This window comes from Leptosomus discolor, chromosome 18, assembly GCF_034619465.1.
Source record: "Leptosomus discolor isolate bLepDis1 chromosome 18, bLepDis1.hap2, whole genome shotgun sequence".
In the NCBI taxonomy this organism is placed as follows: Eukaryota; Metazoa; Chordata; class Aves; order Leptosomiformes; family Leptosomidae; genus Leptosomus; species Leptosomus discolor.
This window is the reverse complement of record NC_141408.1, coordinates 399,237-687,594: the sequence shown is the minus strand read 5'-3', so window position 1 is coordinate 687,594 and position 288,358 is coordinate 399,237.

The window sequence follows — 288,358 nt, the reverse complement described above, 5'->3', positions numbered from 1 at the left end:
ACACTCTTGCTGATTGGCTCAGCCTTGGCCAGCGGCGGGTCCGTCTTAAAGCCAGCTGGCATTGGCTATATCCGACATAGGGGAAACTTCTAGCAACTTCATACAGAAGCCACCCCTGTAACCCCCCTGCTACCAAAACCTTGCCACACAGACCCGTTACACTGTGGCAAGGAAGGAGCCATCCCCAACAGAGCACCCAACCAGCACACGACACCAGGACGTTGCTGCCTCCATCGGCCACACACTTGAGCTGCTGCGTGTCCAGGAAACATCATGGGAGAGGTGCATTGAATCACCCACTGCCTACTCCCAAGGTCAGGCAGCCGGTACTGTGGAGGAGGAAGGGGCAGAGACAGAGAGATAAGCTTCGGGGTGCTGGAGGTCTGCCGTTGGCACCAGGAGCCACGTGTCGCCTCACATGGATCCCGGCCCATCCCTCCCACGGTTTTCCAGATCTCTGCTTGCCTCCTTGCCTGTCCTTGCCTCTGTCTGCCTTTCAGGCTTTCTGGTTCCCCAAAGCTTTTCTGTCTTCTGCTAGCATTACCCTGTAAAGTGTCACCTTGTACCTTTCCTTTCTGTCTCCCCACCAGCTTACTTCATTCTTCCTCATTGCTTGTGAAAATGGCATTTCCAAGTCTCCCTCTAAATTTTCTCTTTGTGTCTCCATTTATCCGGGTCCGTGTTCGTGTGGCTTATGTCTTCCTGCACATCTTCACCTCCATCACCTTTATTTAATATCTTCACTTATTTCCTTTGCTGACCCTATTTCTCTCCCCTTGCCATGCTCTGTTCTTAATCCTTCCTTCAAAATTTCCTTTTTATCTGCCTATTTTAATTTGCTATTGCTTCCATTTTGTTTGTTTTATAGATAAAGGAAAGCACATAATTTTTGATAATAATCTTGCTGTTGTATTTAAGGAGCCACTTTCCTACACAGCTTCATAGGGCATCTATCTTTTTTCCTACCTACACCCCAGAAAAATAAATTTTTTTTCTTTAGAATTCCCTATCCAGTCATATTGCTGATGCAATTAATGTAGCTGGAGTAAAAGAGCAGGAATATTTGTTTCTGGTACAGGTGGCTTTCTCCATTTGAAAATTTGCACCCCACAAACTGAAGGCAGCTGAGAAAACTCCCTGCTGCTCCTCCAGTCACCTTTATGTGTTGTGGGGGTTTGCCCTGCCCCTTTCCCAGGTGATTGCGGGAAGGGTGGTGGGCAGGTCCTGGAGTATATGAGCCCCGGGGCTCTGCTCAGTGGGGTCATTCTGCTCTGGGCCTTCTCTGATGTCAGTGCTCTGTTGGGCCTTCAGGTAATGGCAGGTTTTGACCTCTCTAAAATATTTGGGCAGATATGTTTTGATGTTTAAAGAAGCAGAGAACTCTGTCTGAGGTAAGAGCTTCAGGATTGGTCAAGGTTCAGCTGTATTTAGCTCAGAAAGTATGCTTGTATACAGCTTTTTTTTTTTTTTTTTTTAGGTCAATAATTTTGTTTTGAGTCTTCTGGGCTGGGATGAGGGCTTAATAATGTGCTTTTTTTAATTTAATCTAGGTGTATCATACTTTTTTGGAACTCCTGACTTTATTGAAGATGGAACTATCGAGCTATACGACTATTTGTTGTACACTGTTAATCATTGTTACCTTCTCTCTATAATAGGACTGTTGGTGAGGTTAGCTAACAGGGGTTAGGGTGAACATCTTGTATGCATCTGTGAGATGACAAATTATGTGATTTCTTAGAAGCGCAATGGTAGTTTTCCGTCTTCTGGCATTTTAGGTGCCACAAGCGATGATGGCTACAGCATCCGAGGCTGACATTGGAGCAGACAAGAGGAAGGCCGCGTTCCTTTTGAGCAGGAGAATGTTGTGGACAAAGTCTGTGTTGATACTTACTGCTGGTACCAGTTCTGTGCAGACGAAGAGGAACCTGGTAACTGAGGAACATCCTGGCTGGCTGATGTGGTATTTTGTTGAGGATTGATTCAGAGCCTCGGCCCTCTGAAAGCTAAGTGGAGGGACTGGTGTTTGGGAGGGGGTTCTGGGAGGAGGGAACAAGGTTGGGAGCTGTAAGGAGGGGTTTCAAAATTGGTGTGGGGAGAGGGCTGTCCAGGAACCATCCCCTTTGGGCAGGTAAAGGGAGCGGGTTGCTCTTGGCACAATACTAGCTTGTGCCAGGCAGGACTCTTCCAGCCTGTAGCTGCGTAGCTTGTGTAGCGTGTCTTCTGTGTATCGGACCTTTCTCGGGTCTCGATGTCCTCGTTGCTCTTTGCGCTCGAGGAGCACTTCACGTGCCTCGGGCACCATTCCTAGGGTCTCGAATGCCCATACTCGTCAGCACGGTGCCCCTCGGGCACGTCTTTTCTCGCGTAACAAGCTTAAAGCTCGGATAGGTCTCGTGTCTCGGAAGTTTCCAGTCGGTGTGGTTTGGTGTCGTTGTTCCGGGCCATGTCAGCATCTCTGATTTTGAGTGGTCCGCTTCAGTGTAAGTAGCTGTATAGCCGCCAAGTGAGGAGAGTTATTTCTGTAGTGCTATGCAGAGACATGGGAGGTGACCAGATGTTTTTAGTGGCAGGCTGTATTTGGCCTCCAGATGGCATTCCTAAATGGAAATGAGATCTCTGGAATTGTTAAGCTTTTGATAGCACCTGGGCGACTTGTTTGATATCGCTTTTTTGGACGCAGAGGAACGAGCTGCGCGCTAAAGGGCGATGAAGGAGAGGCGAGCGGAGGGATGGAAGAAGGTGCGTCGGCATGTATTGTCAGAGGGGAGATGTGACCGATGGTTGTCTGATTAGCTTATAGGTTTCAAGTTTTTTTATTTTGAAGGCACAAAGCAATGAGCAAAGTGGGATGGGAGAGGAGAGTAATGATTAGTGGGCTGAAGTAGCAGCTATTTTTTAGGCATCTCATTGTCAATGATGTTATAAGCATCCCTTGTTTGTGTTTTACAGGTGGTACGCAAGCCTTAATGTAGCAACCAGTAAAGGGCAGAGGCAGGGCTGGTGAGCAGGTGAGGTAAAGGAGCAGCAGATGGGAATCGATGGGGCCCAGCTGCGGTTTGGGCAGTATCTTGGCATGAGTTATTTGCTTTTTTTTTTTTTTTTCAGGTGATGCAGTTCTACAGCCTCAGAGGGGTGAAGCTTCACGCTGACAGCCGGTCCGAGCGGGCAAGGTAGTTGTTGGATGAGTTGGTGTGTAAGAGCAAAGTATCCTGCAGAAACTCAGTGAAGTGTTTCTCTTTAGTTTTGCAGGTGTGCGCAGGCTGCTTGTGGAATTGGGTGAGCATTTGAGGTGAGCTGGTGTAGTAGCGAGGAGGCTCACGAGGCCGGTGATTTCTCGCAAGCTCAATGGTAATTTTACATCTTTGGGTATCTCGGGTGCCACAAGTAACGATGGCTGCAGCATCCAACACTGCAGTCGGAGCAGGTGAGCAGAACACCGTGGTGCTCCCAATGAAGGGGGTGTTGTGGCAGAGGTTGGTGTTGGCTGATGTGGTGATTACTGATCACAGAATTTGTTATTTGGTGGGGTTTTTTTCTGCAGATGACGGAGGAACCTGGGGATTGCACCAGCATCTGAGTTAGCTAATGTGGGTGATTTTTTGGTCAAGAATGGATTTGGACAGCTAGACCTCTGAAAACTAAGTTGAGGGGCCAGAGCCAAGGACAGGGCAAGGCTGGAAGTTGCAGGGACGGAGTTAAAATTAGCACAGGGGAGAGGACTGTCCAGGGACAGTTCCCTGTGGGCAGGTAAAGGGAGCCACGTTACTTTTCTGCGCTAGACTAGGATGCGTCAGGCAGGGCAGTTCCAGCCTGTCTCTGTTATGTAGTTTGTCCAGTCGGTCTTCTGTCTTGGATGTGTCTCGGGTCTCGATGTCCTCATTCCTTTTTCTGCTCAAGGAGCAAGACGAATATCTCGGGCGCCATCCCTGGGGTCTCTGCTGCCTGTACATGCCAGCATAGTGCCTGTTTGGCACCGCTTCTCTTGCATAACAAGCTTAAAGCGTGGATGGGTCTCGCATCTCGGAAGTTACTGGGCGGTCCTCATCTGCGACGTCGCTCAAGAATGCATCGGCAGCTCTGCTCGCTAGCTGTTGGTTTTTGCGAACTGAGAATTCTTCCCTGTATCGTTATGCTCATAGGTCTTGAGGCCACGTTTCTCGCTCACGCATCATCTGTGTTTTGACCTTTACCTCTTATAACAGGCCATTATGTTCAAATCTTTTTCTAGAGGCTGCCATAGAACCTCCTTACCTCATGGCTCTGTAGGTCTTGCCTGACAGTGCAACTCATTTGGGAGTCATCCTTCTTGCCAAGAGGTTTCTTTCATCTTTGTCGCCTTTTTTGTAGAGTTCTGTGTAGTGTTAGTTTCCCTTTGTCTTTGTGTGCGTGTGTGTGTCTTAGAGCTGCTCTGCCTGGGGCTGTAGAGTCATGGGTAGGTGCTATATCTCTGGTTAACGCATTGATATGCCTAGATCATTTAGGCAACGGTTGTACAGTCGTCTCGGGTTGAGTAGCTGGTGGCAGACTGCACAGCCAGTCATTTTGGGGGTGTTCTACAGAGAGGATGGGAGCCTTCTGGGAGGGGCGGTTGAGTGGGAGCGAAGCAGATTGCATCTCAAAAGTGTTAAGGCTCGTGGGTGTGTGCCTCTAAGCTGGGTGTGTTGTTTTTAAAGGCGGGCTGCCTTTAGCCTCTAGGTGGTACTCTGAAGCAGAGATGAGAGCTCTGGAACTGTGAAGCTCTTGATCTGCACCTGGGTAAGCTGTGTAACAATTTGGGGTTTTTTTCAGATGCAGAGGGATGAGTAGCTCTTTAAAAAGCAACAGAGGAGGGGAGTGGAGCCCTGTAAGAAGGTGAGTCGGTGCAGGGTGTCGGAGGGAAGTTGTGGCTATGTGGCCACATTATGGTTTGGTGTTTTTTCTTTCAAGGTGTGCAGCAATGTGCAAAGCGGGATGTTGGTGCCAGTGCTGACTCTGGCAAGGTGAGCTGTGGCTAGTGGGTGAAGTAGCGGTTATTTTTCAGTTTTTGTATTGTCAGTGAAGTTTTAGGCATCCCTTGTTGTTTGTGTTTTACAGGTGGTACCCGAGCCTCAACGCAGCCGCCTGAAATGACAGAGGCTGGACCGGGGAGAGGGTGAGGTAAAGGAGCGGGAGCTAGGCATCACTGCGGACAGGCATCGGTTTTGGGCAGTAGCTCGGCACTCATTTTTTGCCTTGGTTTTTGCCTCGTTTTTCGCAGGTGCCACACATGGCCTCGGAGGGATGAAGCCGCATGCCGATGAGCCGTCCGAGCAGCTGAGGCTGTTGTGTGCTAGGTCGGCATCTAAGAGCCAAGTCTTACGTGGCAGCTTGGTTAAACACTTACCTTTTCTTTTGCAGGTGATGTGCAGGTCACTTCTAGAATAGGATGCGTGTTTGAGGTGAGCTGGCTATTAGTGAGGAGAGTTGCAGGACCAGTGACTTCTCACAAGCACAACAGTAGTTTTATTTCTTGGTATCTCAAGTGCCACGATCGACAAAGGCTGCAGCGCCTAGCTTTCGAACTGGTGCGGAGCAGGTGAGGAGTGGAATGACATGGCCCTTCTTGGGGGGGTGTGGGGGGTGTGTTTTGTCAGAGGTTGGCATTGACTGGTCCAATGCTGTCTGGCAGCAATATCTTGGTTTTTCGTTTGGATTTTACAGACGAGTAAGAGGAATTTGGAGTCTGTGGGAGAGTCCCATTTGGCTCGCGTGTTTCTTTTGCTGAGGATGGATTTGGATCCCTGGCCCTCTGCAAGCTAAGTTGCAGGACAGGTGCTGGAGGTGGGGGACGGTGGAGTAGGCGGGAGATAAGTTTGGGAATTTCGCGGAAGGGATTTTAAAGTTAACACAGGGGAGAGGGCTGTCCAGGAACAGGTCTCCTTGGGCAGGGAAAGGAATGGGTTACGTTTTGGCACCAGATGAGCACGGGCAGGGCAGTTCCAGCTTGTCTCTGTGGTGTTGTGTAGTTTGTCTAGTCCATTCACTGTGTCTAGGAAATTTCTCGGGTCTCAATGTCCTCATTCTGCTTTGCACTTGAAGAGCAAGCCAGACGTCTCGGGCGTCATCCCTGTGGTCTCAAATGCCTGTACTGGGTGATGCAGTGCCAGCTGGGCATTTCTTTTTTTTCTTTTTTTGCGTGAGGAGTTTCAAGCGTGGATCTGTCTTGCGTCTCGGACGTTTCCAGGCCATCCTCATTTGCGGCGTGATTCTGGGCTGTGCTGGCAACTCTGATCGCTAGCTGTCCGTTTCTGCGGGCTGAGACCTCTTCCCTGCATCCTTACATTCTTAGGTCTCGAAGACAGGCTTCTTGCACATCAGTCGTCTCGGTTTTGACCGTAACTTCTCGGAATGGGCCATTAGGTTCCTGCCTTTTTTTTTTTTTCTGGGGCTGCCATAGAAACTCCTCACCTTGCATTACGGCTCTGTAGGTCGTCTTGCCCGACAGCGCAACTCATTCGGGAGTCATCCTTCTTGCTGATAGCTTTCTCTCATCTTTGCGTCACCTCGTTTGTAGAGTTCTGTGTAGCATTGGTCTCACTTTGTCTGTGTGCATGTGTGGCTTGGAGCTGCTCTGCCTGGGGCTGTAGAGTCAGGTGTAGGTGGTATAGCGATAAGTGTCTCTGGTTAACATTTTGATATCCATAAACCGTTTAGGCAACGGTTGTACAGTCATATTGGGTTGAGTAGCTGGTGGCAGGCTGGGCGGCCAGTCATTTCGGGAGTGTTCTACAGAGAGGATGGGAGCCTTCTGGGAGGGGCTGTTGAGTGGGAGCGAAGCAGATTGCATCTCAAAGGTGTTAAGACTTGTGTGTGCCTGCCTCTAAGCTGGGTGTGTTTTGAATGGCAGGCTGCCCCTGGCCTCTAGGTGGTACTCTGAAGCAGAGATGAGAGCTCTGGAATTGTGAAGCTCTTGATTGACACCTGGGTAAGCTGTGTAACAATTTGGGTTTTTTAGATGCAGAGGGATAAGTAGCTCTTTGAAGAGCAACAGAGGCAGTGAGCAGAGCCCTGTAAGAAGGTGAGTTGGTGCAGGGTGTTGGAGGGAAGTTGTGACCGGTGGCTATGTGGCCACATTATGTTTTTCTTTTTTTTAATGTGAACGTGCGCAGCGATGTGCAAAGCGGGATGCTGGTGCCGGTGCTGACTCTGGCAAGGTGAGCTGTGGCTAGTGGGTGAAGTAGCGGTTATTTTTCAGTTTTCATATTGTCCGTGAAGTTTTAGGCGTCCCTTGTTGTTTGTGTTTTACAGGTGGTACGTGAGCCTCAATGCGGCCACCCAAAATGACGGAGACCGGACCAGGGAGGGGGCGAGGTAAAGGAGCAGTAGCTAGGTGTTGCTGTGGGCAAGCGTCTGTTTCGGGCAGTAGCTCCGAACACGTTTTTTGCCTCGTTTTTCCCAGGTGCCACACATGGGCTCGGAAGGACGAAGCTGCACGCCAATGAACCATCCGAGAAGCTGAGGCTGTGTGCTGGGTCAGCATCCAAGAGCCAAATATTACATGGCAACTTGGTTAAGCGCTTACCTTTGTTTTTTCAGGCACTGTGTGGGCCGCCTCTGGACTCGGCCAAGCATTTGAGTTGAGCTGGCTATTAGCGAGGAGGATCACGGGGCTGGTGATGTCTCGTAAGCACAACAGTAATTTTGTTTCCTGGTATCCCAGGTGCCATGAGTGACGATGGCTGCAGCGTCCGGCTTTGGAACAGGTGAGGAGCAGTTGAGGAGTGGAATGACACCGTGCTTTTTGGCGGTGTGTGTGTTGTGGGAAAGGTTGTTCGTGACTGCTGCGATGCTGTCTGCCAGGACTGTTTTTTTTTTGTTTTGTTTGGATTTTGCAGATGATAAAGAAGAAATGGATACCAGGGGAGTGTCCCATTGATCTGATGTGTTTCCTTTTGAGAATGGATTTGGACCCTGGCCCTTCAAATGCTAAGTTGTGGGACAGGTCCTGGGGTTGGTGGGGGTGGGTTGTGGGGCGATAAGGTTAGGATTTTGGGGGAGGGAATTTTAGAGTTAGTATAGGGGAGAGGGCTGTCCAGGAGCAGTTGCTTTTGGACAGTTAAAGGGAGCTGGGTTACTTTTCCACACAAGTGGTGTGTGCCGGGCAAGGTAGTTCCAGCCTGTCTCTGTGTTCTTGTGTGGTTTGTCTAGTCAATCTTCTGTGTCCTGGATGTTTTTTGGTTTCGAGGTTCTCATTGCTCTTTGTGCTCAAGGAGCAAGATGGGCATCTCTGGTGCCATCCTTGGCATCTCGAATGCCCAGCCTCATCGGCATAGGGTCAGTCAGGCACTTCTTTTCTTGCATAACAAGCGTGAGGCGTGGATCGGTCTCCTATCTCTTGAGTTTCTGGGCATTCCTCATTTGCAGCGTCCTTCCGGGCTGTGTCGGCAGCTCTGTCTGTGGACTGAGACGTCTTCCTTGCACCCTTAGGTTTGTAGGTCTCAAAGTCAGGATTCTCGTGCATCGGTCTTCTCTGTTTTGACCATAACTTCATGTAACGGACCGCTACGTACGACTCTCTTCTGCGATGACTGCAAAGCATTTCCTCCCTTGAGGCTCCATAGGGCTTTTCTGCCTGCAGCATCTTCCTCACTGGAGTCACATCCGATTGTGGTCTTATTGCGTCTCACGATCGTGTTTCTCACGGTGTTGGTGTGTATTGTTGGCCTTCATGTCAGGGTTGGATCTGCCTTGCCTGGGGATGTAGCGATATTAAAGGCAGGGTAGCATAACTCTATTGTCGTGTGGTGATAACTTGATCCGCCCGGATTATTTTGGTGAAGACTGTACAGTCCATCTCCAGGCAAGTAGCTGTAGACAGCTGCCACAGTGACTTGCAGAGTTTTGCGGGTGTCTCAGGTTGGAGTCTCACCTTCTGGGAGCAGCAGTTTGTGGTAGTCCGCACACGTGGGGCTCAATAATTGGTGGTTTTTAAGCTGTAGTTAGAAGGCACGTGCGAAAATAAGATAGGCCTCGGGTCTCATCGAGGTACCGGTCAGCATGCAGGCGACTGCTTTAAAGGGTTTGTTTGGGTCGCTTTTTCAGACGCGGAGCGACGAACGCCACGCCAAAGGGCGAGAGAAGAGTAAAGTCGAGCGCCGGACAAAGGTGGGCAGGTGTCTGATATCAGAGATGCGACGTGACTGTCAGTGGTTCTGACTAGATTACGCTGATTTGTTTTTATTTTCTAGGTGCGGATCAAAATGTCAAGTGAGAGATCCACGCTAGAGCAAATTCTGGCAACGTGCGCGGTGACCACTGTGCTATGGTAGCAGTTTGATATGTCATATTATTGATGTAGCCAGAATAATACCCTGTTGTTTGAGTTTGACAGGGGGCAGGCAGACTAAAGAATCTGACTCTGGCCGGTCAAGCGACCGAGACAGAGGGAAAGAGCCTCAAGCGAGCCAAGGCTTTGGGCGGTATCTTAGCGTACGCTTTCCTCTGTTTCTTTGGCAGGTGCCGCATTCCTTCTGGGGTGGGAGAAGTCGCACGACGAAGAGCGCGTTGAGAAAAGGCGAGAGACTCGATAAGCGGCATAGTTAAGCTTGAATTGCTGAGGATCACGTGGTGACTCTGTTAAGCATTTGTCTTGGGCTTTGCGGGTGCCCCGTGGGCTCTCCTCAAAGGGCTGAGGGTTTGAGGCGAGTCGGTGGATGAGAGAGGAGCGGCAGGCTAGGAACTGCAGAGCGGATGGTAACTTCTGAGTGTAACAGGTGATATATTTCATCAGTTTTCTGGTTTCCGTGGGAGATGCTGGACATGATATCTGATTTCTTGGGCGCAGCACTTAGAAGGTGGGTGTCATTGGGTAGAGATGAATGCGGTGTGGCATGTCTGTGACGGGTGGCGTCCTGTCTTGCAAGCGATGAAGAACCTGGTGAATGCAGGAGCATCCCACTCAGATCGTGTGCTTCTGATGAGGAGGGATTCTGGACCCTGCCCTCTGAAAGGTAAGTCAAGGGGCAAAAAGCAGTGGGTGGCTGGGGCTAGCAGGGCATTTAAATTTGGAGTTGTGGACAAGGCTGTTAGGGGTGGCTTAAGTCTGAGAGCGGTTAGAGGGCCCGGGGTCTGTTACACGGGATGCGAACGTGTGTGGAGCAGGGCCGTTCCAGCCCGTGTCCGTGGCTTAGCGTCATTTGTGTCATCTGCATTCCGTCTCTTAGACGATGCCTTCCACAGGTCTCTGTTTCGCCCCCTGGGCTCTCTACGCTTGGTACGTGTGTCAGTAGGGTTTCAGGTGATTTGCCGCTTTGCTATCAAGCCCCTTGAGCATTTATTTTCATCGGAGCCAAAAGCATGCCTGACATTGTGAATGTTCCTGGAGGGTCGCCCTTGTAGAGGCAATGTGGGCGGGTACGATCTGCTCTTGAAAAATCCACTTCCATAAAGCTGCCCTACAGCTTTTCATCCTGGTGCCCTTATGGGCTTAAGTCTTAAAGCCCAGCTTCTCACATGTCCATTGTTCTGGTTTTGTATTGTATTGCTCTGTATCTGTACTGATGGTCACCTAATACGGTATTGCACTGTAGCGTTCTGTTTTTGTAGGACACTGTATGGCATGGCGTTGTATTCATCTTGCATTGCAGCATCATGCTTGTGTGGACTGAGATCGTGTTGCACCGTATGGCTCCGTATTGTGCTGTGTCTTGCGTCGCGCTCTACGGCTCTGTATTGCACCATGCCTTGACTTTGGTCTAAGACTGCATTGCACTGTACGGCGCTCTGTCGTACCATAGGGCTATGTCACACCTGCTATTGCGTGTCACTGTACGGCTCCACGTTGTGCTGGGTCTTGACTGTGATCTAAGACTGCATCACACCATACGGATCTGTGTCATGCTGGGTCTTGACCGTGGTCTAAGATTGTGTTGCACCGTACGGCTGCGTATTTCATCACACTCTATGGCTCCATATTGCACTGGGTCTTGCATCACACTCTATGGCTCTGTGTCGCGCCGTACAGCTCCTTATGGCACTGGGTCTTGTATCACACACTATGGCTATGTGTCACGCCAGGTCTTGACTGTGACATAAGACTGCGTCACGCCGTACGGCTCCATGTTGCACGGGGTTCTTGTGTCACACTGTACGGCTTTGTATCGCACGGGGTCTTGACTGTTGTCTAAGACTGGGTCACACCGTATGGTTCTGTGTCGTGCTGGGTCTTGTGTTGCACCGTACAGCTTTGTGTTGCGCTGGGTCTTGACTGTGATCTAAGACTGCATTGCACCGTACGGTGCCGGGTCTTTTTTTTTTCTTTTGCCCTGTCTGTGTGGGGTTTTTTTCCCCCAGTCCCTATCGCTCTGTGTGGCACTGTTAATTGTAAATGTTTGGACTGCGGAGGGCCTCGGGCTGGGGTTTTCAAAGGCAGGGCGATTTTGGAGGCCAGCGGGAACCCTGTTCCTGAGGAGAGCCGCAGACCTGTGGTGGCAAGCAGTGGGCGAAGGGCAGAGCGGAGAGGGAGGGGTGGTTTATAGGGTAGGTGAAGTGAGCGTTGTGCATGTGTGTGGCTTTGGTTGTGGGGTAGTATGTAAGCGTTGTTAACATGTTGTAGCTGGAGTCGAGGTATTTTTCTTTTCCAGGCCTTGTATAAAAAAAGCAACAAACCACAACCCCAAAACAAACACACCACCCAAACCCAAGATATTCTAATAAGAAAAAAAACCCAGTCAGGGGATATTTTTTTTTTTCCACTTTTTTTTTTTTTTAACCTAATTGGGTCCTAATTGGTCTGCACAGAGATAACTGCCAAAGTTTGGATGGTGGAAGGCAGCAGGGTACTTGGCGGGCTTTTGAGAAGCCTGGAAAAGACCCAGTACTCTCGGCGATTTAGTAGGGAGCTCGGTGTGCTTTGGGATAGTCCGGCAGAAGTCGTAGTGCGCTTGGGAATGGAGCAAGGGTGACGGCGGGGTTAAGGAAAGACCAATGGATGCTGTGGCGCTCTTGGTAAGTCAACAGGGAGCTCATTCTGCTCTGGGGTGGGTGCTCCACTGGTGCTGGTGGTGGCAGCTCCGCAGCTGGCTGGATGTGCGGGCATTGGGCTTTAGTCACAGAGAGAACCGGAATCGTCTGTTCCAGGTAAGAGCTGTGAGAAAGGCCCAGGTTCAGCATCACATCCACTGGACAGGGGGGAAATGGGGGGAAAACAGAGATAAAAAGGAGAAGGGAGGGGGACCGGGGGCAACGGAGGCAAAGATGGGGAAACTAGGGAGAACTGGGGCAAATGAGGAGAAAGAAATGGAGAGTAGCAGTGATTATACCCTTTGCTGGTTTTTTTTCTTAGTTTTCCTTAGTGCTGATGTTATTCACATTTTCTTTCTACTTGTTGTTGGTTTGCTGTCCCTATTTAATAATTTTTTCATTTCCCTAGTAACCATATCTTTTATTCTTTTTTTATGCCTACTTTTATTATTTCCTTTCTTTCCTTAGTGCTCTTTCATTTACTTTTTTTGAATCCATTTTTGTTCTCCATCACTGTGTTTAAATTTTTTGTCTTATTTCCTTTTAAAACTTTGTCTCCTTAGATCCCGTTTGCTGTCTTAATTTTGACATATTTTCAAATTATTTTGTGCATTCCTCTACGCCCTGACTATTTAGATATTCTTTCTACCTTGGCATTTTCTTTTGCTGTGGCTCTTTGTTCTTTCCTCTCTTGTTATTTTGGCTATTGTTCCATTCTTTCCTGTCTTAGTCTCTTGGCTTTAAAAATTTTGTTTCTGTGTCTGCTTTTATCTAGTTTGCTGGTGGTGTTTTTAAGTTTTTTTGTTTGTCCTCTACCTAGTCACTTTTTTTTTTTCCTCTCCTTTGACCCAGCTCTCTACCCTTCTTTTTAATAGTTTCCAGTTTCTTGAGTACCCGGTCACTTTTTGAATTTACTTTTGATGTGCGTCTCTTTTTCAGCCTTTATTTTTTAGGTTTGCTTGTCTTGCCTCATGTGGCTTCTGTGCTTAATTTTATCCCAGCTAACACGTTTATTTGTTATTTCCTTCCCGTGAGTCCTGCAGCCTGTGCTTCTTTTATGATTTTTTTTCCCCCACAACTCTATTAATTTAGATTGCTGTCTCTGTTTTTGAATTTTTTTCCTCTCAATCTCTTGGCTTTAAAAAGCGTTTCTACACCTGTACAGGTAATTTAGTTTGCTGTCTCTTATTTTCAGTTGTCTGATGACCATACCGTAGCTTTTTGCATTTTCAGATTTCCTTCTGTCTCCTTTTGTTCAGCTGACTATCCCTGAGTTTTAATCCTTTCTTGTCTATCACATGCCCCGTCACATTTGACTCTTTTGTCCCTTATTCAGTTTGCGCTCCCTATTTCTTTTTCCATTTTCCTTGCTCTCTGGCTATTTAAATTTTCTTTTAATGTCTCCATTTATCTAGTTCCCTTTCCCTTGTTTTAGTTTTTTCCTGTCCTGTACCATATTGCTTTAAAAATTTTGTTTCTGTTATCATTTACTGAATTTCCTGTCCTAGAAACTTTAGCCCATGGCTTTTTATGTTCCGCTTTGAATCTCCCCCTAACAAGTTTTTGAATTTGCTACCTTGTGGGAGCAGTGCCAATACTACGGAAGATTGATTGAGACTAAAATAGAAGCATGAAGCTAATGTTCAACATGTAAGAATAAACATGATAAAAGACCAGGTGTTCCAAACAAGCCACATGGCAAAATGAAGGTTGAGCATACAAAAAAGCCAGGCTGGAAACCGCCTGGGAGGATGCATGAGAGAGGACGTAACCACAAACAGTCACGAGCGCGGGCACGCCAGAGAAGAATGTTAAAACATCCCCCTTGGCTTTTTAGTTCAGGAATGAGCGCGCTCTGTATAATTGCTTGAAAGAGAGAAGCAAGAGAGCTTCCTTTGCTATGCCGCACATCCATGCCGATTAAAGAATATACCTAGAAAAAGGCTACAAAGTCTGTTTCTTCTTCATCCCTGCAGATAGGTGCCCTGTGTGAGGAAAACCTCCGGGCAAGTTTGCTTTTTATAGTTCTACTAAGGTTTTTGTGGCTACATTCCTTAAATAGGAACACCTGCACCCGTTGAATAGGAAAACTACAGGATCGTTGTAATGGGACAGATGGCTTCGCAAGAGCTAAATTACATTAAAAAGCACCACAACAGGTATTGTGTGCTGCTGGTTACCGTGTAACTAAAACCCATCTAATGTGATCGCTGCTGTTGGTAAAAGAACATCGTAATTGGTTCCCAGTAGATGGCGCACTTGATAGCGCTATGCGGGAGGGTGTAGGGGAATGCTTACAGACACCTAAAGGGCTAGGTTTTGAGATTCCTGATGCTGTTATTGTGACACGGCAGTTCTTATACTCCATGTTGGAGCAGCTCAAACCTTTAGAGGCTATTGTTAGAAAAAGGGAAAAAAAAAAAAAAAGAAAAAAGATAGAAACGGGGGCCAAAGGGCCAAAATATATATGATCGAGCTAAAGCTGTCCCAAATAATTCTGAGACTGAAGACCCTTTTGACCCTAGGCTGCTTAGTGCAGAGGGGGAACCAGATTTATACCCTCTATTACCATTACCTCCTCAGCCATTAGAGACACTGCCCCCCCCCCCCCCCGCTGTAATTTTCACCTCCACCGCTGTTACGTTCTATATTGTCTACGGCACCTGCTAATCCCTTTCTGAAGGAGTTATCCGAGATCGAGTCGGCAGCGCAGAAATGTAAAGAAGCAGCTATAAAATGGGCTAATTTTACTTTTGCCTTCCCTGTTAAAAAGAAATAAAACCGGTCCCCAACTAATGAGGGTTTGCCTTACCAGGTTTCTAAAGAGCTTAAAAAAAAAACTATTACAGAAAATGGATTACAAAATACGTTCACCGTAGCATTAATAGAGGCAGTGCAGGTGGCATATGTAATGACACCACGGGATTGGAAAATGTTAACAAAAACAACATTATTTTCGGCACGCCGTGAGGTTTGGCAATTAGAATATTACGACTTAGTAACAGAGCAGGCGATGGATAATTTGGGTGCAGGAATACCAATTCATCAGGGTCTGCGTACAGGCACAGGACAACATATAAGCACACAGGCACAAATAGCCCTGGATAGATGGGCTTTTGAACAAGTCCGGCTGGGTCAGTGAGAAGGAACAAGGAGAGAAGGGATGGAAAGAGTTAACAGGATTCAGGCATGTCCTGCCCTGAGCCTTGAACAAGAGTAAAGAAAGATAACAGGGAAGTAAACATGTGCAGACCATCAGGTATGAGAGAAGCACAAGCCTGCAGGAGAGCAGACAAGGGAGTTAGCAGTAGTGGCGTGTAAACCATGCCTGTACACCAATCATAGCTTACGTAGTGGTGCATGCGCTAATAGAGAAAAGTATATAATGATGGTGTACGAAACAATAAAAGTCTTCGCTTCATCCCCAATCGGAGTCCATGCCCTTCGTCCGCCACAAGTCGGGGTGTCATACAGGATATTTTATGACAATAAGACGAGGTTCTCAGGAGCCCTCTGTGACACTTGAAGATATACTGCAGGGGGCAAAGGCAAGTAGATAACCCTGAAGCCGCTAAAGCTTTGTTATTCCAGTTGGCTTTTGAAAACGCTAACAGTGACTGTCAATCAGCGCTACTACTATTGAAAGGAAAGGCAATGGACGTAGGGGAATATATTAAAGTACGTCAAAACATCGAAACCGAGACTTACAGAGCATCGGTTCTTGCCGCCGCATTATCTCAATTGCATAGTTATCGGAACACTGTTAAATGTTTTAATTGTGGTAAACAAGGACATACAAGCAAGGAGCGTCCTGAAAAGTGGCAGATGCGCAAGAGTAAAAATTTGATAAAACCCACAAAAAGATATTGCCAGACAGTATTAACACTGAAGCCAAGAAAACTCAATAACAACCAAGTGTTATTAAGCAGGTATTCTTTATTGTGGCGCCAGGCAGCACGGGGGTGTTGCCTTTGATGGCGTGGCGACCTGGCTCAGGAACGGCACGGCGGCCTTCCCGGGGCCGCTCGGGCCATTAGCTCACTGACACCAATGTGGTGGACGGCAAATGGTGTTTATTGCTGGGTGATGCGGCGTTATATAGCTTAGGTTTACGACCTCATTTCCGTCCGCTTACATCATAAACTAGGCACTATTGGCTGTCGGGAGGGGGGGGCCCTATGTTTCCGTACAGCACGATATCTTCCGGCCGCCAGACCCTAACTATCTACAGGGGGATAGCTGCTTCTGTACGTGCACGCTCAAGCGTTAGGATTCTTGCCTTATATTTACAGCGTTCATGTTTATTCATTACATTTCTAAGAAAAGGTTGGGTTATTCTAATTATTTCCAGGAATTCATTAACATAAGTTCCTCCCATAGTCCCACCTCAGTCCGCCCAATTTACGCCCCCCCCCTCAGGGGTCGTTGGTGGTCATTGGGGACGAAGGTCCGAGTCTTCCTCACGGTTGAACTTTTGAACTTGTCCTGTGGCGCATGCCCTGTACCATCATGGGTCTCTTCCGAACTGCAGGACCAGCTCTTGCTAGCTGCTCTCCCTATCTCTCCTGCTTAGTCTTCTGTGTTCCTTGAGCCCCACAGTCTGATTGGAGGATTCCACCTGGTGTCCTTCACTTGGCAGATTCTGCTTTGTTCTTATCTTTAGATTGTTTGTTAATTAGTCCGCAATGGATATATGCATAACGATTAGTACAAATCGGCCTCCCTCCCTATCTCTAAAGGCTGGTCAGCAGCACTTTTCTAAAAGTCAGTTAGCCATTCTTTATTACACGGCAAGGCACAACGAACAGCTTGACCGTGTGTCGGAATGCGATCGCTCCGCAATCGACGAGACAAAATTTCCCGTCCGGTACGATATATCGTTACCCCGATGACAATCTTGTCTGTGCAAAAAACCGAAGGATACTTGAAAAACATCCTGCAGCATATGTCAGATGAATTAAAGTCTCACGGATTGCAAATCGCTGATGAAAAAGTACAAACTCTGCCACCGTGGAAATAGCCGGTGTGTATTTTATTGGAACAACGTACTAAAACTTACAAGACAAAGTAGACCTTGAACGACTTACAGAAGTTTTGAGGAGACACCAATTGGTTACGCCCTCGGCCGGGTATTTCTAATCGGGAAGTGTCATTCATTTGCACCTTTGAATGGGGATAGCAACTTTACCTCAGGATGCTGCTTGTCAGCAGAAGCAAAGAAAGAATTGGACCCTGTAGCACAAAAATTATCTGAGGTTCAAGCAGACAGAATTTGACCAGAATTACCCGTGGGTCTTTTCATCCTCAGAACCGAACGTCAACCCATCGGGTCAGTGGGTCAGTTGTCGGTAGACAATAAGCGAGTTTTTTGACCTAGAACAGTTGTTTTTTACCAAATGAGCTTAACAAAATCATAACCCCTTATTTAGAACTTGTCATATGGTTAATTACGAAAGGGCGTCATTGTATTCGGACACAGACAGGATACGATCCCGAAATCCTTTATCTGCCTTTACGAGCGCAAGAATATTGCCGGCAGAAACACGACCGCCGCAGAAAGGCATTTTTCAATTTCAGAGAAACAATCGCATCGTCCAGAGGTTACATACAGGGGCCCCAGTGCAAATGACCGACAGAACTGTCCCACCGAATCGATCACGTGGGGGAGAGGGGTACGCGCACGTTCTTCTTCCGTCAGGACCGCAACGGTTTCCGGCACGATATATCAAGCCTTATCGTGAGCTGCAAAGATGTGACCTGGAATCCAGCGCCTCAGATGGAGAAGTTGAACCCAAATGAAAATAAGAGACCACGGAAATGAGAGAGAACAACAAAAGATGATCCTGTCGCCCGGGGAAAACTGAAACAACTACAACATAGCACAAGTACAACGACAGCATCTGCGGGTGCATCGCCTACGCCAGCAAACACCTTTTTGGCGTACTTAGCCGTCATCGCCAGGAACAGTACGGTAAGGACGTATACTTATTCTTTACACGATAAGTCATCCTAGTCGCGCTCGACATTTGTATCGGGCACATGTCTCGGACCCCTCACCGCCATTTAAATGAAATACCTGGTGGGATCCGGAAATTCCTATTTCAGATAACGATTCAAAATGGACGGAGGGAACCTGGATTCCCCCTTCAGGGCCTTTAATGGAAGGCAGAGATGGGGTACGAAGTAACGACACCCATCAGTATCATACCGGGTTATCACCCATTTGCACGTCAAACGAGCCAATACAGAATTGCCTTAATACGGGAGAAAAATTTCATCTTTCAACATGGGAAAATAGACAAGGAGCAACTAGCCATTTAACATTCATCTCTGCTCCCGGAATAGCCGACGCGGTCGTCAGTCAAAACGCAACCACGATTCCCCCTGTTAACTTACCTTTATGTAAGATCCCCAGAGATATGACAAAGGATGTAACAAATCTTAATCGGACACCTCATAGCCTACCAAAAACCCGTGCTACAAAACACAACCAATTTAATATTTTGGGACCTGGGTCCCCACGGACACCTCATAACTAATTCCTCGAAGGACGTAAATTGTTCTGCACTAACTAATGAGTCGAAGCGGTCAGAAGGAGGTCTTTCAGGATCCGTGCTACAGGCTCAGTTTAAGGAGAGTTTTAGTTCAAATTTTGCAAAGCTTTGCCGATCGGCCTCGCCGTTTAGACTCAGACACGTAGCACGTGGAGTCTATTCAAAAAATAATAATTAATATTCTTTACAGTTGACCAATTTTCGTAATGACTCTTATTATTTGTACCTCACATCCTTACGCTTTTGTGGCTGCATCTCAGATTAATATTTCCAAAAACAAGTCATACCTTTGAACTCACCTTACAGAACTCATATCACTTCAGTTGCATTACACACACAAAAATCTCTAAATTAAATATATCCGCCACAATACCAATGAGACGAGAAGCCGAGATACGTCTTCTCATAAATGCGACTCGACAACGGGTAGGGGATTCTGGCCTAAGTCGGTTAGCAAAGGCACTTAAACAACCTCAACAACGAAGAAAACTCTGTATAGGACGGGTCATCGCTTTTATAATACTTGTAATCAATATCTTAGCTACCACAGCTATTACCGCTACAGCATTAGCAGAGTCTGTGCACACCGCACGCAAAGTAGCGGGAACATTGAGTAACATAAGCCAAGAATTAACTACGCAAGCAAATATCGATTGGCAAATTTTAACGCGCTTAGACGCATCGAAAGCGGCAGTGATACAGTTAGGCGATAGGCGAAATGCAACGGCTAATCGAATGAAATTACAAATGCGACTGGGAATGTAAAGAAAAAAATTATGCGTTACTCCATTAGTATGGAACGATAGCGTGTATACGTGGGATCATATTAAACAGCACATTCAAGATGCTTTTTCGACTAACATAGATGGCACAGTTCAAGATTTGACCCACGCTTTGCAAGGACAAGTGGCAGCGCTTACAAGATTTAGCACATAAAAGCATAACGGATGACATCTCTGATAGCATGACGCGGCCGAAGCCCCCCAGAAAAATCGGTTTACCAGATTAAATTTACGAATTTGGGCAATTATTGGTCTCGGCCACACTTGTGTCCTTTTTATACTTGTAGCGCTCAGAATCATCTGGGGAACCATACAAGATCCCAGAAGAACGGAAGTCGAGGTTCCTTGCCGCTCTTGCCGTGAACCCGATGTTCCAAAACAAAGAGGGGGAGATGTGAGAGCGGTGCCATACGGACGAACGACCAAGACTAAAAGAGAAGCACGAGGCTAATACTCAATACGTAAGAATAAACACAAAAGACCAGGTGTTCTCAATAACTCTCCACACAGGAGAACGAGACTTGAGCACATGAAAAGGTCAGGCTGGAAAACCCCCCGGGATCGTGCATGAGAAAAGACATGGCTGAAAAGAGTCACGAGTGTGGGTGTGCCAGAGAAGAATGTAAAACATCCTGCTTGGCTTTATAGTTCGGGCATGAGAGACCTCTATGTAATTGCTTGAAAAAGAGAAGCGAGAGAGCTTCCTTTGCTATGCCGCATGCCCGTGCCAATTACAGAATATAACTAGAAAAAGGCTACGAAGTTGGAGTCTCCTTCATCGCCGCTCTGCCCCCATTCTGCTCCCTTTCTGTTTGTTACTCCAGTCATCTTACGTTCTCTAGTTTTGAATTCTTTGCCAGGTTTGTCGCTTTTCAATTTGTCTATGCCGATATCCAGCTGTCTTTTTTAAAAAAAATTCTTTCTGCTTTCTTCCTCTTTTACAGTTTTCTCTGCATCTCCCTCTATCTGGTTCCCTATTGTAGTAAAATCCACAAACCCCCATCCACTCTCTTCTCCTGGCTGCGAGCACCTTGCTCTCTCCGTTCCTCTCTATCGCACCTCTCCATCCTCCTCCTTGCCGAGCTCCGTTTCTCCCTCGACACCCTCGTGCGGTTCCCCGTCCCTGTCTCGTTCCCGGTATCCCATTTCCCAGCTCCCCGTCCCACACCTCTACCTTTCCTCTGGCCTGCTTCCTGCTTTCCTCATTTTTCTTTGCCTGCTGCCGGCAGGCATCAATCCTCGTAGCGAACTCACCGCCGGGACTTCCGAAGGGCACGAAGGCACAAACCGTCGCCACCTTCTTTGCAATCCCAGATGCGTTTCCGGCCGCTGGGCCACAGAGGAGGGGGCGATGTGCCGTGGGCCCAGGGTGTTCTGTTCCCTATGGGCTCTAGCCGGGGTCCATCCCCACCGCAGTTCTCTAGATCTCTGCCTGCCTCCTTGCCTGTCCTTGCCTTCATCTCCTTTTCAGGCTGTCTGTTTCCCCAAAGCTTTTTCCTCTTCTGCTAACATTGCCCTGTCAACTGTCACCTTCTACCTTTTCTTTCTATGTCTTTCCTTTTCTATCTGCCCACCGGCTCTTATTTCATTCTTCCTTGTTGCATGTGAAAACAGCATTTCTAGGTCTCTGTCTAAATTTTCTTTTAGTGTCTCTATTTATCCAAGTCCCTGCTGGTTTTTTTTTGTCTTCCTGCCTATCCTCATCTTCATCACCTTTTACATTTTGTTTTAATATCTTCATTGATGTAGTTTGCTGACCCTATTTCCCTCCTTCCTTTTTAACATTTCCTTCTTATCTACCTATTTTGGTTTCCCTTTGTTACCATTGTGGATTTTTTTTAACTGGTAAAGTAAAAGCACATGCTTTTTGATAATAATATTGCTGTTATAATCAACGAGTGACTTTTCTCCATAGCTTAGTAAGGCATCTATGTTTTTCTACCTACACCCCAGGAAAATGAAGTTGAATTCCCTACCTGGTCACGTTGCCGATGTAACGGATGTAGCCACAGTAAAAGAGCTGGAATAGTAACTTCTAGTCCAGGTGGCTTTCTCTATTCAGTGCTTTGTATCCTGTAAACTGAAAGCAGATGAGAAAAGTCCCTGCTGCTCCTCTGGGTGCCTTTATGTGTTGTGGTGGTAGACCCTGCCTCTTTCCCAGGGGATTGTGGGAAGGGTGGTGGGCGGGTCCTGGAGTATATGAGCCTCGGGCTCTGCTCAGGGAGCTCATTCTGCTCTGGGGCTTCTTTGGTATCAGTGTTCTGCCAAGCCTTCAGTTATTAGCAGTTTTTGAACTGCCTAAGCTATTTTTGGCAGATATGCTTTGACACTTAAAGAAACAGAGGGCTCTCTTTGAGGTAGGAGCTTCTGGACTGGTTGAAGTTCAGCTGCATTTATCTTACAAAGTATGCTTATATACAAATTTTCTTTTTTTAGGTCAAAAATTTTGTTCTGGGCCGGTAAAAGTAGCATGCTTTTTCTTTTGATCTATGTCTATTGTGTTTGTTCGGAACTCCTAGCTATTGAAATGGAACTAGTTTTAGTGTATACTGAGTTAATTGTTACTATTTCCCTAAATAGGACCGATGGTGAGGTTAACTAGCAGGGACTAGGGCAAATATATGGCACGCAGTGACGAGATACTGAATTACATGATTTCTCACAAGCGCAACAGCAATCTCTTGTCTTTCGGTATTTTAGGTGTCGTAAGCAACGATGTCTCTGGCATCCAATGCTGGAATTGCTGCAGGTGAGCAGAAGGCCGAATTCTATTTGAGTAGGAGGGTGTAGTAGAAGAGGTGTGTATCGATGCTTACTGCTGGTACTGGTTTTATGCAGATGAAGATGAGCCTGGCAGCTGCAGGAACATCCTGGCTAGCTGATGCGGTATTTTGTCGAGGACGGATTCAGAGCCTTGGCCGTCTAAAAGCTAAGCGGAGCGATGGGTGTTTGGGAGGGTGTTCTGGGAGGTGGGGACAAGGTTGGGAGTTGTAGGGAGAGGTTTTAAAAAATAGCATAGTGGGGAGAGGGCTGTCCAGGAATAGGTCTCCAGAGCAGCACGGGCAGGGCAGTTTCAGCCTGTCTCTGTGGTGTTATGTAGTCTGTCTAGTCTGTTCACTGTGTGTTGCAGATTTCTCAGGTCTCCATGTCCTCGTTCCATTTTGCGCTCGAAGAGCAAGCCAGACATCTCGGACGCCATCCCTGTGGTCTCGAATACCTGTACCAGTTGGCGTAGCGCCGGTCAGGTGTTTTGTTGTCTTGCATGACGAGCTTGAAGCGTGGATCCATCTTGCATCCCAAAAGTTCCGGGCGTTTACTCATTTGCGGCGTCCCTCCGGGCCGCATCGGCGGCTCTGCTCGCTAGCTGTCCGTTTTCAGGGACTGAGACTTCTTCCTTGTATCCTTATGTTCATAAATCTTGAAGCCAGCCTTCTTGCCCATCAGTCGTCTCAGTTTTGACCGTAACTTCTTGAAACAGGCCGTTACCTTCAAGCTTTTTTTGTGGGGCTGCCGTAGAACCTCCTCGCCTTGCGTTGCGACTCCGTAGGTCTTCTTGCCCGACAGCTTGTCTCATTCGGGTGTCATCCTTCTCGCCGGGAGTTTTCTCTCCTCTTTGAGTCGTCTTGTTCGCAGTGTTCTGTGTAGCGTTGCTCGCTGGGTGTGTGCGTGTGGCTTGGAGCTGCTCTGCCCGGGGCTGTAGAGTCAGGGGTAGGTGGTATAGTGATAAGCATCTCTGGTTAATGTGTTGAGGATATGCCTAGACCATTTAGGCAACGGTTGTACAGTCTTCTCGGGTTGAGTAGCCATTGGCAGGCTGTGCGGCCAGTCGTTTTGGGAGTGTTTCATGGAGAGGCTGGGAGCCTTCTGGGAGGGGCTGTTCAGCAGTAGTGAAGCAGAGTGCATCTCATGGGTGTTAAGGCCTCTAGGTGGTATTCTGAAATGGAGACAAGAGCTCTGGAATTGTAAAGCTATCAATCAGCACCTGGGTGACTCTTGTTACTATTTTTTTTTCAGATGCAGAGGGACAAGGTGCGCTTTGAAGAGCGACAGAGGAGGCGAGCGAAGCACTATAAGAAGGTGAGTCGGTGCTTGGTTTGGGAGGGAAGTTGTGACCAGTGGCTGTTTGACTACATTATCTTTTGGTCATTTTTTGTACTTTAAAGGTACGATGCGATGAGCAAAGCGGGATACAGGCACCAGTCGTGACTCGGGCAAGGTGTTGTATTGCCAGTGAAGTTTTAAGCACCCCTTGTTTGTTTTACACGTGGTACCTGAGTCTCAATGCAGCTATCTGAAATGACAGACGCAGGACAGGGGAGCGGGTAAGGTAAAGCAGAAGGAGCTAGGCATTGCTGTGGGCACGAGTTGGTCTCAGGCAGTATCTCAGCACGTGTCTTTTGCCTTGTGTTTGGCAGGTGCCCCACACAGGCTTGGAGGAACGAAGCCTCATGCTGACGAGCCGTCCGAGAAGGTGAGGTGTTAGCGTGCCGGGTCAGCGTCTAAGAGCCAAGTATTCCACGGCAACTTGGTTAAGCGCTTACCTTTGTTTTTGCAGGTGCCGTGCCGGCTGCCTTTGGAGTCGGACGAGCATTTGAGGTGAGCTGGGGATTCGCGAGGAAGATCCTGGGGCCGGTGACCTCTCACAAGCGGAACAGTAATTTTGTTTCTTGGTATCTCAGGTGGGGTGAGCGATGATGGCCGTAGCTCCTGGCTTTGGAACCGATGAGGAGCAGACGAGGAGTAGAATGACACGGCCCTTTCGGGGCTGTGCGTGTGTTGTGGCAGAAGCTGGCATTGACTGGTGCGGTGCTGTCTACCAACACTGTTTTCTTGTTCAGATTTTGCAGACGGGGAAGAGGAATTAGGAGTCTGTGGGAGCATCCCATTTGGCCGACGTGTTTCTTTTGCTGAGGATGAATTTGTTCCCCCGGCCCCCTGCAAGCTAAGTTGTGTGACAGGTGTTGGAGGGAGGGGGGTGAGACTGGGGGAAGATAACTTTGAAAATTTCGGGAAGAGGATTTTAAAGTTAGCTTAGGGGCAAGGGCTGTCCAGGGTCAGTTCTCGTTGGGCGGGTAAAGGAGCGGGTTACTTCTTGGCACCAGTTTAGCACGGGCAGGGCAGTTCCAGCCTGTCTCTGTGGTGTTATGTAGTCTGTCTAGTCTGTTTACTGTGTGTTGGAGATTTCTCAGGTCTCGATGTCCTCATTCCTCTTTGCGCTTGAGAGCAAGCCAGACATCTCGGGCACCATTCCTGTGGTATTGAATGCCTGTACTGGTTGGCATAGTGCCAGTCGGGCATTTCTTTGTCTTGCATGCCAAGCTTCAAGCGTGGATCTATCTTGCATCTCGGAAGTTCCCAGGCAGTCCTCATTTGCGGCGTCACTCCGGGCCGCGTTGGCGGCTCTGCTCACTAGCTGTTCATTTCCACAGACTGAGTCTTCTTCCCTGCATCTGTACGTTCATAGGTCTTGAGGTCTGCTTTCTTGTGCATCAGTCGTCTCGGTTTTGACCATAATTTCTTGAAATGGGCCATTACATTCGAGGCTTTTTTTGTGGGGCTTCCCTAGAACCTCCTCGCCTTGCGTTACGGCTCTGTAGGTTGTCTTGCCCGACACCTTATGTCATTCGGGTGTCATCCTTCTTGACGAGAGTTTTATCTCCACTTTGAGTCGTCTTGTTTGCAGAGTTCTGTGTAGCGTTGCTCTCAGTGTGTGTGTGTGGCTTGGAGCTGCTCTGCCCAGGGCTGTAGAGTCAGGGGTAGGTGGTATAGCGATAAGCATTTCTGGTTAATGTGTTGATGATATGCCTAGACTGTTTAGGCAATGGTTTTCCAGTCATCTCTGGTTGAGTAGCCATTGGCAGGCTGTGCGGCCAGTCATTTTGGGAGTGTTTCATGGAGAGGATGGGAGCCTTCTGAGAGGGGCTGTTCAGCAGTAGTGAAGCAGAGCGCATCTCAAAGGTTTTATGGGTTGTATGTTTGAGCTGCAAAGCTCGGTGTGTTGTTTTGAATGGCAGGCTGCCCTTGGCCTCTAGGTTGCACCCTGAAATGGGGACAACCTCTCTGGAACTGTGAAGCTAGTTAAATAAGTCGCCCAGGTGCTGATAACAATTTTTTTTTTTTTTCTGAGAAGCAGGGGGACAAGAGGCACTTTGAAGAGTGACAAAGGAGGCAAGTGGAGCCCTGTAAGAAGGTGAGTCAGTGCAGGGTGTCGGAGGGAAGTTGTGACCGGTGGTGACGTGACTACGTCGTGGCTTGTTTTCTTTTTTCGAATTTGAAGGCGCCCAGTGATGCGCAAAGGGGGATGGTGGTGCCGGTGCTGAATCTGGCAAGGTGAGCCATGGCTAGTGGGCTGAAGTAGTGGCTATTTTTCAGTCCTTGTATTGCCAATGAAGTTTTAAACATCCCTTCTTATTTGTGTTTTACAGGTGGTATGTGAGCCTCATTGTGGCAGCCCAAAATGACAGAGGCCACACCGGGGAGTGGGCAAGGTATAGGAGCGAGAACTAGGCATCGCTGCGGGGAGGCATTGGTTTTGGGCAGTAACTCAACATGTGTCTTTTGCCTTGTTTTTCATAGGTGCCAGACACGGGCTGGGAGTGATGAAGCCTCATGTTGATGAGCAATTGGAGAAGGTGAGGCTGTTGTGGGCTGCCTCGGTGGCTATGAGCCAAGTGTTACCTGGCAGCTTATTTAAGCACTTACCTTTTCTTTTGCAGGTGATGTGCAGGCTGCTTCTGGAATAGGATGAAAGTTTGAGGTGAGCCGGGGGGGCAGGAGGATCATGGAGCCGGTGACTTGTCACAAGCACAACAGTGATTTTTGTTTCTTGGTATCTCAGGTGCGGCGAGCAATGAGGGCCATAGCACCCAACTCTGGAACCGGTGCAGGGCAGGTGAGGAGTGGAATGCCTCGGCCCTTCTTGGGGGTGGTTGGGTGCATGTGTTGTGTCAGAGGTTGGAACTGAGTGGTGCGGTGCTGTCTGCCAGCAATATTTTGTTATTTTCTTTGGATTTGACAGACAACAAAGAGGTATTTGGAGACAGTGGGAGCATCCCGTTTGGCCTACGTGTTTTTATTGCTGAGGATGGATTTGCGCCCCCCGGCCCTCTGCAAGCTAAGTTTTGGGACGTGTGTTTGGAGGGAGGGGGTAGGGACTAGGGGGAGATAACTTTGGGAATGTCGGGGAGGGAATATTAAATTTAGCTTAGGGGAGAGGGATATCCAGGGTCAGTTTTCCTTGGGCGGGTAAAGGAGCGGGTTACTTTTTGGCACCAGAGTAGCACGGGCAGGGCAGTTCCAGCCTGTCTCTGTGGTGTTATGTAGTCTATCTAGTCTGTTTACTGTGTATTGCGGATTTCTGAGGTCTTGATGTCCTCATTCCTCTTTGCACTCGAGAGCAAGCCAGATGTCTCGGGCGCCATGCCTGCGGTCTCAAATGCCCGTACTGGTTGGCGTAGTGCCAGTGGGGCATTTCTTCTTTCTGCGTGAGGAGCTTAAAGCGTGGATTGGTCTCGCATCTTGCAAGTTCTGGCCATTACTCATTGGTGGCGTCACTCCGTGCTGTGTCAGCAGCTCTGCTTGCTAGCTGTCCATTTTCAGGGACTGAGACTTCTTCCCTGCATCCTTATGTTCATAGCTCTTGAGGCCAGCCTTGTTGCGCGTTAGTCATCTCGGTTTTGACCGTAACTTCTTGAAATGGTTGTTACGTTCGAGGCTTTTTTTGTGGGGCTGCCCTAGAACCTCTTCGCTTTGTGTTGCGGCTCTGTAGGTCTTTTAGCCCAACACCTTGTGTCGTTCGGGTGTCATCCTTCTCGTCGAGAGTTTTCTCTCCTTTTTGAGTCACCTTGTTTGCACAGTTATGTGTAGCGTTGCTCTCTGAGTGCGTATGTGTGGCTTGGAGCTGCTCTGCCTGGGGCTGTAGAGTCAGGGGTAGGTGGTATAGCAATAAGCATCTCTGGTTAATGTCTTGATGATATGCATAGACTGTTTAGGCAATGACTGTGCAGTTGTCTCTGGTTGAGTAGCAGTTGGGAGGCTGTGCAGCCAGTCATTTTGGGAGTGTTTCATGGAGAGGCTGGGAGACTTCTGGGAGGAGCTGTTCAGCAGTAGTGAAGCAGAATGAATCTCAACGGTCTTAAGGGATGTGTGTTTGAGCTGCAAAGCTCGGTGTGTTGTTTTGAATGGCAGGCTGCCCTTGGCCTCTAGGTTGTACTGTGAAATGGGGACGACATCTCTGGAATTGTGAAGCTACTTAAGCAAGTCACCCAGGTGCTGAGAATTTTTTTCAGATGCAGAGGGACAAGATGTGCTTTGAAGAGCAATAGAGGAGGCGGGTGGAGCCCTGTAAGAAGGTGAGACGGTGCAGGGTGTTGGAGGGAAATCGTGACCGGTGGCTACATGACTACATCATGGCTTGTTTTCTTTTTTTAATTTCAAGGGTCTCAGCAATGTGCAAAGTGGGATGTTGGTGCCGGTGCTGACTCTGGCAAGGTGAGCCATGGCTAGTGGGCTGAAGTAGCAGTTATTTTTTCAGTTGTCATATTGTCGGTGAAGTTTTAAGCATCCCTTCTTTTTTGTGTTTTACCGGTGGTACCTGAGCCTCATTGCGGCAGCCCAAGATGACAGAGGCCGCACTGGGCAGCGGGCAAGGTAAAGAAGTGGGGTGTAGACATCGGTGCAAGCAGTCTTTGGTTTTGGACAGTATCTCAGCACGCGTTTTTTGCCTTGTTCTTTGCAAGTACCACACACAGGCTTGGATGAAAAAAGCTGCACGCTGATGAGGCGTCCGAAAAGGTGAAGCTGAGTGTTGGGTCAGTGGCTAAGCATCAAGTATTAAATAGCAGCTTGGTTAAGCACTTACCTTTTTGTTTCGCAGGTGACATGCAGGCTACTTCTGGAATAGGATGAAAGTTTGAGGTGAGCTGGGTGTTAGTGAGGAGGATCACGGAGCCTGTGACTTCTCACAAGCGTAATAGTAACTTTGTTTCTTGGTATCTCAGGTGTGGTGAGCGATGATGGCTGCAGTGCCCAGCTTTTGAACCGGTGCAGGGCAGGTGAGGAGTGGAATGGCACGGCCCTTCTTGGGGGTTGGAGTGGTTTGGTGGGGGTGGGGATGTTGCGGCAGAGGTTGGAATTGAGCGGTGCGGTGCTGTCTGCCAGTAATATTTGGGTTTTTCTTTAGATTTTACAGACGAGTAAGAGGAATTTGGAGACCATGGGAGCGTCCTGTTTGGCCATCGTGTTTCTTTTGCTGAGGATGGATTTGCACCCCTGGCCCTCTGTAAGCTAAGTTTTGGGATGTGTGTTTGAAGGGAGGGGGGTGGGACTGAGGGGGAGAGAAATGTGGGAATTTTGGGGAGGGGATTTTAAAGTTAGCTTAGGGGAGAGGGCTGTCCAGGGTCAGTTGTACTCGGGTGGATAAAGGAGCGGGTTACTTTTTGGCACCGGAGTAGCACGGGCAGGGCAGTTCCAGCCTGTCTCTGTGGTGTTCTGTAGTTTGTCTAGTCCGTTCAGTGTCTCACAGATTTCTGAGGTCTCAATGTCGTCATTCCTCTTTGCGCTCGAGGGCAAGCCAGACATCTCGGGTGCCATCCCTGTGGTCTCGAATGCCTGTACTGGTTGGTGTAGTGCCACGCGGGCATTTCTTTTTTCTTTGCGTGACGAGCTTCTAGCGTGAATCAGTCTTGCATCTCAGAAGTTTCCGGGCCGTCCTTGTTTGTGGTATGGTTCTGGGCTGCACCAGCAGCTCTGCTTGCTAGCTGTCCGTTTTCAATATACTGAAAATTCTTCCCTGCATCCTTGTGTTCATAGGTCTTGAAGGCAGGCTTCCTGCGCATCAGTCATCTCTGTTTTGACCGTAACTTCTCAGAACGGGTCATTAGGTTCGTGCCATTTTTTTTTCTGGGCCTGCCATAGAACCCCTCGCCTTGCATTACGGCTCTGTATGTCATCTTGCCCGACAGCGCAACTCAATCGGGAGTCATTCTTCTTGCTGAGAATTTTCCCTCTTCTTTGAGTTGCCTTGTTTGCCCAAACTCTCTTGGTTGCAGAGTTGTGTAGCGTTGCTCTCTGAGAATGTGTGTGTGTGTGTGTGTGTGTGTGTGTGGCTTGGAGCTGCTCTGCCCAGGGCTGTAGAGTCAGGGGTAGGTGTTATAGTGATAAGCATCTCTGGTTAATGTCTTGATGATGATATGCATAGACTGTTTAGGCAACGTTTGTACAGTCATCTCTGGTTGAGTAGCTGTTGGCAGGCTATGCGGCCAGTCATTTTGAGAGTGTTTCATGGAGAGGATGGGAGCCTTCTGGGGAGGGGCTATTGAGCGGGAGTGAAGCAGATTGCATCTCAAAGGTGTAAAGGATTGTGTCTGTGGGCCACGAGGCTTGGTGTGTTGTTTTGAATGGCAGGCTGCCCTTTGCCTCTAGGTGCTACTCTGCAATGGAGGCGAGAGCTCTGGAATTGTGAAGCTATTGATCAGCACCTGGGTGCCCCATGTAACAAGTTTTGGTTGGGGTTTTTGTTTTTCCAGATGCAGAGGGACAATATGCGCTTTGAAGAGTAACAGAGGAGGTGAGCAGACCATAGTGAGCAGCTGATCAGAGCCTTGTAAGAAGGTGAGTCAGTGCAGGGTGTCGGAGGGAAGTTGTGACCGGTGGTGATGTGACTACATCATGGGTTGTGTGGGGTTTTTTTTTCTGATTTGAAGATGCCCAGTGTTGTGCAAAGCGGGATGTTGGTGCCGGTGCTGACTCTGGCAAGGTGAGCCATGGCTAGTGGGCTGAAGTAGCGGTTATTTTACAGTTGTCGTATTGTCGGTGAAGTTTTAAGCATGCCTTCTTGTTTGTGTTTTACAGGTGGTACGCAAGCCTCATTGCAGCAGCCTAAAATGACAGAGGCTGGACAGGGGAGCAGGCAAGGTATAGGAGGCGGGATGTACGCATCGCTGCGGGCAGGCATTGGTTTTGGGGTGTAACTCAAAATGTGTCTTCTGCTTTGTTTTTCACAGGTGCCACACACGGGCTGGGAGTGACGAAGCCTCATGTTGATGAGCAATTGGAGAAGGTGAGGCTGTTGTGGGCTGCCTCGGTGGCTATGAGCCAAGTGTTACCTGGCAGCTTGTTTAAGCACTTACCTTTTCTTTTGCAGGTGACGTGCAGGCTGCTTCTGGAATAGGATGAAAGTTTGAGGTGAGCCGGGGGGCAGGAGGAGGAGGAGGATCACGGAGCCGGTGACTTGTCACAAGCGCAACAGTGATTTTTGTTTCTTGGTATCTCAGGTGCGGCGAGCAATGAGGGCCACAGCACCCAACTCTGGAATCGGTACAGGGCAGGTGAGGAGTGGAACGCCTCGGCCCTTCTTGGGGGTGGTTGGGTGCGTGTGTTGTGGCAGAGGTTGGAACTGAGCGCTGCGGTGCTGTCTGCCAGCAATATTTTGTTGTTTTCTTTGGATTTGACAGACAACAAAGAGGAGTTTGGAGACAGTGGGAGGATCCCGTTTGGCCATTGTGTTTCTTTTGCTGAGGATGGATTTGCGCCCCCCGGCCCTCTGCAAGCTGAGTTTTGGGATGTGTATTTGAAGGGAGGGGGGTGGGACTGGGGGGGAGATAAATTTGGGAATTTTGGGGAGGTGATTTTAAAGTTATCTTAGGGGAGAGGGCTGTCCAGGGTCAGTTCTGCTTGGCCGGGCAAAGGAACGAGTCTCAACCGTGATCTAAGATTGTGTAGCATTCTATGGCTCTGTATCACGCTGTCTTGACTGTGATTCAAGACTGTGTCGTGATGTTTGGTTCTGTATTGCGTCGAGTCTTGCGTCACACTGTATTGCTCCATATTGCGCCGGGTCTCGACTGTGGTGTGAGACTGCGTCGCACTCTATGGCTCCGCGTTGCCCGGGTCTCAAGCGTGGTGTGAGACTGCGTCACACCATATGGGTCCGCATTGTGCTAGGTCTTGTGTTGCACCATACAGCTTCATATTGTGCTGGGTCTTGACTGTGATGTAAGACTGCGTAGTATTCTATGGCTCCGTATTGCCCTGTGTCTTGACTGTGATTCAAGACTGCTCGCCCTGTTTGGCTCCTTATTGTGTTGGGTCTTGCGTCACACTGTATTGCTCCATATTGCTCTGGGTCTGGAGTGTGATGTGAGACTGCGTTGCACCATATAGCTCTGTATTGCGCTGGGTCTTGCATAGCACTGTGTTGCTCCATATTGCTCTGGGTCTGGAGTGTGATGTGAGACTGTGTCGCACCGTATAGCTCTGTATTGTGCTGGGTATGGTGTCGCACTATATGGGTCTGTATTATGCTTGGTCTCAACTGTGATCTATGACTGCCTAGTATTCTACGGCTCTGTATTGCATTGGGTCTTGCGTCGCACTGTATGGCTCCGCATTGCCCCAGGTCTCGAGCATGATGTGAGACTGTGTCACACGATATGGCTCCGCATTGCCCCGGGTCTCGAGCGTGGTGTGAGACTGTGTCACACCATATGGGTCCGCATTGTGCTAGGTCTTGTGTTGCACCATACAGCTTCATATTGTGCTGGGTCTTGACTGTGATGTAAGACTGCGTAGTATTCTATGGCTCCGTATTGCCCTGTGTCTTGACTGTGATTCAAGACTGCTCGCCCTGTTTGGCTCCTTATTGTGTTGGGTCTTGCGTCACACTGTATTGCTCCATATTGCTCTGGGTCTGGAGTGTGATGTGAGACTGCGTCGCACCGTATAGCTCTGTATTGTGCTGGGTATGGTGTCGCACTATATGGGTCTGTATTATGCTTGGTCTCAACTGTGATCTATGACTGCCTAGTATTCTACGGCTCTGTATTGCATTGGGTCTTGCGTCGCACTGTATGGCTCCGCATTGCCCCAGGTCTCAAGCATGATGTGAGACTGTGTCACACGATATGGCTCCGCATTGCCCCGGGTCTCGAGCGTGATGTGAGTTTTCCTGTGCTTCCCATTATGAAGGCTGACATTTTGGCCTCGAGTGGAGCGGTGATGTTGTTTGGAGGATCCTAGTGACTCAATTCGTGGGCTGTTTCTGGAATTGGGGGAAAATATGCTATTCTAGCACATCACTGGTGAAGCAGAGATGTTTGGAGGAGGGGAGCAATGAATGGGAGTTGAATGGATGGATGGATGGATGGGAGTTGAATGGATGGATGGATGGATGGATGGGAGTTGAATGGATGGATGGATGGATGGGAGTTATTGTGACTAAACTTATGTGTGTGTGAATGTGGTTTGTTGTTTGTGGTTTCTTTCTTTTTTTTTTTTTTTTTTTAATTTCAGGTAGGATATGATGTTGACAGTAAGGTATTGATTTGAGATTACCGGAACATAAAAACCAAACCAGCTGGGGCTTTTTTGTTTTGTTTTTCTTTCCCTGGCTGGGTGTTTGTTTTTTTTTTTCCCTGGTCCTCATTGCTCTGTGGGGTGCCATCAGTTGCCAAAGTTTGGGTGGTGAAGGGTCTAGGGCCAGGGTTTTCACACAAAAGGCCATTTTGTAGTTTCCCGGCAACGCCATTCTCAGTGAGCTGCAGAGACGGGGTGATGGCCCGTGGTGCTGGGCGAAGGGATTAGCAGAGAGGGGAGGGTTGGTTTGTCAGGTAGGTGAGCAAGTGTTGTGCTTGTGCATGGCTTTGTATTGTTGTGTGTTAGTATGTAATAGTTGTTAGCATGTTGCATATGGAGGTGAGATTTTTTCTTTTCCAGGCATTGTATTAAAAAAAAAAAAAATTCAACGAACCACAACTTGGAATAAAAAAAAACCCAGTCAGGGTTTTTTTTTCTTTCCCCCGGCTGGGTTTTTTTTTCCCCGGTCCCGGTTGGTCCGCACGGCGACAATCATCGCCAAAGTTTGGGTGGCGGAGGGCCTAGGGCTGGGGTTTTCGCAGGCAGGGCGATTTTGGAGGCCTCCGGGAACCCCGTTCCCGAGGAGAGCCACAGAGACGGGTCGGCAGGCACCAGAGAGAGGGAGGGTTGGTTTGTCGGGTAGGTGAGTGAGTGCTGTGCATGTGTGTGGGTTTGTATGGCTGTGTGTTAGTATGTAATAGTTGTTAGTGTGTTGTATATGGAGTTGAGATTTTTTTTTCTTTTCCAGGCATTATATTTAAAAAATAAAAATAAATAAATCAACCAACCACAACTTAGAATAAAAAAAAAACCAGTCAGGGGATTTTTTTTTTTCCCCCCAGCTGGGTTTTTTTTCCCCCCCGGTCCCGGTCAGTCCGCATGGCGACAATCATCGCCGAAGTTTGGGCGGAGGAGGGCCTAGGGCTGGGGTTTTCTCAGGCAGGGTGATTTTGGAGGCCTCCGGGAACGCTGTTCCTGAGGAGAGCCGGTCTGGAATGTGGCTATTTCTGGGTTACTGCAGAGTGCTATGTTTAGGTGAGTGTCTAAGGAAGACAATTGACGATCCTGCAAGAAGAAGGTACAGTGAGAGGGACTAGATAGTCTGTTTTGAGGAAGGCAGGGTTGTGAAGCGGGCCTTGCTGTATTTTAAATAGCTAGGCTTTTAACTGTGGCTGTGTGTTTTTTGCTGTAATGGTATTGTTAACAATTGTTTGTTTGCATGCAGGTGCCAAAGGCCAGGTCCTGTCAGGAGGAGCAGAGCCAGCCGGCTCTTTGCCTGGGCATCGTAGTTTTGGAGAAGCAGTCACTCTAAAGAGGAAAAGGGACAGACGCCAAGCGAGGGATGCGAGCCCTGTGTATGTGAGAGCGTCCAATGGAAAAGACGGTGGGTACAGTTTGTACTCAAAGTTGTAAAGCTGTGCCCTTGAGTGTGTAAACTGTAAGCTTGGTGCTCTGTCATTGAAATCTGTGCTGTTTCTGCTGTGTAGTTTAAATCTGTAAGCTTTGTGTCTTCAGCATGCTCTGGGCACGACATCGTTGTGTACACTTTGTGCCGGCTGTGGGCTCTGTGCCTGAGCTCTGTATGCTTTGTGCCTGCTGTGGGCGCTGCGCCCCTTGCAGCGGGCGCTGCGCCCCTTGCAGCGGGCGCTGCGCCCCTTGCAGCGGGCGCTGCGCCCCTTGCAGCGGGCGCTGCGCCCCTTGCAGCGGGCGCTGCGCCCCTTGCAGCGGGCGCTGCGCCCCTTGCAGCGGGCGCTGCGCCCCTTGCAGCGGGCGCTGCGCCCCTTGCAGCGGGCGCTGCGCCCGAGCTCTGTTCCGTCGTAGAGCTAAATGTGAGCTAACAACAAAATTAGAGCCCAACAGACGTCCCGACGTAGAGCCGAAAGTTAGCTAACTACACACTTAGAGCCCAACACACGTCCCGACGTAGAGATAAACTGGCGTCCCGCCGCCGGGCGCCCCGACGCCGGGCTGAAAGTTAGTTAATACAGACGCCGGGCGCCCGACGGGCGTCCCGACGCCGAGAGCCCGAGGGGCGTCCCGACGCCGAGCTGAAAGTTACCTAAATACGGACGCCGGGCGCCCGACGGGCGTCCCGACGCCGAGAGCCCGAGGGGCGTCCCGACGCCGAGCTGAAAGTTACCTAAATACGGACGCCGGGCGCCCGACGGGCGTCCCGACGCCGAGCTGAAAGATACCTAAATACGGACGCCGGGCGCCCGACGGGCGTCCCGACGCCGAGCTGAAAGATATCTAAATACGGACGCCGGGCGCCCGACGGGCGTCCAGACGCCGAGCTGAAAGTTACCTAAATACGGACGCCGGGCGCCCGACGGGCGTCCCGACGCCGAGGGCCCGAGGGGCGTCCGGACGCCGAGGGCCCGAGGGGCGTCCGGACGCCGAGGGCCCGACGGGCGTCCGGACGCCGAGGGCCCGACGGACGTCCGGACGCCGAGATGCCGACGGACGTCCGGACGCCGAGATGCCGACGGACGTCCGGACGCCGAGATGCCGACGGACGTCCGGACGCCGAGATGCCGACGGACGTCCGGACGCCGACGGACGTCCCGACGCCGACGGACGTCCCGACGCCGAGGGCCCGACGGACGTCCCGACGCCGAGGGCCCGACGGACGTCCCGACGCCGAGGGCCCGACGGACGTCCCGACATAGAGCTGAAAGTTACCTAAATACAGACGCCGAGGGCCCGACGGACGTCCCGACGCCGAGGGCCCGACGGACGTCCCGACATAGAGCTGAAAGTTACCTAAATACAGACGCCGACGGCCCGACGGACGTCCCGACGCCGAGGGCCCGACGGACGTCCCGACATAGAGCTGAAAGTTACCTAAATACAGACGCCGAGGGCCCGACGGACGTCCCGACGCCGAGGGCCCGACGGACGTCCCGACGCCGAGGGCCCGACGGACGTCCCGACATAGAGCTGAAAGTTACCTAAATACAGACGCCGAGGGCCCGACGGACGTCCCGACGCCGAGGGCCCGACGGACGTCCCGACATAGAGCTGAAAGTTACCTAAATACAGACGCCGAGGGCCCGACGGACGTCCCGACGCCGAGGGCCCGACGGACGTCCCGACGCCGAGGGCCCGACGGACGTCCCGACATAGAGCTGAAAGTTACCTAAATACAGACGCCGAGGGCCCGACGGACGTCCCGACGCCGAGGGCCCGACGGACGTCCCGACATAGAGCTGAAAGTTACCTAAATACAGACGCCGAGGGCCCGACGGACGTCCCGACGCCGAGGGCCCGACGGACGTCCCGACATAGAGCTGAAAGTTACCTAAATACAGACGCCGAGGGCCCGACGGACGTCCCGACGCCGAGGGCCCGACGGACGTCCCGACATAGAGCTGAAAGTTACCTAAATACAGACGCCGAGGGCCCGACGGACGTCCCGACGCCGAGGGCCCGACGGACGTCCCGACATAGAGCTGAAAGTTACCTAAATACAGACGCCGAGGGCCCGACGGACGTCCCGACGCCGAGGGCCCGACGGACGTCCCGACATAGAGCTGAAAGTTACCTAAATACAGACGCCGAGGGCCCGACGGACGTCCCGACGCCGAGGGCCCGACGGACGTCCCGACGCCGAGGGCCCGACGGACGTCCCGACGCCGAGGGCCCGACGGACGTCCCGACATAGAGCTGAAAGTTACCTAAATACAGACGCCGAGGGCCCGACGGACGTCCCGACGCCGAGGGCCCGACGGACGTCCCGACATAGAGCTGAAAGTTACCTAAATACAGACGCCGAGGGCCCGACGGACGTCCCGACGCCGAGGGCCCGACGGACGTCCCGACATAGAGCTGAAAGTTACCTAAATACAGACGCCGAGGGCCCGACGGACGTCCCGACGCCGAGGGCCCGACGGACGTCCCGACATAGAGCTGAAAGTTACCTAAATACAGACGCCGAGGGCCCGACGGACGTCCCGACGCCGAGGGCCCGACGGACGTCCCGACGCCGAGGGCCCGACGGACGTCCCGACGCCGAGAGGCCGACGGACGTCCCGACGCCGAGAGGCCGACGGACGTCCCGACGCCATGGCCCGACGGACGTCCCGACGCCGAGGGCCCGACGGACGTCCGGACGCCGAGGGCCCGACGGACGTCCGGACGCCGAGGGCCCGACGGACGTCCGGACGCCGAGGGCCCGACGGACGTCCGGACGCCGAGGGCCCGACGGACGTCCCGACGCCGACGGCCCGACGGACGTCCCGACGCCGACGGCCCGACGGACGTCCCGACGCCGACGGCCCGACGGACGTCCCGACGCCGACGGCCCGACGGACGTCCCGACTCCGAGAGGCCGACGGACGTCCCGACATAGAGCTGAAAGTTACCTAAATACAGACACCGAGAGCCCGACGGACGTCCCGACGCCGATGGCCCGACGGACGTCCCGACGCCGACGGCCCGACGGACGTCCCGACTCCGAGAGGCCGACGGACGTCCCGACTCCGAGAGGCCGACGGACGTCCCGACATAGAGCTGAAAGTTACCTAAATACAGACACCGAGAGCCTGACGGACGTCCCGACGCCGATGGCCCGACGGACGTCCCGACGCCGAGGGCCCGACGGACGTCCGGACGCCGAGGGCCCGACGGACGTCCGGACGCCGAGGGCCCGACGGACGTCCCGACGCCGAGGGCCCGACGGACGTCCCGACGCCGAGGGCCCGACGGACGTCCCGACGCCGAGGGCCCGACGGACGTCCCGACGCCGAGGGCCCGACGGACGTCCCGACGCCGAGGGCCCGACGGACGTCCCGACGCCGAGGGCCCGACGGACGTCCCGACGCCGAGGGCCCGACGGACGTCCCGACGCCGAGGGCCCGACGGACGTCCCGACGCCGAGGGCCCGACGGACGTCCCGACATAGAGCTGAAAGTTACCTAAATACAGACACCGAGAGCCTGACGGACGTCCCGACGCCGATGGCCCGACGGACGTCCCGACGCCGAGATACCGACGGACGTCCCGACGCCGAGATACCGACGGACGTCCCGACGCCGAGATACCGACGGACGTCCCGACGCCGACGGCCCGACGGACGTCCCGACGCCGACGGTCCGACGGACGTCCCGACATAGAGCTGAAAGTTACCTAAATACAGACACCGAGAGCCCGACGGACGTCCCGACGCCGAGGGCCCGACGGACGTCCGGACGCCGAGGGCCCGACGGACGTCCGGACGCCGAGGGCCCGACGGACGTCCGGACGCCGAGGGCCCGACGGACGTCCGGACGCCGAGGGCCCGACGGACGTCCCGACGCCGAGGGCCCGACGGACGTCCCGACGCCGAGGGCCCGACGGACGTCCCGACGCCGAGGGCCCGACGGACGTCCCGACGCCGACGGCCCGACGGACGTCCGGACGCCGACGGCCCGACGGACGTCCGGACGCCGACGGCCCGACGGACGTCCGGACGCCGAGTGCCCGACGGACGTCCGGACGCCGAGTGCCCGACGGACGTCCCGACGCCGACGGCCCGACGGACGTCCCGACATAGAGCTGAAAGTTACCTAAATACAGACACCGAGAGCCTGACGGACGTCCCGACGCCGAGAGCCCGACGGACGTCCCGACGCCGAGAGCCCGACGGACGTCCCGACATAGAGCTGAAAGTTACCTAAATACAGACACCGAGAGCCTGACGGACGTCCCGACGCCGAGAGCCCGACGGACGTCCGGACGCCGAGGGCCCGACGGACGTCCGGACGCCGATGGCCCGACGGACGTCCGGACGCCGAGGGCCCGACGGACGTCCGGACGCCGATGGCCCGACGGACGTCCGGACGCCGAGGGCCCGACGGACGTCCCGACGCCGAGGGCCCGACGGACGTCCCGACGCCGATGGCCCGACGGACGTCCGGACGCCGATGGCCCGACGGACGTCCCGACGCCGATGGCCCGACGGACGTCCCGACGCCGAGGGCCCGACGGACGTCCCGACGCCGAGGGCCCGACGGACGTCCCGACATAGAGCTGAAAGTTACCTAAATACAGACACCGAGAGCCTGACGGACGTCCCGACGCCGATGGCCCGACGGACGTCCCGACGCCGAGATACCGACGGACGTCCCGACGCCGAGATACCGACGGACGTCCCGACGCCGAGATACCGACGGACGTCCCGACGCCGACGGCCCGACGGACGTCCCGACGCCGACGGTCCGACGGACGTCCCGACATAGAGCTGAAAGTTACCTAAATACAGACACCGAGAGCCCGACGGACGTCCCGACGCCGAGGGCCCGACGGACGTCCGGACGCCGAGGGCCCGACGGACGTCCGGACGCCGAGGGCCCGACGGACGTCCGGACGCCGAGGGCCCGACGGACGTCCGGACGCCGAGGGCCCGACGGACGTCCCGACGCCGAGGGCCCGACGGACGTCCCGACGCCGAGGGCCCGACGGACGTCCCGACGCCGACGGCCCGACGGACGTCCGGACGCCGACGGCCCGACGGACGTCCGGACGCCGAGTGCCCGACGGACGTCCGGACGCCGACGGCCCGACGGACGTCCGGACGCCGAGTGCCCGACGGACGTCCGGACGCCGAGTGCCCGACGGACGTCCCGACGCCGACGGCCCGACGGACGTCCCGACATAGAGCTGAAAGTTACCTAAATACAGACACCGAGAGCCTGACGGACGTCCCGACGCCGAGAGCCCGACGGACGTCCCGACGCCGAGAGCCCGACGGACGTCCCGACATAGAGCTGAAAGTTACCTAAATACAGACACCGAGAGCCTGACGGACGTCCCGACGCCGAGAGCCCGACGGACGTCCGGACGCCGAGGGCCCGACGGACGTCCGGACGCCGATGGCCCGACGGACGTCCGGACGCCGAGGGCCCGACGGACGTCCCGACGCCGATGGCCCGACGGACGTCCGGACGCCGAGGGCCCGACGGACGTCCCGACGCCGATGGCCCGACGGACGTCCGGACGCCGATGGCCCGACGGACGTCCGGACGCCGATGGCCCGACGGACGTCCCGACGCCGATGGCCCGACGGACGTCCGGACGCCGATGGCCCGACGGACGTCCGGACGCCGATGGCCCGACGGACGTCCCGACGCCGATGGCCCGACGGACGTCCCGACGCCGATGGCCCGACGGACGTCCCGACGCCGATGGCCCGACGGACGTCCCGACGCCGATGGCCCGACGGACGTCCGGACGCCGATGGCCCGACGGACGTCCGGACGCCGATGGCCCGACGGACGTCCGGACGCCGATGGCCCGACGGACGTCCCGACGCCGATGGCCCGACGGACGTCCGGACGCCGATGGCCCGACGGACGTCCCGACGCCGATGGCCCGACGGACGTCCCGACGCCGATGGCCCGACGGACGTCCCGACGCCGATGGCCCGACGGACGTCCCGACGCCGATGGCCCGACGGACGTCCCGACGCCGATGGCCCGACGGACGTCCCGACGCCGATGGCCCGACGGACGTCCCGACGCCGATGGCCCGACGGACGTCCCGACGCCGATGGCCCGACGGACGTCCCGACGCCGATGGCCCGACGGACGTCCCGACGCCGATGGCCCGACGGACGTCCCGACATAGAGCTGAAAGTTACCTAAATACAGACACCGAGAGCCCGACGGACGTCCCGACATAGAGCTGAAAGTTACCTAAATACAGACACCGAGAGCCCGACGGACGTCCCGACGCCGAGAGCCCGACGGACGTCCCGACGCCGAGAGCCCGACGGACGTCCCGACGCCGAGAGCCCGACGGACGTCCCGACATAGAGCTGAAAGTTAGCTAAATACAGACACCGAGAGCCTGACGGACGTCCCGACGCCGAGGGCCCGACGGACGTCCCGACGCCGATGGCCCGAGGGACGTCCCGACGCCATGGCCCGACGGACGTCCCGACGCCGATGGCCCGACGGACGTCCCGACGCCATGGCCCGACGGACGTCCCGACGCCGATGGCCCGACGGACGTCCCGACGCCGAGGGCCCGACGGACGTCCCGACGCCATGGCCCGACGGACGTCCCGACGCCGAGGGCCCGACGGACGTCCCGACGCCGAGGGCCCGACGGACGTCCCGACGCCGAGGGCCCGACGGACGTCCCGACGCCGAGGGCCCGACGGACGTCCCGACGCCGAGGGCCCGACGGACGTCCCGACGCCATGGCCCGACGGACGTCCCGACGCCGAGGGCCCGACGGACGTCCCGACGCCGAGGGCCCGACGGACGTCCGGACGCCGACGGCCCGACGGACGTCCGGACGCCGAGTGCCCGACGGACGTCCGGACGCCGAGTGCCCGACGGACGTCCGGACGCCGAGTGCCCGACGGACGTCCCGACGCCGACGGCCCGACGGACGTCCCGACATAGAGCTGAAAGTTACCTAAATACAGACACCGAGAGCCTGACGGACGTCCCGACGCCGAGAGCCTGACGGACGTCCCGACGCCGAGAGCCCGACGGACGTCCCGACATAGAGCTGAAAGTTACCTAAATACAGACACCGAGAGCCTGACGGACGTCCCGACGCCGAGAGCCCGACGGACGTCCGGACGCCGAGGGCCCGACGGACGTCCGGACGCCGATGGCCCGACGGACGTCCGGACGCCGAGAGCCCGACGGACGTCCCGACGCCGATGGCCCGACGGACGTCCGGACGCCGATGGCCCGACGGACGTCCGGACGCCGATGGCCCGACGGACGTCCCGACGCCGATGGCCCGACGGACGTCCGGACGCCGATGGCCCGACGGACGTCCGGACGCCGATGGCCCGACGGACGTCCCGACGCCGATGGCCCGACGGACGTCCCGACGCCGATGGCCCGACGGACGTCCGGACGCCGATGGCCCGACGGACGTCCGGACGCCGATGGCCCGACGGACGTCCGGACGCCGATGGCCCGACGGACGTCCGGACGCCGATGGCCCGACGGACGTCCCGACGCCGATGGCCCGACGGACGTCCGGACGCCGATGGCCCGACGGACGTCCCGACGCCGATGGCCCGACGGACGTCCCGACGCCGATGGCCCGACGGACGTCCCGACGCCGAGAGCCCGACGGACGTCCCGACATAGAGCTGAAAGTTACCTAAATACAGACACCGAGAGCCCGACGGACGTCCCGACATAGAGCTGAAAGTTACCTAAATACAGACACCGAGAGCCCGACGGACGTCCCGACGCCGAGAGCCCGACGGACGTCCCGACGCCGAGAGCCCGACGGACGTCCCGACGCCGAGAGCCCGACGGACGTCCCGACATAGAGCTGAAAGTTAGCTAAATACAGACACCGAGAGCCTGACGGACGTCCCGACGCCGAGGGCCCGACGGACGTCCCGACGCCGAGGGCCCGACGGACGTCCCGACGCCGAGGGCCCGACGGACGTCCGGACGCCGATGGCCCGACGGACGTCCCGACGCCGATGGCCCGACGGACGTCCCGACGCCATGGCCCGACGGACGTCCCGACGCCGATGGCCCGACGGACGTCCCGACGCCATGGCCCGACGGACGTCCCGACGCCGATGGCCCGACGGACGTCCCGACGCCGAGGGCCCGACGGACGTCCCGACGCCGAGGGCCCGACGGACGTCCCGACGCCATGGCCCGACGGACGTCCCGACGCCGAGGGCCCGACGGACGTCCCGACGCCGAGGGCCCGACGGACGTCCCGACGCCGAGGGCCCGACGGACGTCCCGACGCCGAGGGCCCGACGGACGTCCGGACGCCGAGGGCCCGACGGACGTCCGGACGCCGATGGCCCGACGGACGTCCCGACGCCGAGGGCCCGACGGACGTCCCGACGCCGAGGGCCCGACGGACGTCCCGACGCCGAGGGCCCGACGGACGTCCCGACGCCGAGGGCCCGACGGACGTCCGGACGCCGATGGCCCGACGGACGTCCCGACGCCGAGGGCCCGACGGACGTCCGGACGCCGAGGGCCCGACGGACGTCCGGACGCCGAGGGCCCGACGGACGTCCGGACGCCGAGGGCCCGACGGACGTCCGGACGCCGAGGGCCCGACGGACGTCCGGACGCCGAGGGCCCGACGGACGTCCGGACGCCGAGGGCCCGACGGACGTCCGGACGCCGAGGGCCCGACGGACGTCCCGACGCCGAGGGCCCGACGGACGTCCCGACGCCGAGGGCCCGACGGACGTCCCGACGCCGAGGGCCCGACGGACGTCCGGACGCCGAGGGCCCGACGGACGTCCCGACGCCGAGGGCCCGACGGACGTCCCGACGCCGAGGGCCCGACGGACGTCCCGACGCCGAGGGCCCGACGGACGTCCGGACGCCGAGGGCCCGACGGACGTCCCGACGCCGAGGGCCCGACGGACGTCCCGACGCCGAGGGCCCGACGGACGTCCCGACATAGAGCTGAAAGTTACCTAAATACAGACGCCGAGAGCCTGACGGACGTCCCGACGCCGAGAGCCCGACGGACGTCCCGACGCCGAGGGCCCGACGGACGTCCCGACGCCGAGGGCCCGACGGACGTCCCGACGCCGAGATACCGACGGACGTCCCGACGCCGAGATACCGACGGACGTCCCGACATAGAGCTGAAAGTTACCTAAATACAGACACCGAGAGCCTGACGGACGTCCCGACGCCGAGAGCCCGACGGACGTCCCGACGCCGAGGGCCCGACGGACGTCCGGACGCCGAGTGCCCGACGGACGTCCCGACGCCGAGGGCCCGACGGACGTCCCGACGCCATGGCCCGACGGACGTCCCGACGCCGATGGCCCGACGGACGTCCCGACATAGAGCTGAAAGTTACCTAAATACAGACACCGAGAGCCTGACGGACGTCCCGACGCCGAGAGCCCGACGGACGTCCCGACGCCGAGGGCCCGACGGACGTCCGGACGCCGATGGCCCGACGGACGTCCCGACGCCGATGGCCCGACGGACGTCCGGACGCCGATGGCCCGACGGACGTCCCGACGCCGATGGCCCGACGGACGTCCCGACGCCATGGCCCGACGGACGTCCCGACGCCGATGGCCCGACGGACGTCCGGACGCCGATGGCCCGACGGACGTCCCGACGACGATGGCCCGACGGACGTCCGGACGCCGATGGCCCGACGGACGTCCGGACGCCGAGTGCCCGACGGACGTCCGGACGCCGAGTGCCCGACGGACGTCCCGACGCCGATGGCCCGACGGACGTCCCGACGCCGATGGCCCGACGGACGTCCGGACGCCGATGGCCCGACGGACGTCCGGACGCCGATGGCCCGACGGACGTCCGGACGCCGAGTGCCCGACGGACGTCCGGACGCCGAGTGCCCGACGGACGTCCCGACGCCGATGGCCCGACGGACGTCCCGACGCCGAGGGCCCGACGGACGTCCCGACGCCGAGGGCCCGACGGACGTCCGGACGCCGAGGTCCCGACGGACGTCCCGACGCCGATGGCCCGACGGACGTCCCGACGCCGAGGGCCCGACGGACGTCCCGACGCCGAGGGCCCGACGGACGTCCCGACGCCGAGGGCCCGACGGACGTCCCGACGCCATGGCCCGACGGACGTCCCGACGCCGATGGCCCGACGGACGTCCCGACGCCGATGGCCCGACGGACGTCCGGACGCCGATGGCCCGACGGACGTCCCGACGCCGATGGCCCGACGGACGTCCGGACGCCGAGTGCCCGACGGACGTCCGGACGCCGAGTGCCCGACGGACGTCCCGACGTCGATGGCCCGACGGACGTCCGGACGCCGAGGGCCCGACGGACGTCCCGACGCCGAGGGCCCGACGGACGTCCCGACGCCGATGGCCCGACGGACGTCCGGACGCCGATGGCCCGACGGACGTCCCGACGCCGAGGGCCCGACGGACGTCCCGACGCCATGGCCCGACGGACGTCCCGACGCCGAGGGCCCGACGGACGTCCCGACATAGAGCTGAAAGTTACCTAAATACAGACACCGAGAGCCTGACGGACGTCCCGACGCCGAGGGCCCGACGGACGTCCCGACATAGAGCTGAAAGTTACCTAAATACAGACACCGAGAGCCTGACGGACGTCCCGACGCCGAGAGCCCGACGGACGTCCCGACGCCGAGGGCCCGACGGACGTCCGGACGCCGATGGCCCGACGGACGTCCGGACGCCGATGGCCCGACGGACGTCCGGACGCCGATGGCCCGACGGACGTCCGGACGCCGATGGCCCGACGGACGTCCCGACGCCGATGGCCCGACGGACGTCCGGACGCCGATGGCCCGACGGACGTCCCGACGCCGATGGCCCGACGGACGTCCGGACGCCGATGGCCCGACGGACGTCCGGACGCCGATGGCCCGACGGACGTCCGGACGCCGAGGGCCCGACGGACGTCCCGACGCCGATGGCCCGACGGACGTCCCGACGCCGAGATACCGACGGACGTCCCGACGCCGATGGCCCGACGGACGTCCCGACGCCGATGGCCCGACGGACGTCCCGACGCCGAGTGCCCGACGGACGTCCGGACGCCGAGTGCCCGACGGACGTCCGGACGCCGAGTGCCCGACGGACGTCCCGACGCCGATGGCCCGACGGACGTCCCGACGCCGAGGGCCCGACGGACGTCCCGACGCCGATGGCCCGACGGACGTCCGGACGCCGAGGGCCCCACGGACGTCCCGACGCCGATGGCCCGACGGACGTCCCGACGCCGATGGCCCGACGGACGTCCCGACGCCATGGCCCGACGGACGTCCCGACGCTGATGGCCCGACGGACGTCCCGACGCCGAGAGCCCGACGGACGTCCGGACGCCGAGAGCCCGAAGGACGTCCCGACGCCGAGAGCCCGAAGGACGTCCCGACGCCGACGGCCCGACGGACGTCCCGACGCCGACGGCCCGACGGACGTCCCGACGCCGAGGGCCCGACGGACGTCCCGACGCCGAGGGCCCGACGGACGTCCCGACGCCGAGGGCCCGACGGACGTCCCGACGCCGAGGGCCCGACGGACGTCCCGACGCCGAGGGCCCGACGGACGTCCCGACGCCGAGGGCCCGACGGACGTCCGGACGGCGATGGCCCGACGGACGTCCCGACGCCGAGAGCCCGACATACGTCCCGACGCCGACGGCCCGACGGACGTCCCGACATAGAGCTGAAAGTTACCTAAATACAGACACCGAGAGCCCGACGGACGTCCGGACGCCGAGGGACCGACGGACGTCCGGACGCCGAGGGCCCGACGGACGTCCGGACGCAGAGAGCCCGACGGACGTCCCGACGCCGATGGCTCGACGGACGTCCCGACGCCGATGGCCCGACGGACGTCCGGACGCCGATGGCCCGACGGACGTCCCGACGCCGATGGCCCGACGGACGTCCCGACGCCGATGGCCCGACGGACGTCCCGACGCCGACGGCCCGACGGACGTCCCGACGCCGAGAGCCCGACATACGTCCCGACGCCGACGGCCCGACGGACGTCCCGACGCCGACGGCCCGACGGACGTCCCGACGCCGACGGCCCGACATACGTCCCGACGCCGACGGCCCGACGGACGTCCCGACGCCGAGAGCCCGACGGACGTCCGGACGCCGACAGCCCGAAGGACGTCCCGACGCCGAGAGCCCGAAGGACGTCCCGACGCCGATGGCCCGACGGACGTCCCGACGCCATGGTCCGACGGACGTCCCGACGCCGATGGCCCGACGGACGTCCGGACGCCGAGGGCCCGACGGACGTCCCGACGCCGAGGGCCCGACGGACGTCCGGACGCCGATGGCCCGACGGACGTCCCGACGCCGATGGCCCGACGGACGTCCCGACGCCGATGGCCCGACGGACGTCCAGACATAGAGCTGAAAGTTACCTAAATACAGACACCGAGAGCCCGACGGACGTCCGGACGCCGATGGCCCGACGGACGTCCGGACGCCGAGGGCCCGACGGACGTCCGGACGCCGAGAGCCCGACGGACGTCCGGACGCCGACGGCCCGACGGACGTCCCGACGCCGAGAGCCCGACGGACGTCCGGACGCCGACGGCCCGACGGACGTCCCGACGCCGAGGGCCCGACGGACGTCCCGACGCCGAGAGCCCGACGGACGTCCCGACGCCGAGGGCCCGACGGACGTCCGGACGCCGAGAGCCCGAAGGACGTCCCGACGCCGAGATACCGACGGACGTCCCGACGCCGACGGCCTGACGGACGTCCCGACGCCGAGAGGCCGAAATACGTCCCGACGCCGACGGCCCGACGGACGTGCCGACATAGAGCTGAAAGTTACCTAAATACAGACACCGAGAGCCGGACGGACGTCCCGACGCCGAGAGCCCGACGGACGTCCCGACGCCGATGGCCCGATGGACGTCCCGACGCCGAGATACCGACGGACGTTCCGACGCCGACGGCCCGACGGACGTCCCGACGCCGACGGCCCGACGGACGTCCCGACGCCGAGAGGCCGACGGACGTCCCGACGCCGACGGCCCGACGGACGTCCCGACATAGAGCTGGAAGTTACCTAAATACAGACACCGAGAGCCTGACGGATGTCCCGACGCCGAGGGCCCGACGGACGTCCCGACGCCGAGGGCCCGACGGACGTCCCGACGCCACGGCCCGACGGACGGCCCGACGCCCATGGCCCGACGGACGTCCCGACGCCGAGGGCCCGACGGACGTCCCGACGCCGAGGGCCCGACGGACGTCCCGACGCCGACGGCCCGACGGACGTCCCGACGCCGAGGGCCCGACGGACGTCCGGACGCCGATGGCCCGACGGACGTCCGGACGCCGAGAGCCCGAAGGACGTCCCGACGCCGAGAGCCCGATGGACGTCCCGACGCCGTGGGCCCGACGGACGTCCCGACGCCGAGATACCGACGGACGTCCCGACGCCGACGGCCCGACGGACGTCCCGACTCCGAGAGGCCGACGGACGTCCCGACGCCGACGGCCCGACGGACGTCCCGACATAGAGCTGAAAGTTACCTAAATACAGACACCGAGAGCCTGACGGACGTCCCGACGCCGAGAGCCCGACGGACGTCCCGACGCCGAGGGCCCGACGGACGTCCCGACGCCGAGAGCCCGACGGACGTCCCGACGCCGATGGCCCGACGGACGTCCCGACGCCATGGTCCGACGGACGTCCCGACGCCGATGGCCCGACGGACGTCCCGACGCCGAGGGCCCGACGGACGTCCCGACGCCGATGGCCCGACGGACGTCCGGACGCCGATGGCCCGACGGACGTCCCGACGCCGATGGCCCGACGGACGTCCGGACGCCGATGGCCCGACGAACGTCCGGACGCCGAGTGCCCGACTGACGTCCCGACGCCAAGGGCCCGACGGACGTCCGGACGCCGATGGCCCGACGGACGTCCCGACGCCGATGGCCCGACGGACGTCCGGACGCCGATGGCCCGACGGACGTCCCGACGCCGATGGCCCGACGGACGTCCGGACGCCGAGTGCCCGACGGACGTCCGGACGCCGAGTGCCCGACGGACGTCCCGACGCCGATGGCCCGACGGACGTCCGGACGCCGATGGCCCGACGGACGTCCCGACGCCGATGGACCGACGGACGTCCCGACGCCGATGGCCCGACGGACGTCCGGACGCCGAGTGCCCGACGGACGTCCGGACGCCGATGGCCCGACGGACGTCCGGACGCCGATGGCCCGACGGACGTCCCGACGCCGATGGCCCGACGGACGTCCGGACGCCGAGTGCCCGACGGACGTCCGGACGCCGAGTGCCCGACGGACGTCCCGACGCCGATGGCCCGACGGACGTCCGGACGCCGATGGCCCGACGGACGTCCCGACGCCGATGGACCGACGGACGTCCCGACGCCGATGGCCCGACGGACGTCCGGACGCCGAGTGCCCGACGGACGTCCGGACGCCGATGGCCCGACGGACGTCCGGACGCCGATGGCCCGACGGACGTCCCGACGCCGATGGCCCGACGGACGTTCGGACGCCGAGTGCCCGACGGACGTCCGGACGCCGAGGGCCCGACGGACGTCCCGACGCCGAGGGCCCGACGGACGTCCCGACGCCGAGGGCCCGACGGACGTCCGGACGCCGATGGCCCGACGGACGTCCCGACGCCGATGGCCCGACGGACGTCCCGACGCCATGGCCCGACGGACGTCCCGACGCCGATGGCCCGACGGACGTCCGGACGCCGAGTGCCCGACGGACGTCCCGACGCCGATGGCCCGACGGACGTCCCGACGCCGATGGCCCGACGGACGTCCCGACGCCGATGGCCCGACGGACGTCCGGACGCCGAGGGCCCGAAGGACGTCCCGACGCCGAGAGCCCGACGGACGTCCCGACGCCGTGGGCCCGACGGACGTCCCGACGCCGAGATACCGACGGACGTCCCGACGCCGACGGCCCGACGGACGTCCCGACTCCGAGAGGCCGACGGACGTCCCGACGCCGACGGCCCGACGGACGTCCCGACATAGAGCTGAAAGTTACCTAAATACAGACACCGAGAGCCTGACGGACGTCCCGACGCCGAGAGCCCGACGGACGTCCCGACGCCGAGGGCCCGACGGACGTCCCGACGCCGAGGGCCCGACGGACGTCCCGACGCCGAGGGCCCGACGGACGTCCCGACGCCGATGGCCCGACGGACGTCCCGACGCCATGGTCCGACGGACGTCCCGACGCCGATGGCCCGACGGACGTCCCGACGCCGAGGGCCCGACGGACGTCCCGACGCCGATGGCCCGACGGACGTCCGGACGCCGATGGCCCGACGGACGTCCCGACGCCGATGGCCCGACGGACGTCCGGACGCCGATGGCCCGACGAACGTCCGGACGCCGAGTGCCCGACGGACGTCCCGACGCCGAGGGCCCGACGGACGTCCGGACGCCGATGGCCCGACGGACGTCCGGACGCCGAGAGCCCGACGGACGTCCCGACGCCGAGGGCCCGACGGACGTCCGGACGCCGATGGCCCGACGGACGTCCGGACGCCGAGAGCCCGATGGACGTCCCGACGCCGTGGGCCCGACGGACGTCCCGACGCCGTGGGCCCGACGGACGTCCCGACGCCGAGATACCGACGGACGTCCCGACTCCGAGAGGCCGACGGACGTCCCGACGCCGACGGCCCGACGGACGTCCCGACATAGAGCTGAAAGTTACCTAAATACAGACACCGAGAGCCTGACGGACGTCCCGACGCCGAGAGCCCGACGGACGTCCCGACGCCGAGGGCCCGACGGACGTCCCGACGCCGCGAGCCCGACGGACGTCCCGACGCCGATGGCCCGACGGACGTCCCGACGCCATGGTCCGACGGACGTCCCGACGCCGATGGCCCGACGGACGTCCCGACGCCGAGGGCCCGACGGACGTCCCGACGCCGATGGCCCGACGGACGTCCGGACGCCGATGGCCCGACGGACGTCCCGACGCCGATGGCCCGACGGACGTCCGGACGCCGATGGCCCGACGAACGTCCGGACGCCGAGTGCCCGACGGACGTCCCGACGCCGAGGGCCCGACGGACGTCCGGACGCCGATGGCCCGACGGACGTCCCGACGCCGATGGCCCGACGGACGTCCGGACGCCGATGGCCCGACGGACGTCCCGACGCCGATGGCCCGACGGACGTCCGGACGCCGAGTGCCCGACGGACGTCCGGACGCCGACGGCCCGAAGGACGTCCCGACGCCGAGAGCCCGAAGGACGTCCCGACGCCGACGGCCCGACGGACGTCCCGACGCCGACGGCCCGAAGGACGTCCCGACGCCGACGGCCCGACGGACGTCCCGACGCCGAGGGCCCGACGGACGTCCCGACGCCGAGATACCGACGGACGTCCCGACGCCGACGGCCTGACGGACGTCCCGACGCCGACGGCCCGACGGACGTCCCGACATAGAGCTGAAAGTTACCTAAATACAGACACCGAGAGCCGGACGGACGTCCCGACGCCGAGAGCCCGACGGACGTCCCGACGCCGATGGCCCGACGGACGTCCGGACGCCGAGTGCCCGACGGACGTCCCGACGCCGAGGGCCCGACGGACGTCCGGACGCCGATGGCCCGACGGACGTCCCGACGCCGATGGCCCGACGGACGTCCCGACGCCGATGGCCCGACGGACGTCCAGACATAGAGCTGAAAGTTACCTAAATACAGACACCGAGAGCCCGACGGACGTCCGGACGCCGATGGCCCGACGGACGTCCGGACGCCGAGAGCCCGACGGCCCGACGGACGTCCCGACGCCGAGAGCCCGACGGACGTCCGGACGCCGACGGCCCGACGGACGTCCCGACGCCGACGGCCCGACGGACGTCCCGACGCCGAGGGCCCGACGGACGTCCCGACGCCGAGAGCCCGACGGACGTCCCGACGCCGAGGGCCCGACGGACGTCCGGACGCCGAGAGCCCGAAGGACGTCCCGACGCCGAGATACCGACGGACGTCCCGACGCCGAGATACCGACGGACGTCCCGACGCCGACGGCCTGACGGACGTCCCGACGCCGAGAGGCCGAAATACGTCCCGACGCCGACGGCCCGACGGACGTGCCGACATAGAGCTGAAAGTTACCTAAATACAGACACCGAGAGCCGGACGGACGTCCCGACGCCGAGAGCCCGACGGACGTCCCGACGCCGATGGCCCGATGGACGTCCCGACGCCGAGATACCGACGGACGTTCCGACGCCGACGGCCCGACGGACGTCCCGACGCCGACGGCCCGACGGACGTCCCGACGCCGAGAGGCCGACGGACGTCCCGACGCCGACGGCCCGACGGACGTCCCGACATAGAGCTGAAAGTTACCTAAATACAGACACCGAGAGCCTGACGGATGTCCCGACGCCGAGGGCCCGACGGACGTCCCGACGCCGAGGGCCCGACGGACGTCCCGACGCCACGGCCCGACGGACGGCCCGACGCCGATGGCCCGACGGACGTCCCGACGCCGAGGGCCCGACGGACGTCCCGACGCCGACGGCCCGACGGACGTCCCGACGCCGACGGCCCGACGGACGTCCCGACGCCGAGGGCCCGACGGACGTCCGGACGCCGATGGCCCGACGGACGTCCGGACGCCGAGAGCCCGAAGGACGTCCCGACGCCGAGAGCCCGATGGACGTCCCGACGCCGTGGGCCCGACGGACGTCCCGACGCCGAGATACCGACGGACGTCCCGACGCCGACGGCCCGACGGACGTCCCGACTCCGAGAGGCCGACGGACGTCCCGACGCCGACGGCCCGACGGACGTCCCGACATAGAGCTGAAAGTTACCTAAATACAGACACCGAGAGCCTGACGGACGTCCCGACGCCGAGAGCCCGACGGACGTCCCGACGCCGAGGGCCCGACGGACGTCCCGACGCCGAGAGCCCGACGGACGTCCCGACGCCGATGGCCCGACGGACGTCCCGACGCCATGGTCCGACGGACGTCCCGACGCCGATGGCCCGACGGACGTCCCGACGCCGAGGGCCCGACGGACGTCCCGACGCCGATGGCCCGACGGACGTCCGGACGCCGATGGCCCGACGGACGTCCCGACGCCGATGGCCCGACGGACGTCCGGACGCCGATGGCCCGACGAACGTCCGGACGCCGAGTGCCCGACTGACGTCCCGACGCCAAGGGCCCGACGGACGTCCGGACGCCGATGGCCCGACGGACGTCCCGACGCCGATGGCCCGACGGACGTCCGGACGCCGATGGCCCGACGGACGTCCCGACGCCGATGGCCCGACGGACGTCTGGACGCCGAGTGCCCGACGGACGTCCGGACGCCGAGTGCCCGACGGACGTCCCGACGCCGATGGCCCGACGGACGTCCGGACGCCGATGGCCCGACGGACGTCCCGACGCCGATGGACCGACGGACGTCCCGACGCCGATGGCCCGACGGACGTCCGGACGCCGAGTGCCCGACGGACGTCCGGACGCCGATGGCCCGACGGACGTCCGGACGCCGATGGCCCGACGGACGTCCCGACGCCGATGGCCCGACGGACGTTCGGACGCCGAGTGCCCGACGGACGTCCGGACGCCGAGGGCCCGACGGACGTCCCGACGCCGAGGGCCCGACGGACGTCCGGACGCCGATGGCCCGACTAACGTCCCGACGCCGATGGCCCGACGGACGTCCCGACGCCATGGCCCGACGGACGTCCCGACGCCGATGGCCCGACGGACGTCCGGACGCCGAGTGCCCGACGGACGTCCCGACGCCGATGGCCCGACGGACGTCCCGACGCCGATGGCCCGACGGACGTCCGGACGCCGAGGGCCCGAAGGACGTCCCGACGCCGAGAGCCCGATGGACGTCCCGACGCCGTGGGCCCGACGGACGTCCCGACGCCGAGATACCGACGGACGTCCCGACGCCGACGGCCCGACGGACGTCCCGACTCCGAGAGGCCGACGGACGTCCCGACGCCGACGGCCCGACGGACGTCCCGACATAGAGCTGAAAGTTACCTAAATACAGACACCGAGAGCCTGACGGACGTCCCGACGCCGAGAGCCCGACGGACGTCCCGACGCCGAGGGCCCGACGGACGTCCCGACGCCGAGAGCCCGACGGACGTCCCGACGCCGATGGCCCGACGGACGTCCCGACGCCATGGTCCGACGGACGTCCCGACGCCGATGGCCCGACGGACGTCCCGACGCCGAGGGCCCGACGGACGTCCGGACGCCGATGGCCCGACGGACGTCCCGACGCCGATGGCCCGACGGACGTCCCGACGCCGATGGCCCGACGGACGTCCAGACATAGAGCTGAAAGTTACCTAAATACAGACACCGAGAGCCCGACGGACGTCCGGACGCCGATGGCCCGACGGACGTCCGGACGCCGAGGGCCCGACGGACGTCCGGACGCCGAGAGCCCGACGGACGTCCGGACGCCGACGGCCCGACGGACGTCCCGACGCCGAGAGCCCGACGGACGTCCGGACGCCGACGGCCCGACGGACGTCCCGACGCCGAGGGCCCGACGGACGTCCCGACGCCGAGAGCCCGACGGACGTCCCGACGCCGAGGGCCCGACGGACGTCCGGACGCCGAGAGCCCGAAGGACGTCCCGACGCCGAGATACCGACGGACGTCCCGACGCCGACGGCCTGACGGACGTCCCGACGCCGAGAGGCCGAAATACGTCCCGACGCCGACGGCCCGACGGACGTGCCGACATAGAGCTGAAAGTTACCTAAATACAGACACCGAGAGCCGGACGGACGTCCCGACGCCGAGAGCCCGACGGACGTCCCGACGCCGATGGCCCGATGGACGTCCCGACGCCGAGATACCGACGGACGTTCCGACGCCGACGGCCCGACGGACGTCCCGACGCCGACGGCCCGACGGACGTCCCGACGCCGAGAGGCCGACGGACGTCCCGACGCCGACGGCCCGACGGACGTCCCGACATAGAGCTGGAAGTTACCTAAATACAGACACCGAGAGCCTGACGGATGTCCCGACGCCGAGGGCCCGACGGACGTCCCGACGCCGAGGGCCCGACGGACGTCCCGACGCCACGGCCCGACGGACGGCCCGACGCCCATGGCCCGACGGACGTCCCGACGCCGAGGGCCCGACGGACGTCCCGACGCCGAGGGCCCGACGGACGTCCCGACGCCGACGGCCCGACGGACGTCCCGACGCCGAGGGCCCGACGGACGTCCGGACGCCGATGGCCCGACGGACGTCCGGACGCCGAGAGCCCGAAGGACGTCCCGACGCCGAGAGCCCGATGGACGTCCCGACGCCGTGGGCCCGACGGACGTCCCGACGCCGAGATACCGACGGACGTCCCGACGCCGACGGCCCGACGGACGTCCCGACTCCGAGAGGCCGACGGACGTCCCGACGCCGACGGCCCGACGGACGTCCCGACATAGAGCTGAAAGTTACCTAAATACAGACACCGAGAGCCTGACGGACGTCCCGACGCCGAGAGCCCGACGGACGTCCCGACGCCGAGGGCCCGACGGACGTCCCGACGCCGAGAGCCCGACGGACGTCCCGACGCCGATGGCCCGACGGACGTCCCGACGCCATGGTCCGACGGACGTCCCGACGCCGATGGCCCGACGGACGTCCCGACGCCGAGGGCCCGACGGACGTCCCGACGCCGATGGCCCGACGGACGTCCGGACGCCGATGGCCCGACGGACGTCCCGACGCCGATGGCCCGACGGACGTCCGGACGCCGATGGCCCGACGAACGTCCGGACGCCGAGTGCCCGACTGACGTCCCGACGCCAAGGGCCCGACGGACGTCCGGACGCCGATGGCCCGACGGACGTCCCGACGCCGATGGCCCGACGGACGTCCGGACGCCGATGGCCCGACGGACGTCCCGACGCCGATGGCCCGACGGACGTCCGGACGCCGAGTGCCCGACGGACGTCCGGACGCCGAGTGCCCGACGGACGTCCCGACGCCGATGGCCCGACGGACGTCCGGACGCCGATGGCCCGACGGACGTCCCGACGCCGATGGACCGACGGACGTCCCGACGCCGATGGCCCGACGGACGTCCGGACGCCGAGTGCCCGACGGACGTCCGGACGCCGATGGCCCGACGGACGTCCGGACGCCGATGGCCCGACGGACGTCCCGACGCCGATGGCCCGACGGACGTCCGGACGCCGAGTGCCCGACGGACGTCCGGACGCCGAGTGCCCGACGGACGTCCCGACGCCGATGGCCCGACGGACGTCCGGACGCCGATGGCCCGACGGACGTCCCGACGCCGATGGACCGACGGACGTCCCGACGCCGATGGCCCGACGGACGTCCGGACGCCGAGTGCCCGACGGACGTCCGGACGCCGATGGCCCGACGGACGTCCGGACGCCGATGGCCCGACGGACGTCCCGACGCCGATGGCCCGACGGACGTTCGGACGCCGAGTGCCCGACGGACGTCCGGACGCCGAGGGCCCGACGGACGTCCCGACGCCGAGGGCCCGACGGACGTCCCGACGCCGAGGGCCCGACGGACGTCCGGACGCCGATGGCCCGACGGACGTCCCGACGCCGATGGCCCGACGGACGTCCCGACGCCATGGCCCGACGGACGTCCCGACGCCGATGGCCCGACGGACGTCCGGACGCCGAGTGCCCGACGGACGTCCCGACGCCGATGGCCCGACGGACGTCCCGACGCCGATGGCCCGACGGACGTCCCGACGCCGATGGCCCGACGGACGTCCGGACGCCGAGGGCCCGAAGGACGTCCCGACGCCGAGAGCCCGACGGACGTCCCGACGCCGTGGGCCCGACGGACGTCCCGACGCCGAGATACCGACGGACGTCCCGACGCCGACGGCCCGACGGACGTCCCGACTCCGAGAGGCCGACGGACGTCCCGACGCCGACGGCCCGACGGACGTCCCGACATAGAGCTGAAAGTTACCTAAATACAGACACCGAGAGCCTGACGGACGTCCCGACGCCGAGAGCCCGACGGACGTCCCGACGCCGAGGGCCCGACGGACGTCCCGACGCCGAGGGCCCGACGGACGTCCCGACGCCGAGGGCCCGACGGACGTCCCGACGCCGATGGCCCGACGGACGTCCCGACGCCATGGTCCGACGGACGTCCCGACGCCGATGGCCCGACGGACGTCCCGACGCCGAGGGCCCGACGGACGTCCCGACGCCGATGGCCCGACGGACGTCCGGACGCCGATGGCCCGACGGACGTCCCGACGCCGATGGCCCGACGGACGTCCGGACGCCGATGGCCCGACGAACGTCCGGACGCCGAGTGCCCGACGGACGTCCCGACGCCGAGGGCCCGACGGACGTCCGGACGCCGATGGCCCGACGGACGTCCGGACGCCGAGAGCCCGACGGACGTCCCGACGCCGAGGGCCCGACGGACGTCCGGACGCCGATGGCCCGACGGACGTCCGGACGCCGAGAGCCCGACGGACGTCCCGACGCCGTGGGCCCGACGGACGTCCCGACGCCGTGGGCCCGACGGACGTCCCGACGCCGAGATACCGACGGACGTCCCGACTCCGAGAGGCCGACGGACGTCCCGACGCCGACGGCCCGACGGACGTCCCGACATAGAGCTGAAAGTTACCTAAATACAGACACCGAGAGCCTGACGGACGTCCCGACGCCGAGAGCCCGACGGACGTCCCGACGCCGAGGGCCCGACGGACGTCCCGACGCCGCGAGCCCGACGGACGTCCCGACGCCGATGGCCCGACGGACGTCCCGACGCCATGGTCCGACGGACGTCCCGACGCCGATGGCCCGACGGACGTCCCGACGCCGAGGGCCCGACGGACGTCCCGACGCCGATGGCCCGACGGACGTCCGGACGCCGATGGCCCGACGGACGTCCCGACGCCGATGGCCCGACGGACGTCCGGACGCCGATGGCCCGACGAACGTCCGGACGCCGAGTGCCCGACGGACGTCCCGACGCCGAGGGCCCGACGGACGTCCGGACGCCGATGGCCCGACGGACGTCCCGACGCCGATGGCCCGACGGACGTCCGGACGCCGATGGCCCGACGGACGTCCCGACGCCGATGGCCCGACGGACGTCCGGACGCCGAGTGCCCGACGGACGTCCGGACGCCGACGGCCCGAAGGACGTCCCGACGCCGAGAGCCCGAAGGACGTCCCGACGCCGACGGCCCGACGGACGTCCCGACGCCGACGGCCCGAAGGACGTCCCGACGCCGACGGCCCGACGGACGTCCCGACGCCGAGGGCCCGACGGACGTCCCGACGCCGAGATACCGACGGACGTCCCGACGCCGACGGCCTGACGGACGTCCCGACGCCGACGGCCCGACGGACGTCCCGACATAGAGCTGAAAGTTACCTAAATACAGACACCGAGAGCCGGACGGACGTCCCGACGCCGAGAGCCCGACGGACGTCCCGACGCCGATGGCCCGACGGACGTCCGGACGCCGAGTGCCCGACGGACGTCCCGACGCCGAGGGCCCGACGGACGTCCGGACGCCGATGGCCCGACGGACGTCCCGACGCCGATGGCCCGACGGACGTCCCGACGCCGATGGCCCGACGGACGTCCAGACATAGAGCTGAAAGTTACCTAAATACAGACACCGAGAGCCCGACGGACGTCCGGACGCCGATGGCCCGACGGACGTCCGGACGCCGAGAGCCCGACGGCCCGACGGACGTCCCGACGCCGAGAGCCCGACGGACGTCCGGACGCCGACGGCCCGACGGACGTCCCGACGCCGACGGCCCGACGGACGTCCCGACGCCGAGGGCCCGACGGACGTCCCGACGCCGAGAGCCCGACGGACGTCCCGACGCCGAGGGCCCGACGGACGTCCGGACGCCGAGAGCCCGAAGGACGTCCCGACGCCGAGATACCGACGGACGTCCCGACGCCGAGATACCGACGGACGTCCCGACGCCGACGGCCTGACGGACGTCCCGACGCCGAGAGGCCGAAATACGTCCCGACGCCGACGGCCCGACGGACGTGCCGACATAGAGCTGAAAGTTACCTAAATACAGACACCGAGAGCCGGACGGACGTCCCGACGCCGAGAGCCCGACGGACGTCCCGACGCCGATGGCCCGATGGACGTCCCGACGCCGAGATACCGACGGACGTTCCGACGCCGACGGCCCGACGGACGTCCCGACGCCGACGGCCCGACGGACGTCCCGACGCCGAGAGGCCGACGGACGTCCCGACGCCGACGGCCCGACGGACGTCCCGACATAGAGCTGAAAGTTACCTAAATACAGACACCGAGAGCCTGACGGATGTCCCGACGCCGAGGGCCCGACGGACGTCCCGACGCCGAGGGCCCGACGGACGTCCCGACGCCACGGCCCGACGGACGGCCCGACGCCGATGGCCCGACGGACGTCCCGACGCCGAGGGCCCGACGGACGTCCCGACGCCGACGGCCCGACGGACGTCCCGACGCCGACGGCCCGACGGACGTCCCGACGCCGAGGGCCCGACGGACGTCCGGACGCCGATGGCCCGACGGACGTCCGGACGCCGAGAGCCCGAAGGACGTCCCGACGCCGAGAGCCCGATGGACGTCCCGACGCCGTGGGCCCGACGGACGTCCCGACGCCGAGATACCGACGGACGTCCCGACGCCGACGGCCCGACGGACGTCCCGACTCCGAGAGGCCGACGGACGTCCCGACGCCGACGGCCCGACGGACGTCCCGACATAGAGCTGAAAGTTACCTAAATACAGACACCGAGAGCCTGACGGACGTCCCGACGCCGAGAGCCCGACGGACGTCCCGACGCCGAGGGCCCGACGGACGTCCCGACGCCGAGAGCCCGACGGACGTCCCGACGCCGATGGCCCGACGGACGTCCCGACGCCATGGTCCGACGGACGTCCCGACGCCGATGGCCCGACGGACGTCCCGACGCCGAGGGCCCGACGGACGTCCCGACGCCGATGGCCCGACGGACGTCCGGACGCCGATGGCCCGACGGACGTCCCGACGCCGATGGCCCGACGGACGTCCGGACGCCGATGGCCCGACGAACGTCCGGACGCCGAGTGCCCGACTGACGTCCCGACGCCAAGGGCCCGACGGACGTCCGGACGCCGATGGCCCGACGGACGTCCCGACGCCGATGGCCCGACGGACGTCCGGACGCCGATGGCCCGACGGACGTCCCGACGCCGATGGCCCGACGGACGTCTGGACGCCGAGTGCCCGACGGACGTCCGGACGCCGAGTGCCCGACGGACGTCCCGACGCCGATGGCCCGACGGACGTCCGGACGCCGATGGCCCGACGGACGTCCCGACGCCGATGGACCGACGGACGTCCCGACGCCGATGGCCCGACGGACGTCCGGACGCCGAGTGCCCGACGGACGTCCGGACGCCGATGGCCCGACGGACGTCCGGACGCCGATGGCCCGACGGACGTCCCGACGCCGATGGCCCGACGGACGTTCGGACGCCGAGTGCCCGACGGACGTCCGGACGCCGAGGGCCCGACGGACGTCCCGACGCCGAGGGCCCGACGGACGTCCGGACGCCGATGGCCCGACTGACGTCCCGACGCCGATGGCCCGACGGACGTCCCGACGCCATGGCCCGACGGACGTCCCGACGCCGATGGCCCGACGGACGTCCGGACGCCGAGTGCCCGACGGACGTCCCGACGCCGATGGCCCGACGGACGTCCCGACGCCGATGGCCCGACGGACGTCCGGACGCCGAGGGCCCGAAGGACGTCCCGACGCCGAGAGCCCGATGGACGTCCCGACGCCGTGGGCCCGACGGACGTCCCGACGCCGAGATACCGACGGACGTCCCGACGCCGACGGCCCGACGGACGTCCCGACTCCGAGAGGCCGACGGACGTCCCGACGCCGACGGCCCGACGGACGTCCCGACATAGAGCTGAAAGTTACCTAAATACAGACACCGAGAGCCTGACGGACGTCCCGACGCCGAGAGCCCGACGGACGTCCCGACGCCGAGGGCCCGACGGACGTCCCGACGCCGAGAGCCCGACGGACGTCCCGACGCCGATGGCCCGACGGACGTCCCGACGCCATGGTCCGACGGACGTCCCGACGCCGATGGCCCGACGGACGTCCCGACGCCGATGGCCCGACGGACGTCCGGACGCCGATGGCCCGACGGACGTCCCGACGCCGATGGCCCGACGGACGTCCGGACGCCGATGGCCCGACGGACGTCCGGACGCCGATGGCCCGACGAACGTCCGGACGCCGAGGGCCCGACGAACGTCCGGACGCCGAGTGCCCGACTGACGTCCCGACGCCGAGGGCCCGACGGACGTCCGGACGCCGATGGCCCGACGGACGTCCGGACGCCGAGAGCCCGACTGACGTCCCGACGCCGAGGGCCCGACGGACGTCCGGACGCCGATGGCCCGACGAACGTCCGGACGCCGAGAGCCCGATGGACGTCCCGACGCCGTGGGCCCGACGGACGTCCCGACGCCGTGGGCCCGACGGACGTCCCGACGCCGAGATACCGACGGACGTCCCGACATAGAGCTGAAAGTTACCTAAATACAGACACCGAGAGCCTGACGGACGTCCCGACGCCGAGAGCCCGACGGACGTCCCGACGCCGAGGGCCCGACGGACGTCCCGACGCCGCGAGCCCGACGGACGTCCCGACGCCGATGGCCCGACGGACGTCCCGACGCCATGGTCCGACGGACGTCCCGACGCCGATGGCCCGACGGACGTCCCGACGGCGAGGGCCCGACGGACGTCCCGACGCCGATGGCCCGACGGACGTCCGGACGCCGATGGCCCGACGGACGTCCCGACGCCGATGGCCCGACGGACGTCCGGACGCCGATGGCCCGACGGACGTCCGGACGCCGAGTGCCCGACGGACGTCCCGACGCCGAGGGCCCGACGGACGTCCGGACGCCGATGGCCCGACGGACGTCCCGACGCCGATGGCCCGACGGACGTCCGGACGCCGATGGCCCGACGGACGTCCCGACGCCGATGGCCCGACGGACGTCCGGACGCCGAGTGCCCGACGGACGTCCCGACGCCGAGGGCCCGACGGACGTCCCGACGCCGAGGGCCCGACGGACGTCCCGACGCCGAGGGCCCGACGGACGTCCGGACGCCGACGGCCCGACGGACGTCCCGACGCCGATGGCCCGACGGACGTCCCGACTCCGAGAGGCCGACAGACGTCCCGACGCCGACGGCCCGACGGACGTCCCGACATAGAGCTGAAAGTTACCTAAATACAGACACCGAGAGCCTGACGGACGTCCCGACGCCGAGAGCCCGACGGACGTCCCGACGCCGAGGGCCCGACGGACGTCCCGACGCCGCGAGCCCGACGGACGTCCCGACGCCGATGGCCCGACGGACGTCCCGACGCCATGGTCCGACGGACGTCCCGACGCCGATGGCCCGACGGACGTCCCGACGGCGAGGGCCCGACGGACGTCCCGACGCCGATGGCCCGACGGACGTCCGGACGCCGATGGCCCGACGGACGTCCCGACGCCGATGGCCCGACGGACGTCCGGACGCCGATGGCCCGACGGACGTCCGGACGCCGAGTGCCCGACGGACGTCCCGACGCCGAGGGCCCGACGGACGTCCGGACGCCGATGGCCCGACGGACGTCCCGACGCCGATGGCCCGACGGACGTCCGGACGCCGATGGCCCGACGGACGTCCCGACGCCGATGGCCCGACGGACGTCCGGACGCCGAGTGCCCGACGGACGTCCGGACGCCGAGTGCCCGACGGACGTCCCGACGCCGAGGGCCCGACGGACGTCCCTACGCCGAGGGCCCGACGGACGTCCCGACGCCGATGGCCCGACGGACGTCCCGACGCCGAGTGCCCGACGGACGTCCCGACGCCGATGGCCCGACGGACGTCCCGACGCCGATGGCCCGACGGACGTCCGGACGCCGAGTGCCCGACGGACGTCCGGACGCCGAGGGCCCGACGGACGTCCCGACGCCGAGGGCCCGACGGACGTCCGGACGCCGATGGCCCGACGGACGTCCCGACGCCGAGATACCGACGGACGTCCCGACGCCGACGGCCCGACGGACGTCCCGACTCCGAGAGGCCGACGGACGTCCCGACGCCGACGGCCCGACGGATGTCCCGACATAGAGCTGAAAGTTACCTAAATACAGACACCGAGAGCCTGACGGACGTCCCGACGTCGAGAGCCCGACGGACGTCCCGACGCCGAGGGCCCGACGGACGTCCCGACGCCGACGGCCCGACGGACGTCCCGACGCCGAGGGCCCGACGGACGTCCCGACTCCGAGATACCGACGGACGTCCCGACGCCCATGGCCCGACGGACGTCCCGACGCCGATGGCCCGACGGACGTCCGGACGCCGATGGCCCGACGGACGTCCCGACGCCGATGGCCCGATGCACGTCCGGACGCCGAGGGCCCGACGTACGTCCCGACGCCGATGGCCCGACGGACGTCCGGACGCCGAGAGCCCGACGGACGTCCGGACGCCGAGAGCCCGATGGACGTCCGGATGCCGAGAGCCCGAAGGACGTCCCGACGCCGAGAGCCCGATGGACGTCCCGACGCCGATGGCCCGACGGACGTCCCGACGCCGACGGCCCGACGGACGTCCCGACGCCGAGGGCCCGACGGACGTCCCGACGCCGAGATACCGACGGACGTCCCGACGCCGACGGCCCGACGGACGTCCCGACGCCGAGAGGCCGACGGACGTCCGGACGCCGAGAGCCCGACAGACGTCCCGACGCCGATGGCCCGACGGACGTCCGGACGCCGATGGCCCGACGGACGTCCCGACGCCGATGGCCCGACGGACGTCCCGACGCCGATGGCCCGACGGACGTCCGGACGCCGACGGCCCGACGGACGTCCGGACGCCGAGTGCCCGACGGACGTCCCGACGCCGACGGCCCGACGGACGTCCCGACGCCGAGAGGCCGACGGACGTCCCGACGCCGAGAGGCCGACGGACGTCCCGACGCCGACGGCCCGACGGACGTCCCGACATAGAGCTGAAAGTTACCTAAATACAGACACCGAGAGCCCGACGGACGTCCCGACGCCGAGAGCCCGACGGACGTCCCGACGCCGAGGGCCCGACGGACGTCCCGACGCCGATGGCCCGACGGACGTCCGGACGCTGATGGCCCGACGGACGTCCGGACGCCGATGGCCCGACGAACGTCCGGACGCCGAGTGCCCGACGGACGTCCCGACGCCGAGGGCCCGACGGACGTCCCGACGCCGATGGCCCGACGGACGTCCGGACGCCGATGGCCCGACGGACGTCCCGACGCCGATGGCCCGACGGACGTCCGGACGCCGAGGGCCCGACGGACGTCCCGACGCCGTGGGCCCGACGGACGTCCCGACGCCGAGGGCCCGACGGACGTCCCGACGCCGAGATACCGACGGACGTCCCGACGCCGACGGCCCGACGGACGTCCCGACATAGAGCTGAAAGTTACCTAAATACAGACACCGAGAGCCTGACGGACGTCCCGACGCCGAGAGCCCGACGGACGTCCCGACGCCGAGGGCCCGACGGACGTCCCGACGCCGAGGGCCCGACGGACGTCCCGACGCCGAGAGCCCGACGGACGTCCGGACGCCGAGAGCCCGACGGACGTCCCGACGCCGACGGCCCGACGGACGTCCCGACGCCGACGGCCCGACGGACGTCCCGACGCCGAGGGCCCGACGGACGTCCCGACGCCGAGGGCCCGACGGACGTCCCGACGCCGAGATACCGACGGACGTCCCGACGCCGACGGCCCGACGGACGTCCCGACGCCGAGGGCCCGACGGACGTCCCGACGCCATGGCCCGACGGACGTCCCGATGCCGATGGCCCGACGGACGTCCGGACGCCGATGGCCCGACGGACGTCCGGACGCCGATGGCCCGACGGACGTCCGGACGCCGATGGCCCGACGGACGTCCGGACGCCGAATGCCCGACGGACGTCCGGACGCCGAGTGCCCGACGGACGTCCCGACGTCGATGGCCCGACGGACGTCCGGACGCCGATGGCCCGACGGACGTCCGGACGCCGAGGGCCCGACGGACGTCCCGACGCCGATGGCCCGACGGACGTCCGGACGCCGATGGCCCGACGGACGTCCGGACGCCGAGGGCCCGACGGACGTCCGGACGCCGATGGCCCGACGGACGTCCCGACGCCGATGGCCCGACGGACGTCCGGACGCCGATGGCCCGACGGACGTCCCGACGCCGATGGCCCGACGGACGTCCCGACGCCATGGCCCGACGGACGTCCAGACGCCGATGGCCCGACGGACGTCCCGACGCCATGGCCCGACGGACGTCCCGACGCCGATGGCCCGACGGACGTCCGGACGGCGATGGCCCGACGGACGTCCCGACGCCGATGGCCCGACGGACGTCCGGACGCCGATGGCCCGACGGACGTCCGGACGCCGATGCCCCGACGGACGTCCGGACGCCGAGTGCCCGACGGACGTCCCGACGCCGATGGCCCGACGGACGTCCCGACGCCGATGGCCGGACGGACGTCCGGACGCCGATGGCCCGACGGACGTCCCGACGCCGATGGCCCGACGGACGTCCGGACGCCGAGTGCCCGACGGACGTCCGGACGCCGAGTGCCCGACGGACGTCCCGACGCCGATGGCCCGACGGACGTCCCGACGCCGATGGCCCGACGGACGTCCGGACGCCGAGGGCCCGACGGACGTCCCGACGCCGAGGGCCCGACGGACGTCCCGACGCCGAGGGCCCGACGGACGTCCCGACGCCGAGGGCCCGACGGACGTCCGGACGCCGAGGGCCCGACGGACGTCCCGACGCCGAGGGCCCGACGGACGTCCCGACGCCGAGGGCCCGACGGACGTCCCGACGCCGATGGCCCGACGGACGTCCGGACGCCGATGGCCCGACGGACGTCCGGACGCCGATGGCCCGACGGACGTCCGGACGCCGATGGCCCGACGGACGTCCCGACGCCGATGGCCCGACGGACGTCCGGACGCCGATGGCCCGACGGACGTCCCGACGCCGATGGCCCGACGGACGTCCGGACGCCGAGTGCCCGACGGACGTCCGGACGCCGAGTGCCCGACGGACGTCCCGACGTCGATGGCCCGACGGACGTCCGGACGCCGAGGGCCCGACGGACGTCCCGACGCCGAGGGCCCGACGGACGTCCCGACGCCGATGGCCCGACGGACGTCCGGACGCCGAGGGCCCGACGGACGTCCCGACGCCGAGGGCCCGACGGACGTCCCGACGCCGATGGCCCGACGGACGTCCGGACGCCGATGGCCCGACGGACGTCCGGACGCCGATGGCCCGACGGACGTCCGGACGCCGAGTGCCCGACGGACGTCCCGACGCCGAGGGCCCGACGGACGTCCGGACGCCGAGTGCCCGACGGACGTCCCGACGCCGAGGGCCCGACGGACGTCCCGACGCCATGGCCCGACGGACGTCCCGACGCCGATGGCCCGACGGACGTCCCGACATAGAGCTGAAAGTTACCTAAATACAGACACCGAGAGCCTGACGGACGTCCCGACGCCGAGAGCCCGACGGACGTCCCGACGCCGAGGGCCCGACGGACGTCCGGACGCCGATGGCCCAACGGACGTCCCGACGCCGATGGCCCGACGGACGTCCGGACGCCGATGGCCCGACGGACGTCCCGACGCCGATGGCCCGACGGACGTCCCGACGCCATGGCCCGACGGACGTCCCGACGCCGATGGCCCGACGGACGTCCGGACGGCGATGGCCCGACGGACGTCCCGACGCCGATGGCCCGACGGACGTCCGGACGCCGATGGCCCGACGGACGTCCGGACGCCGATGGCCCGACGGACGTCCGGACGCCGAGTGCCCGACGGACGTCCCGACGCCGATGGCCCGACGGACGTCCCGACGCCGATGGCCCGACGGACGTCCGGACGCCGATGGCCCGACGGACGTCCCGACGCCGATGGCCCGACGGACGTCCGGACGCCGAGTGCCCGACGGACGTCCGGACGCCGAGTGCCCGACGGACGTCCCGACGCCGATGGCCCGACGGACGTCCCGACGCCGAGGGCCCGACGGACGTCCCGACGCCGATGGCCCGACGGACGTCCCGACGCCGAGGGCCCGACGGACGTCCCGACGCCGATGGCCCGACGGACGTCCGGACGCCGAGGGCCCGACGGACGTCCCGACGCCGATGGCCCGACGGACGTCCCGACGCCGAGGGCCCGACGGACGTCCCGACATAGAGCTGAAAGTTACCTAAATACAGACACCGAGGGCCCGACGGACGTCCGGACGCCGAGGGCCCGACGGACGTCCGGACGCCGATGGCCCGACGGACGTCCGGACGCCGATGGCCCGACGGACGTCCCGACGCCGAGGGCCCGACGGACGTCCCGACGCCATGGCCCGACGGACGTCCCGAGGCTGATGGCCCGACGGACGTCCCGACGCCGAGAGCCCGACGGACGTCCGGACGCCGAGAGCCCGAAGGACGTCCCGACGCCGAGAGCCCGAAGGACGTCCCGACGCCGACGGCCCGACGGACGTCCCGACGCCGAGGGCCCGACGGACGTCCCGACGCCGATGGCCCGACGGACGTCCCGGCGCCAAGGGCCCGACGGACGTCCCGACGCCGAGATACCGACGGACGTCCCGACGCCGACGGCCCGACGGACGTCCCGACGCCGAGAGGCCGACGGACGTCCCGACGCCGATGGCCCGACGGACGTCCCGACGCCGAGAGCCCGACGGACGTCCCGACGCCGAGAGCCCGACGAACGTCCCGACGCCGATGGCCCGACGGACGTCCCGACGCCGAGGGCCCGACGGACGTCCCGACGCCGAGGGCCCGACGGACGTCCCGACGCCGAGATACCGACGGACGTCCCGACGCCGACGGCCCGACGGACGTCCCGACGCCGAGAGCCCGACATACGTCCCGACGCCGACGGCCCGACGGACGTCCCGACATAGAGCTGAAAGTTACCTAAATACAGACACCGAGAGCCCGACGGACGTCCGGACGCCGAGGGCCCGACGGACGTCCGGACGCCGAGGGCCCGACGGACGTCCGGACGCCGAGAGCCCGACGGACGTCCCGACGCCGATGGCTCAACGGACGTCCCGACGCCGATGGCCCGACGGACGTCCGGACGCCGATGGCCCGACGGACGTCCCGACGCCGATGGCCCGACGGACGTCCCGACGCCGAGAGCCCGACATACGTCCCGACGCCGACGGCCCGACGGACGTCCCGACGCCGAGAGCCCGACGGACGTCCGGACGCCGACAGCCCGAAGGACGTCCCGACGCCGAGAGCCCGAAGGACGTCCCGACGCCGACGGCCCGACGGACGTCCCGACGCCGAGGGCCCGACGGACGTCCCGACGCCGAGATACCGACGGACGTCCCGACGCCGACGGCCTGACGGACGTCCCGACGCCGAGAGGCCGAAATACGTCCCGACGCCGACGGCCCGACGGACGTCCCGACATAGAGCTGAAAGTTACCTAAATACAGACACCGAGAGCCGGACGGACGTCCCGACGCCGAGAGCCCGACGGACGTCCCGACGCCGATGGCCCGACGGACGTCCGGACGCCGAGTGCCCGACGGACGTCCCGACGCCGAGGGCCCGACGGACGTCCGGACGCCGATGGCCCGACGGACGTCCCGACGCCGATGGCCCGACGGACGTCCCTACATAGAGCTGAAAGTTACCTAAATACAGACACCGAGAGCCCGACGGACGTCCGGACGCCGATGGCCCGACGGACGTCCGGACGCCGAGAGCCCGACGGACGTCCGGACGCCGAGAGCCCGACGGACGTCCCGACGCCGAGAGCCCGACGGACGTCCGGACGCCGACGGCCCGACGGACGTCCCGACGCCGACGGCCCGACGGACGTCCCGACGCCGAGGGCCCGACGGACGTCCCGACGCCGAGAGCCCGACGGACGTCCCGACGCCGAGGGCCCGACGGACGTCCGGACGCCGAGAGCCCGAAGGACGTCCCGACGCCGAGATACCGACGGACGTCCCGACGCCGACGGCCTGACGGACGTCCCGACGCCGAGAGGCCGAAATACGTCCCGACGCCGACGGCCCGACGGACGTGCCGACATAGAGCTGAAAGTTACCTAAATACAGACACCGAGAGCCGGACGGACGTCCCGACGCCGAGAGCCCGACGGACGTCCCGACGCCGATGGCCCGATGGACGTCCCGACGCCGAGATACCGACGGACGTCCCGACGCCGACGGCCCGACGGACGTCCCGACGCCGAGAGGCCGACGGACGTCCCGACGCCGACGGCCCGACGGACGTCCCGACATAGAGCTGAAAGTTACCTAAATACAGACACCGAGAGCCTGACGGATGTCCCGACGCCGAGGGCCCGACGGACGTCCCGACGCCGAGGGCCCGACGGACGTCCCGACGTCGATGGCCCGACGGACGTCCGGACGCCGAGGGCCCGACGGACGTCCCGACGCCGAGGGCCCGACGGACGTCCCGACGCCGATGGCCCGACGGACGTCCGGACGCCGATGGCCCGACGGACGTCCGGACGCCGAGTGCCCGACGGACGTCCCGACGCCGAGGGCCCGACGGACGTCCGGACGCCGAGTGCCCGACGGACGTCCCGACGCCGAGGGCCCGACGGACGTCCCGACGCCATGGCCCGACGGACGTCCCGACGCCGATGGCCCGACGGACGTCCCGACATAGAGCTGAAAGTTACCTAAATACAGACACCGAGAGCCTGACGGACGTCCCGACGCCGAGAGCCCGACGGACGTCCCGACGCCGAGGGCCCGACGGACGTCCGGACGCCGATGGCCCGACGGACGTCCCGACGCCGATGGCCCGACGGACGTCCGGACGCCGATGGCCCGACGGACGTCCCGACGCCGATGGCCCGACGGACGTCCCGACGCCATGGCCCGACGGACGTCCCGACGCCGATGGCCCGACGGACGTCCGGACGCCGATGGCCCGACGGACGTCCGGACGCCGATGGCCCGACGGACGTCCGGACGCCGAGTGCCCGACGGACGTCCCGACGCCGAGGGCCCGACGGACGTCCCGACGCCATGGCCCGACGGACGTCCCGACGCCGATGGCCCGACGGACGTCCGGACGCCGATGGCCCGACGGACGTCCGGACGCCGAGTGCCCGACGGACGTCCGGACGCCGAGTGCCCGACGGACGTCCCGACGCCGATGGCCCGACGGACGTCCCGACGCCGAGGGCCCGACGGACGTCCCGACGCCGATGGCCCGACGGACGTCCGGACGCCGAGGGCCCGACGGACGTCCCGACGCCGATGGCCCGACGGACGTCCCGACGCCGAGGGCCCGACGGACGTCCCGACATAGAGCTGAAAGTTACCTAAATACAGACACCGAGAGCCCGACGGACGTCCGGACGCCGAGGGCCCGTCGGACGTCCGGACGCCGATGGCCCGACGGACGTCCGGACGCCGAGAGCCCGACGGACGTCCCGACGCCGATGGCCCGACGGACGTCCGGACGCCGATGGCCCGACGGACGTCCCGACGCCGATGGCCTGACGGACGTCCCGACGCCATGGCCCGACGGACGTCCCGACGCTGATGGCCCGACGGACGTCCCGACGCCGAGAGCCCGACGGACGTCCGGACGCCGACGGCCCGACGGACGTCCCGACGCCGAGAGGCCGACGGACGTCCCGACGCCGATGGCCCGACGGACGTCCCGACGCCGAGGGCCCGACGGACGTCCCGACGCCGAGAGCCCGACGGACGTCCCGACGCCGAGAGCCCGACGGACGTCCCGACGCCGATGGCCCGACGGACGTCCCGACGCCGAGGGCCCGACGGACGTCCCGACGCCGAGATACCGACGGACGTCCCGACGCCGACGGCCCGACGGACGTCCCGACGCCGAGAGCCCGACATACGTCCCGACGCCGACGGCCCGACGGACGTCCCGACATAGAGCTGAAAGTTACCTAAATACAGACACCGAGAGCCCGACGGACGTCCGGACGCCGAGGGCCCGACGGACGTCCGGACGCCGAGGGCCCGACGGACGTCCGGACGCCGAGAGCCCGACGGACGTCCCGACACCGATGGCTCGACGGACGTCCCGACGCCGATGGCCCGACGGACGTCCGGACGCCGATGGCCCGACGGACGTCCCGACGCCGATGGCCCGACGGACGTCCCGACGCCGATGGCCCGACGGACGTCCCGACATAGAGCTGAAAGTTACCTAAATACAGACACCGAGAGCCTGACGGACGTCCCGACGCCGAGAGCCCGACGGACGTCCCGACGCCGAGGGCCCGACGGACGTCCCGACGCCGAGGGCCCGACGGACGTCCCGACGCCGATGGTCCGACGGACGTCCCGACGCCGATGGCCCGACGGACGTCCCGACGCCGAGAGGCCGACGGACGTCCGGACTCCGATGGCCCGACGGACGTCCCGACGCCGATGGCCCGACGGACGTCCCGACGCCATGGCCCGACGGACGTCCCGACGCCGATGGCCCGACGGACGTCCGGACGCCGATGGCCCGACGGACGTCCGGACGCCGACGGCCCGACGGACGTCCCGACGCCGAGAGCCCGACGGACGTCCGGACGCCGACGGCCCGACGGACGTCCCGACGCCGAGGGCCCGACGGACGTCCCGACGCCGAGAGCCCGACGGACGTCCCGACGCCGAGGGCCCGACGGACGTCCGGACGCCGAGAGCCCGAAGGACGTCCCGACGCCGAGATACCGACGGACGTCCCGACGCCGACGGCCTGACGGACGTCCCGACGCCGAGAGGCCGAAACACGTCCCGACGCCGACGGCCCGACGGACGTGCCGACATAGAGCTGAAAGTTACCTAAATACAGACACCGAGAGCCTGACGGATGTCCCGACGCCGAGGGCCCGACGGACGTCCCGACGCCGAGGGCCCGACGGACGTCCCGACGCCACGGCCCGACGGACGGCCCGACGCCGACGGCCCGACGGACGTCCCGACGCCGAGGGCCCGACGGACGTCCCGACGCCGACGGCCCGACGGACGTCCCGACGCCGAGGGCCCGACGGACGTCCGGACGCCGATGGCCCGACGGACGTCCGGACGCTGAGAGCCCGAAGGACGTCCCGACGCCGAGAGCCCGATGGACGTCCCGACGCCGTGGGCCCGACGGACGTCCCGACGCCGAGATACCGACGGACGTCCCGACGCCGACGGCCCGACGGACGTCCCGACTCCGAGAGGCCGACGGACGTCCCGACGCCGACGGCCCGACGGACGTCCCGACATAGAGCTGAAAGTTACCTAAATACAGACACCGAGAGCCTGACGGACGTCCCGACGCCGAGAGCCCGACGGACGTCCCGACGCCGAGGGCCCGACGGACGTCCCGACGCCGAGAGCCCGACGGACGTCCCGACGCCGATGGCCCGACGGACGTCCCGACGCCATGGTCCGACGGACGTCCCGACGCCGATGGCCCGACGGACGTCCCGACGCCGAGGGCCCGACGGACGTCCCGACGCCGATGGCCCGACGGACGTCCGGACGCCGATGGCCCGACGGACGTCCCGACGCCGATGGCCCGACGGACGTCCGGACGCCGATGGCCCGACGGACGTCCGGACGCCGAGTGCCCGACTGACGTCCCGACGCCGAGGGCCCGACGGACGTCCGGACGCCGATGGCCCGACGGACGTCCCGACGCCGATGGCCCGACGGACGTCCGGACGCCGATGGCCCGACGGACGTCCCGACGCCGATGGCCCGACGGACGTCCGGACGCCGAGTGCCCGACGGACGTCCGGACGCCGAGTGCCCGACGGACGTCCCGACGCCGATGGCCCGACGGACGTCCGGACGCCGATGGCCCGACGGACGTCCGGACGCCGATGGCCCGACGGACGTCCCGACGCCGATGGCCCGACGGACGTCCGGACGCCGAGTGCCCGACGGACGTCCGGACGCCGATGGCCCGACGGACGTCCCGACGCCGATGGCCCGACGGACGTCCCGACGCCGATGGCCCGACGGACGTTCGGACGCCGAGTGCCCGACGGACGTTCGGACGCCGAGTGCCCGACGGACGTCCGGACGCCGAGGGCCCGACGGACGTCCCGACGCCGAGGGCCCGACGGACGTCTGGACGCCGATGGCCCGACGGACGTCCCGACGCCGATGGCCCGACGGACGTCCCGACGCCATGGCTCGACGGACGTCCCGACGCCGATGGCCCGACGGACGTCCGGACGCCGAGTGCCCGACGGACGTCCCGACGCCGATGGCCCGACGGACGTCCCGACGCCGATGGCCCGACGGACGTCCAGACGCCGAGAGCCCGACGGACGTCCCGACGCCGAGGGCCCGACGGACGTCCCGACGCCGAGATACCGACGGACGTCCCGACGCCGACGGCCCGACGGACGTCCCGACGCCGACGGCCCGACGGACGTCCCGACGCCGAGTGCCCGACGGACGTCCCGACGCCGATGGCCCGACGGACGTCCGGACGCCGAGGGCCCGACGGACGTCCGGACGCCGAGAGCCCGACGGACGTCCGGACGCCGAGAGCCCGAAGGACGTCCCGACGCCGAGGGCCCGACGGACGTCCCGACGCCGTGGGCCCGACGGACGTCCCGACGCCGAGGGCCCGACGGACGTCCCGACGCCGAGATACCGACGGACGTCCCGACGCCGACGGCCCGACGGACGTCCCGACGCCGACGGCCCGACGGACGTCCCGACATAGAGCTGAAAGTTACCTAAATACAGACACCGAGAGCCTGACGGACGTCCCGACGCCGAGAGCCCGACGGACGTCCCGACGCCGAGGGCCCAACGGACGTCCCGACGCCGAGGGCCCGACGGACGTCCCGACGCCGATGGCCCGACGGACGTCCCGACGCCGAGAGCCCGACGGACGTCCGGACGCCGAGAGCCCGACGGACGTCCCGACGCCGAGAGCCCGACGGACGTCCCGACGCCGACGGCCCGACGGACGTCCCGACGCCGAGGGCCCGACGGACGTCCCGACGCCGAGGGCCCGACGGACGTCCCGACGCCGAGATACCGACGGACGTCCCGACGCCGACGGCCCGACGGACGTCCCGACGCCGAGGGCCCGACGGACGTCCCGACGCCATGGCCCGACGGACGTCCCGACGCCGATGGCCCGACGGACGTCCGGACGCCGATGGCCCGACGGACGTCCCGACGCCGATGGCCCGACGGACGTCCGGACGCCGATGGCCCGACGGACGTCCCGACGCCGATGGCCCGACGGACGTCCGGACGCCGAATGCCCGACGGACGTCCGGACGCCGAGTGCCCGACGGACGTCCCGACGTCGATGGCCCGACGGACGTCCGGACGCCGAGGGCCCGACGGACGTCCCGACGCCGAGGGCCCGACGGACGTCCCGACGCCGATGGCCCGACGGACGTCCGGACGCCGATGGCCCGACGGACGTCCGGACGCCGAGTGCCCGACGGACGTCCCGACGCCGAGGGCCCGACGGACGTCCGGACGCCGAGTGCCCGACGGACGTCCCGACGCCGAGGGCCCGACGGACGTCCCGACGCCATGGCCCGACGGACGTCCCGACGCCGATGGCCTGACGGACGTCCCGACATAGAGCTGAAAGTTACCTAAATACAGACACCGAGAGCCTGACGGACGTCCCGACGCCGAGAGCCCGACGGACGTCCCGACGCCGAGGGCCCGACGGACGTCCGGACGCCGATGGCCCGACGGACGTCCCGACGCCGATGGCCCGACGGACGTCCGGACGCCGATGGCCCGACGGACGTCCCGACGCCGATGGCCCGAAGGACGTCCCGACGCCATGGCCCGACGGACGTCCCGACGCCGATGGCCCGACGGACGTCCCGACGCCATGGCCCGACGGACGTCCCGACGCCGATGGCCCGACGGACGTCCGGACGCCGATGGCCCGACGGACGTCCGGACGCCGATGGCCCGACGGACGTCCGGACGCCGAGTGCCCGACGGACGTCCCGACGCCGAGGGCCCGACGGACGTCCCGACGCCATGGCCCGACGGACGTCCCGACGCCGATGGCCCGACGGACGTCCGGACGCCGATGGCCCGACGGACGTCCGGACGCCGAGTGCCCGACGGACGTCCCGACGCCGATGGCCCGACGGACGTCCCGACGCCGAGGGCCCGACGGACGTCCCGACGCCGATGGCCCGACGGACGTCCGGACGCCGAGGGCCCGACGGACGTCCCGACGCCGATGGCCCGACGGACGTCCCGACGCCGAGGGCCCGACGGACGTCCCGACATAGAGCTGAAAGTTACCTAAATACAGACACCGAGAGCCCGACGGACGTCCGGACGCCGAGGGCCCGTCGGACGTCCGGACGCCGATGGCCCGACGGACGTCCGGACGCCGAGAGCCCGACGGACGTCCCGACGCCGATGGCCCGACGGACGTCCCGACGCCGATGGCCCGACGGACGTCCCGACGCCATGGCCCGACGGACGTCCCGACGCTGATGGCCCGACGGACGTCCCGACGCCGAGAGCCCGACGGACGTCCGGACGCCGAGAGCTCGAAGGACGTCCCGACGCCGAGAGCCCGAAGGACGTCCCGACGCCGACGGCCCGACGGACGTCCCGACGCCGAGGGCCCGACGGACGTCCCGACGCCGATGGCCCGACGGACGTCCCGACGCCGAGGGCCCGACGGACGTCCCGACGCCGAGATACCGACGGACGTCCCGACGCCGACGGCCCGACGGACGTCCCGACGCCGAGAGGCCGACGGACGTCCCGACGCCGATGGCCCGACGGACGTCCCGACGCCGAGGGCCCGACGGACGTCCCGACGCCGAGAGCCCGACGGACGTCCCGACGCCGAGAGCCCGACGGACGTCCCGACGCCGATGGCCCGACGGACGTCCCGACGCCGAGGGCCCGACGGACGTCCCGACGCCGAGATACCGACGGACGTCCCGACGCCGACGGCCCGACGGACGTCCCGACGCCGAGAGCCCGACATACGTCCCGACGCCGACGGCCCGACGGACGTCCCGACATAGAGCTGAAAGTTACCTAAATACAGACACCGAGAGCCCGACGGACGTCCGGACGCCGAGGGCCCGACGGACGTCCGGACGCCGAGGGCCCGACGGACGTCCGGACGCCGAGAGCCCGACGGACGTCCCGACGCCGAGGGCCCGACGGACGTCCCGACGCCGAGGGCCCGACGGACGTCCCGACGCCACGGCCCGACGGACGTCCCGACGCCGACGGCCCGACGGACGTCCCGACGCCGACGGCCCGACGGACGTCCGGACGCCGACGGCCCGACGGACGTCCGGACGCCGAGAGCCCGACGGACGTCCGGACGCCGAGAGCCCGAAGGACGTCCCGACGCCGAGAGCCCGATGGACGTCCCGACGCCGTGGGCCCGACGGACGTCCCGACGCCGAGATACCGACGGACGTCCCGACGCCGACGGCCCGACGGACGTCCCGACTCCGAGAGGCCGACGGACGTCCCGACGCCGACGGCCCGACGGACGTCCCGACATAGAGCTGAAAGTTACCTAAATACAGACACCGAGAGCCTGACGGACGTCCCGACGCCGAGAGCCCGACGGACGTCCCGACGCCGAGGGCCCAACGGACGTCCCGACGCCGAGGGCCCGACGGACGTCCCGACGCCGATGGCCCGACGGACGTCCCGACGCCGAGAGCCCGACGGACGTCCGGACGCCGAGAGCCCGACGGACGTCCCGACGCCGAGAGCCCGACGGACGTCCCGACGCCGACGGCCCGACGGACGTCCCGACGCCGAGGGCCCGACGGACGTCCCGACGCCGAGGGCCCGACGGACGTCCCGACGCCGAGATACCGACGGACGTCCCGACGCCGACGGCCCGACGGACGTCCCGACGCCATGGCCCGACGGACGTCCCGACGCCGATGGCCCGACGGACGTCCGGACGCCGATGGCCCGACGGACGTCCCGACGCCGATGGCCCGACGGACGTCCGGACGCCGATGGCCCGACGGACGTCCCGACGCCGATGGCCCGACGGACGTCCGGACGCCGAATGCCCGACGGACGTCCGGACGCCGAGTGCCCGACGGACGTCCCGACGTCGATGGCCCGACGGACGTCCGGACGCCGAGGGCCCGACGGACGTCCCGACGCCGAGGGCCCGACGGACGTCCCGACGCCGATGGCCCGACGGACGTCCGGACGCCGATGGCCCGACGGACGTCCGGACGCCGAGTGCCCCGACGGACGTCCCGACGCCGAGGGCCCGACGGACGTCCGGACGCCGAGTGCCCGACGGACGTCCCGACGCCGAGGGGCCCGACGGACGTCCCGACGCCATGGCCCGACGGACGTCCCGACATAGAGCTGAAAGTTACCTAAATACAGACACCGAGAGCCTGACGGACGTCCCGACGCCGAGAGCCCGACGGACGTCCCGACGCCGAGGGCCCGACGGACGTCCGGACGCCGATGGCCCGACGGACGTCCCGACGCCGATGGCCCGACGGACGTCCGGACGCCGATGGCCCGACGGACGTCCCGACGCCGATGGCCCGAAGGACGTCCCGACGCCATGGCCCGACGGACGTCCCGACGCCGATGGCCCGACGGACGTCCCGACGCCATGGCCCGACGGACGTCCCGACGCCGATGGCCCGACGGACGTCCGGACGCCGATGGCCCGACGGACGTCCGGACGCCGATGGCCCGACGGACGTCCGGACGCCGAGTGCCCGACGGACGTCCCGACGCCGAGGGCCCGACGGACGTCCCGACGCCATGGCCCGACGGACGTCCCGACGCCGATGGCCCGACGGACGTCCGGACGCCGATGGCCCGACGGACGTCCGGACGCCGAGTGCCCGACGGACGTCCGGACGCCGAGTGCCCGACGGACGTCCCGACGCCGATGGCCCGACGGACGTCCCGACGCCGAGGGCCCGACGGACGTCCCGACGCCGATGGCCCGACGGACGTCCGGACGCCGAGGGCCCGACGGACGTCCCGACGCCGATGGCCCGACGGACGTCCCGACGCCGAGGGCCCGACGGACGTCCCGACATAGAGCTGAAAGTTACCTAAATACAGACACCGAGAGCCCGACGGACGTCCGGACGCCGAGGGCCCGTCGGACGTCCGGACGCCGATGGCCCGACGGACGTCCGGACGCCGAGAGCCCGACGGACGTCCCGACGCCGATGGCCCGACGGACGTCCGGACGCCGATGGCCCGACGGACGTCCCGACGCCGATGGCCTGACGGACGTCCCGACGCCATGGCCCGACGGACGTCCCGACGCTGATGGCCCGACGGACGTCCCGACGCCGAGAGCCCGACGGACGTCCGGACGCCGAGAGCTCGAAGGACGTCCCGACGCCGAGAGCCCGAAGGACGTCCCGACGCCGACGGCCCGACGGACGTCCCGACGCCGATGGCCCGACGGACGTCCCGACGCCGATGGCCCGACGGACGTCCCGACGCCAAGGGCCCGACGGACGTCCCGACGCCGAGATACCGACGGACGTCCCGACGCCGACGGCCCGACGGACGTCCCGACGCCGAGAGGCCGACGGACGTCCCGACGCCGATGGCCCGACGGACGTCCCGACGCCGAGGGCCCGACGGACGTCCCGACGCCGAGAGCCCGACGGACGTCCCGACGCCGAGAGCCCGACGGACGTCCCGACGCCGATGGCCCGACGGACGTCCCGACGCCGAGGGCCCGACGGACGTCCCGACGCCGAGATACCGACGGACGTCCCGACGCCGACGGCCCGACGGACGTCCCGACGCCGAGAGCCCGACATACGTCCCGACGCCGACGGCCCGACGGACGTCCCGACATAGAGCTGAAAGTTACCTAAATACAGACACCGAGAGCCCGACGGACGTCCGGACGCCGAGGGCCCGACGGACGTCCGGACGCCGAGGGCCCGACGGACGTCCGGACGCCGAGAGCCCGACGGACGTCCCGACACCGATGGCTCGACGGACGTCCCGACGCCGATGGCCCGACGGACGTCCGGACGCCGATGGCCCGACGGACGTCCCGACGCCGATGGCCCGACGGACGTCCCGACGCCGATGGCCCGACGGACGTCCCGACATAGAGCTGAAAGTTACCTAAATACAGACACCGAGAGCCTGACGGACGTCCCGACGCCGAGAGCCCGACGGACGTCCCGACGCCGAGGGCCCGACGGACGTCCCGACGCCGAGGGCCCGACGGACGTCCCGACGCCGATGGTCCGACGGACGTCCCGACGCCGATGGCCCGACGGACGTCCCGACGCCGAGAGGCCGACGGACGTCCGGACTCCGATGGCCCGACGGACGTCCCGACGCCGATGGCCCGACGGACGTCCCGACGCCATGGCCCGACGGACGTCCCGACGCCGATGGCCCGACGGACGTCCGGACGCCGATGGCCCGACGGACGTCCGGACGCCGAGAGCCCGACGGACGTCCGGACGCCGAGAGCCCGACGGACGTCCGGACGCCAAGAGCCCGACGGACGTCCGGACGCCGACGGCCCGACGGACGTCCCGACGCCGAGAGCCCGACGGACGTCCGGACGCCGACGGCCCGACGGACGTCCCGACGCCGAGGGCCCGACGGACGTCCCGACGCCGAGAGCCCGACGGACGTCCCGACGCCGAGGGCCCGACGGACGTCCGGACGCCGAGAGCCCGAAGGACGTCCCGACGCCGAGATACCGACGGACGTCCCGACGCCGACGGCCTGACGGACGTCCCGACGCCGAGAGTCCGAAACACGTCCCGACGCCGACGGCCCGACGGACGTGCCGACATAGAGCTGAAAGTTACCTAAATACAGACACCGAGAGCCTGACGGATGTCCCGACGCCGAGGGCCCGACGGACGTCCCGACGCCGAGGGCCCGACGGACGTCCCGACGCCACGGCCCGACGGACGGCCCGACGCCGACGGCCCGACGGACGTCCCGACGCCGAGGGCCCGACGGACGTCCCGACGCCGACGGCCCGACGGACGTCCCGACGCCGAGGGCCCGACGGACGTCCGGACGCCGATGGCCCGACGGACGTCCGGACGCTGAGAGCCCGAAGGACGTCCCGACGCCGAGAGCCCGATGGACGTCCCGACGCCGTGGGCCCGACGGACGTCCCGACGCCGAGATACCGACGGACGTCCCGACGCCGACGGCCCGACGGACGTCCCGACTCCGAGAGGCCGACGGACGTCCCGACGCCGACGGCCCGACGGACGTCCCGACATAGAGCTGAAAGTTACCTAAATACAGACACCGAGAGCCTGACGGACGTCCCGACGCCGAGAGCCCGACGGACGTCCCGACGCCGAGGGCCCGACGGACGTCCCGACGCCGAGAGCCCGACGGACGTCCCGACGCCGATGGCCCGACGGACGTCCCGACGCCATGGTCCGACGGACGTCCCGACGCCGATGGCCCGACGGACGTCCCGACGCCGAGGGCCCGACGGACGTCCCGACGCCGATGGCCCGACGGACGTCCGGACGCCGATGGCCCGACGGACGTCCCGACGCCGATGGCCCGACGGACGTCCGGACGCCGATGGCCCGACGGACGTCCGGACGCCGAGTGCCCGACTGACGTCCCGACGCCGAGGGCCCGACGGACGTCCGGACGCCGATGGCCCGACGGACGTCCCGACGCCGATGGCCCGACGGACGTCCGGACGCCGATGGCCCGACGGACGTCCCGACGCCGATGGCCCGACGGACGTCCGGACGCCGAGTGCCCGACGGACGTCCGGACGCCGAGTGCCCGACGGACGTCCCGACGCCGATGGCCCGACGGACGTCCGGACGCCGATGGCCCGACGGACGTCCGGACGCCGATGGCCCGACGGACGTCCCGACGCCGATGGCCCGACGGACGTCCGGACGCCGAGTGCCCGACGGACGTCCGGACGCCGATGGCCCGACGGACGTCCCGACGCCGATGGCCCGACGGACGTCCCGACGCCGATGGCCCGACGGACGTTCGGACGCCGAGTGCCCGACGGACGTTCGGACGCCGAGTGCCCGACGGACGTCCGGACGCCGAGGGCCCGACGGACGTCCCGACGCCGAGGGCCCGACGGACGTCCGGACGCCGATGGCCCGACGGACGTCCCGACGCTGATGGCCCGACGGACGTCCCGACGCCATGGCTCGACGGACGTCCCGACGCCGATGGCCCGACGGACGTCCGGACGCCGAGTGCCCGACGGACGTCCCGACGCCGATGGCCCGACGGACGTCCCGACGCCGATGGCCCGACGGACGTCCGGACGCCGAGAGCCCGACGGACGTCCCGACGCCGAGGGCCCGACGGACGTCCCGACGCCGAGATACCGACGGACGTCCCGACGCCGACGGCCCGACGGACGTCCCGACGCCGAGAGGCCGACGGACGTCCCGACGCCGACGGCCTGACGGACGTCCCGACATAGAGCTGAAAGTTACCTAAATACAGACACCGAGAGCCTGACGGACGTCCCGACGCCGAGGGCCCGACGGACGTCCCGACGCCGAGGGCCCGACGGACGTCCCGACGCCGAGGGCCCGACGGACGTCCCGACGCCACGGCCCGACGGACGTCCCGACGCCGACGGCCCGACGGACGTCCCGACGCCGACGGCCCGACGGACGTCCGGACGCCGACGGCCCGACGGACGTCCGGACGCCGAGAGCCCGACGGACGTCCGGACGCCGAGAGCCCGAAGGACGTCCCGACGCCGAGAGCCCGATGGACGTCCCGACGCCGTGGGCCCGACGGACGTCCCGACGCCGAGATACCGACGGACGTCCCGACGCCGACGGCCCGACGGACGTCCCGACTCCGAGAGGCCGACGGACGTCCCGACGCCGACGGCCCGACGGACGTCCCGACATAGAGCTGAAAGTTACCTAAATACAGACACCGAGAGCCTGACGGACGTCCCGACGCCGAGAGCCCGACGGACGTCCCGACGCCGAGGGCCCGACGGACGTCCCGACGCCGAGAGCCCGACGGACGTCCCGACGCCGATGGCCCGACGGACGTCCCGACGCCATGGTCCGACGGACGTCCCGACGCCGATGGCCCGACGGACGTCCCGACGCCGATGGCCCGACGGACGTTCGGACGCCGAGTGCCCGACGGACGTCCGGACGCCGAGGGCCCGACGGACGTCCCGACGCCGAGGGCCCGACGGACGTCCGGACGCCGATGGCCCGACGGACGTCCCGACGCCGATGGCCCGACGGACGTCCCGACGCCATGGCCCGACGGACGTCCCGACGCCGATGGCCCGACGGACGTCCGGACGCCGAGTGCCCGACGGACGTCCCGACGCCGATGGCCCGACGGACGTCCCGACGCCGATGGCCCGACTGACGTCCGGACGCCGAGAGCCCGACGGACGTCCCGACGCCGAGGGCCCGACGGACGTCCCGACGCCGAGGGCCCGACGGACGTCCCGACGCCGAGATACCGACGGACGTCCCGACGCCGACGGCCCGACGGACGTCCCGACGCCGAGAGGCCGACGGACGTCCCGACGCCGACGGCCCGACGGACGTCCCGACATAGAGCTGAAAGTTACCTAAATACAGACACCGAGAGCCTGACGGACGTCCCGACGCCGAGGGCCCGACGGACGTCCCGACGCCGAGGGCCCGACGGACGTCCCGACGCCACGGCCCGACGGACGTCCCGACGCCGACGGCCCGACGGACGTCCGGACGCCGACGGCCCGACGGACGTCCGGACGCCGAGAGCCCGACGGACGTCCGGACGCCGAGAGCCCGAAGGACGTCCCGACGCCGAGAGCCCGACGGACGTCCCGACATAGAGCTGAAAGTTACCTAAATACAGACACCGAGAGCCTGACGGACGTCCCGACGCCGAGAGCCCGACGGACGTCCCGACGCCGAGGGCCCGACGGACGTCCCGACGCCATGGTCCGACGGACGTCCCGACGCCGATGGCCCGACGGACGTCCCGACGCCGAGGGCCCGACGGACGTCCGGACGGCGATGGCCCGACGGACGTCCCGACGCCGATGGCCCGACGGACGTCCGGACGCCGATGGCCCGACGGACGTCCGGACGCCGAGTGCCCGACGGACGTCCCGACGCCGAGTGCCCGACGGACGTCCCGACGCCGATGGCCCGACGGACGTCCCGACGCCGATGGCCCGACGGACGTCCGGACGCCGATGGCCCGACGGACGTCCCGACGCCGATGGCCCGACGGACGTCCGGACGCCGAGTGCCCGACGGACGTCCGGACGCCGAGTGCCCGACGGACGTCCCGACGCCGAGAGCCCGACGGACGTCCCGACGCCGAGGGCCCGACGGACGTCCCGACGCCGATGGCCCGACGGACGTCCGGACGCCGAGGGCCCGACGGACGTCCCGACGCCGATGGCCCGACGGACGTCCCGACGCCGAGGGCCCGACGGACGTCCCGACATAGAGCTGAAAGTTACCTAAATACAGACACCGAGAGCCCGACGGACGTCCGGACGCCGAGGGCCCGACGGACGTCCGGACGCCGATGGCCCGACGGACGTCCGGACGCCGATGGCCCGACGGACGTCCCGACGCCGATGGCCCGACGGACGTCCCGACGCCATGGCCCGACGGACGTCCCGAGGCTGATGGCCCGACGGACGTCCCGACGCCGAGAGCCCGACGGACGTCCGGACGCCGAGAGCCCGAAGGACGTCCCGACGCCGAGAGCCCGAAGGACGTCCCGACGCCGACGGCCCGACGGACGTCCCGACGCCGAGGGCCCGACGGACGTCCCGACGCCGATGGCCCGACGGACGTCCCGACGCCAAGGGCCCGACGGACGTCCCGACGCCGAGATACCGACGGACGTCCCGACGCCGACGGCCCGACGGACGTCCCGACGCCGAGAGGCCGACGGACGTCCCGACGCCGATGGCCCGACGGACGTCCCGACGCCGAGGGCCCGACGGACGTCCCGACGCCGAGAGCCCGACGGACGTCCCGACGCCGAGAGCCCGACGAACGTCCCGACGCCGATGGCCCGACGGACGTCCCGACGCCGAGGGCCCGACGGACGTCCCGACGCCGAGGGCCCGACGGACGTCCCGACGCCGAGATACCGACGGACGTCCCGACGCCGACGGCCCGACGGACGTCCCGACGCCGAGAGCCCGACATACGTCCCGACGCCGACGGCCCGACGGACGTCCCGACATAGAGCTGAAAGTTACCTAAATACAGACACCGAGAGCCCGACGGACGTCCGGACGCCGAGGGCCCGACGGACGTCCGGACGCCGAGGGCCCGACGGACGTCCGGACGCCGAGAGCCCGACGGACGTCCCGACGCCGATGGCTCAACGGACGTCCCGACGCCGATGGCCCGACGGACGTCCGGACGCCGATGGCCCGACGGACGTCCCGACGCCGATGGCCCGACGGACGTCCCGACGCCGAGAGCCCGACATACGTCCCGACGCCGACGGCCCGACGGACGTCCCGACGCCGAGAGCCCGACGGACGTCCGGACGCCGACAGCCCGAAGGACGTCCCGACGCCGAGAGCCCGAAGGACGTCCCGACGCCGACGGCCCGACGGACGTCCCGACGCCGAGGGCCCGACGGACGTCCCGACGCCGAGATACCGACGGACGTCCCGACGCCGACGGCCTGACGGACGTCCCGACGCCGAGAGGCCGAAATACGTCCCGACGCCGACGGCCCGACGGACGTCCCGACATAGAGCTGAAAGTTACCTAAATACAGACACCGAGAGCCGGACGGACGTCCCGACGCCGAGAGCCCGACGGACGTCCCGACGCCGAGGGCCCGACGGACGTCCCGACGCCGAGAGCCCGACGGACGTCCCGACGCCGAGGGCCCGACGGACGTCCCGACGCCGAGGGCCCGACGGACGTCCCGACGCCACGGCCCGACGGACGTCCCGACGCCGACGGCCCGACGGACGTCCCGACGCCGACGGCCCGACGGACGTCCGGACGCCGACGGCCCGACGGACGTCCGGACGCCGAGAGCCCGACGGACGTCCAGACGCCGAGAGCCCGAAGGACGTCCCGACGCCGAGAGCCCGATGGACGTCCCGACGCCGTGGGCCCGACGGACGTCCCGACGCCGAGATACCGACGGACGTCCCGACGCCGACGGCCCGACGGACGTCCCGACTCCGAGAGGCCGACGGACGTCCCGACGCCGACGGCCCGACGGACGTCCCGACATAGAGCTGAAAGTTACCTAAATACAGACACCGAGAGCCTGACGGACGTCCCGACGCCGAGAGCCCGACGGACGTCCCGACGCCGAGGGCCCGACGGACGTCCCGACGCCGAGAGCCCGACGGACGTCCCGACGCCGATGGCCCGACGGACGTCCCGACGCCATGGTCCGACGGACGTCCCGACGCCGATGGCCCGACGGACGTCCCGACGCCGATGGCCCGACGGACGTTCGGACGCCGAGTGCCCGACGGACGTCCGGACGCCGAGGGCCCGACGGACGTCCCGACGCCGAGGGCCCGACGGACGTCCGGACGCCGATGGCCCGACGGACGTCCCGACGCCGATGGCCCGACGGACGTCCGGACGCCGAGTGCCCGACGGACGTCCCGACGCCGATGGCCCGACGGACGTCCCGACGCCGATGGCCCGACGGACGTCCGGACGCCGAGAGCCCGACGGACGTCCCGACGCCGAGGGCCCGACGGACGTCCCGACGCCGAGGGCCCGACGGACGTCCCGACGCCGAGATACCGACGGACGTCCCGACGCCGACGGCCCGACGGACGTCCCGACGCCGAGAGGCCGACGGACGTCCCGACGCCGACGGCCCGACGGACGTCCCGACATAGAGCTGAAAGTTACCTAAATACAGACACCGAGAGCCTGACGGACGTCCCGACGCCGAGGGCCCGACGGACGTCCCGACGCCGAGGGCCCGACGGACGTCCCGACGCCACGGCCCGACGGACGTCCCGACGCCGATGGCCCGACGGACGTCCCGACGCCAAGGGCCCGACGGACGTCCCGACGCCGAGATACCGACGGACGTCCCGACGCCGACGGCCCGACGGACGTCCCGACGCCGAGAGGCCGACGGACGTCCCGACGCCGATGGCCCGACGGACGTCCCGACGCCGAGGGCCCGACGGACGTCCCGACGCCGAGAGCCCGACGGACGTCCCGACGCCGAGAGCCCGACGAACGTCCCGACGCCGATGGCCCGACGGACGTCCCGACGCCGAGGGCCCGACGAACGTCCCGACGCCGAGGGCCCGACGGACGTCCCGACGCCGAGATACCGACGGACGTCCCGACGCCGACGGCCCGACGGACGTCCCGACGCCGAGAGCCCGACATACGTCCCGACGCCGACGGCCCGACGGACGTCCCGACATAGAGCTGAAAGTTACCTAAATACAGACACCGAGAGCCCGACGGACGTCCGGACGCCGAGGGCCCGACGGACGTCCGGACGCCGAGAGCCCGACGGACGTCCCGACGCCGATGGCTCAACGGACGTCCCGACGCCGATGGCCCGACGGACGTCCGGACGCCGATGGCCCGACGGACGTCCCGACGCCGATGGCCCGACGGACGTCCCGACGCCGAGAGCCCGACATACGTCCCGACGCCGACGGCCCGACGGACGTCCCGACGCCGAGAGCCCGACGGACGTCCGGACGCCGACAGCCCGAAGGACGTCCCGACGCCGAGAGCCCGAAGGACGTCCCGACGCCGACGGCCCGACGGACGTCCCGACGCCGAGGGCCCGACGGACGTCCCGACGCCGAGATACCGACGGACGTCCCGACGCCGACGGCCTGACGGACGTCCCGACGCCGAGAGGCCGAAATACGTCCCGACGCCGACGGCCCGACGGACGTCCCGACATAGAGCTGAAAGTTACCTAAATACAGACACCGAGAGCCGGACGGACGTCCCGACGCCGAGAGCCCGACGGACGTCCCGACGCCGAGGGCCCGACGGACGTCCCGACGCCGAGAGCCCGACGGACGTCCCGACGCCGATGGCCCGACGGACGTCCCGACGCCATGGTCCGACGGACGTCCCGACGCCGATGGCCCGACGGACGTCCCGACGCCGAGGGCCCGACGGACGTCCCGACGCCGAGATACCGACGGACGTCCCGACGCCGACGGCCTGACGGACGTCCCGACGCCGAGAGGCCGAAATACGTCCCGACGCCGACGGCCCGACGGACGTCCCGACATAGAGCTGAAAGTTACCTAAATACAGACACCGAGAGCCGGACGGACGTCCCGACGCCGAGAGCCCGACGGACGTCCCGACGCCGAGGGCCCGACGGACGTCCCGACGCCGAGAGCCCGACGGACGTCCCGACGCCGATGGCCCGACGGACGTCCCGACGCCGTGGTCCGACGGACGTCCCGACGCCGATGGCCCGACGGACGTCCCGACATAGAGCTGAAAGTTACCTAAATACAGACACCGAGAGCCTGACGGACGTCCCGACGCCGATGGCCCGACGGACGTCCGGACGCCGAGTGCCCGACGGACGTCCCGACGCCGAGAGCCCGACGGACGTCCCGACGCCGATGGCCCGACGGACGTCCCGACGCCGAGGGCCCGACGGACGTCCCGACGCCGAGGGCCCGACGGACGTCCCGACGCCGAGATACCGACGGACGTCCCGACGCCGACGGCCCGACGGACGTCCCGACGCCGAGGGCCCGACGGACGTCCGGACGCCGATGGCCCGACGGACGTCCGGACGCCGATGGCCCGACGGACGTCCGGACGCCGAGAGCCCGACGGACGTCCCGACTCCGAGAGGCCGACGGACGTCCCGACGCCGACGGCCCGACGGACGTCCCGACATAGAGCTGAAAGTTACCTAAATACAGACACCGAGAGCCTGACGGACGTCCCGACGCCGAGAGCCCGACGGACGTCCCGACGCCGAGGGCCCGACGGACGTCCCGACGCCGAGAGCCCGACGGACGTCCCGACGCCGATGGCCCGACGGACGTCCCGACGCCATGGTCCGACGGACGTCCCGACGCCGATGGCCCGACGGACGTCCCGACGCCGAGGGCCCGACGGACGTCCCGACGCCGAGATACCGACGGACGTCCCGACGCCGACGGCCTGACGGACGTCCCGACGCCGAGAGGCCGAAATACGTCCCGACGCCGACGGCCCGACGGACGTCCCGACATAGAGCTGAAAGTTACCTAAATACAGACACCGAGAGCCGGACGGACGTCCCGACGCCGAGAGCCCGACGGACGTCCCGACGCCGAGGGCCCGACGGACGTCCCGACGCCGAGAGCCCGACGGACGTCCCGACGCCGATGGCCCGACGGACGTCCCGACGCCATGGTCCGACGGACGTCCCGACGCCGATGGCCCGACGGACGTCCCGACATAGAGCTGAAAGTTACCTAAATACAGACACCGAGAGCCTGACGGACGTCCCGACGCCGATGGCCCGACGGACGTCCGGACGCCGAGTGCCCGACGGACGTCCCGACGCCGAGAGCCCGACGGACGTCCCGACGCCGAGAGCCCGACGGACGTCCCGACGCCGATGGCCCGACGGACGTCCCGACGCCGAGGGCCCGACGGACGTCCCGACGCCGAGGGCCCGACGGACGTCCCGACGCCGAGATACCGACGGACGTCCCGACGCCGACGGCCCGACGGACGTCCCGACGCCGAGGGCCCGACGGACGTCCGGACGCCGATGGCCCGACGGACGTCCGGACGCCGATGGCCCGACGGACGTCCGGACGCCGAGAGCCCGACGGACGTCCGGACGCCGAGAGCCCGACGGACGTCCGGACGCCGACGGCCCGACGGACGTCCCGACGCCGAGAGCCCGACGGACGTCCGGACGCCGACGGCCCGACGGACGTCCCGACGCCGAGGGCCCGACGGACGTCCGGACGCCGAGAGCCCGAAGGACGTCCCGACGCCGAGATACCGACGGACGTCCCGACGCCGACGGCCTGACGGACGTCCCGACGCCGAGAGGCCGAAACACGTCCCGACGCCGACGGCCCGACGGACGTGCCGACATAGAGCTGAAAGTTACCTAAATACAGACACCGAGAGCCGGACGGACGTCCCGACGCCGAGAGCCCGACGGACGTCCCGACGCCGAGGGCCCGACGGACGTCCGGACGCCGAGAGCCCGAAGGACGTCCCGACGCCGAGATACCGACGGACGTCCCGACGCCGACGGCCTGACGGACGTCCCGACGCCGAGAGGCCGAAACACGTCCCGACGCCGACGGCCCGACGGACGTGCCGACATAGAGCTGAAAGTTACCTAAATACAGACACCGAGAGCCGGACGGACGTCCCGACGCCGAGAGCCCGACGGACGTCCCGACGCCGATGGCCCGATGGACGTCCCGACGCCGAGATACCGACGGACGTCCCGATGCCGACGGCCCGACGGACGTCCCGACGCCGACGGCCCGACGGACGTCCCGACGCCGAGAGGCCGACGGACGTCCCGACGCCGACGGCCCGACGGACGTCCCGACATAGAGCTGAAAGTTACCTAAATACAGACACCGAGAGCCTGACGGATGTCCCGACGCCGAGGGCCCGACGGACGTCCGGACGCCGAGGGCCCGACGGACGTCCCGACGCCACGGCCCGACGGACGGCCCGACGCCGACGGCCCGACGGACGTCCCGACGCCGATGGCCCGATGGACGTCCCGACGCCGAGATACCGACGGACGTCCCGACGCCGACGGCCCGACGGACGTCCCGACGCCGACGGCCCGACGGACGTCCCGACGCCGAGAGGCCGACGGACGTCCCGACGCCGACGGCCCGACGGACGTCCCGACATAGAGCTGAAAGTTACCTAAATACAGACACCGAGAGCCTGACGGATGTCCCGACGCCGAGGGCCCGACGGACGTCCCGACGCCGAGGGCCCGACGGACGTCCCGACGCCACGGCCCGACGGACGTCCCGACGCCGACGGCCCGACGGACGTCCCGACGCCGAGGGCCCGACGGACGTCCCGACGCCGACGGCCCGACGGACGTCCCGACGCCGACGGCCCGACGGACGTCCCGACGCCGAGGGCCCGACGGACGTCCGGACGCCGATGGCCCGACGGACGTCCGGACGCTGAGAGCCCGAAGGACGTCCCGACGCCGAGAGCCCGATGGACGTCCCGACGCCGTGGGCCCGACGGACGTCCCGACGCCGAGATACCGACGGACGTCCCGACGCCGACGGCCCGACGGACGTCCCGACTCCGAGAGGCCGACGGACGTCCCGACGCCGACGGCCCGACGGACGTCCCGACATAGAGCTGAAAGTTACCTAAATACAGACACCGAGAGCCTGACGGACGTCCCGACGCCGAGAGCCCGACGGACGTCCCGACGCCGAGGGCCCGACGGACGTCCCGACGCCGAGAGCCCGACGGACGTCCCGACGCCGATGGCCCGACGGACATCCCGACGCCATGGTCCGACGGACGTCCCGACGCCGATGGCCCGACGGACGTCCCGACGCCGAGGGCCCGACGGACGTCCCGACGCCGATGGCCCGACGGACGTCCGGACGCCGATGGCCCGACGGACGTCCCGACGCCGATGGCCCGACGGACGTCCGGACGCCGATGGCCCGACGGACGTCCGGACGCCGAGTGCCCGACTGACGTCCCGACGCCGAGGGCCCGACGGACGTCCGGACGCCGATGGCCCGACGGACGTCCCGACGCCGATGGCCCGACGGACGTCCCGACGCCGATGGCCCGACGGACGTCCGGACGCCGAGTGCCCGACGGACGTCCGGACGCCGAGTGCCCGACGGACGTCCCGACGCCGATGGCCCGACGGACGTCCCGACGCCGATGGCCCGACGGACGTCCGGACGCCGATGGCCCGACGGACGTCCCGACGCCGATGGCCCGACGGACGTCCCGACGCCGATGGCCCGACGGACGTCCGGACGCCGAGTGCCCGACGGACGTCCGGACGCCGATGGCCCGACGGACGTCCCGACGCCGATGGCCCGACGGACGTCCCGACGCCGATGGCCCGACGGACGTTCGGACGCCGAGTGCCCGACGGACGTCCGGACGCCGAGGGCCCGACGGACGTCCCGACGCCGAGGGCCCGACGGACGTCCGGACGCCGATGGCCCGACGGACGTCCCGACGCCGATGGCCCGACGGACGTCCCGACGCCATGGCCCGACGGACGTCCCGACGCCGATGGCCCGACGGACGTCCGGACGCCGAGTGCCCGACGGACGTCCCGACGCCGATGGCCCGACGGACGTCCCGACGCCGATGGCCCGACGGACGTCCGGACGCCGAGAGCCCGACGGACGTCCCGACGCCGAGGGCCCGACGGACGTCCCGACGCCGAGATACCGACGGACGTCCCGACGCCGACGGCCCGACGGACGTCCCGACGCCGAGAGGCCGACGGACGTCCCGACGCCGACGGCCTGACGGACGTCCCGACATAGAGCTGAAAGTTACCTAAATACAGACACCGAGAGCCTGACGGACGTCCCGACGCCGAGGGCCCGACGGACGTCCCGACGCCGAGGGCCCGACGGACGTCCCGACGCCGAGGGCCCGACGGACGTCCCGACGCCACGGCCCGACGGACGTCCCGACGCCGACGGCCCGACGGACGTCCCGACGCCGACGGCCCGACGGACGTCCGGACGCCGACGGCCCGACGGACGTCCGGACGCCGAGAGCCCGACGGACGTCCGGACGCCGAGAGCCCGAAGGACGTCCCGACGCCGAGAGCCCGATGGACGTCCCGACGCCGTGGGCCCGACGGACGTCCCGACGCCGAGATACCGACGGACGTCCCGACGCCGACGGCCCGACGGACGTCCCGACTCCGAGAGGCCGACGGACGTCCCGACGCCGACGGCCCGACGGACGTCCCGACATAGAGCTGAAAGTTACCTAAATACAGACACCGAGAGCCTGACGGACGTCCCGACGCCGAGAGCCCGACGGACGTCCCGACGCCGAGGGCCCGACGGACGTCCCGACGCCGAGAGCCCGACGGACGTCCCGACGCCGATGGCCCGACGGACGTCCCGACGCCATGGTCCGACGGACGTCCCGACGCCGATGGCCCGACGGACGTCCCGACGCCGATGGCCCGACGGACGTTCGGACGCCGAGTGCCCGACGGACGTCCGGACGCCGAGGGCCCGACGGACGTCCCGACGCCGAGGGCCCGACGGACGTCCGGACGCCGATGGCCCGACGGACGTCCCGACGCCGATGGCCCGACGGACGTCCCGACGCCATGGCCCGACGGACGTCCCGACGCCGATGGCCCGATGGACGTCCGGACGCCGAGTGCCCGACGGACGTCCCGACGCCGATGGCCCGACGGACGTCCCGGCGCCGATGGCCCGACGGACGTCCGGACGCCGAGAGCCCGACGGACGTCCCGACGCCGAGGGCCCGACGGACGTCCCGACGCCGAGGGCCCGACGGACGTCCCGACGCCGAGATACCGACGGACGTCCCGACGCCGACGGCCCGACGGACGTCCCGACGCCGAGAGGCCGACGGACGTCCCGACGCCGACGGCCCGACGGACGTCCCGACATAGAGCTGAAAGTTACCTAAATACAGACACCGAGAGCCTGACGGACGTCCCGACGCCGAGGGCCCGACGGACGTCCCGACGCCGAGGGCCCGACGGACGTCCCGACGCCGAGGGCCCGACGGACGTCCCGACGCCACGGCCCGACGGACGTCCCGACGCCGACGGCCCGACGGACGTCCGGACGCCGACGGCCCGACGGACGTCCGGACGCCGAGAGCCCGACGGACGTCCGGACGCCGAGAGCCCGAAGGACGTCCCGACGCCGAGAGCCCGATGGACGTCCCGACGCCGTGGGCCCGACGGACGTCCCGACGCCGAGATACCGACGGACGTCCCGACGCCGACGGCCCGACGGACGTCCCGACTCCGAGAGGCCGACGGACGTCCCGACGCCGACGGCCCGACGGACGTCCCGACATAGAGCTGAAAGTTACCTAAATACAGACACCGAGAGCCTGACGGACGTCCCGACGCCGAGAGCCCGACGGACGTCCCGACGCCGAGGGCCCGACGGACGTCCCGACGCCGAGAGCCCGACGGACGTCCCGACGCCGATGGCCCGACGGACGTCCCGACGCCATGGTCCGACGGACGTCCCGACGCCGATGGCTCAACGGACGTCCCGACGCCGATGGCCCGACGGACGTCCGGACGCCGATGGCCCGACGGACGTCCCGACGCCGATGGCCCGACGGACGTCCCGACGCCGAGAGCCCGACATACGTCCCGACGCCGACGGCCCGACGGACGTCCCGACGCCGAGAGCCCGACGGACGTCCGGACGCCGACAGCCCGAAGGACGTCCCGACGCCGAGAGCCCGAAGGACGTCCCGACGCCGACGGCCCGACGGACGTCCCGACGCCGAGGGCCCGACGGACGTCCCGACGCCGAGATACCGACGGACGTCCCGACGCCGACGGCCTGACGGACGTCCCGACGCCGAGAGGCCGAAATACGTCCCGACGCCGACGGCCCGACGGACGTCCCGACATAGAGCTGAAAGTTACCTAAATACAGACACCGAGAGCCGGACGGACGTCCCGACGCCGAGAGCCCGACGGACGTCCCGACGCCGATGGCCCGACGGACGTCCGGACGCCGAGTGCCCGACGGACGTCCCGACGCCGAGGGCCCGACGGACGTCCGGACGCCGATGGCCCGACGGACGTCCCGACGCCGATGGCCCGACGGACGTCCCGACATAGAGCTGAAAGTTACCTAAATACAGACACCGAGAGCCCGACGGACGTCCGGACGCCGATGGCCCGACGGACGTCCGGACGCCGAGAGCCCGACGGACGTCCGGACGCCGACGGCCCGACGGACGTCCCGACGCCGAGAGCCCGACGGACGTCCGGACGCCGACGGCCCGACGGACGTCCCGACGCCGACGGCCCGACGGACGTCCCGACGCCGAGGGCCCGACGGACGTCCCGACGCCGAGAGCCCGACGGACGTCCCGACGCCGAGGGCCCGACGGACGTCCGGACGCCGAGAGCCCGAAGGACGTCCCGACGCCGAGATACCGACGGACGTCCCGACGCCGACGGCCTGACGGACGTCCCGACGCCGAGAGGCCGAAATACGTCCCGACGCCGACGGCCCGACGGACGTGCCGACATAGAGCTGAAAGTTACCTAAATACAGACACCGAGAGCCGGACGGACGTCCCGACGCCGAGAGCCCGACGGACGTCCCGACGCCGATGGCCCGATGGACGTCCCGACGCCGAGATACCGACGGACGTCCCGACGCCGACGGCCCGACGGACGTCCCGACGCCGAGAGGCCGACGGACGTCCCGACGCCGACGGCCCGACGGACGTCCCGACATAGAGCTGAAAGTTACCTAAATACAGACACCGAGAGCCTGACGGATGTCCCGACGCCGAGGGCCCGACGGACGTCCCGACGCCGAGGGCCCGACGGACGTCCCGACGCCACGGCCCGACGGACGGCCCGACGCCGATGGCCCGACGGACGTCCCGACGCCGAGGGCCCGACGGACGTCCCGACGCCGACGGCCCGACGGACGTCCGGACGCCGATGGCCCGACGGACGTCCGGACGCCGAGAGCCCGAAGGACGTCCCGACGCCGAGAGCCCGATGGACGTCCCGACGCCGTGGGCCCGACGGACGTCCCGACGCCGAGATACCGACGGACGTCCCGACGCCGACGGCCCGACGGACGTCCGGACGCCGATGGCCCGACGGACGTCCGGACGCCGATGGCCCGACGGACGTCCCGACGCCGATGGCCCGACGGACGTCCCGACGCCGAGGGCCCGACGGACGTCCCGACGCCATGGCCCGACGGACGTCCCGACGCCGATGGCCCGACGGACGTCCGGACGCCGATGGCCCGACGGACGTCCCGACGCCGAGGGCCCGACGGACGTCCCGACGCCGAGATACCGACGGACGTCCCGACGCCGACGGCCCGACGGACGTCCCGACGCCGAGAGCCCGACATACGTCCCGACGCCGACGGCCCGACGGACGTCCCGACATAGAGCTGAAAGTTACCTAAATACAGACACCGAGAGCCCGACGGACGTCCGGACGCCGAGGGCCCGACGGACGTCCGGACGCCGAGGGCCCGACGGACGTCCGGACGCCGAGAGCCCGACGGACGTCCCGACACCGATGGCTCGACGGACGTCCCGACGCCGATGGCCCGACGGACGTCCGGACGCCGATGGCCCGACGGACGTCCGGACGCCGATGGCCCGACGGACGTCCCGACGCCGATGGCCCGACGGACGTCCCGACATAGAGCTGAAAGTTACCTAAATACAGACACCGAGAGCCTGACGGACGTCCCGACGCCGAGAGCCCGACGGACGTCCCGACGCCGAGGGCCCGACGGACGTCCCGACGCCGAGGGCCCGACGGACGTCCCGACGCCGATGGTCCGACGGACGTCCCGACGCCGATGGCCCGACGGACGTCCCGACGCCGAGAGGCCGACGGACGTCCGGACTCCGATGGCCCGACGGACGTCCCGACGCCATGGCCCGACGGACGTCCCGACGCCGATGGCCCGACGGACGTCCGGACGCCGACGGCCCGACGGACGTCCGGACGCCGAGAGCCCGACGGACGTCCGGACGCCGAGAGCCCGACGGACGTCCGGACGCCGACGGCCCGACGGACGTCCCGACGCCGAGAGCCCGACGGACGTCCGGACGCCGACGGCCCGACGGACGTCCCGACGCCGAGGGCCCGACGGACGTCCCGACGCCGAGAGCCCGACGGACGTCCCGACGCCGAGGGCCCGACGGACGTCCGGACGCCGAGAGCCCGAAGGACGTCCCGACGCCGAGATACCGACGGACGTCCCGACGCCGACGGCCTGACGGACGTCCCGACGCCGAGAGGCCGAAACACGTCCCGACGCCGACGGCCCGACGGACGTGCCGACATAGAGCTGAAAGTTACCTAAATACAGACACCGAGAGCCGGACGGACGTCCCGACGCCGAGAGCCCGACGGACGTCCCGACGCCGATGGCCCGATGGACGTCCCGACGCCGAGATACCGACGGACGTCCCGACGCCGACGGCCCGACGGACGTCCCGACGCCGACGGCCCGACGGACGTCCCGACGCCGAGAGGCCGACGGACGTCCCGACGCCGACGGCCCGACGGACGTCCCGACATAGAGCTGAAAGTTACCTAAATACAGACACCGAGAGCCTGACGGATGTCCCGACGCCGAGGGCCCGACGGACGTCCCGACGCCGAGGGCCCGACGGACGTCCCGACGCCACGGCCCGACGGACGGCCCGACGCCGACGGCCCGACGGACGTCCCGACGCCGAGGGCCCGACGGACGTCCCGACGCCGACGGCCCGACGGACGTCCCGACGCCGACGGCCCGACGGACGTCCCGACGCCGAGGGCCCGACGGACGTCCGGACGCCGATGGCCCGACGGACGTCCGGACGCCGAGAGCCCGAAGGACGTCCCGACGCCGAGAGCCCGATGGACGTCCCGACGCCGTGGGCCCGACGGACGTCCCGACGCCGAGATACCGACGGACGTCCCGACGCCGACGGCCCGACGGACGTCCCGACTCCGAGAGGCCGACGGACGTCCCGACGCCGACGGCCCGACGGACGTCCCGACATAGAGCTGAAAGTTACCTAAATACAGACACCGAGAGCCTGACGGACGTCCCGACGCCGAGAGCCCGACGGACGTCCCGACGCCGAGGGCCCGACGGACGTCCCGACGCCGAGAGCCCGACGGACGTCCCGACGCCGATGGCCCGACGGACGTCCCGACGCCATGGTCCGACGGACGTCCCGACGCCGATGGCCCGACGGACGTCCCGACGCCGAGGGCCCGACGGACGTCCCGACGCCGATGGCCCGACGGACGTCCGGACGCCGATGGCCCGACGGACGTCCCGACGCCGATGGCCCGACGGACGTCCGGACGCCGATGGCCCGACGGACGTCCGGACGCCGAGTGCCCGACTGACGTCCCGACGCCGAGGGCCCGACGGACGTCCGGACGCCGATGGCCCGACGGACGTCCCGACGCCGATGGCCCGACGGACGTCCGGACGCCGATGGCCCGACGGACGTCCCGACGCCGATGGCCCGACGGACGTCCGGACGCCGAGTGCCCGACGGACGTCCGGACGCCGAGTGCCCGACGGACGTCCCGACGCCGATGGCCCGACGGACGTCCCGACGCCGATGGCCCGACGGACGTCCGGACGCCGATGGCCCGACGGACGTCCCGACGCCGATGGCCCGACAGACGTCCCGACGCCGATGGCCCGACGGACGTCCGGACGCCGAGTGCCCGACGGACGTCCGGACGCCGATGGCCCGACGGACGTCCCGACGCCGATGGCCCGACGGACGTCCCGACGCCGATGGCCCGACGGACGTTCGGACGCCGAGTGCCCGACGGACGTCCGGACGCCGAGGGCCCGACGGACGTCCCGACGCCGAGGGCCCGACGGACGTCCGGACGCCGATGGCCCGACGGACGTCCCGACGCCGATGGCCCGACGGACGTCCCGACGCCATGGCCCGATGGACGTCCCGACGCCGATGGCCCGACGGACGTCCGGACGCCGAGTGCCCGACGGACGTCCCGACGCCGATGGCCCGACGGACGTCCCGACGCCGATGGCCCGACGGACGTCCGGACGCCGAGAGCCCGACGGACGTCCCGACGCCGAGGGCCCGACGGACGTCCCGACGCCGAGGGCCCGACGGACGTCCCGACGCCGAGATACCGACGGACGTCCCGACGCCGACGGCCCGATGGACGTCCCGACGCCGAGAGGCCGACGGACGTCCCGACGCCGACGGCCCGACGGACGTCCCGACATAGAGCTGAAAGTTACCTAAATACAGACACCGAGAGCCTGACGGACGTCCCGACGCCGAGGGCCCGACGGACGTCCCGACGCCGAGGGCCCGACGGACGTCCCGACGCCGAGGGCCCGACGGACGTCCCGACGCCACGGCCCGACGGACGTCCCGACGCCGACGGCCCGACGGACGTCCGGACGCCGACGGCCCGACGGACGTCCGGACGCCGAGAGCCCGACGGACGTCCGGACGCCGAGAGCCCGAAGGACGTCCCGACGCCGAGAGCCCGATGGACGTCCCGACGCCGTGGGCCCGACGGACGTCCCGACGCCGAGATACCGACGGACGTCCCGACGCCGACGGCCCGACGGACGTCCCGACTCCGAGAGGCCGACGGACGTCCCGACGCCGACGGCCCGACGGACGTCCCGACATAGAGCTGAAAGTTACCTAAATACAGACACCGAGAGCCTGACGGACGTCGCGACGCCGAGAGCCCGACGGACGTCCCGACGCCGAGGGCCCGACGGACGTCCCGACGCCGAGAGCCCGACGGACGTCCCGACGCCGATGGCCCGACGGACGTCCCGACGCCATGGTCCGACGGACGTCCCGACGCCGATGGCCCGACGGACGTCCCGACGCCGAGGGCCCGACGGACGTCCCGACGCCGATGGCCCGACGGACGTCCGGACGCCGATGGCCCGACGGACGTCCCGACGCCGATGGCCCGACGGACGTCCGGACGCCGATGGCCCGACGGACGTCCGGACGCCGATGGCCCGACGAACGTCCGGACGCCGAGTGCCCGACTGACGTCCCGACGCCGAGGGCCCGACGGACGTCCGGACGCCGAGTGCCCGACTGACGTCCCGACGCCGAGGGCCCGACGGACGTCCGGACGCCGATGGCCCGACGAACGTCCGGACGCCGAGGGCCCGACGGACGTCCCGACATAGAGCTGAAAGTTACCTAAATACAGACACCGAGAGCCCGACGGACGTCCGGACGCCGAGGGCCCGACGGACGTCCGGACGCCGATGGCCCGACGGACGTCCGGACGCCGAGAGCCCGACGGACGTCCCGACGCCGATGGCCCGACGGACGTCCGGACGCCGATGGCCCGACGGACGTCCCGACGCCGATGGCCCGACGGACGTCCCGACGCCATGGCCCGACGGACGTCCCGACGCTGATGGCCCGACGGACGTCCCGACGCCGAGAGCCCGACGGACGTCCGGACGCCGAGAGCCCGAAGGACGTCCCGACGCCGAGAGCCCGAAGGACGTCCCGACGCCGACGGCCCGACGGACGTCCCGACGCCGAGGGCCCGACGGACGTCCCGACGCCGATGGCCCGACGGACGTCCCGACGCCGAGGGCCCGACGGACGTCCCGACGCCGAGATACCGACGGACGTCCCGACGCCGACGGCCCGACGGACGTCCCGACGCCGAGAGGCCGACGGACGTCCCGACGCCGATGGCCCGACGGACGTCCCGACGCCGAGGGCCCGACGGACGTCCCGACGCCGAGAGCCCGACGAACGTCCCGACGCCGATGGCCCGACGGACGTCCCGACGCCGAGGGCCCGACGGACGTCCCGACGCCGAGGGCCCGACGGACGTCCCGACGCCGAGATACCGACGGACGTCCCGACGCCGACGGCCCGACGGACGTCCCGACGCCGAGAGCCCGACATACGTCCCGACGCCGACGGCCCGACGGACGTCCCGACATAGAGCTGAAAGTTACCTAAATACAGACACCGAGAGCCCGACGGACGTCCGGACGCCGAGGGCCCGACGGACGTCCGGACGCCGAGGGCCCGACGGACGTCCGGACTCCGATGGCCCGACGGACGTCCCGACGCCATGGCCCGACGGACGTCCCGACGCCGATGGCCCGACGGACGTCCGGACGCCGACGGCCCGACGGACGTCCGGACGCCGAGAGCCCGACGGACGTCCGGACGCCGAGAGCCCGACGGACGTCCGGACGCCGACGGCCCGACGGACGTCCCGACGCCGAGAGCCCGACGGACGTCCGGACGCCGACGGCCCGACGGACGTCCCGACGCCGAGGGCCCGACGGACGTCCCGACGCCGAGAGCCCGACGGACGTCCCGACGCCGAGGGCCCGACGGACGTCCGGACGCCGAGAGCCCGAAGGACGTCCCGACGCCGAGATACCGACGGACGTCCCGACGCCGACGGCCTGACGGACGTCCCGACGCCGAGAGGCCGAAACACGTCCCGACGCCGACGGCCCGACGGACGTGCCGACATAGAGCTGAAAGTTACCTAAATACAGACACCGAGAGCCGGACGGACGTCCCGACGCCGAGAGCCCGACGGACGTCCCGACGCCGATGGCCCGATGGACGTCCCGACGCCGAGATACCGACGGACGTCCCGACGCCGACGGCCCGACGGACGTCCCGACGCCGACGGCCCGACGGACGTCCCGACGCCGAGAGGCCGACGGACGTCCCGACGCCGACGGCCCGACGGACGTCCCGACATAGAGCTGAAAGTTACCTAAATACAGACACCGAGAGCCTGACGGATGTCCCGACGCCGAGGGCCCGACGGACGTCCCGACGCCGAGGGCCCGACGGACGTCCCGACGCCACGGCCCGACGGACGGCCCGACGCCGACGGCCCGACGGACGTCCCGACGCCGAGGGCCCGACGGACGTCCCGACGCCGACGGCCCGACGGACGTCCCGACGCCGACGGCCCGACGGACGTCCCGACGCCGAGGGCCCGACGGACGTCCGGACGCCGATGGCCCGACGGACGTCCGGACGCCGAGAGCCCGAAGGACGTCCCGACGCCGAGAGCCCGATGGACGTCCCGACGCCGTGGGCCCGACGGACGTCCCGACGCCGAGATACCGACGGACGTCCCGACGCCGACGGCCCGACGGACGTCCCGACTCCGAGAGGCCGACGGACGTCCCGACGCCGACGGCCCGACGGACGTCCCGACATAGAGCTGAAAGTTACCTAAATACAGACACCGAGAGCCTGACGGACGTCCCGACGCCGAGAGCCCGACGGACGTCCCGACGCCGAGGGCCCGACGGACGTCCCGACGCCGAGAGCCCGACGGACGTCCCGACGCCGATGGCCCGACGGACGTCCCGACGCCATGGTCCGACGGACGTCCCGACGCCGATGGCCCGACGGACGTCCCGACGCCGAGGGCCCGACGGACGTCCCGACGCCGATGGCCCGACGGACGTCCGGACGCCGATGGCCCGACGGACGTCCCGACGCCGATGGCCCGACGGACGTCCGGACGCCGATGGCCCGACGGACGTCCGGACGCCGAGTGCCCGACTGACGTCCCGACGCCGAGGGCCCGACGGACGTCCGGACGCCGATGGCCCGACGGACGTCCCGACGCCGATGGCCCGACGGACGTCCGGACGCCGATGGCCCGACGGACGTCCCGACGCCGATGGCCCGACGGACGTCCGGACGCCGAGTGCCCGACGGACGTCCGGACGCCGAGTGCCCGACGGACGTCCCGACGCCGATGGCCCGACGGACGTCCCGACGCCGATGGCCCGACGGACGTCCGGACGCCGATGGCCCGACGGACGTCCCGACGCCGATGGCCCGACGGACGTCCCGACGCCGATGGCCCGACGGACGTCCGGACGCCGAGTGCCCGACGGACGTCCGGACGCCGATGGCCCGACGGACGTCCCGACGCCGATGGCCCGACGGACGTCCCGACGCCGATGGCCCGACGGACGTTCGGACGCCGAGTGCCCGACGGACGTCCGGACGCCGAGGGCCCGACGGACGTCCCGACGCCGAGGGCCCGACGGACGTCCGGACGCCGATGGCCCGACGGACGTCCCGACGCCGATATCCCGACGGACGTCCCGACGCCATGGCCCGATGGACGTCCCGACGCCGATGGCCCGACGGACGTCCGGACGCCGAGTGCCCGACGGACGTCCCGACGCCGATGGCCCGACGGACGTCCCGACGCCGATGGCCCGACGGACGTCCGGACGCCGAGAGCCCGACGGACGTCCCGACGCCGAGGGCCCGACGGACGTCCCGACGCCGAGGGCCCGACGGACGTCCCGACGCCGAGATACCGACGGACGTCCCGACGCCGACGGCCCGATGGACGTCCCGACGCCGAGAGGCCGACGGACGTCCCGACGCCGACGGCCCGACGGACGTCCCGACATAGAGCTGAAAGTTACCTAAATACAGACACCGAGAGCCTGACGGACGTCCCGACGCCGAGGGCCCGACGGACGTCCCGACGCCGAGGGCCCGACGGACGTCCCGACGCCGAGGGCCCGACGGACGTCCCGACGCCACGGCCCGACGGACGTCCCGACGCCGACGGCCCGACGGACGTCCGGACGCCGACGGCCCGACGGACGTCCGGACGCCGAGAGCCCGACGGACGTCCGGACGCCGAGAGCCCGAAGGACGTCCCGACGCCGAGAGCCCGATGGACGTCCCGACGCCGTGGGCCCGACGGACGTCCCGACGCCGAGATACCGACGGACGTCCCGACGCCGACGGCCCGACGGACGTCCCGACTCCGAGAGGCCGACGGACGTCCCGACGCCGACGGCCCGACGGACGTCCCGACATAGAGCTGAAAGTTACCTAAATACAGACACCGAGAGCCTGACGGACGTCGCGACGCCGAGAGCCCGACGGACGTCCCGACGCCGAGGGCCCGACGGACGTCCCGACGCCGAGAGCCCGACGGACGTCCCGACGCCGATGGCCCGACGGACGTCCCGACGCCATGGTCCGACGGACGTCCCGACGCCGATGGCCCGACGGACGTCCCGACGCCGAGGGCCCGACGGACGTCCCGACGCCGATGGCCCGACGGACGTCCGGACGCCGATGGCCCGACGGACGTCCCGACGCCGATGGCCCGACGGACGTCCGGACGCCGATGGCCCGACGAACGTCCGGACGCCGAGTGCCCGACTGACGTCCCGACGCCGAGGGCCCGACGGACGTCCGGACGCCGAGTGCCCGACTGACGTCCCGACGCCGAGGGCCCGACGGACGTCCGGACGCCGATGGCCCGACGAACGTCCGGACGCCGAGGGCCCGACGGACGTCCCGACATAGAGCTGAAAGTTACCTAAATACAGACACCGAGAGCCCGACGGACGTCCGGACGCCGAGGGCCCGACGGACGTCCGGACGCCGATGGCCCGACGGACGTCCGGACGCCGAGAGCCCGACGGACGTCCCGACGCCGATGGCCCGACGGACGTCCGGACGCCGATGGCCCGACGGACGTCCCGACGCCGATGGCCCGACGGACGTCCCGACGCCATGGCCCGACGGACGTCCCGACGCTGATGGCCCGACGGACGTCCCGACGCCGAGAGCCCGACGGACGTCCGGACGCCGAGAGCCCGAAGGACGTCCCGACGCCGAGAGCCCGAAGGACGTCCCGACGCCGACGGCCCGACGGACGTCCCGACGCCGAGGGCCCGACGGACGTCCCGACGCCGATGGCCCGACGGACGTCCCGACGCCGAGGGCCCGACGGACGTCCCGACGCCGAGATACCGACGGACGTCCCGACGCCGACGGCCCGACGGACGTCCCGACGCCGAGAGGCCGACGGACGTCCCGACGCCGATGGCCCGACGGACGTCCCGACGCCGAGGGCCCGACGGACGTCCCGACGCCGAGAGCCCGACGAACGTCCCGACGCCGATGGCCCGACGGACGTCCCGACGCCGAGGGCCCGACGGACGTCCCGACGCCGAGGGCCCGACGGACGTCCCGACGCCGAGATACCGACGGACGTCCCGACGCCGACGGCCCGACGGACGTCCCGACGCCGAGAGCCCGACATACGTCCCGACGCCGACGGCCCGACGGACGTCCCGACATAGAGCTGAAAGTTACCTAAATACAGACACCGAGAGCCCGACGGACGTCCGGACGCCGAGGGCCCGACGGACGTCCGGACGCCGAGGGCCCGACGGACGTCCGGACGCCGAGAGCCCGACGGACGTCCCGACGCCGATGGCTCGACGGACGTCCCGACGCCGATGGCCCGACGGACGTCCGGACGCCGATGGCCCGACGGACGTCCCGACGCCGATGGCCCGACGGACGTCCCGACGCCGAGAGCCCGACATACGTCCCGACGCCGATGGCCCGACGGACGTCCCGACGCCGAGGGCCCGACGGACGTCCCGACGCCGAGGGCCCGACGGACGTCCCGACGCCGAGAGCCCGACGAACGTCCCGACGCCGATGGCCCGACGGACGTCCCGACGCCGAGGGCCCGACGGACGTCCCGACGCCGAGGGCCCGACGGACGTCCCGACGCCGAGATACCGACGGACGTCCCGACGCCGACGGCCTGACGGACGTCCCGACGCCGAGAGCCCGACATACGTCCCGACGCCGACGGCCCGACGGACGTCCCGACATAGAGCTGAAAGTTACCTAAATACAGACACCGAGAGCCCGACGGACGTCCGGACGCCGAGGGCCCGACGGACGTCCGGACGCCGAGGGCCCGACGGACGTCCGGACGCCGAGAGCCCGACGGACGTCCCGACGCCGATGGCTCGACGGACGTCCCGACGCCGATGGCCCGACGGACGTCCGGACGCCGATGGCCCGACGGACGTCCCGACGCCGATGGCCCGACGGACGTCCCGACGCCGAGAGCCCGACATACGTCCCGACGCCGACGGCCCGACGGACGTCCCGACGCCGAGAGCCCGACGGACGTCCCGACGCCGAGAGCCCGACGGACGTCCGGACGCCGACAGCCCGAAGGACGTCCCGACGCCGAGAGCCCGAAGGACGTCCCGACGCCGACGGCCCGACGGACGTCCCGACGCCGAGGGCCCGACGGACGTCCCGACGCCGAGATACCGACGGACGTCCCGACGCCGACGGCCTGACGGACGTCCCGACGCCGAGAGGCCGAAATACGTCCCGACGCCGACGGCCCGACGGACGTCCCGACATAGAGCTGAAAGTTACCTAAATACAGACACCGAGAGCCGGACGGACGTCCCGACGCCGAGAGCCCGACGGACGTCCCGACGCCGATGGCCCGACGGACGTCCGGACGCCGAGTGCCCGACGGACGTCCCGACGCCGAGGGCCCGACGGACGTCCGGACGCCGATGGCCCGACGGACGTCCCGACGCCGATGGCCCGACGGACGTCCCGACATAGAGCTGAAAGTTACCTAAATACAGACACCGAGAGCCTGACGGACGTCCCGACGCCGAGAGCCCGACGGACGTCCCGACGCCGAGGGCCCGACGGACGTCCCGACGCCGAGGGCCCGACGGACGTCCCGACGCCGATGGTCCGACGGACGTCCCGACGCCGATGGCCCGACGGACGTCCCGACGCCGAGAGGCCGACGGACGTCCGGACTCCGATGGCCCGACGGACGTCCCGACGCCGATGGCCCGACGGACGTCCTGACGCCATGGCCCGACGGACGTCCCGACGCCGAGATACCGACGGACGTCCCGACGCCGACGGCCTGACGGACGTCCCGACGCCGAGAGGCCGAAATACGTCCCGACGCCGACGGCCCGACGGACGTGCCGACATAGAGCTGAAAGTTACCTAAATACAGACACCGAGAGCCGGACGGACGTCCCGACGCCGAGAGCCCGACGGACGTCCCGACGCCGATGGCCCGATGGACGTCCCGACGCCGAGATACCGACGGATGTCCCGACGCCGACGGCCCGACGGACGTCCCGACGCCGAGAGGCCGACGGACGTCCCGACGCCGACGGCCCGACGGACGTCCCGACATAGAGCTGAAAGTTACCTAAATACAGACACCGAGAGCCTGACGGATGTCCCGACGCCGAGGGCCCGACGGACGTCCCGACGCCGAGGGCCCGACGGACGTCCCGACGCCACGGCCCGACGGACGGCCCGACGCCGAGGGCCCGACGGACGTCCCGACGCCGACGGCCCGACGGACGTCCCGACGCCGAGGGCCCGACGGACGTCCGGACGCCGATGGCCCGACGGACGTCCGGACGCCGAGAGCCCGAAGGACGTCCCGACGCCGAGAGCCCGATGGACGTCCCGACGCCGTGGGCCCGACGGACGTCCCGACGCCGAGATACCGACGGACGTCCCGACGCCGACGGCCCGACGGACGTCCCGACTCCGAGAGGCCGACGGACGTCCCGACGCCGACGGCCCGACGGACGTCCCGACATAGAGCTGAAAGTTACCTAAATACAGACACCGAGAGCCTGACGGACGTCCCGACGCCGAGAGCCCGACGGACGTCCCGACGCCGAGAGCCCGACGGACGTCCCGACGCCGATGGCCCGACGGACGTCCCGACGCCATGGTCCGACGGACGTCCCGACGCCGATGGCCCGACGGACGTCCCGACGCCGAGGGCCCGACGGACGTCCCGACGCCGATGGCCCGACGGACGTCCGGACGCCGATGGCCCGACGGACGTCCCGACGCCGATGGCCCGACGGACGTCCCGACGCCGAGGGCCCGACGGACGTCCCGACGCCGAGGGCCCGACGGACGTCCCGACGCCGAGATACCGACGGACGTCCCGACGCCGACGGCCTGACGGACGTCCCGACGCCGAGAGCCCGACATACGTCCCGACGCCGACGGCCCGACGGACGTCCCGACATAGAGCTGAAAGTTACCTAAATACAGACACCGAGAGCCCGACGGACGTCCGGACGCCGAGGGCCCGACGGACGTCCGGACGCCGAGGGCCCGACGGACGTCCGGACGCCGAGAGCCCGACGGACGTCCCGACGCCGATGGCTCGACGGACGTCCCGACGCCGATGGCCCGACGGACGTCCGGACGCCGATGGCCCGACGGACGTCCCGACGCCGATGGCCCGACGGACGTCCCGACGCCGAGAGCCCGACATACGTCCCGACGCCGACGGCCCGACGGACGTCCCGACGCCGAGAGCCCGACGGACGTCCCGACGCCGAGAGCCCGACGGACGTCCGGACGCCGACAGCCCGAAGGACGTCCCGACGCCGAGAGCCCGAAGGACGTCCCGACGCCGACGGCCCGACGGACGTCCCGACGCCGAGGGCCCGACGGACGTCCCGACGCCGAGATACCGACGGACGTCCCGACGCCGACGGCCTGACGGACGTCCCGACGCCGAGAGGCCGAAATACGTCCCGACGCCGACGGCCCGACGGACGTCCCGACATAGAGCTGAAAGTTACCTAAATACAGACACCGAGAGCCGGACGGACGTCCCGACGCCGAGAGCCCGACGGACGTCCCGACGCCGATGGCCCGACGGACGTCCGGACGCCGAGTGCCCGACGGACGTCCCGACGCCGAGGGCCCGACGGACGTCCGGACGCCGATGGCCCGACGGACGTCCCGACGCCGATGGCCCGACGGACGTCCCGACATAGAGCTGAAAGTTACCTAAATACAGACACCGAGAGCCTGACGGATGTCCCGACGCCGAGGGCCCGACGGACGTCCCGACGCCGAGGGCCCGACGGACGTCCCGACGCCACGGCCCGACGGACGGCCCGACGCCGAGGGCCCGACGGACGTCCCGACGCCGACGGCCCGACGGACGTCCCGACGCCGAGGGCCCGACGGACGTCCGGACGCCGATGGCCCGACGGACGTCCGGACGCCGAGAGCCCGAAGGACGTCCCGACGCCGAGAGCCCGATGGACGTCCCGACGCCGTGGGCCCGACGGACGTCCCGACGCCGAGATACCGACGGACGTCCCGACGCCGACGGCCCGACGGACGTCCCGACTCCGAGAGGCCGACGGACGTCCCGACGCCGACGGCCCGACGGACGTCCCGACATAGAGCTGAAAGTTACCTAAATACAGACACCGAGAGCCTGACGGACGTCCCGACGCCGAGAGCCCGACGGACGTCCCGACGCCGAGAGCCCGACGGACGTCCCGACGCCGATGGCCCGACGGACGTCCCGACGCCATGGTCCGACGGACGTCCCGACGCCGATGGCCCGACGGACGTCCCGACGCCGAGGGCCCGACGGACGTCCCGACGCCGATGGCCCGACGGACGTCCGGACGCCGATGGCCCGACGGACGTCCCGACGCCGATGGCCCGACGGACGTCCGGACGCCGATGGCCCGACGGACGTCCGGACGCCGAGTGCCCGACTGACGTCCCGACGCCGAGGGCCCGACGGACGTCCGGACGCCGATGGCCCGACGGACGTCCCGACGCCACGGCCCGACGGACGTCCCGACGCCGACGGCCCGACGGACGTCCCGACGCCGACGGCCCGACGGACGTCCGGACGCCGAGAGCCCGACGGACGTCCGGACGCCGAGAGCCCGAAGGACGTCCCGACGCCGAGAGCCCGATGGACGTCCCGACGCCGTGGGCCCGACGGACGTCCCGACGCCGAGATACCGACGGACGTCCCGACGCCGACGGCCCGACGGACGTCCCGACTCCGAGAGGCCGACGGACGTCCCGACGCCGACGGCCCGACGGACGTCCCGACATAGAGCTGAAAGTTACCTAAATACAGACACCGAGAGCCTGACGGACGTCCCGACGCCGAGAGCCCGACGGACGTCCCGACGCCGAGGGCCCGACGGACGTCCCGACGCCGAGAGCCCGACGGACGTCCCGACGCCGAGAGCCCGACGGACGTCCCGACGCCGATGGCCCGACGGACGTCCCGACGCCATGGTCCGACGGACGTCCCGACGCCGATGGCCCGACGGACGTCCCGACGCCGAGGGCCCGACGGACGTCCCGACGCCGATGGCCCGACGGACGTCCGGACGCCGATGGCCCGACGGACGTCCGGACGCCGAGGGCCCGACGGACGTCCGGACGCCGAGTGCCCGACTGACGTCCCGACGCCGAGGGCCCGACGGACGTCCGGACGCCGATGGCCCGACGAACGTCCGGACGCCGAGGGCCCGACGGACGTCCCGACATAGAGCTGAAAGTTACCTAAATACAGACACCGAGAGCCCGACGGACGTCCGGACGCCGAGGGCCCGACGGACGTCCGGACGCCGATGGCCCGACGGACGTCCGGACGCCGAGAGCCCGACGGACGTCCCGACGCCATGGCCCGACGGACGTCCCGACGCTGATGGCCCGACGGACGTCCCGACGCCGAGAGCCCGACGGACGTCCGGACGCCGAGAGCCCGAAGGACGTCCCGACGCCGAGAGCCCGAAGGACGTCCCGACGCCGACGGCCCGACGGACGTCCCGACGCCGAGGGCCCGACGGACGTCCCGACGCCGATGGCCCGACGGACGTCCCGACGCCAAGGGCCCGACGGACGTCCCGACGCCGAGATACCGACGGACGTCCCGACGCCGACGGCCCGACGGACGTCCCGACGCCGAGAGGCCGACGGACGTCCCGACGCCGATGGCCCGACGGACGTCCCGACGCCGAGGGCCCGACGGACGTCCCGACGCCGAGGGCCCGACGGACGTCCCGACGCCGAGAGCCCGACGAACGTCCCGACGCCGATGGCCCGACGGACGTCCCGACGCCGAGGGCCCGACGGACGTCCCGACGCCGAGGGCCCGACGGACGTCCCGACGCCGAGATACCGACGGACGTCCCGACGCCGACGGCCCGACGGACGTCCCGACGCCGAGAGCCCGACATACGTCCCGACGCCGACGGCCCGACGGACGTTCCGACATAGAGCTGAAAGTTACCTAAATACAGACACCGAGAGCCCGACGGACGTCCGGACGCCAAGGGCCCGACGGACGTCCGGACGCCGAGGGCCCGACGGACGTCCGGACGCCGAGAGCCCGACGGACGTCCCGACGCCGATGGCTCGACGGACGTCCCGACGCCGATGGCCCGACGGACGTCCGGACGCCGATGGCCCGACGGACGTCCCGACGCCGATGGCCCGACGGACGTCCGGACGCCGAGTGCCCGACGGACGTCCGGACGCCGACAGCCCGAAGGACGTCCCGACGCCGAGAGCCCGAAGGACGTCCCGACGCCGACGGCCCGACGGACGTCCCGACGCCGAGGGCCCGACGGACGTCCCGACGCCGAGATACCGACGGACGTCCCGACGCCGACGGCCTGACGGACGTCCCGACGCCGAGAGGCCGAAATACGTCCCGACGCCGACGGCCCGACGGACGTCCCGACATAGAGCTGAAAGTTACCTAAATACAGACACCGAGAGCCGGACGGACGTCCCGACGCCGAGAGCCCGACGGACGTCCCGACGCCGATGGCCCGACGGACGTCCGGACGCCGAGTGCCCGACGGACGTCCCGACGCCGAGGGCCCGACGGACGTCCGGACGCCGATGGCCCGACGGACGTCCCGACGCCGATGGCCCGACGGACGTCCCGACATAGAGCTGAAAGTTACCTAAATACAGACACCGAGAGCCTGACGGACGTCCCGACGCCGAGAGCCCGACGGACGTCCCGACGCCGAGGGCCCGACGGACGTCCCGACGCCGAGGGCCCGACGGACGTCCCGACGCCGATGGTCCGACGGACGTCCCGACGCCGATGGCCCGACGGACGTCCCGACGCCGAGAGGCCGACGGACGTCCGGACTCCGATGGCCCGACGGACGTCCCGACGCCGATGGCCCGACGGATGTCCCGACGCCATGGCCCGACGGACGTCCCGACGCCGAGATACCGACGGACGTCCCGACGCCGACGGCCTGACGGACGTCCCGACGCCGAGAGGCCGAAATACGTCCCGACGCCGACGGCCCGACGGACGTGCCGACATAGAGCTGAAAGTTACCTAAATACAGACACCGAGAGCCGGACGGACGTCCCGACGCCGAGAGCCCGACGGACGTCCCGACGCCGATGGCCCGATGGACGTCCCGACGCCGAGATACCGACGGACGTCCCGACGCCGACGGCCCGACGGACGTCCCGACGCCGAGAGGCCGACGGACGTCCCGACGCCGACGGCCCGACGGACGTCCCGACATAGAGCTGAAAGTTACCTAAATACAGACACCGAGAGCCTGACGGATGTCCCGACGCCGAGGGCCCGACGGACGTCCCGACGCCGAGGGCCCGACGGACGTCCCGACGCCACGGCCCGACGGACGGCCCGACGCCGAGGGCCCGACGGACGTCCCGACGCCGACGGCCCGACGGACGTCCCGACGCCGACGGCCCGACGGACGTCCCGACGCCGAGGGCCCGACGGACGTCCGGACGCCGATGGCCCGACGGACGTCCGGACGCCGAGAGCCCGAAGGACGTCCCGACGCCGAGAGCCCGATGGACGTCCCGACGCCGTGGGCCCGACGGACGTCCCGACGCCGAGATACCGACGGACGTCCCGACGCCGACGGCCCGACGGACGTCCCGACTCCGAGAGGCCGACGGACGTCCCGACGCCGACGGCCCGACGGACGTCCCGACATAGAGCTGAAAGTTACCTAAATACAGACACCGAGAGCCTGACGGACGTCCCGACGCCGAGAGCCCGACGGACGTCCCGACGCCGAGAGCCCGACGGACGTCCCGACGCCGATGGCCCGACGGACGTCCCGACGCCATGGTCCGACGGACGTCCCGACGCCGATGGCCCGACGGACGTCCCGACGCCGAGGGCCCGACGGACGTCCCGACGCCGATGGCCCGACGGACGTCCGGACGCCGATGGCCCGACGGACGTCCCGACGCCGATGGCCCGACGGACGTCCGGACGCCGATGGCCCGACGGACGTTCGGACGCCGAGTGCCCGACTGACGTCCCGACGCCGAGGGCCCGACGGACGTCCGGACGCCGATGGCCCGACGGACGTCCCGACGCCACGGCCCGACGGACGTCCCGACTCCGAGAGGCCGACGGACGTCCCGACGCCGATGGCCCGACGGACGTCCCGACGCCGAGGGCCCGACGGACGTCCCGACGCCGATGGCCCGACGGACGTCCGGACGCCGATGGCCCGACGGACGTCCCGACGCCGATGGCCCGACGGACGTCCGGACGCCGATGGCCCGACGGACGTCCGGACGCCGAGTGCCCGACTGACGTCCCGACGCCGAGGGCCCGACGGACGTCCGGACGCCGATGGCCCGACGGACGTCCCGACGCCACGGCCCGACGGACGTCCCGACGCCGACGGCCCGACGGACGTCCCGACGCCGACGGCCCGACGGACGTCCGGACGCCGACGGCCCGACGGACGTCCGGACGCCGAGAGCCCGACGGACGTCCGGACGCCGAGAGCCCGAAGGACGTCCCGACGCCGAGAGCCCGATGGACGTCCCGACGCCGTGGGCCCGACGGACGTCCCGACGCCGAGATACCGACGGACGTCCCGACGCCGACGGCCCGACGGACGTCCCGACTCCGAGAGGCCGACGGACGTCCCGACGCCGACGGCCCGACGGACGTCCCGACATAGAGCTGAAAGTTACCTAAATACAGACACCGAGAGCCTGACGGACGTCCCGACGCCGAGAGCCCGACGGACGTCCCGACGCCGAGGGCCCGACGGACGTCCCGACGCCGAGAGCCCGACGGACGTCCCGACGCCGAGAGCCCGACGGACGTCCCGACGCCGATGGCCCGACGGACGTCCCGACGCCATGGTCCGACGGACGTCCCGACGCCGATGGCCCGACGGACGTCCCGACGCCGAGGGCCCGACGGACGTCCCGACGCCGATGGCCCGACGGACGTCCGGACGCCGATGGCCCGACGGACGTCCGGACGCCGATGGCCCGACGGACGTCCGGACGCCGAGGGCCCGACGGACGTCCGGACGCCGAGTGCCCGACTGACGTCCCGACGCCGAGGGCCCGACGGACGTCCGGACGCCGATGGCCCGACGAACGTCCGGACGCCGAGGGCCCGACGGACGTCCCGACATAGAGCTGAAAGTTACCTAAATACAGACACCGAGAGCCCGACGGACGTCCGGACGCCGAGGGCCCGACGGACGTCCGGACGCCGATGGCCCGACGGACGTCCGGACGCCGAGAGCCCGACGGACGTCCCGACGCCGATGGCCCGACGGACGTCCGGACGCCGATGGCCCGACGGACGTCCCGACGCCGATGGCCCGACGGACGTCCCGACGCCATGGCCCGACGGACGTCCCGACGCTGATGGCCCGACGGACGTCCCGACGCCGAGAGCCCGACGGACGTCCGGACGCCGAGAGCCCGAAGGACGTCCCGACGCCGAGAGCCCGAAGGACGTCCCGACGCCGACGGCCCGACGGACGTCCCGACGCCGAGGGCCCGACGGACGTCCCGACGCCGATGGCCCGACGGACGTCCCGACGCCAAGGGCCCGACGGACGTCCCGACGCCGAGATACCGACGGACGTCCCGACGCCGACGGCCCGACGGACGTCCCGACGCCGAGAGGCCGACGGACGTCCCGACGCCGATGGCCCGACGGACGTCCCGACGCCGAGGGCCCGACGGACGTCCCGACGCCGAGGGCCCGACGGACGTCCCGACGCCGAGAGCCCGACGAACGTCCCGACGCCGATGGCCCGACGGACGTCCCGACGCCGAGGGCCCGACGGACGTCCCGACGCCGAGGGCCCGACGGACGTCCCGACGCCGAGATACCGACGGACGTCCCGACGCCGACGGCCCGACGGACGTCCCGACGCCGAGAGCCCGACATACGTCCCGACGCCGACGGCCCGACGGACGTTCCGACATAGAGCTGAAAGTTACCTAAATACAGACACCGAGAGCCCGACGGACGTCCGGACGCCAAGGGCCCGACGGACGTCCGGACGCCGAGGGCCCGACGGACGTCCGGACGCCGAGAGCCCGACGGACGTCCCGACGCCGATGGCTCGACGGACGTCCCGACGCCGATGGCCCGACGGACGTCCGGACGCCGATGGCCCGACGGACGTCCCGACGCCGATGGCCCGACGGACGTCCGGACGCCGAGTGCCCGACGGACGTCCGGACGCCGACAGCCCGAAGGACGTCCCGACGCCGAGAGCCCGAAGGACGTCCCGACGCCGACGGCCCGACGGACGTCCCGACGCCGAGGGCCCGACGGACGTCCCGACGCCGAGATACCGACGGACGTCCCGACGCCGACGGCCTGACGGACGTCCCGACGCCGAGAGGCCGAAATACGTCCCGACGCCGACGGCCCGACGGACGTCCCGACATAGAGCTGAAAGTTACCTAAATACAGACACCGAGAGCCGGACGGACGTCCCGACGCCGAGAGCCCGACGGACGTCCCGACGCCGATGGCCCGACGGACGTCCGGACGCCGAGTGCCCGACGGACGTCCCGACGCCGAGGGCCCGACGGACGTCCGGACGCCGATGGCCCGACGGACGTCCCGACGCCGATGGCCCGACGGACGTCCCGACATAGAGCTGAAAGTTACCTAAATACAGACACCGAGAGCCTGACGGACGTCCCGACGCCGAGAGCCCGACGGACGTCCCGACGCCGAGGGCCCGACGGACGTCCCGACGCCGAGGGCCCGACGGACGTCCCGACGCCGATGGTCCGACGGACGTCCCGACGCCGATGGCCCGACGGACGTCCCGACGCCGAGAGGCCGACGGACGTCCGGACTCCGATGGCCCGACGGACGTCCCGACGCCGATGGCCCGACGGACGTCCCGACGCCATGGCCCGACGGACGTCCCGACGCCGAGATACCGACGGACGTCCCGACGCCGACGGCCTGACGGACGTCCCGACGCCGAGAGGCCGAAATACGTCCCGACGCCGACGGCCCGACGGACGTGCCGACATAGAGCTGAAAGTTACCTAAATACAGACACCGAGAGCCGGACGGACGTCCCGACGCCGAGAGCCCGACGGACGTCCCGACGCCGATGGCCCGATGGACGTCCCGACGCCGAGATACCGACGGACGTCCCGACGCCGACGGCCCGACGGACGTCCCGACGCCGAGAGGCCGACGGACGTCCCGACGCCGACGGCCCGACGGACGTCCCGACATAGAGCTGAAAGTTACCTAAATACAGACACCGAGAGCCTGACGGATGTCCCGACGCCGAGGGCCCGACGGACGTCCCGACGCCGAGGGCCCGACGGACGTCCCGACGCCACGGCCCGACGGACGGCCCGACGCCGAGGGCCCGACGGACGTCCCGACGCCGACGGCCCGACGGACGTCCCGACGCCGACGGCCCGACGGACGTCCCGACGCCGAGGGCCCGACGGACGTCCGGACGCCGATGGCCCGACGGACGTCCGGACGCCGAGAGCCCGAAGGACGTCCCGACGCCGAGAGCCCGATGGACGTCCCGACGCCGTGGGCCCGACGGACGTCCCGACGCCGAGATACCGACGGACGTCCCGACGCCGACGGCCCGACGGACGTCCCGACTCCGAGAGGCCGACGGACGTCCCGACGCCGACGGCCCGACGGACGTCCCGACATAGAGCTGAAAGTTACCTAAATACAGACACCGAGAGCCTGACGGACGTCCCGACGCCGAGAGCCCGACGGACGTCCCGACGCCGAGAGCCCGACGGACGTCCCGACGCCGATGGCCCGACGGACGTCCCGACGCCATGGTCCGACGGACGTCCCGACGCCGATGGCCCGACGGACGTCCCGACGCCGAGGGCCCGACGGACGTCCCGACGCCGATGGCCCGACGGACGTCCGGACGCCGATGGCCCGACGGACGTCCCGACGCCGATGGCCCGACGGACGTCCGGACGCCGATGGCCCGACGGACGTCCGGACGCCGAGTGCCCGACTGACGTCCCGACGCCGAGGGCCCGACGGACGTCCGGACGCCGATGGCCCGACGGACGTCCCGACGCCACGGCCCGACGGACGTCCCGACGCCGACGGCCCGACGGACGTCCCGACGCCGACGGCCCGACGGACGTCCGGACGCCGACGGCCCGACGGACGTCCGGACGCCGAGAGCCCGACGGACGTCCGGACGCCGAGAGCCCGAAGGACGTCCCGACGCCGAGAGCCCGATGGACGTCCCGACGCCGTGGGCCCGACGGACGTCCCGACGCCGAGATACCGACGGACGTCCCGACGCCGACGGCCCGACGGACGTCCCGACTCCGAGAGGCCGACGGACGTCCCGACGCCGACGGCCCGACGGACGTCCCGACATAGAGCTGAAAGTTACCTAAATACAGACACCGAGAGCCTGACGGACGTCCCGACGCCGAGAGCCCGACGGACGTCCCGACGCCGAGGGCCCGACGGACGTCCCGACGCCGAGAGCCCGACGGACGTCCCGACGCCGAGAGCCCGACGGACGTCCCGACGCCGATGGCCCGACGGACGTCCCGACGCCATGGTCCGACGGACGTCCCGACGCCGATGGCCCGACGGACGTCCCGACGCCGAGGGCCCGACGGACGTCCCGACGCCGATGGCCCGACGGACGTCCGGACGCCGATGGCCCGACGGACGTCCGGACGCCGATGGCCCGACGGACGTCCGGACGCCGAGGGCCCGACGGACGTCCGGACGCCGAGGGCCCGACGGACGTCCGGACGCCGAGTGCCCGACTGACGTCCCGACGCCGAGGGCCCGACGGACGTCCGGACGCCGATGGCCCGACGGACGTCCGGACGCCGAGGGCCCGACGGACGTCCCGACATAGAGCTGAAAGTTACCTAAATACAGACACCGAGAGCCCGACGGACGTCCGGACGCCGAGGGCCCGACGGACGTCCGGACGCCGATGGCCCGACGGACGTCCGGACGCCGAGAGCCCGACGGACGTCCCGACGCCGATGGCCCGACGGACGTCCGGACGCCGATGGCCCGACGGACGTCCCGACGCCGATGGCCCGACGGACGTCCCGACGCCATGGCCCGACGGACGTCCCGACGCTGATGGCCCGACGGACGTCCCGACGCCGAGAGCCCGACGGACGTCCGGACGCCGAGAGCCCGAAGGACGTCCCGACGCCGAGAGCCCGAAGGACGTCCCGACGCCGACGGCCCGACGGACGTCCCGACGCCGAGGGCCCGACGGACGTCCCGACGCCGATGGCCCGACGGACGTCCCGACGCCAAGGGCCCGACGGACGTCCCGACGCCGAGATACCGACGGACGTCCCGACGCCGACGGCCCGACGGACGTCCCGACGCCGAGAGGCCGACGGACGTCCCGACGCCGATGGCCCGACGGACGTCCCGACGCCGAGGGCCCGACGGACGTCCCGACGCCGAGGGCCCGACGGACGTCCCGACGCCGAGAGCCCGACGAACGTCCCGACGCCGATGGCCCGACGGACGTCCCGACGCCGAGGGCCCGACGGACGTCCCGACGCCGAGGGCCCGACGGACGTCCCGACGCCGAGATACCGACGGACGTCCCGACGCCGACGGCCCGACGGACGTCCCGACGCCGAGAGCCCGACATACGTCCCGACGCCGACGGCCCGACGGACGTTCCGACATAGAGCTGAAAGTTACCTAAATACAGACACCGAGAGCCCGACGGACGTCCGGACGCCAAGGGCCCGACGGACGTCCGGACGCCGAGGGCCCGACGGACGTCCGGACGCCGAGAGCCCGACGGACGTCCCGACGCCGATGGCTCGACGGACGTCCCGACGCCGATGGCCCGACGGACGTCCGGACGCCGATGGCCCGACGGACGTCCCGACGCCGATGGCCCGACGGACGTCCCGACGCCGAGAGCCCGACATACGTCCCGACGCCGACGGCCCGACGGACGTCCCGACGCCGAGAGCCCGACGGACGTCCCGACGCCGAGAGCCCGACGGACGTCCGGACGCCGACAGCCCGAAGGACGTCCCGACGCCGAGAGCCCGAAGGACGTCCCGACGCCGACGGCCCGACGGACGTCCCGACGCCGAGGGCCCGACGGACGTCCCGACGCCGAGATACCGACGGACGTCCCGACGCCGACGGCCTGACGGACGTCCCGACGCCGAGAGGCCGAAATACGTCCCGACGCCGACGGCCCGACGGACGTCCCGACATAGAGCTGAAAGTTACCTAAATACAGACACCGAGAGCCGGACGGACGTCCCGACGCCGAGAGCCCGACGGACGTCCCGACGCCGATGGCCCGACGGACGTCCGGACGCCGAGTGCCCGACGGACGTCCCGACGCCGAGGGCCCGACGGACGTCCGGACGCCGATGGCCCGACGGACGTCCCGACGCCGATGGCCCGACGGACGTCCCGACATAGAGCTGAAAGTTACCTAAATACAGACACCGAGAGCCTGACGGACGTCCCGACGCCGAGAGCCCGACGGACGTCCCGACGCCGATGGCCCGACGGACGTCCCGACGCCATGGCCCGACGGACGTCCCGACGCCGATGGTCCGACGGACGTCCGGACGCCGAGTGCCCGACGGACGTCCCGACGCCGATGGCCCGACGGACGTCCCGACGCCGATGGCCCGACGGACGTCCGGACGCCGAGAGCCCGACGGACGTCCCGACGCCATGGCCCGACGGACGTCCCGACGCCGATGGCCCGACGGACGTCCGGACGCCGATGGCCCGACGGACGTCCGGACGCCGAGAGCCCGACGGACGTCCGGACGCCGAGAGCCCGACGGACGTCCGGACGCCGACGGCCCGACGGACGTCCCGACGCCGAGAGCCCGACGGACGTCCGGACGCCGACGGCCCGACGGACGTCCCGACGCCGACGGCCCGACGGACGTCCCGACGCCGAGGGCCCGACGGACGTCCCGACGCCGAGAGCCCGACGGACGTCCCGACGCCGAGGGCCCGACGGACGTCCGGACGCCGAGAGCCCGAAGGACGTCCCGACGCCGAGATACCGACGGACGTCCCGACGCCGACGGCCTGACGGACGTCCCGACGCCGAGAGGCCGAAATACGTCCCGACGCCGACGGCCCGACGGACGTGCCGACATAGAGCTGAAAGTTACCTAAATACAGACACCGAGAGCCGGACGGACGTCCCGACGCCGAGAGCCCGACGGACGTCCCGACGCCGATGGCCCGATGGACGTCCCGACGCCGATGGCCCGACGGACGTCCCGACGCCGAGGGCCCGACGCACGTCCCGACGCCGAGATACCGACGGACGTCCCGACGCCGACGGCCCGACGGACGTCCCGACGCCGAGAGGCCGACGGACGTCCGGACGCCGAGAGCCCGACGGACGTCCCGACGCCGATGGCCCGACGGACGTCCGGACGCCGATGGCCCGACGGACGTCCCGACGCCGATGGCCCGACGGACGTCCCGACGCCGATGGCCCGACGGACGTCCGGACGCCGATGGCCCGACGGACGTCCGGACGCCGAGTGCCCGACGGACGTCCCGACGCCGACGGCCCGACGGACGTCCCGACGCCGAGAGGCCGACGGACGTCCCGACGCCGACGGCCCGACGGACGTCCCGACATAGAGCTGAAAGTTACCTAAATACAGACACCGAGAGCCTGACGGATGTCCCGACGCCGAGGGCCCGACGGACGTCCCGACGCCGAGGGCCCGACGGACGTCCCGACGCCACGGCCCGACGGACGTCCCGACGCCGATGGCCCGACGGACGTCCCGACGCCGAGAGCCCGACGGACGTCCGGACGCCGAGAGCCCGACGGACGTCCCGACGCCGAGAGCCCGACGGACGTCCCGACGCCGACGGCCCGACGGACGTCCCGACGCCGAGGGCCCGACGGACGTCCCGACGCCGAGGGCCCGACGGACGTCCCGACGTCGAGATACCGACGGACGTCCCGACGCCGACGGCCCGACGGACGTCCCGACGCCGAGGGCCCGACGGACGTCCGGACGCCGATGGCCCGACGGACGTCCGGACGCCGATGGCCCGACGGACGTCCCGACGCCGATGGCCCGACGGACGTCCGGACGCCGAGTGCCCGACGGACGTCCGGACGCCGAGTGCCCGACGGACGTCCCGACGTCGATGGCCCGACGGACGTCCGGACGCCGAGGGCCCGACGGACGTCCCGACGCCGAGGGCCCGACGGACGTCCCGACGCCGATGGCCCGACGGACGTCCGGACGCCGAGGGCCCGACGGACGTCCCGACGCCGATGGCCCGACGGACGTCCGGACGCCGATGGCCCGACGGACGTCCGGACGCCGATGGCCCGACGGACGTCCGGACGCCGAGTGCCCGACGGACGTCCCGACGCCGAGGGCCCGACGGACGTCCGGACGCCGAGTGCCCGACGGACGTCCCGACGCCGATGGCCCGACGGACGTCCCGACATAGAGCTGAAAGTTACCTAAATACAGACACCGAGAGCCTGACGGACGTCCCGACGCCGAGAGCCCGACGGACGTCCCGACGCCGAGGGCCCGACGGACGTCCGGACGCCGATGGCCCGACGGACGTCCCGACGCCGATGGCCCGACGGACGTCCGGACGCCGATGGCCCGACGGACGTCCCGACGCCGATGGCCCGACGGACGTCCCGACGCCATGGCCCGACGGACGTCCCGACGCCGATGGCCCGACGGACGTCCGGACGGCGATGGCCCGACGGACGTCCCGACGCCGATGGCCCGACGGACGTCCGGACGCCGATGGCCCGACGGACGTCCGGACGCCGAGTGCCCGACGGACGTCCCGACGCCGATGGCCCGACGGACGTCCCGACGCCGATGGCCCGACGGACGTCCGGACGCCGATGGCCCGACGGACGTCCGGACGCCGAGTGCCCGACGGACGTCCGGACGCCGAGTGCCCGACGGACGTCCCGACGCCGATGGCCCGACGGACGTCCCGACGCCGAGGGCCCGACGGACGTCCCGACGCCGATGGCCCGACGGACGTCCGGACGCCGAGGGCCCGACGGACGTCCCGACGCCGATGGCCCGACGGACGTCCCGACGCCGAGGGCCCGACGGACGTCCCGACATAGAGCTGAAAGTTACCTAAATACAGACACCGAGAGCCCGACGGACGTCCGGACGCCGAGGGCCCGACGGACGTCCGGACGCCGATGGCCCGACGGACGTCCGGACGCCGAGAGCCCGACGGACGTCCCGACGCCGATGGCCCGACGGACGTCCGGACGCCGATGGCCCGACGGACGTCCCGACGCCGATGGCCCGACGGACGTCCCGACGCCATGGCCCGACGGACGTCCCGACGCTGATGGCCCGACGGACGTCCCGACGCCGAGAGCCCGACGGACGTCCGGACGCCGAGAGCCCGAAGGACGTCCCGACGCCGAGAGCCCGAAGGACGTCCCGACGCCGAGATACCGACGGACGTCCCGACGCCGACGGCCCGACGGACGTCCCGACGCCGAGGGCCCGACGGACGTCCCGACGCCATGGCCCGACGGACGTCCCGACGCCGATGGCCCGACGGACGTCCGGACGCCGAGTGCCCGACGGACGTCCGGACGCCGAGTGCCCGACGGACGTCCCGACGTCGATGGCCCGACGGACGTCCGGACGCCGAGGGCCCGACGGACGTCCCGACGCCGAGGGCCCGACGGACGTCCCGACGCCGATGGCCCGACGGACGTCCGGACGCCGAGGGCGCGACGGACGTCCCGACGCCGATGGCCCGACGGACGTCCGGACGCCGATGGCCCGACGGACGTCCGGACGCCGAGTGCCCGACGGACGTCCCGACGCCGAGGGCCCGACGGACGTCCCGACGCCATGGCCCGACGGACGTCCCGACGCCGATGGCCCGACGGACGTCCCGACATAGAGCTGAAAGTTACCTAAATACAGACACCGAGAGCCTGACGGACGTCCCGACGCCGAGAGCCCGACGGACGTCCCGACGCCGAGGGCCCGACGGACGTCCGGACGCCGATGGCCCGACGGACGTCCCGACGCCGATGGCCCGACGGACGTCCGGACGCCGATGGCCCGACGGACGTCCCGACGCCGATGGCCCGACGGACGTCCCGACGCCATGGCCCGACGGACGTCCCGACGCCGATGGCCCGACGGACGTCCGGACGGCGATGGCCCGACGGACGTCCGGACGCCGAGTGCCCGACGGACGTCCCGACGCCGAGAGCCCGACGGACGTCCGGACGCCGAGAGCCCGAAGGACGTCCCGACGCCGAGAGCCCGAAGGACGTCCCGACGCCGACGGCCCGACGGACGTCCCGACGCCGAGGGCCCGACGGACGTCCCGACGCCGATGGCCCGACGGACGTCCCGACGCCAAGGGCCCGACGGACGTCCCGACGCCGAGATACCGACGGACGTCCCGACGCCGACGGCCCGACGGACGTCCCGACGCCGAGAGGCCGACGGACGTCCCGACGCCGATGGCCCGACGGACGTCCCGACGCCGAGGGCCCGACGGACGTCCCGACGCCGAGGGCCCGACGGACGTCCCGACGCCGAGAGCCCGACGAACGTCCCGACGCCGATGGCCCGACGGACGTCCCGACGCCGAGGGCCCGACGGACGTCCCGACGCCGAGGGCCCGACGGACGTCCCGACGCCGAGATACCGACGGACGTCCCGACGCCGACGGCCCGACGGACGTCCCGACGCCGAGAGCCCGACATACGTCCCGACGCCGACGGCCCGACGGACGTTCCGACATAGAGCTGAAAGTTACCTAAATACAGACACCGAGAGCCCGACGGACGTCCGGACGCCAAGGGCCCGACGGACGTCCGGACGCCGAGGGCCCGACGGACGTCCGGACGCCGAGAGCCCGACGGACGTCCCGACGCCGATGGCTCGACGGACGTCCCGACGCCGATGGCCCGACGGACGTCCGGACGCCGATGGCCCGACGGACGTCCCGACGCCGATGGCCCGACGGACGTCCCGACGCCGAGAGCCCGACGGACGTCCGGACGCCGAGTGCCCGACGGACGTCCCGACGTCGATGGCCCGACGGACGTCCGGACGCCGAGGGCCCGACGGACGTCCCGACGCCGAGGGCCCGACGGACGTCCCGACGCCGATGGCCCGACGGACGTCCGGACGCCGAGGGCCCGACGGACGTCCCGACGCCGATGGCCCGACGGACGTCCGGACGCCGATGGCCCGACGGACGTCCGGACGCCGAGTGCCCGACGGACGTCCCGACGCCGAGGGCCCGACGGACGTCCGGACGCCGAGTGCCCGACGGACGTCCCGACGCCGATGGCCCGACGGACGTCCCGACATAGAGCTGAAAGTTACCTAAATACAGACACCGAGAGCCTGACGGACGTCCCGACGCCGAGAGCCCGACGGACGTCCCGACGCCGAGGGCCCGACGGACGTCCGGACGCCGATGGCCCGACGGACGTCCCGACGCCGATGGCCCGACGGACGTCCCGACGCCATGGCCCGACGGACGTCCCGACGCCGATGGCCCGACGGACGTCCGGACGGCGATGGCCCGACGGACGTCCCGACGCCGATGGCCCGACGGACGTCCCGACGCCGAGAGCCCGACGAACGTCCGGACGCCGATGGCCCGACGGACGTCCCGACGCCGAGAGCCCGACATACGTCCTGACGCCGACGGCCCGACGGACGTTCCGACATAGAGCTGAAAGTTACCTAAATACAGACACCGAGAGCCCGACGGACGTCCGGACGCCAAGGGCCCGACGGACGTCCCGACGCCGAGGGCCCGACGGACGTCCGGACGCCGATGGCCCGACGGACGTCCCGACGCCGATGGCCCGACGGACGTCCCGACATAGAGCTGAAAGTTACCTAAATACAGACACCGAGAGCCTGACGGACGTCCCGACGCCGAGAGCCCGACGGACGTCCCGACGCCGATGGCCCGACGGACGTCCCGACGCCATGGCCCGACGGACGTCCCGACGCCGATGGTCCGACGGACGTCCGGACGCCGAGTGCCCGACGGACGTCCCGACGCCATGGCCCGACGGACGTCCCGACGCCGATGGCCCGACGGACGTCCGGACGCCGATGGCCCGACGGACGTCCGGACGCCGAGAGCCTGACGGACGTCCCGACGCCGAGAGCCCGACGGACGTCCGGACGCCGACGGCCCGACGGACGTCCCGACGCCGACGGCCCGACGGACGTCCCGACGCCGAGGGCCCGACGGACGTCCCGATGCCGAGAGCCGGACGGACGTCCCGACGCCGAGAGCCCGACGGACGTCCCGACGCCGATGGCCCGATGGACGTCCCGACGCCGATGGCCCGACGGACGTCCCGACGCCGAGGGCCCGACGCACGTCCCGACGCCGAGATACCGACGGACGTCCCGACGCCGACGGCCCGACGGACGTCCCGACGCCGAGAGGCCGACGGACGTCCGGACGCCGAGAGCCCGACGGACGTCCCGACGCCGATGGCCCGACGGACGTCCGGACGCCGATGGCCCGACGGACGTCCCGACGCCGATGGCCCGACGGACGTCCGGACGCCGATGGCCCGACGGACGTCCGGACGCCGAGTGCCCGACGGACGTCCCGACGCCGACGGCCCGACGGACGTCCCGACGCCGAGAGGCCGACGGACGTCCCGACGCCGACGGCCCGACGGACGTCCCGACATAGAGCTGAAAGTTACCTAAATACAGACACCGAGAGCCTGACGGATGTCCCGACGCCGAGGGCCCGACGGACGTCCCGACGCCGAGGGCCCGACGGACGTCCCGACGCCACGGCCCGACGGACGTCCCGACGCCGATGGCCCGACGGACGTCCCGACGCCGAGAGCCCGACGGACGTCCGGACGCCGAGAGCCCGACGGACGTCCCGACGCCGAGAGCCCGACGGACGTCCCGACGCCGACGGCCCGACGGACGTCCCGACGCCGAGGGCCCGACGGACGTCCCGACGCCGAGATACCGACGGACGTCCCGACGCCGACGGCCCGACGGACGTCCCGACGCCGAGGGCCCGACGGACGTCCGGACGCCGATGGCCCGACGGACGTCCGGACGCCGATGGCCCGACGGACGTCCCGACGCCGATGGCCCGACGGACGTCCGGACGCCGAGTGCCCGACGGACGTCCGGACGCCGAGTGCCCGACGGACGTCCCGACGCCGATGGCCCGACGGACGTCCGGACGCCGAGGGCCCGACGGACGTCCCGACGCCGAGGGCCCGACGGACGTCCCGACGCCGATGGCCCGACGGACGTCCGGACGCCGAGGGCCCGACGGACGTCCCGACGCCGATGGCCCGACGGACGTCCGGACGCCGATGGCCCGACGGACGTCCGGACGCCGATGGCCCGACGGACGTCCGGACGCCGAGTGCCCGACGGACGTCCCGACGCCGAGGGCCCGACGGACGTCCGGACGCCGAGTGCCCGACGGACGTCCCGACGCCGATGGCCCGACGGACGTCCCGACATAGAGCTGAAAGTTACCTAAATACAGACACCGAGAGCCTGACGGACGTCCCGACGCCGAGAGCCCGACGGACGTCCCGACGCCGAGGGCCCGACGGACGTCCGGACGCCGATGGCCCGACGGACGTCCCGACGCCGATGGCCCGACGGACGTCCCGACGCCATGGCCCGACGGACGTCCCGACGCCGATGGCCCGACGGACGTCCGGACGGCGATGGCCCGACGGACGTCCCGACGCCGATGGCCCGACGGACGTCCGGACGCCGATGGCCCGACGGACGTCCGGACGCCGAGTGCCCGACGGACGTCCCGACGCCGAGTGCCCGACGGACGTCCCGACGCCGATGGCCCGACGGACGTCCCGACGCCGATGGCCCGACGGACGTCCGGACGCCGATGGCCCGACGGACGTCCCGACGCCGATGGCCCGACGGACGTCCGGACGCCGAGTGCCCGACGGACGTCCCGACGCCGATGGCCCGACGGACGTCCCGACGCCGAGGGCCCGACGGACGTCCCGACGCCGATGGCCCGACGGACGTCCGGACGCCGAGGGCCCGACGGACGTCCCGACGCCGATGGCCCGACGGACGTCCCGACGCCGAGGGCCCGACGGACGTCCCGACATAGAGCTGAAAGTTACCTAAATACAGACACCGAGAGCCCGACGGACGTCCGGACGCCGAGGGCCCGACGGACGTCCGGACGCCGATGGCCCGACGGACGTCCGGACGCCGAGAGCCCGACGGACGTCCCGACGCCGATGGCCCGACGGACGTCCGGACGCCGATGGCCCGACGCACGTCCCGACGCCGATGGCCCGACGGACGTCCCGACGCCATGGCCCGACGGACGTCCCGACGCTGATGGCCCGACGGACGTCCCGACGCCGAGAGCCCGACGGACGTCCGGACGCCGAGAGCCCGAAGGACGTCCCGACGCCGAGAGCCCGAAGGACGTCCCGACGCCGAGATACCGACGGACGTCCCGACGCCGACGGCCCGACGGACGTCCCGACGCCGAGGGCCCGACGGACGTCCCGACGCCATGGCCCGACGGACGTCCCGACGCCGATGGCCCGACGGACGTCCGGACGCCGAGTGCCCGACGGACGTCCGGACGCCGAGTGCCCGACGGACGTCCCGACGTCGATGGCCCGACGGACGTCCGGACGCCGAGGGCCCGACGGACGTCCCGACGCCGAGGGCCCGACGGACGTCCCGACGCCGATGGCCCGACGGACGTCCGGACGCCGAGGGCCCGACGGACGTCCCGACGCCGATGGCCCGACGGACGTCCGGACGCCGATGGCCCGACGGACGTCCGGACGCCGAGTGCCCGACGGACGTCCCGACGCCGAGGGCCCGACGGACGTCCGGACGCCGAGTGCCCGACGGACGTCCCGACGCCGAGGGCCCGACGGACGTCCCGACGCCATGGCCCGACGGACGTCCCGACGCCGATGGCCCGACGGACGTCCCGACATAGAGCTGAAAGTTACCTAAATACAGACACCGAGAGCCTGACGGACGTCCCGACGCCGAGAGCCCGACGGACGTCCCGACGCCGAGGGCCCGACGGACGTCCCGACGCCGATGGCCCGACGGACGTCCGGACGCCGATGGCCCGACGGACGTCCCGACGCCGATGGCCCGACGGACGTCCCGACGCCATGGCCCGACGGACGTCCCGACGCCGATGGCCCGACGGACGTCCGGACGGCGATGGCCCGACGGACGTCCTGACGCCGATGGCCCGACGGACGTCCGGACGCCGATGGCCCGACGGACGTCCGGACGCCGATGGCCCGACGGACGTCCGGACGCCGAGTGTCCGACGGACGTCCCGACGCCGAGTGCCCGACGGACGTCCCGACGCCGATGGCCCGACGGACGTCCGGACGCCGATGGCCCGACGGACGTCCGGACGCCGATGGCCCGACGGACGTCCCGACGCCGATGGCCCGACGGACGTCCCGACGCCGAGGGCCCGACGGACGTCCCGACGCCGATGGCCCGACGGACGTCCGGACGCCGAGGGCCCGACGGACGTCCCGACGCCGATGGCCCGACGGACGTCCCGACGCCGAGGGCCCGACGGACGTCCCGACATAGAGCTGAAAGTTACCTAAATACAGACACCGAGAGCCCGACGGACGTCCGGACGCCGAGGGCCCGACGGACGTCCGGACGCCGATGGCCCGACGGACGTCCGGACGCCGAGAGCCCGACGGACGTCCCGACGCCGATGGCCCGACGGACGTCCGGACGCCGATGGCCCGACGCACGTCCCGACGCCGATGGCCCGACGGACGTCCCGACGCCATGGCCCGACGGACGTCCCGACGCTGATGGCCCGACGGACGTCCCGACGCCGAGAGCCCGACGGACGTCCGGACGCCGAGAGCCCGAAGGACGTCCCGACGCCGAGAGCCCGAAGGACGTCCCGACGCCGAGATACCGACGGACGTCCCGACGCCGACGGCCCGACGGACGTCCCGACGCCGAGGGCCCGACGGACGTCCCGACCCCATGGCCCGACGGACGTCCCGACGCCGAGTGCCCGACGGACGTCCGGACGCCGAGTGCCCGACGGACGTCCCGACGTCGATGGCCCGACGGACGTCCGGACGCCGAGGGCCCGACGGACGTCCCGACGCCGAGGGCCCGACGGACGTCCCGACGCCGATGGCCCGACGGACGTCCGGACGCCGAGGGCCCGACGGACGTCCCGACGCCGATGGCCCGACGGACGTCCGGACGCCGATGGCCCGACGGACGTCCGGACGCCGAGTGCCCGACGGACGTCCCGACGCCGAGGGCCCGACGGACGTCCGGACGCCGAGTGCCCGACGGACGTCCCGACGCCGAGGGCCCGACGGACGTCCCGACGCCATGGCCCGACGGACGTCCCGACGCCGATGGCCCGACGGACGTCCCGACATAGAGCTGAAAGTTACCTAAATACAGACACCGAGAGCCTGACGGACGTCCCGACGCCGAGAGCCCGACGGACGTCCCGACGCCGAGGGCCCGACGGACGTCCGGACGCCGATGGCCCGACGGACGTCCCGACGCCGATGGCCCGACGGACGTCCGGACGCCGATGGCCCGACGGACGTCCCGACGCCGATGGCCCGACGGACGTCCCGACGCCATGGCCCGACGGACGTCCCGACGCCGATGGCCCGACGGACGTCCGGACGGCGATGGCCCGACGGACGTCCTGACGCCGATGGCCCGACGGACGTCCGGACGCCGATGGCCCGACGGACGTCCGGACGCCGATGGCCCGACGGACGTCCGGACGCCGAGTGTCCGACGGACGTCCCGACGCCGAGTGCCCGACGGACGTCCCGACGCCGATGGCCCGACGGACGTCCGGACGCCGATGGCCCGACGGACGTCCGGACGCCGATGGCCCGACGGACGTCCCGACGCCGATGGCCCGACGGACGTCCGGACGCCGAGTGCCCGACGGACGTCCGGACGCCGAGTGCCCGACGGACGTCCCGACGCCGATGGCCCGACGGACGTCCCGACGCCGAGGGCCCGACGGACGTCCCGACGCCGATGGCCCGACGGACGTCCGGACGCCGAGGGCCCGACGGACGTCCCGACGCCGATGGCCCGACGGACGTCCCGACGCCGAGGGCCCGACGGACGTCCCGACATAGAGCTGAAAGTTACCTAAATACAGACACCGAGAGCCCGACGGACGTCCGGACGCCGAGGGCCCGACGGACGTCCCGACGCCGATGGCCCGACGGACGTCCCGACGCCGAGGGCCCGACGGACGTCCCGACGCCGAGATACCGACGGACGTCCCGACGCCGACGGCCCGACGGACGTCCCGACGCCGAGGGCCCGACGGACGTCCCGACGCCGAGATACCGACGGACGTCCCGACGCCGATGGCCCGACGGACGTCCGGACGCCGAGTGCCCGACGGACGTCCCGACGCCGAGGGCCCGACGGACGTCCCGACGCCATGGCCCGACGGACGTCCCGACGCCGATGGCCCGACGGACGTCCCGACATAGAGCTGAAAGTTACCTAAATACAGACACCGAGAGCCTGACGGACGTCCCGACGCCGAGAGCCCGACGGACGTCCCGACGCCGAGGGCCCGACGGACGTCCGGACGCCGATGGCCCGACGGACGTCCCGACGCCGATGGCCCGACGGACGTCCGGACGCCGATGGCCCGACGGACGTCCCGACGCCGATGGCCCGACGGACGTCCCGACGCCATGGCCCGACGGACGTCCCGACGCCGATGGCCCGACGGACGTCCCGACGCCATGGCCCGACGGACGTCCCGACGCCGATGGCCCGACGGACGTCCGGACGGCGATGGCCCGACGGACGTCCGGACGCCGAGTGCCCGACGGACGTCCCGACGCCGAGAGCCCGACGGACGTCCGGACGCCGAGAGCCCGAAGGACGTCCCGACGCCGAGAGCCCGAAGGACGTCCCGACGCCGACGGCCCGACGGACGTCCCGACGCCGAGGGCCCGACGGACGTCCCGACGCCGATGGCCCGACGGACGTCCCGACGCCAAGGGCCCGACGGACGTCCCGACGCCGAGATACCGACGGACGTCCCGACGCCGACGGCCCGACGGACGTCCCGACGCCGAGAGGCCGACGGACGTCCCGACGCCGATGGCCCGACGGACGTCCCGACGCCGAGGGCCCGACGGACGTCCCGACGCCGAGGGCCCGACGGACGTCCCGACGCCGAGAGCCCGACGAACGTCCCGACGCCGATGGCCCGACGGACGTCCCGACGCCGAGGGCCCGACGGACGTCCCGACGCCGAGATACCGACGGACGTCCCGACGCCGACGGCCCGACGGACGTCCCGACGCCGAGAGCCCGACATACGTCCCGACGCCGACGGCCCGACGGACGTTCCGACATAGAGCTGAAAGTTACCTAAATACAGACACCGAGAGCCCGACGGACGTCCGGACGCCAAGGGCCCGACGGACGTCCGGACGCCGAGGGCCCGACGGACGTCCGGACGCCGAGAGCCCGACGGACGTCCCGACGCCGATGGCTCGACGGACGTCCCGACGCCGATGGCCCGACGGACGTCCGGACGCCGATGGCCCGACGGACGTCCCGACGCCGATGGCCCGACGGACGTCCCGACGCCGAGAGCCCGACATACGTCCCGACGCCGACGGCCCGACGGACGTCCCGACGCCGAGAGCCCGACGGACGTCCCGACGCCGAGAGCCCGACGGACGTCCGGACGCCGACAGCCCGAAGGACGTCCCGACGCCGAGAGCCCGAAGGACGTCCCGACGCCGACGGCCCGACGGACGTCCCGACGCCGAGGGCCCGACGGACGTCCCGACGCCGAGATACCGACGGACGTCCCGACGCCGACGGCCTGACGGACGTCCCGACGCCGAGAGGCCGAAATACGTCCCGACGCCGACGGCCCGACGGACGTCCCGACATAGAGCTGAAAGTTACCTAAATACAGACACCGAGAGCCGGACGGACGTCCCGACGCCGAGAGCCCGACGGACGTCCCGACGCCGATGGCCCGACGGACGTCCGGACGCCGAGTGCCCGACGGACGTCCCGACGCCGAGGGCCCGACGGACGTCCGGACGCCGATGGCCCGACGGACGTCCCGACGCCGATGGCCCGACGGACGTCCCGACATAGAGCTGAAAGTTACCTAAATACAGACACCGAGAGCCTGACGGACGTCCCGACGCCGAGAGCCCGACGGACGTCCCGACGCCGATGGCCCGACGGACGTCCCGACGCCATGGCCCGACGGACGTCCCGACGCCGATGGTCCGACGGACGTCCGGACGCCGAGTGCCCGACGGACGTCCCGACGCCGATGGCCCGACGGACGTCCCGACGCCGATGGCCCGACGGACGTCCGGACGCCGAGAGCCCGACGGACATCCCGACGCCATGGCCCGACGGACGTCCCGACGCCGATGGCCCGACGGACGTCCGGACGCCGATGGCCCGACGGACGTCCGGACGCCGAGAGCCCGACGGACGTCCGGACGCCGAGAGCCCGACGGACGTCCGGACGCCGACGGCCCGACGGACGTCCCGACGCCGAGAGCCCGACGGACGTCCGGACGCCGACGGCCCGACGGACGTCCCGACGCCGACGGCCCGACGGACGTCCCGACGCCGAGGGCCCGACGGACGTCCCGACGCCGAGAGCCCGACGGACGTCCCGACGCCGAGGGCCCGACGGACGTCCGGACGCCGAGAGCCCGAAGGACGTCCCGACGCCGAGATACCGACGGACGTCCCGACGCCGACGGCCTGACGGACGTCCCGACGCCGAGAGGCCGAAATACGTCCCGACGCCGACGGCCCGACGGACGTGCCGACATAGAGCTGAAAGTTACCTAAATACAGACACCGAGAGCCGGACGGACGTCCCGACGCCGAGAGCCCGACGGACGTCCCGACGCCGATGGCCCGATGGACGTCCCGACGCCGATGGCCCGACGGACGTCCCGACGCCGAGGGCCCGACGCACGTCCCGACGCCGAGATACCGACGGACGTCCCGACGCCGACGGCCCGACGGACGTCCCGACGCCGAGAGGCCGACGGACGTCCGGACGCCGAGAGCCCGACGGACGTCCCGACGCCGATGGCCCGACGGACGTCCGGACGCCGATGGCCCGACGGACGTCCCGACGCCGATGGCCCGACGGACGTCCCGACGCCGACGGCCCGACGGACGTCCGGACGCCGATGGCCCGACGGACGTCCGGACGCCGAGTGCCCGACGGACGTCCCGACGCCGACGGCCCGACGGACGTCCCGACGCCGAGAGGCCGACGGACGTCCCGACGCCGACGGCCCGACGGACGTCCCGACATAGAGCTGAAAGTTACCTAAATACAGACACCGAGAGCCTGACGGATGTCCCGACGCCGAGGGCCCGACGGACGTCCCGACGCCGAGGGCCCGACGGACGTCCCGACGCCACGGCCCGACGGACGTCCCGACGCCGATGGCCCGACGGACGTCCCGACGCCGAGAGCCCGACGGACGTCCGGACGCCGAGAGCCCGACGGACGTCCCGACGCCGAGAGCCCGACGGACGTCCCGACGCCGACGGCCCGACGGACGTCCCGACGCCGAGGGCCCGACGGACGTCCCGACGCCGAGGGCCCGACGGACGTCCCGACGCCGAGATACCGACGGACGTCCCGACGCCGACGGCCCGACGGACGTCCCGACGCCGAGGGCCCGACGGACGTCCGGACGCCGATGGCCCGACGGACGTCCGGACGCCGATGGCCCGACGGACGTCCCGACGCCGATGGCCCGACGGACGTCCGGACGCCGAGTGCCCGACGGACGTCCGGACGCCGAGTGCCCGACGGACGTCCCGACGTCGATGGCCCGACGGACGTCCGGACGCCGAGGGCCCGACGGACGTCCCGACGCCGAGGGCCCGACGGACGTCCCGACGCCGATGGCCCGACGGACGTCCGGACGCCGAGGGCCCGACGGACGTCCCGACGCCGATGGCCCGACGGACGTCCGGACGCCGATGGCCCGACGGACGTCCGGACGCCGATGGCCCGACGGACGTCCGGACGCCGAGTGCCCGACGGACGTCCCGACGCCGAGGGCCCGACGGACGTCCGGACGCCGAGTGCCCGACGGACGTCCCGACGCCGATGGCCCGACGGACGTCCCGACATAGAGCTGAAAGTTACCTAAATACAGACACCGAGAGCCTGACGGACGTCCCGACGCCGAGAGCCCGACGGACGTCCCGACGCCGAGGGCCCGACGGACGTCCGGACGCCGATGGCCCGACGGACGTCCCGACGCCGATGGCCCGACGGACGTCCCGACGCCATGGCCCGACGGACGTCCCGACGCCGATGGCCCGACGGACGTCCGGACGGCGATGGCCCGACGGACGTCCCGACGCCGATGGCCCGACGGACGTCCGGACGCCGATGGCCCGACGGACGTCCGGACGCCGATGGCCCGACGGACGTCCGGACGCCGAGTGCCCGACGGACGTCCCGACGCCGAGTGCCCGACGGACGTCCCGACGCCGATGGCCCGACGGACGTCCCGACGCCGATGGCCCGACGGACGTCCGGACGCCGATGGCCCGACGGACGTCCCGACGCCGATGGCCCGACGGACGTCCGGACGCCGAGTGCCCGACGGACGTCCGGACGCCGAGTGCCCGACGGACGTCCCGACGCCGATGGCCCGACGGACGTCCCGACGCCGAGGGCCCGACGGACGTCCCGACGCCGATGGCCCGACGGACGTCCGGACGCCGAGGGCCCGACGGACGTCCCGACGCCGATGGCCCGACGGACGTCCCGACGCCGAGGGCCCGACGGACGTCCCGACATAGAGCTGAAAGTTACCTAAATACAGACACCGAGAGCCCGACGGACGTCCGGACGCCGAGGGCCCGACGGACGTCCGGACGCCGATGGCCCGACGGACGTCCGGACGCCGAGAGCCCGACGGACGTCCCGACGCCGATGGCCCGACGGACGTCCGGACGCCGATGGCCCGACGGACGTCCCGACGCCGATGGCCCGACGGACGTCCCGACGCCATGGCCCGACGGACGTCCCGACGCTGATGGCCCGACGGACGTCCCGACGCCGAGAGCCCGACGGACGTCCGGACGCCGAGAGCCCGAAGGACGTCCCGACGCCGAGAGCCCGAAGGACGTCCCGACGCCGAGATACCGACGGACGTCCCGACGCCGACGGCCCGACGGACGTCCCGACGCCGAGGGCCCGACGGACGTCCCGACGCCATGGCCCGACGGATGTCCCGACGCCGATGGCCCGACGGACGTCCGGACGCCGAGTGCCCGACGGACGTCCGGACGCCGAGTGCCCGACGGACGTCCGGACGCCGAGTGCCCGACGGACGTCCCGACGCCGATGGCCCGACGGACGTCCCGACGCCGAGGGCCCGACGGACGTCCCGACGCCGATGGCCCGACGGACGTCCGGACGCCGAGGGCCCGACGGACGTCCCGACGCCGATGGCCCGACGGACGTCCCGACGCCGAGGGCCCGACGGACGTCCCGACATAGAGCTGAAAGTTACCTAAATACAGACACCGAGAGCCCGACGGACGTCCGGACGCCGAGGGCCCGACGGACGTCCGGACGCCGATGGCCCGACGGACGTCCGGACGCCGAGAGCCCGACGGACGTCCCGACGCCGATGGCCCGACGGACGTCCGGACGCCGATGGCCCGACGGACGTCCCGACGCCGATGGCCCGACGGACGTCCCGACGCCATGGCCCGACGGACGTCCCGACGCTGATGGCCCGACGGACGTCCCGACGCCGAGAGCCCGACGGACGTCCGGACGCCGAGAGCCCGAAGGACGTCCCGACGCCGAGAGCCCGAAGGACGTCCCGACGCCGAGATACCGACGGACGTCCCGACGCCGACGGCCCGACGGACGTCCCGACGCCGAGGGCCCGACGGACGTCCCGACGCCATGGCCCGACGGATGTCCCGACGCCGATGGCCCGACGGACGTCCGGACGCCGAGTGCCCGACGGACGTCCGGACGCCGAGTGCCCGACGGACGTCCCGACGTCGATGGCCCGACGGACGTCCGGACGCCGAGGGCCCGACGGACGTCCCGACGCCGATGGCCCGACGGACGTCCGGACGCCGATGGCCCGACGGACGTCCGGACGCCGAGTGCCCGACGGACGTCCCGACGCCGAGGGCCCGACGGACGTCCGGACGCCGAGTGCCCGACGGACGTCCCGACGCCGAGGGCCCGACGGACGTCCCGACGCCATGGCCCGACGGACGTCCCGACGCCGACGGCCCGACGGACGTCCCGACATAGAGCTGAAAGTTACCTAAATACAGACACCGAGAGCCTGACGGACGTCCCGACGCCGAGAGCCCGACGGACGTCCCGACGCCGAGGGCCCGACGGACGTGCGGACGCCGATGGCCCGACGGACGTCCCGACGCCGATGGCCCGACGGACGTCCGGACGCCGATGGCCCGACGGACGTCCCGACGCCGATGGCCCGACGGACGTCCCGACGCCATGGCCCGACGGACGTCCCGACGCCGATGGCCCGACGGACGTCCGGACGGCGATGGCCCGACGGACGTCCTGACGCCGATGGCCCGACGGACGTCCGGACGCCGATGGCCCGACGGACGTCCGGACGCCGATGGCCCGACGGACGTCCGGACGCCGAGTGCCCGACGGACGTCCCGACGCCGAGTGCCCGACGGACGTCCGGACGCCGAGTGCCCGACGGACGTCCGGACGCCGAGTGCCCGACGGACGTCCCGACGCCGATGGCCCGACGGACGTCCCGACGCCGAGGGCCCGACGGACGTCCCGACGCCGATGGCCCGACGGACGTCCGGACGCCGAGGGCCCGACGGACGTCCCGACGCCGATGGCCCGACGGACGTCCCGACGCCGAGGGCCCGACGGACGTCCCGACATAGAGCTGAAAGTTACCTAAATACAGACACCGAGAGCCCGACGGACGTCCGGACGCCGAGGGCCCGACGGACGTCCCGACGCCGATGGCCCGACGGACGTCCCGACGCCGAGGGCCCGACGGACGTCCCGACGCCGAGATACCGACGGACGTCCCGACGCCGACGGCCCGACGGACGTCCCGACGCCGAGGGCCCGACGGACGTCCCGACGCCGAGATACCGACGGACGTCCCGACGCCGACGGCCCGACGGACGTCCCGACGCCGAGAGGCCGACGGACGTCCCGACGCCGATGGCCCGACGGACGTCCCGACGCCGAGGGCCCGACGGACGTCCCGACGCCGAGGGCCCGACGGACGTCCGGACGCCGAGTGCCCGACGGACGTCCCGACGCCGATGGCCCGACGGACGTCCCGACATAGAGCTGAAAGTTACCTAAATACAGACACCGAGAGCCTGACGGACGTCCCGACGCCGAGAGCCCGACGGACGTCCCGACGCCGAGGGCCCGACGGACGTCCGGACGCCGATGGCCCGACGGACGTCCCGACGCCGATGGCCCGACGGACGTCCCGACGCCATGGCCCGACGGACGTCCCGACGCCGATGGCCCGACGGACGTCCGGACGGCGATGGCCCGACGGACGTCCCGACGCCGATGGCCCGACGGACGTCCGGACGCCGATGGCCCGACGGACGTCCGGACGCCGATGGCCCGACGGACGTCCGGACGCCGAGTGCCCGACCGACGTCCCGACGCCGAGTGCCCGACGGACGTCCCGACGCCGATGGCCCGACGGACGTCCCGACGCCGATGGCCCGACGGACGTCCGGACGCCGATGGCCCGACGGACGTCCCGACGCCGATGGCCCGACGGACGTCCGGACGCCGAGTGCCCGACGGACGTCCGGACGCCGAGTGCCCGACGGACGTCCCGACGCCGATGGCCCGACGGACGTCCCGACGCCGAGGGCCCGACGGACGTCCCGACGCCGATGGCCCGACGGACGTCCGGACGCCGAGGGCCCGACGGACGTCCCGACGCCGATGGCCCGACGGACGTCCCGACGCCGAGGGCCCGACGGACGTCCCGACATAGAGCTGAAAGTTACCTAAATACAGACACCGAGAGCCCGACGGACGTCCGGACGCCGAGGGCCCGACGGACGTCCGGACGCCGATGGCCCGACGGACGTCCGGACGCCGAGAGCCCGACGGACGTCCCGACGCCGATGGCCCGACGGACGTCCGGACGCCGATGGCCCGACGGACGTCCCGACGCCGATGGCCCGACGGACGTCCCGACGCCATGGCCCGACGGACGTCCCGACGCTGATGGCCCGACGGACGTCCCGACGCCGAGAGCCCGACGGACGTCCGGACGCCGAGAGCCCGAAGGACGTCCCGACGCCGAGAGCCCGAAGGACGTCCCGACGCCGAGATACCGACGGACGTCCCGACGCCGACGGCCCGACGGACGTCCCGACGCCGAGGGCCCGACGGACGTCCCGACGCCATGGCCCGACGGATGTCCCGACGCCGATGGCCCGACGGACGTCCGGACGCCGAGTGCCCGACGGACGTCCGGACGCCGAGTGCCCGACGGACGTCCCGACGTCGATGGCCCGACGGACGTCCGGACGCCGAGGGCCCGACGGACGTCCCGACGCCGAGGGCCCGACGGACGTCCCGACGCCGATGGCCCGACGGACGTCCGGACGCCGAGGGCCCGACGGACGTCCCGACGCCGATGGCCCGACGGACGTCCGGACGCCGATGGCCCGACGGACGTCCGGACGCCGAGTGCCCGACGGACGTCCCGACGCCGAGGGCCCGACGGACGTCCGGACGCCGAGTGCCCGACGGACGTCCCGACGCCGAGGGCCCGACGGACGTCCCGACGCCATGGCCCGACGGACGTCCCGACGCCGACGGCCCGACGGACGTCCCGACATAGAGCTGAAAGTTACCTAAATACAGACACCGAGAGCCTGACGGACGTCCCGACGCCGAGAGCCCGACGGACGTCCCGACGCCGAGGGCCCGACGGACGTGCGGACGCCGATGGCCCGACGGACGTCCCGACGCCGATGGCCCGACGGACGTCCGGACGCCGATGGCCCGACGGACGTCCCGACGCCGATGGCCCGACGGACGTCCCGACGCCATGGCCCGACGGACGTCCCGACGCCGATGGCCCGACGGACGTCCGGACGGCGATGGCCCGACGGACGTCCTGACGCCGATGGCCCGACGGACGTCCGGACGCCGATGGCCCGACGGACGTCCGGACGCCGATGGCCCGACGGACGTCCGGACGCCGAGTGCCCGACGGACGTCCCGACGCCGAGTGCCCGACGGACGTCCGGACGCCGAGTGCCCGACGGACGTCCGGACGCCGAGTGCCCGACGGACGTCCCGACGCCGATGGCCCGACGGACGTCCCGACGCCGAGGGCCCGACGGACGTCCCGACGCCGATGGCCCGACGGACGTCCGGACGCCGAGGGCCCGACGGACGTCCCGACGCCGATGGCCCGACGGACGTCCCGACGCCGAGGGCCCGACGGACGTCCCGACATAGAGCTGAAAGTTACCTAAATACAGACACCGAGAGCCCGACGGACGTCCGGACGCCGAGGGCCCGACGGACGTCCCGACGCCGATGGCCCGACGGACGTCCCGACGCCGAGGGCCCGACGGACGTCCCGACGCCGAGATACCGACGGACGTCCCGACGCCGACGGCCCGACGGACGTCCCGACGCCGAGGGCCCGACGGACGTCCCGACGCCGAGATACCGACGGACGTCCCGACGCCGACGGCCCGACGGACGTCCCGACGCCGAGAGGCCGACGGACGTCCCGACGCCGATGGCCCGACGGACGTCCCGACGCCGAGGGCCCGACGGACGTCCCGACGCCGATGGCCCGACGGACGTCCGGACGCCGATGGCCCGACGGACGTCCGGACGCCGATGGCCCGACGGACGTCCGGACGCCGAGTGCCCGACGGACGTCCCGACGCCGAGGGCCCGACGGACGTCCGGACGCCGAGTGCCCGACGGACGTCCCGACGCCGATGGCCCGACGGACGTCCCGACATAGAGCTGAAAGTTACCTAAATACAGACACCGAGAGCCTGACGGACGTCCCGACGCCGAGAGCCCGACGGACGTCCCGACGCCGAGGGCCCGACGGACGTCCGGACGCCGATGGCCCGACGGACGTCCCGACGCCGATGGCCCGACGGACGTCCGGACGCCGATGGCCCGACGGACGTCCCGACGCCGATGGCCCGACGGACGTCCCGACGCCATGGCCCGACGGACGTCCCGACGCCGATGGCCCGACGGACGTCCGGACGGCGATGGCCCGACGGACGTCCCGACGCCGATGGCCCGACGGACGTCCGGACGCCGATGGCCCGACGGACGTCCCGACGCCGAGTGCCCGACGGACGTCCCGACGCCGAGTGCCCGACGGACGTCCCGACGCCGATGGCCCGACGGACGTCCGGACGCCGATGGCCCGACGGACGTCCCGACGCCGATGGCCCGACGGACGTCCGGACGCCGAGTGCCCGACGGACGTCCGGACGCCGAGTGCCCGACGGACGTCCCGACGCCGATGGCCCGACGGACGTCCCGACGCCGAGGGCCCGACGGACGTCCCGACGCCGATGGCCCGACGGACGTCCGGACGCCGAGGGCCCGACGGACGTCCCGACGCCGATGGCCCGACGGACGTCCCGACGCCGAGGGCCCGACGGACGTCCCGACATAGAGCTGAAAGTTACCTAAATACAGACACCGAGAGCCCGACGGACGTCCGGACGCCGAGGGCCCGACGGACGTCCGGACGCCGATGGCCCGACGGACGTCCGGACGCCGAGAGCCCGACGGACGTCCCGACGCCGATGGCCCGACGGACGTCCGGACGCCGATGGCCCGACGGACGTCCCGACGCCGATGGCCCGACGGACGTCCCGACGCCATGGCCCGACGGACGTCCCGACGCTGATGGCCCGACGGACGTCCCGACGCCGAGAGCCCGACGGACGTCCGGACGCCGAGAGCCCGAAGGACGTCCCGACGCCGAGAGCCCGAAGGACGTCCCGACGCCGACGGCCCGACGGACGTCCCGACGCCGAGGGCCCGACGGACGTCCCGACGCCGATGGCCCGACGGACGTCCCGACGCCGAGGGCCCGACGGACGTCCCGACGCCGAGATACCGACGGACGTCCCGACGCCGACGGCCCGACGGACGTCCCGACGCCGAGAGGCCGACGGACGTCCCGACGCCGATGGCCCGACGGACGTCCCGACGCCGAGAGCCCGACGGACGTCCCGACGCCGAGAGCCCGACGGACGTCCCGACACCGACAGCCCGACGGACGTCCCGACGCCGAGGGCCCGACGGACGTCCCGACGCCGAGGGCCCGACGGACGTCCCGACGCCGAGATACCGACGGACGTCCCGACGCCGACGGCCCGACGGACGTCCCGACGCCGAGGGCCCGACGGACGTCCCGACGCCATGGCCCGACGGACGTCCCGACGCCGATGGCCCGACGGACGTCCGGACGCCGATGGCCCGACGGACGTCCGGACGCCGATGGCCCGACGGACGTCCCGACGCCGATGGCCCGACGGACGTCCGGACGCCGAGTGCCCGACGGACGTCCCGACGTCGATGGCCCGACGGACGTCCGGACGCCGAGGGCCCGACGGACGTCCCGACGCCGAGGGCCCGACGGACGTCCCGACGCCGATGGCCCGACGGACGTCCGGACGCCGAGGGCCCGACGGACGTCCCGACGCCGATGGCCCGACGGACGTCCGGACGCCGAGGGCCCGACGGACGTCCGGACGCCGAGTGCCCGACGGACGTCCCGACGCCGAGGGCCCGACGGACGTCCCGACGCCATGGCCCGACGGACGTCCCGACGCCGATGGCCCAACGGACGTCCCGACATAGAGCTGAAAGTTACCTAAATACAGACACCGAGAGCCTGACGGACGTCCCGACGCCGAGAGCCCGACGGACGTCCCGACGCCGAGGGCCCGACGGACGTCCGGACGCCGATGGCCCGACGGACGTCCCGACGCCGATGGCCCGACGGACGTCCGGACGCCGATGGCCCGACGGACGTCCCGACGCCGATGGCCCGACGGACGTCCCGACGCCATGGCCCGACGGACGTCCCGACGCCGATGGCCCGACGGACGTCCGGACGGCGATGGCCCGACGGACGTCCTGACGCCGATGGCCCGACGGACGTCCGGACGCCGATGGCCCGACGGACGTCCGGACGCCGATGGCCCGACGGACGTCCGGACGCCGAGTGCCCGACGGACGTCCCGACGCCGAGTGCCCGACGGACGTCCCGACGCCGATGGCCCGACGGACGTCCGGACGCCGATGGCCCGACGGACGTCCGGACGCCGATGGCCCGACGGACGTCCCGACGCCGATGGCCCGACGGACGTCCGGACGCCGAGTGCCCGACGGACGTCCCGACGCCGAGGGCCCGACGGACGTCCCGACGCCGATGGCCCGACGGACGTCCGGACGCCGAGGGCCCGACGGACGTCCCGACGCCGATGGCCCGACGGACGTCCCGACGCCGAGGGCCCGACGGACGTCCCGACATAGAGCTGAAAGTTACCTAAATACAGACACCGAGAGCCCGACGGACGTCCGGACGCCGAGGGCCCGACGGACGTCCCGACGCCGATGGCCCGACGGACGTCCCGACGCCGAGGGCCCGACGGACGTCCCGACGCCGAGATTCCGACGGACGTCCCGACGCCGACGGCCCGACGGACGTCCCGACGCCGAGGGCCCGACGGACGTCCCGACGCCGAGATACCGACGGACGTCCCGACGCCGACGGCCCGACGGACGTCCCGACGCCGAGAGGCCGACGGACGTCCCGACGCCGATGGCCCGACGGACGTCCCGACGCCGAGGGCCCGACGGACGTCCCGACGCCGATGGCCCGACGGACGTCCGGACGCCGATGGCCCGACGGACGTCCGGACGCCGATGGCCCGACGGACGTCCGGACGCCGAGTGCCCGACGGACGTCCCGACGCCGAGGGCCCGACGGACGTCCGGACGCCGAGTGCCCGACGGACGTCCCGACGCCGAAGGCCCGACGGACGTCCCGACATAGAGCTGAAAGTTACCTAAATACAGACACCGAGAGCCTGACGGACGTCCCGACGCCGAGAGCCCGACGGACGTCCCGACGCCGAGGGCCCGACGGACGTCCGGACGCCGATGGCCCGACGGACGTCCCGACGCCGATGGCCCGACGGACGTCCGGACGCCGATGGCCCGACGGACGTCCCGACGCCGATGGCCCGACGGACGTCCCGACGCCATGGCCCGACGGACGTCCCGACGCCGATGGCCCGACGGACGTCCGGACGGCGATGGCCCGACGGACGTCCCGACGCCGATGGCCCGACGGACGTCCGGACGCCGATGGCCCGACGGACGTCCGGACGCCGATGGCCCGACGGACGTCCGGACGCCGAGTGCCCGACGGACGTCCCGACGCCGAGTGCCCGACGGACGTCCCGACGCCGATGGCCCGACGGACGTCCCGACGCCGATGGCCCGACGGACGTCCGGACGCCGATGGCCCGACGGACGTCCCGACGCCGATGGCCCGACGGACGTCCGGACGCCGAGTGCCCGACGGACGTCCGGACGCCGAGTGCCCGACGGACGTCCCGACGCCGATGGCCCGACGGACGTCCCGACGCCGAGGGCCCGACGGACGTCCCGACGCCGATGGCCCGACGGACGTCCGGACGCCGAGGGCCCGACGGACGTCCCGACGCCGATGGCCCGACGGACGTCCCGACGCCGAGGGCCCGACGGACGTCCCGACATAGAGCTGAAAGTTACCTAAATACAGACACCGAGAGCCTGACGGACGTCCCGACGCCGAGATACCGACGGACGTCCCGACGCCGACGGCCCGACGGACGTCCCGACGCCGAGGGCCCGACGGACGTCCCGACGCCGAGATACCGACGGACGTCCCGACGCCGACGGCCCGACGGACGTCCCGACGCCGAGAGGCCGACGGACGTCCCGACGCCGATGGCCCGACGGACGTCCCGACGCCGAGGGCCCGACGGACGTCCCGACGCCGAGAGCCCGACGAACGTCCCGACGCCGAGGGCCCGACGGACGTCCCGACGCCGAGGGCCCGGCGGACGTCCCGACGCCGAGGGCCCGACGGACGTCCCGACGCCGAGATACCGACGGACGTCCCGACGCCATGGCCCGACGGACGTCCCGACGCTGATGGCCCGACGGACGTCCCGACGCCGAGAGCCCGACGGACGTCCGGACGCCGAGAGCCCGAAGGACGTCCCGACGCCGAGAGCCCGAAGGACGTCCCGACGCCGACGGCCCGACGGACGTCCCGACGCCGAGGGCCCGGCGGACGTCCCGACGCCGAGGGCCCGACGGACGTCCCGACGCTGATGGCCCGACGGACGTCCCGACGCCGAGAGCCCGACGGACGTCCGGACGCCGAGAGCCCGAAGGACGTCCCGACGCCGAGAGCCCGAAGGACGTCCCGACGCCGACGGCCCGACGGACGTCCCGACGCCGAGGGCCCGACGGACGTCCCGACGCCGATGGCTCGACGGACGTCCCGACGCCGAGGGCCCGACGGACGTCCCGACGCCGAGATACCGACGGACGTCCCGACGCCGACGGCCCGACGGACGTCCCGACGCCGAGAGGCCGACGGACGTCCCGACGCCGATGGCCCGACGGACGTCCCGACGCCGAGGGCCCGACGGACGTCCCGACGCCGAGAGCCCGACGAACGTCCCGACGCCGAGGGCCCGACGGACGTCCCGACGCCGAGGGCCCGACGGACGTCCCGACGCCGAGATACCGACGGACGTCCCGACGCCGACGGCCCGACGGACGTCCCGACGCCGAGGGCCCGACGGACGTCCCGACGCCGACGGCCCGACGGACGTCCCGACGCCGAGAGGCCGACGGACGTCCCGACGCCGATGGCCTGACGGACGTCCCGACGCCGAGGGCCCGACGGACGTCCCGACGCCGAGAGCCCGACGAACGTCCCGACGCCGAGAGCCCGACGAACGTCCCGACGCCGAGGGCCCGACGGACGTCCCGACGCCGAGGGCCCGACGGACGTCCCGACGCCGAGATACCGACGGACGTCCCGACGCCGATGGCCCGACGGACGTCCCGACGCCGAGGGCCCGACGGACGTCCCGACGCCGAGGGCCCGGCGGACGTCCCGACGCCGAGGGCCCGACGGACGTCCCGACGCCGAGATACCGACGGACGTCCCGATGCCATGGCCCGACGGACGTCCCGACGCTGATGGCCCGAAGGACGTCCCGACGCCGACGGCCCGACGGACGTCCCGACGCCGAGGGCCCGACGGACGTCCCGACGCCGAGGGCCCGACGGACGTCCCGACGCCGAGATACCGACGGACGTCCCGACGCCGACGGCCCGACGGACGTCCCGACGCCGAGAGGCCGACGGACGTCCCGACGCCGATGGCCCGACGGACGTCCCGACGCCGAGGGCCCGACGGACGTCCCGACGCCGAGAGCCCGACGAACGTCCCGACGCCGAGGGCCCGACGGACGTCCCGACGCCGAGGGCCCGGCGGACGTCCCGACGCCGAGGGCCCGACGGACGTCCCGACGCCGAGATACCGACGGACGTCCCGACGCCATGGCCCGACGGACGTCCCGACGCTGATGGCCCGACGGACGTCCCGACGCCGAGAGCCCGACGGACGTCCGGACGCCGAGAGCCCGAAGGACGTCCCGACGCCGAGAGCCCGAAGGACGTCCCGACGCCGACGGCCCGACGGACGTCCCGACGCCGAGGGCCCGACGGACGTCCCGACGCCGATGGCCCGACGGACGTCCCGACGCCGAGGGCCCGACGGACGTCCCGACGCCGAGATACCGACGGACGTCCCGACGCCGACGGCCCGACGGACGTCCCGACGCCGACGGCCCGACGGACGTCCCGACGCCGAGGGCCCGACGGACGTCCCGACGCCGAGGGCCCGACGGACGTCCCGACGCCGAGGGCCCGACGGACGTCCCGACGCCGAGGGCCCGACGGACGTCCCGACGCCGAGATACCGACGGACGTCCCGACGCCGACGGCCCGACGGACGTCCCGACGCCGAGGGCCCGACGGACGTCCCGACGCCGACGGCCCGACGGACGTCCCGACGCCGAGAGGCCGACGGACGTCCCGACGCCGATGGCCCGACGGACGTCCCGACGCCGATGGCCCGACGGACGTCCCGACGCCGAGGGCCCGACGGACGTCCCGACGCCGAGGGCCCGGCGGACGTCCCGACGCCGAGGGCCCGACGGACGTCCCGACGCCGAGATACCGACGGACGTCCCGACGCCATGGCCCGACGGACGTCCCGACGCTGATGGCCCGACGGACGTCCCGACGCCGAGAGCCCGACGGACGTCCGGACGCCGAGAGCCCGAAGGACGTCCCGACGCCGAGAGCCCGAAGGACGTCCCGACGCCGACGGCCCGACGGACGTCCCGACGCCGAGGGCCCGACGGACGTCCCGACGCCGATGGCCCGACGGACGTCCCGACGCCGAGGGCCCGACGGACGTCCCGACGCCGAGATACCGACGGACGTCCCGACGCCGACGGCCCGACGGACGTCCCAACGCCGAGAGGCCGACGGACGTCCCGACGCCGATGGCCCGACGGACGTCCCGACGCCGAGGGCCCGACGGACGTCCCGACGCCGAGAGCCCGACGGACGTCCCGACGCCGAGAGCCCGACGAACGTCCCGACGCCGATGGCCCGACGGACGTCCCGACGCCGAGGGCCCGACGGACGTCCCGACGCCGAGGGCCCGACGGACGTCCCGACGCCGAGATACCGACGGACGTCCCGACGCCGACGGCCCGACGGACGTCCCGACGCCGAGAGCCCGACATACGTCCCGACGCCGACGGCCCGACGGACGTCCCGACATAGAGCTGAAAGTTACCTAAATACAGACACCGAGAGCCCGACGGACGTCCGGACGCCGAGGGCCCGACGGACGTCCGGACGCCGAGAGCCCGACGGACGTCCCGACGCCGATGGCTCGACGGACGTCCCGACGCCGATGGCCCCACGGACGTCCGGACGCCGATGGCCCGACGGACGTCCCGACGCCGATGGCCCGACGGACGTCCCGACGCCGAGAGCCCGACATACGTCCCGACGCCGACGGCCCGACGGACGTCCCGACGCCGAGAGCCCGACGGACGTCCGGACGCCGACAGCCCGAAGGACGTCCCGACGCCGAGAGCCCGAAGGACGTCCCGACGCCGACGGCCCGACGGACGTCCCGACGCCGAGGGCCCGACGGACGTCCCGACGCTGAGATACCGACGGACGTCCCTACGCCGACGGCCTGACGGACGTCCCGACGCCGAGAGGCTGAAATACGTCCCGACGCCGACGGCCCGACGGACGTCCCGACATAGAGCTGAAAGTTACCTAAATACAGACACCGAGAGCCGGACGGACGTCCCGACGCCGAGAGCCCGACGGACGTCCCGACGCCGATGGCCCGACGGACGTCCGGACGCCGAGTGCCCGACGGACGTCCCGACGCCGAGGGCCCGACGGACGTCCGGACGCCGATGGCCCGACGGACGTCCCGACATAGAGCTGAAAGTTACCTAAATACAGACACCGAGAGCCTGACGGACGTCCCGACGCCGAGAGCCCGACGGACGTCCCGACGCCGAGGGCCCGACGGACGTCCCGACGCCGAGGGCCCGACGGACGTCCCGACGCCGATGGTCCGACGGACGTCCCGACGCCGATGGCCCGACGGACGTCCCGACGCCGAGAGGCCGACGGACGTCCGGACTCCGATGGCCCGACGGACGTCCCGACGCCGATGGCCCGACGGACGTCCCGACGCCGATGGCCCGACGGACGTCCCGACGCCGATGGCCCGACGGACGTCCGGACGCCGACGGCCCGACGGACGTCCGGACGCCGAGAGCCCGACGGACTTCCGGACGCCGAGAGCCCGACGGACGTCCCGACGCCGAGAGCCCGAAGGACGTCCCGACGCCGACGGCCCGACGGACGTCCGGACGCCGAGAGCCCGACGGACGTCCGGACGCCGAGAGCCCGACGGACGTCCCGACGCCGATGGCCCGACGGACGTCCGGACGCCGAGAGCCCGACGGACGTCCGGACGCCGAGAGCCCGACGGACGTCCGGACGCCGACGGCCCGACGGACGTCCCGACGCCGAGAGCCCGACGGACGTCCGGACGCCGACGGCCCGACGGACGTCCCGACGCCGACGGCCCGACGGACGTCCCGACGCCGAGGGCCCGACGGACGTCCCGACGCCGAGAGCCCGACGGACGTCCCGACGCCGAGGGCCCGACGGACGTCCGGACGCCGAGAGCCCGAAGGACGTCCCGACGCCGAGATACCGACGGACGTCCCGACGCCGACGGCCTGACGGACGTCCCGACGCCGAGAGGCCGAAATACGTCCCGACGCCGACGGCCCGACGGACGTGCCGACATAGAGCTGAAAGTTACCTAAATACAGACACCGAGAGCCGGACGGACGTCCCGACGCCGAGAGCCCGACGGACGTCCCGACGCCGATGGCCCGATGGACGTCCCGACGCCGAGATACCGACGGACGTCCCGACGCCGACGGCCCGACGGACGTCCCGACGCCGAGAGGCCGACGGACGTCCCGACGCCGACGGCCCGACGGACGTCCCGACATAGAGCTGAAAGTTACCTAAATACAGACACCGAGAGCCTGACGGATGTCCCGACGCCGAGGGCCCGACGGACGTCCCGACGCCGAGGGCCCGACGGACGTCCCGACGCCACGGACCGACGGACGGCCCGACGCCGATGGCCCGACGGACGTCCCGACGCCGAGGGCCCGACGGACGTTCCGACGCCGACGGCCCGACGGACGTCCCGACGCCGAGAGCCCGACGGACGTCCGGACGCCGATGGCCCGACGGACGTCCGGACGCCGAGAGCCCGAAGGACGTCCCGACGCCGAGAGCCCGATGGACGTCCGGACGCCGAGGGCCCGACGGACGTCCCGACGCCGAGGGCCCGACGGACGTCCGGACGCCGATGGCCCGACGGACGTCCCGACGCCGTGGGCCCGACGGACGTCCCGACGCCGAGATACCGACGGACGTCCCGACGCCGACGGCCCGACGGACGTCCCGACTCCGAGAGGCCGACGGACGTCCCGACGCCGACGGCCCGACGGACGTCCCGACATAGAGCTGAAAGTTACCTAAATACAGACACCGAGAGGCCGACGGACGTCCCGACGCCGAGGGCCCGACGGACGTCCCGACGCCGAGAGCCCGACGGACGTCCCGACGCCGAGAGCCCGACGAACGTCCCGACGCCGATGGCCCGACGGACGTCCCGACGCCGAGGGCCCGACGGACGTCCCGACGCCGATGGCCCGACGGACGTCCGGACGCCGATGGCCCGACGGACGTCCCGACGCCGAGGGCCCGACGGACGTCCGGACGCCGATGGCCCGACGGACGTCCCGACGCCGATGGCCCGACGGACGTCCGGACGCCGATGGCCCGACGGACGTCCCGACGCCGAGAGCCCGACGAACGTCCCGACGCCGAGGGCCCGACGGACGTCCCGACGCCGAGGGCCCGGCGGACGTCCCGACGCCGAGGGCCCGACGGACGTCCCGACGCCGAGATACCGACGGACGTCCCGACGCCATGGCCCGACGGACGTCCCGACGCTGATGGCCCGACGGACGTCCCGACGCCGAGAGCCCGACGGACGTCCGGACGCCGAGAGCCCGAAGGACGTCCCGACGCCGAGAGCCCGAAGGACGTCCCGACGCCGACGGCCCGACGGACGTCCCGACGCCGAGGGCCCGACGGACGTCCCGACGCCGATGGCCCGACGGACGTCCCGACGCCGAGGGCCCGACGGACGTCCCGACGCCGAGATACCGACGGACGTCCCGACGCCGACGGCCCGACGGACGTCCCGACGCCGAGAGGCCGACGGACGTCCCGACGCCGATGGCCCGACGGACGTCCCGACGCCGAGAGCCCGACGGACGTCCCGACGCCGAGGGCCCGACGGACGTCCCGACGCCGAGGGCCCGACGGACGTCCCGACGCCGAGATACCGACGGACGTCCCGACGCCGATGGCCCGACGGACGTCCCGACGCCGAGGGCCCGACGGACGTCCCGACGCCGACGGCCCGACGGACGTCCCGACGCCGAGAGGCCGACGGACGTCCCGACGCCGATGGCCCGACGGACGTCCCGACGCCGAGGGCCCGACGGACGTCCCGACGCCGAGAGCCCGACGAACGTCCCGACGCCGATGGCCCGACGGACGTCCCGACGCCGAGGGCCCGACGGACGTCCCGACGCCGAGGGCCCGGCGGACGTCCCGACGCCGAGGGCCCGACGGACGTCCCGACGCCGAGATACCGACGGACGTCCCGACGCCATGGCCCGACGGACGTCCCGACGCTGATGGCCCGACGGACGTCCCGACGCCGAGAGCCCGACGGACGTCCGGACGCCGAGAGCCCGAAGGACGTCCCGACGCCGAGAGCCCGAAGGACGTCCCGACGCCGACGGCCCGACGGAAGTCCCGACGCCGAGGGCCCGACGGACGTCCCGACGCCGATGGCCCGACGGACGTCCCGACGCCGAGGGCCCGACGGACGTCCCGACGCCGAGATACCGACGGACGTCCCGACGCCGACGGCCCGACGGACGTCCCAACGCCGAGAGGCCGACGGACGTCCCGACGCCGATGGCCCGACGGACGTCCCGACGCCGAGGGCCCGACGGACGTCCCGACGCCGAGAGCCCGACGGACGTCCCGACGCCGAGAGCCCGACGAACGTCCCGACGCCGATGGCCCGACGGACGTCCCGACGCCGAGGGCCCGACGGACGTCCCGACGCCGAGATACCGACGGACGTCCCGACGCCGACGTCCCGACGGACGTCCCGACGCCGAGAGCCCGACATACGTCCCGACGCCGACGGCCCGACGGACGTCCCGACATAGAGCTGAAAGTTACCTAAATACAGACACCGAGAGCCCGACGGACGTCCGGACGCCGAGGGCCCGACGGACGTCCGGACGCCGAGGGCCCGACGGACGTCCGGACGCCGAGAGCCCGACGGACGTCCCGACGCCGATGGCTCGACGGACGTCCCGACGCCGATGGCCCGACGGACGTCCGGACGCCGATGGCCCGACGGACGTCCCGACGCCGATGGCCCGACGGACGTCCCGACGCCGAGAGCCCGACATACGTCCCGACGCCGACGGCCCGACGGACGTCCCGACGCCGAGAGCCCGACGGACGTCCGGACGCCGACAGCCCGAAGGACGTCCCGACGCCGAGAGCCCGAAGGACGTCCCGACGCCGACGGCCCGACGGACGTCCCGACGCCGAGGGCCCGACGGACGTCCCGACGCCGAGATACCGACGGACGTCCCTACGCCGACGGCCTGACGGACGTCCCGACGCCGAGAGGCCGAAATACGTCCCGACGCCGACGGCCCGACGGACGTCCCGACATAGAGCTGAAAGTTACCTAAATACAGACACCGAGAGCCGGACGGACGTCCCGACGCCGAGAGCCCGACGGACGTCCCGACGCCGATGGCCCGACGGACGTCCGGACGCCGAGTGCCCGACGGACGTCCCGACGCCGAGGGCCCGACGGACGTCCGGACGCCGATGGCCCGACGGACGTCCCGACGCCGATGGCCCGACGGACGTCCCGACATAGAGCTGAAAGTTACCTAAATACAGACACCGAGAGCCTGACGGACGTCCCGACGCCGAGAGCCCGACGGACGTCCCGACGCCGAGGGCCCGACGGACGTCCCGACGCCGAGGGCCCGACGGACGTCCCGACGCCGATGGTCCGACGGACGTCCCGACGCCGATGGCCCGACGGACGTCCCGACGCCGAGAGGCCGACGGACGTCCGGACTCCGATGGCCCGACGGACGTCCCGACGCCGATGGCCCGACGGACGTCCCGACGCCATGGCCCGACGGACGTCCCGACGCCGATGGCCCGACGGACGTCCGGACGCCGACGGCCCGACGGACGTCCGGACGCCGAGAGCCCGACGGACTTCCGGACGCCGAGAGCCCGACGGACGTCCCGACGCCGAGAGCCCGAAGGACGTCCCGACGCCGACGGCCCGACGGACGTCCGGACGCCGAGAGCCCGACGGACGTCCGGACGCCGAGAGCCCGACGGACGTCCCGACGCCGATGGCCCGATGGACGTCCCGACGCCGAGATACCGACGGACGTCCCGACGCCGACGGCCCGACGGACGTCCCGACGCCGAGAGGCCGATGGACGTCCCGACGCCGACGGCCCGACGGACGTCCCGACATAGAGCTGAAAGTTACCTAAATACAGACACCGAGAGCCTGACGGATGTCCCGACGCCGAGGGCCCGACGGACGTCCCGACGCCGAGGGCCCGACGGACGTCCCGACGCCACGGACCGACGGACGGCCCGACGCCGATGGCCCGACGGACGTCCCGACGCCGAGGGCCCGACGGACGTTCCGACGCCGACGGCCCGACGGACGTCCCGACGCCGAGAGCCCGACGGACGTCCGGACGCCGATGGCCCGACGGACGTCCGGACGCCGAGAGCCCGAAGGACGTCCCGACGCCGAGAGCCCGATGGACGTCCGGACGCCGAGGGCCCGACGGACGTCCCGACGCCGAGGGCCCGACGGACGTCCGGACGCCGATGGCCCGACGGACGTCCCGACGCCGTGGGCCCGACGGACGTCCCGACGCCGAGATACCGACGGACGTCCCGACGCCGACGGCCCGACGGACGTCCCGACTCCGAGAGGCCGACGGACGTCCCGACGCCGACGGCCCGACGGACGTCCCGACATAGAGCTGAAAGTTACCTAAATACAGACACCGAGAGGCCGACGGACGTCCCGACGCCGAGGGCCCGACGGACGTCCCGACGCCGAGAGCCCGACGGACGTCCCGACGCCGATGGCCCGACGGACGTCCCGACGCCGATGGCCCGACGGACGTCCCGACGCCGATGGCCCGACGGACGTCCGGACGCCGATGGCCCGACGGACGTCCCGACGCCGATGGCCCGACGGACGTCCGGACGCCGATGGCCCGACGAACGTCCGGACGCCGAGTGCCCGACTGACGTCCCGACGCCGAGGGCCCGACGGACGTCCGGACGCCGATGGCCCGACGGACGTCCCGACGCCGATGGCCCGACGGACGTCCGGACGCCGATGGCCCGACGGACGTCCCGACGCCGATGGCCCGACGGACGTCCGGACGCCGAGTGGCCGAAATACGTCCCGACGCCGACGGCCCTACGGACGTCCCGACATAGAGCTGAAAGTTACCTAAATACAGACACCGAGAGCCTGACGGACGTCCCGACGCCGAGAGCCCGACGGACGTCCCGACGCCGAGAGCCCGACGGACGTCCGGACGCCGACAGCCCGAAGGACGTCCCGACGCCGAGAGCCCGAAGGACGTCCCGACGCCGACGGCCCGACGGACGTCCCGACGCCGAGGGCCCGACGGACGTCCCGACGCCGAGATACCGACGGACGTCCCGACGCCGACGGCCTGACGGACGTCCCGACGCCGAGAGGCCGAAATACGTCCCGACGCCGACGGCCCGACGGACGTCCCGACATAGAGCTGAAAGTTACCTAAATACAGACACCGAGAGCCGGACGGACGTCCCGACGCCGAGAGCCCGACGGACGTCCGGACGCCGATGGCCCGACGGACGTCCCGACGCCGATGGCCCGACGGACGTCCGGACGCCGAGTGCCCGACGGACGTCCGGACGCCGATGGCCCGACGGACGTCCGGACGCCATGGCCCGACGGACGTCCCGACGCCGAGGGCCCGACGGACGTCCCGACGCCGACGGCCCGACGGACGTCCCGACGCCGAGGGCCCGACGGACGTCCTGACGCCGACGGCCCGACGGACGTCCCGACGCCGACGGCCCGACGGACGTCCGGACGCCGACGGCCCGACGGACGTCCGGACGCCGAGAGCCCGACGGACGTCCGGACGCCGAGAGCCCGAAGGACGTCCCGACGCCGAGAGCCCGATGGACGTCCCGGCGCCGTGGGCCCGACGGACGTCCCGACGCCGAGAGGCCGACGGACGTCCCGACGCCGACGGCCCGACGGACGTCCCGACTCCGAGAGGCCGACGGACGTCCCGACGCCGACGGCCCGACGGACGTCCGGACGCCGAGAGCCCGAAGGACGTCCCGACGCCGAGAGCCCGATGGACGTCCCGGCGCCGTGGGCCCGACGGACGTCCCGACGCCGAGAGGCCGACGGACGTCCCGACGCCGACGGCCCGACGGACGTCCCGACTCCGAGAGGCCGACGGACGTCCCGACGCCGACGGCCCGACGGACGTCCCGACATAGAGCTGAAAGTTACCTAAATACAGACACCGAGAGCCTGACGGACGTCCCGACGCCGAGAGCCCGACGGACGTCCCGACGCCGAGAGCCCGACGGACGTCCGGACGCCGACAGCCCGAAGGACGTCCCGACGCCGAGAGCCCGAAGGACGTCCCGACGCCGACGGCCCGACGGACGTCCCGACGCCGAGGGCCCGACGGACGTCCCGACGCCGAGATACCGACGGACGTCCCGACGCCGACGGCCTGACAGACGTCCCGACGCCGAGAGGCCGAAATACGTCCCGACGCCGACGGCCCGACGGACGTCCCGACATAGAGCTGAAAGTTACCTAAATACAGACACCGAGAGCCGGACGGACGTCCCGACGCCGAGAGCCCGACGGACGTCCCGACGCCGAGGGCCCGACGGACGTCCGGACGCCGAGTGCCCGACGGACGTCCCGACGCCGAGGGCCCGACGGACGTCCGGACGCCGATGGCCCGACGGACGTCCCGACGCCGATGGCCCGACGGACGTCCTGACATAGAGCTGAAAGTTACCTAAATACAGACACCGAGAGCCTGACGGACGTCCCGACGCCGAGAGCCCGACGGACGTCCCGACGCCGAGGGCCCGACGGACGTCCCGACGCCGAGGGCCCGACGGACGTCCCGACGCCGATGGTCCGACGGACGTCCCGACGCCGATGGCCCGACGGACGTCCCGACGCCGAGAGGCCGACGGACGTCCGGACTCCGATGGCCCGACGGACGTCCCGACGCCGATGGCCCGACGGACGTCCCGACGCCATGGCCCGACGGACGTCCCGACGCCGATGGCCCGACGGACGTCCGGACGCCGATGGCCCGACGGACGTCCGGACGCCGATGGCCCGACGGACGTCCGGACGCCGAGAGCCCGACGGACGTCCGGACGCCGAGAGCCCGACGGACGTCCCGACGCCGAGAGCCCGAAGGACGTCCCGACGCCGACGGCCCGACGGACGTCCGGACGCCGAGAGCCCGACGGACGTCCGGACGCCGAGAGCCCGACGGACGTCCCGACGCCGATGGCCCGACGGACGTCCGGACGCCGAGAGCCCGACGGACGTCCGGACGCCGAGAGCCCGACGGACGTCCGGACGCCGACGGCCCGACGGACGTCCCGACGCCGAGAGCCCGACGGACGTCCGGACGCCGACGGCCCGACGGACGTCCCGACGCCGACGGCCCGATGGACGTCCCGACGCCGAGGGCCCGACGGACGTCCCGACGCCGAGAGCCCGACGGACGTCCCGACGCCGAGGGCCCGACGGACGTCCGGACGCCGAGAGCCCGAAGGACGTCCCGACGCCGAGATACCGACGGACGTCCCGACGCCGACGGCCTGACGGACGTCCCGACGCCGAGAGGCCGAAATACGTCCCGACGCCGACGGCCCGACGGACGTGCCGACATAGAGCTGAAAGTTACCTAAATACAGACACCGAGAGCCGGACGGACGTCCCGACGCCGAGAGCCCGACGGACGTCCCGACGCCGATGGCCCGATGGACGTCCCGACGCCGAGATACCGACGGACGTCCCGACGCCGACGGCCCGACGGACGTCCCGACGCCGAGAGGCCGACGGACGTCCCGACGCCGACGGCCCGACGGACGTCCCGACATAGAGCTGAAAGTTACCTAAATACAGACACCGAGAGCCTGACGGATGTCCCGACGCCGAGGGCCCGACGGACGTCCCGACGCCGAGGGCCCGACGGACGTCCCGACGCCACGGCCCGACGGACGGCCCGACGCCGATGGCCCGACGGACGTCCCGACGCCGAGGGCCCGACGGACGTCCCGACGCCGACGGCCCGACGGACGTCCTGACATAGAGCTGAAAGTTACCTAAATACAGACACCGAGAGCCTGACGGACGTCCCGACGCCGAGGGCCCGACGGACGTCCCGACGCCGAGGGCCCGACGGACGTCCCGACGCCACGGCCCGACGGACGGCCCGACGCCGACGGCCCGACGGACGTCCCGACGCCGACGGCCCGACGGACGTCCGGACGCCGACGGCCCGACGGACGTCCGGACGCCGAGAGCCCGACGGACGTCCGGACGCCGAGAGCCCGAAGGACGTCCCGACGCCGAGAGCCCGATGGACGTCCCGGCGCCGTGGGCCCGACGGACGTCCCGACGCCGAGAGGCCGACGGACGTCCCGACGCCGACGGCCCGACGGACGTCCCGACTCCGAGAGGCCGACGGACGTCCCGACGCCGACGGCCCGACGGACGTCCCGACATAGAGCTGAAAGTTACCTAAATACAGACACCGAGAGCCTGACGGACGTCCCGACGCCGAGAGCCCGACGGACGTCCCGACGCCGAGGGCCCGACGGACGTCCCGACGCCGAGAGCCCGACGGACGTCCCGACGCCGATGGCCCGACGGACGTCCCGACGCCATGGTCCGACGGACGTCCCGACGCCGATGGCCCGACGGACGTCCCGACGCCGAGGGCCCGACGGACGTCCCGACGCCGATGGCCCGACGGACGTCCGGACGCCGATGGCCCGACGGACGTCCGGACGCCGACGGCCCGACGGACGTCCCGACGCCGAGGGCCCGACGGACGTCCGGACGCCGATGGCCCGACGGACGTCCCGACGCCGATGGCCCGACGGACGTCCGGACGCCGATGGCCCGACGGACGTCCCGACGCCGATGGCCCGACGGACGTCCGGACGCCGACGGCCCGACGGACGTCCGGACGCCGAGAGCCCGACGGACGTCCGGACGCCGAGAGCCCGAAGGACGTCCCGACGCCGAGAGCCCGATGGACGTCCCGGCGCCGTGGGCCCGACGGACGTCCCGACGCCGAGAGGCCGACGGACGTCCCGACGCCGACGGCCCGACGGACGTCCCGACTCCGAGAGGCCGACGGACGTCCCGACGCCGACGGCCCGACGGACGTCCCGACATAGAGCTGAAAGTTACCTAAATACAGACACCGAGAGCCTGACGGACGTCCCGACGCCGAGAGCCCGACGGACGTCCCGACGCCGAGGGCCCGACGGACGTCCCGACGCCGAGAGCCCGACGGACGTCCCGACGCCGATGGCCCGACGGACGTCCCGACGCCATGGTCCGACGGACGTCCCGACGCCGATGGCCCGACGGACGTCCCGACGCCGAGGGCCCGACGGACGTCCCGACGCCGATGGCCCGACGGACGTCCGGACGCCGATGGCCCGACGGACGTCCCGACGCCGATGGCCCGACGGACGTCCGGACGCCGAGTGCCCGACTGACGTCCCGACGCCGAGGGCCCGACGGACGTCCGGACGCCGATGGCCCGACGGACGTCCCGACGCCGATGGCCCGACGGACGTCCGGACGCCGATGGCCCGACGGACGTCCCGACGCCGATGGCCCGACGGACGTCCCGACGCCGATGGCCCGACGGACGTCCGGACGCCGAGGGCCCGACGGACGTCCGGACGCCGAGTGCCCGACGGACGTCCCGACGCCGATGGCCCGACGGACGTCCCGACGCCGATGGCCCGACGGACGTCCGGACGCCGAGTGCCCGACGGACGTCCCGACGCCGATGGCCCGACGGACGTCCCGACGCCGAGTGCCCGACGGACGTCCGGACGCCGATGGCCCGACGGACGTCCCGACGCCGATGGCCCGACGGACGTCCCGACGCCGATGGCCCGACGGACGTCCGGACGCCGAGTGCCCGACGGACGTCCGGACGCCGATGGCCCGACGGACGTCCCGACGCCGAGGGCCCGACGGACGTCCCGACGCCGATGGCCCGACGGACGTCCGGACGCCGAGTGCCCGACGGACGTCCCGACGCCACGGCCCGACGGACGGCCCGACGCCGACGGCCCGACGGACGTCCCGACGCCGAGGGCCCGACGGACGTCCCGACGCCGACGGCCCGACGGACGTCCCGACGCCGATGGCCCGACGGACGTCCGGACGCCGATGGCCCGACGGACGTCCGGACGCCGAGAGCCCGACGGACGTCCGGACGCCGAGAGCCCGACGGACGTCCCGACGCCGATGGCCCGACGGACGTCCGGACGCCGATGGCCCGACGGACGTCCCGACGCCGATGGCCCGACGGACGTCCGGACGCCGAGAGCCCGACGGACGTCCGGATGCCGAGAGCCCGAAGGACGTCCCGACGCCGAGAGCCCGATGGACGTCTCGACGCCGTGGGCCCGACGGACGTCCCGACGCCGAGATACTGACGGACGTCCCGACGCCGACGGCCCGACGGACGTCCCGACTCCGAGAGGCCGACGGACGTCCCGACGCCGACGGCCCGACGGACGTCCCGACATAGAGCTGAAAGTTACCTAAATACAGACACCGAGAGCCCGACGGACGTCCCGACGCCGAGAGCCCGACGGACGTCCCGACGCCGAGGGCCCGACGGACGTCCCGACGCCGAGAGCCCGACGGACGTCCCGACGCCGATGGCCCGACGGACGTCCCGACGCCATGGTCCGACGGACGTCCCGACGCCGAGGGCCCGACGGACGTCCCGACGCCGATGGCCCGACGGAAATCCGGACGCCGATGGCCCGACGGACGTCCCGACGCCGATGGCCCGACGGACGTCCGGACGCCGATGGCCCGACGGACGTCCGGACGCCGATGGCCCGACGGACGTCCGGACGCCGAGTGCCCGACTGACGTCCCGACGCCGAGGGCCCGACGGACGTCCGGACGCCGATGGCCCGACGGACGTCCCGACGCCGATGGCCCGACGGACGTCCGGACGCCGATGGCCCGACGGACGTCCCGACGCCGATGGCCCGACGGACGTCCGGACGCCGAGTGCCCGACGGACGTCCCGACGCCGATGGCCCGACGGACGTCCCGACGCCGAGGGCCCGACGGACGTCCCGACGCCGATGGCCCGACGGACGTCCGGACGCCGATGGCCCGACGGACGTCCCGACGCCGATGGCCCGACGGACGTCCGGACGCCGAGTGCCCGACGGACGTCCCGACGCCGATGGCCCGACGGAAGTCCCGACGCCGATGGCCCGACGGACGTCCCGACGCCATGGCCCGACGGACGTCCCGACGCCGATGGCCCGACGGACGTCCCGACATAGAGCTGAAAGTTACCTAAATACAGACACCGAGAGCCTGACGGACGTCCCGACGCCGAGAGCCCGACGGACGTCCCGACGCCGAGGGCCCGACGGACGTCCGGACGCCGATGGCCCGACGGACGTCCCGACGCCGATGGCCCGACGGACGTCCGGACGCCGATGGCCTGACGGACGTCCCGACGCCGATGGCCCGACGGACGTCCCGACGCCATGGCCCGACGGACGTCCGGACGCCGATGGCCCGACGGACGTCCGGACGGCGATGGCCCGACGGACGTCCCGACGCCGATGGCCCGACGGACGTCCGGACGCCGATGGCCCGACGGACGTCCGGACGCCGAGTGCCCGACGGACGTCCCGACGCCGAGTGCCCGACGGACGTCCCGACGCCGATGGCCCGACGGACGTCCCGACGCCGATGGCCCGACGGACGTCCGGACGCCGATGGCCCGACGGACGTCCCGACGCCGATGGCCCGACGGACGTCCGGACGCCGAGTGCCCGACGGACGTCCGGACGCCGAGTGCCCGACGGACGTCCCGACGCCGATGGCCCGACGGACGTCCCGACGCCGAGGGCCCGACGGACGTCCCGACGCCAATGGCCCGACGGACGTCCGGACGCCGAGGGCCCGACGGACGTCCCGACGCCGATGGCCCGACGGACGTCCGGACGCCGAGGGCCCGACGGACGTCCGGACGCCGAGGGCCCGACGGACGTCCGGACGCCGAGGGCCCGAAGGACGTACCGACGCCGAGGGCCCGACGGACGTCCCGACGCCGATGGCCCGACGGACGTCCCGACGCCGAGGGCCCGACGGACGTCCCGACGCCATGGCCCGACGGACGTCCCGACGCCGATGGCCCGACGGACGTCCGGACGCCGATGGCCCGACGGACGTCCCGACGCCGATGGCCCGACGGACGTCCGGACGCCGATGGCCCGACGGACGTCCCGACGCCGATGGCCCGACGGACGTCCCGACGCCGAGTGCCCGACGGACGTCCCGACGCCGATGGCCCGACGGACGTCCGGACGCCGAGGGCCCGACGGACGTCCGGACGCCGAGAGCCCGACGGACGTCCGGGACGCCGAGAGCCCGAAGGACGTCCCGACGCCGAGGGCCAGACGGACGTCCCGACGCCGTGGGCCCGACGGACGTCCCGACGCCGAGGGCCCGACGGACGTCCCGACGCCGAGATACCGACGGACGTCCCGACGCCGACGGCCCGACGGACGTCCCGACGCCGACGTCCCGACGGACGTCCCGACATAGAGCTGAAAGTTACCTAAATACAGACACCGAGAGCCTGACGGACGTCCCGACGCCGATGGCCCGACGGACGTCCGGACGCCGATGGCCCGACGGACGTCCCGACGCCGATGGCCCGACGGACGTCCGGACGCCGAGTGCCCGACGGACGTCCCGACGCCGAGGGCCCGACGGACGTCCGGACGCCGATGGCCCGACGGACGTCCCGACGCCGATGGCCCGACGGACGTCCGGACGCCGATGGCCCGACGGACGTCCCGACGCCGATGGCCCGACGGACGTCCCGACGCCGATGGCCCGACGGACGTCCGGACGCCGAGGGCCCGACGGACGTCCGGACGCCGAGGGCCCGACGGACGTCCGGACGCCGAGTGCCCGACGGACGTCCCGACGCCGATGGCCCGACGGACGTCCCGACGCCGATGGCCCGACGGACGTCCGGACGCCGAGTGCCCGACGGACGTCCCGACGCCGATGGCCCGACGGACGTCCCGACGCCGAGTGCCCGACGGACGTCCGGACGCCGATGGCCCGACGGACGTCCCGACGCCGATGGCCCGACGGACGTCCCGAAAACGATGGCCCGACGGACGTCCGGACGCCGAGTGCCCGACGGACGTCCGGACGCCGAGGGCCCGACGGACGTCCCGACGCCGAGGGCCCGACGGACGTCCGGACGCCGATGGCCCGACGGACGTCCCGACGCCGAGGGCCCGACGGACGTCCCGACGCCATGGCCCGACGGACGTCCCGACGCCGATGGCCCGACGGACGTCCGGACGCCGAGTGCCCGACGGACGTCCCGACGCCGATGGCCCGACGGACGTCCGGACGCCGAGAGCCCGACGGACGTCCCGACGCCGAGGGCCCGACGGACGTCCCGACGCCGAGATACCGACGGACGTCCCGACGCCGACGGCCCGACGGACGTCCCGACGCCGAGAGGCCGACGGACGTCCCGACGCCGACGGCCCGACGGACGTCCCGACATAGAGCTGAAAGTTACCTAAATACAGACACCGAGAGCCTGACGGACGTCCCGACGCCGAGGGCCCGACGGACGTCCCGACGCCGACGGCCCGACGGACGTCCCGACGCCACGGCCCGACGGACGGCCCGACGCCGACGGCCCGACGGACGTCCCGACGCCGAGGGCCCGACGGACGTCCCGACGCCGACGGCCCGACGGACGTCCCGACGCCGACGGCCCGACGGACGTCCGGACGCCGACGGCCCGACGGACGTCCGGACGCCGATGGCCCGACGGACGTCCGGACGCCGAGAGCCCGACGGACGTCCCGACGCCGATGGCCCGACGGACGTCCGGACGCCGATGGCCCGACGGACGTCCGGACGCCGATGGCCCGACGGACGTCCGGACGCCGAGAGCCCGACGGACGTCCGGATGCCGAGAGCCCGAAGGACGTCCCGACGCCGAGAGCCCGATGGACGTCCCGACGCCGTGGGCCCGACGGACGTCCCGACGCCGATGGCCCGACGGACGTCCGGACGCCGATGGCCCGACGGACGTCCCGACGCCGATGGCCCGACGGACGTCCGGACGCCGAGTGCCCGACGGACGTCCGGACGCCGAGTGCCCGACGGACGTCCCGACGCCGATGGCCCGACGGACGTCCCGACGCCGATGGCCCGACGGACGTCCGGACGCCGATGGCCCGACGGACGTCCCGACGCCGATGGCCCGACGGACGTCCGGACGCCGAGTGCCCGACGGACGTCCGGACGCCGATGGCCCGACGGACGTCCGGACGCCGATGGCCCGACGGACGTCCCGACGCCGATGGCCCGACGGACGTCCGGACGCCGAGTGCCCGACGGACGTCCGGACGCCGAGGGCCCGACGGACGTCCCGACGCCGAGGGCCCGACGGACGTCCGGACGCCGATGGCCCGACGGACGTCCCGACGCCGAGGGCCCGACGGACGTCCCGACGCCATGGCCCGACGGACGTCCCGACGCCGATGGCCCGACGGACGTCCGGACGCCGAGTGCCCGACGGACGTCCCGACGCCACGGCCCGACGGACGGCCCGACGCCGACGGCCCGACGGACGTCCCGACGCCGAGGGCCCGACGGACGTCCCGACGCCGACGGCCCGACGGACGTCCCGACGCCGATGGCCCGACGGACGTCCGGACGCCGATGGCCCGACGGACGTCCGGACGCCGAGAGCCCGACGGACGTCCGGACGCCGAGAGCCCGACGGACGTCCCGACGCCGATGGCCCGACGGACGTCCGGACGCCGATGGCCCGACGGACGTCCCGACGCCGATGGCCCGACGGACGTCCGGACGCCGAGAGCCCGACGGACGTCCGGATGCCGAGAGCCCGAAGGACGTCCCGACGCCGAGAGCCCGATGGACGTCTCGACGCCGTGGGCCCGACGGACGTCCCGACGCCGAGATACTGACGGACGTCCCGACGCCGACGGCCCGACGGACGTCCCGACTCCGAGAGGCCGACGGACGTCCCGACGCCGACGGCCCGACGGACGTCCCGACATAGAGCTGAAAGTTACCTAAATACAGACACCGAGAGCCCGACGGACGTCCCGACGCCGAGAGCCCGACGGACGTCCCGACGCCGAGGGCCCGACGGACGTCCCGACGCCGAGAGCCCGACGGACGTCCCGACGCCGATGGCCCGACGGACGTCCCGACGCCATGGTCCGACGGACGTCCCGACGCCGAGGGCCCGACGGACGTCCCGACGCCGATGGCCCGACGGAAATCCGGACGCCGATGGCCCGACGGACGTCCCGACGCCGATGGCCCGACGGACGTCCGGACGCCGATGGCCCGACGGACGTCCGGACGCCGATGGCCCGACGGACGTCCGGACGCCGAGTGCCCGACTGACGTCCCGACGCCGAGGGCCCGACGGACGTCCGGATGCCGATGGCCCGACGGACGTCCCGACGCCGATGGCCCGACGGACGTCCGGACGCCGATGGCCCGACGGACGTCCCGACGCCGATGGCCCGACGGACGTCCGGACGCCGAGTGCCCGACGGACGTCCCGACGCCGATGGCCCGACGGACGTCCCGACGCCGAGGGCCCGACGGACGTCCCGACGCCGATGGCCCGACGGACGTCCGGACGCCGATGGCCCGACGGACGTCCCGACGCCGATGGCCCGACGGACGTCCGGACGCCGAGTGCCCGACGGACGTCCCGACGCCGATGGCCCGACGGAAGTCCCGACGCCGATGGCCCGACGGACGTCCCGACGCCATGGCCCGACGGACGTCCCGACGCCGATGGCCCGACGGACGTCCCGACATAGAGCTGAAAGTTACCTAAATACAGACACCGAGAGCCTGACGGACGTCCCGACGCCGAGAGCCCGACGGACGTCCCGACGCCGAGGGCCCGACGGACGTCCGGACGCCGATGGCCCGACGGACGTCCCGACGCCGATGGCCCGACGGACGTCCGGACGCCGATGGCCCGACGGACGTCCCGACGCCGATGGCCCGACGGACGTCCCGACGCCATGGCCCGACGGACGTCCGGACGCCGATGGCCCGACGGACGTCCGGACGGCGATGGCCCGACGGACGTCCCGACGCCGATGGCCCGACGGACGTCCGGACGCCGATGGCCCGACGGACGTCCGGACGCCGAGTGCCCGACGGACGTCCCGACGCCGAGTGCCCGACGGACGTCCCGACGCCGATGGCCCGACGGACGTCCCGACGCCGATGGCCCGACGGACGTCCGGACGCCGATGGCCCGACGGACGTCCCGACGCCGATGGCCCGACGGACGTCCGGACGCCGAGTGCCCGACGGACGTCCGGACGCCGAGTGCCCGACGGACGTCCCGACGCCGATGGCCCGACGGACGTCCCGACGCCGAGGGCCCGACGGACGTCCCGACGCCAATGGCCCGACGGACGTCCGGACGCCGAGGGCCCGACGGACGTCCCGACGCCGATGGCCCGACGGACGTCCGGACGCCGAGGGCCCGACGGACGTCCGGACGCCGAGGGCCCGACGGACGTCCGGACGCCGAGGGCCCGAAGGACGTACCGACGCCGAGGGCCCGACGGACGTCCCGACGCCGATGGCCCGACGGACGTCCCGACGCCGAGGGCCCGACGGACGTCCCGACGCCATGGCCCGACGGACGTCCCGACGCCGATGGCCCGACGGACGTCCGGACGCCGATGGCCCGACGGACGTCCCGACGCCGATGGCCCGACGGACGTCCGGACGCCGATGGCCCGACGGACGTCCCGACGCCGATGGCCCGACGGACGTCCCGACGCCGAGTGCCCGACGGACGTCCCGACGCCGATGGCCCGACGGACGTCCGGACGCCGAGGGCCCGACGGACGTCCGGACGCCGAGAGCCCGACGGACGTCCGGACGCCGAGAGCCCGAAGGACGTCCCGACGCCGAGGGCCCGACGGACGTCCCGACGCCGTGGGCCCGACGGACGTCCCGACGCCGAGGGCCCGACGGACGTCCCGACGCCGAGATACCGACGGACGTCCCGACGCCGACGGCCCGACGGACGTCCCGACGCCGACGTCCCGACGGACGTCCCGACATAGAGCTGAAAGTTACCTAAATACAGACACCGAGAGCCTGACGGACGTCCCGACGCCGATGGCCCGACGGACGTCCGGACGCCGATGGCCCGACGGACGTCCCGACGCCGATGGCCCGACGGACGTCCGGACGCCGAGTGCCCGACGGACGTCCCGACGCCGAGGGCCCGACGGACGTCCGGACGCCGATGGCCCGACGGACGTCCCGACGCCGATGGCCCGACGGACGTCCGGACGCCGATGGCCCGACGGACGTCCCGACGCCGATGGCCCGACGGACGTCCCGACGCCGATGGCCCGACGGACGTCCGGACGCCGAGGGCCCGACGGACGTCCGGACGCCGAGGGCCCGACGGACGTCCGGACGCCGAGTGCCCGACGGACGTCCCGACGCCGATGGCCCGACGGACGTCCCGACGCCGATGGCCCGACGGACGTCCGGACGCCGAGTGCCCGACGGACGTCCCGACGCCGATGGCCCGACGGACGTCCCGACGCCGAGTGCCCGACGGACGTCCGGACGCCGATGGCCCGACGGACGTCCCGACGCCGATGGCCCGACGGACGTCCCGACGCCGATGGCCCGACGGACGTCCGGACGCCGAGTGCCCGACGGACGTCCGGACGCCGAGGGCCCGACGGACGTCCCGACGCCGAGGGCCCGACGGACGTCCGGACGCCGATGGCCCGACGGACGTCCCGACGCCGAGGGCCCGACGGACGTCCCGACGCCATGGCCCGACGGACGTCCCGACGCCGATGGCCCGACGGACGTCCGGACGCCGAGAGCCCGACGGACGTCCCGACGCCGAGGGCCCGACGGACGTCCCGACGCCGAGATACCGACGGACGTCCCGACGCCGACGGCCCGACGGACGTCCCGACGCCGAGAGGCCGACGGACGTCCCGACGCCGACGGCCCGACGGACGTCCCGACATAGAGCTGAAAGTTACCTAAATACAGACACCGAGAGCCTGACGGACGTCCCGACGCCGAGGGCCCGACGGACGTCCCGACGCCGAGGGCCCGACGGACGTCCCGACGCCGACGGCCCGACGGACGTCCCGACGCCACGGCCCGACGGACGGCCCGACGCCGACGGCCCGACGGACGTCCCGACGCCGAGGGCCCGACGGACGTCCCGACGCCGACGGCCCGACGGACGTCCCGACGCCGACGGCCCGACGGACGTCCGGACGCCGATGGCCCGACGGACGTCCGGACGCCGATGGCCCGACGGACGTCCGGACGCCGAGAGCCCGACGGACGTCCCGACGCCGATGGCCCGACGGACGTCCGGACGCCGATGGCCCGACGGACGTCCGGACGCCGATGGCCCGACGGACGTCCGGACGCCGAGAGCCCGACGGACGTCCGGATGCCGAGAGCCCGAAGGACGTCCCGACGCCGAGAGCCCGACGGACGTCCCGACGCCGATGGCCCGACGGACGTCCGGACGCCGAGTGCCCGACGGACGTCCGGACGCCGAGTGCCCGACGGACGTCCCGACGCCGATGGCCCGACGGACGTCCCGACGCCGATGGCCCGACGGACGTCCGGACGCCGATGGCCCGACGGACGTCCCGACGCCGATGGCCCGACGGACGTCCGGACGCCGAGTGCCCGACGGACGTCCGGACGCCGATGGCCCGACGGACGTCCGGACGCCGATGGCCCGACGGACGTCCCGACGCCGATGGCCCGACGGACGTCCGGACGCCGAGTGCCCGACGGACGTCCGGACGCCGAGGGCCCGACGGACGTCCCGACGCCGAGGGCCCGACGGACGTCCGGACGCCGATGGCCCGACGGACGTCCCGACGCCGAGGGCCCGACGGACGTCCCGACGCCATGGCCCGACGGACGTCCCGACGCCGAGAGCCCGACGGACGTCCGGATGCCGAGAGCCCGAAGGACGTCCCGACGCCGAGAGCCCGATGGACGTCTCGACGCCGTGGGCCCGACGGACGTCCCGACGCCGAGATACTGACGGACGTCCCGACGCCGACGGCCCGACGGACGTCCCGACTCCGAGAGGCCGACGGACGTCCCGACGCCGACGGCCCGACGGACGTCCCGACATAGAGCTGAAAGTTACCTAAATACAGACACCGAGAGCCCGACGGACGTCCCGACGCCGAGAGCCCGACGGACGTCCCGACGCCGAGGGCCCGACGGACGTCCCGACGCCGAGAGCCCGACGGACGTCCCGACGCCGATGGCCCGACGGACGTCCCGACGCCATGGTCCGACGGACGTCCCGACGCCGAGGGCCCGACGGACGTCCCGACGCCGATGGCCCGACGGAAATCCGGACGCCGATGGCCCGACGGACGTCCCGACGCCGATGGCCCGACGGACGTCCGGACGCCGATGGCCCGACGGACGTCCGGACGCCGATGGCCCGACGGACGTCCGGACGCCGAGTGCCCGACTGACGTCCCGACGCCGAGGGCCCGACGGACGTCCGGATGCCGATGGCCCGACGGACGTCCCGACGCCGATGGCCCGACGGACGTCCGGACGCCGATGGCCCGACGGACGTCCCGACGCCGATGGCCCGACGGACGTCCGGACGCCGAGTGCCCGACGGACGTCCCGACGCCGATGGCCCGACGGACGTCCCGACGCCGAGGGCCCGACGGACGTCCCGACGCCGATGGCCCGACGGACGTCCGGACGCCGATGGCCCGACGGACGTCCCGACGCCGATGGCCCGACGGACGTCCGGACGCCGAGTGCCCGACGGACGTCCCGACGCCGATGGCCCGACGGAAGTCCCGACGCCGATGGCCCGACGGACGTCCCGACGCCATGGCCCGACGGACGTCCCGACGCCGATGGCCCGACGGACGTCCCGACATAGAGCTGAAAGTTACCTAAATACAGACACCGAGAGCCTGACGGACGTCCCGACGCCGAGAGCCCGACGGACGTCCCGACGCCGAGGGCCCGACGGACGTCCGGACGCCGATGGCCCGACGGACGTCCCGACGCCGATGGCCCGACGGACGTCCGGACGCCGATGGCCCGACGGACGTCCCGACGCCGATGGCCCGACGGACGTCCCGACGCCATGGCCCGACGGACGTCCGGACGCCGATGGCCCGACGGACGTCCGGACGGCGATGGCCCGACGGACGTCCCGACGCCGATGGCCCGACGGACGTCCGGACGCCGATGGCCCGACGGACGTCCGGACGCCGAGTGCCCGACGGACGTCCCGACGCCGAGTGCCCGACGGACGTCCCGACGCCGATGGCCCGACGGACGTCCCGACGCCGATGGCCCGACGGACGTCCGGACGCCGATGGCCCGACGGACGTCCCGACGCCGATGGCCCGACGGACGTCCGGACGCCGAGTGCCCGACGGACGTCCGGACGCCGAGTGCCCGACGGACGTCCCGACGCCGATGGCCCGACGGACGTCCCGACGCCGAGGGCCCGACGGACGTCCCGACGCCAATGGCCCGACGGACGTCCGGACGCCGAGGGCCCGACGGACGTCCCGACGCCGATGGCCCGACGGACGTCCGGACGCCGAGGGCCCGACGGACGTCCGGACGCCGAGGGCCCGACGGACGTCCGGACGCCGAGGGCCCGAAGGACGTACCGACGCCGAGGGCCCGACGGACGTCCCGACGCCGATGGCCCGACGGACGTCCCGACGCCGAGGGCCCGACGGACGTCCCGACGCCATGGCCCGACGGACGTCCCGACGCCGATGGCCCGACGGACGTCCGGACGCCGATGGCCCGACGGACGTCCCGACGCCGATGGCCCGACGGACGTCCGGACGCCGATGGCCCGACGGACGTCCCGACGCCGATGGCCCGACGGACGTCCCGACGCCGAGTGCCCGACGGACGTCCCGACGCCGATGGCCCGACGGACGTCCGGACGCCGAGGGCCCGACGGACGTCCGGACGCCGAGAGCCCGACGGACGTCCGGACGCCGAGAGCCCGAAGGACGTCCCGACGCCGAGGGCCCGACGGACGTCCCGACGCCGTGGGCCCGACGGACGTCCCGACGCCGAGGGCCCGACGGACGTCCCGACGCCGAGATACCGACGGACGTCCCGACGCCGACGGCCCGACGGACGTCCCGACGCCGACGTCCCGACGGACGTCCCGACATAGAGCTGAAAGTTACCTAAATACAGACACCGAGAGCCTGACGGACGTCCCGACGCCGATGGCCCGACGGACGTCCGGACGCCGATGGCCCGACGGACGTCCCGACGCCGATGGCCCGACGGACGTCCGGACGCCGAGTGCCCGACGGACGTCCCGACGCCGAGGGCCCGACGGACGTCCGGACGCCGATGGCCCGACGGACGTCCCGACGCCGATGGCCCGACGGACGTCCGGACGCCGATGGCCCGACGGACGTCCCGACGCCGATGGCCCGACGGACGTCCCGACGCCGATGGCCCGACGGACGTCCGGACGCCGAGGGCCCGACGGACGTCCGGACGCCGAGGGCCCGACGGACGTCCGGACGCCGAGTGCCCGACGGACGTCCCGACGCCGATGGCCCGACGGACGTCCCGACGCCGATGGCCCGACGGACGTCCGGACGCCGAGTGCCCGACGGACGTCCCGACGCCGATGGCCCGACGGACGTCCCGACGCCGAGTGCCCGACGGACGTCCGGACGCCGATGGCCCGACGGACGTCCCGACGCCGATGGCCCGACGGACGTCCCGACGCCGATGGCCCGACGGACGTCCGGACGCCGAGTGCCCGACGGACGTCCGGACGCCGAGGGCCCGACGGACGTCCCGACGCCGAGGGCCCGACGGACGTCCGGACGCCGATGGCCCGACGGACGTCCCGACGCCGAGGGCCCGACGGACGTCCCGACGCCATGGCCCGACGGACGTCCCGACGCCGATGGCCCGACGGACGTCCGGACGCCGAGAGCCCGACGGACGTCCCGACGCCGAGGGCCCGACGGACGTCCCGACGCCGAGATACCGACGGACGTCCCGACGCCGACGGCCCGACGGACGTCCCGACGCCGAGAGGCCGACGGACGTCCCGACGCCGACGGCCCGACGGACGTCCCGACATAGAGCTGAAAGTTACCTAAATACAGACACCGAGAGCCTGACGGACGTCCCGACGCCGAGGGCCCGACGGACGTCCCGACGCCGAGGGCCCGACGGACGTCCCGACGCCGACGGCCCGACGGACGTCCCGACGCCACGGCCCGACGGACGGCCCGACGCCGACGGCCCGACGGACGTCCCGACGCCGAGGGCCCGACGGACGTCCCGACGCCGACGGCCCGACGGACGTCCCGACGCCGACGGCCCGACGGACGTCCGGACGCCGATGGCCCGACGGACGTCCGGACGCCGATGGCCCGACGGACGTCCGGACGCCGAGAGCCCGACGGACGTCCCGACGCCGATGGCCCGACGGACGTCCGGACGCCGATGGCCCGACGGACGTCCGGACGCCGATGGCCCGACGGACGTCCGGACGCCGAGAGCCCGACGGACGTCCGGATGCCGAGAGCCCGAAGGACGTCCCGACGCCGAGAGCCCGACGGACGTCCCGACGCCGATGGCCCGACGGACGTCCGGACGCCGAGTGCCCGACGGACGTCCGGACGCCGAGTGCCCGACGGACGTCCCGACGCCGATGGCCCGACGGACGTCCCGACGCCGATGGCCCGACGGACGTCCGGACGCCGATGGCCCGACGGACGTCCCGACGCCGATGGCCCGACGGACGTCCGGACGCCGAGTGCCCGACGGACGTCCGGACGCCGATGGCCCGACGGACGTCCGGACGCCGATGGCCCGACGGACGTCCCGACGCCGATGGCCCGACGGACGTCCGGACGCCGAGTGCCCGACGGACGTCCGGACGCCGAGGGCCCGACGGACGTCCCGACGCCGAGGGCCCGACGGACGTCCGGACGCCGATGGCCCGACGGACGTCCCGACGCCGAGGGCCCGACGGACGTCCCGACGCCATGGCCCGACGGACGTCCCGACGCCGATGGCCCGACGGACGTCCGGACGCCGAGTGCCCGACGGACGTCCCGACGCCACGGCCCGACGGACGGCCCGACGCCGACGGCCCGACGGACGTCCCGACGCCGAGGGCCCGACGGACGTCCCGACGCCGACGGCCCGACGGACGTCCCGACGCCGATGGCCCGACGGACGTCCGGACGCCGATGGCCCGACGGACGTCCGGACGCCGAGAGCCCGACGGACGTCCGGACGCCGAGAGCCCGACGGACGTCCCGACGCCGATGGCCCGACGGACGTCCGGACGCCGATGGCCCGACGGACGTCCCGACGCCGATGGCCCGACGGACGTCCGGACGCCGAGAGCCCGACGGACGTCCGGATGCCGAGAGCCCGAAGGACGTCCCGACGCCGAGAGCCCGATGGACGTCCGGACGCCGATGGCCCGACGGACGTCCCGACGCCGATGGCCCGACGGACGTCCGGACGCCGAGAGCCCGACGGACGTCCGGATGCCGAGAGCCCGAAGGACGTCCCGACGCCGAGAGCCCGATGGACGTCCCGACGCCGTGGGCCCGACGGACGTCCCGACGCCGAGATACTGACGGACGTCCCGACGCCGACGGCCCGACGGACGTCCCGACTCCGAGAGGCCGACGGACGTCCCGACATAGAGCTGAAAGTTACCTAAATACAGACACCGAGAGCCCGACGGACGTCCCGACGCCGAGAGCCCGACGGACGTCCCGACGCCGAGGGCCCGACGGACGTCCCGACGCCGAGAGCCCGACGGACGTCCCGACGCCGATGGCCCGACGGACGTCCCGACGCCATGGTCCGACGGACGTCCCGACGCCGAGGGCCCGACGGACGTCCCGACGCCGATGGCCCGACGGAAATCCGGACGCCGATGGCCCGACGGACGTCCCGACGCCGATGGCCCGACGGACGTCCGGACGCCGATGGCCCGACGGACGTCCGGACGCCGACGGCCCGACGAACGTCCGGACGCCGAGTGCCCGACGGACGTCCCGACGCCGAGGGCCCGACGGACGTCCCGACGCCGAGGGCCCGACGGACGTCCTGACGCCGACGGCCCGACGGACGTCCCGACGCCGACGGCCCGACGGACGTCCGGACGCCGACGGCCCGACGGACGTCCGGACGCCGAGAGCCCGACGGACGTCCGGACGCCGAGAGCCCGAAGGACGTCCCGACGCCGAGAGCCCGATGGACGTCCCGGCGCCGTGGGCCCGACGGACGTCCCGACGCCGAGAGGCCGACGGACGTCCCGACGCCGACGGCCCGACGGACGTCCCGACTCCGAGAGGCCGACGGACGTCCCGACGCCGACGGCCCGACGGACGTCCGGACGCCGAGAGCCCGAAGGACGTCCCGACGCCGAGAGCCCGATGGACGTCCCGGCGCCGTGGGCCCGACGGACGTCCCGACGCCGAGAGGCCGACGGACGTCCCGACGCCGACGGCCCGACGGACGTCCCGACTCCGAGAGGCCGACGGACGTCCCGACGCCGACGGCCCGACGGACGTCCCGACATAGAGCTGAAAGTTACCTAAATACAGACACCGAGAGCCTGACGGACGTCCCGACGCCGAGAGCCCGACGGACGTCCCGACGCCGAGAGCCCGACGGACGTCCGGACGCCGACAGCCCGAAGGACGTCCCGACGCCGAGAGCCCGAAGGACGTCCCGACGCCGACGGCCCGACGGACGTCCCGACGCCGAGGGCCCGACGGACGTCCCGACGCCGAGATACCGACGGACGTCCCGACGCCGACGGCCTGACAGACGTCCCGACGCCGAGAGGCCGAAATACGTCCCGACGCCGACGGCCCGACGGACGTCCCGACATAGAGCTGAAAGTTACCTAAATACAGACACCGAGAGCCGGACGGACGTCCCGACGCCGAGAGCCCGACGGACGTCCCGACGCCGATGGTCCGACGGACGTCCCGACGCCGAGGGCCCGACGGACGTCCTGACGCCGACGGCCCGACGGACGTCCCGACGCCGACGGCCCGACGGACGTCCGGACGCCGACGGCCCGACGGACGTCCGGACGCCGAGAGCCCGACGGACGTCCGGACGCCGAGAGCCCGAAGGACGTCCCGACGCCGAGAGCCCGATGGACGTCCCGGCGCCGTGGGCCCGACGGACGTCCCGACGCCGAGAGGCCGACGGACGTCCCGACGCCGACGGCCCGACGGACGTCCCGACTCCGAGAGGCCGACGGACGTCCCGACGCCGACGGCCCGACGGACGTCCGGACGCCGAGAGCCCGAAGGACGTCCCGACGCCGAGAGCCCGATGGACGTCCCGGCGCCGTGGGCCCGACGGACGTCCCGACGCCGAGAGGCCGACGGACGTCCCGACGCCGACGGCCCGACGGACGTCCCGACTCCGAGAGGCCGACGGACGTCCCGACGCCGACGGCCCGACGGACGTCCCGACATAGAGCTGAAAGTTACCTAAATACAGACACCGAGAGCCTGACGGACGTCCCGACGCCGAGAGCCCGACGGACGTCCCGACGCCGAGAGCCCGACGGACGTCCGGACGCCGACAGCCCGAAGGACGTCCCGACGCCGAGAGCCCGAAGGACGTCCCGACGCCGACGGCCCGACGGACGTCCCGACGCCGAGGGCCCGACGGACGTCCCGACGCCGAGATACCGACGGACGTCCCGACGCCGACGGCCTGACAGACGTCCCGACGCCGAGAGGCCGAAATACGTCCCGACGCCGACGGCCCGACGGACGTCCCGACATAGAGCTGAAAGTTACCTAAATACAGACACCGAGAGCCGGACGGACGTCCCGACGCCGAGAGCCCGACGGACGTCCCGACGCCGAGGGCCCGACGGACGTCCGGACGCCGAGTGCCCGACGGACGTCCCGACGCCGAGGGCCCGACGGACGTCCGGACGCCGATGGCCCGACGGACGTCCCGACGCCGATGGCCCGACGGACGTCCTGACATAGAGCTGAAAGTTACCTAAATACAGACACCGAGAGCCTGACGGACGTCCCGACGCCGAGAGCCCGACGGACGTCCCGACGCCGAGGGCCCGACGGACGTCCCGACGCCGAGGGCCCGACGGACGTCCCGACGCCGATGGTCCGACGGACGTCCCGACGCCGATGGCCCGACGGACGTCCCGACGCCGAGAGGCCGACGGACGTCCGGACTCCGATGGCCCGACGGACGTCCCGACGCCGATGGCCCGACGGACGTCCCGACGCCATGGCCCGACGGACGTCCCGACGCCGATGGCCCGACGGACGTCCGGACGCCGATGGCCCGACGGACGTCCGGACGCCGATGGCCCGACGGACGTCCGGACGCCGAGAGCCCGACGGACGTCCGGACGCCGAGAGCCCGACGGACGTCCCGACGCCGAGAGCCCGAAGGACGTCCCGACGCCGACGGCCCGACGGACGTCCGGACGCCGAGAGCCCGACGGACGTCCGGACGCCGAGAGCCCGACGGACGTCCCGACGCCGATGGCCCGACGGACGTCCGGACGCCGAGAGCCCGACGGACGTCCGGACGCCGAGAGCCCGACGGACGTCCGGACGCCGACGGCCCGACGGACGTCCCGACGCCGAGAGCCCGACGGACGTCCGGACGCCGACGGCCCGACGGACGTCCCGACGCCGACGGCCCGATGGACGTCCCGACGCCGAGGGCCCGACGGACGTCCCGACGCCGAGAGCCCGACGGACGTCCCGACGCCGAGGGCCCGACGGACGTCCGGACGCCGAGAGCCCGAAGGACGTCCCGACGCCGAGATACCGACGGACGTCCCGACGCCGACGGCCTGACGGACGTCCCGACGCCGAGAGGCCGAAATACGTCCCGACGCCGACGGCCCGACGGACGTGCCGACATAGAGCTGAAAGTTACCTAAATACAGACACCGAGAGCCGGACGGACGTCCCGACGCCGAGAGCCCGACGGACGTCCCGACGCCGATGGCCCGATGGACGTCCCGACGCCGAGATACCGACGGACGTCCCGACGCCGACGGCCCGACGGACGTCCCGACGCCGAGAGGCCGACGGACGTCCCGACGCCGACGGCCCGACGGACGTCCCGACATAGAGCTGAAAGTTACCTAAATACAGACACCGAGAGCCTGACGGATGTCCCGACGCCGAGGGCCCGACGGACGTCCCGACGCCGAGGGCCCGACGGACGTCCCGACGCCACGGCCCGACGGACGGCCCGACGCCGATGGCCCGACGGACGTCCCGACGCCGAGGGCCCGACGGACGTCCCGACGCCGACGGCCCGACGGACGTCCTGACATAGAGCTGAAAGTTACCTAAATACAGACACCGAGAGCCTGACGGACGTCCCGACGCCGAGGGCCCGACGGACGTCCCGACGCCGAGGGCCCGACGGACGTCCCGACGCCGATGGCCCGACGGACGTCCCGACGCCACGGCCCGACGGACGGCCCGACGCCGACGGCCCGACGGACGTCCCGACGCCGACGGCCCGACGGACGTCCGGACGCCGACGGCCCGACGGACGTCCGGACGCCGAGAGCCCGACGGACGTCCGGACGCCGAGAGCCCGAAGGACGTCCCGACGCCGAGAGCCCGATGGACGTCCCGGCGCCGTGGGCCCGACGGACGTCCCGACGCCGAGAGGCCGACGGACGTCCCGACGCCGACGGCCCGACGGACGTCCCGACTCCGAGAGGCCGACGGACGTCCCGACGCCGACGGCCCGACGGACGTCCCGACATAGAGCTGAAAGTTACCTAAATACAGACACCGAGAGCCTGACGGACGTCCCGACGCCGAGAGCCCGACGGACGTCCCGACGCCGAGGGCCCGACGGACGTCCCGACGCCGAGAGCCCGACGGACGTCCCGACGCCGATGGCCCGACGGACGTCCCGACGCCATGGTCCGACGGACGTCCCGACGCCGATGGCCCGACGGACGTCCCGACGCCGAGGGCCCGACGGACGTCCCGACGCCGATGGCCCGACGGACGTCCGGACGCCGATGGCCCGACGGACGTCCGGACGCCGACGGCCCGACGGACGTCCCGACGCCGAGGGCCCGACGGACGTCCGGACGCCGATGGCCCGACGGACGTCCCGACGCCGATGGCCCGACGGACGTCCGGACGCCGATGGCCCGACGGACGTCCCGACGCCGATGGCCCGACGGACGTCCGGACGCCGACGGCCCGACGGACGTCCGGACGCCGAGAGCCCGACGGACGTCCGGACGCCGAGAGCCCGAAGGACGTCCCGACGCCGAGAGCCCGATGGACGTCCCGGCGCCGTGGGCCCGACGGACGTCCCGACGCCGAGAGGCCGACGGACGTCCCGACGCCGACGGCCCGACGGACGTCCCGACTCCGAGAGGCCGACGGACGTCCCGACGCCGACGGCCCGACGGACGTCCCGACATAGAGCTGAAAGTTACCTAAATACAGACACCGAGAGCCTGACGGACGTCCCGACGCCGAGAGCCCGACGGACGTCCCGACGCCGAGGGCCCGACGGACGTCCCGACGCCGAGAGCCCGACGGACGTCCCGACGCCGATGGCCCGACGGACGTCCCGACGCCATGGTCCGACGGACGTCCCGACGCCGATGGCCCGACGGACGTCCCGACGCCGAGGGCCCGACGGACGTCCCGACGCCGATGGCCCGACGGACGTCCGGACGCCGATGGCCCGACGGACGTCCCGACGCCGATGGCCCGACGGACGTCCGGACGCCGAGTGCCCGACTGACGTCCCGACGCCGAGGGCCCGACGGACGTCCGGACGCCGATGGCCCGACGGACGTCCCGACGCCGATGGCCCGACGGACGTCCGGACGCCGATGGCCCGACGGACGTCCCGACGCCGATGGCCCGACGGACGTCCCGACGCCGATGGCCCGACGGACGTCCGGACGCCGAGGGCCCGACGGACGTCCGGACGCCGAGGGCCCGACGGACGTCCGGACGCCGAGTGCCCGACGGACGTCCCGACGCCGATGGCCCGACGGACGTCCCGACGCCGATGGCCCGACGGACGTCCGGACGCCGAGTGCCCGACGGACGTCCCGACGCCGATGGCCCGACGGACGTCCCGACGCCGAGTGCCCGACGGACGTCCGGACGCCGATGGCCCGACGGACGTCCCGACGCCGATGGCCCGACGGACGTCCCGACGCCGATGGCCCGACGGACGTCCGGACGCCGAGTGCCCGACGGACGTCCGGACGCCGATGGCCCGACGGACGTCCCGACGCCGAGGGCCCGACGGACGTCCCGACGCCATGGCCCGACGGACGTCCCGACGCCGATGGCCCGACGGACGTCCGGACGCCGAGTGCCCGACGGACGTCCCGACGCCACGGCCCGACGGACGGCCCGACGCCGACGGCCCGACGGACGTCCCGACGCCGAGGGCCCGACGGACGTCCCGACGCCGACGGCCCGACGGACGTCCCGACGCCGATGGCCCGACGGACGTCCGGACGCCGATGGCCCGACGGACGTCCGGACGCCGAGAGCCCGACGGACGTCCGGACGCCGAGAGCCCGACGGACGTCCCGACGCCGATGGCCCGACGGACGTCCGGACGCCGATGGCCCGACGGACGTCCCGACGCCGATGGCCCGACGGACGTCCGGACGCCGAGAGCCCGACGGACGTCCGGATGCCGAGAGCCCGAAGGACGTCCCGACGCCGAGAGCCCGATGGACGTCTCGACGCCGTGGGCCCGACGGACGTCCCGACGCCGAGATACTGACGGACGTCCCGACGCCGACGGCCCGACGGACGTCCCGACTCCGAGAGGCCGACGGACGTCCCGACGCCGACGGCCCGACGGACGTCCCGACATAGAGCTGAAAGTTACCTAAATACAGACACCGAGAGCCCGACGGACGTCCCGACGCCGAGAGCCCGACGGACGTCCCGACGCCGAGGGCCCGACGGACGTCCCGACGCCGAGAGCCCGACGGACGTCCCGACGCCGATGGCCCGACGGACGTCCCGACGCCATGGTCCGACGGACGTCCCGACGCCGAGGGCCCGACGGACGTCCCGACGCCGATGGCCCGACGGAAATCCGGACGCCGATGGCCCGACGGACGTCCCGACGCCGATGGCCCGACGGACGTCCGGACGCCGATGGCCCGACGGACGTCCGGACGCCGATGGCCCGACGAACGTCCGGACGCCGAGTGCCCGACTGACGTCCCGACGCCGAGGGCCCGACGGACGTCCGGACGCCGATGGCCCGACGGACGTCCCGACGCCGATGGCCCGACGGACGTCCGGACGCCGATGGCCCGACGGACGTCCCGACGCCGATGGCCCGACGGACGTCCGGACGCCGAGTGCCCGACGGACGTCCCGACGCCGATGGCCCGACGGACGTCCCGACGCCGAGGGCCCGACGGACGTCCCGACGCCGATGGCCCGACGGACGTCCGGACGCCGATGGCCCGACGGACGTCCCGACGCCGATGGCCCGACGGACGTCCGGACGCCGAGTGCCCGACGGACGTCCCGACGCCGATGGCCCGACGGAAGTCCCGACGCCGATGGCCCGACGGACGTCCCGACGCCATGGCCCGACGGACGTCCCGACGCCGATGGCCCGACGGACGTCCCGACATAGAGCTGAAAGTTACCTAAATACAGACACCGAGAGCCTGACGGACGTCCCGACGCCGAGAGCCCGACGGACGTCCCGACGCCGAGGGCCCGACGGACGTCCGGACGCCGATGGCCCGACGGACGTCCCGACGCCGATGGCCCGACGGACGTCCCGACGCCATGGCCCGACGGACGTCCGGACGCCGATGGCCCGACGGACGTCCGGACGGCGATGGCCCGACGGACGTCCCGACGCCGATGGCCCGACGGACGTCCGGACGCCGATGGCCCGACGGACGTCCGGACGCCGAGTGCCCGACGGACGTCCCGACGCCGAGTGCCCGACGGACGTCCCGACGCCGATGGCCCGACGGACGTCCCGACGCCGATGGCCCGACGGACGTCCGGACGCCGATGGCCCGACGGACGTCCCGACGCCGATGGCCCGACGGACGTCCGGACGCCGAGTGCCCGACGGACGTCCGGACGCCGAGTGCCCGACGGACGTCCCGACGCCGATGGCCCGACGGACGTCCCGACGCCGAGGGCCCGACGGACGTCCCGACGCCAATGGCCCGACGGACGTCCGGACGCCGAGGGCCCGACGGACGTCCCGACGCCGATGGCCCGACGGACGTCCGGACGCCGAGGGCCCGACGGACGTCCGGACGCCGAGGGCCCGACGGACGTCCGGACGCCGAGGGCCCGAAGGACGTACCGACGCCGAGGGCCCGACGGACGTCCCGACGCCGATGGCCCGACGGACGTCCCGACGCCGAGGGCCCGACGGACGTCCCGACGCCATGGCCCGACGGACGTCCCGACGCCGATGGCCCGACGGACGTCCGGACGCCGATGGCCCGACGGACGTCCCGACGCCGATGGCCCGACGGACGTCCGGACGCCGATGGCCCGACGGACGTCCCGACGCCGATGGCCCGACGGACGTCCCGACGCCGAGTGCCCGACGGACGTCCCGACGCCGATGGCCCGACGGACGTCCGGACGCCGAGGGCCCGACGGACGTCCGGACGCCGAGAGCCCGACGGACGTCCGGACGCCGAGAGCCCGAAGGACGTCCCGACGCCGAGGGCCCGACGGTCGTCCCGACGCCGTGGGCCCGACGGACGTCCCGACGCCGAGGGCCCGACGGACGTCCCGACGCCGAGATACCGACGGACGTCCCGACGCCGACGGCCGACGGACGTCCCGACGCCGACGTCCCGACGGACGTCCCGACATAGAGCTGAAAGTTACCTAAATACAGACACCGAGAGCCTGACGGACGTCCCGACGCCGATGGCCCGACGGACGTCCGGACGCCGATGGCCCGACGGACGTCCCGACGCCGATGGCCCGACGGACGTCCGGACGCCGAGTGCCCGACGGACGTCCCGACGCCGAGGGCCCGACGGACGTCCGGACGCCGATGGCCCGACGGACGTCCCGACGCCGATGGCCCGACGGACGTCCGGACGCCGAGGGCCCGACGGACGTCCCGACGCCGATGGCCCGACGGACGTCCCGACGCCGATGGCCCGACGGACGTCCGGACGCCGAGGGCCCGACGGACGTCCGGACGCCGAGGGCCCGACGGACGTCCGGACGCCGAGTGCCCGACGGACGTCCCGACGCCGATGGCCCGACGGACGTCCCGACGCCGATGGCCCGACGGACGTCCGGACGCCGAGTGCCCGACGGACGTCCCGACGCCGAGGGCCCGACGGACGTCCCGACGCCGAGTGCCCGACGGACGTCCGGACGCCGATGGCCCGACGGACGTCCCGACGCCGATGGCCCGACGGACGTCCCGACGCCGATGGCCCGACGGACGTCCGGACGCCGAGTGCCCGACGGACGTCCGGACGCCGAGGGCCCGACGGACGTCCCGACGCCGAGGGCCCGACGGACGTCCGGACGCCGATGGCCCGACGGACGTCCCGACGCCGAGGGCCCGACGGACGTCCCGACGCCATGGCCCGACGGACGTCCCGACGCCGATGGCCCGACGGACGTCCGGACGCCGAGTGCCCGACGGACGTCCCGACGCCGATGGCCCGACGGACGTCCGGACGCCGAGAGCCCGACGGACGTCCCGACGCCGAGGGGCCCGACGGACGTCCCGACGCCGATGGCCCGACGGACGTCCGGACGCCGATGGCCCGACGGACGTCCGGACGCCGAGTGCCCGACGGACGTCCCGACGCCGAGTGCCCGACGGACGTCCCGACGCCGATGGCCCGACGGACGTCCCGACGCCGATGGCCCGACGGACGTCCGGACGCCGATGGCCCGACGGACGTCCCGACGCCGATGGCCCGACGGACGTCCGGACGCCGAGTGCCCGACGGACGTCCGGACGCCGAGTGCCCGACGGACGTCCCGACGCCGATGGCCCGACGGACGTCCCGACGCCGAGGGCCCGACGGACGTCCCGACGCCAATGGCCCGACGGACGTCCGGACGCCGAGGGCCCGACGGACGTCCCGACGCCGATGGCCCGACGGACGTCCGGACGCCGAGGGCCCGACGGACGTCCGGACGCCGAGGGCCCGACGGACGTCCGGACGCCGAGGGCCCGAAGGACGTACCGACGCCGAGGGCCCGACGGACGTCCCGACGCCGATGGCCCGACGGACGTCCCGACGCCGAGGGCCCGACGGACGTCCCGACGCCATGGCCCGACGGACGTCCCGACGCCGATGGCCCGACGGACGTCCGGACGCCGATGGCCCGACGGACGTCCCGACGCCGATGGCCCGACGGACGTCCGGACGCCGATGGCCCGACGGACGTCCCGACGCCGATGGCCCGACGGACGTCCCGACGCCGAGTGCCCGACGGACGTCCCGACGCCGATGGCCCGACGGACGTCCGGACGCCGAGGGCCCGACGGACGTCCGGACGCCGAGAGCCCGACGGACGTCCGGACGCCGAGAGCCCGAAGGACGTCCCGACGCCGAGGGCCCGACGGTCGTCCCGACGCCGTGGGCCCGACGGACGTCCCGACGCCGAGGGCCCGACGGACGTCCCGACGCCGAGATACCGACGGACGTCCCGACGCCGACGGCCCGACGGACGTCCCGACGCCGACGTCCCGACGGACGTCCCGACATAGAGCTGAAAGTTACCTAAATACAGACACCGAGAGCCTGACGGACGTCCCGACGCCGATGGCCCGACGGACGTCCGGACGCCGATGGCCCGACGGACGTCCCGACGCCGATGGCCCGACGGACGTCCGGACGCCGAGTGCCCGACGGACGTCCCGACGCCGAGGGCCCGACGGACGTCCGGACGCCGATGGCCCGACGGACGTCCCGACGCCGATGGCCCGACGGACGTCCGGACGCCGATGGCCCGACGGACGTCCCGACGCCGATGGCCCGACGGACGTCCCGACGCCGATGGCCCGACGGACGTCCGGACGCCGAGGGCCCGACGGACGTCCGGACGCCGAGTGCCCGACGGACGTCCCGACGCCGATGGCCCGACGGACGTCCCGACGCCGATGGCCCGACGGACGTCCGGACGCCGAGTGCCCGACGGACGTCCCGACGCCGAGGGCCCGACGGACGTCCCGACGCCGAGTGCCCGACGGACGTCCGGACGCCGATGGCCCGACGGACGTCCCGACGCCGATGGCCCGACGGACGTCCGGACGCCGAGTGCCCGACGGACGTCCGGACGCCGAGGGCCCGACGGACGTCCCGACGCCGAGGGCCCGACGGACGTCCGGACGCCGATGGCCCGACGGACGTCCCGACGCCGAGGGCCCGACGGACGTCCCGACGCCATGGCCCGACGGACGTCCCGACGCCGATGGCCCGACGGACGTCCGGACGCCGAGTGCCCGACGGACGTCCCGACGCCGATGGCCCGACGGACGTCCGGACGCCGAGAGCCCGACGGACGTCCCGACGCCGAGGGCCCGACGGACGTCCCGACGCCGAGATACCGACGGACGTCCCGACGCCGACGGCCCGACGGACGTCCCGACGCCGAGAGGCCGACGGACGTCCCGACGCCGACGGCCCGACGGACGTCCCGACATAGAGCTGAAAGTTACCTAAATACAGACACCGAGAGCCTGACGGACGTCCCGACGCCGAGGGCCCGACGGACGTCCCGACGCCGAGGGCCCGACGGACGTCCCGACGCCGACGGCCCGACGGACGTCCCGACGCCACGGCCCGACGGACGGCCCGACGCCGACGGCCCGACGGACGTCCCGACGCCGAGGGCCCGACGGACGTCCCGACGCCGACGGCCCGACGGACGTCCCGACGCCGACGGCCCGACGGACGTCCGGACGCCGATGGCCCGACGGACGTCCGGACGCCGATGGCCCGACGGACGTCCGGACGCCGAGAGCCCGACGGACGTCCCGACGCCGATGGCCCGACGGACGTCCGGACGCCGATGGCCCGACGGACGTCCGGACGCCGATGGCCCGACGGACGTCCCGACGCCGATGGCCCGACGGACGTCCGGACGCCGAGTGCCCGACGGACGTCCGGACGCCGAGTGCCCGACGGACGGCCCGACGCCGACGGCCCGACGGACGTCCCGACGCCGAGGGCCCGACGGACGTCCCGACGCCGACGGCCCGACGGACGTCCCGACGCCGATGGCCCGACGGACGTCCGGACGCCGATGGCCCGACGGACGTCCGGACGCCGAGAGCCCGACGGACGTCCGGACGCCGAGAGCCCGACGGACGTCCCGACGCCGATGGCCCGACGGACGTCCGGACGCCGATGGCCCGACGGACGTCCCGACGCCGATGGCCCGACGGACGTCCGGACGCCGAGAGCCCGACGGACGTCCGGATGCCGAGAGCCCGAAGGACGTCCCGACGCCGAGAGCCCGATGGACGTCCCGACGCCGTGGGCCCGACGGACGTCCCGACGCCGAGATACTGACGGACGTCCCGACGCCGACGGCCCGACGGACGTCCCGACTCCGAGAGGCCGACGGACGTCCCGACGCCGACGGCCCGACGGACGTCCCGACATAGAGCTGAAAGTTACCTAAATACAGACACCGAGAGCCCGACGGACGTCCCGACGCCGAGAGCCCGACGGACGTCCCGACGCCGAGGGCCCGACGGACGTCCCGACGCCGAGAGCCCGACGGACGTCCCGACGCCGATGGCCCGACGGACGTCCCGACGCCATGGTCCGACGGACGTCCCGACGCCGAGGGCCCGACGGACGTCCCGACGCCGATGGCCCGACGGAAATCCGGACGCCGATGGCCCGACGGACGTCCCGACGCCGATGGCCCGACGGACGTCCGGACGCCGATGGCCCGACGGACGTCCGGACGCCGATGGCCCGACGAACGTCCGGACGCCGAGTGCCCGACTGACGTCCCGACGCCGAGGGCCCGACGGACGTCCGGATGCCGATGGCCCGACGGACGTCCCGACGCCGATGGCCCGACGGACGTCCGGACGCCGATGGCCCGACGGACGTCCCGACGCCGATGGCCCGACGGACGTCCGGACGCCGAGTGCCCGACGGACGTCCCGACGCCGATGGCCCGACGGACGTCCCGACGCCGATGGCCCGACGGACGTCCCGACGCCGATGGCCCGACGGACGTCCCGACGCCGATGGCCCGACGGACGTCCGGACGCCGAGTGCCCGACGGACGTCCCGACGCCGATGGCCCGACGGAAGTCCCGACGCCGATGGCCCGACGGACGTCCCGACGCCATGGCCCGACGGACGTCCCGACGCCGATGGCCCGACGGACGTCCCGACATAGAGCTGAAAGTTACCTAAATACAGACACCGAGAGCCTGACGGACGTCCCGACGCCGAGAGCCCGACGGACGTCCCGACGCCGAGGGCCCGACGGACGTCCGGACGCCGATGGCCCGACGGACGTCCCGACGCCGATGGCCCGACGGACGTCCGGACGCCGATGGCCCGACGGACGTCCCGACGCCGATGGCCCGACGGACGTCCCGACGCCATGGCCCGACGGACGTCCGGACGCCGATGGCCCGACGGACGTCCGGACGGCGATGGCCCGACGGACGTCCCGACGCCGATGGCCCGACGGACGTCCGGACGCCGATGGCCCGACGGACGTCCGGACGCCGAGTGCCCGACGGACGTCCCGACGCCGAGTGCCCGACGGACGTCCCGACGCCGATGGCCCGACGGACGTCCCGACGCCGATGGCCCGACGGACGTCCGGACGCCGATGGCCCGACGGACGTCCCGACGCCGATGGCCCGACGGACGTCCGGACGCCGAGTGCCCGACGGACGTCCGGACGCCGAGTGCCCGACGGACGTCCCGACGCCGATGGCCCGACGGACGTCCGGACGCCGAGGGCCCGACGGACGTCCCGACGCCGATGGCCCGACGGACGTCCGGACGCCGAGGGCCCGACGGACGTCCGGACGCCGAGGGCCCGACGGACGTCCGGACGCCGAGGGCCCGAAGGACGTACCGACGCCGAGGGCCCGACGGACGTCCCGACGCCGATGGCCCGACGGACGTCCCGACGCCGAGGGCCCGACGGACGTCCCGACGCCATGGCCCGACGGACGTCCCGACGCCGATGGCCCGACGGACGTCCGGACGCCGATGGCCCGACGGACGTCCCGACGCCGATGGCCCGACGGACGTCCCGACGCCGAGTGCCCGACGGACGTCCCGACGCCGATGGCCCGACGGACGTCCGGACGCCGAGGGCCCGACGGACGTCCGGACGCCGAGAGCCCGACGGACGTCCGGACGCCGAGAGCCCGAAGGACGTCCCGACGCCGAGGGCCCGACGGACGTCCCGACGCCGTGGGCCCGACGGACGTCCCGACGCCGAGGGCCCGACGGACGTCCCGACGCCGAGATACCGACGGACGTCCCGACGCCGACGGCCCGACGGACGTCCCGACGCCGACGTCCCGACGGACGTCCCGACATAGAGCTGAAAGTTACCTAAATACAGACACCGAGAGCCTGACGGACGTCCCGACGCCGAGAGCCCGACGGACGTCCCGACGCCGAGGGCCCGACGGACGTCCCGACGCCGAGGGCCCGACGGACGTCCCGACGCCGATGGCCCGACGGACGTCCCGACGCCGAGAGCCCGACGGACGTCCGGACGCCGAGAGCCCGACGGACGTCCCGACGCCGAGAGCCCGACGGACGTCCCGACGCCGACGGCCCGACGGACGTCCCGACGCCGAGGGCCCGACGGACGTCCCGACGCCGAGGGCCCGACGGAAGTCCCGACGCCGAGATACCGACGGACGTCCCGACGCCGACGGCCCGACGGACGTCCCGACGCCGAGGGCCCGACGGACGTCCCGACGCCATGGCCCGACGGACGTCCCGACGCCGATGGCCCGACGGACGTCCGGACGCCGATGGCCCGACGGACGTCCGGACGCCGATGGCCCGACGGACGTCCCGACGCCGATGGCCCGACGGACGTCCGGACGCCGATGGCCCGACGGACGTCCCGACGCCGATGGCCCGACGGACGTCCGGACGCCGAGTGCCCGACGGACGTCCCGACGTCGATGGCCCGACGGACGTCCGGACGCCGAGGGCCCGACGGACGTCCCGACGCCGAGTGCCCGACGGACGTCCCGACGCCGATGGCCCGACGGACGTCCGGACGCCGAGGGCCCGACGGACGTCCCGACGCCGATGGCCCGACGGACGTCCGGACGCCGATGGCCCGACGGACGTCCGGACGCCGATGGCCCGACGGACGTCCGGACGCCGAGTGCCCGACGGACGTCCCGACGCCGAGGGCCCGACGGACGTCCGGACGCCGAGTGCCCGACGGACGTCCCGACGCCGAGGGCCCGACGGACGTCCCGACGCCATGGCCCGACGGACGTCCCGACGCCGATGGCCCGACGGACGTCCCGACATAGAGCTGAAAGTTACCTAAATACAGACACCGAGAGCCCGACGGACGTCCCGACGCCGATGGCCCGACGGACGTCCGGACGGCGATGGCCCGACGGACGTCCCGACGCCGATGGCCCGACGGACGTCCGGACGCCGATGGCCCGACGGACGTCCGGACGCCGATGGCCCGACGGACGTCCGGACGCCGAGTGCCCGACGGACGTCCCGACGCCGAGTGCCCGACGGACGTCCCGACGCCGATGGCCCGACGGACGTCCCGACGCCGATGGCCCGACGGACGTCCGGACGCCGATGGCCCGACGGACGTCCCGACGCCGATGGCCCGACGGACGTCCGGACGCCGAGTACCCGACGGACGTCCCGACGCCGATGGCCCGACGGACGTCCGGACGCCGAGGGCCCGACGGACGTCCCGACGCCGATGGCCCGACGGACGTCCCGACGCCGAGGGCCCAACGGACGTCCCGACATAGAGCTGAAAGTTACCTAAATACAGACACCGAGAGCCCGACGGACGTCCGGACGCCGAGGGCCCGACGGACGTCCGGACGCCGATGGCCCGACGGACGTCCCGACGCCGATGGCCCGACGGACGTCCCGACGCCATGGCCCGACGGACGTCCCGACGCTGATGGCCCGACGGACGTCCCGACGCCGAGAGCCCGACGGACGTCCGGACGCCGAGAGCCCGAAGGACGTCCCGACGCCGAGAGCCCGAAGGACGTCCCGACGCCGACGGCCCGACGGACGTCCCGACGCCGAGGGCCCGACGGACGTCCCGACGCCGATGGCCCGACGGACGTCCCGACGCCAAGGGCCCGACGGACGTCCCGACGCCGAGATACCGACGGACGTCCCGACGCCGAGAGGCCGACGGACGTCCCGACGCCGAGAGGCCGACGGATGTCCCGACGCCGATGGCCCGACGGACGTCCCGACGCCGAGGGCCCGACGGACGTCCCGACGCCGAGAGCCCGACGGACGTCCCGACGCCGAGAGCCCGACGAACGTCCCGACGCCGATGGCCCGACGGACGTCCCGACGCCGAGGGCCCGACGGACGTCCCGACGCCGAGGGCCCGACGGACGTCCCGACGCCGAGATACCGACGGACGTCCCGACGCCATGGCCCGACGGACGTCCCGACGCTGATGGCCCGACGGACGTCCCGACGCCGAGAGCCCGACGGACGTCCGGACGCCGAGAGCCCGAAGGACGTCCCGACGCCGAGAGCCCGAAGGACGTCCCGACGCCGACGGCCCGACGGACGTCCCGACGCCGAGGGCCCGACGGACGTCCCGACGCCGATGGCCCGACGGACGTCCCGACGCCAAGGGCCCGACGGACGTCCCGACGCCGAGATACCGACGGACGTCCCGACGCCGACGGCCCGACGGACGTCCCGACGCCGAGAGGCCGACGGACGTCCCGACGCCGATGGCCCGACGGACGTCCCGACGCCGAGGGCCCGACGGACGTCCCGACGCCGATGGCCCGACGGACGTCCGGACGCCGAGGGCCCGACGGACGTCCCGACGCCGATGGCCCGACGGACGTCCGGACGCCGAGGGCCCGACGGACGTCCGGACGCCGAGGGCCCGACGGACGTCCGGACGCCGAGGGCCCGAAGGACGTACCGACGCCGAGGGCCCGACGGACGTCCCGACGCCGATGGCCCGACGGACGTCCCGACGCCGAGGGCCCGACGGACGTCCCGACGCCATGGCCCGACGGACGTCCCGACGCCGATGGCCCGACGGACGTCCGGACGCCGATGGCCCGACGGACGTCCCGACGCCGATGGCCCGACGGACGTCCGGACGCCGATGGCCCGACGGACGTCCCGACGCCGATGGCCCGACGGACGTCCCGACGCCGAGTGCCCGACGGACGTCCCGACGCCGATGGCCCGACGGACGTCCGGACGCCGAGGGCCCGACGGACGTCCGGACGCCGAGAGCCCGACGGACGTCCGGACGCCGAGAGCCCGAAGGACGTCCCGACGCCGAGGGCCCGACGGACGTCCCGACGCCGTGGGCCCGACGGACGTCCCGACGCCGAGGGCCCGACGGACGTCCCGACGCCGAGATACCGACGGACGTCCCGACGCCGACGGCCCGACGGACGTCCCGACGCCGACGTCCCGACGGACGTCCCGACATAGAGCTGAAAGTTACCTAAATACAGACACCGAGAGCCTGACGGACGTCCCGACGCCGAGAGCCCGACGGACGTCCCGACGCCGAGGGCCCGACGGACGTCCCGACGCCGAGGGCGCGACGGACGTCCCGACGCCGATGGCCCGACGGACGTCCCGACGCCGAGAGCCCGACGGACGTCCGGACGCCGAGAGCCCGACGGACGTCCCGACGCCGAGAGCCCGACGGACGTCCCGACGCCGACGGCCCGACGGACGTCCCGACGCCGAGGGCCCGACGGACGTCCCGACGCCGAGGGCCCGACGGACGTCCCGACGCCGAGATACCGACGGACGTCCCGACGCCGACGGCCCGACGGACGTCCCGACGCCGAGGGCCCGACGGACGTCCCGACGCCATGGCCCGACGGACGTCCCGACGCCGATGGCCCGACGGACGTCCGGACGCCGATGGCCCGACGGACGTCCGGACGCCGATGGCCCGACGGACGTCCCGACGCCGATGGCCCGACGGACGTCCGGACGCCGATGGCCCGACGGACGTCCCGACGCCGATGGCCCGACGGACGTCCGGACGCCGAGTGCCCGACGGACGTCCCGACGTCGATGGCCCGACGGACGTCCGGACGCCGAGGGCCCGACGGACGTCCCGACGCCGAGGGCCCGACGGACGTCCCGACGCCGATGGCCCGACGGACGTCCGGACGCCGAGGGCCCGACGGACGTCCCGACGCCGATGGCCCGACGGACGTCCGGACGCCGATGGCCCGACGGACGTCCGGACGCCGATGGCCCGACGGACGTCCGGACGCCGAGTGCCCGACGGACGTCCCGACGCCGAGGGCCCGACGGACGTCCCGACGCCATGGCCCGACGGACGTCCCGACGCCGATGGCCCGACGGACGTCCCGACATAGAGCTGAAAGTTACCTAAATACAGACACCGAGAGCCCGACGGACGTCCCGACGCCGATGGCCCGACGGACGTCCGGACGGCGATGGCCCGACGGACGTCCCGACGCCGATGGCCCGACGGACGTCCGGACGCCGATGGCCCGACGGACGTCCGGACGCCGATGGCCCGACGGACGTCCGGACGCCGAGTGCCCGACGGACGTCCCGACGCCGAGTGCCCGACGGACGTCCCGACGCCGATGGCCCGACGGACGTCCGGACGCCGATGGCCCGACGGACGTCCCGACGCCGATGGCCCGACGGACGTCCGGACGCCGAGTGCCCGACGGACGTCCCGACGCCGATGGCCCGACGGACGTCCGGACGCCGAGGGCCCGACGGACGTCCCGACGCCGATGGCCCGACGGACGTCCCGACGCCGAGGGCCCAACGGACGTCCCGACATAGAGCTGAAAGTTACCTAAATACAGACACCGAGAGCCCGACGGACGTCCGGACGCCGAGGGCCCGACGGACGTCCGGACGCCGATGGCCCGACGGACGTCCCGACGCCGATGGCCCGACGGACGTCCCGACGCCATGGCCCGACGGACGTCCCGACGCTGATGGCCCGACGGACGTCCCGACGCCGAGAGCCCGACGGACGTCCGGACGCCGAGAGCCCGAAGGACGTCCCGACGCCGAGAGCCCGAAGGACGTCCCGACGCCGACGGCCCGACGGACGTCCCGACGCCGAGGGCCCGACGGACGTCCCGACGCCGATGGCCCGACGGACGTCCCGACGCCAAGGGCCCGACGGACGTCCCGACGCCGAGATACCGACGGACGTCCCGACGCCGACGGCCCGACGGACGTCCCGACGCCGAGAGGCCGACGGACGTCCCGACGCCGATGGCCCGACGGACGTCCCGACACCGAGGGCCCGACGGACGTCCCGACGCCGAGAGCCCGACGGACGTCCCGACGCCGAGAGCCCGACGAACGTCCCGACGCCGAGAGGCCGACGGACGTCCCGACGCCGATGGCCCGACGGACGTCCCGACGCCGAGGGCCCGACGGACGTCCCGACGCCGAGAGCCCGACGGACGTCCCGACGCCGAGAGCCCGACGAACGTCCCGACGCCGACGGCCCGACGGACGTCCCGACGCCGAGGGCCCGACGGACGTCCCGACGCCGAGGGCCCGACGGACGTCCCGACGCCGAGATACCGACGGACGTCCCGACGCCGACGGCACGACGGACGTCCCGACGCCGAGAGCCCGACATACGTCCCGACGCCGACGGCCCGACGGACGTCCCGACATAGAGCTGAAAGTTACCTAAATACAGACACCGAGAGCCCGACGGACGTCCGGACGCCGAGGGCCCGACGGACGTCCGGACGCCGAGGGCCCGACGGACGTCCGGACGCCGAGAGCCCGACGGACGTCCCGACGCCGATGGCCCGACGGACGTCCGGACGCCGATGGCCCGACGGACGTCCCGACGCCGATGGCCCGACGGACGTCCCGACGCCGAGAGCCCGACATACGTCCCGACGCCGACGGCCCGACGGACGTCCCGACGCCGAGAGCCCGACGGACGTCCGGACGCCGACGGCCCGAAGGACGTCCCGACGCCGAGAGCCCGAAGGACGTCCCGACGCCGACGGCCCGACGGACGTCCCGACGCCGAGGGCCCGACGGACGTCCCGACGCCGAGATACCGACGGACGTCCCGACGCCGACGGCCTGACGGACGTCCCGACGCCGAGAGGCCGAAATACGTCCCGACGCCGACGGCCCGACGGACGTCCCGACATAGAGCTGAAAGTTACCTAAATACAGACACCGAGAGCCGGACGGACGTCCCGACGCCGAGAGCCCGACGGACGTCCCGACGCCGATGGCCCGACGGACGTCCGGACGCCGAGTGCCCGACGGACGTCCCGACGCCGAGGGCCCGACGGACGTCCGGACGCCGATGGCCCGACGGACGTCCCGACGCCGATGGCCCGACGGACGTCCCGACGCCGATGGCCCGACGGACGTCCCGACATAGAGCTGAAAGTTACCTAAATACAGACACCGAGAGCCTGACGGACGTCCCGACGCCGAGAGCCCGACGGACGTCCCGACGCCGAGGGCCCGACGGACGTCCCGACGCCGAGGGCCCGACGGACGTCCCGACGCCGATGGCCCGACGGACGTCCCGACGCCGAGAGGCCGACGGACGTCCGGACTCCGAGAGCCCGACGGACGTCCCGACGCCGATGGCCCGACGGACGTCCGGACGCCGAGAGCCCGACGGACGTCCGGACGCCGAGAGCCCGACGGACGTCCGGACGCCGACGGCCCGACGGACGTCCCGACGCCGAGAGCCCGACGGACGTCCGGACGGCGACGGCCCGACGGACGTCCCGACGCCGAGGGCCCGACGGACGTCCCGACGCCGAGAGCCCGACGGACGTCCCGACGCCGAGGGCCCGACGGACGTCCGGACGCCGAGAGCCCGAAGGACGTCCCGACGCCGAGATACCGACGGACGTCCCGACGCCGACGGCCTGACGGACGTCCCGACGCCGAGAGGCCGAAATACGTCCCGACGCCGACGGCCCGACGGACGTGCCGACATAGAGCTGAAAGTTACCTAAATACAGACACCGAGAGCCGGACGGACGTCCCGACGCCGAGAGCCCGACGGACGTCCCGACGCCGATGGCCCGATGGACGTCCCGACGCCGAGATACCGACGGACGTCCCGACGCCGACGGCCCGACGGACGTCCCGACGCCAACGGCCCGACGGACGTCCCGACGCCGAGAGGCCGACGGACGTCCCGACGCCGACGGCCCGACGTACGTCCCGACATAGAGCTGAAAGTTACCTAAATACAGACACCGAGAGCCTGACGGATGTCCCGACGCCGAGGGCCCGACGGACGTCCCGACGCCGAGGGCCCGACGGACGTCCCGACGCCACGGCCCGACGGACGTCCCGACGCCGAGGGCCCGACGGACGTCCCGACGCCGACGGCCCGACGGACGTCCCGACGCCGACGGCCCGACGGACGTCCCGACGCCGAGGGCCCGACGGACGTCCGGACGCCGATGGCCCGACGGACGTCCGGACGCCGAGAGCCCGAAGGACGTCCCGACGCCGAGAGCCCGATGGACGTCCCGACGCCGTGGGCCCGACGGACGTCCCGACGCCGAGATACCGACGGACGTCCCGACGCCGACGGCCCGACGGACGTCCCGACTCCGAGAGGCCGACGGACGTCCCGACGCCGACGGCCCGACGGACGTCCCGACATAGAGCTGAAAGTTACCTAAATACAGACACCGAGAGCCTGACGGACGTCCCGACGCCGAGAGCCCGACGGACGTCCCGACGCCGATGGCCCGACGGACGTCCCGACGCCATGGTCCGACGGACGTCCCGACGCCGATGGCCCGACGGACGTCCCGACGCCGAGGGCCCGACGGACGTCCCGACGCCGATGGCCCGACGGACGTCCGGACGCCGATGGCCCGACGGACGTCCCGACGCCGATGGCCCGACGGACGTCCGGACGCCGATGGCCCGACGAACGTCCGGACGCCGAGTGCCCGACTGACGTCCCGACGCCGAGGGCCCGACGGACGTCCGGACGCCGATGGCCCGACGGACGTCCCGACGCCGATGGCCCGACGGACGTCCCGACGCCGATGGCCCGACGGACGTCCGGACGCCGAGTGCCCGACGGACGTCCGGACGCCGAGTGCCCGACGGACGTCCCGACGCCGATGGCCCGACGGACGTCCGGACGCCGATGTCCCGACGGACGTCCCGACGCCGATGGCCCGACGGACGTCCCGACGCCGATGGCCCGACGGACGTCCGGACGCCGAGTGCCCGACGGACGTCCGGACGCCGATGGCCCGACGGACGTCCCGACGCCGATGGCCCGACGGACGTCCCGACGCCGATGGCCCGACGGACGTCCGGACGCCGAGTGCCCGACGGACGTCCGGACGCCGATGGCCCGACGGACGTCCGGACGCCGATGGCCCGACGGACGTCCCGACGCCGATGGCCCGACGGACGTTCGGACGCCGAGTGCCCGACGGACGTCCGGACGCCGAGGGCCCGACGGACGTCCCGACGCCGAGGGCCCGACGGACGTCCGGACGCCGATGGCCCGACGGACGTCCCGACGCCGATGGCCCGACGGACGTCCCGACGCCATGGCCCGACGGACGTCCCGACGCCGATGGCCCGACGGACGTCCGGACGCCGAGTGCCCGACGGACGTCCCGACGCCGAGAGGCCGACGGACGTCCCGACGCCGACGGCCCGACGGACGTCCCGACATAGAGCGGAAAGTTACCTAAATACAGACACCGAGAGCCTGACGGACGTCCCGACGCCGAGAGCCCGACGGACGTCCCGACGCCGATGGCCCGACGGACGTCCGGACGCCGATGGCCCGACGGACGTCCCGACGCCGATGGCCCGACGGATGTCCGGACGCCGAGTGCCCGACGGACGTCCGGACGCCGATGGCCCGACGGACGTCCCGACGCCGATGGCCCGACGGACGTCCCGACGCCGATGGCCCGACGGACGTCCGGACGCCGATGGCCCGACGGACGTCCCGACGCCGATGGCCCGACGGACGTCCCGACGCCGAGAGCCCGACATACGTCCCGACGCCGACGGCCCGACGGACGTCCCGACGCCGAGAGCCCGACGGACGTCCGGACGCCGACAGCCCGAAGGACGTCCCGACGCCGAGAGCCCGAAGGACGTCCCGACGCCGACGGCCCGACGGACGTCCCGACGCCGAGGGCCCGACGGACGTCCCGACGCCGAGATACCGACGGACGTCCCGACGCCGACGGCCTGACGGACGTCCCGACGCCGAGAGGCCGAAATACGTCCCGACGCCGACGGCCCGACGGACGTCCCGACATAGAGCTGAAAGTTACCTAAATACAGACACCGAGAGCCGGACGGACGTCCCGACGCCGAGAGCCCGACGGACGTCCCGACGCCGATGGCCCGACGGACGTCCGGACGCCGAGTGCCCGACGGACGTCCCGACGCCGAGGGCCCGACGGACGTCCGGACGCCGATGGCCCGACGGACGTCCCGACGCCGATGGCCCGACGGACGTCCCGACGCCGATGGCCCGACGGACGTCCCGACATAGAGCTGAAAGTTACCTAAATACAGACACCGAGAGCCTGACGGACGTCCCGACGCCGAGAGCCCGACGGACGTCCCGACGCCGAGGGCCCGACGGACGTCCCGACGCCGAGGGCCCGACGGACGTCCCGACGCCGATGGTCCGACGGACGTCCCGACGCCGATGGCCCGACGGACGTCCCGACGCCGAGAGACCGACGGACGTCCGGACTCCGAGAGCCCGACGGACGTCCCGACGCCGATGGCCCGACGGACGTCCGGACGCCGAGAGCCCGACGGACGTCCGGACGCCGACGGCCCGACGGACGTCCCGACGCCGAGAGCCCGACGGACGTCCGGACGCCGACGGCCCGACGGACGTCCCGACGCCGAGGGCCCGACGGACGTCCCGACGCCGAGAGCCCGACGGACGTCCCGACGCCGAGGGCCCGACGGACGTCCGGACGCCGAGAGCCCGAAGGACGTCCCGACGCCGAGATACCGACGGACGTCCCGACGCCGACGGCCTGACGGACGTCCCGACGCCGAGAGGCCGAAATACGTCCCGACGCCGACGGCCCGACGGACGTGCCGACATAGAGCTGAAAGTTACCTAAATACAGACACCGAGAGCCGGACGGACGTCCCGACGCCGAGAGCCCGACGGACGTCCCGACGCCGATGGCCCGATGGACGTCCCGACGCCGAGATACCGACGGACGTCCCGACGCCGACGGCCCGACGGACGTCCTGACGCCGACGGCCCGACGGACGTCCCGACGCCGAGAGGCCGACGGACGTCCCGACGCCGACGGCCCGACGGACGTCCCGACATAGAGCTGAAAGTTACCTAAATACAGACACCGAGAGCCTGACGGATGTCCCGACGCCGAGGGCCCGACGGACGTCCCGACGCCGAGGGCCCGACGGACGTCCCGACGCCACGGCCCGACGGACGTCCCGACGCCGAGGGCCCGACGGACGTCCCGACGCCGACGGCCCGACGGACGTCCCGACGCCGACGGCCCGACGGACGTCCCGACGCCGATGGCCCGACGGACGTCCCGACGCCATGGCCCGACGGACGTCCCGACGCCGATGGCCCGACGGACGTCCGGACGCCGAGTGCCCGACGGACGTCCCGACGCCGAGAGGCCGACGGACGTCCCGACGCCGACGGCCCGACGGACGTCCCGACATAGAGCTGAAAGTTACCTAAATACAGACACCGAGAGCCTGACGGACGTCCCGACGCCGAGAGCCCGACGGACGTCCCGACGCCGATGGCCCGACGGACGTCCCGACGCCGATGGCCCGACGGACGTCCGGACGCCGATGGCCCGACGGACGTCCCGACGCCGATGGCCCGACGGACGTCCGGACGCCGAGTGCCCGACGGACGTCCGGACGCCGATGGCCCGACGGACGTCCCGACGCCGATGGCCCGACGGACGTCCGGACGCCGATGGCCCGACGGACGTCCCGACGCCGATGGCCCGACGGACGTCCGGACGCCGAGTGCCCGACGGACGTCCGGACGCCGATGGCCCGACGGACGTTCGGACGCCGAGTGCCCGACGGACGTCCGGACGCCGAGGGCCCGACGGACGTCCCGACGCCGAGGGCCCGACGGACGTCCGGACGCCGATGGCCCGACGGACGTCCCGACGCCGATGGCCCGACGGACGTCCCGACGCCATGGCCCGACGGACGTCCCGACGCCGATGGCCCGACGGACGTCCGGACGCCGAGTGCCCGACGGACGTCCCGACGCCGAGAGGCCGACGGACGTCCCGACGCCAACGGCCCGACGGACGTCCCGACATAGAGCTGAAAGTTACCTAAATACAGACACAGAGAGCCTGACGGACGTCCCGGCGCCGAGAGCCCGACGGACGTCCCGACGCCGAGGGCCCGACGGACGTCCCGACGCCGAGAGCCCGACGGACGTCCCGACGCCGATGGCCCGACGGACGTCCCGACGCCATGGTCCGACGGACGTCCCGACACCGATGGCCCGACGGACGTCCCGACGCCGAGGGCCCGACGGACGTCCCGACGCCGATGGCCCGACGGACGTCCGGACGCCGATGGCCCGACGGACGTCCCGACGCCGATGGCCCGACGGACGTCCGGACGCCGATGGCCCGACGGACGTCCGGACGCCGATGGCCCGACGAACGTCCGGACGCCGAGTGCCCGACTGACGTCCCGACGCCGAGGGCCCGACGGACGTCCGGACGCCGATGGCCCGACGGACGTTCCGACGCCGATGGCCCGACGGACGTCCGGACACCGATGGCCCGACGGACGTCCCGACGCCGATGGCCCGACGGACGTCCGGACGCCGAGTGCCCGACGGACGTCCGGACGCCGAGTGCCCGACGGACGTCCCGACGCCGATGGCCCGACGGACGTCCCGACGCCGAGGGCCCGTCGGACGTCCCGACGCCCATGGCCCGACGGACGTCCGGACGCCGAGTGCCCGACGGACGTCCGGACGCCGAGGGCCCGACGGACGTCCCGACGCCGAGGGCCCGACGGACGTCCGGACGCCGATGGCCCGACGGACGTCCCGACGCCGAGATACCGACGGACGTCCCGACACCGACGGCCCGACGGACGTCCCGACTCCGAGAGGCCGACGGACGTCCCGACGCCGACGGCCCGACGGATGTCCCGACATAGAGCTGAAAGTTACCTAAATACAGACACCGAGAGCCTGACGGACGTCCCGACGCCGAGAGCCCGACGGACGTCCCGACGCCGAGGGCCCGACGGACGTCCCGACGCCGACGGCCCGACGGACGTCTCGACGCCGAGGGCCCGACGGACGTCCCGACTCCGAGATACCGACGGACGTCCCGACGCCCATGGCCCGACGGACGTCCCGACGCCGATGGCCCGACGGACGTCCGGACGCCGATGGCCCGACGGACGTCCCGACGCCGATGGCCCGATGGACGTCCGGACGCCGAGGGCCCGACGTACGTCCCGACGCCGATGGCCCGACGGACGTCCGGACGCCGAGAGCCCGACGGACGTCCGGACGCCGAGAGCCCGATGGACGTCCGGATGCCGAGAGCCCGACGGACGTCCCGACGCCGAGAGCCCGATGGACATCCCGACGCCGATGGCCCGACGGACGTCCCGACGCCGATGGCCCGACGGACGTCCCGACGCCGAGGGCCCGACGGACGTCCCGACGCCGAGATACCGACGGACGTCCCGACGCCGACGGCCCGACGGACGTCCCGACGCCGAGAGGCCGACGGACGTCCGGACGCCGAGAGCCCGACAGACGTCCCGACGCCGATGGCCCGACGGACGTCCGGACGCCGATGGCCCGACGGACGTCCCGACGCCGATGGCCCGAAGGACGTCCGGACGCCGATGGCCCGACGGACGTCCGGACGCCGAGTGCCCGACGGACGTCCGGACGCCGAGTGCCCGACGGACGTCCCGACGCCGACGGCCCGACGGACGTCCTGACGCCGAGAGGCCGACGGACGTCCCGACGCCGACGGCCCGACGGACGTCCCGACATAGAGCTGAAAGTTACCTAAATACAGACACCGAGAGTCTGACGGACGTCCCGACGCCGAGGGCCCGACGGACGTCCCGACGCCGAGGGCCCGACGGACGTCCCGACGCCGATGGCCCGACGGACGTCCCGACGCCATGGCCCGACGGACGTCCCGACGCCGAGGGCCCGACGGACGTCCCGACGCCGATGGCCCGACGGACGTCCGGACGCCGAGTGCCCGACGGACGTCCCGACGCCGATGGCCCGACGGACGTCCCGACGCCGATGGCCCGACGGACGTCCGGACGCCGATGGCCCGACGGACGTCCGGACGCCGAGAGCCCGACGGACGTCCGGACGCCGAGAGCCCGAAGGGCGTCCCGACGCCGAAAGCCCGAAGGACGTCCCGACGCCGACGGCCCGACGGACGTCCCGACGCCGAGGGCCCGACGTACGTCCCGACGCCGATGGCCCGACGGACGTCCGGACGCCGATGGCCCGACGGACGTCCCGACGCCGATGGCCCGACGGACGTCCGGACGCCGAGTGCCCGACGGACGTCCGGACGCCGATGGCCCGACGGACGTCCGGACGCCGAGGGCCCGACGGACGTCCCGACGCCGAGGGCCCGACGGACGTCCGGACGCCGATGGCCCGACGGACGTCCCGACGCCGATGGCCCGACGGACGTCCCGACGCCATGGCCCGACGGACGTCCCGACGCCGATGGCCCGACGGACGTCCCGACATAGAGCTGAAAGTTACCTAAATACAGACACCGAGAGCCTGACGGACGTCCCGACGCCGAGAGCCCGACGGACGTCCCGACGCCGAGGGCCCGACGGACGTCCGGACGCCGATGGCCCGACGGACGTCCCGACGCCGATGGCCCGACGGACGTCCGGACGCCGATGGCCCGACGGACGTCCCGACGCCGATGGCCCGACGGACGTCCCGACGCCATGGCCCGACGGACGTCCTGACGCCGATGGCCCGACGGACGTCCGGACGGCGATGGCCCGACGGACGTCCCGACGCCGATGGCCCGACGGACGTCCGGACGCCGATGGCCCGACGGACGTCCGGACGCCGATGGCCCGACGGACGTCCGGACGCCGAGTGCCCGACGGACGTCCCGACGCCGAGTGCCCGACGGACGTCCCGACGCCGATGGCCCGACGGACGTCCGGACGCCGATGGCCCGACGGACGTCCCGACGCCGATGGCCCGACGGACGTCCGGACGCCGAGGGCCCGACGGACGTCCGGACGCCGATGGCCCGACGGACGTCCGGACGCCGATGGCCCGACGGACGTCCCGACGCCGATGGCCCGACGGACGTTCGGACGCCGAGTGCCCGACGGACGTCCGGACGCCGAGGGCCCGACGGACGTCCCGACGCCGAGGGCCCGACGGACGTCCGGACGCCGATGGCCCGACGGACGTCCCGACGCCGATGGCCCGACGGACGTCCCGACGCCATGGCCCGACGGACGTCCCGACGCCGATGGCCCGACGGACGTCCGGACGCCGAGTGCCCGACGGACGTCCCGACGCCGAGAGGCCGACGGACGTCCCGACGCCAACGGCCCGACGGACGTCCCGACATAGAGCTGAAAGTTACCTAAATACAGACACAGAGAGCCTGACGGACGTCCCGGCGCCGAGAGCCCGACGGACGTCCCGACGCCGAGGGCCCGACGGACGTCCCGACGCCGAGAGCCCGACGGACGTCCCGACGCCGATGGCCCGACGGACGTCCCGACGCCATGGTCCGATGGACGTCCCGACACCGATGGCCCGACGGACGTCCCGACGCCGAGGGCCCGACGGACGTCCCGACGCCGATGGCCCGACGGACGTCCGGACGCCGATGGCCCGACGGACGTCCCGACGCCGATGGCCCGACGGACGTCCGGACGCCGATGGCCCGACGGACGTCCGGACGCCGATGGCCCGACGAACGTCCGGACGCCGAGTGCCCGACTGACGTCCCGACGCCGAGGGCCCGACGGACGTCCGGACGCCGATGGCCCGACGGACGTTCCGACGCCGATGGCCCGACGGACGTCCGGACACCGATGGCCCGACGGACGTCCCGACGCCGATGGCCCGACGGACGTCCGGACGCCGAGTGCCCGACGGACGTCCGGACGCCGAGTGCCCGACGGACGTCCCGACGCCGATGGCCCGACGGACGTCCCGACGCCGAGGGCCCGTCGGACGTCCCGACGCCGATGGCCCGACGGACGTCCGGACGCCGAGTGCCCGACGGACGTCCGGACGCCGAGGGCCCGACGGACGTCCCGACGCCGAGGGCCCGACGGACGTCCGGACGCCGATGGCCCGACGGACGTCCCGACGCCGAGATACCGACGGACGTCCCGACGCCGACGGCCCGACGGACATCCCGACTCCGAGAGGCCGACGGACGTCCCGACGCCGACGGCCCGACGGATGTCCCGACATAGAGCTGAAAGTTACCTAAATACAGACACCGAGAGCCTGACGGACGTCCCGACGCCGAGAGCCCGACGGACGTCCCGACGCCGAGGGCCCGACGGACGTCCCGACGCCGACGGCCCGACGGACGTCTCGACGCCGAGGGCCCGACGGACGTCCCGACTCCGAGATACCGACGGACGTCCCGACGCCCATGGCCCGACGGACGTCCCGACGCCGATGGCCCGACGGACGTCCGGACGCCGATGGCCCGACGGACGTCCCGACGCCGATGGCCCGATGGACGTCCGGACGCCGAGGGCCCGACGTACGTCCCGACGCCGATGGCCCGACGGACGTCCGGACGCCGAGAGCCCGACGGACGTCCGGACGCCGAGAGCCCGATGGACGTCCGGATGCCGAGAGCCCGAAGGACGTCCCGACGCCGAGAGCCCGATGGACATCCCGACGCCGATGGCCCGACGGACGTCCCGACGCCGAGGGCCCGACGGACGTCCCGACGCCGAGATACCGACGGACGTCCCGACGCCGACGGCCCGACGGACGTCCCGACGCCGAGAGGCCGACGGACGTCCGGACGCCGAGAGCCCGACAGACGTCCCGACGCCGATGGCCCGACGGACGTCCGGACGCCGATGGCCCGACGGACGTCCCGACGCCGATGGCCCGAAGGACGTCCGGACGCCGATGGCCCGACGGACGTCCGGACGCCGAGTGCCCGACGGACGTCCGGACGCCGAGTGCCCGACGGACGTCCCGACGCCGACGGCCCGACGGACGTCCCGACGCCGAGAGGCCGACGGACGTCCCGACGCCGACGGCCCGACGGACGTCCCGACATAGAGCTGAAAGTTACCTAAATACAGACACCGAGAGTCTGACGGACGTCCCGACGCCGAGGGCCCGACGGACGTCCCGACGCCGAGGGCCCGACGGACGTCCCGACGCCGATGGCCCGACGGACGTCCCGACGCCATGGCCCGACGGACGTCCCGACGCCGAGGGCCCGACGGACGTCCCGACGCCGATGGCCCGACGGACGTCCGGACGCCGAGTGCCCGACGGACGTCCCGACGCCGATGGCCCGACGGACGTCCCGACGCCGATGGCCCGACGGACGTCCGGACGCCGATGGCCCGACGGACGTCCGGACGCCGAGAACCCGACGGACGTCCGGACGCCGAGAGCCCGAAGGACGTCCCGACGCCGAGAGCCCGAAGGACGTCCCGACGCCGACGGCCCGACGGACGTCCCGACGCCGAGGGCCCGACGTACGTCCCGACGCCGATGGCCCGACGGACGTCCGGACGCCGATGGCCCGACGGACGTCCCGACGCTGATGGCCCGACGGACGTCCGGACGCCGAGTGCCCGACGGACGTCCGGACGCCGATGGCCCGACGGACGTCCGGACGCCGAGGGCCCGACGGACGTCCCGACGCCGAGGGCCCGACGGACGTCCGGACGCCGATGGCCCGACGGACGTCCCGACGCCGATGGCCCGACGGACGTCCCGACGCCATGGCCCGACGGACGTCCCGACGCCGATGGCCCGACGGACGTCCCGACATAGAGCTGAAAGTTACCTAAATACAGACACCGAGAGCCTGACGGACGTCCCGACGCCGAGAGCCCGACGGACGTCCCGACGCCGAGGGCCCGACGGACGTCCGGACGCCGATGGCCCGACGGACGTCCCGACGCCGATGGCCCGACGGACGTCCGGACGCCGATGGCCCGACGGACGTCCCGACGCCGATGGCCCGACGGACGTCCCGACGCCATGGCCCGACGGACGTCCCGACGCCGATGGCCCGACGGACGTCCGGACGGCGATGGCCCGACGGACGTCCCGACGCCAATGGCCCGACGGACGTCCGGACGCCGATGGCCCGACGGACGTCCGGACGCCGATGGCCCGACGGACGTCCGGACGCCGATGGCCCGACGGACGTCCGGACGCCGAGTGCCCGACGGACGTCCCGACGCCGAGTGCCCGACGGACGTCCCGACGCCGATGGCCCGACGGACGTCCGGACGCCGATGGCCCGACGGACGTCCCGACGCCGATGGCCCGACGGACGTCTGGACGCCGAGTGCCCGACGGACGTCCGGACGCCGAGTGCCCGACGGACGTCCCGACGCCGATGGCCCGACGGACGTCCCGACGCCGAGGGCCCGACGGACGTCCCGACGCCGATGGCCCGACGGACGTCCGGACGCCGAGGGCCCGACGGACGTCCCGACGCCGATGGCCCGACGGACGTCCGGACGCCGATGGCCCGACGGACGTCCCGACGCCGAGTGCCCGACGGACGTCCCGACGCCGATGGCCCGACGGACGTCCGGACGCCGAGGGCCCGACGGACGTCCGGACGCCGAGGGCCCGAAGGACGTCCCGACGCCGAGGGCCCGACGGACGTCCCGACGCCGATGGCCCGACGGACGTCCCGACGCCATGGCCCGACGGACGTCCCGACGCCGATGGCCCGACGGACGTCCGGACGCCGATGGCCCGACGGACGTCCCGACGCCGATGGCCCGACGGACGTCCCGACGCCGAGTGCCCGACGGACGTCCCGACGCCGATGGCCCGACGGACGTCCGGACGCCGAGGGCCCGACGGACGTCCGGACGCCGAGAGCCCGACGGACGTCCGGACGCCGAGAGCCCGAAGGACGTCCCGACGCCGAGGGCCCGACGGACGTCCCGACGCCGTGGGCCCGACGGACGTCCCGACGCCGAGGGCCCGACGGACGTCCCGACGCCGATACCGACGGACGTCCCGACGCCGACGGCCCGACGGACGTCCCGACGCCGACGTCCCGACGGACGTCCCGACATAGAGCTGAAAGTTACCTAAATACAGACACCGAGAGCCTGACGGACGTCCCGACGCCGAGAGCCCGACGGACGTCCCGACGCCGAGGGCCCGACGGACGTCCCGACGCCGAGGGCCCGACGGACGTCCCGACGCCGATGGCCCGACGGACGTCCCGACGCCGAGAGCCCGACGGACGTCCGGACGCCGAGAGCCCGACGGACGTCCCGACGCCGAGAGCCCGACGGACGTCCCGACGCCGACGGCCCGACGGACGTCCCGACGCCGAGGGCCCGACGGACGTCCCGACGCCGAGGGCCCGACGGACGTCCCGACGCCGAGATACCGACGGACGTCCCGACGCCGACGGCCCGACGGACGTCCCGACGCCGAGGGCCCGACGGACGTCCGGACGCCGATGGCCCGACGGACGTCCCGACGCCGATGGCCCGACGGACGTCCGGACGCCGATGGCCCGACGGACGTCCCGACGCCGATGGCCCGACGGACGTCCTGACGCCATGGCCCGTAGGACGTCCCGACGCCGATGGCCCGACGGACGTCCGGACGGCGATGGCCCGACGGACGTCCCGACGCCGATGGCCCGACGGACGTCCGGACGCCGATGGCCCGACGGACGTCCGGACGCCGAGTGCCCGACGGACGTCCTGACGCCGAGTGCCCGACGGACGTCCCGACGCCGATGGCCCGACGGACGTCCGGACGCCGATGGCCCGACGGACGTCCCGACGCCGATGGCCCGACGGACGTCCGGACGCCGAGTGCCCGACGGACGTCCGGACGCCGAGTGCCCGACGGACGTCCCGACGCCGATGGCCCGACGGACGTCCCGACGCCGAGGGCCCGACGGACGTCCCGACGCCGATGGCCCGACGGACGTCCGGACGCCGAGGGCCCGACGGACGTCCCGACGCCGAGTGGCCGACGGACGTCCCGACGCCGATGGCCCGACGGACGTCCGGACGCCGAGGGCCCGACGGACGTCCGGACGCCGAGGGCCCGACGGACGTCCGGACGCCGAGGGCCCGAAGGACGTCCCGACGCCGAGGGCCCGACGGACGTCCCGACGCCGATGGCCCGACGGACGTCCCGACGCCATGGCCCGACGGACGTCCCGACGCCGATGGCCCGACGGACGTCCGGACGCCGATGGCCCGACGGACGTCCCGACGCCGATGGCCCGACGGACGTCCGGACGCCGATGGCCCGACGGACGTCCCGACGCCGATGGCCCGACGGACGTCCCGACGCCGAGTGCCCGACGGACGTCCCGACGCCGATGGCCCGACGGACGTCCGGACGCCGAGGGCCCGACGGACGTCCGGACGCCGAGAGCCCGACGGACGTCCGGACGCCGAGAGCCCGAAGGACGTCCCGACGCCGAGGGCCCGACGGACGTCCCGACGCCGTGGGCCCGACGGACGTCCCGACGCCGAGGGCCCGACGGACGTCCCGACGCCGATACCGACGGACGTCCCGACGCCGACGGCCCGACGGACGTCCCGACGCCGAGGGCCCGACGTACGTCCCGACGCCGATGGCCCGACGGACGTCCGGACGCTGATGGCCCGACGGACGTCCCGACGCCGATGGCCCGACGGACGTCCGGACGCCGAGTGCCCGACGGACGTCCGGACGCCGATGGCCCGACGGACGTCCGGACGCCGAGGGCCCGACGGACGTCCCGACGCCGAGGGCCCGACGGACGTCCGGACGCCGATGGCCCGACGGACGTCCCGACGCCGATGGCCCGACGGACGTCCCGACGCCATGGCCCGACGGACGTCCCGACGCCGATGGCCCGACGGACGTCCCGACATAGAGCTGAAAGTTACCTAAATACAGACACCGAGAGCCTGACGGACGTCCCGACGCCGAGAGCCCGACGGACGTCCCGACGCCGAGGGCCCGACGGACGTCCGGACGCCGATGGCCCGACGGACGTCCCGACGCCGATGGCCCGACGGACGTCCGGACGCCGATGGCCCGACGGACGTCCCGACGCCGATGGCCCGACGGACGTCCCGACGCCATGGCCCGACGGACGTCCCGACGCCGATGGCCCGACGGACGTCCGGACGGCGATGGCCCGACGGACGTCCCGACGCCGATGGCCCGACGGACGTCCGGACGCCGATGGCCCGACGGACGTCCGGACGCCGATGGCCCGACGGACGTCCGGACGCCGAGTGCCCGACGGACGTCCCGACGCCGAGTGCCCGACGGACGTCCCGACGCCGATGGCCCGACGGACGTCCGGACGCCGATGGCCCGACGGACGTCCCGACGCCGATGGCCCGACGGACGTCCGGACGCCGAGTGCCCGACGGACGTCCGGACGCCGAGTGCCCGACGGACGTCCCGACGCCGATGGCCCGACGGACGTCCCGACGCCGAGGGCCCGACGGACGTCCCGACGCCGATGGCCCGACGGACGTCCGGACGCCGAGGGCCCGACGGACGTCCCGACGCCGATGGCCCGACGGACGTCCGGACGCCGATGGCCCGACGGACGTCCCGACGCCGAGTGCCCGACGGACGTCCCGACGCCGATGGCCCGACGGACGTCCGGACGCCGAGGGCCCGACGGACGTCCGGACGCCGAGGGCCCGACGGACGTCCGGACGCCGAGGGCCCGAAGGACGTCCCGACGCCGAGGGCCCGACGGACGTCCCGACGCCGATGGCCCGACGGACGTCCCGACGCCATGGCCCGACGGACGTCCCGACGCCGATGGCCCGACGGACGTCCGGACGCCGATGGCCCGACGGACGTCCCGACGCCGATGGCCCGACGGACGTCCCGACGCCGAGTGCCCGACGGACGTCCCGACGCCGATGGCCCGACGGACGTCCGGACGCCGAGGGCCCGACGGACGTCCGGACGCCGAGAGCCCGACGGACGTCCGGACGCCGAGGGCCCGAAGGACGTCCCGACGCCGAGGGCCCGACGGACGTCCCGACGCCGATGGCCCGACGGACGTCCCGACGCCATGGCCCGACGGACGTCCCGACGCCGATGGCCCGACGGACGTCCGGACGCCGATGGCCCGACGGACGTCCCGACGCCGATGGCCCGACGGACGTCCGGACGCCGATGGCCCGACGGACGTCCCGACGCCGATGGCCCGACGGACGTCCCGACGCCGAGTGCCCGACGGACGTCCCGACGCCGATGGCCCGACGGACGTCCGGACGCCGAGGGCCCGACGGACGTCCGGACGCCGAGAGCCCGACGGACGTCCGGACGCCGAGAGCCCGAAGGACGTCCCGACGCCGAGGGCCCGACGGACGTCCCGACGCCGTGGGCCCGACGGACGTCCCGACGCCGAGGGCCCGACGGACGTCCCGACGCCGATACCGACGGACGTCCCGACGCCGACGGCCCGACGGACGTCCCGACGCCGACGTCCCGACGGACGTCCCGACATAGAGCTGAAAGTTACCTAAATACAGACACCGAGAGCCTGACGGACGTCCCGACGCCGAGAGCCCGACGGACGTCCCGACGCCGAGGGCCCGACGGACGTCCCGACGCCGAGGGCCCGACGGACGTCCCGACGCCGATGGCCCGACGGACGTCCCGACGCCGAGAGCCCGACGGACGTCCGGACGCCGAGAGCCCGACGGACGTCCCGACGCCGAGAGCCCGACGGACGTCCCGACGCCGACGGCCCGACGGACGTCCCGACGCCGAGGGCCCGACGGACGTCCCGACGCCGAGGGCCCGACGGACGTCCCGACGCCGAGATACCGACGGACGTCCCGACGCCGACGGCCCGACGGACGTCCCGACGCCGAGGGCCCGACGGACGTCCCGACGCCATGGCCCGACGGACGTCCCGACGCCGATGGCCCGACGGACGTCCGGACGCCGATGGCCCGACGGACGTCCGGACGCCGATGGCCCGACGGACGTCCCGACGCCGATGGCCCGACGGACGTCCGGACGCCGATGGCCCGACGGACGTCCCGACGCCGATGGCCCGACGGACGTCCGGACGCCGAGTGCCCGACGGACGTCCGGACGCCGAGTGCCCGACGGACGTCCCGACGTCGATGGCCCGACGGACGTCCGGACGCCGAGGGCCCGACGGACGTCCCGACGCCGAGGGCCCGACGGACGTCCCGACGCCGATGGCCCGACGGACGTCCGGACGCCGAGGGCCCGACGGACGTCCCGACGCCGATGGCCCGACGGACGTCCGGACGCCGATGGCCCGACGGACGTCCGGACGCCGAGTGCCCGACGGACGTCCCGACGCCGAGGGCCCGACGGACGTCCGGACGCCGAGTGCCCGACGGACGTCCCGACGCCGAGGGCCCGACGGACGTCCCGACGCCATGGCCCGACGGACGTCCCGACGCCGATGGCCCGACGGACGTCCCGACATAGAGCTGAAAGTTACCTAAATACAGACACCGAGAGCCTGACGGACGTCCCGACGCCGAGAGCCCGACGGACGTCCCGACGCCGAGGGCCCGACGGACGTCCGGACGCCGATGGCCCGACGGACGTCCCGACGCCGATGGCCCGACGGACGTCCGGACGCCGATGGCCCGACGGACGTCCCGACGCCGATGGCCCGACGGACGTCCCGACGCCATGGCCCGACGGACGTCCCGACGCCGATGGCCCGACGGACGTCCGGACGGCGATGGCCCGACGGACGTCCCGACGCCGATGGCCCGACGGACGTCCGGACGCCGATGGCCCGACGGACGTCCGGACGCCGATGGCCCGACGGACGTCCGGACGCCGAGTGCCCGACGGACGTCCCGACGCCGAGTGCCCGACGGACGTCCCGACGCCGATGGCCCGACGGACGTCCCGACGCCGATGGCCCGACGGACGTCCGGACGCCGAGTGCCCGACGGACGTCCCGACGCCGATGGCCCGACGGACGTCCCGACGCCGAGGGCCCGACGGACGTCCCGACGCCGATGGCCCGACGGACGTCCGGACGCCGAGGGCCCGACGGACGTCCCGACGCCGATGGCCCGACGGACGTCCCGACGCCGAGGGCCCAACGGACGTCCCGACATAGAGCTGAAAGTTACCTAAATACAGACACCGAGAGCCCGACGGACGTCCGGACGCCGAGGGCCCGACGGACGTCCGGACGCCGATGGCCCGACGGACGTCCCGACGCCGATGGCCCGACGGACGTCCCGACGCCATGGCCCGACGGACGTCCCGACGCTGATGGCCCGACGGACGTCCCGACGCCGATGGCCCGACGGACGTCCGGACGGCGATGGCCCGACGGACGTCCCGACGCCGATGGCCCGACGGACGTCCGGACGCCGATGGCCCGACGGACGTCCGGACGCCGATGGCCCGACGGACGTCCGGACGCCGAGTGCCCGACGGACGTCCCGACGCCGAGTGCCCGACGGACGTCCCGACGCCGATGGCCCGACGGACGTCCGGACGCCGATGGCCCGACGGACGTCCCGACGCCGATGGCCCGACGGACGTCCGGACGCCGAGTGCCCGACGGACGTCCGGACGCCGAGTGCCCGAAGGACGTCCCGACGCCGATGGCCCGACGGACGTCCCGACGCCGAGGGCCCGACGGACGTCCCGACGCCGATGGCCCGACGGACGTCCGGACGCCGAGGGCCCGACGGACGTCCGGACGCCGATGGCCCGACGGACGTCCGGACGCCGATGGCCCGACGGACGTCCCGACGCCGAGTGCCCGACGGACGTCCCGACGCCGATGGCCCGACGGACGTCCCGACGTCGATGGCCCGACGGACGTCCCGACGCCGATGGCCCGACGGACGTCCCGACGCCATGGCCCGACGGACGTCCCGACGCCGATGGCCCGACGGACGTCCGGACGGCGATGGCCCGACGGACGTCCGGACGCCGATGGCCCGACGGACGTCCGGACGCCGATGGCCCGACGGACGTCCCGACGCCGAGTGCCCGACGGACGTCCCGACGCCGATGGCCCGACGGACGTCCCGACGCCGAGTGCCCGACGGACGTCCCGACGCCGATGGCCCGACGGACGTCCCGACGCCGATGGCCCGACGGACGTCCGGACGCCGATGGCCCGACGGACGTCCCGACGCCGAGTGCCCGACGGACGTCCCGACGCCGATGGCCCGACGGACGTCCGGACGCCGAGGGCCCGACGGACGTCCGGACGCCGAGGGCCCGACGGACGTCCGGACGCCGAGGGCCCGAAGGACGTCCCGACGCCGAGGGCCCGACGGACGTCCCGACGCCGATGGCCCGACGGACGTCCCGACGCCATGGCCCGACGGACGTCCCGACGCCGATGGCCCGACGGACGTCCGGACGCCGATGGCCCGACGGACGTCCCGACGCCGATGGCCCGACGGACGTCCGGACGCCGATGGCCCGACGGACGTCCCGACGCCGATGGCCCGACGGACGTCCCGACGCCGAGTGCCCGACGGACGTCCCGACGCCGATGGCCCGACGGACGTCCGGACGCCGAGGGCCCGACGGACGTCCGGACGCCGAGGGCCCGACGGACGTCCGGACGCCGAGAGCCCGAAGGACGTCCCGACGCCTGAGCCCGAAGGACGTCCCGACGCCGAGGGCCCGACGGACGTCCCGACGCCGTGGGCCCGACGGACGTCCCGACGCCGAGGGCCCGACGGACGTCCCGACGCCGATACCGACGGACGTCCCGACGCCGACGGCCCGACGGACGTCCCGACGCCGACGTCCCGACGGACGTCCGACATAGAGCTGAAAGTTACCTAAATACAGACACCGAGAGCCTGACGGACGTCCCGACGCCGAGAGCCCGACGGACGTCCCGACGCCGAGAGCCCGACGGACGTCCCGACGCCGAGGGCCCGACGGACGTCCGACGCCGAGGGCCCGACGGACGTCCCGACGCCGATGGCCCGACGGACGTCCCGACGCCGAGAGCCCGACGGACGTCCGGACGCCGAGAGCCCGACGGACGTCCCGACGCCGAGAGCCCGACGGACGTCCCGACGCCGACGGCCCGACGGACGTCCCGACGCCGAGGGCCCGACGGACGTCCCGACGCCGAGGGCCCGACGGACGTCCCGACGCCGAGATACCGACGGACGTCCCGACGCCGACGGCCCGACGGACGTCCCGACGCCGAGGGCCCGACGGACGTCCGACGCCATGGCCCGACGGACGTCCCGACGCCGATGGCCCGACGGACGTCCGGACGCCGATGGCCCGACGGACGTCCCGACGCCGATGGCCCGACGGACGTCCGGACGCCGATGGCCCGACGGACGTCCCGACGCCGATGGCCCGACGGACGTCCGGACGCCGAGTGCCCGACGGACGTCCGGACGCCGAGTGCCCGACGGACGTCCCGACGTCGGTGGCCCGACGGACGTCCGGACGCCGAGGGCCCGACGGACGTCCCGACGCCGAGGGCCCGACGGACGTCCCGACGCCGATGGCCCGATGGACGTCCGGACGCCGAGGGCCCGACGGACGTCCCGACGCCGATGGCCCGACGGACGTCCGGACGCCGATGGCCCGACGGACGTCCGGACGCCGATGGCCCGACGGACGTCCGGACGCCGAGTGCCCGACGGACGTCCCGACGCCGAGGGCCCGACGGACGTCCGGACGCCGAGTGCCCGACGGACGTCCCGACGCCGAGGGCCCGACGGACGTCCCGACGCCATGGCCCGACGGACGTCCCGACGCCGATGGCCCGACGGACGTCCCGACATAGAGCTGAAAGTTACCTAAATACAGACACCGAGAGCCTGACGGACGTCCCGACGCCGAGAGCCCGACGGACGTCCCGACGCCGAGGGCCCGACGGACGTCCGGACGCCGATGGCCCGACGGACGTCCCGACGCCGATGGCCCGACGGACGTCCGGACGCCGATGGCCCGACGGACGTCCCGACGCCGATGGCCCGACGGACGTCCCGACGCCATGGCCCGACGGACGTCCCGACGCCGATGGCCCGACGGACGTCCGGACGCCGATGGCCCGACGGACGTCCCGACGCCGATGGCCCGACGGACGTCCGGACGCCGATGGCCCGACGGACGTCCGGACGCCGATGGCCCGACGGACGTCCGGACGCCGAGTGCCCGACGGACGTCCCGACGCCGAGTGCCCGACGGACGTCCCGACGCCGATGGCCCGACGGACGTCCCGACGCCGATGGCCCGACGGACGTCCGGACGCCGATGGCCCGACGGACGTCCCGACGCCGATGGCCCGACGGACGTCCGGACGCCGAGTGCCCGACGGACGTCCCGACGCCGATGGCCCGACGGACGTCCCGACGCCGAGGGCCCGACGGACGTCCCGACGCCGATGGCCCGACGGACGTCCGGACGCCGAGGGCCCGACGGACGTCCCGACGCCGATGGCCCGACGGACGTCCCGACGCCGAGGGCCCAACGGACGTCCCGACATAGAGCTGAAAGTTACCTAAATACAGACACCGAGAGCCCGACGGACGTCCGGACGCCGAGGGCCCGACGGACGTCCGGACGCCGATGGCCCCGACGGACGTCCCGACGCCGATGGCCCGACGGACGTCCCGACGCCATGGCCCGACGGACGTCCCGACGCTGATGGCCCGACGGACGTCCCGACGCCGATGGCCCGACGGACGTCCGGACGGCGATGGCCCGACGGACGTCCCGACGCCGATGGCCCGACGGACGTCCGGACGCCGATGGCCCGACGGACGTCCGGACGCCGAGTGCCCGACGGACGTCCCGACGCCGAGTGCCCGACGGACGTCCCGACGCCGATGGCCCGACGGACGTCCCGACGCCGATGGCCCGACGGACGTCCGGACGCCGATGGCCCGACGGACGTCCCGACGCCGATGGCCCGACGGACGTCCGGACGCCGAGTGCCCGACGGACGTCCGGACGCCGAGTGCCCGACGGACGTCCCGACGCCGATGGCCCGACGGACGTCCGGACGCCGATGGCCCGACGGACGTCCGGACGCCGATGGCCCGACGGACGTCCCGACGCCGAGTGCCCGACGGACGTCCCGACGCCGATGGCCCGACGGACGTCCCGACGCCGAGTGCCCGACGGACGTCCCGACGCCGATGGCCCGACGGACGTCCCGACGCCGATGGCCCGACGGACGTCCGGACGCCGATGGCCCGACGGACGTCCCGACGCCGAGTGCCCGACGGACGTCCCGACGCCGATGGCCCGACGGACGTCCGGACGCCGAGGGCCCGACGGACGTCCGGACGCCGAGGGCCCGACGGACGTCCGGACGCCGAGGGCCCGAAGGACGTCCCGACGCCGAGGGCCCGACGGACGTCCCGACGCCGATGGCCCGACGGACGTCCCGACGCCATGGCCCGACGGACGTCCCGACGCCGATGGCCCGACGGACGTCCGGACGCCGATGGCCCGACGGACGTCCGGACGCCGATGGCCCGACGGACGTCCCGACGCCGATGGCCCGACGGACGTCCCGACGCCGAGTGCCCGACGGACGTCCCGACGCCGATGGCCCGACGGACGTCCGGACGCCGAGGGCCCGACGGACGTCCGGACGCCGAGAGCCCGACGGACGTCCGGACGCCGAGAGCCCGAAGGACGTCCCGACGCCGAGGGCCCGACGGACGTCCCGACGCCGTGGGCCCGACGGACGTCCCGACGCCGAGGGCCCGACGGACGTCCCGACGCCGATACCGACGGACGTCCCGACGCCGACGGCCCGACGGACGTCCCGACGCCGACGTCCCGACGGACGTCCCGACATAGAGCTGAAAGTTACCTAAATACAGACACCGAGAGCCTGACGGACGTCCCGACGCCGAGAGCCCGACGACGTCCCGACGCCGAGAGCCCGACGGACGTCCCGACGCCGAGGGCCCGACGGACGTCCCGACGCCGAGGGCCCGACGGACGTCCCGACGCCGATGGCCCGACGGACGTCCGACGCCGAGAGCCCGACGGACGTCCGGACGCCGAGAGCCCGACGGACGTCCCGACGCCGAGAGCCCGACGGACGTCCCGACGCCGACGGCCCGACGGACGTCCCGACGCCGAGGGCCCGACGGACGTCCCGACGCCGAGGGCCCGACGGACGTCCCGACGCCGAGATACCGACGGACGTCCCGACGCCGACGGCCCGACGGACGTCCCGACGCCGAGGGCCCGACGGACGTCCCGACGCCATGGCCCGACGGACGTCCCGACGCCGATGGCCCGACGGACGTCCGGACGCCGATGGCCCGACGGACGTCCGGACGCCGATGGCCCGACGGACGTCCCGACGCCGATGGCCCGACGGACGTCCGGACGCCGATGGCCCGACGGACGTCCGACGCCGATGGCCCGACGGACGTCCGGACGCCGAGTGCCCGACGGACGTCCGGACGCCGAGTGCCCGACGGACGTCCCGACGTCGGTGGCCCGACGGACGTCCGGACGCCGAGGGCCCGACGGACGTCCCGACGCCGAGGGCCCGACGGACGTCCCGACGCCGATGGCCCGATGGACGTCCGGACGCCGAGGGCCCGACGGACGTCCCGACGCCGATGGCCCGACGGACGTCCGGACGCCGATGGCCCGACGGACGTCCGGACGCCGATGGCCCGACGGACGTCCGGACGCCGAGTGCCCGACGGACGTCCCGACGCCGAGGGCCCGACGGACGTCCGGACGCCGAGTGCCCGACGGACGTCCCGACGCCGAGGGCCCGACGGACGTCCCGACGCCATGGCCCGACGGACGTCCCGACGCCGATGGCCCGACGGACGTCCCGACATAGAGCTGAAAGTTACCTAAATACAGACACCGAGAGCCTGACGGACGTCCCGACGCCGAGAGCCCGACGGACGTCCCGACGCCGAGGGCCCGACGGACGTCCGGACGCCGATGGCGCGACGGACGTCCCGACGCCGATGGCCCGACGGACGTCCGGACGCCGATGGCCCGACGGACGTCCCGACGCCGATGGCCCGACGGACGTCCCGACGCCATGGCCCGACGGACGTCCCGACGCCGATGGCCCGACGGACGTCCGGACGCCGATGGCCCGACGGACGTCCCGACGCCGATGGCCCGACGGACGTCCGGACGCCGATGGCCCGACGGACGTCCGGACGCCGATGGCCCGACGGACGTCCGGACGCCGAGTGCCCGACGGACGTCCCGACGCCGAGTGCCCGACGGACGTCCCGACGCCGATGGCCCGACGGACGTCCCGACGCCATGGCCCGACGGACGTCCCGACGCTGATGGCCCGACGGACGTCCCGACGCCGATGGCCCGACGGACGTCCGGACGGCGATGGCCCGACGGACGTCCCGACGCCGATGGCCCGACGGACGTCCGGACGCCGATGGCCCGACGGACGTCCGGACGCCGAGTGCCCGACGGACGTCCCGACGCCGAGTGCCCGACGGACGTCCCGACGCCGATGGCCCGACGGACGTCCCGACGCCGATGGCCCGACGGACGTCCGGACGCCGATGGCCCGACGGACGTCCCGACGCCGATGGCCCGACGGACGTCCGGACGCCGAGTGCCCGACGGACGTCCGGACGCCGAGTGCCCGACGGACGTCCCGACGCCGATGGCCCGACGGACGTCCGGACGCCGATGGCCCGACGGACGTCCGGACGCCGATGGCCCGACGGACGTCCCGACGCCGAGTGCCCGACGGACGTCCCGACGCCGATGGCCCGACGGACGTCCCGACGCCGATGGCCCGACGGACGTCCGGACGCCGATGGCCCGACGGACGTCCCGACGCCGAGTGCCCGACGGACGTCCCGACGCCGATGGCCCGACGGACGTCCGGACGCCGAGGGCCCGACGGACGTCCGGACGCCGAGGGCCCGACGGACGTCCGGACGCCGAGGGCCCGAAGGACGTCCCGACGCCGAGGGCCCGACGGACGTCCCGACGCCGATGGCCCGACGGACGTCCCGACGCCATGGCCCGACGGACGTCCCGACGCCGATGGCCCGACGGACGTCCGGACGCCGATGGCCCGACGGACGTCCGGACGCCGATGGCCCGACGGACGTCCCGACGCCGATGGCCCGACGGACGTCCCGACGCCGAGTGCCCGACGGACGTCCCGACGCCGATGGCCCGACGGACGTCCGGACGCCGAGGGCCCGACGGACGTCCGGACGCCGAGAGCCCGACGGACGTCCGGACGCCGAGAGCCCGAAGGACGTCCCGACGCCGAGGGCCCGACGGACGTCCCGACGCCGTGGGCCCGACGGACGTCCCGACGCCGAGGGCCCGACGGACGTCCCGACGCCGATACCGACGGACGTCCCGACGCCGACGGCCCGACGGACGTCCCGACGCCGACGTCCCGACGGACGTCCCGACATAGAGCTGAAAGTTACCTAAATACAGACACCGAGAGCCTGACGGACGTCCCGACGCCGAGAGCCCGACGGACGTCCCGACGCCGAGAGCCCGACGGACGTCCCGACGCCGAGGGCCCGACGGACGTCCCGACGCCGAGGGCCCGACGGACGTCCCGACGCCGATGGCCCGACGGACGTCCCGACGCCGAGAGCCCGACGGACGTCCGGACGCCGAGAGCCCGACGGACGTCCCGACGCCGAGAGCCCGACGGACGTCCCGACGCCGACGGCCCGACGGACGTCCCGACGCCGAGGGCCCGACGGACGTCCCGACGCCGAGGGCCCGACGGACGTCCCGACGCCGAGATACCGACGGACGTCCCGACGCCGACGGCCCGACGGACGTCCCGACGCCGAGGGCCCGACGGACGTCCCGACGCCATGGCCCGACGGACGTCCCGACGCCGATGGCCCGACGGACGTCCGGACGCCGATGGCCCGACGGACGTCCGGACGCCGATGGCCCGACGGACGTCCCGACGCCGATGGCCCGACGGACGTCCGGACGCCGATGGCCCGACGGACGTCCCGACGCCGATGGCCCGACGGACGTCCGGACGCCGAGTGCCCGACGGACGTCCGGACGCCGAGTGCCCGACGGACGTCCCGACGTCGGTGGCCCGACGGACGTCCGGACGCCGAGGGCCCGACGGACGTCCCGACGCCGAGGGCCCGACGGACGTCCCGACGCCGATGGCCCGATGGACGTCCGGACGCCGAGGGCCCGACGGACGTCCCGACGCCGATGGCCCGACGGACGTCCGGACGCCGATGGCCCGACGGACGTCCGGACGCCGATGGCCCGACGGACGTCCGGACGCCGAGTGCCCGACGGACGTCCCGACGCCGAGGGCCCGACGGACGTCCGGACGCCGAGTGCCCGACGGACGTCCCGACGCCGAGGGCCCGACGGACGTCCCGACGCCATGGCCCGACGGACGTCCCGACGCCGATGGCCCGACGGACGTCCCGACATAGAGCTGAAAGTTACCTAAATACAGACACCGAGAGCCTGACGGACGTCCCGACGCCGAGAGCCCGACGGACGTCCCGACGCCGAGGGCCCGACGGACGTCCGGACGCCGATGGCGCGACGGACGTCCCGACGCCGATGGCCCGACGGACGTCCGGACGCCGATGGCCCGACGGACGTCCCGACGCCGATGGCCCGACGGACGTCCCGACGCCATGGCCCGACGGACGTCCCGACGCCGATGGCCCGACGGACGTCCGGACGCCGATGGCCCGACGGACGTCCCGACGCCGATGGCCCGACGGACGTCCGGACGCCGATGGCCCGACGGACGTCCGGACGCCGATGGCCCGACGGACGTCCGGACGCCGAGTGCCCGACGGACGTCCCGACGCCGAGTGCCCGACGGACGTCCCGACGCCGATGGCCCGACGGACGTCCCGACGCCGATGGCCCGACGGACGTCCCGACGCCGAGAGCCCGACGGACGTCCGGACGCCGAGAGCCCGACGGACGTCCCGACGCCGAGAGCCCGACGGACGTCCCGACGCCGACGGCCCGACGGACGTCCCGACGCCGAGGGCCCGACGGACGTCCCGACGCCGAGGGCCCGACGGACGTCCCGACGCCGAGATACCGACGGACGTCCCGACGCCGACGGCCCGACGGACGTCCCGACGCCGAGGGCCCGACGGACGTCCCGACGCCATGGCCCGACGGACGTCCCGACGCCGATGGCCCGACGGACGTCCGGACGCCGATGGCCCGACGGACGTCCCGACGCCGATGGCCCGACGGACGTCCGGACGCCGATGGCCCGACGGACGTCCCGACGCCGATGGCCCGACGGACGTCCGGACGCCGAGTGCCCGACGGACGTCCGGACGCCGAGTGCCCGACGGACGTCCCGACGTCGGTGGCCCGACGGACGTCCGGACGCCGAGGGCCCGACGGACGTCCCGACGCCGAGGGCCCGACGGACGTCCCGACGCCGATGGCCCGATGGACGTCCGGACGCCGAGGGCCCGACGGACGTCCCGACGCCGATGGCCCGACGGACGTCCGGACGCCGATGGCCCGACGGACGTCCGGACGCCGATGGCCCGACGGACGTCCGGACGCCGAGTGCCCGACGGACGTCCCGACGCCGAGGGCCCGACGGACGTCCGGACGCCGAGTGCCCGACGGACGTCCCGACGCCGAGGGCCCGACGGACGTCCCGACGCCATGGCCCGACGGACGTCCCGACGCCGATGGCCCGACGGACGTCCCCGACATAGAGCTGAAAGTTACCTAAATACAGACACCGAGAGCCTGACGGACGTCCCGACGCCGAGAGCCCGACGGACGTCCCGACGCCGAGGGCCCGACGGACGTCCGGACGCCGATGGCCCGACGGACGTCCCGACGCCGATGGCCCGACGGACGTCCGGACGCCGATGGCCCGACGGACGTCCCGACACCGATGGCCCGACGGACGTCCCGACGCCATGGCCCGACGGACGTCCCGACGCCGATGGCCCGACGGACGTCCGGACGCCGATGGCCCGACGGACGTCCCGACGCCGATGGCCCGACGGACGTCCGGACGCCGATGGCCCGACGGACGTCCGGACGCCGATGGCCCGACGGACGTCCGGACGCCGAGTGCCCGACGGACGTCCCGACGCCGAGTGCCCGACGGACGTCCCGACGCCGATGGCCCGACGGACGTCCCGACGCCGATGGCCCGACGGACGTCCGGACGCCGATGGCCCGACGGACGTCCCGACGCCGATGGCCCGACGGACGTCCGGACGCCGAGTGCCCGACGGACGTCCCGACGCCGATGGCCCGACGGACGTCCCGACGCCGAGGGCCCGACGGACGTCCCGACGCCGATGGCCCGACGGACGTCCGGACGCCGAGGGCCCGACGGACGTCCCGACGCCGATGGCCCGACGGACGTCCCGACGCCGAGGGCCCAACGGACGTCCCGACATAGAGCTGAAAGTTACCTAAATACAGACACCGAGAGCCCGACGGACGTCCGGACGCCGAGGGCCCGACGGACGTCCGGACGCCGATGGCCCGACGGACGTCCCGACGCCGATGGCCCGACGGACGTCCCGACGCCATGGCCCGACGGACGTCCCGACGCTGATGGCCCGACGGACGTCCCGACGCCGATGGCCCGACGGACGTCCGGACGGCGATGGCCCGACGGACGTCCCGACGCCGATGGCCCGACGGACGTCCGGACGCCGATGGCCCGACGGACGTCCCGGACGCCGAGTGCCCGACGGACGTCCCGACGCCGAGTGCCCGACGGACGTCCCGACGCCGATGGCCCGACGGACGTCCCGACGCCGATGGCCCGACGGACGTCCGGACGCCGATGGCCCGACGGACGTCCCGACGCCGATGGCCCGACGGACGTCCGGACGCCGAGTGCCCGACGGACGTCCGGACGCCGAGTGCCCGACGGACGTCCCGACGCCGATGGCCCGACGGACGTCCGGACGCCGATGGCCCGACGGACGTCCGGACGCCGATGGCCCGACGGACGTCCCGACGCCGAGTGCCCGACGGACGTCCCGACGCCGATGGCCCGACGGACGTCCCGACGCCGAGTGCCCGACGGACGTCCCGACGCCGATGGCCCGACGGACGTCCCGACGCCGATGGCCCGACGGACGTCCGGACGCCGATGGCCCGACGGACGTCCCGACGCCGAGTGCCCGACGGACGTCCCGACGCCGATGGCCCGACGGACGTCCGGACGCCGAGGGCCCGACGGACGGTCCGGACGCCGAGGGCCCGACGGACGTCCGGACGCCGAGGGCCCGAAGGACGTCCCGACGCCGAGGGCCCGACGGACGTCCCGACGCCGATGGCCCGACGGACGTCCCGACGCCATGGCCCGACGGACGTCCCGACGCCGATGGCCCGACGGACGTCCGGACGCCGATGGCCCGACGGACGTCCGGACGCCGATGGCCCGACGGACGTCCCGACGCCGATGGCCCGACGGACGTCCCGACGCCGAGTGCCCGACGGACGTCCCGACGCCGATGGCCCGACGGACGTCCGGACGCCGAGGGCCCGACGGACGTCCGGACGCCGAGAGCCCGACGGACGTCCGGACGCCGAGAGCCCGAAGGACGTCCCGACGCCGAGGGCCCGACGGACGTCCCGACGCCGTGGGCCCGACGGACGTCCCGACGCCGAGGGCCCGACGGACGTCCCGACGCCGATACCGACGGACGTCCCGACGCCGACGGCCCGACGGACGTCCCGACGCCGACGTCCCGACGGACGTCCCGACATAGAGCTGAAAGTTACCTAAATACAGACACCGAGAGCCTGACGGACGTCCCGACGCCGAGAGCCCGACGGACGTCCCGACGCCGAGAGCCCGACGGACGTCCCGACGCCGAGGGCCCGACGGACGTCCCGACGCCGAGGGCCCGACGGACGTCCCGACGCCGATGGCCCGACGGACGTCCCGACGCCGAGAGCCCGACGGACGTCCGGACGCCGAGAGCCCGACGGACGTCCCGACGCCGAGAGCCCGACGGACGTCCCGACGCCGACGGCCCGACGGACGTCCCGACGCCGAGGGCCCGACGGACGTCCCGACGCCGAGGGCCCGACGGACGTCCCGACGCCGAGATACCGACGGACGTCCCGACGCCGACGGCCCGACGGACGTCCCGACGCCGAGGGCCCGACGGACGTCCCGACGCCATGGCCCGACGGACGTCCCGACGCCGATGGCCCGACGGACGTCCGGACGCCGATGGCCCGACGGACGTCCGGACGCCGATGGCCCGACGGACGTCCCGACGCCGATGGCCCGACGGACGTCCGGACGCCGATGGCCCGACGGACGTCCCGACGCCGATGGCCCGACGGACGTCCGGGACGCCGAGTGCCCGACGGACGTCCGGACGCCGAGTGCCCGACGGACGTCCCGACGTCGGTGGGCCCGACGGACGTCCGGACGCCGAGGGCCCGACGGACGTCCCGACGCCGAGGGCCCGACGGACGTCCCGACGCCGATGGCCCGATGGACGTCCGGACGCCGAGGGCCCGACGGACGTCCCGACGCCGATGGCCCGACGGACGTCCGGACGCCGATGGCCCGACGGACGTCGGACGCCGATGGCCCGACGGACGTCCGGACGCCGAGTGCCCGACGGACGTCCCGACGCCGAGGGCCCGACGGACGTCCGGACGCCGAGTGCCCGACGGACGTCCCGACGCCGAGGGCCCGACGGACGTCCCGACGCCATGGCCCGACGGACGTCCCGACGCCGATGGCCCGACGGACGTCCCGACATAGAGCTGAAAGTTACCTAAATACAGACACCGAGAGCCTGACGGACGTCCCGACGCCGAGAGCCCGACGGACGTCCCGACGCCGAGGGCCCGACGGACGTCCGGACGCCGATGGCCCGACGGACGTCCCGACGCCGATGGCCCGACGGACGTCCGGACGCCGATGGCCCGACGGACGTCCCGACGCCGATGGCCCGACGGACGTCCCGACGCCATGGCCCGACGGACGTCCCGACGCCGATGGCCCGACGGACGTCCGGACGCCGATGGCCCGACGGACGTCCCGACGCCGATGGCCCGACGGACGTCCGGACGCCGATGGCCCGACGGACGTCCGGACGCCGATGGCCCGACGGACGTCCGGACGCCGAGTGCCCGACGGACGTCCCGACGCCGAGTGCCCGACGGACGTCCCGACGCCGATGGCCCGACGGACGTCCCGACGCGATGGCCCGACGGACGTCCGGACGCCGATGGCCCGACGGACGTCCCGACGCCGATGGCCCGACGACGACGTCCGGACGCCGAGTGCCCGACGACGTCCCGACGCCGATGGCCCGACGGACGTCCCGACGCCGAGGCCCGACGGACGTCCCGACGCCGATGGCCCGACGGACGTCCGGACGCCGAGGGCCCGACGGACGTCCCGACGCCGATGGCCCGACGGACGTCCCGACGCCGAGGGCCCAACGGACGTCCCGACATAGAGCTGAAAGTTACCTAAATACAGACACCGAGAGGCCCGACGGACGTCCGGACGCCGAGGGCCCGACGGACGTCCGGACGCCGATGGCCCGACGGACGTCCCGACGCCGATGGCCCGACGGACGTCCCGACGCCATGGCCCGACGGACGTCCCGACGCTGATGGCCCGACGGACGTCCCGACGCCGATGGCCCGACGGACGTCCGGACGGCGATGGCCCGACGGACGTCCCGACGCCGATGGCCCGACGGACGTCCGGACGCCGATGGCCCGACGGACGTCCGGACGCCGAGTGCCCGACGGACGTCCCGACGCCGAGTGCCCGACGGACGTCCGACGCCGATGGCCCGACGGACGTCCCGACGCCGATGGCCCGACGGACGTCCGGACGCCGATGGCCCGACGGACGTCCCGACGCCGATGGCCCGACGGACGTCCGGACGCCGAGTGCCCGACGGACGTCCGGACGCCGAGTGCCCGACGGACGTCCCGACGCCTGATGGCCCGACGGACGTCCCGATGCCGAGGGCCCGACGGACGTCCCGACGCCGATGGCCCGACGGACGTCCGGACGCCGAGGGCCCGACGGACGTCCGGACGCCGATGGCCCGACGGACGTCCGGACGCCGATGGCCCGACGGACGTCCCGACGCCGAGTGCCCGACGGACGTCCCGACGCCGATGGCCCGACGGACGTCCCGACGTCGATGGCCCGACGGACGTCCGGACGCCGATGGCCCGACGGACGTCCGGACGCCGATGGCCCGACGGACGTCCCGACGCCGATGGCCCGACGGATGTCCGGACGCCGATGGCCCGACGGACGTCCCGACGCCGATGGCCCGACGGACGTCCGGACGCCGAGTGCCCGACGGACGTCCGGACGCCGAGTGCCCGACGGACGTCCCGACGTCGATGGCCCGACGGACGTCCGGACGCCGAGGGCCCGACGGACGTCCCGACGCCGAGGGCCCGACGGACGTCCCGACGCCGATGGCCCGACGGACGTCCGGACGCCGAGGGCCCGACGGACGTCCCGACGCCGATGGCCCGACGGACGTCCGGACGCCGATGGCCCGACGGACGTCCAGGACGCCGATGGCCCGACGGACGTCCGGACGCCGAGTGCCCGACGGACCGTCCCGACGCCGAGGGCCCGACGGACGTCCGGACGCCGAGTGCCCGACGGACGTCCCGACGCCGAGGGCCCGACGGACGTCCCGACGCCATGGCCCGACGGACGTCCCGACGCCGATGGCCCGACGGACGTCCCGACATAGAGCTGAAAGTTACCTAAATACAGACACCGAGAGCCTGACGGACGTCCCGACGCCGAGAGCCCGACGGACGTCCCGACGCCGAGGGCCCGACGGACGTCCGGACGCCGATGGCCCGACGGACGTCCCGACGCCGATGGCCCGACGGACGTCCGGACGCCGATGGCCCGACGGACGTCCCGACGCCGATGGCCCGACGGACGTCCCGACGCCATGGCCCGACGGACGTCCCGACGCCGATGGCCCGACGGACGTCCGGACGGCGATGGCCCGACGGACGTCCCGACGCCGATGGCCCGACGGACGTCCGGACGCCGATGGCCCGACGGACGTCCGGACGCCGATGGCCCGACGGACGTCCGGACGCCGAGTGCCCGACGGACGTCCCGACGCCGAGTGCCCGACGGACGTCCCGACGCCGATGGCCCGACGGACGTCCCGACGCCGATGGCCCGACGGACGTCCGGACGCCGATGGCCCGACGGACGTCCCGACGCCGATGGCCCGACGGACGTCCGGACGCCGAGTGCCCGACGGACGTCCCGACGCCGATGGCCCGACGGACGTCCCGACGCCGAGGGCCCGACGGACGTCCCGACGCCGATGGCCCGACGGACGTCCGGACGCCGAGGGCCCGACGGACGTCCCGACGCCGATGGCCCGACGGACGTCCCGACGCCGAGGGCCCAACGGACGTCCCGACATAGAGCTGAAAGTTACCTAAATACAGACACCGAGAGCCCGACGGACGTCCGGACGCCGAGGGCCCGACGGACATCCGGACGCCGATGGCCCGACGGACGTCCCGACGCCGATGGCCCGACGGACGTCCCGACGCCATGGCCCGACGGACGTCCCGACGCTGATGGCCCGACGGACGTCCCGACGCCGAGAGCCCGACGGACGTCCGGACGCCGATGGCCCGACGGACGTCCGGACGCCGAGTGCCCGACGGACGTCCCGACGCCGAGGGCCCGACGGACGTCCGGACGCCGAGTGCCCGACGGACGTCCCGACGCCGAGGGCCCGACGGACGTCCCGACGCCATGGCCCGACGGACGTCCCGACGCCGATGGCCCGACGGACGTCCCGACATAGAGCTGAAAGTTACCTAAATACAGACACCGAGAGCCTGACGGACGTCCCGACGCCGAGAGCCCGACGGACGTCCCGACGCCGAGGGCCCGACGGACGTCCGGACGCCGATGGCCTGACGGACGTCCCGACGCCGATGGCCCGACGGACGTCCGGACGCCGATGGCCCGACGGACGTCCCGACGCCGATGGCCCGACGGACGTCCCGACGCCATGGCCCGACGGACGTCCGGACGGCGATGGCCCGACGGACGTCCCGACGCCGATGGCCCGACGGACGTCCGGACGCCGATGGCCCGACGGACGTCCGGACGCCGAGTGCCCGACGGACGTCCCGACGCCGATGGCCCGACGGACGTCCGGACGCCGATGGCCCGACGGACGTCCCGACGCCGATGGCCCGACGGACGTCCGGACGCCGAGTGCCCGACGGACGTCCCGACGCCGATGGCCCGACGGACGTCCCGACGCCGAGGGCCCGACGGACGTCCCGACGCCGATGGCCCGACGGACGTCCGGACGCCGAGGGCCCGACGGACGTCCCGACGCCGATGGCCCGACGGACGTCCCGACGCCGAGGGCCCAACGGACGTCCCGACATAGAGCTGAAAGTTACCTAAATACAGACACCGAGAGCCCGACGGACGTCCGGACGCCGAGGGCCCGACGGACGTCCGGACGCCGATGGCCCGACGGACGTCCCGACGCCGATGGCCCGACGGACGTCCCGACGCCATGGCCCGACGGACGTCCCGACGCTGATGGCCCGACGGACGTCCCGACGCCGATGGCCCGACGGACGTCCGGACGGCGATGGCCCGACGGACGTCCCGACGCCGATGGCCCGACGGACGTCCGGACGCCGATGGCCCGACGGACGTCCGGACGCCGAGTGCCCGACGGACGTCCCGACGCCGAGTGCCCGACGGACGTCCCGACGCCGATGGCCCGACGGACGTCCCGACGCCGATGGCCCGACGGACGTCCGGACGCCGATGGCCCGACGGACGTCCCGACGCCGATGGCCCGACGGACGTCCGGACGCCGATGGCCCGACGGACGTCCGGACGCCGAGTGCCCGACGGACGTCCCGACGCCGAGTGCCCGACGGACGTCCCGACGCCGATGGCCCGACGGACGTCCCGACGCCGATGGCCCGACGGACGTCCGGACGCCGATGGCCCGACGGACGTCCCGACGCCGATGGCCCGACGGACGTCCGGACGCCGAGTGCCCGACGGACGTCCCGACGCCGATGGCCCGACGGACGTCCCGACGCCGAGGGCCCGACGGACGTCCCGACGCCGATGGCCCGACGGACGTCCGGACGCCGAGGGCCCGACGGACGTCCCGACGCCGATGGCCCGACGGACGTCCCGACGCCGAGGGCCCAACGGACGTCCCGACATAGAGCTGAAAGTTACCTAAATACAGACACCGAGAGCCCGACGGACGTCCGGACGCCGAGGGCCCGACGGACGTCCGGACGCCGATGGCCCGACGGACGTCCCGACGCCGATGGCCCGACGGACGTCCCGACGCCATGGCCCGACGGACGTCCCGACGCTGATGGCCCGACGGACGTCCCGACGCCGATGGCCCGACGGACGTCCGGACGGCGATGGCCCGACGGACGTCCCGACGCCGATGGCCCGACGGACGTCCGGACGCCGATGGCCCGACGGACGTCCGGACGCCGAGTGCCCGACGGACGTCCCGACGCCGAGTGCCCGACGGACGTCCCGACGCCGATGGCCCGACGGACGTCCCGACGCCGATGGCCCGACGGACGTCCGGACGCCGATGGCCCGACGGACGTCCCGACGCCGATGGCCCGACGGACGTCCGGACGCCGAGTGCCCGACGGACGTCCGGACGCCGAGTGCCCGACGGACGTCCCGACGCCGATGGCCCGACGGACGTCCCGATGCCGAGGGCCCGACGGACGTCCCGACGCCGATGGCCCGACGGACGTCCGGACGCCGAGGGCCCGACGGACGTCCGGACGCCGATGGCCCGACGGACGTCCGGACGCCGATGGCCCGACGGACGTCCCGACGCCGAGTGCCCGACGGACGTCCCGACGCCGATGGCCCGACGGACGTCCCGACGTCGATGGCCCGACGGACGTCCGGACGCCGATGGCCCGACGGACGTCCGGACGCCGATGGCCCGACGGACGTCCCGACGCCGATGGCCCGACGGACGTCCGGACGCCGATGGCCCGACGGACGTCCCGACGCCGATGGCCCGACGGACGTCCGGACGCCGAGTGCCCGACGGACGTCCGGACGCCGAGTGCCCGACGGACGTCCCGACGTCGATGGCCCGACGGACGTCCGGACGCCGAGGGCCCGACGGACGTCCCGACGCCGAGGGCCCGACGGACGTCCCGACGCCGATGGCCCGACGGACGTCCGGACGCCGAGGGCCCGACGGACGTCCCGACGCCGATGGCCCGACGGACGTCCGGACGCCGATGGCCCGACGGACGTCCGGACGCCGATGGCCCGACGGACGTCCGGACGCCGAGTGCCCGACGGACGTCCCGACGCCGAGGGCCCGACGGACGTCCGGACGCCGAGTGCCCGACGGACGTCCCGACGCCGAGGGCCCGACGGACGTCCCGACGCCATGGCCCGACGGACGTCCCGACGCCGATGGCCCGACGGACGTCCCGACATAGAGCTGAAAGTTACCTAAATACAGACACCGAGAGCCTGACGGACGTCCCGACGCCGAGAGCCCGACGGACGTCCCGACGCCGAGGGCCCGACGGACGTCCGGACGCCGATGGCCCGACGGACGTCCCGACGCCGATGGCCCGACGGACGTCCGGACGCCGATGGCCCGACGGACGTCCCGACGCCGATGGCCCGACGGACGTCCCGACGCCATGGCCCGACGGACGTCCCGACGCCGATGGCCCGACGGACGTCCGGACGGCGATGGCCCGACGGACGTCCCGACGCCGATGGCCCGACGGACGTCCGGACGCCGATGGCCCGACGGACGTCCGGACGCCGATGGCCCGACGGACGTCCGGACGCCGAGTGCCCGACGGACGTCCCGACGCCGAGTGCCCGACGGACGTCCCGACGCCGATGGCCCGACGGACGTCCCGACGCCGATGGCCCGACGGACGTCCGGACGCCGATGGCCCGACGGACGTCCCGACGCCGATGGCCCGACGGACGTCCGGACGCCGAGTGCCCGACGGACGTCCCGACGCCGATGGCCCGACGGACGTCCCGACGCCGAGGGCCCGACGGACGTCCCGACGCCGATGGCCCGACGGACGTCCGGACGCCGAGGGCCCGACGGACGTCCCGACGCCGATGGCCCGACGGACGTCCCGACGCCGAGGGCCCAACGGACGTCCCGACATAGAGCTGAAAGTTACCTAAATACAGACACCGAGAGCCCGACGGACGTCCGGACGCCGAGGGCCCGACGGACGTCCGGACGCCGATGGCCCGACGGACGTCCCGACGCCGATGGCCCGACGGACGTCCCGACGCCATGGCCCGACGGACGTCCCGACGCTGATGGCCCGACGGACGTCCCGACGCCGAGAGCCCGACGGACGTCCGGACGCCGATGGCCCGACGGACGTCCGGACGCCGAGTGCCCGACGGACGTCCCGACGCCGAGGGCCCGACGGACGTCCGGACGCCGAGTGCCCGACGGACGTCCCGACGCCGAGGGCCCGACGGACGTCCCGACGCCATGGCCCGACGGACGTCCCGACGCCGATGGCCCGACGGACGTCCCGACATAGAGCTGAAAGTTACCTAAATACAGACACCGAGAGCCTGACGGACGTCCCGACGCCGAGAGCCCGACGGACGTCCCGACGCCGAGGGCCCGACGGACGTCCGGACGCCGATGGCCTGACGGACGTCCCGACGCCGATGGCCCGACGGACGTCCGGACGCCGATGGCCCGACGGACGTCCCGACGCCGATGGCCCGACGGACGTCCCGACGCCATGGCCCGACGGACGTCCGGACGGCGATGGCCCGACGGACGTCCCGACGCCGATGGCCCGACGGACGTCCGGACGCCGATGGCCCGACGGACGTCCGGACGCCGATGGCCCGACGGACGTCCGGACGCCGAGTGCCCGACGGACGTCCCGACGCCGATGGCCCGACGGACGTCCCGACGCCGATGGCCCGACGGACGTCCGGACGCCGATGGCCCGACGGACGTCCCGACGCCGATGGCCCGACGGACGTCCGGACGCCGAGTGCCCGACGGACGTCCCGACGCCGATGGCCCGACGGACGTCCCGACGCCGAGGGCCCGACGGACGTCCCGACGCCGATGGCCCGACGGACGTCCGGACGCCGAGGGCCCGACGGACGTCCCGACGCCGATGGCCCGACGGACGTCCCGACGCCGAGGGCCCGACGGACGTCCCGACATAGAGCTGAAAGTTACCTAAATACAGACACCGAGAGCCCGACGGACGTCCGGACGCCGAGGGCCCGACGGACGTCCGGACGCCGATGGCCCGACGGACGTCCCGACGCCGATGGCCCGACGGACGTCCCGACGCCATGGCCCGACGGACGTCCCGACGCTGATGGCCCGACGGACGTCCCGACGCCGATGGCCCGACGGACGTCCGGACGGCGAGTGCCCGACGGACGTCCCGACGCCGATGGCCCGACGGACGTCCCGACGCCGATGGCCCGACGGACGTCCGGACGCCGATGGCCCGACGGACGTCCCGACGCCGATGGCCCGACGGACGTCCGGACGCCGAGTGCCCGACGGACGTCCGGACGCCGAGTGCCCGACGGACGTCCCGACGCCGATGGCCCGACGGACGTCCCGACGCCGATGGCCCGACGGACGTCCCGACGCCGATGGCCCGACGGACGTCCGGACGCCGAGTGCCCGACGGACGTCCCGACGTCGATGGCCCGACGGACGTCCGGACGCCGAGGGCCCGACGGACGTCCCGACGCCGAGGGCCCGACGGACGTCCCGACGCCGATGGCCCGACGGACGTCCGGACGCCGAGGGCCCGACGGACGTCCCGACGCCGATGGCCCGACGGACGTCCGGACGCCGATGGCCCGACGGACGTCCGGACGCCGATGGCCCGACGGACGTCCCGACGCCGAGGGCCCGACGGACGTCCGGACGCCGAGTGCCCGACGGACGTCCCGACGCCGAGGGCCCGACGGACGTCCCGACGCCATGGCCCGACGGACGTCCCGACGCCGATGGCCCGACGGACGTCCCGACATAGAGCTGAAAGTTACCTAAATACAGACACCGAGAGCCTGACGGACGTCCCGACGCCGAGAGCCCGACGGACGTCCCGACGCCGAGGGCCCGACGGACGTCCGGACGCCGATGGCCCGACGGACGTCCCGACGCCGATGGCCCGACGGACGTCCGGACGCCGATGGCCCGACGGACGTCCCGACGCCGATGGCCCGACGGACGTCCCGACGCCATGGCCCGACGGACGTCCCGACGCCGATGGCCCGACGGACGTCCGGACGGCGATGGCCCGACGGACGTCCCGACGCCGATGGCCCGACGGACGTCCGGACGCCGATGGCCCGACGGACGTCCGGACGCCGATGGCCCGACGGACGTCCGGACGCCGAGTGCCCGACGGACGTCCCGACGCCGAGTGCCCGACGGACGTCCCGACGCCGATGGCCCGACGGACGTCCGGACGCCGATGGCCCGACGGACGTCCGGACACCGATGGCCCGACGGACGTCCCGACGCCGATGGCCCGACGGACGTCCGGACGCCGAGTGCCCGACGGACGTCCCGACGCCGATGGCCCGACGGACGTCCCGACGCCGAGGGCCCGACGGACGTCCCGACGCCGATGGCCCGACGGACGTCCGGACGCCGAGGGCCCGACGGACGTCCCGACGCCGATGGCCCGACGGACGTCCCGACGCCGAGGGCCCAACGGACGTCCCGACATAGAGCTGAAAGTTACCTAAATACAGACACCGAGAGCCCGACGGACGTCCGGACGCCGAGGGCCCGACGGACGTCCGGACGCCGATGGCCCGACGGACGTCCCGACGCCGATGGCCCGACGGACGTCCCGACGCTGATGGCCCGACGGACGTCCCGACGCCGAGAGCCCGACGGACGTCCGGACGCCGATGGCCCGACGGACGTCCGGACGCCGAGTGCCCGACGGACGTCCCGACGCCGAGGGCCCGACGGACGTCCGGACGCCGAGTGCCCGACGGACGTCCCGACGCCGAGGGCCCGACGGACGTCCCGACGCCATGGCCCGACGGACGTCCCGACGCCGATGGCCCGACGGACGTCCCGACATAGAGCTGAAAGTTACCTAAATACAGACACCGAGAGCCTGACGGACGTCCCGACGCCGAGAGCCCGACGGACGTCCCGACGCCGAGGGCCCGACGGACGTCCCGACGCCGATGGCCCGACGGACGTCCCGACGCCGAGTGCCCGACGGACGTCCCGACGCCGATGGCCCGACGGACGTCCCGACGCCGATGGCCCGACGGACGTCCGGACGCCGATGGCCCGACGGACGTCCCGACGCCGATGGCCCGACGGACGTCCGGACGCCGAGTGCCCGACGGACGTCCCGACGCCGATGGCCCGACGGACGTCCCGACGCCGAGGGCCCGACGGACGTCCCGACGCCGATGGCCCGACGGACGTCCGGACGCCGAGGGCCCGACGGACGTCCCGACGCCGATGGCCCGACGGACGTCCCGACGCCGAGGGCCCAACGGACGTCCCGACATAGAGCTGAAAGTTACCTAAATACAGACACCGAGAGCCCGACGGACGTCCGGACGCCGAGGGCCCGACGGACGTCCGGACGCCGATGGCCCGACGGACGTCCCGACGCCGATGGCCCGACGGACGTCCCGACGCCATGGCCCGACGGACGTCCCGACGCTGATGGCCCGACGGACGTCCCGACGCCGAGAGCCCGACGGACGTCCGGACGCCGAGAGCCCGAAGGACGTCCCGACGCCGAGAGCCCGAAGGACGTCCCGACGCCGACGGCCCGACGGACGTCCCGACGCCGAGGGCCCGACGGACGTCCCGACGCCGATGGCCCGACGGACGTCCCGACGCCAAGGGCCCGACGGACGTCCCGACGCCGAGATACCGACGGACGTCCCGACGCCGACGGCCCGACGGACGTCCCGACGCCGAGAGGCCGACGGACGTCCCGACGCCGATGGCCCGACGGACGTCCCGACGCCGAGGGCCCGACGGACGTCCCGACGCCGAGAGCCCGACGGACGTCCCGACGCCGAGAGCCCGACGAACGTCCCGACGCCGATGGCCCGACGGACGTCCCGACGCCGAGGGCCCGACGGACGTCCCGACGCCGAGGGCCCGACGGACGTCCCGACGCCGAGATACCGACGGACGTCCCGACGCCATGGCCCGACGGACGTCCCGACGCTGATGGCCCGACGGACGTCCCGACGCCGAGAGCCCGACGGACGTCCGGACGCCGAGAGCCCGAAGGACGTCCCGACGCCGAGAGCCCGAAGGACGTCCCGACGCCGACGGCCCGACGGACGTCCCGACGCCGAGGGCCCGACGGACGTCCCGACGCCGATGGCCCGACGGACGTCCCGACGCCAAGGGCCCGACGGACGTCCCGACGCCGAGATACCGACGGACGTCCCGACGCCGACGGCCCGACGGACGTCCCGACGCCGAGAGGCCGACGGACGTCCCGACGCCGATGGCCCGACGGACGTCCCGACGCAGAGGGCCCGACGGACGTCCCGACGCCGAGAGCCCGACGAACGTCCCGACGCCGATGGCCCGACGGACGTCCCGACGCCGAGGGCCCGACGGACGTCCCGACGCCGAGGGCCCGACGGACGTCCCGACGCCGAGATACCGACGGACGTCCCGACGCCGACGGCCCGACGGACGTCCCGACGCCGAGAGCCCGACATACGTCCCGACGCCGACGGCCCGACGGACGTCCCGACATAGAGCTGAAAGTTACCTAAATACAGACACCGAGAGCCCGACGGACGTCCGGACGCCGAGGGCCCGACGGACGTCCGGACGCCGAGGGCCCGACGGACGTCCGGACGCCGAGAGCCCGACGGACGTCCCGACGCCGATGGCCCGACGGACGTCCCGACGCCGATGGCCCGACGGACGTCCGGACGCCGATGGCCCGACGGACGTCCCGACGCCGATGGCCCGACGGACGTCCCGACGCCGAGAGCCCGACATACGTCCCGACGCCGACGGCCCGACGGACGTCCCGACGCCGAGAGCCCGACGGACGTCCGGACGCCGACAGCCCGAAGGACGTCCCGACGCCGAGAGCCCGAAGGACGTCCCGACGCCGACGGCCCGACGGACGTCCCGACGCCGAGGGCCCGACGGACGTCCCGACGCCGAGATACCGACGGACGTCCCGACGCCGACGGCCTGACGGACGTCCCGACGCCGAGAGGCCGAAATACGTCCCGACGCCGACGGCCCGACGGACGTCCCGACATAGAGCTGAAAGTTACCTAAATACAGACACCGAGAGCCGGACGGACGTCCCGACGCCGAGAGCCCGACGGACGTCCCGACGCCGATGGCCCGACGGACGTCCGGACGCCGAGTGCCCGACGGACGTCCCGACGCCGAGGGCCCGACGGACGTCCGGACGCCGATGGCCCGACGGACGTCCCGACGCCGATGGCCCGACGGACGTCCCGACGCCGATGGCCCGACGGACGTCCCGACATAGAGCTGAAAGTTACCTAAATACAGACACCGAGAGCCTGACGGACGTCCCGACGCCGAGAGCCCGACGGACGTCCCGACGCCGAGGGCCCGACGGACGTCCCGACGCCGAGGGCCCGACGGACGTCCCGACGCCGATGGTCCGACGGACGTCCCGACGCCGATGGCCCGACGGACGTCCCGACGCCGAGAGGCCGACGGACGTCCGGACTCCGAGAGCCCGACGGACGTCCCGACGCCGATGGCCCGACGGACGTCCCGACGCCGAGGGCCCGACGGACGTCCCGACGCCGATGGCCCGACGGACGTCCCGACGCCAAGGGCCCGACGGACGTCCCGACGCCGAGATACCGACGGACGTCCCGACGCCGACGGCCCGACGGACGTCCCGACGCCGAGAGGCCGACGGACGTCCCGACGCCGATGGCCCGACGGACGTCCCGACGCCGAGGGCCCGACGGACGTCCCAACGCCGAGAGCCCGACGGACGTCCCGACGCCGAGAGCCCGACGAACGTCCCGACGCCGATGGCCCGACGGACGTCCCGACGCCGAGGGCCCGACGGACGTCCCGACGCCGAGGGCCCGACGGACGTCCCGACGCCGAGATACCGACGGACGTCCCGACGCCATGGCCCGACGGACGTCCCGACGCTGATGGCCCGACGGACGTCCCGACGCCGAGAGCCCGACGGACGTCCGGACGCCGAGAGCCCGAAGGACGTCCCGACGCCGAGAGCCCGAAGGACGTCCCGACGCCGACGGCCCGACGGACGTCCCGACGCCGATGGCCCGACGGACGTCCGGACGCCGATGGCCCGACGGACGTCCCGACGCCGATGGCCCGACGGACGTCCCGACGCCGAGAGCCCGACATACGTCCCGACGCCGACGGCCCGACGGACGTCCCGACGCCGAGAGCCCGACGGACGTCCGGACGCCGACAGCCCGAAGGACGTCCCGACGCCGAGAGCCCGAAGGACGTCCCGACGCCGACGGCCCGACGGACGTCCCGACGCCGAGGGCCCGACGGACGTCCCGACGCCGAGATACCGACGGACGTCCCGACGCCGACGGCCTGACGGACGTCCCGACGCCGAGAGGCCGAAATACGTCCCGACGCCGACGGCCCGACGGACGTCCCGACATAGAGCTGAAAGTTACCTAAATACAGACACCGAGAGCCGGACGGACGTCCCGACGCCGAGAGCCCGACGGACGTCCCGACGCCGATGGCCCGACGGACGTCCGGACGCCGAGTGCCCGACGGACGTCCCGACGCCGAGGGCCCGACGGACGTCCGGACGCCGATGGCCCGACGGACGTCCCGACGCCGATGGCCCGACGGACGTCCCGACGCCGATGGCCCGACGGACGTCCCGACATAGAGCTGAAAGTTACCTAAATACAGACACCGAGAGCCTGACGGACGTCCCGACGCCGAGAGCCCGACGGACGTCCCGACGCCGAGGGCCCGACGGACGTCCCGACGCCGAGGGCCCGACGGACGTCCCGACGCCGATGGCCCGACGGACGTCCCGACGCCGAGAGGCCGACGGACGTCCGGACTCCGAGAGCCCGACGGACGTCCCGACGCCGATGGCCCGACGGACGTCCGGACGCCGAGAGCCCGACGGACGTCCGGACGCCGATGGCCCGACGGACGTCCCGACGCCGAGTGCCCGACGGACGTCCCGACGCCGATGGCCCGACGGACGTCCGGACGCCGAGGGCCCGACGGACGTCCGGACGCCGAGAGCCCGACGGACGTCCGGACGCCGAGGGCCCGAAGGACGTCCCGACGCCGAGGGCCCGACGGACGTCCCGACGCCGTGGGCCCGACGGACGTCCCGACGCCGAGGGCCCGACGGACGTCCCGACGCCGAGATACCGACGGACGTCCCGACGCCGACGGCCCGACGGACGTCCCGACGCCGACGTCCCGACGGACGTCCCGACATAGAGCTGAAAGTTACCTAAATACAGACACCGAGAGCCTGACGGACGTCCCGACGCCGAGAGCCCGACGGACGTCCCGACGCCGAGGGCCCGACGGACGTCCCGACGCCGAGGGCCCGACGGACGTCCCGACGCCGATGGCCCGACGGACGTCCCGACGCCGAGAGCCCGACGGACGTCCGGACGCCGAGAGCCCGACGGACGTCCCGACGCCGAGAGCCCGACGGACGTCCCGACGCCGACGGCCCGACGGACGTCCCGACGCCGAGGGCCCGACGGACGTCCCGACGCCGAGGGCCCGACGGACGTCCCGACGCCGAGATACCGACGGACGTCCCGACGCCGACGGCCCGACGGACGTCCCGACGCCGAGGGCCCGACGGACGTCCCGACGCCATGGCCCGACGGACGTCCCGACGCCGATGGCCCGACGGACGTCCGGACGCCGATGGCCCGACGGACGTCCGGACGCCGATGGCCCGACGGACGTCCGGACGCCGATGGCCCGACGGACGTCCCGACGCCGATGGCCCGACGGACGTCCGGACGCCGATGGCCCGACGGACGTCCCGACGCCGATGGCCCGACGGACGTCCGGACGCCGAGTGCCCGACGGACGTCCCGACGTCGATGGCCCGACGGACGTCCGGACGCCGAGGGCCCGACGGACGTCCCGACGCCGAGGGCCCGACGGACGTCCCGACGCCGATGGCCCGACGGACGTCCGGACGCCGAGGGCCCGACGGACGTCCCGACGCCGATGGCCCGACGGACGTCCGGACGCCGATGGCCCGACGGACGTCCGGACGCCGAGTGCCCGACGGACGTCCCGACGCCGAGGGCCCGACGGACGTCCGGACGCCGAGTGCCCGACGGACGTCCCGACGCCGAGGGCCCGACGGACGTCCCGACGCCATGGCCCGACGGACGTCCCGACGCCGATGGCCCGACGGACGTCCCGACATAGAGCTGAAAGTTACCTAAATACAGACACCGAGAGCCTGACGGACGTCCCGACGCCGAGAGCCCGACGGACGTCCCGACGCCGAGGGCCCGACGGACGTCCGGACGCCGATGGCCCGACGGACGTCCCGACGCCGATGGCCCGACGGACGTCCGGACGCCGATGGCCCGACGGACGTCCCGACGCCGATGGCCCGACGGACGTCCCGACGCCATGGCCCGACGGACGTCCCGACGCCGATGGCCCGACGGACGTCCGGACGGCGATGGCCCGACGGACGTCCCGACGCCGATGGCCCGACGGACGTCCCGACGCCGTGGGCCCGACGGACGTCCCGACGCCGAGGGCCCGACGGACGTCCCGACGCCGAGATACCGACGGACGTCCCGACGCCGACGGCCCGACGGACGTCCCGACGCCGACGTCCCGACGGACGTCCCGACATAGAGCTGAAAGTTACCTAAATACAGACACCGAGAGCCTGACGGACGTCCCGACGCCGAGAGCCCGACGGACGTCCCGACGCCGAGGGCCCGACGGACGTCCCGACGCCGAGGGCCCGACGGACGTCCCGACGCCGAGAGCCCGACGGACGTCCGGACGCCGAGAGCCCGACGGACGTCCCGACGCCGAGAGCCCGACGGACGTCCCGACGCCGACGGCCCGACGGACGTCCCGACGCCGAGGGCCCGACGGACGTTCCGACGCCGAGGGCCCGACGGACGTCCCGACGCCGAGATACCGACGGACGTCCCGACGCCGACGGCCCGACGGACGTCCCGACGCCGAGGGCCCGACGGACGTCCCGACGCCATGGCCCGACGGACGTCCCGACGCCGATGGCCCGACGGACGTCCGGACGCCGATGGCCCGACGGACGTCCGGACGCCGATGGCCCGACGGACGTCCCGACGCCGATGGCCCGACGGACGTCCGGACGCCGATGGCCCGACGGACGTCCCGACGCCGATGGCCCGACGGACGTCCGGACGCCGAGTGCCCGACGGACGTCCCGACGTCGATGGCCCGACGGACGTCCGGACGCCGAGGGCCCGACGGACGTCCCGACGCCGAGGGCCCGACGGACGTCCCGACGCCGATGGCCCGACGGACGTCCGGACGCCGAGGGCCCGACGGACGTCCCGACGCCGATGGCCCGACGGACGTCCGGACGCCGATGGCCCGACGGACGTCCGGACGCCGAGTGCCCGACGGACGTCCCGACGCCGAGGGCCCGACGGACGTCCGGACGCCGAGTGCCCGACGGACGTCCCGACGCCGAGGGCCCGACGGACGTCCCGACGCCATGGCCCGACGGACGTCCCGACGCCGATGGCCCGACGGACGTCCCGACATAGAGCTGAAAGTTACCTAAATACAGACACCGAGAGCCTGACGGACGTCCCGACGCCGAGAGCCCGACGGACGTCCCGACGCCGAGGGCCCGACGGACGTCCGGACGCCGATGGCCCGACGGACGTCCCGACGCCGATGGCCCGACGGACGTCCGGACGCCGATGGCCCGACGGACGTCCCGACGCCGATGGCCCGACGGACGTCCCGACGCCATGGCCCGACGGACGTCCCGACGCCGATGGCCCGACGGACGTCCGGACGGCGATGGCCCGACGGACGTCCCGACGCCGATGGCCCGACGGACGTCCGGACGCCGATGGCCCGACGGACGTCCGGACGCCGATGGCCCGACGGACGTCCGGACGCCGAGTGCCCGACGGACGTCCCGACGCCGAGTGCCCGACGGACGTCCCGACGCCGATGGCCCGACGGACGTCCCGACGCCGATGGCCCGACGGACGTCCGGACGCCGATGGCCCGACGGACGTCCCGACGCCGATGGCCCGACGGACGTCCGGACGCCGAGTGCCCGACGGACGTCCCGACGCCGATGGCCCGACGGACGTCCCGACGCCGAGGGCCCGACGGACGTCCCGACGCCGATGGCCCGACGGACGTCCGGACGCCGAGGGCCCGACGGACGTCCCGACGCCGATGGCCCGACGGACGTCCCGACGCCGAGGGCCCAACGGACGTCCCGACATAGAGCTGAAAGTTACCTAAATACAGACACCGAGAGCCCGACGGACGTCCGGACGCCGAGGGCCCGACGGACATCCGGACGCCGATGGCCCGACGGACGTCCCGACGCCGATGGCCCGACGGACGTCCCGACGCCATGGCCCGACGGACGTCCCGACGCTGATGGCCCGACGGACGTCCCGACGCCGAGAGCCCGACGGACGTCCGGACGCCGATGGCCCGACGGACGTCCGGACGCCGAGTGCCCGACGGACGTCCCGACGCCGAGGGCCCGACGGACGTCCGGACGCCGAGTGCCCGACGGACGTCCCGACGCCGAGGGCCCGACGGACGTCCCGACGCCATGGCCCGACGGACGTCCCGACGCCGATGGCCCGACGGACGTCCCGACATAGAGCTGAAAGTTACCTAAATACAGACACCGAGAGCCTGACGGACGTCCCGACGCCGAGAGCCCGACGGACGTCCCGACGCCGAGGGCCCGACGGACGTCCGGACGCCGATGGCCCGACGGACGTCCCGACGCCGATGGCCCGACGGACGTCCGGACGCCGATGGCCCGACGGACGTCCCGACGCCGAGGGCCCGACGGACGTCCCGACGCCATGGCCCGACGGACGTCCCGACGCCGATGGCCCGACGGACGTCCCGACGCCATGGCCCGACGGACGTCCCGACGCCGATGGCCCGACGGACGTCCGGACGGCGATGGCCCGACGGACGTCCCGACGCCGATGGCCCGACGGACGTCCGGACGCCGATGGCCCGACGGACGTCCGGACGCCGATGGCCCGACGGACGTCCGGACGCCGAGTGCCCGACGGACGTCCCGACGCCGAGTGCCCGACGGACGTCCCGACGCCGAGATACCGACGGACGTCCCGACGCCGACGGCCCGACGGACGTCCCGACGCCGAGGGCCCGACGGACGTCCCGACGCCATGGCCCGACGGACGTCCCGACGCCGATGGCCCGACGGACGTCCGGACGCCGATGGCCCGACGGACGTCCGGACGCCGATGGCCCGACGGACGTCCCGACGCCGATGGCCCGACGGACGTCCGGACGCCGATGGCCCGACGGACGTCCCGACGCCGATGGCCCGACGGACGTCCGGACGCCGAGTGCCCGACGGACGTCCCGACGTCGATGGCCCGACGGACGTCCGGACGCCGAGGGCCCGACGGACGTCCCGACGCCGAGGGCCCGACGGACGTCCCGACGCCGATGGCCCGACGGACGTCCGGACGCCGAGGGCCCGACGGACGTCCCGACGCCGATGGCCCGACGGACGTCCGGACGCCGATGGCCCGACGGACGTCCGGACGCCGAGTGCCCGACGGACGTCCCGACGCCGAGGGCCCGACGGACGTCCGGACGCCGAGTGCCCGACGGACGTCCCGACGCCGAGGGCCCGACGGACGTCCCGACGCCATGGCCCGACGGACGTCCCGACGCCGATGGCCCGACGGACGTCCCGACATAGAGCTGAAAGTTACCTAAATACAGACACCGAGAGCCTGACGGACGTCCCGACGCCGAGAGCCCGACGGACGTCCCGACGCCGAGGGCCCGACGGACGTCCGGACGCCGATGGCCCGACGGACGTCCCGACGCCGATGGCCCGACGGACGTCCGGACGCCGATGGCCCGACGGACGTCCCGACGCCGATGGCCCGACGGACGTCCCGACGCCATGGCCCGACGGACGTCCCGACGCCGATGGCCCGACGGACGTCCGGACGGCGATGGCCCGACGGACGTCCCGACGCCGATGGCCCGACGGACGTCCGGACGCCGATGGCCCGACGGACGTCCGGACGCCGATGGCCCGACGGACGTCCGGACGCCGAGTGCCCGACGGACGTCCCGACGCCGAGTGCCCGACGGACGTCCCGACGCCGATGGCCCGACGGACGTCCCGACGCCGATGGCCCGACGGACGTCCGGACGCCGATGGCCCGACGGACGTCCCGACGCCGATGGCCCGACGGACGTCCGGACGCCGAGTGCCCGACGGACGTCCCGACGCCGATGGCCCGACGGACGTCCCGACGCCGAGGGCCCGACGGACGTCCCGACGCCGATGGCCCGACGGACGTCCGGACGCCGAGGGCCCGACGGACGTCCCGACGCCGATGGCCCGACGGACGTCCCGACGCCGAGGGCCCAACGGACGTCCCGACATAGAGCTGAAAGTTACCTAAATACAGACACCGAGAGCCCGACGGACGTCCGGACGCCGAGGGCCCGACGGACATCCGGACGCCGATGGCCCGACGGACGTCCCGACGCCGATGGCCCGACGGACGTCCCGACGCCATGGCCCGACGGACGTCCCGACGCTGATGGCCCGACGGACGTCCCGACGCCGAGAGCCCGACGGACGTCCGGACGCCGATGGCCCGACGGACGTCCGGACGCCGAGTGCCCGACGGACGTCCCGACGCCGAGGGCCCGACGGACGTCCGGACGCCGAGTGCCCGACGGACGTCCCGACGCCGAGGGCCCGACGGACGTCCCGACGCCATGGCCCGACGGACGTCCCGACGCCGATGGCCCGACGGACGTCCCGACATAGAGCTGAAAGTTACCTAAATACAGACACCGAGAGCCTGACGGACGTCCCGACGCCGAGAGCCCGACGGACGTCCCGACGCCGAGGGCCCGACGGACGTCCGGACGCCGATGGCCCGACGGACGTCCCGACGCCGATGGCCCGACGGACGTCCGGACGCCGATGGCCCGACGGACGTCCGGACGCCGAGTGCCCGACGGACGTCCCGACGCCGAGTGCCCGACGGACGTCCCGACGCCGATGGCCCGACGGACGTCCGGACGCCGATGGCCCGACGGACGTCCCGACGCCGATGGCCCGACGGACGTCCGGACGCCGAGTGCCCGACGGACGTCCCGACGCCGATGGCCCGACGGACGTCCCGACGCCGAGGGCCCGACGGACGTCCCGACGCCGATGGCCCGACGGACGTCCGGACGCCGAGGGCCCGACGGACGTCCCGACGCCGATGGCCCGACGGACGTCCCGACGCCGAGGGCCCAACGGACGTCCCGACATAGAGCTGAAAGTTACCTAAATACAGACACCGAGAGCCCGACGGACGTCCGGACGCCGAGGGCCCGACGGACGTCCGGACGCCGATGGCCCAACGGACGTCCCGACGCCGATGGCCCGACGGACGTCCCGACGCCATGGCCCGACGGACGTCCCGACGCTGATGGCCCGACGGACGTCCCGACGCCGAGAGCCCGACGGACGTCCGGACGCCGAGAGCCCGAAGGACGTCCCGACGCCGAGAGCCCGAAGGACGTCCCGACGCCGACGGCCCGACGGACGTCCCGACGCCGAGGGCCCGACGGACGTCCCGACGCCGATGGCCCGACGGACGTCCCGACGCCAAGGGCCCGACGGACGTCCCGACGCCGAGATACCGACGGACGTCCCGACGCCGACGGCCCGACGGACGTCCCGACGCCGAGAGGCCGACGGACGTCCCGACGCCGATGGCCCGACGGACGTCCCGACGCCGAGGGCCCGACGGACGTCCCGACGCCGAGAGCCCGACGGACGTCCCGACGCCGAGAGCCCGACGAACGTCCCGACGCCGATGGCCCGACGGACGTCCCGACGCTGATGGCCCGACGGACGTCCCGACGCCGAGAGCCCGACGGACGTCCGGACGCCGATGGCCCGACGGACGTCCGGACGCCGAGTGCCCGACGGACGTCCCGACGCCGAGGGCCCGACGGACGTCCGGACGCCGAGTGCCCGACGGACGTCCCGACGCCGAGGGCCCGACGGACGTCCCGACGCCATGGCCCGACGGACGTCCCGACGCCGAGAGCCCGACGGACGTCCCGACGCCGAGAGCCCGACGAACGTCCGGACGCCGATGGCCCGACGGACGTCCCGACGCCGATGGCCCGACGGACGTCCGGACGCCGATGGCCCGACGGACGTCCCGACGCCGATGGCCCGACGGACGTCCGGACGCCGAGTGCCCGACGGACGTCCCGACGTCGATGGCCCGACGGACGTCCGGACGCCGAGGGCCCGACGGACGTCCCGACGCCGAGGGCCCGACGGACGTCCCGACGCCGATGGCCCGACGGACGTCCGGACGCCGAGGGCCCGACGGACGTCCCGACGCCGATGGCCCGACGGACGTCCGGACGCCGATGGCCCGACGGACGTCCGGACGCCGAGTGCCCGACGGACGTCCCGACGCCGAGGGCCCGACGGACGTCCGGACGCCGAGTGCCCGACGGACGTCCCGACGCCGAGGGCCCGACGGACGTCCCGACGCCATGGCCCGACGGACGTCCCGACGCCGATGGCCCGACGGACGTCCCGACATAGAGCTGAAAGTTACCTAAATACAGACACCGAGAGCCTGACGGACGTCCCGACGCCGAGAGCCCGACGGACGTCCCGACGCCGAGGGCCCGACGGACGTCCGGACGCCGATGGCCCGACGGACGTCCCGACGCCGATGGCCCGACGGACGTCCGGACGCCGATGGCCCGACGGACGTCCCGACGCCGATGGCCCGACGGACGTCCCGACGCCATGGCCCGACGGACGTCCCGACGCCGATGGCCCGACGGACGTCCGGACGGCGATGGCCCGACGGACGTCCCGACGCCGATGGCCCGACGGACGTCCGGACGCCGATGGCCCGACGGACGTCCGGACGCCGATGGCCCGACGGACGTCCGGACGCCGAGTGCCCGACGGACGTCCCGACGCCGAGTGCCCGACGGACGTCCCGACGCCGATGGCCCGACGGACGTCCCGACGCCGATGGCCCGACGGACGTCCGGACGCCGATGGCCCGACGGACGTCCCGACGCCGATGGCCCGACGGACGTCCGGACGCCGAGTGCCCGACGGACGTCCCGACGCCGATGGCCCGACGGACGTCCCGACGCCGAGGGCCCGACGGACGTCCCGACGCCGATGGCCCGACGGACGTCCGGACGCCGAGGGCCCGACGGACGTCCCGACGCCGATGGCCCGACGGACGTCCCGACGCCGAGGGCCCAACGGACGTCCCGACATAGAGCTGAAAGTTACCTAAATACAGACACCGAGAGCCCGACGGACGTCCGGACGCCGAGGGCCCGACGGACATCCGGACGCCGATGGCCCGACGGACGTCCCGACGCCGATGGCCCGACGGACGTCCCGACGCCATGGCCCGACGGACGTCCCGACGCTGATGGCCCGACGGACGTCCCGACGCCGAGAGCCCGACGGACGTCCGGACGCCGATGGCCCGACGGACGTCCGGACGCCGAGTGCCCGACGGACGTCCCGACGCCGAGGGCCCGACGGACGTCCGGACGCCGAGTGCCCGACGGACGTCCCGACGCCGAGGGCCCGACGGACGTCCCGACGCCATGGCCCGACGGACGTCCCGACGCCGATGGCCCGACGGACGTCCCGACATAGAGCTGAAAGTTACCTAAATACAGACACCGAGAGCCTGACGGACGTCCCGACGCCGAGAGCCCGACGGACGTCCCGACGCCGAGGGCCCGACGGACGTCCGGACGCCGATGGCCCGACGGACGTCCCGACGCCGATGGCCCGACGGACGTCCGGACGCCGATGGCCCGACGGACGTCCCGACGCCGAGGGCCCGACGGACGTCCCGACGCCATGGCCCGACGGACGTCCCGACGCCGATGGCCCGACGGACGTCCCGACGCCATGGCCCGACGGACGTCCCGACGCCGATGGCCCGACGGACGTCCGGACGGCGATGGCCCGACGGACGTCCCGACGCCGATGGCCCGACGGACGTCCGGACGCCGATGGCCCGACGGACGTCCGGACGCCGATGGCCCGACGGACGTCCGGACGCCGAGTGCCCGACGGACGTCCCGACGCCGAGTGCCCGACGGACGTCCCGACGCCGAGATACCGACGGACGTCCCGACGCCGACGGCCCGACGGACGTCCCGACGCCGAGGGCCCGACGGACGTCCCGACGCCATGGCCCGACGGACGTCCCGACGCCGATGGCCCGACGGACGTCCGGACGCCGATGGCCCGACGGACGTCCGGACGCCGATGGCCCGACGGACGTCCCGACGCCGATGGCCCGACGGACGTCCGGACGCCGATGGCCCGACGGACGTCCCGACGCCGATGGCCCGACGGACGTCCGGACGCCGAGTGCCCGACGGACGTCCCGACGTCGATGGCCCGACGGACGTCCGGACGCCGAGGGCCCGACGGACGTCCCGACGCCGAGGGCCCGACGGACGTCCCGACGCCGATGGCCCGACGGACGTCCGGACGCCGAGGGCCCGACGGACGTCCCGACGCCGATGGCCCGACGGACGTCCGGACGCCGATGGCCCGACGGACGTCCGGACGCCGAGTGCCCGACGGACGTCCCGACGCCGAGGGCCCGACGGACGTCCGGACGCCGAGTGCCCGACGGACGTCCCGACGCCGAGGGCCCGACGGACGTCCCGACGCCATGGCCCGACGGACGTCCCGACGCCGATGGCCCGACGGACGTCCCGACATAGAGCTGAAAGTTACCTAAATACAGACACCGAGAGCCTGACGGACGTCCCGACGCCGAGAGCCCGACGGACGTCCCGACGCCGAGGGCCCGACGGACGTCCGGACGCCGATGGCCCGACGGACGTCCCGACGCCGATGGCCCGACGGACGTCCGGACGCCGATGGCCCGACGGACGTCCCGACGCCGATGGCCCGACGGACGTCCCGACGCCATGGCCCGACGGACGTCCCGACGCCGATGGCCCGACGGACGTCCGGACGGCGATGGCCCGACGGACGTCCCGACGCCGATGGCCCGACGGACGTCCGGACGCCGATGGCCCGACGGACGTCCGGACGCCGATGGCCCGACGGACGTCCGGACGCCGAGTGCCCGACGGACGTCCCGACGCCGAGTGCCCGACGGACGTCCCGACGCCGATGGCCCGACGGACGTCCCGACGCCGATGGCCCGACGGACGTCCGGACGCCGATGGCCCGACGGACGTCCCGACGCCGATGGCCCGACGGACGTCCGGACGCCGAGTGCCCGACGGACGTCCCGACGCCGATGGCCCGACGGACGTCCCGACGCCGAGGGCCCGACGGACGTCCCGACGCCGATGGCCCGACGGACGTCCGGACGCCGAGGGCCCGACGGACGTCCCGACGCCGATGGCCCGACGGACGTCCCGACGCCGAGGGCCCAACGGACGTCCCGACATAGAGCTGAAAGTTACCTAAATACAGACACCGAGAGCCCGACGGACGTCCGGACGCCGAGGGCCCGACGGACATCCGGACGCCGATGGCCCGACGGACGTCCCGACGCCGATGGCCCGACGGACGTCCCGACGCCATGGCCCGACGGACGTCCCGACGCTGATGGCCCGACGGACGTCCCGACGCCGAGAGCCCGACGGACGTCCGGACGCCGATGGCCCGACGGACGTCCGGACGCCGAGTGCCCGACGGACGTCCCGACGCCGAGGGCCCGACGGACGTCCGGACGCCGAGTGCCCGACGGACGTCCCGACGCCGAGGGCCCGACGGACGTCCCGACGCCATGGCCCGACGGACGTCCCGACGCCGATGGCCCGACGGACGTCCCGACATAGAGCTGAAAGTTACCTAAATACAGACACCGAGAGCCTGACGGACGTCCCGACGCCGAGAGCCCGACGGACGTCCCGACGCCGAGGGCCCGACGGACGTCCGGACGCCGATGGCCCGACGGACGTCCCGACGCCGATGGCCCGACGGACGTCCGGACGCCGATGGCCCGACGGACGTCCGGACGCCGAGTGCCCGACGGACGTCCCGACGCCGAGTGCCCGACGGACGTCCCGACGCCGATGGCCCGACGGACGTCCGGACGCCGATGGCCCGACGGACGTCCCGACGCCGATGGCCCGACGGACGTCCGGACGCCGAGTGCCCGACGGACGTCCCGACGCCGATGGCCCGACGGACGTCCCGACGCCGAGGGCCCGACGGACGTCCCGACGCCGATGGCCCGACGGACGTCCGGACGCCGAGGGCCCGACGGACGTCCCGACGCCGATGGCCCGACGGACGTCCCGACGCCGAGGGCCCAACGGACGTCCCGACATAGAGCTGAAAGTTACCTAAATACAGACACCGAGAGCCCGACGGACGTCCGGACGCCGAGGGCCCGACGGACGTCCGGACGCCGATGGCCCAACGGACGTCCCGACGCCGATGGCCCGACGGACGTCCCGACGCCATGGCCCGACGGACGTCCCGACGCTGATGGCCCGACGGACGTCCCGACGCCGAGAGCCCGACGGACGTCCGGACGCCGAGAGCCCGAAGGACGTCCCGACGCCGAGAGCCCGAAGGACGTCCCGACGCCGACGGCCCGACGGACGTCCCGACGCCGAGGGCCCGACGGACGTCCCGACGCCGATGGCCCGACGGACGTCCCGACGCCAAGGGCCCGACGGACGTCCCGACGCCGAGATACCGACGGACGTCCCGACGCCGACGGCCCGACGGACGTCCCGACGCCGAGAGGCCGACGGACGTCCCGACGCCGATGGCCCGACGGACGTCCCGACGCCGAGGGCCCGACGGACGTCCCGACGCCGAGAGCCCGACGGACGTCCCGACGCCGAGAGCCCGACGAACGTCCCGACGCCGATGGCCCGACGGACGTCCCGACGCTGATGGCCCGACGGACGTCCCGACGCCGAGAGCCCGACGGACGTCCGGACGCCGATGGCCCGACGGACGTCCGGACGCCGAGTGCCCGACGGACGTCCCGACGCCGAGGGCCCGACGGACGTCCGGACGCCGAGTGCCCGACGGACGTCCCGACGCCGAGGGCCCGACGGACGTCCCGACGCCATGGCCCGACGGACGTCCCGACGCCGATGGCCCGACGGACGTCCCGACATAGAGCTGAAAGTTACCTAAATACAGACACCGAGAGCCTGACGGACGTCCCGACGCCGAGAGCCCGACGGACGTCCCGACGCCGAGGGCCCGACGGACGTCCGGACGCCGATGGCCTGACGGACGTCCCGACGCCGATGGCCCGACGGACGTCCGGACGCCGATGGCCCGACGGACGTCCCGACGCCGATGGCCCGACGGACGTCCCGACGCCATGGCCCGACGGACGTCCGGACGGCGATGGCCCGACGGACGTCCCGACGCCGATGGCCCGACGGACGTCCGGACGTCGATGGCCCGACGGACGTCCGGACGCCGATGGCCCGACGGACGTCCGGACGCCGAGTGCCCGACGGACGTCCCGACGCCGATGGCCCGACGGACGTCCCGACGCCGATGGCCCGACGGACGTCCGGACGCCGATGGCCCGACGGACGTCCCGACGCCGATGGCCCGACGGACGTCCGGACGCCGAGTGCCCGACGGACGTCCCGACGCCGATGGCCCGACGGACGTCCCGACGCCGAGGGCCCGACGGACGTCCCGACGCCGATGGCCCGACGGACGTCCGGACGCCGAGGGCCCGACGGACGTCCCGACGCCGATGGCCCGACGGACGTCCCGACGCCGAGGGCCCAACGGACGTCCCGACATAGAGCTGAAAGTTACCTAAATACAGACACCGAGAGCCCGACGGACGTCCGGACGCCGAGGGCCCGACGGACGTCCCGACGCCGAGGGCCCGACGGACGTCCCGACGCCGATGGCCCGACGGACGTCCGGACGCCGAGGGCCCGACGGACGTCCCGACGCTGATGGCCCGACGGACGTCCGGACGCCGATGGCCCGACGGACGTCCGGACGCCGAGTGCCCGACGGACGTCCCGACGCCGAGGGCCCGACGGACGTCCGGACGCCGAGTGCCCGACGGACGTCCCGACGCCGAGGGCCCGACGGACGTCCCGACGCCATGGCCCGACGGACGTCCCGACGCCGATGGCCCGACGGACGTCCCGACATAGAGCTGAAAGTTACCTAAATACAGACACCGAGAGCCTGACGGACGTCCCGACGCCGAGAGCCCGACGGACGTCCCGACGCCGAGGGCCCGACGGACGTCCGGACGCCGATGGCCCGACGGACGTCCCGACGCCGATGGCCCGACGGACGTCCGGACGCCGATGGCCCGACGGACGTCCCGACGCCGATGGCCCGACGGACGTCCCGACGCCATGGCCCGACGGACGTCCCGACGCCGATGGCCCGACGGACGTCCGGACGGCGATGGCCCGACGGACGTCCCGACGCCGATGGCCCGACGGACGTCCCGACGCCGTGGGCCCGACGGACGTCCCGACGCCGAGGGCCCGACGGACGTCCCGACGCCGAGATACCGACGGACGTCCCGACGCCGACGGCCCGACGGACGTCCCGACGCCGACGTCCCGACGGACGTCCCGACATAGAGCTGAAAGTTACCTAAATACAGACACCGAGAGCCTGACGGACGTCCCGACGCCGAGAGCCCGACGGACGTCCCGACGCCGAGGGCCCGACGGACGTCCCGACGCCGAGGGCCCGACGGACGTCCCGACGCCGATGGCCCGACGGACGTCCCGACGCCGAGAGCCCGACGGACGTCCGGACGCCGAGAGCCCGACGGACGTCCCGACGCCGAGAGCCCGACGGACGTCCCGACGCCGACGGCCCGACGGACGTCCCGACGCCGAGGGCCCGACGGACGTCCCGACGCCGAGGGCCCGACGGACGTCCCGACGCCGAGATACCGACGGACGTCCCGACGCCGACGGCCCGACGGACGTCCCGACGCCGAGGGCCCGACGGACGTCCCGACGCCATGGCCCGACGGACGTCCCGACGCCGATGGCCCGACGGACGTCCGGACGCCGATGGCCCGACGGACGTCCGGACGCCGATGGCCCGACGGACGTCCCGACGCCGATGGCCCGACGGACGTCCGGACGCCGATGGCCCGACGGACGTCCCGACGCCGATGGCCCGACGGACGTCCGGACGCCGAGTGCCCGACGGACGTCCCGACGTCGATGGCCCGACGGACGTCCGGACGCCGAGGGCCCGACGGACGTCCCGACGCCGAGGGCCCGACGGACGTCCCGACGCCGATGGCCCGACGGACGTCCGGACGCCGAGGGCCCGACGGACGTCCCGACGCCGATGGCCCGACGGACGTCCGGACGCCGATGGCCCGACGGACGTCCGGACGCCGAGTGCCCGACGGACGTCCCGACGCCGAGGGCCCGACGGACGTCCGGACGCCGAGTGCCCGACGGACGTCCCGACGCCGAGGGCCCGACGGACGTCCCGACGCCATGGCCCGACGGACGTCCCGACGCCGATGGCCCGACGGACGTCCCGACATAGAGCTGAAAGTTACCTAAATACAGACACCGAGAGCCTGACGGACGTCCCGACGCCGAGAGCCCGACGGACGTCCCGACGCCGAGGGCCCGACGGACGTCCGGACGCCGATGGCCCGACGGACGTCCCGACGCCGATGGCCCGACGGACGTCCGGACGCCGATGGCCCGACGGACGTCCCGACGCCGATGGCCCGACGGACGTCCCGACGCCATGGCCCGACGGACGTCCCGACGCCGATGGCCCGACGGACGTCCGGACGGCGATGGCCCGACGGACGTCCCGACGCCGATGGCCCGACGGACGTCCGGACGCCGATGGCCCGACGGACGTCCGGACGCCGATGGCCCGACGGACGTCCGGACGCCGAGTGCCCGACGGACGTCCCGACGCCGAGTGCCCGACGGACGTCCCGACGCCGATGGCCCGACGGACGTCCCGACGCCGATGGCCCGACGGACGTCCGGACGCCGATGGCCCGACGGACGTCCCGACGCCGATGGCCCGACGGACGTCCGGACGCCGAGTGCCCGACGGACGTCCCGACGCCGATGGCCCGACGGACGTCCCGACGCCGAGGGCCCGACGGACGTCCCGACGCCGATGGCCCGACGGACGTCCGGACGCCGAGGGCCCGACGGACGTCCCGACGCCGATGGCCCGACGGACGTCCCGACGCCGAGGGCCCAACGGACGTCCCGACATAGAGCTGAAAGTTACCTAAATACAGACACCGAGAGCCCGACGGACGTCCGGACGCCGAGGGCCCGACGGACATCCGGACGCCGATGGCCCGACGGACGTCCCGACGCCGATGGCCCGACGGACGTCCCGACGCCATGGCCCGACGGACGTCCCGACGCTGATGGCCCGACGGACGTCCCGACGCCGAGAGCCCGACGGACGTCCGGACGCCGATGGCCCGACGGACGTCCGGACGCCGAGTGCCCGACGGACGTCCCGACGCCGAGGGCCCGACGGACGTCCGGACGCCGAGTGCCCGACGGACGTCCCGACGCCGAGGGCCCGACGGACGTCCCGACGCCATGGCCCGACGGACGTCCCGACGCCGATGGCCCGACGGACGTCCCGACATAGAGCTGAAAGTTACCTAAATACAGACACCGAGAGCCTGACGGACGTCCCGACGCCGAGAGCCCGACGGACGTCCCGACGCCGAGGGCCCGACGGACGTCCGGACGCCGATGGCCCGACGGACGTCCCGACGCCGATGGCCCGACGGACGTCCGGACGCCGATGGCCCGACGGACGTCCCGACGCCGAGGGCCCGACGGACGTCCCGACGCCATGGCCCGACGGACGTCCCGACGCCGATGGCCCGACGGACGTCCCGACGCCATGGCCCGACGGACGTCCCGACGCCGATGGCCCGACGGACGTCCGGACGGCGATGGCCCGACGGACGTCCCGACGCCGATGGCCCGACGGACGTCCGGACGCCGATGGCCCGACGGACGTCCGGACGCCGATGGCCCGACGGACGTCCGGACGCCGAGTGCCCGACGGACGTCCCGACGCCGAGTGCCCGACGGACGTCCCGACGCCGATGGCCCGACGGACGTCCGGACGCCGATGGCCCGACGGACGTCCCGACGCCGATGGCCCGACGGACGTCCGGACGCCGAGTGCCCGACGGACGTCCCGACGCCGATGGCCCGACGGACGTCCCGACGCCGAGGGCCCGACGGACGTCCCGACGCCGATGGCCCGACGGACGTCCGGACGCCGAGGGCCCGACGGACGTCCCGACGCCGATGGCCCGACGGACGTCCCGACGCCGAGGGCCCAACGGACGTCCCGACATAGAGCTGAAAGTTACCTAAATACAGACACCGAGAGCCCGACGGACGTCCGGACGCCGAGGGCCCGACGGACGTCCGGACGCCGATGGCCCAACGGACGTCCCGACGCCGATGGCCCGACGGACGTCCCGACGCCATGGCCCGACGGACGTCCCGACGCTGATGGCCCGACGGACGTCCCGACGCCGAGAGCCCGACGGACGTCCGGACGCCGAGAGCCCGAAGGACGTCCCGACGCCGAGAGCCCGAAGGACGTCCCGACGCCGACGGCCCGACGGACGTCCCGACGCCGAGGGCCCGACGGACGTCCCGACGCCGATGGCCCGACGGACGTCCCGACGCCAAGGGCCCGACGGACGTCCCGACGCCGAGATACCGACGGACGTCCCGACGCCGACGGCCCGACGGACGTCCCGACGCCGAGAGGCCGACGGACGTCCCGACGCCGATGGCCCGACGGACGTCCCGACGCCGAGGGCCCGACGGACGTCCCGACGCCGAGAGCCCGACGGACGTCCCGACGCCGAGAGCCCGACGAACGTCCCGACGCCGATGGCCCGACGGACGTCCCGACGCCGATGGCCCGACGGACGTCCCGACGCCGAGGGCCCGACGGACGTCCCGACGCCGAGGGCCCGACGGACGTCCCGACGCCGAGATACCGACGGACGTCCCGACGCCATGGCCCGACGGACGTCCCGACGCTGATGGCCCGACGGACGTCCCGACGCCGAGAGCCCGACGGACGTCCGGACGCCGAGAGCCCGAAGGACGTCCCGACGCCGAGAGCCCGAAGGACGTCCCGACGCCGACGGCCCGACGGACGTCCCGACGCCGAGGGCCCGACGGACGTCCCGACGCCGATGGCCCGACGGACGTCCCGACGCCAAGGGCCCGACGGACGTCCCGACGCCGAGATACCGACGGACGTCCCGACGCCGACGGCCCGACGGACGTCCCGACGCCGAGAGGCCGACGGACGTCCCGACGCCGATGGCCCGACGGACATCCCGACACCGAGGGCCCGACGGACGTCCCGACGCCGAGAGCCCGACGGACGTCCCGACGCCGATGGCCCGACGGACGTCCCGACGCCGAGGGCCCGACGGACGTCCCGACGCCGAGGGCCCGACGGACGTCCCGACGCCGAGATACCGACGGACGTCCCGACGCCGACGGCCCGACGGACGTCCCGACGCCGAGAGCCCGACATACGTCCCGACGCCGACGGCCCGACGGACGTCCCGACATAGAGCTGAAAGTTACCTAAATACAGACACCGAGAGCCCGACGGACGTCCGGACGCCGAGGGCCCGACGGACGTCCGGACGCCGAGGGCCCGACGGACGTCTGGACGCCGAGAGCCCGACGGACGTCCCGACGCCGATGGCCCGACGGACGTCCCGACGCCGATGGCCCGACGGACGTCCGGACGCCGATGGCCCGACGGACGTCCCGACGCCGATGGCCCGACGGACGTCCCGACGCCGAGAGCCCGACATACGTCCCGACGCCGACGGCCCGACGGACGTCCCGACGCCGAGAGCCCGACGGACGTCCGGACGCCGACAGCCCGAAGGACGTCCCGACGCCGAGAGCCCGAAGGACGTCCCGACGCCGACGGCCCGACGGACGTCCCGACGCCGAGGGCCCGACGGACGTCCCGACGCCGAGATACCGACGGACGTCCCGACGCCGACGGCCTGACGGACGTCCCGACGCCGAGAGGCCGAAATACGTCCCGACGCCGACGGCCCGACGGACGTCCCGACATAGAGCTGAAAGTTACCTAAATAGAGACACCGAGAGCCGGACGGACGTCCCGACGCCGAGAGCCCGACGGACGTCCCGACGCCGATGGCCCGACGGACGTCCGGACGCCGAGTGCCCGACGGACGTCCCGACGCCGAGGGCCCGACGGACGTCCGGACGCCGATGGCCCGACGGACGTCCCGACGCCGATGGCCCGACGGACGTCCCGACGCCGATGGCCCGACGGACGTCCCGACATAGAGCTGAAAGTTACCTAAATACAGACACCGAGAGCCTGACGGACGTCCCGACGCCGAGAGCCCGACGGACGTCCCGACGCCGAGGGCCCGACGGACGTCCCGACGCCGAGAGCCCGACGGACGTCCCGACGCCGATGGTCCGACGGACGTCCCGACGCCGATGGCCCGACGGACGTCCCGACGCCGAGGGCCCGACGGACGTCCGGACGCCGAGAGCCCGAAGGACGTCCCGACGCCGAGATACCGACGGACGTCCCGACGCCGACGGCCTGACGGACGTCCCGACGCCGAGAGGCCGAAATACGTCCCGACGCCGACGGCCCGACGGACGTGCCGACATAGAGCTGAAAGTTACCTAAATACAGACACCGAGAGCCGGACGGACGTCCCGACGCCGAGAGCCCGACGGACGTCCCGACGCCGATGGCCCGATGGACGTCCCGACGCCGAGATACCGACGGACGTCCCGACGCCGACGGCCCGACGGACGTCCCGACGCCGAGAGGCCGACGGACGTCCCGACGCCGACGGCCCGACGGACGTCCCGACATAGAGCTGAAAGTTACCTAAATACAGACACCGAGAGCCTGACGGATGTCCCGACGCCGAGGGCCCGACGGACGTCCCGACGCCGAGGGCCCGACGGACGTCCCGACGCCACGGCCCGACGGACGTCCCGACGCCGAGGGCCCGACGGACGTCCCGACGCCGACGGCCCGACGGACGTCCCGACGCCGAGGGCCCGACGGACGTCCGGACGCCGATGGCCCGACGGACGTCCGGACGCCGAGAGCCCGAAGGACGTCCCGACGCCGAGAGCCCGATGGACGTCCCGACGCCGATGGCCCGACGGACGTCCCGACGCCGAGATACCGACGGACGTCCCGACGCCGACGGCCCGACGGACGTCCGGACGCCGAGAGCCCGACGGACGTCCGGACGCCGACGGCCCGACGGACGTCCCGACGCCGAGAGCCCGACGGACGTCCGGACGCCGACGGCCCGACGGACGTCCCGACGCCGACGGCCCGACGGACGTCCCGACGCCGAGGGCCCGACGGACGTCCCGACGCCGAGAGCCCGACGGACGTCCCGACGCCGAGGGCCCGACGGACGTCCGGACGCCGAGAGCCCGAAGGACGTCCCGACGCCGAGATACCGACGGACGTCCCGACGCCGACGGCCTGACGGACGTCCCGACGCCGAGAGGCCGAAATACGTCCCGACGCCGACGGCCCGACGGACGTGCCGACATAGAGCTGAAAGTTACCTAAATACAGACACCGAGAGCCGGACGGACGTCCCGACGCCGAGAGCCCGACGGACGTCCCGACGCCGATGGCCCGATGGACGTCCCGACGCCGAGATACCGACGGACGTCCCGACGCCGACGGCCCGACGGACGTCCCGACGCCGAGAGGCCGACGGACGTCCCGACGCCGACGGCCCGACGGACGTCCCGACATAGAGCTGAAAGTTACCTAAATACAGACACCGAGAGCCTGACGGATGTCCCGACGCCGAGGGCCCGACGGACGTCCCGACATAGAGTTGAAAGTTACCTAAATACAGACACCGAGAGCCCGACGGACGTCCCGACGCCGAGAGCCCGAAGGACGTCCCGACGCCGATGGCCCGACGGACGTCCCGACGCCGAGGGCCCGACGGACGTCCCGACGCCGAGAGCCCGACGGACGTCCCGACGCCGAGAGCCCGACGAACGTCCCGACGCCGATGGCCCGACGGACGTCCCGACGCCGAGGGCCCGACGGACGTCCCGACGCCGAGGGCCCGACGGACGTCCCGACGCCGAGATACCGACGGACGTCCCGACGCCATGGCCCGACGGACGTCCCGACGCTGATGGCCCGACGGACGTCCCGACGCCGAGAGCCCGACGGACGTCCGGACGCCGATGGCCCGACGGACGTCCGGACGCCGATGGCCCGACGGACGTCCCGACGCCGATGGCCCGACGGACGTCCTGACGCCGAGGGCCCAACGGACGTCCCGACATAGAGTTGAAAGTTACCTAAATACAGACACCGAGAGCCCGACGGACGTCCGGACGCCGAGGGCCCGACGGACGTCCGGACGCCGATGGCCCGACGGACGTCCCGACGCCGATGGCCCGACGGACGTCCCGACGCCATGGCCCGACGGACGTCCCGACGCTGATGGCCCGACGGACGTCCCGACGCCGAGAGCCCGACGGACGTCCGGACGCCGAGAGCCCGAAGGACGTCCCGACGCCGAGAGCCCGAAGGACGTCCCGACGCCGACGGCCCGACGGACGTCCCGACGCCGAGGGCCCGACGGACGTCCCGACGCCGATGGCCCGACGGACGTCCCGACGCCAAGGGCCCGACGGACGTCCCGACGCCGAGATACCGACGGACGTCCCGACGCCGACGGCCCGACGGACGTCCCGACGCCGAGAGGCCGACGGACGTCCCGACGCCGATGGCCCGACGGACGTCCCGACGCCGAGGGCCCGACGGACGTCCCGACGCCGAGAGCCCGACGGACGTCCCGACGCCGAGAGCCCGACGAACGTCCCGACGCCGATGGCCCGACGGACGTCCCGACGCCGAGGGCCCGACGGACGTCCCGACGCCGAGGGCCCGACGGACGTCCCGACGCCGAGATACCGACGGACGTCCCGACGCCATGGCCCGACGGACGTCCCGACGCTGATGGCCCGACGGACGTCCCGACGCCGAGAGCCCGACGGACGTCCGGACGCCGAGAGCCCGAAGGACGTCCCGACGCCGAGAGCCCGAAGGACGTCCCGACGCCGACGGCCCGACGGACGTCCCGACGCCGAGGGCCCGACAGACGTCCCGACGCCGATGGCCCGACGGACGTTCGGACGCCGAGTGCCCGACGGACGTCCGGACGCCGAGGGCCCGACGGACGTCCCGACGCCGAGGGCCCGACGGACGTCCGGACGCCGATGGCCCGACGGACGTCCCGACGCCGATGGCCCGACGGACGTCCCGACGCCATGGCCCGACGGACGTCCCGACGCCGATGGCCCGACGGACGTCCGGACGCCGAGTGCCCGACGGACGTCCCGACGCCGAGAGGCCGACGGACGTCCCGACGCCGACGGCCCGACGGACGTCCCGACATAGAGCTGAAAGTTACCTAAATACAGACACCGAGAGCCTGACGGACGTCCCGACGCCGAGAGCCCGACGGACGTCCCGACGCCGATGGCCCGACGGACGTCCGGACGCCGATGGCCCGACGGACGTCCCGACGCCGATGGCCCGACGGACGTCCCGACGCCGATGGCCCGACGGACGTCCGGACGCCGAGTGCCCGACGGACGTCCGGACGCCGATGGCCCGACGGACGTCCCGACGCCGATGGCCCGACGGACGTCCGGACGCCGATGGCCCGACGGACGTCCCGACGCCGATGGCCCGACGGACGTCCCGACGCCGATGGCCCGACGGACGTCCGGACGCCGAGTGCCCGACGGACGTCCGGACGCCGATGGCCCGACGGACGTCCGGACGCCGATGGCCCGACGGACGTCCCGACGCCGATGGCCCGACGGACGTTCGGACGCCGAGTGACCGACGGACGTCCGGACGCCGAGGGCCCGACGGACGTCCCGACGCCGAGGGCCCGACGGACGTCCGGACGCCGATGGCCCGACGGACGTCCCGACGCCGATGGCCCGACGGACGTCCCGACGCCATGGCCCGACGGACGTCCCGACGCCGATGGCCCGACGGACGTCCGGACGCCGAGTGCCCGACGGACGTCCCGACGCCGATAGGCCGACGGACTTCCCGACGCCGACGGCCCGACGGACGTCCCGACATAGAGCTGAAAGTTACCTAAATACAGACACCGAGAGCCTGACGGACGTCCCGACGCCGAGAGCCCGACGGACGTCCCGACGCCGAGGGCCCGACGGACGTCCCGACGCCGAGAGCCCGACGGACGTCCCGACGCCGATGGCCCGACGGACGTCCCGACGCCATGGTCCGACGGACGTCCCGACGCCGATGGCCCGACGGACGTCCCGACGCCGAGGGCCCGACGGACGTCCCGACGCCGATGGCCCGACGGACGTCCGGACGCCGATGGCCCGACGGACGTCCGGACGCCGATGGCCCGACGAACGTCCGGACGCCGAGTGCCCGACTGACGTCCCGACGCCGAGGGCCCGACGGACGTCCGGACGCCGATGGCCCGACGGACGTTCCGACGCCGATGGCCCGACGGACGTCCGGACGCCGAGTGCCCGACGGACGTCCGGACGCCGAGTGCCCGACGGACGTCCCGACGCCGATGGCCCGACGGACGTCCCGACGCCGAGGGCCCGTCGGACGTCCCGACGCCGATGGCCCGACGGACGTCCCGACGCCGATGGCCCGACGGACGTCCCGACGCCGAGTGCCCGACGGACGTCCCGACGCCGATGGCCCGACGGACGTCCCGACGCCGATGGCCCGACGGACGTCCGGACGCCGAGTGCCCGACGGACGTCCGGACGCCGAGGGCCCGACGGACGTCCCGACGCCGAGGGCCCGACGGACGTCCGGACGCCGATGGCCCGACGGACGTCCCGACGCCGAGATACCGACGGACGTCCCGACGCCGACGGCCCGACGGACGTCCCGACTCCGAGAGGCCGACGGACGTCCCGACGCCGACGGCCCGACGGATGTCCCGACATAGAGCTGAAAGTTACCTAAATACAGACACCGAGAGCCTGACGGACGTCCCGACGCCGAGAGCCCGACGGACGTCCCGACGCCGAGGGCCCGACGGACGTCCCGACGCCGACGGCCCGACGGACGTCTCGACGCCGAGGGCCCGACGGACGTCCCGACTCCGAGATACCGACGGACGTCCCGACGCCCATGGCCCGACGGACGTCCCGACGCCGATGGCCCGACGGACGTCCGGACGCCGATGGCCCGACGGACGTCCCGACGCCGATGGCCCGATGGACGTCCGGACGCCGAGGGCCCGACGTACGTCCCGACGCCGATGGCCCGACGGACGTCCGGACGCCGAGAGCCCGACGGACGTCCCGACGCCGAGAGCCCGATGGACGTCCCGACGCCGATGGCCCGACGGACGTCCCGACGCCGACGGCCCGACGGACGTCCCGACGCCGAGGGCCCGACGGACGTCCCGACGCCGAGATACCGACGGACGTCCCGACGCCGACGGCCCGACGGACGTCCCGACGCCGAGAGGCCGACGGACGTCCGGACGCCGAGAGCCCGACAGACGTCCCGACGCCGATGGCCCGACGGACGTCCGGACGCCGAGGGCCCGACGGACGTCCCGACGCCGATGGCCCGACGGACGTCCCGACGCCGATGGCCCGACGGACGTCCCGACGCCGAGGGCCCAACGGACGTCCCGACATAGAGCTGAAAGTTACCTAAATACAGACACCGAGAGCCCGACGGACGTCCGGACGCCGAGGGCCCGACGGACGTCCGGACGCCGATGGCCCGACGGACGTCCCGACGCCGATGGCCCGACGGACGTCCCGACGCCATGGCCCGACGGACGTCCCGACGCTGATGGCCCGACGGACGTCCCGACGCCGAGAGCCCGACGGACGTCCGGACGCCGAGAGCCCGAAGGACGTCTCGACGCCGAGAGCCCGAAGGACGTCCCGACGCCGACGGCCCGACGGACGTCCCGACGCCGAGGGCCCGACGGACGTCCCGACGCCGATGGCCCGACGGACGTCCCGACGCCAAGGGCCCGACGGACGTCCCGACGCCGAGATACCGACGGACGTCCCGACGCCGACGGCCCGACGGACGTCCCGACGCCGAGAGGCCGACGGACGTCCCGACGCCGATGGCCCGACGGACGTCCCGACGCCGAGGGCCCGACGGACGTCCCGACGCCGAGAGCCCGACGGACGTCCCGACGCCGAGAGCCCGACGAACGTCCCGACGCCGATGGCCCGACGGACGTCCCGACGCCGAGGGCCCGACGGACGTCCCGACGCCGAGGGCCCGACGGACGTCCCGACGCCGAGATACGGACGGACGTCCCGACGCCATGGCCCGACGGACGTCCCGACGCTGATGGCCCGACGGACGTCCCGACGCCGAGAGCCCGACGGACGTCCGGACGCCGAGAGCCCGAAGGACGTCCCGACGCCGAGAGCCCGAAGGACGTCCCGACGCCGACGGCCCGACGGACGTCCCGACGCCGAGGGCCCGACAGACGTCCCGACGCCGATGGCCCGACGGACGTCCCGACGCCAAGGGCCCGACGGACGTCCCGACGCCGAGATACCGACGGACGTCCCGACGCCGACGGCCCGACGGACGTCCCGACGCCGAGAGGCCGACGGACGTCCCGACGCCGATGGCCCGACGGACGTCCCGACACCGAGGGCCCGACGGACGTCCCGACGCCGAGAGCCCGACGGACGTCCCGACGCCGAGAGCCCGACGAACGTCCCGACGCCGATGGCCCGACGGACGTCCCGACGCCGAGGGCCCGACGGACGTCCCGACGCCGAGGGCCCGACGGACGTCCCGACGCCGAGATACCGACGGACGTCCCGACGCCGACGGCCCGACGGACGTCCCGACGCCGAGAGCCCGACATACGTCCCGACGCCGACGGCCCGACGGACGTCCCGACATAGAGCTGAAAGTTACCTAAATACAGACACCGAGAGCCCGACGGACGTCCGGACGCCGAGGGCCCGACGGACGTCCGGACGCCGAGGGCCCGACGGACGTCCGGACGCCGAGAGCCCGACGGACGTCCCGACGCCGATGGCCCGACGGACGTCCCGACGCCGATGGCCCGACGGACGTCCGGACGCCGATGGCCCGACGGACGTCCCGACGCCGATGGCCCGACGGACGTCCCGACGCCGAGAGCCCGACATACGTCCCGACGCCGACGGCCCGACGGACGTCCCGACGCCGAGAGCCCGACGGACGTCCGGACGCCGACAGCCCGAAGGACGTCCCGACGCCGAGAGCCCGAAGGACGTCCCGACGCCGACGGCCCGACGGACGTCCCGACGCCGAGGGCCCGACGGACGTCCCGACGCCGAGATACCGACGGACGTCCCGACGCCGACGGCCTGACGTACGTCCCGACGCCGAGAGGCCGAAATACGTCCCGACGCCGACGGCCCGACGGACGTCCCGACATAGAGCTGAAAGTTACCTAAATACAGACACCGAGAGCCGGACGGACGTCCCGACGCCGAGAGCCCGACGGACGTCCCGACGCCGATGGCCCGACGGACGTCCGGACGCCGAGTGCCCGACGGACGTCCCGACGCCGAGGGCCCGACGGACGTCCGGACGCCGATGGCCCGACGGACGTCCCGACGCCGATGGCCCGACGGACGTCCCGACGCCGATGGCCCGACGGACGTCCCGACATAGAGCTGAAAGTTACCTAAATACAGACACCGAGAGCCTGACGGACGTCCCGACGCCGAGAGCCCGACGGACGTCCCGACGCCGAGGGCCCGACGGACGTCCCGACGCCGATGGTCCGACGGACGTCCCGACGCCGATGGCCCGACGGACGTCCCGACGCCGAGAGGCCGACGGACGTCCGGACTCCGAGAGCCCGACGGACGTCCCGACGCCGATGGCCCGACGGACGTCCGGACGCCGAGAGCCCGACGGACGTCCGGACGCCGAGAGCCCGACGGACGTCCGGACGCCGACGGCCCGACGGACGGCCCGACGCCGAGAGCCCGACGGACGTCCGGACGCCGACGGCCCGACGGACGTCCCGTCGCCGACGGCCCGACGGACGTCCCGACGCCGAGAGCCCGACGGACGTCCCGACGCCGAGGGCCCGACGGACGTCCGGACGCCGAGAGCCCGAAGGACGTCCCGACGCCGAGATACCGACGGACGTCCCGACGCCGACGGCCTGACGGACGTCCCGACGCCGAGAGGCCGAAATACGTCCCGACGCCGACGGCCCGACGGACGTGCCGACATAGAGCTGAAAGTTACCTAAATACAGACACCGAGAGCCGGACGGACGTCCCGACGCCGAGAGCCCGACGGACGTCCCGACGCCGATGGCCCGATGGACGTCCCGACGCCGAGATACCGACGGACGTCCCGACGCCGACGGCCCGACGGACGTCCCGACGCCGACGGCCCGACGGACGTCCCGACATAGAGCTGAAAGTTACCTAAATACAGACACCGAGAGCCTGACGGATGTCCCGACGCCGAGGGCCCGACGGACGTCCCGACGCCGAGGGCCCGACGGACGTCCCGACGCCACGGCCCGACGGACGTCCCGACGCCGAGGGCCCGACGGACGTCCCGACGCCGACGGCCCGACGGACGTCCCGACGCCGAGGGCCCGACGGACGTCCGGACGCCGATGGCCCGACGGACGTCCGGACGCCGAGAGCCCGAAGGACGTCCCGACGCCGAGAGCCCGATGGACGTCCCGACGCCGTGGGCCCGACGGACGTCCCGACGCCGAGATACCGACGGACGTCCCGACGCCGACGGCCCGACGGACGTCCCGACTCCGAGAGGCCGACGGACGTCCCGACGCCGACGGCCCGACGGACGTCCCGACATAGAGCTGAAAGTTACCTAAATACAGACACCGAGAGCCTGACGGACGTCCCGACGCCGAGAGCCCGACGGACGTCCCGACGCCGAGGGCCCGACGGACGTCCCGACGCCGAGAGCCCGACGGACGTCCCGACGCCGAGATACCGACGGACGTCCCGACGCCGATGGCCCGACGGACGTCCCGACGCCATGGTCCGACGGACGTCCCGACGCCGATGGCCCGACGGACGTCCCGACGCCGAGGGCCCGACGGACGTCCCGACGCCGATGGCCCGACGGACGTCCGGACGCCGATGGCCCGACGGACGTCCCGACGCCGATGGCCCGACGGACGTCCGGACGCCGATGGCCCGACGAACGTCCGGACGCCGAGTGCCCGACTGACGTCCCGACGCCGAGGGACCGACGGACGTCCGGACGCCGATGGCCCGACGGACGTCCCGACGCCGATGGCCCGACGGACGTCCCGACGCCGATGGCCCGACGGACGTCCGGACGCCGAGTGCCCGACGGACGTCCGGACGCCGAGTGCCCGACGGACGTCCCGACGCCGAGGGCCCGACGGACGTTCGGACGCCGATGGCCCGACGGACGTCCGGACGCCGATGGCCCGACGGACGTCCCGACGCCGATGGCCCGACGGACGTTCGGACGCCGAGTGCCCGACGGACGTCCGGACGCCGAGGGCCCGACGGACGTCCCGACGCCGAGTGCCCGACGGACGTCCGGACGCCGATGGCCCGACGGACGTCCGGACGCCGATGGCCCGACGGACGTCCCGACGCCGATGGCCCGACGGACGTTCGGACGCCGAGTGCCCGACGGACGTCCGGACGCCGAGGGCCCGACGGACGTCCCGACGCCGAGGGCCCGACGGACGTCCGGACGCCGATGGCCCGACGGACGTCCCGACGCCGATGGCCCGACGGACGTCCCGACGCCATGGCCCGACGGACGTCCCGACGCCGATGGCCCGACGGACGTCCGGACGCCGAGTGCCCGACGGACGTCCCGACGCCGAGAGGCCGACGGACGTCCCGACGCCGACGGCCCGACGGACGTCCCGACATAGAGCTGAAAGTTACCTAAATACAGACACCGAGAGCCTGACGGACGTCCCGACGCCGAGAGCCCGACGGACGTCCCGACGCCGATGGCCCGACGGACGTCCGGACGCCGATGGCCCGACGGACGTCCCGACGCCGATGGCCCGACGGACGTCCCGACGCCGATGGCCCGACGGACGTCCGGACGCCGAGTGCCCGACGGACGTCCGGACGCCGATGGCCCGACGGACGTCCCGACGCCGATGGCCCGACGGACGTCCCGACGCCGATGGCCCGACGGACGTCCGGACGCCGATGGCCCGACGGACGTCCCGACGCCGATGGCCCGACGGACGTCCGGACGCCGAGTGCCCGACGGACGTCCGGACGCCGATGGCCCGACGGACGTCCGGACGCCGATGGCCCGACGGACGTCCCGACGCCGATGGCCCGACGGACGTTCGGACGCCGAGTGCCCGACGGACGTCCGGACGCCGAGGGCCCGACGGACGTCCCGACGCCGAGGGCCCGACGGACGTTCGGACGCCGAGTGCCCGACGGACGTCCGGACGCCGAGGGCCCGACGGACGTCCCGACGCCGAGGGCCCGACGGATGTCCGGACGCCGAGTGCCCGACGGACGTCCCGACGCCGAGAGGCCGACGGACGTCCCGACGCCGACGGCCCGACGGACGTCCCGACATAGAGCTGAAAGTTACCTAAATACAGACACCGAGAGCCTGACGGACGTCCCGACGCCGAGAGCCCGACGGACGTCCCGACGCCGAGGGCCCGACGGACGTCCCGACGCCGAGAGCCCGACGGACGTCCCGACGCCGATGGTCCGACGGACGTCCCGACGCCATGGTCCGACGGACGTCCCGACGCCGATGGCCCGACGGACGTCCCGACGCCGAGGGCCCGACGGACGTCCCGACGCCGATGGCCCGACGGACGTCCGGACGCCGATGGCCCGACGGACGTCCCGACGCCGATGGCCCGACGGACGTCCGGACGCCGATGGCCCGACGAACGTCCGGACGCCGAGTGCCCGACTGACGTCCCGACGCCGAGGGCCCGACGGACGTCCGGACGCCGATGGCCCGACGGACGTTCCGACGCCGATGGCCCGACGGACGTCCGGACACCGATGGCCCGACGGACGTCCCGACGCCGATGGCCCGACGGACGTCCGGACGCCGAGTGCCCGACGGACGTCCGGACGCCGAGTGCCCGACGGACGTCCCGACGCCGATGGCCCGACGGACGTCCCGACGCCGAGGGCCCGTCGGACGTCCCGACGCCGATGGCCCGACGGACGTCCGGACGCCGATGGCCCGACGGACGTCCCGACGCCGATGGCCCGACGGACGTCCCGACGCCGAGTGCCCGACGGACGTCCCGACGCCGATGGCCCGACGGACGTCCGGACGCCGATGGCCCGACGGACGTCCCGACGCCGATGGCCCGACGGACGTCCCGACGCCGATGGCCCGACGGACGTCCGGACGCCGAGTGCCCGACGGACGTCCGGACGCCGATGGCCCGACGGACGTCCCGACGCCGATGGCCCGACGGACGTCCGGACGCCGATGGCCCGACGGACGTCCCGACGCCGATGGCCCGACGGACGTCCGGACGCCGAGTGCCCGACGGACGTCCGGACGCCGATGGCCCGACGGACGTCCGGACGCCGATGGCCCGACGGACGTCCCGACGCCGATGGCCCGACGGACGTTCGGACGCCGAGTGCCCGACGGACGTCCGGACGCCGAGGGCCCGACGGACGTCCCGACGCCGAGGGCCCGACGGACGTTCGGACGCCGAGTGCCCGACGGACGTCCGGACGCCGAGGGCCCGACGGACGTCCCGACGCCGAGGGCCCGACGGACGTCCGGACGCCGAGTGCCCGACGGACGTCCCGACGCCGAGAGGCCGACGGACGTCCCGACGCCGACGGCCCGACGGACGTCCCGACATAGAGCTGAAAGTTACCTAAATACAGACACCGAGAGCCTGACGGACGTCCCGACGCCGAGAGCCCGACGGACGTCCCGACGCCGAGGGCCCGACGGACGTCCCGACGCCGAGAGCCCGACGGACGTCCCGACGCCGATGGTCCGACGGACGTCCCGACGCCATGGTCCGACGGACGTCCCGACGCCGATGGCCCGACGGACGTCCCGACGCCGAGGGCCCGACGGACGTCCCGACGCCGATGGCCCGACGGACGTCCGGACGCCGATGGCCCGACGGACGTCCCGACGCCGATGGCCCGACGGACGTCCGGACGCCGATGGCCCGACGAACGTCCGGACGCCGAGTGCCCGACTGACGTCCCGACGCCGAGGGCCCGACGGACGTCCGGACGCCGATGGCCCGACGGACGTTCCGACGCCGATGGCCCGACGGACGTCCGGACACCGATGGCCCGACGGACGTCCCGACGCCGATGGCCCGACGGACGTCCGGACGCCGAGTGCCCGACGGACGTCCGGACGCCGAGTGCCCGACGGACGTCCCGACGCCGATGGCCCGACGGACGTCCCGACGCCGAGGGCCCGTCGGACGTCCCGACGCCGATGGCCCGACGGACGTCCGGACGCCGATGGCCCGACGGACGTCCCGACGCCGATGGCCCGACGGACGTCCCGACGCCGAGTGCCCGACGGACGTCCCGACGCCGATGGCCCGACGGACGTCCCGACGCCGATGGCCCGACGGACGTCCGGACGCCGAGTGCCCGACGGACGTCCGGACACCGAGGGCCCGACGGACGTCCCGACGCCGAGGGCCCGACGGACGTCCGGACGCCGATGGCCCGACGGACGTCCTGACGCCGAGATACCGACGGACGTCCCGACGCCGACGGCCCGACGGACGTCCCGACTCCGAGAGGCCGACGGACGTCCCGACGCCGACGGCCCGACGGATGTCCCGACATAGAGCTGAAAGTTACCTAAATACAGACACCGAGAGCCTGACGGACGTCCCGACGCCGAGAGCCCGACGGACGTCCCGACGCCGAGGGCCCGACGGACGTCCCGACGCCGACGGCCCGACGGACGTCTCGACGCCAAGGGCCCGACGGACGTCCCGACTCCGAGATACCGACGGACGTCCCGACGCCCATGGCCCGACGGACGTCCCGACGCCGATGGCCCGACGGACGTCCCGACTCCGAGATACCGACGGACGTCCCGACGCCCATGGCCCGATGGACGTCCCGACGCCGATGGCCCGACGGACGTCCCGACGCCGATGGCCCGACGGACGTCCCGACGCCGAGGGCCCGACGGACGTCCCGACGCCGAGATACCGACGGACGTCCCGACGCCGACGGCCCGACGGACGTCCCGACGCCGAGAGGCCGACGGACGTCCGGACGCCGACAGCCCGACAGACGTCCCGACGCCGACGGCCCGACGGACGTCCCGACGCCGATGGCCCGAAGGACGTCCGGACGCCGATGGCCCGACGGACGTCCGGACGCCGAGTGCCCGACGGACGTCCGGACGCCGAGTGCCCGACGGACGTCCCGACGCCGACGGCCCGACGGACGTCCCGACGCCGAGAGGCCGACGGACGTCCCGACGCCGACGGCCCGACGGACGTCCCGACATAGAGCTGAAAGTTACCTAAATACAGACACCGAGAGTCTGACGGACGTCCCGACGCCGAGGGCCCGACGGACGTCCCGACGCCGAGGGCCCGACGGACGTCCCGACGCCGATGGCCCGACGGACGTCCCGACGCCATGGCCCGACGGACGTCCCGACGCCGATGGCCCGACGGACGTCCCGACGCCGAGGGCCCGACGGACGTCCCGACGCCGATGGCCCGACGGACGTCCGGACGCCGATGGCCCGACGGACGTCCCGACGCCGATGGCCCGACGGACGTCCCGACGCCGATGGCCCGACGGACGTCCGGACGCCGAGAGCCCGAAGGACGTCCCGACGCCGAGAGCCCGAAGGACGTCCCGACGCCGACGGCCCGACGGACGTCCCGACGCCGAGGGCCCGACGTACGTCCCGACGCCGAGATACCGACGGACGTCCCGACGCCGACGGCCTGACGGACGTCCCGACGCCGAGAGGCCGAAATACGTCCCGACGCCGACGGCCCGACGGACGTGCCGACATAGAGCTGAAAGTTACCTAAATACAGACACCGAGAGCCGGACGGACGTCCCGACGCCGAGAGCCCGACGGACGTCCCGACGCCGATGGCCCGACGGACGTCCCGACGCCGATGGCCCGACGGACGTCCGGACGCCGATGGCCCGACGGACGTCCCGACGCCGAGTGCCCGACAGACGTCCCGACGCCGATGGCCCGACGGACGTCCCGACGCCGATGGCCCGACGGACGTCCGGACGCCGATGGCCCGACGGACGTCCCGACGCCGATGGCCCGACGGACGTCCGGACGCCGATGGCCCGACGGACGTCCCGACGCCGATGGCCCGACGGACGTCCGGACGCCGATGGCCCGACGGACGTCCGGACGCCGAGTGCCCGACGGACGTCCGGACGCCGATGGCCCGACGGACGTCCGGACGCCGAGGGCCCGACGGACGTCCGGACGCCGATGGCCCGACGGACGTCCGGACGCCGATGGCCCGACGGACGTCCCGACGCCGATGGCCCGACGGACGTCCCGACGCCATGGCCCGACGGACGTCCCGACGCCGATGGCCCGACGGACGTTCGGACGCCGAGTGCCCGACGGACGTCCGGACGCCGAGGGCCCGACGGACGTCCCGACGCCGAGGGCCCGACGGACGTCCGGACGCCGATGGCCCGACGGACGTCCCGACGCCGATGGCCCGACGGACGTCCCGACGCCATGGCCCGACGGACGTCCCGACGCCGATGGCCCGACGGACGTCCGGACGCCGAGTGCCCGACGGACGTCCCAACGCCGAGAGGCCGACGGACGTCCCGACGCCGACGGCCCGACGGACGTCCCGACATAGAGCTGAAAGTTACCTAAATACAGACACCGAGAGCCTGACGGACGTCCCGACGCCGAGAGCCCGACGGACGTCCCGACGCCGATGGCCCGACGGACGTCCGGACGCCGATGGCCCGACGGACGTCCCGACGCCGATGGCCCGACGGACGTCCCGACGCCGATGGCCCGACGGACGTCCGGACGCCGATGGCCCGACGGACGTCCCGACGCCGATGGCCCGACGGACGTCCGGACGCCGATGGCCCGACGGACGTCCGGACGCCGAGTGCCCGACGGACGTCCGGACGCCGATGGCCCGACGGACGTCCGGACGCCGATGGCCCGACGGACGTCCCGACGCCGATGGCCCGACGGACGTTCGGACGCCGAGTGCCCGACGGACGTCCGGACGCCGAGGGCCCGACGGACGTCCCGACGCCGAGGGCCCGACGGACGTCCCGACGTCGATGGCCCGACGGACGTCCCGACGCCATGGCCCGACGGACGTCCCGACGCCGATGGCCCGACGGACGTCCGGACGCCGAGTGCCCGACGGACGTCCCGACGCCGAGAGGCCGACGGACGTCCCGACGCCGACGGCCCGACGGACGTCCCGACATAGAGCTGAAAGTTACCTAAATACAGACACCGAGAGCCTGACGGACGTCCCGACGCCGAGAGCCCGACGGACGTCCCGACGCCGAGGGCCCGACGGACGTCCCGACGCCGAGAGCCCGACGGACGTCCCGACGCCGATGGCCCGACGGACGTCCCGACGCCATGGTCCGACGGACGTCCCGACGCCGATGGCCCGACGGACGTCCCGACGCCGAGGGCCCGACGGACGTCCCGACGCCGATGGCCCGACGGACGTCCGGACGCCGATGGCCCGACGGACGTCCCGACGCCGATGGCCCGACGGACGTCCGGACGCCGATGGCCCGACGGACGTCCGGACGCCGATGGCCCGACGAACGTCCGGACGCCGAGTGCCCGACTGACGTCCCGACGCCGAGGGCCCGACGGACGTCCGGACGCCGATGGCCCGACGGACGTTCCGACGCCGATGGCCCGACGGACGTCCGGACGCCGATGGCCCGACGGACGTCCCGACGCCGATGGCCCGACGGACGTCCGGACGCCGAGTGCCCGACGGACGTCCGGACGCCGAGTGCCCGACGGACGTCCCGACGCCGATGGCCCGACGGACGTCCCGACGCCGAGGGCCCGTCGGACGTCCCGACGCCGATGGCCCGACGGACGTCCGGACGCCGATGGCCCGACGGACGTCCCGACGCCGATGGCCCGACGGACGTCCCGACGCCGAGTGCCCGACGGACGTCCCGACGCCGATGGCCCGACGGACGTCCCGACGCCGATGGCCCGACGGACGTCCGGACGCCGAGTGCCCGACGGACGTCCGGACGCCGAGGGCCCGACGGACGTCCCGACGCCGAGGGCCCGACGGACGTCCGGACGCCGATGGCCCGACGGACGTCCCGACGCCGAGATACCGACGGACGTCCCGACGCCGACGGCCCGACGGACGTCCCGACTCCGAGAGGCCGACGGACGTCCCGACGCCGACGGCCCGACGGATGTCCCGACATAGAGCTGAAAGTTACCTAAATACAGACACCGAGAGCCTGACGGACGTCCCGACGCCGAGAGCCCGACGGACGTCCCGACGCCGAGGGCCCGACGGACGTCCCGACGCCGACGGCCCGACGGACGTCTCGACGCCGAGGGCCCGACGGACGTCCCGACTCCGAGATACCGACGGACGTCCCGACGCCCATGGCCCGACGGACGTCCCGACGCCGATGGCCCGACGGACGTCCGGACGCCGATGGCCCGACGGACGTCCCGACGCCGATGGCCCGATGGACGTCCGGACGCCGAGGGCCCGACGTACGTCCCGACGCCGATGGCCCGACGGACGTCCGGACGCCGAGAGCCCGACGGACGTCCCGACGCCGAGAGCCCGATGGACGTCCCGACGCCGATGGCCCGACGGACGTCCCGACGCCGATGGCCCGACGGACGTCCCGACGCCGAGGGCCCGACGGACGTCCCGACGCCGAGATACCGACGGACGTCCCGACGCTGACGGCCCGACGGACGTCCCGACGCCGAGAGGCCGACGGACGTCCGGACGCCGAGAGCCCGACAGACGTCCCGACGCCGATGGCCCGACGGACGTCCGGACGCCGATGGCCCGACGGACGTCCCGACGCCGATGGCCCGACGGACGTCCCGACGCCGATGGCCCGAAGGACGTCCGGACGCCGATGGCCCGACGGACGTCCGGACGCCGAGTGCCCGACGGACGTCCGGACGCCGAGTGCCCGACGGACGTCCCGACGCCGACGGCCCGACGGACGTCCCGACGCCGAGAGGCCGACGGACGTCCCGACGCCGACGGCCCGACGGACGTCCCGACATAGAGCTGAAAGTTACCTAAATACAGACACCGAGAGTCTGACGGACGTCCCGACGCCGAGGGCCCGACGGACGTCCCGACGCCGATGGCCCGACGGACGTCCCGACGCCATGGCCCGACGGACGTCCCGACGCCGATGGCCCGACGGACGTCCCGACGCCGAGGGCCCGACGGACGTCCCGACGCCGATGGCCCGACGGACGTCCGGACGCCGATGGCCCGACGGACGTCCCGACGCCGATGGCCCGACGGACGTCCCGACGCCGATGGCCCGACGGACGTCCGGACGCCGAGAGCCCGACGGACGTCCGGACGCCGAGAGCCCGAAGGACGTCCCGACGCCGAGAGCCCGAAGGACGTCCCGACGCCGACGGCCCGACGGACGTCCCGACGCCGAGGGCCCGACGTACGTCCCGACGCCGAGATACCGACGGACGTCCCGACGCCGACGGCCTGACGGACGTCCCGACGCCGAGAGGCCGAAATACGTCCCGACGCCGACGGCCCGACGGACGTGCCGACATAGAGCTGAAAGTTACCTAAATACAGACACCGAGAGCCGGACCGACGTCCCGACGCCGAGAGCCCGACGGACGTCCCGACGCCGATGGCCCGACGGACGTCCGGACGCCGATGGCCCGACGGACGTCCCGACGCCGAGTGCCCGACGGACGTCCCGACGCCGAGGGCCCGACGGACGTCCCGACGCCGATGGCCCGACGGACGTCCGGACGCCGATGGCCCGACGGACGTCCCGACGCCGATGGCCCGACGGACGTCCCGACGCCGATGGCCCGACGGACGTCCGGACGCCGAGTGCCCGACGGACGTCCGGACGCCGATGGCCCGACGGACGTCCGGACGCCGAGGGCCCGACGGACGTCCCGACGCCGAGGGCCCGACGGACGTCCGGACGCCGATGGCCCGACGGACGTCCCGACGCCGATGGCCCGACGGACGTCCCGACGCCATGGCCCGACGGACGTCCCGACGCCGACGGCCCGACGGACGTCCGGACGCCGAGTGCCCGACGGACGTCCCGACGCCGATGGCCCGACGGACGTCCCGACGCCGACGGCCCGACGGACGTCCGGACGCCGAGGGCCCGACGGACGTCCCGACGCCGATGGCCCGACGGACGTCCCGACGCCGACGGCCCGACGGACGTCCCGACGCCGACGGCCCGACGGACGTCCGGACGCCGAGGGCCCGACGGACGTCCCGACGCCGATGGCCCGACGGACGTCCCGACGCCACGGCCCGACGGACGTCCCGACGCCGACGGCCCGACGGACGTCCGGACGCCGAGAGCCCGACGGACGTCCCGACGCCGAGGGCCCGACGGACGTCCCGACGCCGACGGCCCGACGGACGTCCCGACGCCGAGAGGCCGACGGACGTCCCGACGCCGACGGCCCGACGGACGTCCTGACATAGAGCTGAAAGTTACCTAAATACAGACACCGAGAGCCTGACGGACGTCCCGACGCCGAGGGCCCGACGGACGTCCCGACGCCGAGGGCCCGACGGACGTCCCGACGCCGAGGGCCCGACGGACGTCCCGACGCCACGGCCCGACGGACGGCCCGACGCCGACGGGCCGACGGACGTCCCGACGCCGAGGGCCCGACGGACGTCCCGACGCCGACGGCCCGACGGACGTCCCGACGCCGAGGGCCCGACGGACGTCCCGACGCCGACGGCCCGACGGACGTCCGGACGCCGACGGCCCGACGGACGTCCGGACGCCGAGAGCCCGACGGACGTCCGGACGCCGAGAGCCCGAAGGACGTCCCGACGCCGAGAGCCCGATGGACGTCCCGGCGCCGTGGGCCCGACGGACGTCCCGACGCCGAGAGGCCGACGGACGTCCCGACGCCGACGGCCCGACGGACGTCCCGACTCCGAGAGGCCGACGGACGTCCCGACGCCGACGGCCCGACGGACGTCCCGACATAGAGCTGAAAGTTACCTAAATACAGACACCGAGAGCCTGACAGACGTCCCGACGCCGAGAGCCCGACGGACGTCCCGACGCCGAGGGCCCGACGGACGTCCCGACGCCGAGAGCCCGACGGACGTCCCGACGCCGATGGCCCGACGGACGTCCCGACGCCATGGTCCGACGGACGTCCCGACGCCGATGGCCCGACGGACGTCCCGACGCCGAGGGCCCGACGGACGTCCGGACGCCGATGGCCCGACGAACGTCCGGACGCCGAGTGCCCGACTGACGTCCCGACGCCGAGGGCCCGACGGACGTCCGGACGCCGATGGCCCGACGGACGTCCCGACGCCGATGGCCCGACGGACGTCCGGACGCCGATGGCCCGACGGACGTCCCGACGCCGATGGCCCGACGGACGTCCCGACGCCGAGTGCCCGACGGACGTCCCGACGCCGATGGCCCGACGGACGTCCGGACGCCGAGTGCCCGACGGACGTCCGGACGCCGAGGGCCCGACGGACGTCCCGACGCCGAGGGCCCGACGGACGTCCGGACGCCGATGGCCCGACGGACGTCCCGACGCCGAGATACCGACGGACGTCCCGACGTCGACGGCCCGACGGACGTCCCGACTCCGAGAGGCCGACGGACGTCCCGACGCCGACGGCCCGACGGATGTCCCGACATAGAGCTGAAAGTTACCTAAATACAGACACCGAGAGCCTGACGGACGTCCCGACGCCGAGAGCCCGACGGACGTCCCGACGCCGAGGGCCCGACGGACGTCCCGACGCCGACGGCCCGACGGACGTCTCGACGCCGAGGGCCCGACGGACGTCCCGACTCCGAGATACCGACGGACGTCCCGACGCCCATGGCCCGACGGACGTCCCGACGCCGATGGCCCGACGGACGTCCGGACGCCGATGGCCCGACGGACGTCCCGACGCCGATGGCCCGACGGACGTCCGGACGCCGAGGGCCCGACGTACGTCCCGACGCCGATGGCCCGACGGACGTCCGGACGCCGAGAGCCCGACGGACGTCCCGACGCCGAGAGCCCGATGGACGTCCCGACGCCGATGGCCCGACGGACGTCCCGACGCCGATGGCCCGACGGACGTCCCGACGCCGAGGGCCCGACGGACGTCCCGACGCCGAGATACCGACGGACGTCCCGACGCCGACGGCCCGACGGACGTCCCGACGCCGAGAGGCCGACGGACGTCCGGACGCCGAGAGCCCGACAGACGTCCCGACGCCGATGGCCCGACGGACGTCCGGACGCCGATGGCCCGACGGACGTCCCGACGCCGATGGCCCGACGGACGTCCCGACGCCGATGGCCCGAAGGACGTCCGGACGCCGATGGCCCGACGGACGTCCGGACGCCGAGTGCCCGACGGACGTCCGGACGCCGAGTGCCCGACGGACGTCCCGACGCCGACGGCCCGACGGACGTCCCGACGCCGAGAGGCCGACGGACGTCCCGACGCCGACGGCCCGACGGACGTCCTGACATAGAGCTGAAAGTTACCTAAATACAGACACCGAGAGCCTGACGGACGTCCCGACGCCGAGGGCCCGACGGACGTCCCGACGCCGAGGGCCCGACGGACGTCCCGACGCCGATGGCCCGACGGACGTCCCGACGCCACGGCCCGACGGACGGCCCGACGCCGACGGGCCGACGGACGTCCCGACGCCGAGGGCCCGACGGACGTCCCGACGCCGACGGCCCGACGGACGTCCCGACGCCGAGGGCCCGACGGACGTCCCGACGCCGACGGCCCGACGGACGTCCGGACGCCGACGGCCCGACGGACGTCCGGACGCCGAGAGCCCGACGGACGTCCGGACGCCGAGAGCCCGAAGGACGTCCCGACGCCGAGAGCCCGATGGACGTCCCGGCGCCGTGGGCCCGACGGACGTCCCGACGCCGAGAGGCCGACGGACGTCCCGACGCCGACGGCCCGACGGACGTCCCGACTCCGAGAGGCCGACGGACGTCCCGACGCCGACGGCCCGACGGACGTCCCGACATAGAGCTGAAAGTTACCTAAATACAGACACCGAGAGCCTGACAGACGTCCCGACGCCGAGAGCCCGACGGACGTCCCGACGCCGAGGGCCCGACGGACGTCCCGACGCCGAGAGCCCGACGGACGTCCCGACGCCGATGGCCCGACGGACGTCCCGACGCCATGGTCCGACGAACGTCCCGACGCCGATGGCCCGACGGACGTCCCGACGCCGAGGGCCCGACGGACGTCCCGACGCCGATGGCCCGACGGACGTCCGGACGCCGATGGCCCGACGGACGTCCCGACGCCGATGGCCCGACGGACGTCCCGACGCCGATGGCCCGACGGACGTCCGGACGCCGATGGCCCGACGGACGTCCCGACGCCGATGGCCCGACGGACGTCCGGACGCCGATGGCCCGACGAACGTCCGGACGCCGAGTGCCCGACTGACGTCCCGACGCCGAGGGCCCGACGGACGTCCGGACGCCGATGGCCCGACGGACGTCCCGACGCCGATGGCCCGACGGACGTCCGGACGCCGATGGCCCGACGGACGTCCCGACGCCGATGGCCCGACGGACGTCCGGACGCCGAGTGCCCGACGGACGTCCGGACGCCGATGGCCCGACGGACGTCCCGACGCCGATGGCCCGACGGACGTCCCGACGCCGAGTGCCCGACGGACGTCCCGACGCCGATGGCCCGACGGACGTCCCGACGCCGATGGCCCGACGGACGTCCGGACGCCGAGTGCCCGACGGACGTCCGGACGCCGAGGGCCCGACGGACGTCCCGACGCCTAGGGCCCGACGGACGTCCGGACGCCGATGGCCCGACGGACGTCCCGACGCCGAGATACCGACGGACGTCCCGACGCCGACGGCCCGACGGACGTCCCGACTCCGAGAGGCCGACGGACGTCCCGACGCCGACGGCCCGACGGATGTCCCGACATAGAGCTGAAAGTTACCTAAATACAGACACCGAGAGCCTGACGGACGTCCCGACGCCGAGAGCCCGACGGACGTCCCGACGCCGAGGGCCCGACGGACGTCCCGACGCCGACGGCCCGACGGACGTCTCGACGCCGAGGGCCCGACGGACGTCCCGACTCCGAGATACCGACGGACGTCCCGACGCCCATGGCCCGACGGACGTCCCGACGCCGATGGCCCGACGGACGTCCGGACGCCGATGGCCCGACGGACGTCCCGACGCCGATGGCCCGATGGACGTCCGGACGCCGAGGGCCCGACGTACGTCCCGACGCCGATGGCCCGACGGACGTCCGGACGCCGAGGGCCCGACGGACGTCCCGACGCCGATGGCCCGACGGACGTCCGGACGCCGATGGCCCGACGGACGTCCCGACGCCGATGGCCCGACGGACGTCCCGACGCCGATGGCCCGACGGACGTCCGGACGCCGAGAGCCCGACGGACGTCCGGACGCCGAGAGCCCGAAGGACGTCCCGACGCCGAGAGCCCGAAGGACGTCCCGACGCCGACGGCCCGACGGACGTCCCGACGCCGAGGGCCCGACGTACGTCCCGACGCCGAGATACCGACGGACGTCCCGACGCCGACGGCCTGACGGACGTCCCGACGCCGAGAGGCCGAAATACGTCCCGACGCCGACGGCCCGACGGACGTGCCGACATAGAGCTGAAAGTTACCTAAATACAGACACCGAGAGCCGGACGGACGTCCCGACGCCGAGAGCCCGACGGACGTCCCGACGCCGATGGCCCGACGGACGTCCCGACGCCGATGGCCCGACGGACGTCCCGACGCCGAGTGCCCGACGGACGTCCCGACGCCGACGGCCCGACGGACGTCCCGACGCCGAGAGCCCGACGGACGTCCGGACGCCGACAGCCCGAAGGACGTCCCGACGCCGAGAGCCCGAAGGACGTCCCGACGCCGACGGCCCGACGGACGTCCCGACGCCGAGGGCCCGACGGACGTCCCGACGCCGAGATACCGACGGACGTCCCGACGCCGACGGCCTGACGGACGTCCCGACGCCGAGAGGCCGAAATACGTCCCGACGCCGACGGCCCGACGGACGTCCCGACATAGAGCTGAAAGTTACCTAAATACAGACACCGAGAGCCGGACGGACGTCCCGACGCCGAGAGCCCGACGGACGTCCCGACGCCGATGGCCCGACGGACGTCCGGACGCCGAGTGCCCGACGGACGTCCCGACGCCGAGGGCCCGACGGACGTCCGGACGCCGATGGCCCGACGGACGTCCCGACGCCGATGGCCCGACGGACGTCCCGACGCCGATGGCCCGACGGACGTCCCGACATAGAGCTGAAAGTTACCTAAATACAGACACCGAGAGCCTGACGGACGTCCCGACGCCGAGAGCCCGACGGACGTCCCGACGCCGAGGGCCCGACGGACGTCCCGACGCCGAGGGCCCGACGGACGTCCCGACGCCGATGGTCCGACGGACGTCCCGACGCCGATGGCCCGACGGACGTCCCGACGCCGAGAGGCCGACGGACGTCCGGACTCCGAGAGCCCGACGGACGTCCCGACGCCGATGGCCCGACGGACGTCCGGACGCCGAGAGCCCGACGGACGTCCGGACGCCGAGAGCCCGACGGACGTCCGGACGCCGACGGCCCGACGGACGGCCCGACGCCGATGGCCCGACGGACGTCCGGACGCCGATGGCCCGACGGACGTCCCGACGCCGAGTGCCCGACGGACGTCCCGACGCCGAGGGCCCGACGGACGTCCCGACGCCGATGGCCCGACGGACGTCCGGACGCCGATGGCCCGACGGACGTCCCGACGCCGATGGCCCGACGGACGTCCCGACGCCGATGGCCCGACGGACGTCCGGACGCCGAGTGCCCGACGGACGTCCGGACGCCGATGGCCCGACGGACGTCCGGACGCCGAGGGCCCGACGGACGTCCCGACGCCGAGGGCCCGACGGACGTCCCGACGCCGATGGCCCGACGGACGTCCCGACGCCACGGCCCGACGGACGGCCCGACGCCGACGGGCCGACGGACGTCCCGACGCCGAGGGCCCGACGGACGTCCCGACGCCGACGGCCCGACGGACGTCCCGACGCCGAGGGCCCGACGGACGTCCCGACGCCGACGGCCCGACGGACGTCCGGACGCCGACGGCCCGACGGACGTCCGGACGCCGAGAGCCCGACGGACGTCCGGACGCCGAGAGCCCGAAGGACGTCCCGACGCCGAGAGCCCGATGGACGTCCCGGCGCCGTGGGCCCGACGGACGTCCCGACGCCGAGAGGCCGACGGACGTCCCGACGCCGACGGCCCGACGGACGTCCCGACTCCGAGAGGCCGACGGACGTCCCGACGCCGACGGCCCGACGGACGTCCCGACATAGAGCTGAAAGTTACCTAAATACAGACACCGAGAGCCTGACAGACGTCCCGACGCCGAGAGCCCGACGGACGTCCCGACGCCGAGGGCCCGACGGACGTCCCGACGCCGAGAGCCCGACGGACGTCCCGACGCCGATGGCCCGACGGACGTCCCGACGCCATGGTCCGACGGACGTCCCGACGCCGATGGCCCGACGGACGTCCCGACGCCGAGGGCCCGACGGACGTCCCGACGCCGATGGCCCGACGGACGTCCGGACGCCGATGGCCCGACGGACGTCCCGACGCCGATGGCCCGACGGACGTCCCGACGCCGATGGCCCGACGGACGTCCGGACGCCGATGGCCCGACGGACGTCCCGACGCCGATGGCCCGACGGACGTCCGGAAGCCGATGGCCCGACGAACGTCCGGACGCCGAGTGCCCGACTGACGTCCCGACGCCGAGGGCCCGACGGACGTCCGGACGCCGATGGCCCGACGGACGTCCCGACGCCGATGGCCCGACGGACGTCCGGACGCCGATGGCCCGACGGACGTCCCGACGCCGATGGCCCGACGGACGTCCGGACGCCGAGTGCCCGACGGACGTCCGGACGCCGATGGCCCGACGGACGTCCCGACGCCGATGGCCCGACGGACGTCCCGACGCCGAGTGCCCGACGGACGTCCCGACGCCGATGGCCCGACGGACGTCCCGACGCCGATGGCCCGACGGACGTCCGGACGCCGAGTGCCCGACGGACGTCCGGACGCCGAGGGCCCGACGGACGTCCCGACGCCTAGGGCCCGACGGACGTCCGGACGCCGATGGCCCGACGGACGTCCCGACGCCGAGATACCGACGGACGTCCCGACGCCGACGGCCCGACGGACGTCCCGACTCCGAGAGGCCGACGGACGTCCCGACGCCGACGGCCCGACGGATGTCCCGACATAGAGCTGAAAGTTACCTAAATACAGACACCGAGAGCCTGACGGACGTCCCGACGCCGAGAGCCCGACGGACGTCCCGACGCCGAGGGCCCGACGGACGTCCCGACGCCGACGGCCCGACGGACGTCTCGACGCCGAGGGCCCGACGGACGTCCCGACTCCGAGATACCGACGGACGTCCCGACGCCCATGGCCCGACGGACGTCCCGACGCCGATGGCCCGACGGACGTCCGGACGCCGATGGCCCGACGGACGTCCCGACGCCGATGGCCCGATGGACGTCCGGACGCCGAGGGCCCGACGTACGTCCCGACGCCGATGGCCCGACGGACGTCCGGACGCCGAGAGCCCGACGGACGTCCCGACGCCGAGAGCCCGATGGACGTCCCGACGCCGATGGCCCGACGGACGTCCCGACGCCGATGGCCCGACGGACGTCCCGACGCCGAGGGCCCGACGGACGTCCCGACGCCGAGATACCGACGGACGTCCCGACGCCGACGGCCCGACGGACGTCCCGACGCCGAGAGGCCGACGGACGTCCGGACGCCGAGAGCCCGACAGACGTCCCGACGCCGATGGCCCGACGGACGTCCGGACGCCGATGGCCCGACGGACGTCCCGACGCCGATGGCCCGACGGACGTCCCGACGCCGATGGCCCGAAGGACGTCCGGACGCCGATGGCCCGACGGACGTCCGGACGCCGAGTGCCCGACGGACGTCCGGACGCCGAGTGCCCGACGGACGTCCCGACGCCGACGGCCCGACGGACGTCCCGACATAGAGCTGAAAGTTACCTAAATACAGACACCGAGAGTCTGACGGACGTCCCGACGCCGAGGGCCCGACGGACGTCCCGACGCCGATGGCCCGACGGACGTCCCGACGCCATGGCCCGACGGACGTCCCGACGCCGATGGCCCGACGGACGTCCCGACGCCGAGGGCCCGACGGACGTCCCGACGCCGATGGCCCGACGGACGTCCGGACGCCGATGGCCCGACGGACGTCCCGACGCCGATGGCCCGACGGACGTCCCGACGCCGATGGCCCGACGGACGTCCGGACGCCGAGAGCCCGACGGACGTCCGGACGCCGAGAGCCCGAAGGACGTCCCGACGCCGAGAGCCCGAAGGACGTCCCGACGCCGACGGCCCGACGGACGTCCCGACGCCGAGGGCCCGACGTACGTCCCGACGCCGAGATACCGACGGACGTCCCGACGCCGACGGCCTGACGGACGTCCCGACGCCGAGAGGCCGAAATACGTCCCGACGCCGACGGCCCGACGGACGTGCCGACATAGAGCTGAAAGTTACCTAAATACAGACACCGAGAGCCGGACGGACGTCCCGACGCCGAGAGCCCGACGGACGTCCCGACGCCGATGGCCCGACGGACGTCCCGACGCCGATGGCCCGACGGACGTCCCGACGCCGATGGCCCGACGGACGTCCCGACGCCGAGTGCCCGACGGACGTCCCGACGCCGACGGCCCGACGGACGTCCCGACGCCGAGAGCCCGACGGACGTCCGGACGCCGACAGCCCGAAGGACGTCCCGACGCCGAGAGCCCGAAGGACGTCCCGACGCCGACGGCCCGACGGACGTCCCGACGCCGAGGGCCCGACGGACGTCCCGACGCCGAGATACCGACGGACGTCCCGACGCCGACGGCCTGACGGACGTCCCGACGCCGAGAGGCCGAAATACGTCCCGACGCCGACGGCCCTACGGACGTCCCGACATAGAGCTGAAAGTTACCTAAATACAGACACCGAGAGCCGGACGGACGTCCCGACGCCGAGAGCCCGACGGACGTCCCGACGCCGATGGCCCGACGGACGTCCGGACGCCGAGTGCCCGACGGACGTCCCGACGCCGAGGGCCCGACGGACGTCCGGACGCCGATGGCCCGACGGACGTCCCGACGCCGATGGCCCGACGGACGTCCCGACGCCGATGGCCCGACGGACGTCCCGACATAGAGCTGAAAGTTACCTAAATACAGACACCGAGAGCCTGACGGACGTCCCGACGCCGAGAGCCCGACGGACGTCCCGACGCCGAGGGCCCGACGGACGTCCCGACGCCGAGGGCCCGACGGACGTCCCGACGCCGATGGTCCGACGGACGTCCCGACGCCGATGGCCCGACGGACGTCCCGACGCCGAGAGGCCGACGGACGTCCGGACTCCGAGAGCCCGACGGACGTCCCGACGCCGATGGCCCGACGGACGTCCGGACGCCGAGAGCCCGACGGACGTCCGGACGCCGAGAGCCCGACGGACGTCCGGACGCCGACGGCCCGACGGACGGCCCGACGCCGATGGCCCGACGGACGTCCGGACGCCGATGGCCCGACGGACGTCCCGACGCCGAGTGCCCGACGGACGTCCCGACGCCGAGGGCCCGACGGACGTCCCGACGCCGACGGCCCGACGGACGGCCCGACGCCGATGGCCCGACGGACGTCCGGACGCCGATGGCCCGACGGACGTCCCGACGCCGAGTGCCCGACGGACGTCCCGACGCCGAGGGCCCGACGGACGTCCCGACGCCGATGGCCCGACGGACGTCCGGACGCCGATGGCCCGACGGACGTCCCGACGCCGATGGCCCGACGGACGTCCCGACGCCGATGGCCCGACGGACGTCCGGACGCCGAGTGCCCGACGGACGTCCGGACGCCGATGGCCCGACGGACGTCCGGACGCCGAGGGCCCGACGGACGTCCCGACGCCGAGGGCCCGACGGACGTCCGGACGCCGATGGCCCGACGGACGTCCCGACGCCGATGGCCCGACGGACGTCCCGACGCCATGGCCCGACGGACGTCCCGACGCCGATGGCCCGACGGACGTCCGGACGCCGAGTGCCCGACGGACGTCCCGACGCCGATGGCCCGACGGACGTCCCGACGCCGACGGCCCGACGGACGTCCGGACGCCGAGGGCCCGACGGACGTCCCGACGCCGATGGCCCGACGGACGTCCCGACGCCGACGGCCCGACGGACGTCCCGACGCCGACGGCCCGACGGACGTCCGGACGCCGAGGGCCCGACGGACGTCCCGACGCCGATGGCCCGACGGACGTCCCGACGCCACGGCCCGACGGACGTCCCGACGCCGACGGCCCGACGGACGTCCGGACGCCGAGGGCCCGACGGACGTCCCGACGCCGAGGGCCCGACGGACGTCCCGACGCCGACGGCCCGACGGACGTCCCGACGCCGAGAGGCCGACGGACGTCCCGACGCCGACGGCCCGACGGACGTCCTGACATAGAGCTGAAAGTTACCTAAATACAGACACCGAGAGCCTGACGGACGTCCCGACGCCGAGGGCCCGACGGACGTCCCGACGCCGATGGCCCGACGGACGTCCCGACGCCACGGCCCGACGGACGGCCCGACGCCGACGGGCCGACGGACGTCCCGACGCCGAGGGCCCGACGGACGTCCCGACGCCGACGGCCCGACGGACGTCCCGACGCCGAGGGCCCGACGGACGTCCCGACGCCGACGGCCCGACGGACGTCCGGACGCCGACGGCCCGACGGACGTCCGGACGCCGAGAGCCCGACGGACGTCCGGACGCCGAGAGCCCGAAGGACGTCCCGACGCCGAGAGCCCGATGGACGTCCCGGCGCCGTGGGCCCGACGGACGTCCCGACGCCGAGAGGCCGACGGACGTCCCGACGCCGACGGCCCGACGGACGTCCCGACTCCGAGAGGCCGACGGACGTCCCGACGCCGACGGCCCGACGGACGTCCCGACATAGAGCTGAAAGTTACCTAAATACAGACACCGAGAGCCTGACAGACGTCCCGACGCCGAGAGCCCGACGGACGTCCCGACGCCGAGGGCCCGACGGACGTCCCGACGCCGAGAGCCCGACGGACGTCCCGACGCCGATGGCCCGACGGACGTCCCGACGCCATGGTCCGACGGACGTCCCGACGCCGATGGCCCGACGGACGTCCCGACGCCGAGGGCCCGACGGACGTCCCGACGCCGATGGCCCGACGGACGTCCAGACGCCGATGGCCCGACGGACGTCCCGACGCCGATGGCCCGACGGACGTCCGGACGCCGATGGCCCGACGGACGTCCCGACGCCGATGGCCCGACGGACGTCCCGACGCCGATGGCCCGACGGACGTCCGGACGCCGATGGCCCGACGAACGTCCGGACGCCGAGTGCCCGACTGACGTCCCGACGCCGAGGGCCCGACGGACGTCCGGACGCCGATGGCCCGACGGACGTCCCGACGCCGATGGCCCGACGGACGTCCGGACGCCGATGGCCCGACGGACGTCCCGACGCCGATGGCCCGACGGACGTCCGGACGCCGAGTGCCCGACGGACGTCCGGACGCCGATGGCCCGACGGACGTCCCGACGCCGATGGCCCGACGGACGTCCCGACGCCGAGTGCCCGACGGACGTCCCGACGCCGATGGCCCGACGGACGTCCCGACGCCGATGGCCCGACGGACGTCCGGACGCCGAGTGCCCGACGGACGTCCGGACGCCGAGGGCCCGACGGACGTCCCGACGCCTAGGGCCCGACGGACGTCCGGACGCCGATGGCCCGACGGACGTCCCGACGCCGAGATACCGACGGACGTCCCGACGCCGACGGCCCGACGGACGTCCCGACTCCGAGAGGCCGACGGACGTCCCGACGCCGACGGCCCGACGGATGTCCCGACATAGAGCTGAAAGTTACCTAAATACAGACACCGAGAGCCTGACGGACGTCCCGACGCCGAGAGCCCGACGGACGTCCCGACGCCGAGGGCCCGACGGACGTCCCGACGCCGACGGCCCGACGGACGTCTCGACGCCGAGGGCCCGACGGACGTCCCGACTCCGAGATACCGACGGACGTCCCGACGCCCATGGCCCGACGGACGTCCCGACGCCGATGGCCCGACAGACGTCCGGACGCCGATGGCCCGACGGACGTCCCGACGCCGATGGCCCGATGGACGTCCGGACGCCGAGGGCCCGACGTACGTCCCGACGCCGATGGCCCGACGGACGTCCGGACGCCGAGAGCCCGACGGACGTCCCGACGCCGAGAGCCCGATGGACGTCCCGACGCCGATGGCCCGACGGACGTCCCGACGCCGATGGCCCGACGGACGTCCCGACGCCGAGGGCCCGACGGACGTCCCGACGCCGAGATACCGACGGACGTCCCGACGCCGACGGCCCGACGGACGTCCCGACGCCGAGAGGCCGACGGACGTCCGGACGCCGAGAGCCCGACAGACGTCCCGACGCCGATGGCCCGACGGACGTCCGGACGCCGATGGCCCGACGGACGTCCCGACGCCGATGGCCCGACGGACGTCCCGACGCCGATGGCCCGAAGGACGTCCGGACGCCGATGGCCCGACGGACGTCCGGACGCCGAGTGCCCGACGGACGTCCGGACGCCGAGTGCCCGACGGACGTCCCGACGCCGACGGCCCGACGGACGTCCCGACATAGAGCTGAAAGTTACCTAAATACAGACACCGAGAGTCTGACGGACGTCCCGACGCCGAGGGCCCGACGGACGTCCCGACGCCGATGGCCCGACGGACGTCCCGACGCCATGGCCCGACGGACGTCCCGACGCCGATGGCCCGACGGACGTCCCGACGCCGAGGGCCCGACGGACGTCCCGACGCCGATGGCCCGACGGACGTCCGGACGCCGATGGCCCGACGGACGTCCCGACGCCGATGGCCCGACGGACGTCCCGACGCCGATGGCCCGACGGACGTCCGGACGCCGAGAGCCCGACGGACGTCCGGACGCCGAGAGCCCGAAGGACGTCCCGACGCCGAGAGCCCGAAGGACGTCCCGACGCCGACGGCCCGACGGACGTCCCGACGCCGAGGGCCCGACGTACGTCCCGACGCCGAGATACCGACGGACGTCCCGACGCCGACGGCCTGACGGACGTCCCGACGCCGAGAGGCCGAAATACGTCCCGACGCCGACGGCCCGACGGACGTGCCGACATAGAGCTGAAAGTTACCTAAATACAGACACCGAGAGCCGGACGGACGTCCCGACGCCGAGAGCCCGACGGACGTCCCGACGCCGATGGCCCGACGGACGTCCCGACGCCGATGGCCCGACGGACGTCCGGACGCCGATGGCCCGACGGACGTCCCGACGCCGAGTGCCCGACGGACGTCCCGACGCCGACGGCCCGACGGACGTCCCGACGCCGAGAGCCCGACGGACGTCCGGACGCCGACAGCCCGAAGGACGTCCCGACGCCGAGAGCCCGAAGGACGTCCCGACGCCGACGGCCCGACGGACGTCCCGACGCCGAGGGCCCGACGGACGTCCCGACGCCGAGATACCGACGGACGTCCCGACGCCGACGGCCTGACGGACGTCCCGACGCCGAGAGGCCGAAATACGTCCCGACGCCGACGGCCCGACGGACGTGCCGACATAGAGCTGAAAGTTACCTAAATACAGACACCGAGAGCCGGACGGACGTCCCGACGCCGAGAGCCCGACGGACGTCCCGACGCCGATGGCCCGACGGACGTCCGGACGCCGAGTGCCCGACGGACGTCCCGACGCCGAGGGCCCGACGGACGTCCGGACGCCGATGGCCCGACGGACGTCCCGACGCCGATGGCCCGACGGACGTCCCGACGCCGATGGCCCGACGGACGTCCCGACATAGAGCTGAAAGTTACCTAAATACAGACACCGAGAGCCTGACGGACGTCCCGACGCCGAGAGCCCGACGGACGTCCCGACGCCGAGGGCCCGACGGACGTCCCGACGCCGATGGTCCGACGGACGTCCCGACGCCGATGGCCCGACGGACGTCCCGACGCCGAGAGGCCGACGGACGTCCGGACTCCGAGAGCCCGACGGACGTCCCGACGCCGATGGCCCGACGGACGTCCGGACGCCGAGAGCCCGACGGACGTCCGGACGCCGAGAGCCCGACGGACGTCCGGACGCCGACGGCCCGACGGACGGCCCGACGCCGATGGCCCGACGGACGTCCGGACGCCGACGGCCCGACGGACGTCCCGACGCCGAGTGCCCGACGGACGTCCCGACGCCGAGGGCCCGACGGACGTCCCGACGCCGATGGCCCGACGGACGTCCGGACGCCGATGGCCCGACGGACGTCCCGACGCCGATGGCCCGACGGACGTCCCGACGCCGATGGCCCGACGGACGTCCCGACGCCGAGTGCCCGACGGACGTCCGGACGCCGATGGCCCGACGGACGTCCGGACGCCGAGGGCCCGACGGACGTCCCGACGCCGAGGGCCCGACGGACGTCCGGACGCCGATGGCCCGACGGACGTCCCGACGCCGATGGCCCGACGGACGTCCGGACGCCGAGTGCCCGACGGACGTCCGGACGCCGATGGCCCGACGGACGTCCCGACGCCGATGGCCCGACGGACGTCCCGACGCCGAGTGCCCGACGGACGTCCCGACGCCGATGGCCCGACGGACGTCCCGACGCCGATGGCCCGACGGACGTCCGGACGCCGAGTGCCCGACGGACGTCCGGACGCCGAGGGCCCGACGGACGTCCCGACGCCGAGGGCCCGACGGACGTCCGGACGCCGATGGCCCGACGGACGTCCCGACGCCGAGATACCGACGGACGTCCCGACGCCGACGGCCCGACGGACGTCCCGACTCCGAGAGGCCGACGGACGTCCCGACGCCGACGGCCCGACGGATGTCCCGACATAGAGCTGAAAGTTACCTAAATACAGACACCGAGAGCCTGACGGACGTCCCGACGCCGAGAGCCCGACGGACGTCCCGACGCCGAGGGCCCGACGGACGTCCCGACGCCGACGGCCCGACGGACGTCTCGACGCCGAGGGCCCGACGGACGTCCCGACTCCGAGATACCGACGGACGTCCCGACGCCCATGGCCCGACGGACGTCCCGACGCCGATGGCCCGACGGACGTCCGGACGCCGATGGCCCGACGGACGTCCCGACGCCGATGGCCCGATGGACGTCCGGACGCCGAGGGCCCGACGTACGTCCCGACGCCGATGGCCCGACGGACGTCCGGACGCCGAGAGCCCGACGGACGTCCCGACGCCGAGAGCCCGATGGACGTCCCGACGCCGATGGCCCGACGGACGTCCCGACGCCGAGGGCCCGACGGATGTCCCGACGCCGAGGGCCCGACGGACGTCCCGACGCCGAGATACCGACGGACGTCCCGACGCCGACGGCCCGACGGACGTCCCGACGCCGAGAGGCCGACGGACGTCCGGACGCCGAGAGCCCGACAGACGTCCCGACGCCGATGGCCCGACGGACGTCCGGACGCCGATGGCCCGACGGACGTCCCGACGCCGATGGCCCGACGGACGTCCCGACGCCGATGGCCCGAAGGACGTCCGGACGCCGATGGCCCGACGGACGTCCGGACGCCGAGTGCCCGACGGACGTCCGGACGCCGAGTGCCCGACGGACGTCCCGACGCCGACGGCCCGACGGACGTCCCGACGCCGAGAGGCCGACGGACGTCCCGACGCCGACGGCCCGACGGACGTCCTGACATAGAGCTGAAAGTTACCTAAATACAGACACCGAGAGCCTGACGGACGTCCCGACGCCGAGGGCCCGACGGACGTCCCGACGCCGAGGGCCCGACGGACGTCCCGACGCCGATGGCCCGACGGACGTCCCGACGCCACGGCCCGACGGACGGCCCGACGCCGACGGGCCGACGGACGTCCCGACGCCGAGGGCCCGACGGACGTCCCGACGCCGACGGCCCGACGGACGTCCCGACGCCGAGGGCCCGACGGACGTCCCGACGCCGACGGCCCGACGGACGTCCGGACGCCGACGGCCCGACGGACGTCCGGACGCCGAGAGCCCGACGGACGTCCGGACGCCGAGAGCCCGAAGGACGTCCCGACGCCGAGAGCCCGAAGGACGTCCCGACGCCGAGAGCCCGATGGACGTCCCGGCGCCGTGGGCCCGACGGACGTCCCGACGCCGAGAGGCCGACGGACGTCCCGACGCCGACGGCCCGACGGACGTCCCGACTCCGAGAGGCCGACGGACGTCCCGACGCCGACGGCCCGACGGACGTCCCGACATAGAGCTGAAAGTTACCTAAATACAGACACCGAGAGCCTGACAGACGTCCCGACGCCGAGAGCCCGACGGACGTCCCGACGCCGAGGGCCCGACGGACGTCCCGACGCCGAGAGCCCGACGGACGTCCCGACGCCGATGGCCCGACGGACGTCCCGACGCCATGGTCCGACGGACGTCCCGACGCCGATGGCCCGACGGACGTCCCGACGCCGAGGGCCCGACGGACGTCCCGACGCCGATGGCCCGACGGACGTCCGGACGCCGATGGCCCGACGGACGTCCCGACGCCGATGGCCCGACGGACGTCCGGACGCCGATGGCCCGACGGACGTCCCGACGCCGATGGCCCGACGGACGTCCGGACGCCGATGGCCCGACGAACGTCCGGACGCCGAGTGCCCGACTGACGTCCCGACGCCGAGGGCCCGACGGACGTCCGGACGCCGATGGCCCGACGGACGTCCCGACGCCGATGGCCCGACGGACGTCCGGACGCCGAGTGCCCGACGGACGTCCGGACGCCGATGGCCCGACGGACGTCCCGACGCCGATGGCCCGACGGACGGTCCGACGCCGAGTGCCCGACGGACGTCCCGACGCCGATGGCCCGACGGACGTCCCGACGCCGATGGCCCGACGGACGTCCGGACGCCGAGTGCCCGACGGACGTCCGGACGCCGAGGGCCCGACGGACGTCCCGACGCCTAGGGCCCGACGGACGTCCGGACGCCGATGGCCCGACGGACGTCCCGACGCCGAGATACCGACGGACGTCCCGACGCCGACGGCCCGACGGACGTCCCGACTCCGAGAGGCCGACGGACGTCCCGACGCCGACGGCCCGACGGATGTCCCGACATAGAGCTGAAAGTTACCTAAATACAGACACCGAGAGCCTGACGGACGTCCCGACGCCGAGAGCCCGACGGACGTCCCGACGCCGAGGGCCCGACGGACGTCCCGACGCCGACGGCCCGACGGACGTCTCGACGCCGAGGGCCCGACGGACGTCCCGACTCCGAGATACCGACGGACGTCCCGACGCCCATGGCCCGACGGACGTCCCGACGCCGATGGCCCGACGGACGTCCGGACGCCGATGGCCCGACGGACGTCCCGACGCCGATGGCCCGATGGACGTCCGGACGCCGAGGGCCCGACGTACGTCCCGACGCCGATGGCCCGACGGACGTCCGGACGCCGAGAGCCCGACGGACGTCCCGACGCCGAGAGCCCGATGGACGTCCCGACGCCGATGGCCCGACGGACGTCCCGACGCCGATGGCCCGACGGACGTCCCGACGCCGAGGGCCCGACGGACGTCCCGACGCCGAGATACCGACGGACGTCCCGACGCCGACGGCCCGACGGACGTCCCGACGCCGAGAGGCCGACGGACGTCCGGACGCCGAGAGCCCGACAGACGTCCCGACGCCGATGGCCCGACGGACGTCCGGACGCCGATGGCCCGACGGACGTCCCGACGCCGATGGCCCGACGGACGTCCCGACGCCGATGGCCCGAAGGACGTCCGGACGCCGATGGCCCGACGGACGTCCGGACGCCGAGTGCCCGACGGACGTCCGGACGCCGAGTGCCCGACGGACGTCCCGACGCCGACGGCCCGACGGACGTCCCGACATAGAGCTGAAAGTTACCTAAATACAGACACCGAGAGTCTGACGGACGTCCCGACGCCGAGGGCCCGACGGACGTCCCGACGCCGATGGCCCGACGGACGTCCCGACGCCATGGCCCGACGGACGTCCCGACGCCGATGGCCCGACGGACGTCCCGACGCCGAGGGCCCGACGGACGTCCCGACGCCGATGGCCCGACGGACGTCCCGACGCCGATGGCCCGACGGACGTCCCGACGCCGATGGCCCGACGGACGTCCGGACGCCGAGAGCCCGACGGACGTCCGGACGCCGAGAGCCCGAAGGACGTCCCGACGCCGAGAGCCCGAAGGACGTCCCGACGCCG